Source organism: Moschus berezovskii, chromosome 3 (genome assembly GCF_049115385.1).
Source record: "Moschus berezovskii isolate FMDL1 chromosome 3, NW_MosBer_1.0, whole genome shotgun sequence".
NCBI classification, from domain to species: domain Eukaryota; kingdom Metazoa; phylum Chordata; class Mammalia; order Artiodactyla; family Moschidae; genus Moschus; species Moschus berezovskii.
This window is the reverse complement of record NC_142462.1, coordinates 104,151,334-104,432,093: the sequence shown is the minus strand read 5'-3', so window position 1 is coordinate 104,432,093 and position 280,760 is coordinate 104,151,334. Positions and strand designations below refer to the sequence as shown.

Below are 280,760 nucleotides of genomic sequence, written 5' to 3'. Positions count from 1 at the left end.
GTCTTTTAAGAGGCTATATGAGAGAATCCGGACAAGGCAATGGCACCCCACTCTAGTACTCTTGCCTGAAAAATCCCATGGACGGAGGAGCTTGGTGGGCTGCGGTCCATGGGGTCACTACGAGTCAGGCACGACTGAGCGACTTCACTTTCACTTTTCACTTTCTTACATTGGAATAGGTAATGGCAACCCACTCCAGTGTTCTTGCCTGGAGAATCCCAGGGACGGGGGAGCCTGGTGGGCTTCCGTCTATGGGTCGCACAGAGTTGGACACAACTGAAGGGACTTAGCAGCAGCAGCTGCTATTATTATCAGATATGTTTCTTAAGTTTCCTAATCATACCTTACATATATGCTTGCAAACTTTTTAATTCTTTTATGTTTTATTTTTAATTGAAATATGGTTGCTTTACAAGTAGTGTTCGTTTCTGCTGTACAATGCAGTGAATCAGCTATGTGTATCCATTTAACATTGACATAATTTTAGACAAAGAAGTTGCAGTAACAATACATAAAATTGCCATATACCCTTCACAGTGATCATCTAAATGTTAACCTTTAACATCATTTGCTTCATTCATCTCTCTTTCTCTGTGTGTGTGCATATGATATATATACATATAAAGTTTATACACACATACATTTTTTCCTGATTATTTGATAGTAATCAAATGTAAAATCTAACAGAGGCAAGTTATGCCAATAGCCTCTAAACCATCAGTATCCCCAAGTATAATGGGAAATCCTCAAAATTAAATAAAAGAATAATAATGGTAGCAGAACCCTTATCAAGGAATTTCCATCAGATCAGAACAGACTTATCCAGTAATTGAACACCCTCAGACATTTGTAAATACTCTGGGGACAGGCTGTGAAGGGTCCTGTGTGACAGATATCCAGCCATGATCCTACTTATGGGGCTGAGACTCTAAATCAGTAAACCCAAGAAATATTAGAGGGCTCAGAGAGGAACCTGAGAAAGTCACCTTTGAGCTAGATCATGTACAGTCAGGCAAATGATGCTTCAGTTCCAACAATCTGGTTGCTGGCATTCCATCTCATTTAGGGTGAAACATATCATTGTGGAGAAGTAAGTTCCAGGTGTCCAGTTTAAATGTTTAGTATAAAAGACAGAGAAATCAGTCATTTCTGCCAGGACAGAAACAACCTCCCCAACAGTGGAGCCACTCAGGAAAGAAGAGAAATTACCTTCTGTTTCCTTTCAGGTGCTTATTTAAGCAGGATATGTTGGTACTTGGTGAAATAATTTTTTCCCCCAGCATAGCACATCACCTTGAGAACTGACATAAAACAGCGCCAGATGCTAAAATGCCTTCCTGGGTTGTTTTCTAGATTTGAGCCTATTCCCCCGAGGTATACAGTTGAGGATATCAGATGGTCCAGCCTTCTAAAAACCAAACAGCAGGAAACTTAGCAACAGGGTCAAAGCCCAGAATGTCAGAACAGCACTGAACTGGATGTCAGTTGACAGGAGCCAAGAGTGTCCAACTTAGGCTTATCAAGGAGCAGTACCTTCCTATCTGGTCCCAGACTTGACTTTGATTTAGAAAAGAAATTGCTTTGTTTTCCTTATAAACCAATACAAGTTTCAACTAATTTAGGAGACTGTCTCTTGACCAAAAAAGAAAAAGATGATTTAAACATAGTAATTCCTTGCAAATGATTTTCCTGAGGATACCTACCAGTGTCCTGTAAGGGAGGCTGGCAATTGGTAGTACAGGTGAATGTCTTCTTAGCCAAAGGACTGGCAAGGGTCCAGCCCTATTTTTTGAGATCAGGAGGGAAAAATGGAGACGAGATGGTGTGAAAGGGTTAACCAAGAAAAGAGAAATCCAGGACTACTCCCTCACCAAGTTCTCAATTCCTAGAAAGAACAGCACCTGGATCCCCCAAGTGGCTATGGGCCCAAGAGTTAGCTGCAGAGGGTGAATGAGATTGGATGCTACACTTTTCAGCGGGACTAAGAAGCACACGTATAAAATGGATGTGATGGAAGGACTCCAGTTGGAAGGTAGCCAAGGGGAGAGCTTGAGAACAAATCTTCTCTCAGTGGAGCCTGTTGAAACTACAACCTTGTCCATACTGTACCCACAAACAGTTAGCCAAGGAGAGACATAAACAACTTCTTTGTGAGCAACCCACCTTTGTTATCCGTACTCCCCACTCCATCATCAGAAGGACGTGTGTCAGGGAGAGACGGGTGAGAGTCACACCTCCCTCCAATCATTAGAAACGAGGGTGAATAAGGGGTTTAGAGGAGACCTTAAAATCACATAGAAGGTTGAAGTTGTGAAATGAACAGCAAGGAGTCATAAAAACTGGAAATGACTGTTCTAAAAATGAAAAGCCGGGAATCAATAGGAAAGGAAGTTTCTGAAAAGTGATTATAGCACCTGCTAGGAGGAAACTTAATTCTGTAACCAACAGTTGCGGTTTTTCTCTAAGACAGCTCCATTAAGCATTCAGACACTACATCCTCCCTCTCCTATGACCCCTAGATTCTACCATATTCCTCATTCATATTTGCCCTCTTATTACAGCAGCAATCTTATCAAGGATCAGAAGCACAGTAACCAACATCATAACCTTCCTTTCAATCTATTTTCCCAGTGAAATGAAGGGCCCCAGATGGTCAAGAGGTAGCCTCAGTTTCTTGTTCAATGGGATCATTCTGAGACCTTTGGTATTAGGACCCTTAAGCAAGCAAAGCACAAAGAAGTGGAGAAGGGAAATAAAAACCTTGTAAATGATATGAGAATCCTACTCCAACATTGAACCTGATCCATGTATTCTGAGTTTGGGAGAAACAGCCCCATATGTAGTCCTGGTTCTGAATATATGCCCTGACAAGCATCCCAATCTTATAAGTGCACCCAGTTGTATAAGTTCTCCCTGCTGACACCAAAAATGAATCTCCAAAAGCCTTTCCACCCAGTGACTTATGATGATGGCAAAACCAGTAGATCCCAGGGGCATAATCTCCCTTTTGCTCTACTACTTTTATGAAAGAGTGAATTTCTTGGTCCAAAACAAAGTGATACAAAATATTTTGTTAGCAAATCAGCACTAAGTCCAAAAATGATACTAATAGGAGAGAAAGGGCAGGCATGGAAAACAAATTCCTATCCCAAAAAAGTGATTATTTCGATACAGGGAAAGAGAAGTCCCTTCCATGACTGAAGGAATTCAGTGTAACTCATTCTCCACCACTCCCCTGAGTGTGAAGTTTCAGGGGCCATTACTGTTCACACGTTGATAACCTGAAAAGAAAGAAGTAATCAAGTTATTGAGTCTATGTAAAAACTTGAAATCTGCCACTATTTCATTCTTTTCATGAGCTGGAAAGAAACTGATTGATATCTACAGGAGGTCATTTTATCTATCTGATAACTCAGCCTTCTCTGCAGTAAGAGTCTTTTGTTGCCTATGCCAAAGCCTTTGACGGTGTGGAAAATTCTAAAAGAGGTGAGAATTCCAGACCACCTGACCTGCCTCCAGAGAAATCTGTATGCAGGTCAAGAAGCAACAGTTAGAACTGGACATGGAACAACAGACTGATTCCAAATCGGGAAAGGAGTACGTCAAGACTATATATTGTCACCCTGCTTATTTAACTTATATGCAGAATACATCATGAGAAATTCTGGACTGGATGAAGCACAAGCTGGAATCAAGAATGCTGAGAGAAATATCAATAACCATAGACATGCAGATGACACCACACTTATGGCAGAAAGCAAAGAAGAACTAAAGAGCCTCTTCAGTTCATTTCAGTTCAGTTCAGTCGCTCAGTCATGTCCGACTCTTTGCGACCCCATGAATCACAGCACGCCAGGCCTCCCTGTCCATCACCAACTCCCGGAGTTCACTCAAACTCATGTCCATCGAGTTGGTGATGCCATCCAGCCATCTCATTCTCTGTCGTCCCCATCTCCTCCTACCCCCAATCCCTCCCAGCATCAGACTCTTTTCCAGTGAGTCAACTCATCGCATGAGGTGGCCAAAGTATTGGAGTTTCAGCTTTAGCATCAGTCCTTCCAATGAACACCCAGGATTGATCTCCTCTAGAATGGACTGGTTGGATCTCCTTGCAGTCCAAGGGACTCTCAAGAGTCTTCTCCAGCACCACAGTTCAAAAGCATCAATTCTTCAGCGCTCAGCTTTCTTTACAGCCCAACTCTCACATCCATACATGACCACTGAAAAAACCATAGCCTTGACTAGGCGGACCTTGGTTGACAAAGTAATGCCTCTGCTTTTTAATATGCTGTCTAACTGGTCATAACTTTCCTTCCAAGGAGTAAGCGTCTTTTAATTTCATGGCTGCAATCAGCATCTGCAGTGATTTTGGAGCCGAAAAAAATAAAGTCTGACACTGTTTCCCCATCTATTTCCCATGAAGTGATGGGACCAGATGCCATGATCTTCGTTTTCTGAATGTTGAGCTTCAAGCCAACCTTTTCACTCTCCTCTTTCACTTTCATCAAGAGGCTTTTGAGTTCCTCTTCACTTTCTGCCATAAGGGTGGTGTCATCTGCATATCTGAGGTTATTGATATTTCTCCCAGCAATCTTGATTCCAGCTTGTGCTTCTTCCAGCCCAGCGTTCCTCATGATGTACTCTGCATATAAGTTAAATAAGCAGGGTGACAATATACAGTCTTGACGTACTCCTTTCAATATTACAGTAATCCAAGTCTATGCCCCAACCAGTAATGCTGAAGAAACCGAAGTTGAACGGTTCTATGAAGACCTACAAACCTTTTAGAACTAACACCCAAAAAAGATGTCCTTTTCATTATAGGGGACTGGAATGCAAAAGTAGGAAGTCAAGAAACACCTGGAGTAACGGGCAAATTTGGCCTTGGAGCACGGAATGAAGCAGGGCAAAGGCTAATAGAGTTTTGCCAAGAGAACGCACTGGTCATAGCAAACACCCTCTTCCAACAACACAAGAGAAGACTCTACACATGGACATCACCAGATGGTCAACACCAAAATCAGATTGATTATATTCTTTGCAGCCAAAGATGGAGAAGCTCTATACAGTTAGCAAAAACAAGACCAGGAGCTGACTGTGACTCAGATCATGAACTCCTTATTGCCAAATTCAGACTTAAATTGAAGAAAGTAGGGAAAACCACTAGACCATTCAGATATGACCTAAATCAAATCCCTTATGATTATACAGTGGAAGTATCAAATTGATAGATAGAGTGCCTGAAACTCTGGACAGAGGTTCGTGACATTGTACAGCAGACAGGGACCAAGACCATCCCCATAGAAAATAAATGCAAAAAAGCAAAATGGCTGTCTGAGGAGGCCTTACGAATAGCTGTGAAAAGAAGAGAAGCGAAAAGCAAAGGAGAAAAGGAAAGATACAAGCATCTGAATGCAGACTTCCAAAGAATAGCAAGGAGAGATAAGAAAGCTTTCCTCAGCGATCAATGCAAAGAAATAGAGGAAAACAACAGAATAGGAAAAACAAGAGATCTTTTCAAGAAAATTAGAGATATCAAGGGAACATTTCATGCAAAGATGGGCTCAATAAAGGACAGAAATGGTATGGACCTAACAGAAGCAGAAGATATTAAGAAGAGGTGGCAAGAATACACAGAAGAACTGTACAAAAAAGATCTTTATGACCAAGATAATCACCATGGCATGATCACTCACCTGGAGCCAGACATCTTGGAATGTGAAGTCAAGTGGGCCTTAGAGAGCATCACTACAAACAAAGCTAGTGGAGGTGATGGAATTCCAGTTGAGCTATTTCAAATCCTGGAAGATGATGCTGTGAAAGTGCTGCACTCAATATGCCAGCAAATTTGGAAAACTCAGCAGTGGCCATAGGACTGGAAGAGGTCAGTCTTCATTCCAATCCCAAAGAAAGGCAATGCCAAAGAATGCTCAAACTACCGCACAGTTGCACTCATCTCACACACTAGTAAAGTCATGCTCAAAATTCTCCAAGCTAGGCTTCAGCAATATGTGAACCGTGAACTTCCAGATGATCAAGCAGGTTTTAGAAAAGGCAGAGGAACCAGAGATCAAATTGCCAACATCCGCTGGATCATGGAAAAAGCAAGAGAGTTCCAGAAAAACATCTATTTCTGCTTCTTTGACTATGCCAAAGCCTTTGACTGTGTGGATCACAAGAAACTGTGGAACATTCTGAAAGAGATGGGAATCCCAGACCACCTGACCTGCCTCTTGAGAAACCTGTATGCAGGTCAGGAAGCAACAGTTAGAACTGGACATGGAACAACAGACTGGTTCCAAATAGGAAAAGGAGTACGTCAAAGAGCCTCTTGATGAAAGTGAAAGAGGACAGTGAAAAAGTTGGCTTAAAACTCAACATTCAGAAAACTAAGATCATAGCATCTGGTTCCATCACTTATGGCAAATATATGGGGAAACAATGGAAACAGTGACAGACTTTATTTTGGGGGACTCTAAAATCATTGCAGATGGTGATTGCAGCCATGAAATTAAAAGATGCTCCTTGGAAGAAAAGTTATGACCAACCTAGACAGCATATTAAAAAGCGGAGACATTACTTTGCAAACAAAGGTCCATCTAGTCAAAGCTATGGTTTTTCCAGTAGTCATGTATGGATGTGAGAGTTGGACTATAAAGAAAGCTGAGTGCCAAAGAATTGTTGCTTTTGAACTGTGGTGTTGGAGAAGACTCTTGAGAGTCCCTTGGACTGCAAGGAGATCCAACCAGTCCATCCTAAAGGAAATCAGTCCTGAATATTCATTGGAAAGACTGATGCTGAAGCTGAAGCTCCAGTACTTTAGCCACCTGATGGGAAGAACTGACTCATTGGAAAAGACCCTGATGCTGGGAAAGATGAAGGTGGGAGGAGAAGGGGATGACAGGGAATGAGATGGTTGGATGGCATCACTAACTCAATGGATGTGTGTTTGAGCAAGCTCTGGGAGTTGGTGATGGACTGGGAAGCCTGGCGTGCTGCAGTCCATGGAGTCGCAGAGTCGGACATGACTGAGCAACTGAACTGAACTGAACACTCTGGGTTCATTCTGAGCTGTTCTTTCATTCATTCTCCATCACTCAGGGTCTAAGTAGGAACAAAGGGTACATGCAAATTAAGGTATTTTAAGGTGGTAAGGATTGTTATTTACAACTGCTTAGGCTAAAGCTGAAACTGCAATACTTTGGCCACCTCATGCGACGAGTTGACTCACTGGAAAAGACTCTGATGCTGGGAAGGGTTGGGGGCGGGAGGAGAAGGGGACGACAGAGAATGAGATGGCTGGATGGCATCACCAACTCTGTGGACATGAGTCTGAGTGTACTCCGGGAGTTGGTGATGGACAGGGAGATATGGCGTGCTGTGATTCATGGGGTCGCGGAGAGTCGGACACGACTGAGCAACTGAACTGAACTGAGGCAGCATATAGCACAAAGAATAGTATAGTACCTTAGTGCCATTACCACACCTAGACCCAAAAGCTAAGGGAAAAAGGAAAACCCAGAAGTCATACAGAGAGGTCTACCTGAAGGAAAGCTGGGACATTTATTTGTGATAATCCAGTAGGCAGAGAATCAGGAACCATACCATTTGATTTAAATGACCTTCCCTTTGAACTCTTGCTAGGGTTCCTATTTACCAAAACTAACCAGAAGCCAGAAGTCAAAGGATGTAGACCGACTGGTCAGCCTCCTAGGTCAGAGAATAAGAACTAGGCAAAGAGGTGGAAAAGAGTGAAGAGTGGATCTAGAAAGGCACACAGGAGATATCCAGTACACATCAGTTCAAAAATTATTTATCAAGTGTTATTCCAGATGTTGGGAATAGAATAGTCAAAAAAGCTCTTAACCTCATGGAGCTCATAAAGTACGTACATAAATATATGTAGTATATAAGATATGCACAAGTAATAATGAGAAAATAAAGCAAGGAAGGGATATACAGAATAATGGCTGGGGAGGATTATCACAATCTTAAATAAGATGATAGAGAGGGCTTCAGGGAAAACCCGAAGGAGGTCAGTTCAAATCTGTAGATAACTTGAAAAGCAGACCATACAGAGGGAATAGCAAGTGGAAAGGCTCTGAGATGCAGCATATCTGAGGAACAGAGAGAAGTCTACTAGGCGAGGTAGACTTAAGCAAGAGGGATATAGTATTAAGAGATAATATCAGAGAGGTGAAGCAGTACGGGAGGCAGGGTGGAGACCATACCAGGTCAGTAAGGCTTTGTAGGAGATTGACAGAAACTTGGCTTTTACTCTGAGTGAGATGGGAAACCATTGGAGGGTTTTGAATAGAGGAGCAGTGTGATCTGACATGTGCTTACATCATCATTCTGGCTACTATGTTGAGATAGATAGATGTGGAGAGTTGGATCCAGGCTAAAAGAAAAGGAGGCCAGATAGGATAGGAGGATATTGCAATAATGCAGTCAAGGGACAATGATGGCTTAGATCATGATGGTAGTAGGCATAGTGGATGGTAAAGGTAACAGGATTTGCTGAAGGATTGGATATGTATGTAAGAGAAAAGGAGGAGATTGACTCCAGGGTTTTTAGGTTACTGGGGGGAAAAAGCAATTGTTATTTACTGAGATAGAAGTTACAAGACGTCCAAGTTTGATGTATTTTGCTCTGGGTGGATTTTAGGAGCTCAGTTTTGGACATGTGAAACAGAATAGAGAACTTAGAAACAAACACTTGTCAGAATCAAGCGTATAGTAAAGAAGGCACAAAAAAACTCATTGAGAAATTAAGATTGTTTGCTTGCTTGCTTGATTGATTTGTAGGTGATTTTGAGGAAACTGGCTCACTCTGTGGAGCAATATAAACTGAATTATTCATTAATATCATCACTATGTTGAGAAATAAAAATTGGATACTTCAGTTCAGTCGCTCAGTCGTGTCCGACTCTCCGCGACCCCATGAATCACAGCACGCCAGGCCTCCCTGTCCATCACTAACTTCCGCAGTACACTCAAACTCATGTCCACAGAGTCAGTGATGCCATCCAGCCATCTCATTCTCCGTCGTCCCCTTCTCCTCCCGCCCCCGACCTTTCCCAGCATCAGAGTCTTTTCCAGTGAGTCAACCTGTCGCATGAGGTGGCCAAAGTATTGCAGTTTCAGCTTTAGCATCAGTCCCTCCAATGAACATCCAGGATTGATCTCCTTTAAAATGGACTGGTTGGATCTCCTTGCAGTATAAGGGACTCTCAAGAGTCTTCTCCAACACCACAGTTCAAAAGCATCGATTCTTTGGCGATCAGCTTTCTTCACAGTCCAACTCTCACATCCATACATGACCACGGGAAAAACCATTACCTAACATCAAATACAAAGGGAGATTCTAGATGGGTTAAAGACAAATGTGTGATGGGGAGCATGGGGGGAGTCCTAGAAGAAAAATTCAGTGAATACATTTATGTCCTAGGAACAGGGACAGACTTTTAAACAAAATTTAGAAAACTCATGATGCAAAAATGTTGATTCCATCAAAATAAAAGTTTTCCAAAACTAGGATGAGGTACCACTTCACATCCACTAGAAAGGCTGCAATGTTAAAAAGTGGAAAATAACAAGCAAAGAGGTGAAGAAATTGAAACTCTGGTACATTGCTGTTGGGGATGTAAAATGGTTCAGTCGTTGTGGAAAATAGTTTAGTGGTTCTTTAAAAAGTTAAACACAGAATTGCCATATGCCCCCACAGTTCTACTCCTAGCTATGTATTCCAAAGAATTAAAAACAAGTACTCAGACAAGTACATGGACGTGAATGTTCATTGTAGCCCTCTTCTTAATGACCAAAAGGTAGAAACAGCACAAATGTCTGTCAATGGAAGAATGAATAAACACAGTGTGGTCTATCCATACAGTGGAATATTATTCAGCCATTTAAAACAATGAAATAATAATACATGCTGTAACATTTATGACCCTCCAAAACATTATGCTAAGCAAAAGAAATCAGACACAAAACCACATATTGTATGGTTCCATTTACATGACCTATCGCAAATAGAAACATTCATAGAGATTGAATAGACTGGTGGTTGCCAGGGCTGTTGGGGAGGCGGGGTGGGGGAAAACTACTTAATGCATCAGGGTTTTACTTTGGAGTGATGCTTCAGAACTAAACAGAAGTGGTGGTCGCACAACATTGTGAATGAACATGTCACTGAACTGTTCACTTTAAAATGGTTAATAAAAGTCTTGGTTGAAGTACTAAAAAAAATAAAAGATTTCTATCCAGGGGAAAAATTAATAGGCAAATAATAGAATTAAGGCAGATTACTTGTACTCTTTAAAACTGACAATGGATTGAAATCTAGAATACACCAAAAAAATCTTCTAAATGAACAAGGAAAAGACAGCAATCCAGGGACTTCCCTGGTGGTCCAGTGGCTAAGACGGAGCTTCCAGTGTAGGGGGCCCAGGTTTGATCCCTGCTGAGGGAACTAGATCCCACATGCTACAACAAAGATCAAAGATCCCACATGCCCAACTAAGACCTGGTGTAGACACAGAAAATAAAAAACAGCAATCCCAAAAAAAACAATGGGCAGAAGAAACCAAAAATTGATAAAGATATGAAGAAATGTTCACCCTAGCAAATAATCAGAGAAATGCAAATTCAAACAACGAGATGTTAATTTACATCAATTAGGAAAAAATTAGAAAGTTGAATAGTACTAAATATATATGTGGAGAGGAGAGAGATATATCTTAGATCATGTTCTTCAAAAGCCAACCTTGAGATATGGATCTACTTGCTGGTGATTTACAAAAGAAGTCATCACAGGATAAACTGGTAACGGAATAAGGGATGCAGGACAGAAAAACAGAAGGAACTGAAAAATGATGTGTTTTAGACAGAGTCCTAGCCTCAGCCCAATTCTATGGGGGAGTTCTGGAGAGGAAATTATACCCTCAGTCTGAGCCATTTTATAGCAAAGGAGCTGGGCTTTAATATTTAATACTACAGTTACCCATTGCCTACAGGATACCCTGGGGTGACCCAAACCACCAGGTACTTCCTATTCTCTGGAGTATGTGGCTCCAACAGCCCAAGGGTAATCCTCTAAAGATTTTGACTGGCTGGAAGCAAATCACATAGGGAGATGAGCCAACAGAGGTAGAAAAAGGGATCCATGAGGGGCTTCCCTAGTGGTCTGGTGGTTAACAATCTGCCTTGGAATGTAGGGGATGCAGGTTTGGTCCCTGGACCAGGAAGATCCCACATGCCTCAGAGCAATAAAGCCTATAAGCCACCATCAGAGATTCCATGCACTCCAACAAAAAGACTGCACATAACTCAAGGAAGATCTGATGTCTTAGTTGTAGCATTCGGATCTTCGTTGCAACTAAGACCCCAAATAAATATTAATATCATAAAAAAGAAAAATGGATCCATGAGTTTCTGAGCATTGCAGGAAAAAATGTCTGCAATAATATGTGATAATATAATAACCTCCAGGACTACAGGTGGAAAAATAGACTGGAAGCCATTATGGAGAGCAATCTAGCCTTTCTTCAGTTCAGCCCAGTTCAGTCGTTCAGTCGTGTCCGACTCTTTGCGACCCCATGAATCACAGCACGCCAGGCCTCCCTGTCCATCACCAACTCCCGGAGTTCACTCAGACTCACCTCCATTGAGTCGGTGATGCCACCCAGCCATCTCATTCTCTGTCGTCCCCTTCTCCTCCTGCCCCCAATCCCTCCCAGCATCAGACTCTTTTCCAGTGAGTCAACTCCTTGCATGAGGTGGCCAAAGTACTGGAGTTGCAGCTTTAGTATCAATCCTTCTAGTGAACACCCAGGACTGATCTCCTTTAGAATGAAATGGTTGGATCTCCTTGCAGTCCAAGGGACTCTCAAGAGTCTTCTCCAGCACCACAGTTCAAAAGCATCAATTCTTCAGTGCTCAGCTTTCTTCACAGTCCAACTCTCACATCCATACATGACCACTGGAAAAACCATAGCCTTGACTAGACGGACCTTTGTTGGCAAAGTAATATCTCTGCTTTTTAATATGCTATCTAGGTTGGTCATAACTTTCCTTCCAAGGAGTAAGCATCTTTTAATTTCATGGCTGCATTCAGCATCTGCAGTGATTTTGGAGCCCAAAAAAAATAAAGTCTGACACTGTTTCCACTGTTTCCCCATCTATTAGATAAACTATATTATTAGATAGATATCTGTATCATATGACACAGTGTTTTTATTTTGGATACATATTCTAAAGAAATGATAACTTGGGTTCATAAGGAGAACAGTTACTTGGACATGTCCACAAGGACACTGCTTTTTTTTTTTTACCAAAGCCCTAGGAGTCACTAATGTGATCTTATTACCAACATGTCACACAGGCACCTTTCATCATCGTGACCTTTTAGTATCCTGAGATCTAGTGAATCGTAAGAGCCAAGTGACAAAACTGCTTGTCTGCAGCGTGAGCCAGCTGAAGAAACTTTTCTTGCTCCACTCAAATTTGGCAGTTTTTCAGGAGTCATCTGTTTTGTCAGTGCAACACATCCAGATGTGTTTTTTTTTTGCCTCCAAGCATTGTGCCTTTTTCTTAGTGTAAAGCAGGTTAAAAGCCCTCATATTTCCCCACTTCCTAGCATACATGTGTTTTATCAAGGCTTTTAGAATACTTCCTGGACAAGCATGATTTTCTTTGGGATTACAAGAAGATCGATGTTATTACATCTGTTAGGGTCCAGTCAAAACAGTGGAAACTATCATCAATATTTTAAATGACGGGTGTTTAATAAAGGGAACTGATTACACAGTTGTGGGAACACCAAACATGTAAAAGAGAGGTTGGGGTAACTCAGAGATTAATATCCACAGGAAGAAGCTACAATTCCTAGAGCTGGATAACAGAATGGAAGATATGATGTTTCCAGAACCTAGGGAAGAGGACAATTTACTACTGCAGTGTGTAGACTGCTAAGTGAGTACAACCCAGATCACTTAATGAGATATGGCCAAATGGATAGAAGAGTATGGTGGACTTGACTGCTACTGGTATCTTGATTGGGCATGGTGAGGTTATCACTGGAAATTCCTGAAGAAGCTGGAGGCTAGACCTGGAGGGTATGTAGACTCAAGCTGGAAACTAGAAAAGACTGCTTCCTTCCTCCACTTTCCAGTTTCTGAAAGTGTCTCCAGCTGACAGCACCTCCTAGCTTGCAAGGGAATCTGGAAAATGAAACTTGTAAAATCCAGTCCCAGCATCATAGATACATGTCTGACACACTTATAGCAAGATGGTAAGAGTGTACTGCTGACCCTGCCAGATGAAATCAAACAGTTTCCAATTTTTTTTTTAAATCCTAGCCAGGATCACGCAATACCTGCCTAAATTCACTAGTGAAAGTCACTCAGTCGTGTCCGACTCTTTGCGAACCCATGGACTATGGAGTCCATGAAATTCTCTAGGCCAGAATACTGGAGTGGGTAGTCTTTCCTTTCTCCAGGGGATCTTCCCAACCCAGGGATCAAACCCAGGTCTTCTGCATTGCAGGCGGATTCTTTACCAACTGAGCCACAAGGGAAACCCAAGGATACTGGAGCGGGTAGCCTATCCCTTCTCCAGTGGATCTTTGCAACCCAGGAGTTGAACCGAGGTTCTCCTGCATTGCAGGTGTATTATTTACCAGCTGAGCTATTCACCAGGACTACTGTAATTGGTCACTAAGCTGCCATTATTGGTTCTGTTCCAGGGGAGACTCTTGGACACCACCTGTGACATAGAGATATGATGGCATAGGAGACAAAGTAGATAGAGGTGGAGGAGACCTAAAAAGACAGCGAACAGAATATTCTGTCCATACACTGTATTTCATTGTTTACAGCCATTCTGTGTTGCTATATTTTAGGTGTGTCTAGGTAAACAGTACATGACTGGATTTTTAAAATCCAATCTGAAAATATCCATCTCACAGGTAAATTGAATCCACTTTGTTTATTGTGATTATTGATCTATTTGGACTTATTTCTACTAACCCATTTTTTTAACTTTTATTTTGGAGTATAACTGATGAGCAATGTTGTGATAGTTTCAGGTGTATAGCAAAGTGATTTAGTTACACATGTACATGTACCTCTTCTTTTGCAAATTCTCTGTCAACATTTTTTTGCGTTTTTCCAATTTACCATATTTATCTTTGCTTTTTTTTCTTTTCCTGATTTACATTGCATAAGTTTTTCTTTATTCCCTTCATTTGAGGATTATAAATTTATTTTCAGACATCTCCTATTTAAGTGAATAATATTTCCTGAAAACCAGATATTATGTATAAAAATGTTAAGCAGGAGTGTATTTCCTATCATTTTAAGTGGAAATATTATAATGGATTATATGTCAATAAAAATCTCCCAATCATATCTTAAAACATAACTAAAACACCTATCTATCATTAACAAATCATCAGTTTAAGAAGAAAAATACTTTAAAATTGCCTTCTGATTAGGAGCAATTAATATAATTGTAAAGCAGTTGATTTGATGTAAAACTTGGTTTCTCAGTACCAGCAATATCTGAAACACATATTCCTTTGTCAATATGTGCATTTTATAAGATCACTACATATGATTTTGACATTCTGCTAATTGTATTTGGAATGTAAATCAAATCATTAGTTGCACAATTTTTTTTAAACCAATGTAGACGTGAAAGTGGCCATGCTGTGCTCCAGTAAGATTTTTGGTAAACAGCAGGCTAGATTAGGCCTAGAAGCTATAGTTCACTGACCTTTTAAATATCTATAGCATCTCCTGTGATTATCTGCTTTTTTATTATTGTTAAAATAGTTGTATCTACTGATCTTTTCAAAGAAATGTTTTTTGGTTTCATTGATTATTGTTTTTATTTTGTTGGTTGTTGCTTCCATTTAATGTATTTCCTTCTGTTCACTTAGTATTTAGTTTGCTCTGCATATTTTAGTTTTTTAGGGTTGAAGTTTACATCACTGTTTTGGCATCTTTCTTCTATTCTAATACAATCACCTAATAATACAAATATTCTTGTAAGAATTGCCTTACCTGCATCTCAGAAGTCTTAATGCATGTATTTTAATTTATTTCAAAACATTTAAAAATACCCTTTTATTTCCTTTATGACCAATGAATCATTTAGAAGTACACTGTTATTTCCCACTGTTTGTTGACTTTGTGTCTTTCTATTGATTTAATTTAATTTGATGTCAAAATGGTTAGGAGACATACTCATTTTTTTAATCCTTTAAAAATTGAGACTTATTTTGTGATCCAGAATGTGATCTTGATCAATGTCCCGTGGGCATTTGAGATTTTTTTTGCTGTTTTGCATATTGTTCCATAATTATTATATGGGTGTTGTTGCTTGCTTGTGTCCCTCACAAGTTCTGTGTCTTTATCTGTATAATTATGAAGATGCTGTAATTGAGTTATTTTGTTCTCCTTATACTTCAATTAGATTTTCTCTGCGTGTTTAACCTTATTTTGCATTTATTAGTAGGATCTTTATATCTTTGTAAATGACTAGTTTATGAGATATTCCTCCTTATCCTTGGTAATATTTCTCCTTCTGAAATCTACTTAGTCTGATATGAAGTTATCGGTATGACTATGTTATATTTAAACTTTTCTGTTTAACCAATCTGTATCTTTATAAAATAAGTATGTGGGAGATAGCACATAATTGGTTCTTGCTTTTTAATCCAGTTTAACATCTGTCTTTCAGTTGGTCTGATAGGTTATTTAAATATTTAATTTATATAGTTGTCTTTAAAACAATCTTGTTTGTTCTCTATTTGTTACCACTATTTTTTGTACATCTTTCTCTTTTCCACCTTCTTGTAGACTGTAATTTTACTTTAGTTTTGTTTTATTTTGGCCATGTCATGCAGCTTATGGGATCTTAGTTCCCTGACCAGGGATTGATCCTGGGCCCTGGACTGCCAGGGAATTCCCTAGATTAAGTAATTTTAGAATTTTTTTAATATCCACTAGAACAGAGGCAAAAGGGATGGGTTTTGTGGAAGACAATTTTTCAGTGGATTGAGGGGTTAGGGTAGGGGTTAGGGTTAGGGGTTATGGTTTCAGGATGATTCAAGCACATTACATTTATTGTGCACTTTACTTCTGTTATTATTACATAAGTTCCACCTCAGATCATCAGGCATTAGATCCTGGAGGTTGGGGACCCTTGTTCTAGAAGCTTATTAGCTGCATTTTTTTGTTTTTATTGTTTGCTATATGTTTGCAGTATATATCTTTTCAGTTCAGTTCAGTTGCTCAGTCATGTCTGACTCTTTGAGACCCCATGAATCACAGCACGCCAGGCCTCCCTGTCCATCACCAACTCCCGGAGTTCATCCAAACTCATATGCATTGAGTCAGTGATGCCATCCTGCCATCTCATCCTCTGTCGTCCCCTTCTCCTCCTGCCCCCAATCCCTCCCAGCATCAGACTCTTTTCCAGTGAGTCAACTCCTTGCATGAGGTGGCCAAAGTACTGGAGTTGCAGCTTTAGTATCAGTCCTTCTAGTGAACACCCAGGACTGATCTCCTTTAGAATGGACTGGTTGGATCTCCTTGCAGTCCAAGGGACTCTCAAGAGTCTTCTCCAGCACCACAGTTCAAAAGCATCAATTCTTCAGTGCTCAGCTTTCTTCACAGTCCAACTCTCACATCCATACATGACCACTGGAAAAACCATAGCCTAAACTAGACGGACCTTGGTCGGCAAAGTAATATCTCTGCTTTTTAACATGCTATCTAGGTTGGTCATAACTTTCCTTCCAAGGAGTAAATGTCTTTTAACTTCATGGCTGCAATCACCATCTGCAGTGATTTTGGAGCCGAAAAAAATAAAGTCTGACACTGTTTCCACTGTTACCCCATCTATTTCCCATGAAGTGATGGGACCAGATGCCATGATCTTAGTTTTCTGAATGTTGAGCTTTAAGCCAACTTTTTCACTCTCCTCTTTCACTTTCTTCAAAAGGCTCTTTAGTTCTTCTTCGCTTTCTGCCATAAGGGTGGTATCATCTGCATATCTGTGATTATTGATATTTCTCCCAGCAATCTTGATTCCAGCTTGTGCTTCTTCCAGCCCAGCGTTTCTCATGATGTACTCTGCATATAAGTTAAATAAGCAGGGTGACAATATATATCTTTTAGTGTACCTTTATATATTTTAGTGTATCTTTGATACATATAGAAAAGCCTTTACAACTGTATACTTCTGTTCCCCCAATATGTTGTATTCCTGTCATATTTTGCACCTCCATAAGTTGTAAGACTTTATATATAATGACTGTTTGCTTTAACAGTTACTTCAATTATTTATTTATTTATAATTTTTAGTTTATACTGAAATATAGTTGACTTATGTTAGTTTCAGGGATACATCAAAGTGACTCAGTTATACATTTATCCATTCTTTTTCAGATTCTTTTCTCATGTAGGTAATTACAGAATATCAAGTAGAGTTCCCTGTGCTATACAGGAGGTACTTGTTCATCATCTACTTTGTATAAGTAATATGTATATGTTAATCAAGAACTCCTAATTTATTCCTCCCCATATCTTTCCCCTTTGTTAATCATAAGTTTGTTTTCTATGTCTGTGGGTCCATTTCTGTTTTGTAAATAAGTTAATTTGTATCATTTTTTTAGATTCCACGTTTAAGTGATATCATGATATTTGTTTTTTCTGTCTGACTTACTTCACTTAGTATGATAATCTCTAGTTCCATCCATCTTGCTACAAATGGCATTATTTCATTCTTTTTATGGCTGAGTAGTATTCCTTGTGTGTGTGTGTGTGTATGCTACATATTCTTTATCCATTCATCTATCAATGGACATTTAGGTTGCTTTCATGTCCTGGCTATTGTAAATCGTGCTGCTGTAAACATTGGGGGTGCACGTATCTTTTCAAATTATGGTTTTCTCCAGATAAATACCCAGGAGTGGGATTGCTAGATCATATGGCAACTATACTTTTCATTTTTTAAGAAACCTCCATACTATTCTCCCTAGTGACTGCACCAATTTGCATTCCCACCAACAGTATAGGGGAGTTCCCTTTTCTCCATACCATCTCTAGTGTTTTTTGTTTGTAGACTTTTTGATGATGGCTATTCTGATCGGTGTGAGGTGATACCTAATTGTAGTTTTGATTTGCTTTTCTCTAATAGCAATATTGAGCATCTTTCCATGTGTTTTCTGGCCATCTGTATGTCTTCTTTGAAAAAAACTTTACAACTTGAAAACACATCTTTTTAAAGTTAACTAAGGAGGTGAAAGACCTGTACTCTGTAAACTATAAAACACTGATGAAGGAAATTGAACATAATACAAAGAAATGGGAAGGTATCCATGCTCTTGGATTGAAATAATTAATTTTATACAAATGGCCATACTACCCAAAGCAATCTACAAATTTAATACAATCCTTATAAAAATATTTATGATATTTTCCACAGAACTAGAAAAAATAATCTTAAAATTCATTTGGAACCACAAAAGACCCAAAACTACAAAAGTAATATTGAGGAAAAAGAACAAAGCTAGAGGTATCACCCTCCTAGGTTTCAGACTAAACTACAAGGCTACAGTAATCAAAACAGCATGGAACTGGCACAAAGACAGACACATAGTTCAATGGAATAGAATAGAGAGCCCAGAAATAAACCCACACACTTATGATTGACTAATCTACAACAAAGGAGGCAAAAATATACAATGGAGATGGGACAATATCTTCAATAAGCGATGCTGGGGAAACTGGACAGCTACATGTAAAATAATGAGATTAGAGCATTTCCTAACACCATACACAAAAAAGAAACTCAAAATGGATTAAAGACCTAGGTGTAAAACCAGAAACCCTAAAACTCTTAGAAGAGAACATAGGCAGAACATTCTTTGACATAAATTGTAGCAATATTTTTGGGTAAATCTCCTAAAACAATAGAAATATAAACAAAATTAAAGAAATGGAACTTAATTATCAGTAAAAACTTTTGCATAGTAAAGAAAACCAGTGACAAAATGAAAAGGCAACTTATGAAATGGGAGAAAATATTTTCAAATGCCATGACTGATAAGGGGTTAATATCCAAAATATATAAACAGCTGATATAATTCAACATCAACAAACAGCCCAATCAAAAAATAGGCAGAATATCTGAATAGATATTTTTCCAAAGAAGGCATAGTGATGGCAAACAGGCACATGAAAAGATGCTCAACGTCACAGAGAAATAACAAATAAAAACAACAATGAGATATCACCTCACATCTGTTGGAATGATTATCATCAAAAAGTCTACAGATAAGAAATGTTGGAGAGGATGTGGAGAATAGGGAACTCTCGTACAGCTGTTGATGGGGATGTAAATTGGTACAGCCACTATGGAGGGTCATCAGAAAGCTAAAATCAGATTTTCCATATGATCTAACAATTCCACTCCTTGGTATATATCCAAAAAAAAAGGGAAAACACTAATTCAAAAAGATACATGCATCCTAGTGTTCATAGCAGCACTATTTACAATAGTTAAGATACAGAAACAACCTGAATGTACATCAACAGATAAATAGATAAAGAAGATGTGGTTTATACGTACAATGAACCAATACTCAACTATGAAAAAGAATGAAATTCTTTGCAACAACGTAGATGGACTTAGAGATTATTACGCTTAGTAAAACAGAGAAAGAGAAATATTGTGATATTACTTATAAGTGGAATCTAAAATATAATACAAATGAATGTATTTGCAAAATAGATTCAGAAATATAGAAAACAAATTAATAGTTATCAAAGGGGAGGGGGAGGGGTGGGGGACAAATTAGGGGTAGGGCATTAAGAAATACAAACTACTACATATAAAATTGATAAACTATAAGGATATATTGTATAGCACAGGAAATTATAACCCTTATCTTGTAAGAACTTTTTTGTTTTTGGCAATGCCATGCATAGGATTTTAGTTCCCTTGCAGGATCATAGTTCCCTCACTAGGGATTTAACATGGGCCCTGGCAGTGAAAGCATTGAGTCCTAACCACTGAATTGCCAGGAAATTCTCAGCTTTTAATGGAATATAATCTGTAAAAATACTGAATCATTAGCCTGTATAGCTGAAACTAATATAATATTGTAAATAAACTATACTTCAATTAAAAAATAAAAAAGACCATTATTAATAAATTACAGCATCTTAAAAATAATAAAACACATTTTTAAGTTGTATTGAGTTTTATGAAATAAATGTAAGTTTTTCTTAGATAAATAAGGATGGAAAATATTTTTTTCCTCTTTTGTATTTTTAAATTATGGAAGTATTATAACACATTTACAGGAGACTTGGAAAATACAGAACAAAGTTACATACGGTTTCACTATACATTGCAATATTTTCAAGTAGCTAAATTAAGAGTTTTTTTAGTTGGAGTTTCAATACCAAACTCTCAAAAATTAATAGAATAAATATACAGAAAAGTAGAGGATATAGTAGATATGAGAAACACCTTCAACCAATTCAACATAATTAAGATTTATACACTTTTCACACATCATTAGGATATAAATTCTATTCAAATTCTCATAGACTGTAAACTAGGAGACACTGGAACATATCCAGGGACATAAAACATGGTGCAAAAATTTTATGGTCTAAAGGTAATTACAATTGCAAGCCATAATGGAAACATGATTAACCTAACAATATAAAATAATTACATACAATTTGAGGGGTTAAACAGAGTGATGTGGTGAGTGGAAATGCATACATGCACATGTTTTCATCCACCCAGACAGTCTATGTCTTTTGGTTGGTGTATTAACCAAAATGGTGTATTTAATCCATTTACATTTAAGATATTAATTGATATATATGAACCTACCAATTTCTTAAATGTTTTGGCTTTATTTTCTGTAGGTCTTTTCCTTCTCTTGTGTTTCCTGCCTAGAGAAGTTCCTTTAGCATTTGTTGTAAAGCCAATCTGGTGATGCTAAATTCTCTTAACTTTTAATTGTCTGGAAAGATTTTGATTTCTCTGTCAAATCTGAATGAGAGTCTTGCTTGGTAGAGTATTCTTAGTTGTAGGTTCTTCCCTTTCATCACTTACAAATTTAAGAAATATACCATCTTCCTGAACAGATGAAGTTAAAAAGGAACACTGCTTACCTCTGAATTCTTCCCTACCACATTTCCTACTAGCAACCAGTATTTTTGTTATATCTTGTTTTCTTGGTAACTATTCATTTTGATAGAATTTAAAGTTAAAAAAAATTTAAACTTAGGAAAAAAAACTTTAAAAATTGGAAGAAAATTTTAAAGCTTAGAATTAAAAAAGAAATAATTTAAAACTTAGAGAAAAAAAAAAGTTGTTAGAATGGTATGTACCCTTAATCCAGACCAAACAATTGTGTATCTTTCCCCACCTTGGTTTTATTACTGGTTTTCAGAAATTTGAGCACAATGTGCCTCAGTGACATTTTCTTTTTGTTTATTCTTCTTTAGGTTTGCCAAGCTTCTTCAACCCACTGATGGAAAATTTTTTCAAATTTGAAACTTTTTGGCTATCATGTCTTAAAATATTTGCCCTCCCCACTTCCCAGGCCCTCCGATTACACATAAATTAGACCACTTGATACTGTGGTAGATCACCCAAGGGTTATCTATTGGCCAACTCTAGCATCCCGTTTAATAGTGTCTCTTCCCTGAAGGCAAAGGCTTAGGTCATGTGATTTTGTTTATTTTTCTTATGTATTTCATATGCTCTCTATATGCTTCAGTTTGGATAGTTTCTCTTGTTAGTTATCAGATTTACTGAGATTTTCTTCTTTAGTGTCTAATTTGCTGATAAGCCCTTTACTTTAATTAGATTTCATATTTTTTCCTATGGAACCTGTTAGACTAATGACATTCAGTCATAAAACGCTATACAAGCATATTTAATATACCAAATATTCATAAAGTAATGTTATTAAATGTTTTAATTGTGTGAATTGGAATTCTGGACCAAATAGTTTTTGAATTGGATAATGTGTTTCTCTTCTATATGTGGATATTTTCCCCTATATTAATTGAGGTTTTGATTAGATTATGTTTTAATCTCATATTGTATGTCTGTGTGTGTGTGTGTGTGTGTGTTTAATAAATGGAGTTATGAAACTTCCTGGCTTTCCAGGTTGCATTAGTGGTAAAGAACCCACCTGCCAATGCAGGAGACCCAAGAGATGCAGGTTCAGTCCCTGGGTCAGAAAGGTCCCCTGGAGGAGGGCATGACAACCCACTCCAATTTTCTTGCCTGGACAATCCTCATGGACAGAGGAGCCTGGCAGACCACAGTCCATAGGACTAAGAAGAGTCGGACATGACTGAAGCAACTTAGCATGCACACATGAAACTTCCCAAGAGAATTTCCCAAAGTGCTCATAGACCAACATAGAATCTTCCAGGTCTTCCAAGGGTTATCTATTGGCCAACTCTAGCATCCCATCAAATAGTGTCTCTCCCCTGAAGGCAAAGGCTTAGGTAAAAGTTAGAGTCTGGGTGCATTGAAGAGTTACCTTAGACTATGCGATAAGAAAGAATGAAGACTATTCTTTGCTCTAACCTCCACCATATTGGTAACCACTCAAAGATTTCTGGACATATAAGGAGTAGAAAGGGCAGGTACTGGGGAAATAGGTTGGATTCCTTGCATGTCCAATTACATAAAGTTCAAACATCACTTTAGTCACTACTCAGAGGCTATACTCACATTCCAAATTATGAATTTGAATACCTGAAATGCATGTAATAAATATTAATTTGATCAGCTTTCTGATAACTATTTAGCTATATTGGTTTTCTCAAATCCAAATCAATATCTTTTCCCCTTGGCTTATATTTAAACTGGCCTGACAGCCCCAGATCCTCTCTATCTGCTTATGGATTCCTAATTATTCTTTCCCCCAAATTTTTATTCCCAGGAGTCATCAAAGTTCACCAGTTGTTCTCACTAAGGACTTCCTATTTGTTACCATCAGAGGGCGACTTTCAATAATTTCCTGGATCCAGGCTCCCTCTTGGGGTATAATTCTAAATTGCTTCCTGATGTCATTCCTTTACTCTTCCATTAAATCTCTCTAGAACACGGTCATTTCCCCAAACCTATTATCATCAAAAACTTCCCCCCAAGCCCTTTCCTAACCTAGTCCCCAGGTGTAAAAGCAGTTACAGTTATAAAATCAGAGAGACACTCTTCTTTTGTATAAGACTAGTTTTGATATTTCAGATCTCATGTCTTCCCCTGAGTATCAATCTCTCTTCATTCATCCATTGATATACAACTAGTTTGCCTCCTATCATATCTAAAACTAACATTTTCAAGCCATAGTTCTCTCTTCATTTGAAGCACACAGTGGGTTGGCCCTGCCTGCTGATCTCCACTGTTTCTGGACCGGCCTGTCTCCATAAGTAAAGGCATAGCAGATGCAGGCTCCCTATAGTGAACTCTCGGCCTATTCAATGCTGTTGTTTCATTCTTCTTGTAAGAACAGGCCTCTTCTTCTTCATCTAGTCATGGCTATGTGAAAGATTCTCAGTCGTGTCTGACTCTTTGTGACCTCATGGATTGTAGCCTGCCAGACTCCTCTGTCCTTGCAGTTTTCTAGGCAAGAATACTAGAATAGGTAGCCATTCCCTTCTCTAGGGGATCCTTCTGACCCAGGGATCAAATCCAGGTCTCTTGTATTGCAGGCAGATTCTTTACTGTCTGAGACACCAGGGAAGCCCAGTCATGGCTATCCTGCTATGTATTCACAAATGTGACCAGTTCAAAACTAATAGACATATCAGAGCTAAACTAAGAGCACAAAGCAGAGGTGTGTAGAGAGATAAGTGCCTCAAAGAGGCTTGGATAAGCCACATAAAACCCTTGATTCTGGTTCCATGATGATTTTTCCTGTAACTACTTCTTCTTTAAGAACAAGATAAAAAGGAAGAAAAGTTGAGGATGGCTATTTTGTACCACCAACACTGCATTGTTGTTCAGTTGCTGATTCATGTAAAGCTCTTTGCGACCCCATGGACTGCAGCATGCCAGGCTTCCCTGTCCTTCATCATCTCCCTGAGCTTGCTCAAACTCATGTCCATTGAGTCAGTGATTCCATCCAACCATCTATCATCCCCTTTTCCTCCTCCCTTCAATCTTTCCCAGCATTAGTCTTTTCCAATGAGTCAGCTTTTTGCATTAGGTGGCCAAAGTATTGGAGCTTCAGCTTCAGCATCAGTCCTTCCAATGAACATTCAGGACTGATTTCCTTTAGGATAGACTGGCTCAATCTCCTTGCAGTCCAAGGGACTCCTCTCAAGAGTATTATCCAACACCACAGTTCAAAAGCATCAGTTCTTCAGTGCTCAGCTTTCTTTACAGTCCAACTCTCACATCTATACATGACTACTGGGAAAACCATTGCTTTGACTATATAGACCTTTGTCAGCAGAGTAATGTCTCTGCTTTTTAATATGCTGTCTAGGTTTGTCATAGCTTTTCTTCCAAGGAGCAAGTGTCTTTTAATTTCATGGCTACAATGAAACATGGCAAAAATGCATAGCAGTTATAAATTAAGCCCCAAATCTCACACAGCCTATTTGTGATTTTTCAACTAGGCATTCAATTACTCATTTAACCTATTGATATAAATATTTGTGTCTACTCTGTACCAAGTACTACTGCTCCAGGCACTGGGGAGATAGTAGTGATTTAAGCATGCATAATCCATGCCACATTACAGTGTATGTTCTCCTAAAGGAGATGGATAAAAATTTTAAAGTATATAGATTCAGGTAAATCTAAGGATTTTGAAGAATAATAAAGCACAATAATATTAAAAAGCAGAGACATTACTTTGCCAACAAAGGTCCGTCTAGTCAAGGCTATGGTCTTTCCCGTGGTCATGTATGGATGTGAGAGTTGGACTGTAAAGAAAACTGATCACCGAAGAATTGATGCTTTTGAGCTGTGGTGCTGGAGAAGACTCTTGAGAGTCCCTTGCACTGCAAGGAGATCCAATCAGTCCATTCTAAAGGAGATCAATCCTGGGTGTTCATTGGAAGGACTGATGCTAAAGCTGAAACTCCAATACTTTGGCCACCTCATGCGACGAGTTGACTCACTGGAAAAGATTCTGATGCTGGGAGGGATTGGGAGCAGGAGGAGACGGGGACGACAGAGAATGAGATGGCTGGATGGCATCATCGACTCGATGGACATGAGTTTGAGTGAACTCTGGGAGTTGGTGATGGACAGGGAGGCCTGGCGTGCTATGATTCATGGTGTTGCAGAGAGTCGGACACAACTGAGCAACTGAACTGAACTGAAATGAAATGAAAGAGATAGAATTTCAGTGGAAAAGAGTACCTATTTGGAAGGAAAACCTGCCTTATGAGGTGACACTTGCACAGAAAAATGAATGGAGTGAGAGTATAAGCCATTGGAAGTTTTTGGTGAAGAGTGTTCTAGAGACTAGAACTGACAAACCTTGAAAGGACATGATCTTAGCCTGTTTAACGAATAGCAAGAAGTCTAAGACGGCAAGAATTGCTGCTGCAATGGAGAGACTAACAGGAGATGAAGTTAGGGAGAAGGGTGATCTTGCATAACATAGTAAAGAGTTTGGATTTTTTTTTCACTTATTTATTTTAAAATTATCGACCTGCAATGCAGGAGACCTGGATTCAGTCCCTGGGTTGGGAAGATTCCCCTGGAGATGGGAACTTATTTGGCTGCATTGGGTCTTAGTTGCAGCCCTCAGGATCTTTTGTTGTGGCACACAGACTTTCTAGTTGTAGCGTGCAGGCTCAGCAGTTGTGGCATACTGGCTTAGTTGCTCCACAGCATCTGGGATCTTAGTTCCTTAACCAGGGATTGAACTCATGTCCCCTGCATTGCAAGGCAGATTCTCAACCACTCGACCACCAGAAAAGTCCTGAATTTTATTTTGAATGTAATAGGAAAGTATTGACAAGATTTGAGCAGAAGTCTATGATTTTTTTTCACATTAAAAAAAGACCTCTCTATAGAAATACTTTTGTTTCTTTCTTTCCCCTTCTTCTACACATTTTACACTGTCTCTGGATTTAACCAGGTGTTCATGAGGACATAAAAGAAGAAGGCCACTGTGCACCCAGGAAAATGGCATACTTGGACCATAGTTCATAGATTCTTTATTAAAAGTCAAGAAAGAGGACTTAGAATTCTTTCTGATAAAAATGTCTGATTTCTTAAGGGACAAAGCTGATAAGAAGTATCAATATGCATCTAATCTCTGACTGATACACTGTTCACTCCCTAATTACTATCTCTTCCCCCACTTTCCTGCAAAGAAGATTCATCACAAAGAAATCTGCAATTGCGTCTGGGCAGTCTATGGTAAAAGGGAGCTTTGGCTTAGACCAGGGTGGTTGAAAAGCAGTCAAATTTGGAATACATTTGGGTAATGGAATCAATAATTCCTGATGATGAATTGAGTGAATGTGTAGTTGAGGAAATAAGAGGAATCAAGGATGCTTTCTGCCTGAACAACAGAATGAACGGCAATGTCATTCACTGAGATGGTAAAGACAGAGGGGGAACAGGACAGCATTCGAGGCTGCTGGCCAACGATGGGCCTGGCAGGTGGGAAATTAGGGCAATAGTCTGAATCCAGCCTGGCAGTAGTTTTCTTCTTGCAGCCAGTGGACCACAATGCTTCACTTGGGATGTGGCTGGAGCTGAGGGCCGGACATGCTTTGCTCAGGAGACGGAAATTCCAGCATGATACTATTCTAAGAAGCCTCAGCCGAGTAAATGAATAGGAGCAGAGGAACTAAGGAGATAAAAGGATGTTCCCATCCAGCAAAATTCATTCACTGTTTGAATTGACTGTCAGCAACAAGCAAGTGAACTAACTGACCCAAATCTGAGACAGCAGTTAAGATCAAGCCCTGAGCCTTTGGAGTGGGAGCACTGACTCTAAGACCCTAGACTACCAGAGAACTAACCCTATGTGGTATCAAATAGTGAGAACCCACACAAAGAAAACCACTAGAATACAAGACCTGGCATCACCCAACCACCAGTAGCACCCTGTGCAGGATGCTTCATCTAAACAACAAACAAAAATATAAACCCAATCATCAGCAGACAGGATTACCACCTCACTCAGCCTTGCCCATCAGAGGAAAAACAAACAAACAAAAAATCAGCACAAATCTCACCCTATACAAGCTTACACAAACCACTGGATCAACCTTAAGTGAAGTAAGTAAGTGAAGTTGCTCAGTCGTGTCTGACTCTTTGCGACCCCATGGACTGTAACCTACCAGGCTCCTCTGTCCATGGGATTTTCCAGGCAATAGTACTGGAGTGGTTGGAGAAGGCAATGGGAACCCACTCCAGTATTCTTGCCTGGGAAATCCCATGGATAGAGGAGCCTGGTAGGCTGCAGTCCATGGGGTCGCAAAGAGTCAGACACGACTGAGTGACTTCACTTTCACTTTTCACTTTCATGCATTGGAGAAGGAAATGGCAACCCACTCCAGTGTTCTTGCCTGGAGAATCCCAGGGATGGGGGAGCCGTCTATGGGGTTGCACAGAGTTGGACACAACTGAAGTGACTTAGCAGCAGCAGCAGCAGTACTGGAGTGGATTGCCATTTCCTTCTCCAGCGGATCTTCACTACCCAGGGATTGAACCTGGGTCTCCCGCATTGTAGACAGACACTTTACTGTCTGAGCCACCACCTTAGAAGGGCAGAAACCAAAAGAAAAAAAGAATTCAATCTTGAAGACTTGGAAAAGGAGACCTCAAACACAATAGGTTAAAAAAAATAATGAAAGGCAGAGAAATACTACGGAAATGAAGGAACAAACTAGAAACACAGAAGTCCAAATAAATTAAGAGGAAATGAGCAACCTACCTGAAAAAGAATTCAGAATAATAATAGTAAATATGATCAGAAACCTTGAAAACAAAATGGAGAAAAATGCAAGAATCAATTAACAAAGACCTAGAAGAATTAAAGAATAAACATATAGAGACAAACAACACAATTACTGAAATTAAAAATACTCTAAGAGGAACCAATAGCAGAATATCTGAAGCAGAAGAATGAATCAGTGAGCTGGAAGATAAAATTGTGGAAATAACTTCTGAAGAGCAGATAAAGTTAAAAAAAAAAGAAAAGAACTGAGGATAGTCTCAGAGACCTCTGGAACAATATCAAATGCACCAACACTTGAATTCAAATGTTCAAATAGGGGTCCCAGAAGAAGAAGAGAAAAAGAAAGGATTTGAGAAAATTTCTGAAGAGATTATAGTTGAAAATTTCCCCAACATGGAAAAGGAAAAGTCAATCAAGTCCAAGAGGCACAAAGAATCCCATACAGGATAAACCAGAGAAACATGCCAAGACACATACTAATCAAACTAATAAAGACTAAACACAGAGAAAGAATATTAAAAGCAGCAAGGGAGGAGCAACAAGTAACATACAAGGGAAACCCCGTACTCTTAACAGCCGATCTTTCAGCAGAAACTCTGCAGGCCAGAAGGGAATGGCAGGATATATTTAAAGTACTGAAAGGGAAAAATCTACAACCAAGATTACTGTATCCGGCAAGGATCTCATTCAAAATTGATTAGAGAAATACAAAGATTTTTAGACAAGCAAAAGTTAAGAGAATTCAGTACCACCAAACTAGCTTTACAACAAATGTTAAACCAACTTATATAGTCAAGAAATACAACAGAAGAAAAAAGATCTACAAAATCAACCCCAAACAATTAAGAAAATGGCAATAGGAACATATATATCAATAATTACTTTAAATGTAAGTGGATTAAATGCTCCAACCAAAAGACACAGACTGTCTGAATGAATACAAAAACAAGACCCATATATATGCTGTCTACAAGAAACCCACTTCAGACCTAAAGACACATATAGACTGAAAGTGAGAGGATGGAAAAATATATTCTATGCAAATGAGAAGCAAAAGAAAGCCGAAGTAGCAATCCTTATATCAGACCAAATAGACCTTAAAACAAAGAAGATTACAAGAGATAAGGAAGGACACTACATAATGATCGAGGAATCAATCCAAGAGGAAGACATAACAATTGTAAATACCTATGTACTCAACATAGGAGCACCTCAATACATAAGACAAACACTAACAGATGTAAAAGGAGAAATTGACAGTAACACAATAATAGTAGGAGACTTTAACACCCCATTGACACCAATGGACAGATCATCAAAACAGAAAATTAGTAAGGAAACATAAGTCTTAAATGATACATTAGATGAGAGGGGTCTCATTGATATCTTCAGGACATTCCGTCCAGATGCAGAAGAATGCAATCCTTTCTCAAGTGCACATGGAACATTCTCCAGGATAGACCACACCTTGGGTCACAAATAAAACCTCAGTAAACTTAAGAAAATTGAAATCATATATAGCATCTTCTCTGACCACAACACTATGAGATGAGATATCAATTACAAGAAAAAAACTGTGAGAAACACAAACACATGGAGACTGAACAACACATTCCTAAATAACCAACAGGTTACTGAATAATTCAAAAGGGAAATAAAAAAATTTCTAGAAACAAATGACAATGAAAATACAACAACTCAAAACCTATGGGATGCAGCCAAAGCAGTCCTAAGAGGGAAGTTTATAGCAATACAATCCTACCTCAAGAAACAAGAAAAACATCAAATAGACAACCTAACTTTACACCTAAAATAACTGGAAAAAGAAGAACAAACAAACCAAAAAAGGCCTAAAATTAGTAGAAGGAAAGAAATCATAAAGATCTGAGCAGAAATAAATGAAAAATGAAAGAAACAATAGTAAAGATTAATAAAACTAAAAGTTTGTTCTTTCAGAAAATAAACAAAATTGACAACCCTTTAGCCAGACTCATCAAGAAAAAAAGAGAAAGAATCAAATCAGCAAAATTAGAAATTAAAAAGGAGAGGTTACAACAGACAATGTAGAAATACAAAGGATTATAAGAGACTATTAATGACAACTATATGGCAATAAAATAGATAACCTGGAAGAAGTGGACAGATTCTTAGAAAAGTTCAATCTTCCAAGACTGAACCAGGAAGAAATAGAAATTATGAACAACCCAATTACAAGCACTGAAATTGAAGCTGTGATAAAAAAAATTCCCCCCCAAAAAAATCCCAGGACCAGATGGCTTCACAGGAGAATTCTATCAAGCATTTAGAGAAGAACTAATGCCTAGCCTTCTAAAACTCTTTCAAAAAACTGCAGAGGAAGGAACATTTCAAAATTCATTCTGGGAGGCCATCATCACTCTGATACCAAAACCAGACAAAGACAACCGAAAAAAGGAAAATTATGGGCCAATATCACTGATGAACATAAGATGAAAAAATCCTCAACAAAATTTTAGCAAATTTTAGGATTCAGCAACACATCAAAAAGTTCATACACCATGATCAAGTTGAGTTTACTCCAGGAATGCAAGGACTCTTCAATATATGCAAATCAATCAATGTGATACACTATATTAACAAACTGAAAGATAAAAGCTATATGATAATCTCAATAGATGCAGATAAAGCCTTTGCAAAATTCAGCACCCATTTATGATTAAAACTCTTCAAAAAATGGGCATAGAAGGAATCTTCAACATAGTAAAGGCAATGTATGATAAGCCTATAGTAAACATTATTCTCAATGGTGAAAAACTGAAAGCATTACCCCTAAGATCAGGAACAGACAAGGGTGTCCAATTTCACCACTATTACCAACATAGTTCTGGAAGTCCTAGCTACAGCAATCAGAGAAGAAAAAGAAATAAAAGGAATACAGATTGGAAAACAAGTAAAGCCCTCACTGTTTGCAGATGGCATGATACTGTACATAGAAAATCCTAAAGATAGTATCAGAAAATTACTAGAGCTAATTAGTGAATTTAGCAAAGTTGCAGGATACAAAATCAATCCACAGAAATCACTTGCATTTCTATATACTAACAATGAAAAATCAGAAAGAAAAAACAAATCAATCCCATTCACCACTGCAACAAAAAGAATTAAATATCTGGGAATAAACTTACCTCAGGAGACAAAAGAACTGTACACAGAAAAGTATAAGACACTGATGAAAGAAATAAAAGACAACATGAACAGATGAAGAGATAGTCCATGTTCCTGGGTAGGAAGAATCAATATTGTGAAAATGACTATACTACCAAACACAACCTACAGATTCAATGTTATCCCTATCAAATTACCAATGGCATTTTTCACAGAACTAGAACAAAAAATTTCACAATTCATATGGAAACACAAAAGACCCTGAATAGCCCAACCAGTCTTGAGAAAAAAAGAATGGAGCTGGAGGAATCAATCTTCCTGACTTTAGATTATGCTACAAAGCTACAGTCATCAAGACAGTATGGCACTGGCACAAAAACAGAAATATAGACCAATGGAACAAGATAGAAAGCCCAGAAATAAACCCATGCACCTATGGATACCTTATTTTTGACCAAGGAGGCAAGAATATACAAGGGGGCAAAGGTAGCCTTTTCAATAAATGGTGCTGGGAAAACTGGACAGCTACATGTTAAAGAATCCTAACACCATACACAAAGATAAACTCAAAATGTATTAAAGACCTATATGTAAGACCAGAAACTATAAAACTCTTAGAGAAAAACATAGGCAGAACATTCGATGACATAAATCAAAGCAAGATCCTCTATGACCCACCTCCTAGAGTAATGGAAATAAAAACAAAAGTAAACAAGTGGGACCTGATTAAACTTAAATGCTTTTGCACAGCAAAGGAAACTATAAGCAAGGTGAAAAGACAACCCTCAGAATGGGAGAAAATAATAGCAAATGAAAAAACTGACAAAGGATTAATTTCCAAAATATACAAGCAGCTCATACAATTCAATGCCAGAAAAGCAAACAACCTAATCAAAAAGTGGGAAAAAGACCTAAAAGACATTTCTCCAAAGAAGACATACAGATGGCTAACAAACTCATGGAAAGATGCTCAACATTGCTCATTATTAAAGAAATACAAATCAAAACCACAATGAGATATCACCTCATAACAGTCAGAATGGCCATCATCAAAAAGTCTACAAACAATAAATGCTGGAGTGGGTGTGGAGAAAAGGGAACCGTTTTGCACTGTTGGTGGGAATGTAAATTGATACAGCTACTATGGAAGATGGTATCAGTTCAGTTCAGTTGCTCAGTCGTGTCTGACTCTCCATGACCCCATGAATCACAACAGCACACCAGGCCTCCCTGTCCATCACCAACTCCCAGAGTTCACTCAAACTCATGTCCACAGAGTCGGTGATGCCATCCAGCCATCTCATTCTCTGTCGTCCCCTTCTCCTCCTGCCCCCAATCCACCCCAGCATCAGAGTCTTTTCCAGTGAGTCAACTCTTTGCATGAGGTGGCCAAAGTATTGGAGTTTCAGCTTTAGCATCAGTCCTTCCAATGAACACCCAGGATTGATCTCTTTTAGAATGGACTAGTTGGATCTCCTTGCAGTCCAAGGGACTCTCAAGAGTCTCCTCCAACACCACAGTTCAAAAGCATCAATTCTTTGGCGATCAGATGGAAGATGGTATGGAGATTCCTTAAAAAGCTAGGAATAAAACCACCATATGACCCAGCAATCCCCCTCCTAGGCATATACCCTGAGGAAACCCCATTGTTCATTGCAGCACTATTTACAATAGCTAGAACATGGAAGCAATGTAGATGTCCATAGACAGATGAATGGTTAAAGAAGTTGTGGTACATATACACAATGGAATATTACTCAGCCACAACAAGGAACACATCTGAGTCAGTTCTGATGAGGTGGATGAAACTAGAAGCTATTATACAGAGTGAAGTGAGTCAGAAAGAGAAAGATAAATATCATATTTTAACACACACATATAGAATCTAGAAAAATGATACTGAAGAATTTATTTATAGGGAAGCTATGGATATGACAGTTGGACTGTGAAGAAAGCTGATAGCCAAAGAATTGATACTTTTGAACTGTGGTGCTGGAGAAGACTCTTGAGAGTCCCTTGGACTGCCAGGAGATCCAACCAGTCCATTCTAAAGGAGATCAATCCTGGGTGTTCATTGGAAGGACTGATGCTAAAGCTGAAACTCCAATACTTTGGCCATCTCATGCGACAAGTTGACTCACTGGAAAAGACTCTGATGCTGGGAGGGATTCGGGGCAGGAGGAGAAGGGGACGACAGAGAATGAGATGGCAGGATGGCATCACCAACTCGATGGACATGAGTTTGAGTGAACTCTGGGAGTTGGTGATGGACAGGGAGGCCTGGCGTGCTGTGATTCATGGGGTCATGGAGAGTCAGACACGACTGAGCGACTGAACTGAACTGAACTGAATGGAGAAGCAGACATAGAGAATAGACTTATGGACACAGGGAGAGGGGAGGAGAGGGTGAGATGTATGGAAAGAGTAACATGGAAACTTACGGTACCATATGCAAAATAGATAGCCAACGGGAATTTGCTGTATGGCTCTGGAAACTCAAACAGGGGCTCTGTATCAACATAGAGGATTGGGGTGGGGAGGGAGATGGGAGGAAGGTTCAAAAAGGAGGGGATATATGTATACCTATGGCTGATTCATGTTGAGGTTTGACAGAAAACAACAAAATTCTGTAAAGCAATTATCCTTCAATTAAAAAAAAAAAAGACTAAGGGAGGAATGACAGGGAGGGAGGGAGGGAGGATCAAGGATTATTTTTTACTTGTCAGTCTGAAATGCCTGTTAGCATCCAAGAGCAGATGTAAACTGCTATTACATCTGGTCCCCAACCAGAATGTAAGCTCCAAGAGAATAGGGATTTTTGTCTGTTTTGTTTACTACCATATGCTTGAAACCTAGATGAGACCCTGGCACATAGCAGGTGCTTGATAAATATTTGCTGAATGACTAGACAAATAAATGAATAAATATGAGCCTGAGACTTTTTAGTTTGAAGTCCTGGCCTATAGCCCTTGTGGAACAAAATGATGAAAAGCAAATTGTGGCAACAAATACCGTATATTAATATCTAAATTGGTGAGAGAAAGCCAAATCCATGGGGCCTCTTCCATCTATCTGAACTCAAGTTCAGATTTCTGGATTGGCCTGCAACATGGAGAAAAGGGGGACAAGGAGAATGGAGGGCTAGACTCCGCACAGAAGAGCGAGCCAATCCATTTATGTGATCTTTTTAAAGATTATTTTATTTCATTTAATTTTGGCTGCCATGGGTCTGTGTTGCTGCACACAATCTTTCCCTAGTTGCAGCGAGTGGGAGCTAGTCTCTCGTGCTGCCCCAGCCTCTCATTGTGGTGGTTTCTCTGGGTGCAGAGCACCATCTCTGTGTGCACAAGCTTCCATAGTTTGGGTGCACGGGCTCAGCTGCCTTGCAGCATATGGGTCTTCCCAGACCAGGGGTCAAACCTGTGTCCCCTGCCTTGGCAGGCGGATTCTTTACCACTGGACAGCGAGGGAAATGCTATGTGATCTTTTAATGTATAAGATCTCTCCAAAAACAAAGAAAGCCTCAACAGTGATTTTAATTTTCTTCTTGGGGGAAAACAATGTGGGAATATGAAAAAGAAGAGACTCCCTCCCCATTTCCAACCCCCTCACCCTAAGTCTACAATATAAAATATTGCTGTTTTTAAAGCTTTTGCCAGTATTGAAATTCAATACATGGTTTGGTGGGAAAAATGTACTGTAGAGGAAGTATATATATATATATATATTTCGGCATGATTATGTATCAGCGTATATCACTGTTGCTGGCTATTACACTATGAAAAGTCTGGTGTTATTTGAAATAACTGGAAGGATCAAGAAAATGAAAAAGTAAGAGTGTGGGGGTAAGCTTCTTAGTTTCAGCCTCCTGAGATGCCAGTAAACCAGTTATAATTACCAAGAGTCTACCTTTTGTGGGTGAACTCAATCTTGACTCAATTGTGAAACTCTGTCTCCCATGTTGTGTGTGTGTGTGTGTATGGGTGTGTGTGTGTGTGTGTGTGTATGGGTGTGTGTGTGTGTGTGTGTTAGATGCTCAGTCATGTCCAACTCTTTGTGACCTCATGGTCTATAGCCTGCCAGGCTTCTCTATCCATGGAATTCTCCAGGCAAGAATATTGGAGTCAGATACCATTCCCTTCTCCAGGGAATCTTCCCGACCCAGGGATCGAATATGTATTTCCCACATTGCAAGGGGATTTTTTTACTGTCTGAGCCACCAGGGAAGCCCTATGTCTCCCATATCAGGGTAGAAATCTAGAATACTATCAAATACTCTTCTCTCATGGAGAGAGACATCTGAATTTATCACATCTATTTTCTGAACTGTTCTATTTTACAGTTGGGTCTTTGATGTTTGGACTGACAAGCTAAGAATCTGCAACCTTGTTTTCTGGTGCCATTGAAATAGATCAGGAGAAAGGCTCTAAAGAGACAAGAAAATGAAATGTGTCAGTGGGGTTGGGAAGGTGCCATGAATGGCAAAGCATGTGTTCTGCCTCTCCAAATAGCATCCTATCAAAACATTTAGAAACGTGCCATGGCAGGCAGCTCTAGTCCCAAGATTTTTCCTGAGACCACCTTCTGTCCCATACTGTCCATCTTGTATATTAAAAAAAAAAAAAGTCCCCTTTTGTTTCTCCTTTTGTACCCATATCCCTGACCCGTCGATGCTAAATTAAGTGAAAGCTCTGTGTAAAAAAAAAGCTTCCACTCTGTCTTATGAGTAGATATATCCGTATTTTAAATAGACAGACCTACAAACAAATCTTATGGCCTCTAACTTCTCAGGTTCCCAGTCTCCTGCTCTCATTCATGTGTCTCTATTTCTGGCAGTCTTTCTTAGCTCTGTATTTATTTCACAATGACTATTACATTCCTCTCCTTCTGCTACATTCTCCTCCTCATAGAATTCATTAACTCTGAAAGTCATTTTCCATTCATTCATCACTGAATAATACTAGTTCTGTTCAGATTTGGTATTGATTAACAGATGACATGAATGAATGTTTCAACCCTGCTCCCACTCTGCCCACGAATGGAAGGCAGGTTGCTAAGCAAGGCTTTCTTTCCAGGCTCCAGTTTCCAGCAGGCTTTCATTTTTGCTTTGCTATGGGGATAATTTCTTGAAACCCCTATTTCCTTGTTCACTAGTATTTGAACTAATATAGAATGTTCAAACTCAGCCTCAGCATTCACAGAAGCCAGCATGTTGAAGTATTTAAGGTACCAAACATATCTCCTCCCTTCGCGGGTTCTAAAGCAATGGGGAGTGGGGGTAGGGAGGGGGAAGGGGTGGAAAGCAAGAATCAAATAAGTTCAAAGTATCTGTTTTGGCTGGAGGCTACTTTGGAGTCTGTGGCTGGGATCTGAATATAAATTTGGCTTTTTAATACATCCCTCTAGTCCCCAGGTAACTTACCACCTGTTGCTGGCAGGTTGTTTGAGAAAGCAAGAGCCAAAATTGAGATACCTAGCCTTATTCTGCATTATATGCCACTACTTTTTCTTTGCAGAAAAGGAGGGAGGGTGTTACCATGCTAATACTTTTAAAAGCATAGAAGTTTCTGTTTTATAAACAGTTATTTTATTATTTTATTTTTGGTCATGCTGCGAGACATGTAGGATCTTGGTTCCCCAACTAGGGACCAAACCTGTGCCCCCTGCAGTGGAAGAGCAGAATCTTAACTACTAGACTGCCAAAGAAGTCCCTTATAAGCAGTTAGAAATAGGAAGAAAGGAAGAAAGCGGTTCAACAAAGAGTTCTCCCTGCCTGGTGCCCTCACCTAAACCTCATTGTACTGAGGTGACATCTCCCAGAATGCACTTTGCCACCCCCAAGCACCCCATCCTCACCACCCAGCATTTACCAGGACTGTGAGGTCTCTGTTTAGATGTGGAAAGCTGTGGAGGCAGGAGGGCCGAGGAGGAACCATTCTTCGTTCTCATCAGAGAGCAACAGCGAAGGGGTAATCAAAGGGACGACCGACTTGAGTTTTGGTGGACACAGTCTCTGTGTTTGGAAAGAAGACAGTGGGGAGTGTGCAATGCACTCACATTATCTTCTCTCAGATGGTCTCCGTTCAAGGACAATCTGGCTTTGCTGTGAATTCAAGTTTAGTAGGCTTTTTCGATCTGACTGATCTGCCTTGCAATTGGCCGCATGGGCTTGTTTATTAAGCTTTGATACTTTTCATGAGTTCTTAATCTTTTTCTGTACCTTCAGAAGTTGCAGTTTAGGTACTTTAAGGTAGAATCTCTTCTCTCTTTTCTCATCTCTTCCCCTGATTTCTGGTGTTCCTTTCTCCTGGTTCTCCAGCCTCTGGTTGGCAAATCACTCCTGTTCAGCCTTTTTGTTTGTTTTTTAACTCCATCCACTTGTGCTCTTCCTTTGCTGTTTGCTTGGTCTGAGGCTCTGTCCTATGCCTTAGTGTCATTTCAGCCCACCATTCTCCTCTTGAGCTTATCTACTCCAACATCTTCAACCAGCACATGTACTTGAGGCTGATCCCCAAATGTGTAATTCTTTCCCAAACCTCTCTTTTGAGCCCCAGACCCATATTTTAAGCCATTTACTAGACACTGTCCCCACCTGCACCTCGTACTCAATTGACCAAAACAAAAATTCATCATTTATCCCCCAAACTGACTCCATTTCCTTTATTCTACGTTTTGGTAAATTATACCGATATCACTAAGGCTAGCAATGTGACTATAATATTCATGAGAGTGTGGATCCAATTGGTTACCAAGTCCTACTGATATCACCTTTCTAACGTATTTCAGATCTTCTTTTATCCTTCTTCACTGCTACTGCCTTTCAGTTCAATCGTTCAGTCGTGTCTGACTCTGCGACCCCATGGGCCGCAGCACACCAGGCCTCCCTGTCCATCACCAATTCCTGGAGCTTGCTCAAACTCATGTCCATAGAGCTGGTGATGCCATCCAACCATCTCATCGTCTATCGTCCCCTTCTCCTCCTGCCTTCAATCCTGCCTTTAGAACCTATATAAGTCCAGGGTTTTCTTGTTTGGTTCAAACAACAGAAATGAACTGATTAAGCAAAACAAGGGATTTATTTGAAAAGACATTGGGAAGGCTGACAGAGTTGAAGGGAGAACTGAATAACCCCACTTAAGGGAGCATAGATATGGGGCATCTCTGGGGACCTTGGCAGGTGGAGCTCAGACTTTCTGCCTGTGACACTGCGTGGGTAACTCAGCTGCAATCATCTTTCATCTCTCTGTCTTTATCAAACGTTCAGATTCCTAGTAGAGAAAATCTGGTTGGCCATCTTTGAGTAAGTCTTCCAGGGTTAGGGGTGAGTGGCACAAGTTTGGGACTACTATAGACTCATAACTTCTCAACCCTTCCTCACTACTGTCACAGCCTTCTCAAAGTCCTCTTCATCTTTCCAATTTATAGTTCACACCATCATTTTCATATTTTAAAAACATATCTTGTTCAAAGTTTCCCTACTTAACATCCCTCCGTAGTGCTTCATTATTCAGAGACTAACCTGTAAGTTTCTTCTAGAGACTTCACTCTAGGATTTGGACCCTGGCTTTCTCTCCAGTCTCATCTCTTGCTACCTTTTCACAAAATCTTACCTTCCAGGCATACTGCAGTTACTGGCAATGCTCCTAAACAAGCCATGCCTTGTTCTGTGTTCATGTTTTTGTGTGTGTTCCTCCCTCAGTCTCCCTCTCTTCTTTTCACCTGGTCAATACATTCATCTTTCCAGACTCAGTTTAGAGATTAGTTCCAAACCTCTTCCTGTCTCTTATTATCCAGGTTAAGTCCTCTTCCCCTCTACTCTACTAGCATCCTGAATTTATCTCTAACATACACTCTGCAATATGTTGCATTCAGCTCTCTCCTTGTCTTCTTCTTGGTTAAAATGTGAGCTCCTTGAGGTTGAAGACTACATCTAATTTATATTTGGCTTCCATTACCTAGGACAGTGCCTAACATGTCATCAGTTCAGTTCAGTTCAGTCGCTCAGTCGTGTCCGACTCTTTGTGACCCCATGAATCACAGCATGCCAGGCCTCCCTGTCCATCACCAACTCCCGGAGTTCACTTAAACTCATGTCCATAGAGTCGGTGATACCATCCAGCCATCTCATTCTCTGTCGTCCCCGTCTCCTCCCACCCCCAATCTCTCCCAGCCTCAGACTCTTTATAGATGTTTGATAAGTATATTGAAATAAATAAAACTGATTTTGAATGCCTGATGTATAAAGCAGAGCTTACTGCCTAAGAAGCAAACACCCTACATATAAGAAAAGCACACGCAGAACAACAATTTACTATGTAATTGCATGCACACAAAAAAAAAAACAGAACCTGCAGGCTAGAGTGTGAGATTGGATTGATATTAAAAGTCTTCTCCCAAGAAGAAAGGTCTGAGAAGTAACATAAAGGAAGAGGAAGACTCAAATGGATTGAAGAGGTTGGGAAGAGGGTTTGGAGTTTGGAGAATAAGAGAAATAAATGCTTACTTTATAAATGTGTTTGAGGGATAGGCTAAAACCATTGGCTAGGCAAAGGCTGATTAAGATACAGTGAAAGTATATCCTTACTGTATTGCACAGGGATATTGCGCAGGATATTCAATATCCTCCAGAAAGGAAAAGAATATGAAAAAGAATATATATGTATAACTAAATCACTTTGCTATACAGTAGAAATCAGCACATTATAAATCAATGATACTTCAATAAAATTTTTCTAAAGATACAGTGAAAAAATCAGTATGTGGTATGTTGGGGAGTCATAGGTTAGAAAAACAAGTCGAAGCAGATGGTAGCAGATTTTGTTTAAAATCTCTGGGCTTTCCATTTCTCTGACTCCAGCAAAGAACACCTCAGCATTCTAGACTGCCTTTTCATCACAAACACCCTGTGTGTCCTCTAGAATATTTTGAAAATGGGCAGTTTCCAGGTCAAGGAATTCCCCCCTCCCTCTTGAACTAAGGTTTCCCTATGTCCTTCAAGGTATTGTACACTAGATCTTTCTATTCTTATTTTAGATGAAGTATTTGTGTTTGTATGATGTTTTTCGCCACACTGGGTTGCAGACAAGCAGCACAAGCCTTGCACCCCCACCCCCCAATTTGCTGGCTTCTATTTATTTTAGTTTCAATCTAAACATGAGCTAGACCCACAATTCCAGAAAAATTAGACGCGAGAAAAGGATGAAAAGCTTAATAGTCTGTTTCCCTTAAAGGGGATTTGCAGAGTTTAGCTCAGTTTAGTTATCAATTCTGGACAGTACGTTTAGTGTTTATGTCTAGACAAACTGCAAACAATCACCTATGGACACTATTAATATTAATACAATCTTTCCTCCAAACTCATAGGCTTTATCGGAGCTTGGGCTAATAGGCCTTACTGCAAAGAGTTGGACACGACTGAGCGACTGAACTGAACTGAACTGAAACCTCTACTTACTTGTTAGAAGGAAGTGAAGCCACTCGGTTGTGTCTGATTCTTTGCGACCCTTCGGACTGTAGCCCATCAGGCTCTTCCATCCATGGGATTTTCCAAGCAAGAGTACTGGAGTGGGTTGCCATTTCCTTCTCCAGCTTAATTGTCTGGGTCTCCTTAATTTGACCTCATCCCACCTCTCCACTTTTGTATGTTATTACTTCAAACAACAATAGCAAAAAAAACAAAACCCAAAGCAAAAACAAAATAAGGCCTAATAACTGGGAAAATATCATATTGCGAGAGGAGGTATATAGTACAGAACAGCTACTCCTCCAAATTTCACCCACAACTGACACATGAATTTTTTATTAAGGTCTTTATGTAGGTAAATTTCACCACTATCGTGGAGTTGGAATGTCACTTTTAAATCATTTTGTTAACTCCATTTTTCACAGATGAGGAAATTGAGGCCCCAAGCAGTGAGCTGATTTACCTAACATGTTAGCATGTTGTTGTCATTACTTTTTCACATGTAACAATCACTTCCTCTTCCCTCCCTGCATTTACCAACTAAAGTTAAGTTCTTGAGGGCAAGGATCATCACATCTCATGCATTTTCTGCACTCTCAAGGTCACTGTTGTCTCCTCTTGTTTCCCATCCAGGATCAAGAAGAGAATGTTTGCATTGAACTGAACCCCTGCAGAATGTGGACAATTTCAAGGCACTGAGTTTGGCCTCTGGGTGACTACTTGCCTCAGCTGGCCCACTTAGCAGTGAACAGCAATGGGCCAAAGGAGACAGACCAAGTGTGTAGTCTTGTTTGCCCAACTAAGTTATAAATACCTTCTTATACAGACTTATTTTGTAGCCCATATCACTTTGAACAGTACTAGTCACAGAGTAGATACTCAGTTAACATTTTAGAGACCTCTTTGGTGATCCAGTGGTTAAAACTCTGTGCTTGCACTTCAGGGAACACGAATTTCATCCCTAATCAGGGAACTAAGATCCGGCATGCTACGTGGCATGGTCAAAAAATAGAGGAAAAAAAAATTTTAATACAACATTTTAATTGACAGTTCTCGGATCAATAATCAGATCTCGGGCTGTACTTCATGCAATAACTAGAGTAGGTTTACCAAAAAGAAAGCACCAGGCTGTCAAAGATGGGCACTGCCGGGTTGAAGGAACATTTTTCGTGTTGATCTATGCCTTAAATTGGCCTTGAACAGGAGCATCTGGGATCCTCTGCTGCCTTTTAGATACCAAAGAATCATTTTGAAAAGTGCTACAATAAAGCTGATAATATAGTGCAGATTTTTGTTTTTCTATTTTTATTTTCAATTGGAGAATAATTGCCTTACAATGTTGTATTGGTTTTGCTGTATAACAATGTGAATCAGCCATAAGTATATATATATATAATATTATATATGTGTGTATATATATATATATATATATACACACATATATGTATATATCCACTCTCTCTTAAGCCTCCTTCCCACCACCACCCTCAAAGCTTATAATATAGTGTTAATTATTAGATAATTTAAAGCAATAGGACACATCAAAATGGTAGCAACTCTACAATGTTAAGGGGATGAATTTATTTTGGTCTGTCCACGATGTATCACCCCCCCTCTGGGGACTGTTTTTAAGACCTTTGGCCTGAGTTGATGATCCAGCTTGTGGCCAGCAATAGATGGAAATGAGCCATCCTTGGATGGATTTGATCCTGAATTGGGGATTATTTGTACCATGCTATAGCCAGGTGACCTATCAGCTACATAGCTTGGCTTTTTCTACTTGTCTTATTTTGTTCCTTACTCTGCCACCCTCATTTTTAAAGGGGAGAGGTTTAGTTGAGGTAGTTCCAGGATCCTACTTAATTTAAGCTAGTTTAAACTCCAAAGAGAAACCAGGTTATTTATTTTCATCATTAACCCAGTCTTATGATGTGCATCTTTCACTATGTTTGAAAAGAAAATGGGCTTCCTTATTAAAAAGCAGAGACATTACTTTGCCAACAAAGGTCCATCTAGTCAAGGCTATGGTTTTTCCAGTGGTCATGTATGGATGTGAGAGTTGGACTGTAAAGAAAGCTGATCACCGAAGAATTGATGCTTTTGAACTGTGGTGCTGGAGAAGACTCTTGAGAGTCCCTTGGACTGCAAGGAGATCCAACCAGTGCATCCTAAAGGAGATCAGTCCTGGGTGTTCATTGGAAGGACTGATGCTAAGGCTGAAACTCCAATACTTTGGCTACCTCATGTGATGAGTTGACTCACTGGAAAAGACTCTGATGTTGGGAGGGATTGGGGGCGGGAGGAGACGGGGACGATAGAGAATGAGATGGCTGGATGGCATCACCAACTCGATGGACATGGGTTTGAGTGAACTCCGGGAGTTGATGATGGACAGGGAGGCCTGGCGTGCTGTGATTCATGGGGTCGCGAAGAGTTGGACAGGACTGAGCAACTGAACTGAACCTAACTGAAGAATTAGTCAAGGAATCCAAAATACTTTGTTACTAAATATTGCAACTTTTGCACCCCCTCCCTTTTCCCCAGAGGGAACTGGTATCTGGGGGAGGGGAGATGGGAAAGTAAGTGAAAGCATAGATTATGAGAATATTTGTAACTGATGATTATTTTTATTATCTTCATTCTAGGTAGGGAAACTTAGCTATGCTTAGGTACATGAGGGAACCAGTAATCCAAGCAGTCATTAAGAATTAGAAATTTAGTTGTGACATTCTAACTATATCCGATCTTCTTGTGGAATTATTGGCTAATTATTGGCAAAGGCAGAATTGTTTCCATGTAGAGAAGAGTAGGCAGGTAGGTCTATAAAACAGTATTTATAATTTAAGGATATTATCATGGTCTAGTTGCACAAAAGCATTTGCTTAAACAGTCAACTAGACTAGTTCATAAAGTGGTCTAAAATCTCTATTGTTTTTACTGAGGTATAGTTAATGTACAATATCATATATGTTTCAGGTGTACAACATGGTAATTCACAATTTTTAAATGTTATAATCCATTTAAAGTTATTATAAAATATTGGCTATATTCTCTGTGTTGTACAATATATCCCTTTATTTTATTTATCTTACATATAGCAGTTTGTACCTCTTAATCTCCTACTCCTGTCTTTCCCACCCCTCCTTACTCCCCACTGGTGACCACTAGTTTGCTCACAATATCTGTAAGTATGCTTCTTTTTTGTTACAGTCAGAGTTTGTTTTATTTTTATTTTTAGATTCCATGTAGAAGTGATATCATATAATATTTGTCTTTCTCTGTCTGACTTACTTCACTTTAGCATAATACCCTCCCAGTCCATTCATGCTATTGAAAATGGCAAAATAGCATTCTTTATTATGGCTGAGTAGTATTCCATTTTATATACATACCACATTTTCTTTTTTTATATAATCTCTATTTCCTTTTTATTTTGGGGGGTATGCTAGGTCTTTGTCGCTCTGCAGGTTTCTTTCTAGTTGAGATGAGTGGGAGTTACTCTCCAGGGGCCATGCGTGGATTTCTCATTGCAATGGGTTCTCTTGCAGAGCTCAGGCTCAAGGGCACTTGGGCTCAGGAGTTGTGGTTCTGGGCTCTAGAGCACAGCCTCATTAGTTGTGGTGCATGGGTTTAGTTGCTCTTGCTCTGCAGCATGTGGGATCTTCCCAGATCAGGGGTCAAACCTGTCTCTCCTTCATTGGCAGGCAGATTCTTTACCACTGAGCCACTAGGGAAGTGCCATACCATATCTTCTTTATCTATTCAATTTAAGGTTGTTTCCATATCTTGGCAATTATAAATATTGCTTCTATGAATATTGAGGTACATGTATTTTTTTGACTTAGTATTTTCAGATTTTTTTTTTTTATACCAGGGGTAGAATTGCTGGGTCTCATGGTAGTTCCATTTTTAGTTCTTTTTTTTTAAGGAAATGCCATACTGTTTTCCTCAGTGGCTGCACCAATTTACATCCCCACAAACAATATATGAGAGCTTCCTTTTTTCCACATCCTCTCCAATAATTGTTATTTTTGTTCTTTTTGATTATAACCATTCTCACAGATGTGATAGCCTATTGTGGTTTTAATTTTCATTTCTTAAAACTGCTACTTTAGGAGTAATCAACTTATCAATTGTCACCGTGTCTCTAAGAGATCCTGCTTGCTAAACTCTTCAAAATGAAGTTTGGTTTTCCCCTAGCATGCAGGCTGAATAATGAATCCTTTTCTTTGCTACCCATACATATGCAATTCAGTTCAGTTTGGTAGCTCAGTAGTGTCTGACTCTTTGTGATCCCATGGACTGCAGCACGCCAGGCCTCCCTGTCCGTCACCAACTCCCGGAGATTACACAAACTCATGTCCATCGAGTCGGTGATGCCATCCAACCATCTCATCCTGTCATCCCCTTCTCCCACCTTCAGTTCAGTTCAGTTCAGTCGCTCAGTCGTGTCCGACTCTTTGCGACCCCATGAATCACAGCACACCAGGCCTCCCTGTCCATCACCAACTCCCGGAGTTCACTCAAACTCATGTCCATCGAGTCAGTGATGCCATCCAGCCATCTCATTCTCTGTCGTCCCCGTCTCCTCCCACCCCCAATCCCTCCCAGCATCAGACTCTTTTCCAGTGAGTCAACTCTTTGCATGAGGTGGCCAAAGTATTGGAGTTTCAGCTTTAGCATAAGTCCTTCCAATGAACACCCAGGATTGATCTCCTTTAGAATGGACTGGTTGGATCTCCTTGCAGTCCAAGGGACTCTCAAGAGTCTTCTCCAGCACCACAGTTCAAAAGCATCAATTCTTCTGTGCTCAGCTTTCTTCACAGTCCAACTCTCACATCCATCCCACCTTCAAACATATGCAATTAATGATCACCTAAATTGGCTCCTTTAAGTCACGTCCCCAGACTTCATTGAGGGAGGTCAAGAATGTGTAGAGGACCACACCTTTGAGTAAGAAAATATAATGGGTATTCTGCCTCTTTTTTAGGTCTCAACATGGCAAACCAAGGACTTCCAGAACTAGCCCAGTTACATTTGAGAAAGAAATATTTTTTGATAATGATGAGGTAAGAAAGAACACTAGCAATATTCATTTATAATCTGTCTTTGGAGTTGCTTAGAGTACTTTAAAAGCTGGGTCTCATAAAATTCCTGTTGAAAAGCAAAAAGTAGTCAAGATTTATATAGAAAGCGGGTTAATTTATCTAATTTAATGAAAGAGAAACAGAGACATAGAAAAGGGAAGAAAGAAAGTGAAGTCGCTCAGTTGTGTCCAACTCTTTGCAACCCTGTGGACAGTAAGCTACTAGGCTCCCCCGTCCATGGGATTTTCTAGGCAAGAACACTGGAGTGGGTTGCCATTTCCTTCTTCAGGGGATTTTCCTGACCCAGGGATCAAACGAGGGTCTCCCGCATTTTAGGCAGATGCTTTACCATCTAAGCCACCAGGGAAGTGGGAAAAGAAAAGGGAAGAGACAGGGACATATCAACAAAGAATTATGGCTCAAAACCCATGGACCAGAAATCTATTTTAGGTCATGAGTGAGTATTAAACCCTGACTTAAACTAGATATTGTGATCACTTCTTAAAACAAAACTCCATTGGGTAGCTTGGTTACTTCCCTAGGTTTATCATATTCAAGTGAATTTTCTGGGTCAACTTTTATTTCATCAGCCAGAGATAGTGCGATTCAACATATAACTAAAAACATACTTCAATTTAGACATTCTTACGTGTGTGTGTGTCGCTCAGTCATGACTGACTCTGTGGTCCCATGGACTGTAGCCTGCCAGGCTCCTCTGCCCAGGCAAGAATACTGGAGTGGGGTAACATTTCCTACTCCGGGGGATCTTAGTTAACTGCTGGAGACTAATTTGGAAAAAGATATAATACCTCAGAAAAATTCCCAGAGGCTTCCCCCTGCAAAATTAATTTTAAAATATACTGTAAAAGAAGTCTTTGCATCTTCTCCCCTAAAAAATTTTCCAAGATGTTTATGATTCTAAATATTATAGATCACATTTGTGAAGCAGGATCTTTGTTTTGAACCCAGGGACTCCAGTTTTACAAAAAGTAGTATAAATTAACGGAGAAGGCAATGGCAAGCCACTCCAGTACTCTTGCCTAGAAAATCCCATGGATGGAGGAGCCTGGTAGGCTGCAGTCCGTGGGGTCGCTAAGGGTCGGACACGACTGAGCGACTTCATTTTCACTTTTCACTTTCCACTTTCACACATTGGAGAAGGAAATGGCAACCCACTTCAGTGTTCTTGCCTGGAGAATCCCAGGGACGGGGGAGCCTGGTGGGCTTCCGTCTATGGGGTCACACAGAGTCGGACACGACTGAAGTGACTTAGCAGCAGCAGCAGCAGCAGCAGTATAAATTAAATCAGTACATCTTTGGATTTGTCCCCTGTTGCTTCCCACCATCCCTAAAGGAATGCATGGCATGGCTCTGCTGGTCCTTCTCCTAGTCCCCCTCCAACCCCTGGAAATTGCCAACTCCTGGCATTTTCCTCCTGGAGCATAACACCTCCCCTCACCACACAGTTCTGTTGCTCCCTACTATCTCCCTCTTTTTCATTCACCTTCTTACTCTATTTGCCTGTGCAGTTCCCTTTCTTCTGAATCTCATCTTACCCTATCACCTTCTTGAGAACAGGCGATCTTTAGAAATGCTGATCCACACACAGGATTGTGCTCTTTATCTAATTTCTCATTAGACCAAGCCCAAAGGAGGTAACTCGGAGTTGTTGTTTTTTAATCTCCTTGTGCTCTCATCCTTTTGACTCATTCTTAGATTATCTGGGGCCAGACAACAACCCTGGAGTCAGCAGGAGTTGGAGCAGGCTCAGCAGCTCTACCACCAGGCATGACACTCAAACAATCCACCAGCACCACCACTGGCAGATAAATGCAAGTGGCAGACAGAAGGGTTGGGGCTTCCCTGGTGGCTCAGATGGTAAAGAATCTGCCTGCAATGCAGTAGATGTTGGGTTTGGTCCCTGGGTCGGGAAGATCCCCTGGAGAAGGGAATGACTTCCCACTCCAGTATTCTTGCCTGGAGAATTTCATGGCCAGAGGAGCCTAGCAGACTACAGTCCATGAGATTGCAAACAGTCAGACACAACTGAACAACTAACACTTCCACACTTTTCAGGCAGAAGGGTTACCAAACTTCAATTACTCTTTGCTACATTTCTAGAAGAATCATAAATTGCAAAAATACTTTTAAAAAATGCAAAGTGCACTGCTGTTGCTCCCTTCCTGTGTGCCACCCGCCAGCCCAGCAAGCAGTTATCCCCAAGACTTCCTTCCGCTCACAACCCTTAAGTTATTGGCCTTCTGTAACTTGCTTTTCTCCTTAAAGATTGTCCTTCATTTTTTTTTTTCCTTCTTTTTATCTGATTTTCTTCCTATAGAAATGGAAAAGGCAGAGAAAAGGTGTAACCACTCGGGGTGATTTGTCTAAACTTTGATGCCATCCTTGTCTATTTCACCACTTCACCTCCTAACAACCCCTTACATTTCACACAGCTGGTCCACATTTCCATGTACAAGCTGCCCTGTTAGAACTTAGCTCTACATGCTATGGCTCATTCCAGCAACCCAGGGTTCAGAACATGAAGTTATTCTCACTTAATTTGAGCTAGAGACCAGATTTTAGCTGGATTAAAGTGAAGTAAGGAATGGAATATTGTTTAGGGTAGGCACAACTTGAAACACTAATATTTTGTTTATTGTCTCTAGATTATTGACGCAGTCGGGCAATCAAAATTTGTTCTAAAGAACCTGCACCATTACACAGTCCATCCAAATCTGGTAGGTGACAAACAGCAATCCCCCACGATCTCCAAGAGCAAGTTTCAGCTGCAGTGCCGAGGCCCAGTGCAGAGAATAACCCAAGTGCCTCCAAGTGCCACCAGCTACTGTAACTGTGCATCCTCCTGGGACCGGGAAGCAGAGCTGTCTCAGGGCGCTGATGGGAATGGTGGAGAGGGGGGAGGGTGGGGCTGGGAAGAAAGTGGCCCTGCAGCTGACTTTTTTCTTACGTTGAGAAAACATATGTCTAATCAGGAAGTATTCTGTTTTCTCCCTCTCCTTTCCTCCCTCTCTAGTCCCCTGCCTTCCCCCTTCTGATGGAAAAGCAAATTTAGTGGGTCTCCTCCTTCCCCCCACATCAAAAGTGACACGCTTTTTTTGTGACTGTTTTTCCTTTTTGACATTGTGCTTATTCTGCCTTTAATGTGGTTGTGCCTGGAGAAACATTGGTGGGTGGGAAGAGGTAGATGAGAGCTGTGTTGGCCTCCTCAGGGCTCCCTGGGCTCAGAGATTTGGTACCTCATGGTCCACTCTGCCTCAGCATTGTAGAGAAGGCCATTTAGGTTTAACATAGAAACTTTTGCTGGCCCTATTGTATTGGACACAATGTTACACTTTTTCACAAGAATTAAGTCCTCTCTGTTGCTTTCTATGTGAAAACTTTCCCATCTCATTTCCCCAGCCCCTTGGTGGATTTGCAGGGAAATGTTCTGAGAGGTGAAAGGGACTGAAAGTTTCAGACATTTTCTGTAAAACAAGTTTTTGAGCAGATTTAGCCAGGCCCCATCCAGCTTCTCTGTCCCCAACCCATAGAGGCAAAAGATTAGCTAACCAATCAGTTAATCTGCCCTTGATCTAATCCCTTTGTCTCTCTGGAAAACTTTCTGTCTGCTCAGGCCCAGTACTATGAGCCTTTGAAGCCCACTGCACTGCAGAAATTCCTGGCTCGAAACAGGAAAATTCAAAGCTTCACGTTAAAAGTAATAGAGTACGATCAGGATAAGACCTTACTGATTCTGACCAACAACCCACTTCCCTGCCCGATAGATCATCAAGGAAAGGACGTCACACCAAAATACTTTTCCAATGAGTTACTGCTCAAGGTAAGAACACCTGGGGACATTTCCTGGCGTCGTGAGTAAGGATTCTGAGGAATTAGCAGTTAGCTTGAAGAAGGAAGCTAACTTGTTATGGAAGATGGTACTCAGGACCAACCACTTCCTTCTTATTCTTTGCCACATACTTCACCAAATAGAATCTGAGGGCCTGGGAAATACTCAGAATCAGAGCAGTACAAACTTGGGTCATGAAACTTCATTCATTGCACAGAGAAAAGAAGGTCTTAATAAAAAAAAATTTGTTCTTCCTTGATCAAAGATATTTAATTTGTAATTAACAAAGGGTAAACTATCCACTGGCTTTTTGAGTATAAAGTGCTGTGCTTAGTTGCTCAGTTGTGTCTGACTCTTTGTGACCCCCTGGACTGTAGCCCACCAGGCTCCTCTATCCATGGGATTCTCCACGCAAGAATACTGGAGTGGGTTGCCATGCCCTCCTCCAGGGAATTTTCCCAACCCAGGGACTGAACCCAGGTCTCCCACATTGCAGGTGGATTCTTTTTTTTTAAAAGTAATTAATTTATTTTTTTATTGGAGGCAAATTATTTTACAATATTATATTGGTTGGTTTTGCCATACATTGATATGAATTCGCCCCAGGTTTACATAAGTTCCCCCTCCTGAACCCCCTCCCACCTCCCTTCTCCCTTTATCCTCCCTCTGGGTCATCCCCGCATGCCAGCCCCGAGCATCCTATAACACGCATCAACCCTGAACTGTTGATTCGTTTCACATATGACAACATACGTGTTTCAATGCCATTCTCCCAAATCATCCCACCCTCACCCTCTCCCACAGAGTCCCAAAGACTGTTCTATACATCTGTGTCTCTTTTGTTGTCTCGTATACAGGGTTATCATTTGTATCAAATGGCAACCCACTCCAGTGTTCTTGCCTGGAGAATCCCAGGGACGGGGGAGCCTGGTGGGCTTCCGTCTATGGGGTCACACAGAGTCGGACACGACTGAAGTGACTTAGCAGCAGCAGCAGCAGCAAATTCCATATATATGCGTTAGTATACTGTATTGGTGTTTTTCTTTCTGGCTTACTTCACTCTGTATAATAGGCTCCAGTTTCATCCACCTCATTAGAACTGATTCAAATGTATTCTTTTTAATGGCTGAATAATACTCCATTGTGTATATGTACCAAAGCTTTCTTATCCATTCGTCTGCAGATGGACATCTAGGTTGCTTCCATGTCCTGGCTATTATAAACAGTGCTGCAATGAACATTGGAGTACATGTGTCTCTTTCAATTCTGGTTTCCTCGGTGTGTATGCCCAGGAGTGAGATTGCTGGATCATATGGCAGTTCTATTTCCAGGTTTTTGAGGAATCTCCACACTGTTCTCCATAGTGGCTGTACTAGTTTGCATTCCCATGCAGGTGGATTCTTTGAGTATAAAGTAGCAACAGATAAATCTGGAAATGACAAGGAACAGAAATGAATGTCTAAAAGGGAAAGAGTTATGCTCTCCACCCATAACTCTTGGGTATCAAGAGGGAAGAGGAATAGAAAATTTACTATCACAACAGCCAGATATTTGGGACTCTATTATAGACTGTTGTTGTTTAGTCACTAAGTCGGGTCTGACTCTTTTGCGACCTCATGGAGGTGCCTCTGTCCATGGGATTTCCCAGGCAAGAATACTGGAATGGGTTGCCATTTTCTTCTCCAGGGAATCTTCCTGACCCAGGTATTGAACCCATGTCTCCTGCATTGGCAGGTGGATTCTTTACCACTTAGCCACCAAGCAAAAGACTCTTGAGAGTCCCTTGGACTGCAAGGAGATCAAACCAGTCAATCCTAAAGGAAATCAACCCTGAATATTTGCTGGAAGGACTGATGATGATAAGGTTGACGCTCCAATACTTTGGCTACCTGATATGAACAGCCAAAGAGCCAACTCATTGGAAGATACCTTGATGAAGGGAAAGATTGAAGGAAAAGGAGAAGAGGGTGGCAGAGGATGAGGTGGTTAGATAGCATTACAGACTCAATGGACATAAGTTTGAGCAAACTCCGGGAGATGGTGGAGGACAGGGAAGCCTGGCATTCTGCAGCCCATGGGGTGGCAAAGAGTTGGACATGACTTACCAACTGGACAATAACAACAAGAGTAAATGGCAGGAGTTAAAAAGTATAACCAAATCTGCAGTTTAGAGAGACCTTTTTTGGAAGTTGAGAGAAAAGTATATTAGTTGCAGAGGAGATAAAAATCAGAAAGCTTAATTATCACTCAACATTCAAAAACTAAGATCATGGCATCTGGTCTCATCATTTCATGGCAAGTAGATGGGGAAACAATGGAAACAGTGACAGACTTTATTTTCTTAGGCTCCAAAATCGCTGCAGATGGTGACTGCAGCCATGAAATTAAAAGACACTTGCTCCTTGGAAGAAAAGTTATGACAAAACTAGACAGTATATTAAAAAGCAGAGACATTACTTTGCCAACAAAGATACATCTAGTCAAAACTATGGTCTTTCCAGTAGTCATGTACAGATGTGAGAGCTGGACCATAAAAAAGGCTGAGCACCAAAGAATTGAAGCTTTTGAACTGTGGTGCTAGAGAAGACTCTTGAGAGTCCATTGGACTGCAAGGAGATCAAACCAGTCAATCCTAAAGGAAATTAGTCTTGAATATTCATTGGAAAGACTGATGCTGAAGCTGAAGCTCCAATACTTTGGCCACCTGATGTGAAGAACTGACTCATTTAAAAATACCCTGATGCTGGGAAAGATTGAAGGCAGGAGGAGAAGGGGAGGACAGAGGATGAGATTTTGGATGACATCACCGACTCAATGAACATGAGTTTGAGCAAGCTCCAGTAGGTGGTGAAGGACAAGTCAGCCTGGTGGGCTGCAGTCCATGGGACTGCAAAGCATCGGACACGACTGAATAGCAACTATATTGTTGCTACAATTGTCAAGGTGAGACATGCTGAAGAATTTAATTGTCAGCTAAAAAAGATACATAACATGAGAGTTGTGAGTTAAGTTTTATTTGGGAAAAAATCAGGACTACAGCCCAGGAGACAGCACCTCAGATAGCTCTGAGAGACTGCTCCAAAGAGGTTGTGGAGGAAGGTCAATATATAAGATTTTGGTGAAAGGGGATTTCAGTGCAATCAAACACTTATTTTGCAAAAGGTTTTCTGCTAGTCATAAGGGGCTAATGTCACCATGAAGGGATTTAGTGCTTTTCTAGATATGAGGAGAGGCAAGGATTGGGATGTATAGACAAAGCTTTGGTTTTTCCAGTACTCATGTATGGATTGAAGAACTGACTCATTAGAAAAGATCCCGATGCTGGGAAAGATTGAAGGAAGGAGAAGGGGATGACAGAGGATGAGATGGTTGGATGACATCACCAACTCAATAGACTTGAGCTTGAGCAAGCTCCAGGAGTTAGTGATGGACAGGGAAGCCTGGCGTGCTACAGTCCATGGGGTTGCAAAGAGTCAGGGACATGATTGATAGACCGAGCTGAACTGACCTGAAGGACTGGAATCATGAAATTGGTTCCTGAACATAACTATCTAAAGACCTGTTCCACCAGTTTCCCTGGAGCACAGTGTGGCTCTCCACCCTGATTTCTCTTCAGAGAGTGCTGAAAATCGGAAGCTGCAGTAGCACAGGATTCAGTCTCTGCTGAGGCAGATACAAATGCCCTTGTTGTTGCTCAATCACTGGCACATGCTCTTGGCAAGTGCCAATTTGCTCTTGACAGGCCAGTGCCAACTTGTAGTTGACAGAACTAAATCAATAGCAGAGAAAATGAAGAAAACCAATTTAAGATATATTTAGGAATCATGATCTATATGTCAAAAATTTAATTATGTATAGATTTTAAAAGTGGCTATATCTTTAAAGTTTTAGTTTAATGTTTTTAATTGACAGGAAAAAGTTTAAAGTTAAAAAAAGATTGTAATTTATCATTAACATTAAACATCAGTGACAATAAAAAATTAAAATAAAAAAGATCTTGAATTCCCTGGCAATCCAGTGGTTAAGACTCTGAGCTTTCATTTCTGGGGGCCCCAGTTCAATCCCTAGTCAGAGAACCAAGATCCCACAAGCCTTGTGGTGTGGCCACAAATGTGTGTATGTGTGTGTGTATATGTCTTTCTTGTAAAAAAGATCTTGATAGCCATAAGAGTGGGCCTAATATAACTAGAATAAATTAAAGAAGTGAAAGTGTTAACAAAAAATCTAATTATAACAGAAATATGATGCTGGGAGTGGAATTACCCAAGATAGACCATTATAATAACATGTGGTTAATTTAGAGTTAGCATTTCCTCCATTGTTAGATGGATGGCAGTGAAAGATTCCTTTCCAAACAGAGGATAAAATGCCAACATCCAACAGTATATGCTGACAAAGGAGTTAATTGACTCATTGCCTATGATTTCCTGGGCCTCAGAATTTGTGCCATTTGAGCATCAGCTCAGTGATTATTCTCCTGGTAGTGGGTAATATACACTGAGAGGAGCAAATGCCAGGTCAGGGTTGCCTTGCTCAAGGTAGAGAAGGAAATTCAAGACTATCATGTAACCTTGGTGCAAGAAGAGCTTCCTTCCAACAGCTGCCACTTTGTGAGCCTTGCAGGTCACATGTGGGACCTGATCCTATTCATGAGTAAATTGCAGTACCAGCCAAATTGTATTAATAGACAGTGGTAAGGCTTTGATTGTCGAAGACTGGCAGCATGGTAATTTTATGGGGCTATCTGGAATAAGTCCAAGAAGATGGAAATGCCCAATATCTAGAATGCCTCTTGAATATTCATGCTGCACCCCTCCTTGTCTTACTAGACAAATGTGGCCATCTTTTGTGAGCCTAAGATTATACACAAAAGAAGCATTCTTTTGCTACATCCAGACATGTGTATAAGAAGAGTGTGGGTATTAGCAATCAAGCTGAAGAATGGACCAGACATGTCTATTACAGTGGTTGTTATACTCACAGCCCTTTCTAAGTAACATGACCCTACCACAGTTTGTGAAGAAAGGCCATATTCTGAGTAACTAGACTCAGTTTTCTGTGCCTACCTAGACCCAGAGGAGGACACCAGACCCAGGGAAGCCAATCTCATAGGCTGCTTAGTGACCTGGGCTATGTATTGGTGCTGTTAAGCCAAACTAACCAAACAAAAACTGAAACCAAACCAAAACCAACTGAGGCCAAAATCTTGGCATTAGTACACCAGTACCGAAGCAAATCTCAGAGACAGAATTTGGGGTGAAATAGAAAAGAATAGATTTATTGCTCTTGACTAAATAAGATGTACAACTTGAGAGTTGTGAGTTAAGTTTTATCTGGGGCAAAATGAGGACTTCAGCCTGGGAGGCAGCATCTCAGATAGCTCTGAAAGACTGCTCCAAAGAGGGAGAGGGGGAAGGTCAATATATATAAAATTCTGGTGAAGGGGGAGTTCAGTGCAATCAGGCACTCACTTTACAAAAGGTTTTCTGCTAGTCATGAAGAGTTGATGTCACCATGAAGGGATTTAGTGCTTTTTTAGATATGAGGAGATACAAGGATTGAGATCATAAATTCTGTTCCTAAAAACACCCACAGTCTTGCCTAACTAAATGCAAATATGAGCCATGCCATGTAGAACAACCCAACATGGACAGGTCATGGTGGAGAGTTCTGACAAAATGTGGTCCACTGGAGAAGGGAATGGCAAGCCACTTCAGTATTCGTGCCTTGAGAACCTCATGAACAACATGTAAAGGCAAAAAAGAAATGACACTGAAAGATGAACTCCCCAGGTCAGTAGGTGCCCAATATGCTACTGGAGAAGAGTAGAAGAATAACTCCAGAAAGAAGGATGAGATGAAGCCAAAGCGAAAACAATGCCCTGCTGTGGATGTGACTGGTGATGGAAGTAAAGTCCAATGTATAAAGAACAATATTGCATAGGAACCTGGAATGTTAGGTCCATGAACAAGGTAAGTTGGAAGTGGTCAAACAGGAGATGGCAAGGTTGAACATTTTAGGAATCAGTGAACTAAAATGGACTGGAATGGGTGAATTTAATTCAGATGACCATTATATCTACTACTGTAGGTAAGAATCCCTTAGAAGAAATGAAGTAGCCCTCATAGTCAACAAAAGAGTCCTAAATGCAGTACTTGGATGCAATCTCACAAGCAACAGAATGATTTTTGTTCATTTCCAAGGCAAACCATTCAATATCACAGTAATCCAAGTCTGTGCCCCAACTACTAGTGCCGAAGAAGCTGAAGTTGAACAGTTCTATGATGACCTATAAGGCCTTCTAGAACTAACACCAAAAAAAGGTGTCCTTTTCATCATAGGGGACTGGAATGCAAAAGTAGGAAGTAAACAGATACCTGGAGTAACAGGTAAGTTTGGCCTTGGAGTACAAAATGAAGCAGGGCAAAGGCTAAAAGAGTTTTGCCAAGAGAACGCACTCATCATAGCAACACCCTCTTCCAACAACATAAGAGAAGACTCTACACATGGACATCACCAGATGGTCAATAATGAAATCATATTGATTATATTCTTTGCAGCCAGAGATAGAGATGCTTTACACAGTCAGCAAAAAAAAGACCGGGAGCTGACTGTGGCTCACGTTATGAAATCCTTATTGCAAAATTAAGACTAATGTGAAGAAAGTAAGGAAAACAAACAGACCCTTGGGGTATGACCTAAATCACATCCATTAGGATTATACAGTGGAAGTGACAAATAGATTCAAGGGATTAGCCTCCACGGAGGCTGGAGTCCCTGCAAATAGTGTGTGAAGAACTATGGACAGAGGTCCATGACATTGTAGAGGGGGCGGTGATCAAAACCATCCCCAAGAAAAAGAAATGCAATAAGGCAAAATGGCTGTCTGAGGAGGCCTTACAAATAGCTAAGAAGAGAAGTGAAAGGCAAAGGAGAAAAGGAAAGATATACCCATTTGAATGCAGAGTTCCAAAGTATAGCGAGGAAAGATAAGAAAGTCTTCCTCAGTGCAAAGAAATGGGGAAAAATAATATAATGGGAAAGACTAGAGATCTCTTCAAGAAAATTAGGGACACCAAGGGAATATTTCATGCAAAGATGGGTACAATAAAGGACAGAAATTGTATGGACCTAACAGAAGCAGAAGATATTAAGAAGAGGTGGCAAGAAAACACAGAAGAACTATACAAAAAAGATCGTCATGACCCAGATAACCACAATGGTGTGATCACTCACCTAGAGCCAGACATCCTGGAATGTGAAGTCAAGTGGGCCCTAGAAAACATGACTATGAACAAAGCTAGTGGTGGTGATGGAATTCCAGTTGAGCTATTTCAAATCCTAAAAGATGATGCTGTGAAAGAGCTGTACTCAATATGTCAGCAAATTTGGAAAACTCAGCAGTGCCCGCAGGACTGGAAAAGGTCAGTTTTCATTCAATCCCAAAGAAAGGCAATGCCACGGAATGTTTAAACTACCATACAATTCCACTCATCTCACACCCTAGCAAAGTAATGCTCAAAATTCTCTAAGCTAGGCTTCACCAGTATGTGAACCGTGAACTTCCAAATGTTCAAGCTGGATTTAGTAAAGGCAGAGGAATCAGAGATCAAATTGCCAAAATCTGTTGGATCATAGATAAAGCAAAAGAATTCCAGAAAAACAACTACTTTTGCTTTATTGACCATGCCAAAGTCTTTGACTGTGTGTATCACAACAAACTGTGGAAAATTCTTAAAGTGATAGGAAAATCAGACCACCTTACCTTCCTCCTGAGAAATCTGTATGCAGGTCAAGAAGCAACAATTAGAATCAGACATGGAACAATGGACTGGTTCCAAACTGGGAAAGAAATACATCAAGGCTGTATATTGTCATCTGCTTATTTAACTTACATGCAGAATACATCATGTGAAATGCCTGGCTGGATGAATCATAAGCTGGAATCAAGATTGCCAGGAGAAATACCAATAACCTCAGATATGCAGATGACACCACCCTTATGGCAGAAAGTGAAGAGGAACTAAAGAGCCTCTTGGTTAAAACAAAAGAGAGAGTGAAAAGCTGGCTAAAACTCAACATTCAAAAAAGTAAGATCATGGCATCCAGTCCCATCACTTCTTGGCAAATAGATGGGGAAACAATAGAAACAGTGACAGAATTTATTTTGGCTCCAAAATCACTGCAGATGGTGACTCTAGCCTTGAAATTAAAGGACGCTTGCTCCTTGGAAGAAAAGCTATGAGAAACCTAGACAGCATATTAAAAAGCAGAGACATTACTTTGCTGACAAAGATCCATCTAGTCAAAGCTATGGTTTTTCCAGTAGTCATGTATTGGTGTGAGAGTTGCACCATAAAAAAGACTGTGCACCAAAGAATTGGTGCTGTTGGACTGTGGTGTTAGAGAAGACTCTTTGAGAGTCCCTTGAACTGCAAGGAGATCCAACCAATCCATCGAGGAAATCAGTCCTAAATATTCATTTGAAGGACTGATGTCGAAGCTGAAACTCCAATACTTTGGCCACCTAACACAAATAACTGACTCATTAGAAAAGGCCCTGATGCTGGGAAAGCTTGAAGGCAGGAAGGGAAGGAGAGGATAGAGGATGAGATGGTTGGATGACATCACTGACTAAATGGACATGAGTTTGAGCAAGCTCTGGGAGTTGGTGATGGACAGGGAAGCCTGGCGTGCTACAGTCCATGGGGTCACACACAGTCGGATATGATTGAGTGACTGAACTGACTGAAAAACACCCAACTATCTAAAGATCTATCCCATCAGATTCCCTGGAGCACAGAGTGCCTCACTGCAAACTGAATTCCCTCAGGAGGTGTTGAAAGTCAACAGCTGCTGTGGCACAGTGTTCAGTCTCTGCAGAGGCAGATGGCAAATGCCCTTGTTGTTCAGTCATTGGCAATGCAATTGGTAAGTGACAATTTGTGGTTGACATTGTTTTTCCAGGCAAAGGGGGCCACAGTGGGCTCCTACGTTGAGAAACTATGTGTCCCAAGCTGGGAGGATTTGATGAGGAGTTTTATAGGAATAGTTCATGAGTGGGATTGCTGATAAAATTAGGCTGTGTACAGGGCCTGAACGCTTTTAATCTTGTCTCAAGTGGTCTTAATGAACTTCTCTGGTTCCTTTGATCTTGCTTCAGGTGGTTTCTTGACTACTCTTCCCTTGATTAGCAACTGTTTGCTAATCAGGGAAGGTCATGGAGGCTGGAATCCCTACAAATTAGAAATAGGTGACTAGAAAGATTTCTGTGCCCAGGAACTCCACAGGGTCCTGCTTAGTTTTGTAACCTGCCAACAACCAAAATCCTTGAGCTAATCAGATTCTTGCTTCCAGGCATCTGAATTGGGAAAGGAAAAGATTGAGAGTGTGTGAGGAGGAGGAGAGCATTGAGATTGGAGGAGGGCATGGTAACCCACTCCAGTATTCTTGCCTGGAGAATCCATGTATAGAAGAGCCTGGTGGGCTACAGTCCATAGGGTCGCAGAGTCGGATACAACTGAAGTGACTTAGCACACACGCGTACGTGGGAATAAAAACTGAAAGAGCATGGAGAGGAAGGACAGAAAAAAGTCAAACCATGAGTAAGAAGGTAGTAGGTAAGTAGGGGCAGATTGAGGCGAAAGTTGTAGGTTAAAAAACAAAAATAATATTCAGGGCAAAAGTAAGGAATGAATGCTAGAGCGAGAAGGAAGCAGACAGGAAGAAAGTAGGAAACATGTTAATGGCATGATGCTAAATGATATGAGACAAGATAGACAAGCTCATGCAGTTGGGGTCCTTAGCTTGTGCTGCTTTGGATTCCAAATAATGGTTTTATTCTTGTTTTTCTGCTCTAAAATCTAGCTCTTCTAAGGTTTCTGCTCTTTTCTGGTCAGATTATTGGCTATGACAGGTCCTAGGCATAAATGGAGGTAACTTAAATGAATACCCCTATTAATGGAGGTAACGTCAACGAATCCTGTTCCTCAAAATGAGATAGTTTCAAGAGCATGAGAATCAAAAGGACATGGTTCAACCACAGGATTTTTATAAGAATTTATGAGACTTTTATGAGAATTAAACAATGAGTGTAATGGATATAGCAAATAAATACAACAAAATAACCAATAAATGTAATAACAAATATAAAAAAAAGACATGGTTAATTCAGCAGCAAGCATTTTAAAAAAGAGGTTTGAAAATTCTGAGCAAAAAGGTTCAGTACAGGTCAACTAATTAATTTGGTTATTCATTTATTCTGTCATTCTTTTATTCATTCAATAACATTTATTGAGCACTTACTATTTGCCAGGCAATGTTATATGGTAACATATAACATTATGTTATATTGCCTGGAAAATCCCATGGACGGAGGAGCCTGGTGGGCTGCAGTCCATGAGGTCGCTAAGAGTCGGACATGACTGAGCAACTTCACTTTCCCTGTTCACTTTCATGCATTGGAGAAGGAAATGGCAACCCACTCCAGTGTTCTTGCCTGGAGAATCCCAGGGACGGGGGAGCCTAGTAGGAGGCTGTCTATGGGGTCACACAGAGTCGGACACGACTGAAGTGACTTAGCAGCAGCAGCAGCAGTTATATGGTAGGGATCTACCAGTGTCTAAGTCAAAGTTTAATTCCAGTGGAGTAGACAGACAATAAGCAAGTCAACAATTGCACAGAAAATATCTAATGTAATAAGTGCCCCCAAAAGTAGGATAAAGGAATGGAGAGTGATGAGTGTGATTTTAGACAGTGTAGCTAGAGAAGGTTCTCAGAAGCAGTGATGACATTTGAATAGGGACTTTAATGAGATATATCCTGCAGCTGTCCACACTTGGAATATTGTTCCCATTTCAGACTGCCACACATTAGGAAGAATCTAATTCATAACTTTCTCAAATGAGTTAAAATGAGAGAAATCAGGAGAACAGGGAATAACCCAAAGCCATGTCATATGAGAAAAGTTCACAATGTTGGCAATGTTGAGTCTGGAAGAGAGAGGGAACTCAGGGGAAATGTGATGGATTTCTTTAAATTATTTAAGGACTCTATGAAAGAGACACTAGATTTTCTCTGTTTGGAGTTGTTGCTGTTGTTCAGTCACTCAGTTATGTCTGACTCTTTGTGACCCCATGGACTGCAGCATGCCAGGCGTCTCCGTCCTTCACTATTTCCTGGAGTTTGCTCAAACTCATGTCCATTGAGTTAATGATACCAACCAACCATCTCATCCTCTGTCACCCGCTTCTCTTCCTGCCCTTCAACTTTCCCAGCATCAGGGTCTTTTCCAGTGAGTCAGCTCATTGCATCAGGTGGCCAAAGTATTGGACCCTCAGCTTCAGTATCAGTCCTTCCAATGAATATTCAAGGTTGATTTCATTTAGGACTGACTGGTTTGATCTCCTTTCTGTCCTCTTGGGAAGACTCTCAAGAGTCTTCTCCAGCACTACAGTTCCAAAGCATCAATTCTTTGGTGCTCAGCCTTCTTTACAGTCCAACTCTCACATTTGTACATGACTACTGGAAAAACATAGTTTTGACTATATGGATCTTTGTCAGCAAAGTGTTGTCTATGCTTTCTAATACTCTGTCTAGGTTTGTTGTAGTTTCTCTTCCAACGAGCAAGTGTCTTTCTATTTCATGGCTGCAATTTGGACTGTAGGGTAGAAGTTACAGGGTGTTGCTGCTGCTGCTGCTAAGTCACTTCAGTCGTGTCCAACTCTGTGCGACCCCATAGACAGCAGCCCACCAGGTTCCCCCATCCCTGGGATTCTCCAGGCAAGAACACTAGAGTGGGGTGCCATTTCCTTCTCCAATGCATGGAAATAAAAAGTGAAAGTGAAGTCACTCAGTTGTGTCCAACTGTTAGCGACCCCATGGACTACAGCCTACCAGGCTCCTCTGTCCATGGGATTTTCCAGGCAAGAGTACTGGAGTGGGGTGCCATTGCCTTCTCCATACAGGGTGTTAGCAATCAGCTATTAATTAAGTAGGTTAGGTTTTTAGAGATAGGGAGATTGACCACTTGATAATGATATGGAGGGGATAAGATGAATAGTTAGACTTGATGGCCTTTAAGATCCTTTGAAAGTCTTTGATTCTATGACTTTAATAATGACAAAATTATTACCTTACAAAACATCCCATTCTGTGGCCTTTTCACTGCAGAGAATGGGATGTAAATGACACAGCTATCTCTAAGAAAGGGGGGTAGCATCCCATGGATCAACAATATTTCCCAATTTATTACCAAATGTTTGGTTTCCTAAGCAATTCACTAAGTGAATCCTCAAAACCCAGAAAATTCTTCCATTTACACAAAGGGCTAGTATGCAAGCTTAATCGATGACTTAGGAATCTGACCAAAATTTGGACAAATCATCTGGCTGTGAAATGAATATGTGTTAGCCCACTTAAGGAATTGCTTCTCTCTTCTTTGGGTTTCTATACCCCTACTTCCCTCTTTGGCAGGTCTTGTTGCATGAGTTTAGGGGAACTGGAGCTTAGTCCAGGAACCTAGCTCTGCCTTTAAGACCAGGGGACTCGGTTTACTCCCTCACTTACTCTTCTTCCTGTTGCTGCAGGAAAGTCATCAGCACAAGCCCACTGAGAACTTCTTCCTACCCTTGCCTCAGGAAAAAAAGTTAAGATCTGGACTGAAACCAGTATTCCCTTTGATGCTGTTGGAGGACACCCAATCCAAGCAAGAACAATGGTTTAGGTGAAGTCCTGGGTCTTTCTTTCCTTTTCCTTATTCATGTCACTATCTCTCTTCAATACGATTTAACAAATACTTTTTAGTTATAGGGAATGTGGAAAACTGTATAACAATAAGACAATTTTCCTGCATGACCCCCAACCATATTTCCACCTTAGTGACAGAGAAACAGTAATGCAAACTAAGGTTTTTCACAAGAGATGTAGTGAAAGGTCTATGATTTGAGGAAACAACAACAAAAAATCTCCCTCAGTGCATGTTAAGGATTGTGATATAGGAACAATCTGATTTGAAACTGGCTATAGGAGCAGCCTCTATCTAGTTTGGAGAGAAGAGAGGAGATTCTGGAGTTCCTTCATAGGCTTGCAATGCTAGGTTCTAGAAGCATCCCACTCTGTACCAATGAACACCCTCGAATTGTGCTGTCCTTTCTTCTTACCTAGAATCTGAGGATGTAGTGCCTGGTTCCAGTAACCCCCGACCCCTACCTCACCCCCACACTAGGACCTACTAAGTCAACTTTCTTTGTTAAGGTTTTCCACCGACAAGGATTTCAAGAGTGAAGGGAAGTATTCAAAGGTCTACGCTTTAAGGCAACAGAAGAAAATGTACCCTCAGCTCACCTTTGCTTCAGTCTGTAAAAAATATATGAAGAATGATGGTAAGGGCCTCTCTTCCAAAGCAATGCTTTACAAGACAGCGATGTGGGCAGGAGGGACAACCTATGGGGATGAGTGATGAGGGAAATCAACATCTCTCTTGGAGGTTCCGGAGACTGTTTTTCTGTGTAGCGTGGAAGCCAAGAACAGATAGAGGCCTGAGTGGTTTTAGGCTTTTGACCTTGTTTAAATCCTCAAATTTCAAGAAAGTTCAAGCATAGTGTTTCCCAAACTACATCACCTACCATGTTACTAGTTTTGCTCAATGTGTTATTTGCCCTATAATTTAATGTTTTTCTTTAAAAGTATTATTTTTTAGTTTCGTCCTAATTATTGTCCTATGTTATTGTTCTATGTCCTATGTCCTAATGTCCTATGTTATTGACATCATGGGTTTGATATACTAACACGTGGGCTTTTTTCTCCTCTTATACATTTAATTGAGGCTTCCCTGGTGGCTCAGATGGTAAAGAATCTGCCTGCAACCAGAAGACCTGGGTTGGGAAGATTCCCTGGAGGAGGGCATGGCAACCCACTCCAGTATTCTTGCCACCACAGACAAGCTGAGCTGTGAGTCTCAGAGGTCCATGAGTCTCCTTGGGGCTGAGGCAGGACAGTGTGAAATAGGTTTGGGATAAGGTAGGGGTCCAATAAGAATGCTCCTCACAAACTGTCATTCATTTAGCAACATTTATCGGGCACTTACTAAGTGTCCGATATTTATCAAGTACCAGTAATAGCACTTTCAGTACATAGGATAGATGGATGGCCAGGTCACTAAGGGCTTTGTCTAGTGGTATAAATAAAGGCTTAGGTTTTATCCAGCAAATGTTTATGACCCACTGAAGAATTACAGAGCACTGAACTCACATTTGTGTATTAGAAGTTTAATCGGTGAGTCCCCAGACATCCCTAGACGATGGCTCCACAGTAAGGTTCATTTCTCCTATGGGGTTTCTCTCCTTGAGCAATTTCTGAAACTCCCAAAGGTATGCTTCCCTGTTCTCCAAGGCCATTCTAGTGACAGCCAACCATCCTCAGTTCCAACAGTCACAGCTCCAGAGACATGAGGGCATATTTTACCATCCCTTACCTGGCTTCTTTAAGCATCTCTGCTCCTCCTGGACTTATGTGACACCTCACCCAAGATCCACCTACTGCCTCTCTTAACTCCCTGTGCTTGAGTTTTCAGTTGTTTCTGACTCTTTGTGACCCTATGGACTGTAGCCCACCGGGCTCCTCTGTCCATAGGATTTTCCAGGTCAGAGCATTGGAATGGGTTGCCATTTCCTTCTCTAAGAGATCTTCCTGACCCTGGGATTGAACCCATGTCTCTCACATCTCCTGCATTGCAGGCAGATTCTTTACCACTTAAGCCATCAGGGAAGCACCCTCTTAACTCCCTGCTGCTGCTGCTGCTAAGTCACTTCAGTCGTGTCCGACTCTGTGCGACCCCATAGACGGCAGCCCACCAGGCTCCCCCGTCCCTGGGATTCTCCAGGCAAGAACACTGGAGTGGGTTGCCATTTCCTTCTCCAATGTGTGATAGTGAAAAGTGAAAGTGAAGTCGCTCAGTCGTGTCCGACCCTTAGCGACCCCATGGACTGCAGCCTACCAGGCTGCTCCATCCGTGGGATTTTCTAGGCAAGAGTACTGGAGTGGCTTGCCATTGCCTCCTCCGTCTTAACTCCCTATATACAGCTAAACCCAAACTGTGGCATAAAATAACACTTCATAGAGACTTCCCTGTCAGTCCAGTGGTTAAGCCTCTGCACTTCCAATGCAGAGGGTGTGGGTTTGATCCCTGGTCAGGAAACTAGATCCCACACGTTGCAGCAAACAGCCAAAACAGAACAAACAAAGCTAAAACCCAAAACACTTCACAGATGTGGACAAAAGTTCAAGGATGGCAGAGAATCATTTATCTTGTTTTAAAAGGGGCCACTCTGGGACTTCCCTGGTGGTCTAGTGGCTAAGACTTCACACTCCCAATGCAGGAGGCTTGGGTTCAATCCCGGGTCAAGGAACTAGAGCCCACATGCTGCAACTAAGACCCAGTGCAGCCAAACAAATAAATATTTAAAAATAAATAAATAAAAAGGGCCACTCTTAGGCTCAGCCTCAACCCTCCCCTCCATCCTCCAAGTTCCTTCACACTTACCAGCAGGCCCCCAGCATATTATCCATTCCTGGGAGTCTCTCGGTTTATGTGCACCATCTCTGCCTAGGCTCCCAATACCTTTGGCCCATGAGAGGGGAAGAGGTTACTCCTTACCCCTAAGTCTTTTTATTTTCAGGCCAAGAATAAATAAGTAGTAACATCTATTTCCTTCAAGGGAAACTCTACATGGAAAGCAAGGTTTGAGCTTTATAAGCCAGAAAAGGCAAGCATAACAGTATATTTAGTAAAGTTGGAGTTAAATCTCAATTGATACCATATGCAGGATATCAGCAGTTTAGCTTAAACCCATATTAGAAGAAAGAATTTCTCCAGGGTCTAGAATCTAATCTGGATTAGAATTTCTCTGATTTTTCAAGGCCATGATTCTGCTAAGGTAACCCAATAACCCAATTTACACTTCTAAACAGAACACTTAATATCTCAGTCTGCAGAATTTCTAAGAATTATGGTAACTTTACAGTTTCCCTCAAGAAAAATGAACGGTTATTTACCTATGTATCTAAAGGGCCATTACTGTGCTTTTCCTAAACAATCTATTGCGAAGTTGATGCAGTGTCTCTACTTCAAGCAAAAGAGAACCTGGCAAGCTCTCCTTCCATCCATAATGTTCATGTTTACCAGGCATCCAAATAAAGAGTTACATAGAAGACTGTTCTGATGGGGGCCATGAAGGCTGGTTAGGAGGCTGTCCAAAAAACAGACAGGACCTGAATTAAAGCAATAGCAGTAGGAATTAGAAAAGAGATTTAAGGGATATTCATAATGTTTCAGAATAGAGGGGAGGGATGGGAACAAGACAAGTCCACAACAGAGGCGTCCAAGAAGGGCTGAAATTGAAAGAGAATCTGGAAAAAGTGCTACTGAAGCCAAAGGTAGAAACAGCTTCTTAGTTACACCCTCAGACAGGAGAACTGAAAATCAACATACATTTTAGGAAAGGGCTGAAACTCCAATACTTTGGCCACCTCATGCGACGAGTTGACTCACTGGAAAAGACTCTGATGCTGGGAAGGATTGGGGGCGGGAGGAGAAGGGGATGACAGAGAATGAGATGGCTGGATGGCATCACCGACTCGATGGACATGAGTTTGAGTGAACTCCGGGAGTTGGTGATGGACAGGGAGGCCTGGCCTGCTGTGATTCATGGGGTCACAGAGTCGGACACGACTGAGCGACTGAACTGAAGAGGAACATGAAAGCACAAGTGAAAGTACCTTAACTTGATAAGAGTTATGTAAGGTCAACCCCCTGGAGAAGGGAATGGCAACCCACTCCAGTACTCTTGCTTGGAGAATTCCATGGACAGAGGAGCCTGGTGGGCTATTGTTCATGGGGCCGCAAAGAGTTGGACACGACTGAGCAACTAACACACACACACACATAAACACACAAGTGTCAAATGGTCACAGATGGAATCATTTGAAAGGGGTGGGATTAAATAAGGAAGATCCTAAACTGGTAGTGTTTTAAAGTGTGTCTTGATGAAGGGAAGAATTATAAACAAAGTTGGGAATGGTGGTCAGTGGTCCAAAACCTACCTTTGCTCTGAGTAAAGACCAGCTTTCTCACCCCTCCAAATGGGTCTCTTTTCATTTCTCACATTATGTGTCCTCCCTCGGGAAGTCCATTTTCACGAAGGTGCCCTGTGCTTTGTTGCAGTCTCCAAGAAGTCGGAGAGCGACTCTCCAACTTCCCAGATGATTTGGGAACCATTAACCCTTTCATCACTCCTGGAAAAGAAGCCAACCAGAACCGCACCAGGAGAGAGCGAGTTCCGCAATGGAAGGGCCCAGCAGTGGTTTATAAAAAGCGCCACTGTCATTAAGTGAAAACAAACCCTACAGGTTCCCCGCTTCTTCTCCAGAGACTGAGGGGCCTACAGAAGTCGCCATCTAGGGCGTGCCAACCAAATAAAATTTCATTCTGCCCGCTCCGGGCGTGGGCTATCGGGTGGCTTGTAGGGCGGGCCGGGACTAGCCCCCAGCTGCGACGGGTCGCTGTAGGGGCGGAGATGCGTCTGCGGTGGGAACCACCGCTGGCCCCGCCTCCGCCCGGCTTGGGAAGGAGGAGAGGGCGTGTCCACGCCCCCGGGGGGCGGGCCGTGAGAGCAATAAGCGCCGGGCAGGGAGGGCGGGCCTTCTTTCCGAGTGACGGGACCGCGGCCCAACCGGCGCCAGAGCACTGGGCCGGCCTTCCTGTAGCCTCTTCCGCTTGCCGGCTGCGGTGCCTGGGACGGTTGCGGTGGGTCTGGGCGCTGGGAAGTCGTCCAAGATGATTAAAAAATTCGACAAGAAGGACGAAGAGTCTGGTACGCCCGGGGCTCAGCCGCGAGGGCCCCTTCCCCTTCCCCCGCCGCCACCTGCTCTCGGGGACTGCGGACCTGGGGGCGTGGGCGCCGGTGTGCCAGGGGGGCTGGAGTTGGAGCCCGGCCCCTCCTCCGACCCCGCTCCGCTTCAGCCGGCGGCCTGCCCCTGGCCCCTCCCCCCGGGCTCGGGGGCCTCCCTTCTGGTCGGCTCGGCCTCGGGCTGCTCGGCGGCCCCGCCCCCAGCCCCCCTCCTCCGGCGCCGCCGCTCCTCGGAGCCGCCTTCTCCTCCGCCCGTGCGCCTGGGGTGGGCTTGCCCACCAAAGAGGCGGGCCCACGGCAGGTGGCGGAGGGAGTGATTGTGCGCTTGCGAGAGGCGGGGGTGGGGTAGGGTGGGGGCGGGGTGCTGGTAGTGTACGGCCCGGATTGGGTCTGGGGTCGACCGGACTGTGTGTGTGTGTATGAACTTTGTGGTGCTTGTACCTTACAGTCTCCCTGGGGACCTCTGCGCTGTCCGCTTCCCTGGGGGCAAGGCTGTTCCGTGGTACCTAGCTCATTTAATACTCAAGCATCCAAAAGTGAGTTGCATCCTGATACCCATCTTTGGTCCAGAGTAAATGAGGCAGATAGCCAAGTCCCCTCAAAAAAAAAAGTCTCAGTGATTGATAGCCGCTCTCACAAAGCGTGGTCGAGGGTTGGGTTAGTAAACCTCCATGGCCCCTTCAAAGCTTGAAGCATATGTAATTCTCTGATAAACTCTTCTGCCTCCCAGCAAAATGTTAGAAATACATAAAATAGTGCTTTCCTGTAGGGAAATCCAAAGGGCCTTATCAAAATGTAAATCTTAGCTGTGTGGACACGGCAGGTATTTGTAACATTCATATAACAAGAAGGCCGGCCAAGAAGACACTCATTTCAGATAGAGTTTCTGTAAAAGAGAAGTACGAGATCTTACAGGATAGCAGACAGAGCTAGTGTCAGAGTCAAAAAGATTTTTATCAACTTGTATGCATATTAGTAATTATTATCACTGTAATATCCAAGTGGACAACTTGCTTAGGTGAGATTTCTCAAGCATTAAAAACCCTTCTATAGAAAGTAAATACATCTGTGTATGCCAGCTATTAAAGACATTTTTTTCCCCATAATATAGGTAGTGGCTCCAATCCTTTTCGGCATCTGGAGAAGAGTGCTGTCTTACAAGAGGTATGGCTTGGAAGTATAGTGTGTTATTTCTTTTCTGTTCCAATTTAGAATGGGGACAGAGCACCTGGAATTCTGTGATCCAAAATAAGAATTAAGGAGTGTAACTGAGTTCAGAGAATATATACTGGAGGGGAAAAAAAGGAGGGGTTACTTGTCATAGGAAAGTCTAGAGTTTATAGAAATGCAAACATTTGTAGACTCTGTCACATGTTGAAAATTTTGAGTAAAATAAGGTAGGAGGTGTTTAGTGCAAGGTTTTTGAAGGAAGTTACAGATACTAAGCTCATTGTATTCAAATGATGTAGGTAAATATTGAGATTCTTAGATAAAATCCACAAGTTGAAGTGGGAAACCTAAGGGAGTGAGTATAGAATGGAAAATCAGGGTCACATCTAATAATTTATTATATACCATAATAAATTGAAAACTATAAGCTACATTATTTGGATACTATGATTAAAATATGTAATAGTCCTAAAAACATATATATAATAGTTTTCATTTTATTTAAGTTGATTTTCTATAATCTGTGGTAGAAAATATATATAGCAGTGTTTTTTGTTTCCTCAGGCTCGTATATTCAATGAAACGCCCATCAATCCAAGAAGATGTTTGCATATTCTTACAAAGATTCTTTACTTACTGAACCAGGTAAATTACTCTTGATTTTCCTCAGATTTGTGTCTTAGAATAGAAATACGTAATGTGCAGTGAAGTTTTTTCTAGAAAGTGTAATTATTAGTTTTTTAATAATTCACTTAATTTTAGAATTTTCAGTGTTTGATTAATGTAGTAATAAGTAAAATTTCTTGTGGACAAGGACTATGGCATATACTTGTTTCTTATTCATGAGGTACCAAATCAGCTAAGCACACAGTAGAATCTCAATATTGATTTGAATTTAACAAGTATTAGTTAATATTCAAACATGTTATTTAGGTATGTTCAGAGGACTTTATGTCCCCCCAAAAATGTTTTAAAAAAGCTTAGACAAATTCTAGATGGATATTTTATCCTTTTGTGAGAGTATATTAATGTTTTAAAGCTTTCATTTTAATATTCAAATTAAGGAATATTGTTTTATTGTACTTCACTTTATTGCATTTTTTTTTTTTTACAAATTGAATGTTTGTGGCAACCCTGTATTGTTAGATGATGGTTAGCATTTTTTAGCAATAAAGTATTTTTAAGTTAAGGTTTGTACATTGTCTTTATTTAGACATAATGCTATTGCACAAAATAGACTACAGTGTAGTGTAAACATTTATATGCAACATTTATATGTATAAATTTATATGTATAGATAGTGTAATGTTTATATGCACTGGGAAACCAAAAAATTCCTGTGATGTGCTTTATTGTAATATTTATTTTATTGCCATGGTTTGGAACTGAACCTACAGTATCTGCAAGGTATGCCTGTGTTTGTTTATTTATGATTTTCTTAGTATGGCTCTGGGCTTAACTGTTTTGTGCTTTGTGTCTTCTTCTCTAAATGGGGATTATGATAAAGCTGTTTTAGACAATGGTAATGATTAAATGATACAGTCGAGGTGAAGCACCGAAAATAGTCCTGGACACAGTCAGCATTCAGGAATAGTATTCATTCAGTCATTCAGCATATATATTTATTGCACACCTGCTGTGTCCTGTGCACAGCGAGTATAGCAGACAAAACGAACAAAAATACTTGCCCTGATGAAACATAGATCCTACTTCTTCTTTTTTTTTTTCTCTCATGTGTGTGTGTGTTTGTTGTTTTTGTTTTTTATTGCTTCGAACTAAAAAAATCTCATGAAATGTCTAGGACCTTAGAAACTGTGGTTTTGTTTGTTAGATTCATACACACACACACGTGTACATGAACACATACACACACACCTATATATACTTCAGGTGGTTTACATATGGTGCAAAGAACTCTGTGGTTTCCAACTTGAATTCCATGAGAATATTTTTACTTGACTACGTTTCATGACGGATGACTTCATCCACAGAGATAAAGTTTTGTAGTTTGCAAATGAAGGCTGACCAACAAGTCCCTGCTTTTAAATAAAATACATCTATTCACAAACATATATCCTCTTGTGGTATTATTGGAAACATTTAAGGCAAAGTCAGTTTGATTTAACTTTTCATGGCACACACTGTGTCCAAGTTGGCTAACTTCAGTCAGCACGCGTAGCTTTGAGTAAAGTTGGTCTAGAGTAGCATATATTTTTATATTAACCAGTATTGCTTTGATGGGCAACCCATGTTGAAACATAGCTGTCTTGATGAGGAAGTTACCCACATAGTCTGATAAACACTGACAACTAGGTGAACAGATTTGAGAACCTTAACCTTATCTTTTGCCTAATTCATGGTGGTTCTTTATGGAGAATTACTTTTAAATTTCTACCAGAGTTGACACATCCATATATTTTTGAGTTTCAAGTCAGAAAGTAGGGACTTAAGGTGTCTTTCATCCTAAACTTTCAAGGTTTTTCATCAAAATTTGTTTATTCTTATACCTATGACAAATAGATTGAAGACTAGTTGTGTGTTTTGTTAAAGCTGAAGCCCTGAAAAATGATGGAGCCTAAGGAAATGGCAGCCCACTCCAGTGTTCTTGCCTGGAGAATCCCAGGGACGGGGGAGCCTGGTGGGCTTCCATCTATGGGGTCACACAGAGTCGGACACGACTGAAGTGAATTAGCAGCAGCAGCAACATATTATATAGGATTGCTTTTAATGAAGAAATTAAATATTGAAATGGTAATGTTTCAGGTGGTCTGTGGTCTGCAGTGTTTGGACTATTAATAATATATGTTATCTGACACCTTACTACTCAAAAATATGTGGTTCCCAAATCAGTAGCATTCACGTCACTGGGAGCTAATTTGAAATGGAAAATTTTAGGTTTCACACCAGAACCAGTGAATCAAAATCTGTATTTTGGGTAGATCCTCAGATGATCTATTAAGCACATTAAAGTTCTGAGCCAAAGAATGTTTTTAGGGGCTTGAGCTAGTATCTTGAGATGTATTGCATCCCTACAAGCCTTTTGTATTAGTAGCCCTATAAGCCTTTTTGTATAATCTAATTCCTGCCCTTTTGGTTGGTCCCTTCTTACCATGTTTTCTGTGATTCCTATAGTTCATTACAGTTTAATATTTATTATGCTCCTGTGATAGGTCAGGCTTTACATTGGGCATTGGATTATAGAAATGTAGGAGGTATGATATCTGCTCTTAGGCTGTGTAACAGTAACATATTGTTCTGATTAAGAACTCAACTTCATTTTCTCTCTCTTGTAAATCTCACTTCTTCAGGGAATTTAAAACAGTTCCTGCTAAAAGGTTAGAGACCACTGTTCTAGAACTTTTATGGCATAGTGTGTGATAACGAATTATTTTAAATAAGGAATGGATAAATGGCCATGTGGGTTTATAAATTAAAAGTTAGAAAAATACAAAGAGGCACAGTGTTTATAAAGAGATTTTTTTTTTCCTGGGTTCTAAAAGATCTTTGCAGAAATAATTGGAAAAATCCTTTTTTTTTGTTTAAGAAATTGTTTTAATTTAAATTTACTTTAAATTACTTAGGGTGAACACTTTGGAACTACGGAAGCCACAGAAGCCTTCTTTGCAATGACGCGACTGTTTCAGTCTAATGATGTAAGTCTTTTTTTTTTTTTAAAGAATTCTTTTAGGCTAAAAATGCTCTTTTTATTTGTTTTCCTTGGGGGAGCTTAGAGTGGTCCAAATGAGGGAAGGTTGCTTGAAATGTTTAAAACTATTTAAAAATTGTTTATCTTCATAAAACTTATAAATGCTTATTAAAGAACACAGGAAAATGAAAGAATGAAAGTATATTGTTTAAAGCTGCTCACTCACAGATCTGCCATGCAGTCATGAAAACAGCTAATATCCATCCTCTGGCATGACACTGCACAGATAGACTGGTATAGAAATCAGTGGACATAGCTATCTCATCTCTTGAATTCTTAGTCAAGTTTCTGGTGGGCCTGGGGTTTCTGTTGGCAGTTGAGAAGAGTTAGATGCAGAGTAGGGAAGAGGATGCGGAGAAGGCAGTGGCAAGCCTCTCCAGGACTCTTGCCTAGAAAATCCCATGGATGGAGGAGCCTGGTAGGCTGCAGTCCGTGGGGTCGCTAAGGGTCGGACACGAGTGAGCGACTTCACTTTCCCTTTTTACTTTCACACATTGGAGAAGGAAATGGCAACCCACTCCAGTGTTCTTGCCTGGAGAATCCCAGAGACGGGGGAGCCTGGTGGGCTTCCATCTACGGGGTCACACAGAGTCGGACACGACTGAAGTGACTTAGCAGCAGCAGCAGCAGGGAAGAGGATGAGGAGTAGGGAAAAAAAGAGTGAAGACAGACTGAGGCTGCCCGCACCCCCGCATCTGTCTCTCATTCCCTTCGACCACCCTAACTTCCAGGCGTAACAGCTGTGCTTCATTTCTATCCTCCGTTGGATTTTTGCCTTTTTGCCCAGCTCTGACTCAAACCCATCCAGAGAGGGGGAATATTGGATCTGTATTTCTGTTTTCTGTTAACATAGATTGGTCAAACTGTGCAGTCCTTTTGGTATGTTTTGCATATCAACACAGGCCACATTTTGTGTCAAGGACTTTATGGGATTTGAGTCTGGTTATGTGTCTAGATAATGAGCAGTTTGGGGAATAGGTCCCAGGAACATCAGCAGTCCCTTTTAAGGCAAGTGTCTCAGGGGAAGTCGCTGTACATTCTTCAGGCAAAGGAGTCTGATTTCCTCAGACAGAGTATGGAGGACTGCTTTCACTTGCCATGGAAGCCTGGAGGAATTTAGAGGTTCAAGGTAGTCAGGTTCATCAGAATCCACCCCTGTGTCCCCATTCCAGTTTTCAGGGCCCCACTCCTTCTTTCTCAATTATGGTTTTAACATAAAATGTCCCACAGGAGGTGAATTGAATTTGCATTGTTATTCAGTCACCTGCCGGATATGCCTTTCAGAAATCTCAGGCCTGTGCCCACATGACAGGAGGCTTTCTGTTAGGGCATTATGGATGTTTTCTAGTCCCTGACATAGACCTTAGGCTGTGAATTTAATGTTCTGAGCTTAGCATTTTCTTTTACCAAGTTCACCAGTGTACTTAGAAGGAACTAGCCCACTATCCAACTCATTTTTACAGCAGTCGTCTGTGGTGGCAGCTAGTTGATTACCCAAAGCTTTGTCTTCTGTAGGTCCTTGATCATGCTTGTCTGCATTGATGATTTAAGTATTTTGCCACTGCATGCCAAGGACGGCTAGGGTCCTCCTTATTGCCAGAGACAGAATCAGTAATGCCTTTTATCGAATCAGTAAGAATTTTATTTAAATTTAATCATAGAGTATATAGTCTTTTATGACTTTTCTGTCTTGTTTCTTTTACATATGGCTTTTGAGATTGATCCAAGTTCTTGTGTGTATCAGTAGTCTATTCATTTTTATTGCTGAGTAGTATTCCATTGTATGGAGGTAGGTAGTCTTAATTTATTTATCCATTAACAAGTTAATGGATATCTAGTTTATAAATATAAACAAAGCTGCTAAAACTACTCAAGTACAAGTCTTTGTGTGGACCTATTAATATGTTTTCATTTTCTTTGGTTAATATCTAGAAGTGGCATTCTTGGGTTTGTAGTTCCTGAATGATGAATATGTTAATCATGTATTAGGCAAATATATGCTGATTTGCCACCTATTTATTTTCTTTAGTAAGAAGAAAGTAAACATCTTCTGTTTACATCTTTTACCTGTTTTGTTTTTTTTTAAATCAGGTTGTTTATCTTCTGCTTATTGAGTTGTAGGTGCTTTTTGTATTTTCTGAATACAAGACCTTTATCAGATAGGTATTTTGTAAATATTTCCTCCCAGCCTGTGGCTTGACTTCTCATTTACTGACTACAGCATTTTTTAAAAATATACTTTACAAATAGTAAAATCCACCCTTTTTAGGGTATAGTTTTATGAGTTTTGACAAATTCATACAGTAGTATTAATCAAGATTTAGAACATTTCCATCACTCCAAAAGGTTTTCTATTATATGATTTATTCCTCCCATCCTCAGGCCTAGGAAACCAGTAATCTCTTTTCTTTCCTTATAGTTTTGCTTTCCAGGAAGTCATAAGAATGATATCATACTTTGAATATCATACTTCATCATACGTATGAAGCTTTTTGAGTCTCCTTTTCAGGCACTTAGCATAACTTATTTAAGATTTGTCCATGTTTTTGTTTGTTGATTCCTTTTTATTTCATTGTGGATGTTTGTTGTATAGATGTACCTCAGTTTGTTTATTTTTTTCACCAGCTATAGAATATTTGGTTTGTCACCATTTTTTGATGGCTAGGAATAATGTTGCTGTAAACATTCATGTATAAGTTTTTAAACATAGTTTTTATTTCTCTTGGGTAAATACCTAGGGGTGGAATTACTGGGTCATATGGTAGGTGTAGAGGTTTCCCTGGTGGCTCAGATAGTAAAGAATCTGCCTGCAATGCAGGATACAGGTGTTTGATCCCTGGGTGGGGAAGATCCCCTGGAGAAGGGGGTGGTTGGCTACCCACTCCAGTATTCTTGCCCAGAAAATCACATAGACAGAGGAGCCTGGCAGGCTATAGTCCAGGGGGGTCACAAAGAATCGGACACAACTGAGCAACTTTACTTTCATATATCTTCTATGATGAAGAATCTGATCATATCTTTTGCCCATTTTTAATAATTTGGTTGTATATTTTCTTTCTACTGAATTTTGAAAGGTCTTTCTGTATTCTGGATAAAAGTCCTTTATCAGATGTTTTCCAAATATTTTCTCCCAGCCTATATCTTATTTTTCATTTTCTTAGTCTTTAGAAGAACAGAAGTTTTAAATTTTGGTGAAGTCCAATTTATCAAGTTTTTCTCTTTCCTGTTATGGATTGTGCTTTTGATGTGTATTGTAGAAATCTTTGTCTAACCCAAAGTCGCAGAGATTTTCTGCTATGCTTTTTTCTTAGTTATTTTGTAGTTTTTGTGTATTAAAAGTGCTGTTTGATCATTTTGAGTTAATTTTTGCACATGATATGAAGTAAGGGTTTAATTTCTTTTCATCTCCTTCCTCTTCCTTCACACCTTCCTCCATTTCCTCTCTCTTTTTCTCAACAAATTCTACTGGAATAATTGCTTATCAATATGGAGGGAGAAGGATGAGGAAAAAGAATAATGATTGTGTTACGCTGGCACTTTCCTTTTTTTTTTTTCTCTCTATGCCTATTCTTATTCCAGAATCACACTATTACTGTAGCTTTTTAAAAAAATTTTTTATTTATTTATTTATTTTTGGCTGCACTTGGTCTTTATTGCTTTGTGCGAACTTCCTCTAGTTGTGGCAGGCGGGGGCTGCTCTTCGTTGTGGTGTATGGGCTTCTTATTGCGGTGGCTTCCTCTTGTGGAATACAGCTCTAGGACATGCGGGCTTAGTAGTTGTGGCTCATGGACCCTAGAGTTCACAGGCTGCAGTAGTTGTAGCATGTGGGCTCAGTAGTTGTGGCTCTTGGGCTCTAGAGCGTGGGCTTCGTTGTTGTGGCTCATGAGCTTAGTTTCTCCGAGGCATATGGAATCTTCCTGGACAAGGGATCAAACCTGTGTGCCCTGCTTTGGCAGGCAGATTCTTATCCACTGAGCCACCAATGAAGTCCTACTGTAGCTTTATAGTTCGTTTTAAATCAGGTAGTGCATATTTTCGGAGAAGGCAATGGCAAGCCACTCCAGTACTCTTGCCTAGAAAATCCCGTGGATGGAGCAGCCTGGTAGGCTGCAGTCCGTGGGGTCGCTAAGGGTCGGACAAGACTGAGTGACTTTACTTTCACTTTTCACTTTCACACATTGGAGAAGGAAATGGCAACCCACTCCAGTGTTCTTGCCTGGAGAATCCCAGGGACGGGGGAGCCTGGTGGGCTTCCGTCTATGGGGTCACACAGAGTCGGACACGACTGAAGTGACTTAGCAGCAGCAGTGCATATTTTCCTATTTTATTATTTTTTTCTTTTTCAAAATTTTTAACTTAAATTTTTTTTTAATTGGAGGAAAATTGCTTTATGGTGTTGTGATGGTTTCTCAGTTCAGTCGCTCAGTCGTGTCCAACTCTCCACGACCCCATGAATCACAGCACGCCAGGCCTCCCTATCCATCACCAACTCCCTGAGTTCACTCAAACTCATGTCCATAGAGTCGGTGATACCATCCAGCCATCTGATTCTCGGCCGTCCCCTTCTCCTCCCGCCCCCAACCTTTCCCAGCATCAGTGTCTTTTCCAGTGAGTCAACTCGTCGCATGAGGTGGCCAAAGTATTGCAGTTTCAACTTTAGCATCAGTCCTTCCAATGAACACCCAGGATCGATCTCCCTTAGAATGGATTGGTTGGATCTCCTTGCGGTACAAGGGACTCTCAAGAGTCTTCTCCAACACCACAGTTCAAAAGCATCAATTCTTCGGCGATCAGCTTTCTTCACAGTCCAACTCTCACATCCATACATGACCACGGGAAAGACCATAGCCTTGACTAGACGGACCTTTGTTGGCAAAGTAATGTCTCTGCTTTTCAATATATTATCAAGGTTGATCATAACTTTCCTTCCAAGCAGTAAGCGTCTTTTAATTTCATGGCTGCAGTCAGCATCTGCAGTGATTTTGGAGCCCCAAAAAATAAAGTCTGACACTGTTTCCACTGTTTTTCCACCTATTTCCCGTGAAGTGATGGGACCAGATGCCATGATCTTTGTTTTCTGAATGTTGAGCTTCAAGCCAACCTTTTCACTCTCCTCTTTCACTTTCATCAAGAGGCTTTTGAGTTCCTCTTCACTTTCTGCCATAAGGGTAGTGTCATCTGCATATCTGAGATTACTGATATTTCTCCCAGCAATCTTGATACCAGCTTGTGCTTCTTCCAGCCCAGCGTTCCTCATGATGTACTCTGCATATAAGTTAAATAAGCAAGGTGACAATATACAGCCTTGACGCATTCCTTTTCCTATTTGGAACCAGTCGGCTGTTCCATGTACAGTTCTGACTGTTGCTTCCTGACCTGCATGCAGGTTTCTCAAGACATCAATGCAGATCAGCTATAATTTACATATAGATCACCTCCCTCTTGAGCCTCCCTCCCCTCCTCCCATCTTACCCCTCTAGATCATCACAGAATCCCTGGCTGGATTCCGTGTGTTATAGAGCAACTTCTTACCAGCTATCTATTTTACACATGGTAATGTATATATGTCTGTGCTACTTTCTCCATTCGTCCCATTTTCGCATCCTCCCACTGTGTCACAAGCTGCCTTCCTTCATCTGTGTCTCCATTCCTTCCCTCAAATAGGTTCATTGATACCATTTTTCTATATTCCATCTATACGCATTCAATTCAGTCAGTTCAGTTGCTCAGTCGTGTCCCGACTCTTTGCGACCCCATGAACAGCAGCACACCAGGCCTCCCTGTCCATCAACAACTCCCGGAGTCCTCCCAAACCCATGTCCTTTGAGTCAGTGATGCCATCCAACCACCTCATCCTCTGTCGTCCCCTTCTCCTGCCCTCAGTCTTTCCCAGCATTAGGGTCTTTTCCAATGAGTCAGTTCTTCGCATAATGTGGCCCAAGTATTGGAGTTTCAACTTCAACATCAGTCCTTCCAGTGAACACCCAGGACTGATCTCCTTTAGGATAGACTGGTTGGATCTCCTTGCAGTCCAAGGGACTTTCAAGAGTCTTCTCCAACACCACAGTTCAAAAGCATCAATGCATTCAGTTCAGTTCAGTTCAGTCGCTCAGTCGTGTCCGACTCTTTGCGACCCCATGAATCACAGCATGCCAGGCCTCCCTGTCCATCACCAACTCCCGGAGTTCACTCAAACTCATGTCCATCAAGTCGGTGATGCCATCCAGCCATCTCATTCTCTGTTGTCCATAAGCATTATGTGCATTAATATATGCTATTTGTTTTTCTCTTTCTGACTTACCTCACTCTGTATAAACAGGCTCTGGGTTCATTCATTGCACTAGAACTTACTCAAATTCATTCTTTTTTATGACTGAGTAGTATTCCATTGTGTGTGTGTGTGTGTATGTGTGTGTGTGTGTCTGAGTGTGTGTGTACCACATCTTCCCCATTCATCTGTTGATGGGCATCTAGGTTGCTTCCATATCCTAGCTGTTGTAAATAGTGCTGCTGTGAACTTTAGGATACACGTCTTTTTCAGTTATGGTTTTCTTAGGGCATATGTCCAGTAGTGGGATTGCTGGGTCATATGGTAGTTCTATTTTTAGTTTTTAAAGGAATCTGTATACTGTTGTCCATAGTGGCTATATCAATTTACATTCCCACCAACAGTGCAAGAAGGTTCCCTTTGATCTACATCTTCTTGAGCATTTCGGGGCTTTCCTGGTGGCTCAGAGGGTAAAGCGTCTGCCTTCTATGCATTAGACCCAGGTTCGATCCCTTGTTCGGGAAGATCCCCTTGAGAAGGAAATGGCAACCCGCTCCAGTATTCTTGCCTGGAGAATCCCATGGATGGAGGAGTTATAGTCCACGGGGTCGCACGGCTTCACTTTCATTTTCTCCAGCATTTATTCTTTGTAGGTTTTTTGATGATGGCCATTCTGATTGGTGTGAGGTGATACCTCATTGTAGTTTTGATTTACATTTCTCTAATAATTAATGCTGTTGAGCAACTTTTCATGTGCTTCTTGGCCATCAGTCAATTTCTTTTAAAGAATTGTTTTGGCTCTTGTAAGTTCTTTGTATTCCTATATTCATTTTAAGAATCAGCTTTGTATATGTATGTGAAAGCCGCTCACTCATGTCCAACTCTTTGTGACCCCATGGATGGTATCCTGCCAGCCTCCTCTGTGCATGGGATTTTCCAGGCAAGAATACTGGAGTGGGTAGCCATTTCCTTCTCCAAGGGATCTTCCTGACTCAGGGGTCGAATATGGGTCTCCTGCATTGCAGGCAGACTCTACTATCTGAGCCACCAGAATCAGCTTATCTACTTCTATTTAAAAAAAAAAAAGGCCTGCTAGAATGTTGATGATGATTGCATTGACTCTAAAGATCACTTTGCTAAACTATTTCAATAAAATTTTACAAAAAGATCAGTTTGAGGAGAATTCACATTACATTATTGAGTTTTCTATTCCATAGCCATGGTATATATTTCCCTTTATCCAAGTCTCTAATTTCTGTCACCAGTATTATAGCTTTCAGCACAAAAGTCTTAAACATATTTTGTGAAATTTATCCCTGAAGTAGTTAATGTTTTTATACTATTGCATTTGTATTATTTTAGGTACTCTATAGAAATTAAATAGATTTTTGTATATTGATCTGTTTCCTGTGATTTTGTTAGATTTATTCCTTCTAGCATATTTTGGGGGATTCCTTAGGATTTACTTTTTTCAGTCTGAATGATTTTTGTTTTTCTTACCTTGATATCTTCTTGTAGTATGATACAGTGTGAAATGGAAGTGGTGGTAGAGGATATCCTTGTTTTGTTCCTGATCTTAGAGGGAAGGTGTTTAATCTTTCAGCATTAAATGTGATGCTAGCTCTTAAGTTTTTCATGTGTGTGTGTGCTTAGTTTTCAGTCTTGTTTGATTCTTTGCGACCCCACGGACTGCAACCCACCAGGCTCCTTTGTCCATGGAATTTTCCAGGCAAGAATACAGTAGCAGGTTTTCATTTCCTACTCCAAGAGACCTTCCCAAACCAGGGGATCAAACCCACGTCTCCTGCATCTCCTGCTTTGGCAGGCAGATTCTTTACCACTGCACCACCTGGGGAGCCCCTAAGTTTTTCATAGGTGACCTTTATCAGGTTGAGGAAGTTGTTTTCTCTTCTTAGTTTGCTAGGAGGGTTTTTTTTGTTTTTCTGTAGCTGGGTGTTGAATTTGTTAAATGTTTTTTCTGTATCTATTGAATTATTATGGTCTTTTTTAGTTTATTAATATGGTAAGATGCATTTATTTGTTTTCCTGGAAAATATAAAATCTTTGTTTTCTGTCAGAACTCAAAATTTGGTATTAATTTTGAGTATGTGGTTGTGAAATAACATTTATCTGTAATTTTTTCTTATGTTTTTGTTTGGATTTTGTATTTGGGTAATGCTGGCTTCATAAAATGAATTGATAAGTATTACTTCCTCTTCTCCTCTCTTGCAGAGTTTTGTAGAATCATTATTATTCTTACATATATATATTTATTTTTGGTTGCACTGGGTCTTCATTGCTGTGCTCAGACTTTCTCTAGTTGTGGGAAGCGGGGATTACTCCTCGTTGCAGTGCACAGGCTTCTCATTGCAGTAGCTTCTCTTGTTGCAGAGCACAGGCTCTCGGTGAAGACGCTTCAGTAGTTGCAGCACTTTGGTTCAGTAGTTGTGGCTTACAGACTTAGTTACCGCAAGGCATGTGGAATCTTCGCAGACCAGAGACTGAACCCGCATCCTCTGCATTGGCAGGCGGACTCCTAAATACTGGCTGGACCACCAGGGAAGTCCTGTAGAATCACTATTAATTTTTCCTCAAATGTTTGTTGGAATTCACTATTGAAAGCATCTGCCCTGTGGTAAGGTTTTTGATAATAATTTTAAAAGGAAACAGATGGTATTATTCAGATTATTTGTCTTCTTGAGTGATCTCTGGTAGTTTGTGTCTTTCAAGGAATTTCTCCATTTCGTTTACGTTGTTGAACTTCACTGGCTAAAGCTGTTCTTAATATTTTTTTATTCTTTAAAGCGTGTGTAGAATCTCTTGATACTTCTTTTCTCACTTTGATATTGTAGTAGGTCAAGCAGAACAAGCAGAAAGTATATAATAAGGTGGTAGATATAGACCCAAATATATCATTATTGCATTAAATGTAAATGAATAACAGAACATTTACAGAAATTAACTGTACACTGAGCCATAAAATAAAACAGAACAAATTCCAAATGAATGAAATTATGTATCTTGTGTTCTCATTCAGTTCAGTTCAGTTCAGTCGCTCAGTCGTGTCCGACTCTCCGCGACCCCATGAATCACAGCACGCCAGGCCTCCCTGTCCATCACCAACTCCCGGAGTACACTCAAACTCATGTCCACAGAGTCGGTGATGCCATCCAGCCATCTCATTCTCCGTCGTCCCCTTCTCCTCCCACCCCCAACCTTTCCTAGCATCAGAGTCTTTTCCAGTGAGTCAACTCGTCGCATGAGGTGGCCAAAGTATTGCAGTTTCAGCTTTAGCATCAGTCCCTCCAATGAACATCCAGGATTGATCGCCTTTAGAATGGACTGGTTGGATCTCCTTGCAGTATAAGGGACTCTCAAGAGTCTTCTCCAACACCACAGTTCGAAAGCATCGACTCTTCGGCGATCAGCCTTCTTCACAGTCCAACTCTCACATCCATACATGACCACGGGAAAAGCCATTGCCTTGACTAGACGGACCTTGGTTGGCAAAGTAATGTCTCTGCTTTTTAATATACTATCAAGGTTGGTCATAACTTTCCTTCCAAGGAGCAAGCGTCTTTTAATTTCCTGGCTGCAATCAGCATCTGCAGTGATTTTGGAGCCCAAAAAAACAAAGTCTCATTATCTTGGGTTAATGTTGGAAATCAATAATAAAAGAGTAACTGGACAGGTCTTCCCCGGTGATCCAATGGTTAAGAATCTACCTACCAGTGCAGGGGACATGGGTTCGATCCCTGGTAGAAAGTTCCTACATGCTGCAAGGCAACTAAGCCCACTTGCCACAACTTCTGAAGCCTGCTTGCCTTAGAGCCCCTGCTCCACAACAGGAGGAACCACCAAAATGAGAAGGTTGTGCACTGCAACAGGAGAGTGTCCCTGCTGCCCATACCTAGAGAGAGCCCATGTGCAGCAGTGAAGACCCAGAGCAGCCAAATAAATAAATATTTTTTTAAAAGAGTAACTCGATGATGCACCATATGTTTTTTGATATTAAGACATTTCTGGGACTCCTCTGGTGGTCCAGTGGTTCGTACTCTCCATTTTCACAGCTGAGGGTCCAAGTTTAATCCCTGGTTGGGGAACTAAGATCCTGCAAGCCACAAGACTTTAAAAAAAAAAAAAAAAGAGGCACATGTCTGTTCTGTTTGTAACCGTGATGAAGGGGCTAGATTTTCCCTGATACCAAAAATGCGTAGAAAATAGTATATATGTGTGTGTATATATATATATATATATATATCCCACACTGTAGTTTTCCTGATATTAGATTAACAAAAATTCCAAGATTATGATATGAAGAAAAACCAATGCTTATACTAGTTCATTTTCTTGGGGCAGATTACAGGTCTCAGATTAGGGGTTGTCAGTTGTTCAGCAGCTCAGTTGTCTCCAACTCTGCAACCCCATGGACTTCAGCGTGCCGGGCTTCCTGTGCCTCACTGTCTCCCAGAGTTTGTTCAAACGCATGTCCATTGAGTTGGTGATGCCATCCAACCATATCAACCTCTGTCATCCCCTTCTGCTCCTGTCCTAAATCTTGCATCAGGGTCTTTTCCAGTGAGTTGGCTCTTTACATCATGTGGCCTAAGTGTTGGAGCTTCAGCTTCAGCATCAGTCCTTCCAATGAAATTTTAGGGTTGATTTCCTTTAGGATTAACTGGTTTGATCTCCATGCTATCAAAGAGACCCTGAAGAGTCTTCTCCGGCACCACAGTTTCGAAGCATCAATTCGTTGGCGCTCAGACTTCTTTATGGTCCTACTCTCACATCCATACATGACTACTGGAAAAACCATAGCTTTGAATATATGAAACTTTTTCGGCAGAGTGAGGTCTCTGCTTTTTTAACACACTAAGTTTGTCATAGCTTTTCTTTCAAGGAACAAGTGTCTTTTGTGGCTACAGTAACTGTCCACAGTGATTCTGGAGACCAAGAAAATAAAATCTGCCACGGTTTCCCCGTCTATTTGCCATGAAGTGATAGAACCAGATGCCATATCCTTAGGTTTTCGAATGTTGAGTTTTAAGCCAGCTTTTTAACTTTCCTCTTTCACCCACATCAAGAGGCTCTTTAGTTCCTCTTTGCTTTCCACAATTAAAATGGTATTATCTGCATATCCGAAGTTGATACTTCTCGCAGCAGTCTTGATTTCACATGATGTACTCAGCAGAATACACAGAAGAACTATACAAAAAAGATCTTAATGGCCCAGACAACCACGAAGGTGTGATCACTCACCTAGAGCCAGACATTTTAGAGTGAGACGTCAACTGGGCCTTAGGAAGCATCACTGTGAACAAAGCTAGTGGAGGTGATGGTATTCCAGCTTAGCAATTTCAAATCCTAAAAGATGATGCTGTTAAAGTGCTGCACTCAATATGCCAGCAAATATGGAAAACTCAGCAGGGGCCACAGGACTGGAAAAGGTCAGTTTACATTCCAGTCCCAAAGAAGGGCAATGCCAAAGAATGTTCAGACTACCACACAATTGCACTCATTTTACGTGCTAGCAGGGTCTTTTCAAATGAGTCAGCTCTTTGCATCAGGTGGCCAAAGTATTCGAGTTTCAGTCCTTCCAATGAATACTCAGGACTGATTTCCTTTAGGATTGACTGGTTGGATCTCCTTGCAGTCCACGGGACTCTCAAGAGTCTTCTCCAACACCACAGTTCAAAAACATCTATTCTTTGGTGCTCAGCTTTCTTTAGAGTCCAGCTCTCATATCCATACATGAATACTGGACAAACCATAGCCTTGACTAGATGGACCTTTTTTGGCAAAGTAATGTCTCTGCTTTTTAATATACTGTCTAGGTTGGTCATAACTTTTCTTCCAAGAAGTAAGTGTCTTTTAATTTCATGGCTGCAGTCACCATCTGCAGTGATTTTGGAGCCCCCCAAAATAAAGTCTGTCACTGTTTCCACTGTTTATCCTTCTATTTGCTGTGAAGTGATGGGACCTGATGCCATGATCTTTTGTTTTCTGAATGTTGAGCTTTAAGCCAACTTTTTCACTCTCCTCTTTCACCTTCATCAAGAAGCTCTTTAGTTCTTCTTCACTTTCTGCCGTAAGGGTGGTGTCATCTGCATATCTGAGGTTTTTGATATTTCTCCCAGAAATCTTGATTCCAGCTTGTGCTTCATCCAGCCAAGCGTTTCTCATGATGTACTCTGAATATAAGTTAAATAAGTAGGGTAACAGTATACAGCCTTGATGTACTTCTTTTTCTATTTGGAACCAATCTGTTGTTCCATGTCCAGTTCTAGCTGTTGCTTCCAAACCTGAATACAGATTTCTCAGGAGGCAGGTCAGGTGGTCTAGTATTCCCATCTCTTTCAGAATTTTCCACTTATTGTGATCCACACAGTCAAAGGCTTTGGCATAGTCAATAAAGGAGAAATAGATGTTTTTCTGGAACTCTCTTGCTCTTTTGATAATCCAGCAGATGTTGGCAATTTGATCTCTGGCTCCTCTGCCTTTTCTAAAACCTGCTTGAACATCTGGAAGTTCACAGTTCACATATTGTTGAAGCCTGGCTTGGAGAATTTAGAGCATTATGTTGTTAGCGTGTGAGATGAGTGCAATTGGGCAGTAGTTTGAGCTTTCTTTGGCATTACCTTTCTTTGGGATTGGAGTGAAAACTGACCTTTTCCAGTCCTGTGGCCACTGCTGAGTTTTCCAAATTTGCTGGCATATCGAGTGCAGCACTTTCACAGCAGCATCTTTTAGGATTTGAAATAGCTCAACTGGAATTCCATCACCTCCACTAGCTTTGTTCATAGTGATGCTTCCTAAGGCCCACTTGACTTCGCATTCCAGGTTGTCTGGCTCTAGGTGAGTAATTATACTATCGTGATTATCTGGGTCATGAAAACCTTTTTGTACAGTTCTCCTGTGTATTCTTGCCACCTCTTCTTAATATCTTATTTCTGTTAGGTCCCTACCATTTCTGTCCTTTATTGTGCCCATCTTTGCTTGAAATGTTCCTTTGGTATCTCTGATTTTCTTGAAGAGGTCTTTAGTCTTTCCCATTCTGTTGTTTTCCTCTATTTCTTTGCATTGATTGCTGAGGAATCCTTTCTTATCTCTCCTTGCTGTTCTTTGGAATTCTGCATTCAAATGGATATATCTTTCCCTTTCTCCTTTGCTTTTTGCTTCTCTTCTTTTCACAGCTATTTGTAAGGCCTCCTCAGACAACCACTTTGCTTTTTTGCTTTTCTTTTTCTTGGGGATGGTCTTGGTCCCTGTCTCCTGTACAGTGTCACGAACCTCCATCCATAGTTCATCAGGCACTCTGTCTTTCAGATTTAGTCCCTTAAATCTATTTCTTACCTCCACTTTATAATTGTTAGGGATTTGATTTAGGTCATACCTGAATGGTCTAGTAGTTTTCCCTACTTTCTTCTATTTAAGTCTGAATTTGGCAATAAGGAGTTTTCATGATATGAAGCACAGTCAGTTCCCAGTCTTGTTTTTGCTGACTTTATAGAGCTTCTCCATCTTTGGCTGCAAAGAATATAATCAGTCTGATTTTGGTATTGACCATCTGGTGATTTCCAGGTGTAGAGTGTTCTCTTGTGTTGTTGGAAGAGAGTGTTTGCTATGACCTTTGCCCTGCTTCATTCTATACTCCACGGCCAAATTTGCCTGTTACTCCAGGTGTTTCTTGACTTCCCACTTTTGCATTCCAGTCCCCTATAATGAAAAGGACATCTTTTTTGGGTGTTAGTTCTAGAAGGTCTTCATAGAACTGTTCAGCTTTTCTTCAGCATTACTGGTTGGGGCATGGACTTGGATTACCATGATATTGAATGTTTTGCCTTGGAAACGAATACAGATCATTCTGTCGTTTTTGAGATTGCATCCAATACTGCATTTCAGACTCTCTTGTTGACTATGATGGCTACTCCATGTCTTCTAAGGGATTCTAGCCCACAGTAGTAGATATAATGGTCATCTGTGTTAAATTCACCCATTCCAGTCCATCGTAGTTTGCTGATTCCTAGAATGTCAACGTTCACTCTTGCCATCTCTTGTTTGACCACTTCCAATTTTTCTTGATTCATGGACCTAACATTCCAGGTTCCTATGCAATATTGCTCTTTACAGCATTGGACCTTGCTTCCATCACCAGTCACATCCACAACTGGGTGTTGTTTTTGCTTTGGCTCCATCTCTTCATTCTTTCTGGAGTTATTTCTCCAGACCTGGGGAGTTCATCTTTCAGTGTCCTATCTTTTTTCTTTTTCATACTGTTCATGGGGTTCTCAAGGCAAGAATATACTGAAGTGGTTTGCCATTCCCTTCTCCAGTGGACCACATTTTGTCAGAACTCTCCACCATGACCCGTCTGTCTTGGGTGGCCCTACGTGGCATGGCTCATAGTTTCATTGAGTTAGACAAGGCTATGGTCCATGTGATCAGATTAGTTTTCTGTGATTGTGGTTTTCAGTCTGTCTGCCCTCTGGTGGAGAAGGATAAGAGGCTTATGGAAGCTTCCTGATGGGAGAGACTGACTGAGGGGGTCATGCTCAGTAAATCTTTAATCCAATTTTCTGTTGATGGGTGGACCTGTGTTCCCTCCCTGCTGTTTACCTGGGGGTAAACTATGGTGGAGGTAATGAAGATAATGGTGAACTCCCTTGAAAGATCCCAGGCGTGTACTACTACACTTAGTGCCCCCAATCCTGCAGCAGGCCACCACCAACCCAAGCCTACACCAGAGACTCCCAGACACCCACAGGCAAATCCGGACAGTTACCTGTAGGGTCACTACTCTTTTCTATTGGGTCCTGGTGCATAAGGTTCCGTTGTGCCCTCCAAGAGTCTATTTCCCAGTCTTGTGTAAGTTCTGGCAGCTCTATGGTGGGGTTAATGGCGACCTCCTCCAAGAGGGCTTATGCCATACGCAGCTCTATGGTGGGGTTAATGGCGACCTCCTCCAAGAGGGCTTATGCCATACCCAAGTCTGCTGCACCCAGAGCCCCTGTCCCTGCGGCAGTCCACTGACGACCCATACCTCCACAGGAGACACTCAAACACAGTTCTGTCTCAGTCTCTGTTGCGTCCCTGGGCCCTGGTGTGCACAAGGTTTGTTTGAGCCCTCTGAGCGTCTCTGGAGGGAATGGGGTTTGATTCTAAATGCAAATACGCCCCTCCTACTGTCTTGCTGGGCCTTCTCCTCTGCCCTTGGATGTGGGGTATCTCCCAGCCGCTCCAGCATCTACCATCTTACTGGGATTTCTCTGACCTTGGACACGGGGTATCTCTACACTGCCGGTCCAGCAAAGCGCAGCTGCCGCTCCTGGCTTTGGTCCTGGGGTATCTCCTCATGGCCACCGCTTCTGACCTTGGACGTGGGGTATTTCCTCTCGGCAGGCTGCCACTCCAGCGCCGCACAGCCGCCGCTCCAGCGCCATGCAGCTGCCTGGTAAAAGCTATGGTTTTTCCAGTAGTCATGTACGGATGTGAGAGTTGGACCATAAAGAAGGCTGAACGCCAAAGTATTGATGCTTTTGAACTGTGGTGTTGGAGAAGACTCTTGAGAGTCCCTTGGACTGCAAGGAAATCCAACCAGTCCATTCTAAAGGAGATCAGTCCTGGGTGTTCATTGGTAGGACTGATGTTGAAGCTGAAACTCCAATACTTTGACCACCTGATGTGAAGAGCTGACTCATTAGAAAAGACCCTGATGCTGAGAAAGATTGAAAGCAGGAAGAGAAGGGGATGACAGAGGACAAGATGGTTGGATGGCATCACTGACTCAATGGACATGAGATTGAGCAAGTTCTGGAGATGGTGAGGGATAGGGAAGCCTGGTGTGCTGCAGTCCATGGAGTTGCAGAGATTGGACATGACTGAGTGACTGAACAACAACAACACTCTGCATAGAAGTTAAATGAGCAGGGTGACAGTACACAGCCTTGACATACTCATTTCCCCATTTGGAACCAGTCAGTTGTTCCATGTCTGGTTCAAACTGTTGTTCTAGACCCGCATACAGGTTTCTCAGGAGACTAAGGTGGTCTGGTATTCCCATCTCTTTAAGAATTTTCCATGGTTTGCGGTGATCTACATAGCCAAAGGCTTTGGTGTAGTCAGTGAAGCAGATGTTTTTCTGGAATTCCTTTGCTTTTTCTATGATCCAGTGGATGTTAGCAATTAGATATCTGGTTCCTCTGCCTTTTCTAAATCCAGCTTGTACAACTGAAAGTTCTTGGTTCACATAGTTTTCAAACCTAGCTTGGAGGATTTTTGAGCATTACATGCTAACATGTGAAATAAGCGCAATTGTATAGTAGTTTGAACATTCTTTGGCATTGCCCTTCTCTGGTATTGGAATGAAACCTACCTTTTCCAGTCCCGTGACCATTGTTGAATTTTCCATATATGCTGTCATATTGTGTGCAACACTTTAGCAGCAGCATCTTTTAAAATTTGAAATAGCTAAGCTGGAATTCTGTCACCTCTACTAGCTTAGTTAATAGTGGCACTTCTAAGGCCCACTTGCCTTTACAATCCAGAATTATCTGGCTCAAGGTGAGTGACCACACCATTGTGGTTATCCAGGTCATTAAGTCCTCTTTTGTATAGTTCTTCTGTTTGTTCTTGCCACCTCTTCTTAATCTCTTTTGCTTTTGTTAGGTCCTTGCCGTTTCTTTTATTGTGCCCATCTTTGCATGAAATGTTCCCTTGGTATCTCCAGTTTTCTTGAAGTGATCTCTAGTCTTCCCCATTCTATTGTTTTTCTTCTCTTTCTTTGCATTGTTGATTAAGAAGGTGTTCTGTCTCTCCTTGTTATTCTCTGAAACTCTACATTCAGTTGTATGTATCTTTCCCTTTCTCCTTTGCCTTTCACTTCTCTTTTCTTAGCTTTTTATCATGTAATTGGAATCATTACAGCATGTAGTATTTTCATATTGGTTTCTTTTACTTAGTAATATGTATTTAAGTTTCCTTTCTGTTTTTTCATGACTTGCTAGTTCATTTCCTTTTAGCACTGAATCACTTTCTGTTGTTTGGATGTCCCATAGTTTATCCATTCACTTACTAAAGGACCTCTTGATTACTTCCAATTTTGGCAATTATGAATAAAGCTGGTATAAAGTCAGGTTTCTATGTGGACATAAGTTTTCAACTCCTGTGAATAAATGTCAAAGTGAGCAATTGCTGGATCACATGTTACGTGTATGTTTGTTTTTGTAAGAAACTGTCAAACTGTCTTCCAAAGAGGCTGTGCGATTTTTATTCACCAACAGTGAATGAGAGATCCTGTGACTCCCCAGCCTTGTCAACATTTGGTGGTGTTGGTGTTCCTGATTTTGACCATTCTGTCAGTAGTGTTGTCATACCTTGTTTTATTAATAATTTAACTTTCCCTGATGAATATAATATTCAGCATCTTTTCATATACTTACTTGCCATCTGTTTTATTTTTTAAGTGTAGTTACCTGCTAAAATCTTCGGTCCATTTTAATATGATGTTTTCTTGTTTTGACTCTAAAGAGGCTTTTTTGGGTGTATTTTGGATAATCTTTTCTCAGTTACGTGTTCTGTAAATATTTTTCCTAGTCTGTGTTATCTTCTCATGCTCTTGACACTGTCTTACAGAGCAGAAGTGTTTAATTGTATTAAAGGCTGACCTATCAATTATTTCTTTCATGGATCTTGCCTTTGGGGTTGTATCTAAAAAACCATCACCATACTAAATAAACATCATCTCGGTTTCCTTCTATGTATTCTACTAGGAACTTTATTGTTCTGCATTTTACATGTAGGTTTGTGATTGCTTTTGAGGTAATTTTGTGAAGAGAGTGTAAGGTTTGCATCTAGATTCAACTTCTTGGCTTGTGGATATCCAGTTCTGGCACCATTTGTTGAAGAAACTATTTTCTCTCCATTGTGTTGCCTTTGTTTCTTTGTCAAAGATCAGTTGACTGTATTTATGTGAGTAAATTTCCTGGTTGTCTTTTCTGTTGCATTGATGTATTTGTCCATTCTTTTGCCAATATCACACTGTCTTGTTACTGTTTACCACTTTTTTTTTAACTCTTCCTCCTTGCTGTATTTCTGAATTATTACCTCGAATAGTTTCCCTGTGCCTGAAGAATATACCTTTTAGAATTCCATCCTTTATAGACTGTAGATACTTTATCCTATGCAAGACCCTGAGCTTGTACTTCTGTGGCTGTGAGTTACTTATTTTTCCATTTTTTGCACCTGTGAATGTCCTTTGCCTTTGGCTTCATATTAAAATCTTTTTGTTCCTATTTTATTCAGCATTTCTGTGTATTTGTTTAGGTCATATATTTTACTTGTTAAAAGCACATCTTTGTCAACACTGTATTATCACTCTTTTTAAATTTTAGCCATTTTGGTAGGTGTGATGTGATACCTGAAACATGGCTATAATTTGTATTTCCCCAGTGACTAACAGTGTTAAGCCTCAGTTTTTTGTGCTTTAGTTAATTTTTTCATAGCTCTAGTTTTATTCTGCTTCATGGTAGATTTTTATTACAAGGGAGTGTGCATTTTCTTTTGCTCTGAAATTTTGACTCTCATTTTTTGCTTTCTTCTCATAGTAGCTTCCGATGCATGTGGTTTGCCTCATTCATCTGCCCCATCCTGCCTTTCTCTTTCTGGGGTGATTTTTTTCTGTGCTTAATCACCATGAAAATCTTCACTCTGTTCTGTCTGTTCCTTCACGGGCTCAGTAGTCTCCAGCAGATCCTTTGTACAGCTCGGACTCGAGCGGCGTCCGAGGTATTTGAGTTTCACTACCCATAAGAAATTTGAAGTTACCTGATAAAGAAGGAGGCAAGACAGGCGAGAGGAGCCACTCCTTCTAGCATTGAGTGTGAATGTTTATAAGTACAACTGGAGATCCAGGTGAGGAGAAAGCGTGGGCAGAACTTCATTATTGTTAGTGTAACACTGACTTTGGATCCAGGTATCCATGAGAGTCCCTTATACTGCAAGGAGATCCAACCAGTCCATTCTAAAGGAGATCAATCCTGGATGTTCATTGGAGGGACTGATGCTAAAGCTGAAACTGCAATACTTTGGCCACCTCATGCGACGAGTTGACTCACTGGAAAAGACTCTGATGCTGGGAAAGGTTGAGGGCGGGAGGAGAAGGGGACGACGGAGAATGAGATGGCTGGATGGCATCACCGACTCTGTGGACATGAGTGTACTCCGGGAGTTGGTGATGGACAGGGAGGCCTGGCGTGCTGTGATTCATGGGGTCGCGGAGAGTCGGACACGACTGAGCGACTGATCTGATCTGATCTGATCCATGTAGAAATCTTGATAATTGAAAATAGAAGTTAATTATACAACTACAAACGCCTTAAGGAAAAATATGCTAAACTGAGGAAAACACAGAGTCTGCATGTCTCTGTATGTATTTTTAAAGAACGAAAAAATTATTTTTCTAGGGCAAGCCTTTAGCTCCCTGAAAAACCTGTCTTTGGACTCACTGTCAGAGTCACAGTGTGGGTGTTTCTGTATAAAGACCCATATAATTAATTGAATGTTTGTATTTTCATCTAGATGTTTTCCACTCTTAGTGTATCAGTTATTTGTGTTTAGGAAATAGTAGAATTCTGAACATTTTCTCATCTAGGCATTTCTCTGTCTCTCTCTTTTGTGGCTACACCCTGCAGCATGCAGGATCTTAGTTACCTGACTAGGGATTAAACCCAGGCCCCCAGCATTGGGAACATGGTGTTTTAACCACTGGAATGCCACAGAAGTCCCCTCACCCAGACATTTTTAAAAGGACTTTTTGGGTAGATGATAATCTTTTCAAGAATAATTTTGTAAGTATATCTATTTGGGGTCCTCATTTAAACAGTTTAAAAAACCATTTCCTTATGAATAACCTGTTGCCTTTTATAAATAATTTTTTAGCAAACATTGAGAAGAATGTGCTACCTTACCATCAAAGAAATGGCTACCATCTCTGAGGATGTGATAATTGTTACAAGCAGGTATGTGAATAGTTGAAACCTAGTACGGGATACTTACATATTTAGTGGAGTATTTGTTGTTCTCTTTCTATTAATTTTACATTTTGACTGTAAGAAAGCAATAAGAATTTAAAAAAGAATATAATGTCAAAGAGAATTCTTTTCTAAAATATGGTTGTCATCCTGTGAAAACCATCCCTGTCTGATAAAGCAAAAAAAGAAGTCACGAAGGCTAATTCTAATAGATTGATTACATTTAGAATCATAATGTCATTAAACAAAACTAAAAAGTAAATGATGCACTGAAATAAAATATTATTTAAAAATTTAAAATTTTATATTATAGTTGTTTTATGAAATAAAATATAATGAGTACATCAGAAGACTAATATCTATAATATATAAAGAACTCATATTTCAAAAGTTATCTCCATGTGATAATTAATAAAATAACTAATATAAAGAATCTGAATATCTTTAGTCATTCTCACTAGTAACCAAAAAATGTAAATTAAAAATTTAAGAATGAGTTACAATATTTTTTTGTGCTTTTTAAATTCAAATTATTTAAACTAAAAAAAAAAACCCTCAAAACCCAAGCAGCTCACCTATTTCACCCCTAGTCCCTGCCTCTGGCATCCACTAACCTGTTCTCTGTATCTATGAGCTTGGTTTTATATATGTATATTTATTTACTTATTTAAATTCCACGTATAAGAACTATTGTATTTGTCTCTCTCTGTCTGACTTATTTCAGTTAACATAAGGCTCTCAGAGTCCATACATATTGTCACAAATGGCAGGATTTCATTCTTTTTAATGGCTGAATAATATTCCAGTGCATATATGTACCTCAGTTTCTTTATCCATTCATCTATTGATGGATACTTAGCTTGTTTCCGTATCTTGGCAATTGTAAGTAATGCAGCAGTGAACATGGGAGTGCATATATCTTTTTGAATTAGTGTTATTGTTTTCTTCAGATGAATACCCAGAAATAGAACTATGTGGTAGTTCTATTTTCAGTTTTTTGAGGACGCTCCATACTGTTTTTCCTAATGGCTGTACCAGCTTACATTCCCACCAGCAGTGCAGAGGGTTCTCTTTTCTTCACGTCCTCAACGCTTGCTATTTCTGTTTTTGTTAATAACCATTCTAATAGGTGTGAGGTGATAATCTAATTGTGGTTTTGATTTACATTTTCCTGATAACTAATGAAGTAGAGCATCTTTTCATGTACTTATTGGCCATCTGTGTGTCTTCTTTGGAAAAATGCCTATTCACATCTGCCCATTTTAAATTTTTTTTGTTTTGCACTGAGTTTATGAGTTCTGTATAAGTTTTGGAAAATTACAGTATTTTTGTCGATCAAATTGACAAAAAAGAAAAAAGTCAGTCAGTACTTGTAAGGGATATTGATTTTCTTGTAAGCAGGAGGTAGAGTAATGAATTGGTTCAGTTTTTCTAGAAAGCAGTGTGGCAGCATTTGTTGATTGTTTGAAAGGGTTTATCCCTTTAATCCAGTAATTCCACATCTATGAAATTATCCTTAGAAAACAATCAGAGATAGCATTCATTGTTTATGAAATATTTTAATTTTTTGGATATATTTTTGAAACATCTTTAAAGATATGCAAAAGTCCTCAGTACAGTGCTGAATGAGAGTTGGATTCAAGTCTGTATATTCCTTATATTCTTAAAAATATTCTAAGTATTATATAAAAATTTATGGCTGAAAATACACTGATTCATTACCTGTAAGTTACCTCTGGGTGTTTGGAATTGTGGCTATTTATATTCTTTAAACTTTTGATAATTTTCTAGAATGAGAATGTATAATTTAGAGTCCTAGGAGCGGAGAGTGAAAAGTTTGGCTTGAAGCTCAACATTCAGAAAACGAAGATCATGGCATCTGGTCCCATCACTTCATGGGAAATAGATGGGGAAACAGTGGAAACAGTGTCAGACTTTATTTTTTTTTGGGCTCCAAAATCGCTGCAGATGCTGATTGCAGCCATGAAATTTAATTAAAAGACGCTTACTCTTTGGAAGGAAAGTTATGACCAACCTAGATAGTATATTGAAAAGCAGAGACATTACTTTGCCAACAAAGGTCCGTCTAGTCAAGGCTATGGTTTTTCCCATGGTCATGTATGGATGTGAGAGTTGGACTGTGAAGGAAGCTGATCGCCAAAGAATTGATGCTTTTGAACTGTGGTGTTGGAGAAGACTCTTGAGAGTCCCTTGGACTGCAAGGAGATCCAACCGGTTCATTCTAAAGGAGATCAGTCCTGGGTGTTCATTGGAGGGACTGATGCTAAAGCTGAAACTGCGGTACTTTGGCCACCTCATGTGACGAGTTGACTCACTGGAAAAGACTCTGATGCTGGGAAAGATTGGGGGCGAGAGGAGAAGGGGACGACAGAGAGTGAGATGGCTGGATGGCATCACCGACTCGATGGACATGAGTTTGAGTGAACTCCGGGAGTTGGTGATGGACAGGGAGGCCTGGCGTGCTGTGATTCATGGGGTCGCAAAGAGTCGGACACACGACTGAGCGACTGAACTGAACTGAAGACATTTAAAAAATGTTATGTAGAAAATAGTTATTAATAGTTATAATAACTCAAGTGAATCTGATTTTGTGTAGCAAAATAAATTTTGGAGGAGGATACTTATGCTTAACCAGCAGTTGTGTTGAAGTTGCAATTAGTAAAGCTTTCAGCTGAAAAGAACAGAGAGCCGGGTGTAAATAGTAACACATAAAATACGCAGAGAAACTGGTGTTGCTTCAGTGGCTCAGCAGTGTCAGGGCTGATGTGTCTTAAATTCTTTGGGACATCCTTACATTATTGCAAAATAGGTGCCTGAATTACTGGCAGTGCACCATTCAAGATGGGAGGGGTACCGGGAAGGGGGCCAGAGAGAGCCAGCACCATCTGCCTTTTTCATCAGGTATGCAAAAGCTTTTCCCAAGGCAATTTTTAGATTTCATTTGGCACAACTGTGTTATGACTAACCTTAGGAGGCCAGGAAAGTGAGTATTTAGCTTTTATAGTCCAAGGGGCAAGCTTGAGAGAAGGGATTGAAAATGGGTACTTAGATTAGTTAACTCACCACAAGTGGTTCAAATAAAAAACAAAAACAAAAAAACCTTCACCAAGATTGCTGCTGCTGCTGCTGCTAAGTCACTTCAGTCGTGTCCAACTCTGCGACCCCATAGACGGCAGCCCACCAGGCTCCCTCGTCCCTGGGATTCTCCAGGAAAGAGTACCGGAGTGGGCCGCCATTGCCTTCTCCGTCACCGAGATTGCTAGTCTCCCTGAATAGTGGAAAAGTTAAAAATAGAGTATCAACTGCTGATTGAGGATTTTCATTCCTTCGTGTAGCTGGTAGTACTTCCACCTGAGTCCTGTTAGACCGCTTTGCATTGTGGTTTGATTCTAGTTCGTTTGAAGTGATTAGTAGATGTTGTGGGCAGAATAATGTACCTTCCACCTGCAAGGCCTCCCTGTCCTAATTCCTAGGACCTGTCAGTATGGTCCACGGCAAAGGGGAATTCCAGTTGTTAATCAGCAGATAGGGAGCATATCCTGGGTTATCCATGTGGGCCCAATACAAGGCTAAGGGCCCTTATGTGGAAGAGAGAGGCGAAAGAAAAGCCTCAGTAAAGGGATGTGATGGTGGAAGCAGAGCCACAGAGCTGCACTGTTTTTGCTGGATTTGGAGATGGAGGAAGGGGACCGCAACCCAAGGAAATATGGGTAACCTCAGAAGTTGGAAAAGGCAGGGAAATGGACGAACCCCAACAGCCCCCAGAAAGGAATGCCTTCCTGCTCATACCTTGATTTTAGCCCACTGAGGCCTGTGTTGGACCTCACCTTACAGAAATGCAAGGTAAAGAAATGAATGTTGTCTTAAGCCTCTTAAGTTTGTGATAATTTGTTACAGCAACAATTGAAAACTACTGGATTTTGCAGTATATTAATGTATGAGATCAATACCTTGTACACTTTAAAGTTAGACAGTGTTATATGTCACTTACATCTCAAAATGGGGGAAAAAAAAATAGAGCCTTTGGTACCTGAAAGTAGGGTGCTGCTGTAACAGATACCTAAGAATGTGGAAGTGGCTTTGTAATTGAGTAGTGAGCGGGTGCTGGCAGAGTTTGGGGAACATGATAGAAAAATTCTGCACTGCCTTGAACAAACTGTTAGGAGAAGTATGAGCATTAACGCCTCTTCTAGACTAAGAAGGAAGTGAGCAGCAGGATAGAGAAAATGTTTATCAGGTATCATTTTGAACAGACTGTTGACAGAAATATCGACATTAAAGGTGCTGCTGGTGAGGGCTCAGAAGAAAATGAGGAAGAAGTTTTTTATTATTAATAGAAACTGGAGGATGGGGATCCTTGTTATATTGTGGCAGGAAGCATAGTTGCATTGTATCCTGCCCTAGGTGGAAAGTGGGGCTTGCAAACTTGAATTTGGATATTTAACTGAGATTTCCAAGCAGAATATTGTGGTGTGGCTTGATTTCTCTTTTTGTCATTTAGTAAAATTTAAGAGTACAGTAAAAATTGAGGAGAGACCTGTTAAATGTGAACCAGGAGATCTTGATAAATACTGAAATCATTATGTTGTACACCTGAAACTAATATAATGTTGTATGATCAATTACACCTCAAAAAACACAACAAAAATAAAACAGGAGTTGCTGATTTTGGAAATTCCCAGCCTACCAAAATGGCAGAGGATGCTCAAATCAAGAGATGTATGTTCGGAAACCATTCTCTAGAGAAAAAAAATCAGTTACTGTATAGCCTTTTGCTCAAACCTCAGAAAGATTAAAAGGTCAGTGTATTCACTCACACAAACCACTCTGAGAGATCAAGGGTGTGACTCATAGATTCCCTCAGCATCTAAGCAGAAGCTGAAAATAGAGATGGGATTATCTAGGCAAGATCTGTGGAGGAACCTCTTGACTAGTGGAGTGAGTCTGTACAAATATGGTAGTCCCACAAGGTGCTTGAGAACCTTACACCAGCAGAAACACTGCCAGCGTGGACTGAAAGGACCAGAGACGAAGTGAAAGAGGGCTGTCAGAGCCCTAAAATTCTGCAGGCAGGAGACAGGCTGGTAAGACTCCTCAGCTTTAAACACAGGCTGCCCTTTATAAAAAGGAAGGATGGCTCAGAAGGCAGAGCTGCAGGCCCATAGGGTAGAGCTGAGGACCTAGTGAATTCTGCTTAGGACTTGAACCCTCTTCCAGTTTACCTGGATGGATTTCAGAATTGTCTGGGGCCAGTAACTCTTTTTTAGCCTTCCATTTTCTCTTTTTGAATAGGAATGTTTGTGTGTGTTCTGCTATGCCAGGTCCCATCTTTGTGTTTCAGAGCAGGGAACTTGTTTTAAAGTTAAGCATGTCCACGGGTAGAGAGGATTTTGCCTCAGGGTAAATTATACCCTTTCTCACCCATCCCTTATGATTTTTGATAATAAGATTGGTGCTTTGAGTTGGGTGAGATTTAAATGAGATTTTGGACTTTGAGCTAATGCTGTAATGTGTTGATTTGGGGGATCTTGGGATGGGGTGAATGTATTTTGCCTATGAGATGGATGCAGGCCTGCTGACATGATTTTAGCCCAATGAGACCTAAAGTTGGAATTCTAGCCCATAGAACTAACTATAAGATAATGTACTTTTGTTATTTTAAGCCTCTAATTGTGGTCATTTGTTATAGCAGGAATAAAAAACAAATATATTAGATGACTATTCTGTATCCATAGGCAATTATGTTAGCATGAATATTGAGAAGACCTGAAGGCGTACACTTCACCAAAGAATATATATAAAGAGCCAATGAGTACATGGCATTGTTCTCAATATTATTAGTCATCAGGGAAATGAAAATTTAAACTTCAGTAAGGTATCTTTTCACATTCACTAAAATGGCCCACTGTTCTTGCCTGGAGAATCCCGGGGATGGGGGAGCCTAGTGGGCTTCTGTCTGTGGGGTCGCACAGAGTCGGACATGACTGATGCGACTTAGCAGCGGCAGCAGCAGCAAAGCCTGACAGTACTAAATCAACAATCCTACTCCAGTATCCAGTGTATGGAGCATTTGAAGCTGTCATACATTGTAGATGGGAATGTAGAATGGTATAGCAACCTCAGAAAAGGTTTGGCAGTTTCTTATGAAGTTAAACATATACCTACCCTGTGACCAGTGATTTTACTGCTATATATTTACCCAAGAAAATGAAAATCTTTGACCACAAAAAGACTGTACAAGAATTTGATTGCAGCTTTGTGATAGCCCTTATACTGCAAGGAGATCCAACCAGTCCATTCTAGAGGAGATCAATCCTGGGTGTTCATTGGAAGGACTGATGCTAAAGCTGAAACTGCAATACTTTGGCCACCTCATGCGACGAGTTGACTCACTGGAAAAGATTCTGATGCTGGGAAAGGTTGGGGGCGGGAGGAGAAGGGGACGACAGAGAATGAGATGGCTGGATGGCATCACCGACTCTGTGGACATGAGTTTGAGTGTACTCCGGGAGTTGGTGATGGACAGGGAGGCCTGGCGTGCTGTGATTCATGGGGTCGCGGAGAGTCGGACACGACTGAGCGACTGAACTGAACTGAAAACTAGAAACAACCCAAAGGTTCATCAATAGGAGGATGGCTAAACAAATTGTGCTTTATTAGTATAGTGGATCACTATTCAGCAATAAAAAAGAACAAATTGCTGATTCAAGCAACAACACAGACACTCTTCTAAAATAGTATGTTGGAACAAAAGAAGACACACAAAAAGAATGCTTGGATGATTCCTTTTATATAAATTCAAAGACCAGCCAAAACTCAGCTGTGGTGATAGAAACCAGAAGTCTGGTAGATTGGAGGAAACTGACTAGATGTGGGAATGAGGGAACTTTCCGAGATGAAGGAAGTATAAAGTATTTATTTTGGGTAGAGCTTACATGACTGACTCCAAATGCCATCTAACCGAACACTTAAGCTGACATTTTTTAATTGTATATAAATTACAACTCAGTTAAAGAAAAGAAAAACACAAAGAGATTTAGTTAGTGGCTTAAGGATGGTCAATTATGTTGACAGTCTGGTCATACTGTTCTACCCCTGTCTGATGAGACTCACCAGTGAAAGTCTGCATCTGAAGATTGCTTAGAATTCTGGGATTGAGTCCTGAGGACTGACCCATCGCTCACATGCCAGGTGTCGTGGGGGAGTGGATTTCAGTACGTGATTAGTTACATCCCTAGTCTCAGGAGATTTCACGGTCTCAGTTTAGAGACCATGGTTTAGGAAGAAATAAGGGGGCTAGGGGCTATGGTAATGACTGTCTGGCAGGCAGTTTTGATATCAGTTGTGGGAATAATGTGAGGATTTGGGCAAGAGGTGGACAGTAGTTTCTGAAGGAAGCAAGAAGCTAAGACCATCCACAGACTTGGTAAGAAATATTCAAGCCTAAAACAGCCTTTCGATTTGAATAGTGGTGCTGTCCCTGACATTATGTCTACCAGGACTTGGTGTAGAATAAGAAAGGAAGTGAGACACTATTCTAATTTGATTTAGCCATCACTCTAGTGAAACTTCTGTCTCAAAGATTTCTAGTAATCTCTTAATTGCAGAATCCCAAAAGCTAATTTTTCAGTCCTTATTTTACTTGGCCACTCTCTTAGCTTTAATATGGTTAAACACTATGAAGTTCTACCATCTTTGGCTTTCAGAACCATAGAACTGAATTTTCTTGTATCTCTGATTGCTCCATTTTATTTTTTCCACAGAAGTGGCTGTTCTGTTCTTTATTCAGCTTACTGATTCAAATGCCAGTCTCTTCTGGAAAAAGCTCTCCTAGACACACCAAGAAGTAATGTTTTACCAGTTATCTGGGCATCCCTTAACTCGGTGAAGTTGACACAGAAAATGAACTGTCTCAGTGCGTTTAATGGGTGTTGTGAAACCTTTCTATGTCCTGCTTTTCTTCCCTCTCTCCTGCCCAGTTGACACGCAGACTGCCCCAGTTTATTTGGATTCTTATTCTCTATTAAATACTTATTCTCTATTAAAATGAAATTGTGGAAGACTTTTGAGAGACAATGATGAAAATGATGCCAAATCATAAAATTCCATTCTCTTGCGAACACCAGCGAGTAAAAGGGAAGGTCGGGGGACTTCTAATTCTAGCCAAGATGGAGTAAGGCCCTGACAGGCCATTTGTTCCAATAATTACAGCAAAAACCTCTGGACAGAGGTATAGAAAGGTATACAGGTATACCTGAGGCCTTTGAGTAATAACAGTGAAATAGATCATGGCATCCAGTCCCATCACTTCATGGGAAATAGATGGGGAAACAGTGAGAGACTTTATTATTTTGGGCTCCAAAATTACTACAGATGGTGACTGCACCCATGAAATTAAAAGACACTTGCTCCTTGGAAGAAAAGCTATGACCAACCTAGACAGCATATTAAAAAGCAGAGACATTACTTTGCCAACAAAGGTCCATCTAGTCAAATCTATGGTTTTTCCAGTAGTCGTGTATACATGTGAGAGTTGGACCATAAGGAAGGCTGAGCACCGAAGAATTGCTGCTTTTGAACTGTGGTGTTGAAAAAGACTCTTGAGAGTCCCTTGGACTGCAAGATCAAACCAGTCCATCCTAAAGGAAATTAGTCCTGAATATTCATTAGAAGAACTGATGCTGAAGCTGAAACTTCAATACGTTGGCCACCTGATGCAAAGAACTGACTCACTGGAAAAGACCCTGATGCTGGGAAAGATTGAAGGCAGGAGGAGAAGGGGACGACAGAGGATTGAGATAGTTGAATGGCATCACCGACTTGATGGACGTGAGTTTGAGCAAGCTCCAGGAGTTGGTGATGGACAGGGAAGCCTGGTGTGCAGCAGTCCATGGGGTCACAAAGAGTCAGACATGACTGAGCGACTGAACTGAGTGAGTAACGGTGTGGTGAGTCTCATGGATATTCTGGACCGAGAACGGACTAATCCAAGAACTATATGGTGGGAGGAGTCAACAAAGACTGAAGCCTGTCTCAGTCCTGAGCACAGGTTAAAGACAAGACCTCTGCAAGCTGGAGAGCACGGGGGAAGAATCCTTGTGTATTCTTGTTTTTCTCTTTATTTTCTGGTCTTGCCTTGAAGGCCAGCCCTAGTTCTGGAAGATTACTGTGATGTGACAGCAGTATTTCAGACACCTGAAACCCTGAGATACGCCGTTTAAAACCACAGTGAGATACCACTATACATCTTTGAATCAACTAAAAATTAAATAGACTCACTTTACCATATATTACCAAGGATGTAGAGGAGTTGGATTTCCCATATGCTTCTGGTAGGAGTCAGTACCATAGACAGACCAGTGGAAAATATCACTATGGCTACGTAAAGCGTCACCTCGGCTGTACTGATCTACATTTTTTGGACTTCTCTGATACAAATGGAAAGTGCAGAATTAGACCCAAGTACATGTGAAAATTTAGTATATGATGAAGGCAGCATCTCTAATCACTGGGGTAAACATGTACTTTAAAAAAAGTAATTTATTTGGCTGTGCCGGGTCTTAGTTGCGGCATGCAGGATCTTTTTTGTTGTTGTTGTAATTTATTTTTTAATTGAAGTATAATTGCTTTACAATGTTGTGTTAGTTTCTGCTATGCAACAGTGTGAATCAGCTGTAAGTATACATATATCCCCTTCCTCTTGAGCCTCCCCACCCCACCTCCCTCTCATTCCACCCCTCTACGTCATCACACAGTGTGGCGCTGAGCTCCCTATGCTGTATGGCATCTTCCCACTGGCTATTCCTTTTGCACATGGTAGTGTATATATGTCAGTGCTGCTTTCTCAATTTGTCCCACCCTTTCCTTCACCTGCTGTATCCACAAGTCTGTTCTCTACATCTGTAGCTCTATTTCTGCCCTACGAATAGGTTCGTCAGTACCATTTTTCTGGATTTCATATATTTGTATTAATATACGATATTTTTTTCTCTTTTCAGCTTAACATGTACTTTTTTATACATGATGATGGGACAACTGAGTAGCCACTTATGAAAAGATAAAATTTGATCTGTATTTCACAACATATAAATAAGTAAACTCTGAAAAGATAAGGAATATAAATTTTAAAAGATGAAGCTATATAAGTACTAGAGGAAAACCTTGCTGTCTAAAATCCAGAGGCAATGAAAGAAAGGGTTGATAAATTTGACTACATAATTTTTTTTAAATTGCATGACCCAAACACCATAAAATAGAGAATAAACTAGAGGTTTGCAGTAGGTGCAAGTTGTGGTATAAACAGTTATTCTTAATTTATTGTCTTTGTATCCTGCATGACATTGCCACTCATTTTATGGCAAAAATGAGTGACAGTGGGTTCATGACTAGGAAGGAGATCAGTAGTTTTGCTACATTGTGCTTCACCTAGAAGGGGACAGCCTGATGCCATGATGACATGGCCTGTTGAATGCTCAGCTGAAGTAGTAGGTTGGAGGTAGGACCCTGTGAGGCTGGGAATTCTCTTCCAAGATGCCATGTATCCACTGAATCAGTTGCCAGTGTATTGTACTGTCGCCAATAAATAGACCAGGTGAGTCTATTTAGAAAGAAATAGACTCAGAAATCCATAGTTAGAAATAGGACTGGCCCCTCTCCCTCACTCCCAGTGACCCACTTAGAGAATTTATTCTTCCCATTCTCACCCTAAGTATGGATTAGAGGTCCCAGTTCCCAGGGGACAGTGTTTTCAAGGGATGAAAAAAGAGAAGCACTGAACCCATTGGTTCCCATTGGTTATGGATTATCTCCAGCTCAGAATTGCCCCACACTTCTGGATGCTACATGTCTGAGTAACAGGTTGGCAACCTAAGGCATCCCACACTCCAGAGTCAGAACAGTCCTGGAGCAGCAAGTGAGCCAGTTAAACATTTGAAATGACAACTATCATTGGGTTACTTTGTGTTCTTCATGCCTAGTGGACCAGCGGGCAATGGAAGGCGCTGATATACTCATAGAGGTAATTGACCTTGATTCCTACTAGGATCTAGGGTTGTTCATATAAAGGTGACAGAGAGGACTGTATCCAGAATTCAGAGTATTCACTCAAGTATATTTTGGTGCATTCATGCATGGGAAAGTGGTGATTAGAGAACAACCAATGGTCCAACCAGGGTGAAACCAACAAAAGGTGTGGATCCCTGGGGATGAAGGTTTGAGTCACCTATTAGAGGCATAACTGAGATAAGATGAAGTAGTGGCCAAGAGTGGGGGAAATACAGAATGGACGGTTATGTGAAGGAGATGATGAGTATCAGATGGCTTTGAGATGAGCTGTAGCAGCAAGGATTGTACCATGTTCTACTCATCTTCCTGTCTCTTGTAGAAATAGTGAACAGTACCTTCCTGAAGACTCAGTGATAGATTAGATTCAATGGAAGACATATTCAAATGTGAGGGGTGCAAAGGATGAGCCATACTGGGTGCCACTTTCAAGCCACCTCACGTTTCTTCGGCCTCATCTTTGGTTCCAGTCGTGGCTGTGGTCAGCATTTCCATGAGGGTCCAGCTTACTTGCATCGATAGTGCGTCACTTGAAGCATGTGGTGAACGTTTTGCTTTCTGCCCTGAGGTTTCTTGTGCACACTCTGAACTCGTGTGTGCGTTAACATGTGCAAGTTAAGAGAATGGGGAGTTAACTCTCTGGGGTTAACTCTCTACCGGGGCGAAGAGCTTGTGGGTAAATTCTTTCTTTTTCATTCCTTGAATGTGTGGCTGCTGAGATATATTTCATTAGGTTCCTCTGAAGGTTGCTCATTAAATAACCTGTTGCTTGTGTCAGTGATTTACTAGAGAAAACTTGTCTGGGTTGATTTTCCCATCTCCTTTGTTTACTTCCTTATCTTTTACTTCTCCCTCAGAACACATTCCCAAATAAACTATCTGTAGGTAAACCTTTACTGTCAGGGCAGCCTAAGATAAACAGAAGTTCAGAGCAGCTGTTGGCAAACTGGCCAATGGCCAAAGCTGTTGCACCATTTTGTAAGTAAAGTTTTTTTGGAATGTAGCCATGCCTTTTTGTTTATACATTATTATGACTACTTCCATGCTATCAACAGGCAAAGGAGAGAAGCCTTAGAAGAACTAATCCTGCCAAACCTCAGTTTTTCTCTAATTGGAAAAATGCAAATATTTGTGAAAAAGACTGGTCGATAAATTATTTGTATCCAGAGAATGGAAATCTGTGCTGCCACTAAAAAGATTTTAGATATACATTTATATATTTTAAAAAACATAAATATCTAAGATTTTAAGAAATCTGCCTGTATGGAAAGATTCTCAGGTTGTATCATTAAGTAAAATTGAAGGTACCAGAGGAGTGGATATCCATTGGCATGCATTTTAATAAACCCCTGTGGTTGTAAATATGTATTTTAAGAACTTGCTTAAGAAAACATAAGTGACTATTCACAATGACTGTTTCTAGTTGAGTGTCACTACAAGCTAGGGGGTATGAGGACAGACTTAGACTTTATATTTTATACCTTCCCGAATATGTTGAGAATGGATTGTTACATGAGTAAAATGCTTTAATAATTGGAAAATGAAAGAAGCTGAAGGACTGTCAGTTATTCACCCTTTCTCCTCTTGGTGCCTTGATGAAGTGAGTTGGAGCTGGAGCCCATTTTGGACTATGTGAGGGGAAGTGAGTGAGAGAGGAGATGGGGAGTCAGTTTCAGGGTAACATCGACACACAGAAGACGAGAGAAGGAGAGACAAAAGAGTGAATAACTCGAAGATTAGAAGCCTCTTAAAGTTACAGACATGAAAGTTTGTACCTCAGTCCACACTCCCCTGCCTGCTTTTGCAGCTCCACAGAAGGGTCTGAAATCATTGATAATTGTCATTTTAGAAAGCCATTCCCGAGAAAGAGACACCTTGAAGCAATCATTTTCGTCAATTTCTTTCTTTTCTTTAAAAAAAAATTTTTTTTTTAATTGTGGTAAAAGTCTTCCTCCATAACTCAGCAGGAAAAGAATCTGCCTGCAGTGCAGGAGACACAGGGATAAGTGGGTTCGATCCCTGGGTCTGGAAGATCCCCTGGAGGGGAGGGCATGTCAACCCACTCCAGTATTCTTGCCTGGAGAATCCCATGGACAGAAAAGCTTGGTGGGCTACAGTCCCTGGAGATGCAAAGAATTGGACATGACTGAGCAACTAAGCATGCACACAGTCACATAATATAAAGCATACTATTTTAACCATACTTAACTGTACAGTTCAGTAGCACTGAATGCATTTACATTGTTGTTCAACTCTCATCATCCATCTCCCAAATTTTTCACCTTCCTAAACTACAACTCTGTCCCCAATAAACCCAACTCCCCATTTCCCCTCTCCACCCCCACCTCCGGCCCCTGGCATATACCAGTGTATTTTTGTACTCTATGAATTTGACTCTATCTTTAATCCAATTTTCTGTTGATGGGTGGACCTGTGTTCCCTTCCTGCTATTTACCTGGGGCCAAAATATGGTGGAGGGAATGAAGATAACGGTGACCTCCCTCGGAAGATCTCACGCATGCAGTGCCTACACTCAGTACCCCAACCCTGCAGCGGGCCACCACCGACCCACGCCTCCACCAGAGACTCCCAGGCACCCCCAGGCAAGTCTGGGACAGTCTCTTGTGGGGTCACAGCCTTATCAACTCAGTGAAACTATGAGCCATACCTTGTAGGGCCACCCAAGATGAAGGGGTCATGGTGGAGAGCTCTGACAAAATGTGGTCCACTGGAGAAGGGAATGAAAAACACTTCAGTATTCTTGCCTTGAGAACCCCATGAACAATATGAAAAGGCAAAAAGATAGGACACTGAAAGATGAACTCCCCAGGTCGGTAGGTGCCCAGTAAGCTACTAGAGATCAGTGGAGAAACAACTCCAGAAAGAATGAAGAGATGGAGCCAAAGCAAAAACAACACCCAGCTGTGGATGTGACTGGTGATGGAAGCAAGGTCCGATGCTGTAAAGAGCAAAATTGCATAGGAGCCTGGAATGTTAGGTCCATGAATCAAGGCAAATTGGAAGTGATCAAACAGGAGATGGCAAGAGTGAAGAGATGGCTGTGATCCATGTGATTAGATTGGTTAGTTTTCTATGATTGTAGTTTTCAGACTGTCTGCCCTCTGATGGAGAAGGGTTAGAGGCTTATGGAAGCTTCCTGATGGGATAGACTGAGGGGGAAACTGGGTCTTGTTCTCATTCTAGGTATCTCATATAATTGGAATCAATATTTGTCTAATGTATATTGAAATGCATTTGTAAGGTTACTTTAACAAATGTCTTACAATCACATGTCCTACAGTAAAGATTGTCCCTTCTTTATTTTTCCCTGTACTATACAGTAGGTTCTCATTAGTTACCTGTTTTAAACATAGTAGTGTATATATGTCTTCCAAATTTTCAGTTTATCCCCACAGTTCCCCTCCCCTTGGTGTCCTTATGTATGTTCTTTACATCTACAGTCTGTGGGGTTGTCAAGAGGCAGACACGAGAGCAACTAACACTTTCACTTTCACAGAACCTCTGTACTGTTCTCTACAGTGACTGTATCAATTTACATTCCCACCAGCAGTGTAAGAGAGTTTCTTTCTCTCCACACCCTCTACAGCATTTATCGTTCATTGATTTTTTTGATGATGGCCATTCCAGCTGGTGTGAGTTTTGATTTGTAGTTCTTTAATAATTAGTGATGGTGAGCATCTTTTCGTGTGCCTCTTGGCTGTCAGTTTCTTTTAAAGAGTTAGTTTTGGGGAATTTGAGCATGAGGCTCTCTATATCATTGTCTGCTTTTTATGCCAGTTATCAGTATACAATGGAATATTACTTAGTCATAAAAAGGAATGAGATTACAGAGACATGGATGGACCTAAAAATATGTATGGACTTAGTTTATGTGACTAATGTCTCTTTTCCCTCTAGAGTGTAAGCTCCATGAAAGCAAAGACTTGGTTTTGCTCACTGCTGTGTTCTTTAGATTTAAAATGGTCTTTTATCAAATAGTTTTTATGTTTATCCAAAGGAGATACTCAAGAAATATTTGTTGAATCAATAGTTGCATTACGATAATTATGGGGACAAGTGGAATTAAGTATGGGTGGACTCCACAGAAGAGAAAACTTTAATCTTATGGTAACTAATTTTATTTTTCTCAGTCTGACTAAGGACATGACTGGAAAGGAAGATGTGTACCGAGGCCCAGCCATCAGGGCTCTCTGCAGAATCACTGATGTAAGTTCTTTACTTTACTAAGGCATCAAAGGGGACCTGTGTTTATCTGCAGGTGGCCATGTAAATTTAGTAGGATTCCTTGTCTGACTTTGTGATTCAGCAGCAGCAGAGAAACAAGACTACAGGAAAGGCTTTTGCGGCTCCAGGCTTTTTTTCTTCTAGATGGTTTTTTCCTTTTGTTTATTTAGATTCGTCTATTTCTGTCCATATTTACTCTCATGAATTTTTGTCATAGTCAGGGCATGTTGCTCACAGGAAACAAAAGCCATTTGAATTTAGCTTTTTAATTTATTTTTATAAAAATTTTTTGATGTGGACCATTGTCAAAGTGTCTATTACATTTGTTAGCAACATTGCGTCTGTTGTTTATGTTCTGGTTTTTTTGGCCAAGAGGCATGTGGGATCTCAACCCCTTGACCAAGGAATTGACCCTCCCACCTACTGGAAGGTGAAGTCCCAACCACTGGACCACTGGGGAAGTCCCAAATTCAGCTTAAAAAAAAAAAAAACTTTATTACAAAATACCAAGCTCTCAGAATTTGAGGTAAAGCTTACAACCAGATATCAGAACTAGAAATAGGACAGCTGTTAGAAACTCAACAGCAAGATTTCCAGGTATTTACTATCATCATCCATTATTTATGAGGCTCAAACCTCCTCATTTAAATATTTAGGAGAAACAGTCTGACTAGCCGTCAGCTAGCCAGTGGCTTGTGTCACCTGGGTCTAAGTCAGGTGTTTAACCTTGACTTAGTCTGTTGTATTAGAAGGAATGAGGTTATAGAGTATGGTAGACTCTCCCTTTCTTGGAACTCTGCAGGAAAGGTTAAAATGAAGGACAGACTGGGCATTGCCAAGCAAATTGAATAAGATTTTGGCTATATTCATGATCGGGTATATTTTATGTATACATTTGCATTCAAATTTCAAAGGTTGAGCAGGATTAAACGGTAAATCTGGATCTTAGAAGGAGTAATAGAAATGGTTTAATGTTTTTCAGTGCTCAGTTACTTTGTTGTGGTTGCTTTTGTTTTTAGCATTAAATAGGTAGCATAAGACTTGACCATGCCAAGGCTAGCAATAAGATTCTCTTCATCTAAGTAATTGAGCTTGGTGTGTGTACCATCCTTTTTGCCACCACCTTGCCAGGGCTAAACTTTCCTCCAGGTAAGTTAAAAAGAACTTTATTTTCAGAGGATTTCATGTTGAGGACTCAATATAATTAGCATATTCCACATGTAATTTCTTATGTATTTGAAATAATCAGAGTTTACAATTGATTTATAGAACTTTCTGGGATCCATATGAAAAATATTGGGTTGGCCAAAAAGTTTGGGTTTTTCTGTAAGATGTGCAAAAGCTCAAATGACCTTTTTGACAGCCCAATATATGCCCTACACATAGAGGTATCTTCAGGACTTCAAAAGCATCCCCATTTAGGAATTCATTTTATAATACCTCTGGTAGGTTCAGCCTTTACTTGTATATTTCCGAACTGGGATTCTCCACTTTGAGACCATTTATTTCATTGTGGAGCAGTTATTCCTTTTCCTTATGTATAGTCTAAAATGTTCCTTCTTGAAGCTGCCATTTGGTTGTCTGGGTCCTGTCCTTTGGGATCTGATTATTATATGATAAACCTTTTAATACATTCTAAATATTTGCACAGAAACAAATGTGTGATTTGTGTTTGTAGATAATTTTGAAGTGGTAATTTTGCATGAAAATGTCTTACTTCAGCCTTTTTCTTTATGAACGTTCTTAGGGAACAATGTTGCAGGCCATTGAGCGATACATGAAGCAGGCCATTGTGGATAAAGTCTCCAGTGTGTCAAGTTCAGCGTTGGTATCTTCCTTAGTAAGTGAACAAGTAACGGATTCTCATGCATGGTACAGTTTCTAGTTGCAAAAACAAAAGATCACTATGATTCTCTCACAAATGAAACATTAAAAAATATGTATACGAATGGTTTATCTGACAGAGGAACATTGAACAATTAAAATGGGCAGTTAAAAGCATGAAATTTTCATATGTTTGAAAGGTTTTGGTCATCAGAAAGTTATATTGTACGTAAAATACAGATGGGGGATAAGGTTGGGATGAGGGTCAGGAAAGAAACTGAGAGTCAGTCTCTTTATTTGAATCTTCCTTATGACCTGCCCTTGTACCTCTTGTCTCTTTGTCCTCTGTTTTTGTTGGTGCCTTGTGTCTGCAATTGTCCTTCAATCCAAAGTCTACTGTCCCACTACTAAATTTCCTCCCAAGAAGTGCTCTTTGTTTTAGTAATATCTTTTCTTTCTCTTTTTCACCAAAACAAAATTTATTCATGACAGCCTATCACATTGTATTTGATTAAAATTGGTTACTAATGTGTGAATGGATTAGATCATCTGAATCACGAGAGTTGCTGGTTCTGGAATATAATTGGTCAAGTTTTACAGCAGGTACTCTATTTTTTTTATGGCACTCTGTTTTTCCTTCCAGGTGAGTTTCCTGGAAGTAAAACCTATGATGTTGACATTATTTAACTACCATCTTATTAATTATCCATTCCCTTCCCGTCCTTTCCCTCTCATTACTTCCCTTTATACTCCTCTCCCGCCCACAGACATATGCTCACCTTTGCAGAGGGGTCTTGAACAAGTGTGTCAGGTTTACTAGTTGTCTCAGAGACTTTAAATAGACGTGTAACACTGTAGAGTTATTTCTTTTTTTTCTGAAAATGTCTGCTAGTGATTTTCCAAGAAAACTTAACTGATGTTTCTAAACTTTTAGTGACTGTGCATGATCTGTTCTCAATTTTTTTCTGTATTTAGCACATGATGAAGATAAGCTATGATGTGGTTAAGCGCTGGGTCAATGAAGCCCAAGAAGCTGCTTCAAGTGATAATATTATGGTCCAGGTACTGTTACTGAATCACCTTAGCTTATGTCTCTAGATCAGCTTTCTGTAACCCTAAATTTTAGGGGCAATTTATTGATTCTCCAGATGAGTATTAGCTAAAGACTGATATTAAGCAATTTAATATTAAGCAGCCTGTTAGTGCATATTCTCAAGTAAGTATCCCCTAGTTATGATTTACCCTGCTAGTGTTTAGTAGAAGCTGTCAGAATGTTTGAGAAAGATTCTTATATTCAGTGATATTGAGATGCTTATTCGAAAGGTTATAATTCATTTTAGTCCTTTGTTTGAAAATTAATTTGTGAAGGTGGATGTTCAATTCCAAGCTTTTCAGGCCTTGATTATACTGTTTGAGTTGCGTGCTCAGTCGCTTAGTCAAGTCAGACTCTTTGCGACCCTCTGGACTGTAGCCCACCAGGCTTCTCTGTCCATGGGATTTTCCAGGAAAGAATACTAAAGCATATTGCCATGCCCTCCTCCAGGGAATCTTCCTGACCCAGGGATCGAACCCATGTCTCCTGCGTCTCCTGCATTGGCAGGTGGATTCTTTACCACTGAGCCACCTGGGAAGCCCAAAACCCATGACCCAAAACCCATGATTATATTAGACATAAAACTGTTCTGTTGGAAGGATCTACTTTTGATATTCACTAGGCTATTCTTAATTAAAAGGAACAAGATTAAATTCTTAACTGGCAATTTTTGTATGAAATACCCCATTTGTGTTTGAAAGAGTACTTATTTATTCCATTTCAGCATTTACTTATCATGTTCGCATATTCAGTTATGAGGAAATAAAGTAGTAATTTTTCCCTTGGGAAACATTCTCACCCTCCTAACTCTGATCATTGTGTTTTTACACAAAGTGCCATGATAATTACATGCCGTAAACCTACTTTAGGAGATGAATCTATTAACCACTAACATAACCACAGATGATTTAAAGCCACTAAGCAAGACCTGTAACACTGGTTAAAGCCTTGGACCTGAGAGCCTTTGTCCTAAGGATGGATGGGGCAACGCTGAATCTGCTAGAGCCGTCTTCAGATTGTATGTCATCCCCTTAATACTTACCTAATCTGAATTAACAGGGTAAATTAAAAACTCATCCTTTCAATCATGCTTTTGTTTCATTCAGCATGGAAAAAATAATTCTTTTTGTATACATTAGAGTTGGGTATCTTTTTATTAAAAACCTAGCTCAATATGATTGCATTTTTATGTCAGTTTATCCTCATCCTATTCAGCCTTCTTTCTGTCTTACATTCTTTTTCTTGTTCTTTAGTACCATGCATTGGGAGTTTTATATCACCTTAAAAAGAATGATCGCCTTGCTGTTTCTAAGATGTTGAATAAATTTACTAAATCTGGTCTCAAATCACAGTTTGCTTACTGCATGTTGATCCGAATTGCCAGTCGCTTACTAAAAGAAAATGAAGAGGGGTAAGTGTTTTCATCTAAACCTAAGTAATTTTCCATTTGCTGGTTAACATGCCTCTGAGTTTATTTCCTTTATGAATATTTTTTGGGCAGTGCTGTCTTTACAGAGGGATTTGGTGTTTTCCAAATTAAGAAAAAAAATCATGGGATTCCTAGTAACACAGCTTTTATTTTTACCTTAATGTATGCTCTGGTATGGGCTTCCCTATTGGCTCAGTGGTAAGTAATCTGCCTGCAATGCAGGTTCAGTCCTTAAGTCAGGAAGATCTCCTGGAGGAGGACATGGCAACTCATTCCAGTACTCTTGCCTGAAAAACCCATGGACAGAAGAGCCTGGTGGGCTACAGTCTGTGGGATTACAAAGAGTTGGATGTTACTGAGCACACACATGCTCCAGTATATGCACTTAATAGGGTATGACCACTAATAATACAATAAATAACAAACTGATATTGAACAAAAAAATACTTACCATAGGTTATATAATAATTAAATGTGAAAGCCGGAAGTGACCTTAAGAATCATCTTTTCTTTTTTATTTTTATAAAAGAGAATGTTGAAGTATTACATTTAATGATTTATTTAAATAGTTTATTCATTTAAAGCACATGAGGGAGACTAGTAGAAATTACACATTCATAAACCACCTCATGCGAAGAGTTGACTCACTGGAAAAGACTCTGATGCTGGGAGGGATTGGGGGCAGGAGGAGAAGGGGACGACAGAGAATGATGAGATGGCTGGATGGCATCACCGACTCGATGGAGGTGAGTTTGAGTGAACTTTGGGAGTTGGTGATGGACAGGGAGGCCTGGCGTACTGTGATTCATGGGGTCGCAAAGAGTCAGACACGACTGAGCGACTGAACTGAAACAAGGGTTCTTATATTGTTCATGAAGTTGTGTTATATTATCTTATGGTAGACAGTGATAATATAAGGATAGGTATTGTAATCTCTTGAGTAATCACTAAAAAAACTAGGAGCTATAATGTAAATGTCAACAGAGAACATAAAATGGGATGTTAAGCCAAATACTCTGTTGAGCTTTCTGCTCTCAGTAATGGCAGAGTCGCTTGGTTGTATTAGCCCTCATGCAAATAATGATTATATCATTAGGTGGCTTAATGGCAAAGAACCTGCACGCCAAGCAGGAGATGCAGGTTTGATCCCTGGATCGGGAAGGCCCCATGGAGAAGGAAATGGCAACCCACTCCATTATTCTTGCCTGGGAAAACCTATGGAAGGAGGAGCCTGGTGGCTCTAGCTAAAGAGACAGACTCAACTTAGTGACTAAACAGCAGCAGCAGCATGCTTGCCCCACACTATTTGAAAGTACTGGTGAGTGGTGAAAAGTGGGCAAAAACGAGGGAAATGGATGCCTGAAAGACAGAAACTATACTGGGTAAAATTCGCATATATCTGGCTTGGTCTCTGAGGGCATGCCACAATTTTTGTGTTTGGGAACCCAGAAAGCCATAGTATTTACTAAATAGACAGTGGGGTCAGAACAGTTTGAAATTAGAAGAATAATGGAAATTTAGGGTGGAAATCCCGGGAAAAAGGGGGCCATAGAAACAGTGAGTCTCAAAATAAATTTTCTACTCTGCATAAATCATTGTGTACAGGAGAACTATGTACAGTTCCGCTAATTATGCATGTACAGGAGAAGACTATAAACCTGGCATAAAGCAGTAGCTGTCAGCTGAAAGAACGGATGGAGAATTCAGTTGCAACACACTATGGAGGAGAAGATGTTTAGAGTTTTCTCCCAGCTGAGTTAACTACCTGCTCCAGAAACATCTTAGATTTAAAGTCTTTGCATTTTATCATTCACAGTTGTCTGTATATAGTAATAAATTTGAAAGTAAATAAAAAATAAAATTGCTAGAAATGCAAGGATTTTGGAAAATGTGAGAAAAAGCAATCAATAGAAATTGGGCCTGATGTGGCCCAGATATTATAGTTAGCAGATAAAAAATTAAACAATCTATTGTAAATTTGTTAAAAGACTTTAATGCAAAATAATTACAGTGAATGAATACAGGACATGGAAACTAAAAAAGGTAAAAAAATTTTTTTAAGAACTTAAAAGTGCTATATCAGAGTTCAACCAGAGAAGCAGAACTGATAGGAGTTAAAAATATGAAGAGGTTTCTGGGGTTTTTTTTCCTTTTTTTTTTTTAACATGGAATAAACAGCATAAACAGTTTTGGACCTTGCTAAGCAACTCAAAAATCAGTCGGACAGACTGTAGAAAGGAAGTCCATAGGCAGTCTACAGGTCATGGGTACAGGTCAAGGCTGCTGTTCACTGGTTAAATTGGTCATCTCACATTTTACTGTAAGCAGCAAGAGGAAACCAGGCCATACCTTCATCAGTTTCCTTGGAAATTTCCTCAAGTCAGTATCCAAGTTTGTTTATGGATTCTGCTTTCCACGGAACTTGCAGGATCCAGTTTCACTAAGCTCTCTATCAGTACATAACAAGGATTCATCTTACTCTAGTTTATAATAACAAGTTTCTTCTGATCCTCCAGGACCAGCTTTCCACAAGCAGTTTATGAACCTTCACTGGCTCTTCTTCAAGACCACATTTCTATTAATAATTTGTTCAAGGCATTTTAGATTTTCTTCATTATGTTCACTAGAATTCTTATAGCCTCTACCCATTATCTGGTTCCAAAAACAGTTTCACAATTTTAGATATTTGTTGTTGCAACACCTCACTTGCAGGTACCAAAATCTGCATTAGTGTTTTCTTGCTGCCATAACATTACCACAGGTGTAATCACAACATCCATGATTAGACATCAGTCTCATGAGTTAAAATGTTGGCAAGGTGCTGTTGCTTACTGAAGAATCCATTTTCAATCTCATTACGGTTGTTAGCCAGATTCATTTCTTTGCGGTCATAGATTATAGGTCTCTCTTTCCTTGCTGGCCGTCAGCCAGGGGTTGGTCTGTGCTGTGTAAAGTAATGTATTCACAGGTTCCGTGGGGGAAAGTATGGACATCTTTGGGAAACCATTCTGCCCGCTGCAGGTACAGTAACTGAAAGGGACAATTTGGGGGTGGCCTGACACAGAGCTGGAGATCACTGAGAAGAGCCAAAGAGTGAGTTAGTGAACGGGAAGAGACTGCCATAAAAAGTAGCTAATCTGGAGACTAGAAAGGAAACAGATTAAAGAAAATAAACAGAGCTTCAGAGAACAATACAATAGTATCAAGTTGATACATAATTGGAATTCTAGAGGGAGATGTGAGAGAATGGAGCAAAATAGATACTTGAAGAAATAATGAACAAGTATTTCCCAGGATACATTTCTTCTGAAAGTGCAAAATTGATCTAACTGTAACAATTAACATAATATTCCTCATTTAAAGAATAAAGGGTAAAAATCATAACATCTTCAGTTCAGTCGCTCAGTCGTGTCCGACTCTTTGCGACCCCATGAATCACAGCACGCCAGGCCTCCCTGTCTATCACCAACTCCCAGAGTTCACTCAAACTCACCTCCATCGAGTCGGTGATGCCATCCAGCCATCTCATTCTCTGTCGTCCCCTTCTCCTCCTGCCCCCAATCCATCCCAGCATCAGTCTTTTCCAGTGAGTCAACTTCGCATGAGGAGGCCAAAGTATTGGAGTTTCAGCTTTAGCATCAGTCCTTCCAATGAACACGCAGGACTGATCTCCTTTAGAATGGACTGGTTGGATCTCCTTGCAGTCCAAAGGACTCTCAAGAGTCTTCTCCAGCACCACAGTTCAAAAGCATCGATTCTTCGGTGATCAGCTTTCTTCACAGTCCAACTCTTACATCCATACTTGACCACGGGAAAAACCACAGCCTTGACTAGACGGACCTTTGTTGGCAAAGTAATGTGTCTGCTTTTTAATACACTGTCTAGGTTGGTCATAACTTTCCTTCCAAGGAGTAAGCGTCTTTTAATTTCATGGCTGCGATCACCATTTGCAGTGATTTTGGAGCCCAAAAAAATAAAGTCTGACACTGTTTCCACTGTTTTTCCATCTATTTCCCATGAAGTGATGGGACCAGATGCCATGATCTTAGTTTTCTGAATGTTGAACTTCAAGCCAACTTTTTCACTCTCCTCTTTCACTTTCATCAAGAGGCTTTTTAAGTTCCTCTTCACTTTCTGCCATAAGGGTGGTGTCATCTGCATATCTGAGGTTATTGATATTTCTCCCAGCAATCTTGATTCCAGCTTGTGCTTCTTCCAGCCCAGCGTTCCTCATGGTGTACTCTGCATATAAGTTAAATAAGCAGGGTGACAATATACAACCTTGACGTACTCCTTTTCCTATTTGGAACCAGTCCATTGTTCCATGTCCAGTTCTAACTGTTGCTTCCTGACCTGCATACAGGTTTCTCAAGAGGCAGGTCAGGTGGTCTGGTATTCCCATCTCTTTCAGAATGTTCCACAGTTTCTTGTGATCCACACAGTCAAAGGCTTTGGCATAGTCAATGAAGCAGAAATAGATGATTTTCTGGAACTCTCTTGCTTTTTCCATGATCCAGCAGTTGTTGACAATTTGATCTCTGGTTCCTCTGCCTTTTCTAAAACCAGCTTGAACATCTGGAAGTTCACAGTTCACGTACTGCTGAAGCCTGGCTTGGAGGATTTTGAGCATGACTTTACTAGCATGTGAGATGAGTGCAATTGTGCAGTAGTTTGAGCATTCTTTGGCATTGCTTTTCTTTGGGATTGGAATGAAAACTGACCTTTTCCAGTCCTGTGGCCACTGCTGAGTTTTCCAAATTTGCTGGCATATTGAGTGCAGCTCTTTCACAGCATCATCTTTCAGGATTTGAAATAGCTCAACTGGAATTCCATCACTTTCATTAGCTTTGTTGATAGTGATGCTTCCTAAGGCCCACTTGACTTCACATTCCAAGATGTCTGGTTCTACGTCAGTGATCACACCCTTGTGATTATCTTGATCTTGAAGATTTTTTTGTACAGTTCTTCTGTGTATTCTTGCCACCTCTTCTTAATATCTTCTGCTTCTCTTAGGTCCATACCATTTCTGTCCTTTATCGAGCCCATCTTTGCATGAAATGTTCCCTTGCTATCTCTAATTTTCTTGAAGAGGTCTCTTGTCTTTCCTATTCTGTTGTTTTCCTCTATTTCTTTGCATTGATCGCTGAGGAAGGCTTTCTTATCTCTCCTTGCTATTCTTTGGAACTCTGCATTCAGATGCTTTTATCTTTCCTTTTCTCCTTTGCTTTTCGCTTCTCTTCTTTTCACAGCTATTTGTAAGGCCTCTTCAGACAGCCATTTTGCTTTTTTGCATTTCTTTTTCATGGGGATGGTCTTGGTCCCTGTCTCCTGTACAGTGTCACAAACCTCCATCCAGAGTTCATCAGGCATTCTATCTATCAGATCTAGTCTCTTAAATCTATTTCTCACTTCCACTGTATAATCATAAGGGATTTGATTTAGATCATACCTGAATGGTCTAGTGGTTTTCCCTACTTTCTTCAATTTAAGTCTGAATTTGGCAATAAGGAGTTCATGATTTGAGCCACAGTCAGCTCCTGGTCTTGTTTTTGCTAACTGTATAGAACTTCTCCATCTTTGGGTGCAAAGAATATAATCAATCTGATTTCGGTGTTGACCATCTGGTGATGTCCATGTGTAGAGTCTTCTCTTGTGTTGTTGGAAGAGGGTGTTTGCTATGACCAGTGCGTTCTCTTGGCAAAACTCTGTTAGCCTTTGCCTGCTTCATTTATCATAATAGATGCTAAAAAAGCAATTGATAAAATTCAATGGCAATTTGTAATTAAATCTCTCTTTTCAAGAATTCCCTGACAGGTTCCATTGTTAGGACTTGTCACTTTCACTGCTGGGGCATGGGTTCAATACCTGAACAGGGAACAGAGATCGTGCAGAGGAACTGAGATCTGAGGGCTTCCCTGGTGGCTCAGACTGTAAAGAATCCTCCTGCAATGCAGGAGACATGTGTTCAATCCCTGGGTTGGGAAGATCCCCTGGGGGAGAGCATGGCAACCCACTCCAGTATTCTTGCCTGGAGAATTCTATGGACAGGGGAGCCTGACAGGCAGCAGTCCATGGGGTTTCAAAAAAGTCGGATAGGACTGTGTCACTAAGCACAGTGCAAGGTATGGCAAAAAAAAGAATCTCTTTTCAAAGCAAATAATAGAAAGGAACATTATTATTATGATAAACATACCCCCCCAAAATCTCCAATACATTAATATTTATTGGTGAAATATGAAAGACTTTCCCCTTAAGATTATGCATGAGACTAGGATGCCTGCTAATCCTGTTTTTTAAGCCGAAGTTAATCGGTTCTATGAAGACCTACAAGACCTTTTAGAACTAACACCCAAAAAAGATGTCCTTTTCATTATAGGGATCTGGAATGCAAAAGTAGGAAGTCAAGAAACACCTGGAGTAACTGGCAAATTTGGCACTGGAGCACGGAATGAAGCAGGGCAAAGGCTAATAGAGTTTTGTCAAGAGAATGCACTGGTCATAGCAAACACCCTCTTCCAACAACACAAGAGAAGACTCTACACATGGACATCACCAGATGGTCAACACCGAAATCAGATTGATTATATTCTTTGCACCCAAAGATGGAGAAGCGGTATACAGTTAGCGAAAACAAGACCAGGAGCTGACTGTGGCTCAGATCATGAACTCCTTATTGCGAAGTTCAGACTTAAATTGAAGAAAGTAGGGAAAACCACTAGACCATTCAGATATGACCTCAATCAAATCCCTTATGATTATACAGTGGAAGTGAGAAATAGATTTAAGGGACTAGATCTGATTGATAGAGTGCCTGATGAACTCTGGACGGAGGTTCGTGACACTGTACAGGAGACAGGGACCAAGACCATCCCCATGGAAAATAAATGCAAAAGAGCGAAATGGCTGTCTGAGGAGGTCTTACAAATAGCTGTGAAAAGAAGAGAGGCGAAAAGCAAAGGAGAAAAGGAAAGATATAAGCATCTGAATGCAGAGTTCCAAAGAATAGCAAGGAGAGATAAGAAAGCCTTCCTCAGCGATCAATGCAAAGAAATAGAGGAAAACAACAGAATAGGAAAGACAAGAGACCTCTTCAAGAAAATTAGAGATAGCAAGGGAACATTTCATGCAAAGATGGGCTCGATAAAGGACAGAAATGGTATGGACCTAACAGAAGCAGAAGATATTAAGAAGAGGTGGCAGGAATACACAGAAGAACTGTACAAAAAAGATCTTCACGACCAAGATAGTCACGATAACGTGATCACTGACCTAGAGCCAGACATCTTGGAATGTGAAGTCAAGTGGGCCTTAGAAAGCATCACTACGAACAAAGCTAGTGGAGGTGATGGAATTCCAGTTGAGCTATTTCAAGTCTTGAAAGATGATGCTGTGAAAGTGCTGCACTCAATATGCCATCAGATTTGGAAAACTCAGCAGTGGCCACAGGACTGGAAGAGGTCAGTCTTCATTCCAATCCCAAAGAAAGGCAATGCCAAAGAATGCTCAAACTACCGGAAAATTGCACTCATCTCACACGCTAGTAAAGTCATGCTCAAAATTCTCCAAGCCAGGCTTCAGCAGTATGTAAACCGTGAACTCCCAGATGTTCAAGCAGGTTTTAGAAAAGGCAGAGGCACCAGAGATCAAATTGCCAACATCCGCTGGATCATGGAGAAAGCAAGAGAGTTTCAGAAAAACATCTATTTCTGCTTCATTGACTATGCCAAAGCCTTTGACTGTGTCGATCACAATAAACTGTGGAACATTCTGAAAGAGATGGGAATCCCAGACCACCTGACCTGCCTCTTGAGAAACCTGTATGCAGGTCAGGAAGCAACTGTTAGAACTGTACATGGAACAACAGATTGGTTCCAAATAGGAAAAGGTGTACGTCAAGGTTGTATATTGTCACCTTGCTTATTTAACTTATATGCAGAGTACATCATGAGGAACGCTGGGCTGGAAGAAGCACAAGCTGGAATCAAGATTGCTGGGAGAAATATCAATAATCTCAGATATGCAGATGAAACTACCCTTATGGCAGAAAGTGAAGAGGAACTCAAAAGCCTCTTGATGAAAGTGAAAGAGGAGAGTGAAAAGGTTGGCTTGAAGCTCAACATTCAGAAAACTAAGATCATGGCATTTGGTCCCATCACTTCATGGGAAATAGATGGAAAAACAGTGGAAACAGTGTCAGACTTTATTTTTTTGGGCTCCAAAATCACTGCAGATGCTGATTGCAGCCATGAAATTAAAAGACGCTTGCTCCTTGGAAGGAAAGTTATGACCAACCTTGATAGTATATTAAAAAGCAGAGACATTACTTTGCCAACCAAGGTCCGTCTAGTCAAGGCAATGGTTTTTCCCGTGGTCATGTATGGATGTGAGAGTTGGACTGTGAAGAAGGCTGATCGCCGAAGAATCGATGCTTTTGAACTGTGGTGTTGGAGAAGACTCTTGAGAGTCCCTTATACTGCAAGGAGATCCAACCAGTCCATTCTAAAGGAGATCAACCCTGGATGTTCATTGGAGGGACTGATGCTAAAGCTGAAACTGCAATACTTTGGCCACCTCATGCAACGAGTTGACTCACTGGAAAAGACTGTGATGCTGGGAAAGGTTGGGGGCGGGAGGAGAAGGGGACGACGGAGAATGAGATGGCTGGATGGCATCACCGACTCTGTGGACATGAGTTTGAGTGTACTCCGGGGGTTGGTGATGGACAGGGAGGCCTGGCGTGCTGTGATTCATGGGGTCGTGGAGAGTTGGACACGACTGAGCGACTGAACTGAACTGAACTTACTGGAAAGTCCTACTTGGTACAATAAGTTAAGAAAAATATATAAAGATTTGAAAGGGGACATGAAATTGTCTTTGGTTACAACATGATTGTGTATATAGAAAATGCAAAATAATCTATATATTATCTGTTAGAATTGATATGAGTTTACCAGAATTACTGGATAGGCTAATATCCAAAATAAATTTTGTTTCTACATACCAGCAGCTAGTCAGTATGAAACAATTTTGAAAAGACGGTATCATTTCAGTAAAAATCAGATCTTTAGAAATAAATCTACCAAAATTTTTGTGTATTTGTACACAAGATTATAAAATGTTATTTAACAAGTATGACTTGAGTAAGTGGAGGGATATATCAAGTTCTTAGAATATTCAATACTGTAAAGATACCACATCTTCTTTGATCCACGGATTCACTGAATCCTTGATCAGAATTTCAGTTGACTTCTTTTAAATACCAAACAGAAATGCATGCATTTGTAAATCAAAAGACATCCCAAATGTGCGTTTTCATAATAGCCCCCAAATAGAAGCAAGTCAAACATCCATTAATGCTTGAATCAAAAACTAAAATTTGGTATATTTATAAAATCATCCCCAAGAAAAAGAAATGCAAAAAGGCAAAATGGTTGTCTGAGAAGTCCTTACAAATAGCTGAGAAAGGAAGAGAGAAGCAAAAGGCAAAGGAGAAAAGGAAAGCTATACCCAGCTGAATGCAGAGTTTCAGAGAATAATATGGAGAGATAAGAAAGCCTTCCAAAGAGAACAATGCAGAGAAATAGAGGAAACCAATAGAACAGAAAAGACTAGAGATCTCTTAAGAAAATTAGAGGTACCAAGGGAACATTTCATGCAAAGATGGGCACAATAAAGGACAAATTATATGAATCTAACAGAAGCAGAAGAAATTAAGAAGAGATGGCAAGAATACACAAAATAACTATACTAAAAGACTTTATGACCCAGATAACCACGATGGTGTGATCACTCACCTAGAAATAGACTTCCTGGAGTGCAAAGTCAAGTGGGCCTTCGGAAGCATCACTACAAACAAAGCCAGTGGAGGGGATGGAATTCCAGTTGAGCTATTTCAGATCCTAAAAGATGATGCTATTAATGTGCTGCACTCAGTATGTTAGCAAATTTGGAAACCTCAGGAGTCACCACAGGACTGGAAATGTGGAAAATTCTTAGAGATGGGAATACCAGCTTACCTGCCTCCTGAGAAACCTGTATGTAGGTCAAGAAGGAACAGTTAAAACTGGACTGGTTCCAGATTGGGAAAGGAGTACATCAAGGCTGTATATTGTCACCCTGCTCATTTAACATCTATGCAGAGTACATCATGCAAAATCCTGGGCTGGATGAATCTCAAGCTGGAATCAAGATTGTCAGGAAAAATATCAATAACTTCAGATATGCAGATACCACCACCCTTATGGCAGAAAGTGAAGTGAAACTAAAGAGACTCTTGATGAAAGAGAAAGAAGAGAATGAAAAAAGTGACTTAAAACTCAGCATTCAAAAAACTAAGATCATGACATCTGGTTCTATCACTTCATGACAAATAGATAAGGAAATAATGAAAACAGTGAGAGACTTTATTTTCTTGGGCTCCAAAATCACTACAGATGGTGACTGCTGCCATGAAATTAAGACACTTGCTCCTTGGAAGAAAAGCTATGACAGATCTAGACAGCATATTAAAAAGCAGAGACATTACTTTGCCAACAAAAGTCCGTCTAGTGAAAGCTATGGCCTTTCCAGTAGTCATGTACAGGTGTGAGAGCTGGACCATAAAAAGGGCTGTGCACCGAAGAATTGAAGCTTTCGAACTGTGGTGTTGGAGAAGACTCTGGCGAGTCCATTGGACTGTAAGGAGATCAGACCAGTCAATCCTAAAGGAAATCAACCCTGAATATTCATTTGAAGGACTGATGCTGTAGCTCTAGTACTTTGGCTGCCTGATGTGAAGAGCTGACTCATTGGAAAAAAATCCTGATGCTGGGAAAGATTGAAGGCAGGAGAAGAAGGGGACTACAGAAGACGAGATGGTTGGATGGCATCACCAACCAGTGGACATGAATTTGAGCAAGCTCCAGGAGATGGTAAAGCTCAAGGAAGTCTGGTGTGCTGCAGTCCATGGGGTCGCAGAGAGTTGGACATGACTGAGTGACTGAACAACAATAACATATAGTCAGTAGTATATGTACAATAATAGAGATGAAAAAATTGCCATGGTTAGTCAATGGACATGAGTTTGAGCAAACTCTGGGCGATAGTGAAGCTGGACTTCTTTATAGTCCAGCTCTCACATCCATACATAACTACTGGAAAATCATAGCTTTGACTCGATGGACCTTTGTTGGCAAAGTGATGTCTCTGCTTTTTAATAAACTGTCTTGGTTTGTCATAACTTTTCTTCCAAGGAGCAAGCATCTTTTCATTTTGTGGCTGCAGTCACCATCTGCAGTGATTTTGGAGCCCAAGAAAATACAGTCTGTGACTGTTCCCCCTTTTTCCACATCTTTTGCTGTGAAGTGATGGGACTGGGCGCCACGATCTTAGTTGTTTTGAATGTTGAGTTTTAAGCCAGCTTTCTTACTCTCCTCTTAGACCTTCCTCAAGAGGCTCTTTAGTTTCGCTTCACTTTTTGCCATGAAGGTGGTCTTATCTGCATATCTGAGGTTATTGATATTTCTCCCTGCAGTCTTGATTCCAGCTTGTGCATCATCTAGCCCAGCATTTCACATTATGTACTCTGCATATAAGTTAAATAAGCAGGGTGAAATATACAGCCTCGATGTACTCCCTTCCTAATTTTGAACCAGTCCATTGTTCTATGTCTGGTTCTAATTGTTGCTTCTTGATCTGCATGCAGGCTTCTCAGGAGACAGGTAAGGTGATGATGGTTTAAGTTGTTAAGTTGTGTCCAACTCTTGTGAGCCTATGGACTATAGCCCACCAGGCTCCTCTGTCCATGGGATTTTCCAGGCAGGAATACTGGAGTAGTTTGTTATTTCCTTCTCCAGGGGGTCTTTTTGACCCAGGGATCAAACCTTCACTGCAGGAAGATTCTTTACTGGCTGAGCCAGCAGGGAAGCCCTATAGATAAGGTCCTTTATATTTCCATGTAAATTTTGGGATCAGCTTTGAATTTCTGCAACAAAAGGCCTGCTGGTATTTTTATTGGGATTACATTGAATAGAATAGATCTATTTTGGATAAACTAATTTAGGAGAATTGCCATCTTGATAATGGTCTTCCTGTCCATGAACAGAATTTTTCTCTATTTATTTAGATTTCTCAGCAGGGTTTTATAGTTTTCAGTGTAAAAGTCTTACACTGCTTTTATTAAATTTATTTCTAAGTATTTTATTCTTTCTGATGTTTTGAATAGTATTGTTAATTTTGTTTTTGGATTAATTATTGCCAATATATAGAAATACAGTTGGTTTTTTATTTTTTCATGTTGATCTTATATCCTGTAACCTTGCTATGGTCATTTATTAATTCCACTTGTGTATTTGTGTGTGTGTGCTATATTCCTTGGGATTTTCATGTACAGGATTGTGTCATCTGAGAACAAAGACAATTTTCTTACTTTCCAAACTAGATGTTTTTAATTTTTTCCTAATTATATCATCTTGAACCTTCAGCACAATGTTGAGTAGAAGTGGTGAAAGCAGGTATACTTGCCTTGTCCCTAATCTTAAGGAGAAAGCATTAAGCATGATGTTAGCCATAGCTTTTCTGAAGATGCCTTTTATCAGGTTGTGGGCATTCTCTTCAATCTTTAGTTTTTTTCAGAGTATTTATCATGAATGGATATTAGATTTTGTTGATTTTTTTCTTAATCTATTAGGATGATCAGTGGTGTCTGTCCCTTTCATTATTAATTTGGTATGTAACAAATTAGATTTTCTGATGTTAAATCAATTTTTGTTCTTGATTATGGTTTATAATTCTTTTAAAATATTGATGGATTCAGTTAGCTGATAGTTTATTAAACCCACTCCAGTGTTCTTGCCTGGAGAATCCCAGGGACGGGGGAGCCTGGTGGGCTGCCATCTATGGGGTCGCACAGAGTCGGACACGACTGAAGTGACTTAGCAGCAGCATCATATGTCTGTGTCAGGAGGGATATTGGTCTGTTTTCTTGTGAGAATTTGTCAGGCTTTGTTAATCGGGTAATACTGGCATCACATCATTTGTTGGGAAGTATTTTACCCTCACTTATGTTCTAAGAGAGTTTGTGAAAGATTGATATTATTTCTTTAAATATTTGATAGAATTAGCTGGTGAAGCTGTTGTGACCTCTGCTTTTCTTGAGGGAAGATTTTAAGTAACTAACTCATAGTTCTGTTTAGATTCTATATTTTCTTTGTAAGTCAGGTTTTGTCATTTGGTATTTTTAGGTATTTTGGCATTTCATCTAAGTTTGTTGGCATATAGTTGTTTATAATATTTTCTTAGAATCATTTAAATTTCTTTAGAGTCAGTAGTATTGTCCTCTACTTCATTCCTGATTTTGGTAATTTGTATTCCTTCTGTTTTATTTTCTTCTTTAGTCTAGGTAAAAGTTTGTCAATTTTGTTAAATTTTTACAAAAAACGAACTGAGTTTCATTGATTTTTTTTTTATTACTATATTTTTGCATTCTTGTCCATTGATCTCTACTCTGATCTTTATTATTTACTTTCTTTCTTCTTACTCTGTACTTGGTTTACTCTTCTTTTTCTAATTTCTTTATTGTAGATACTTAGGTTATTGATTTGAGAGCTTCTTCTTTTCTTGTATAGATGTTTGCAGCTATAAATTTCCCTTGAAGCATTGTTTTAGCTACATCTTATAAATTTTGATTTGTTATGTTTTTGTTGTCACTCAGTTTCAGATGTTTTCTTCTTTTTAATTTGATTTATTCTTGACCGATGGGTTACTTAGAAATAGGTTTTTTAATTCTAAGTATTGAGGATTTCCTTGATGGATTTTCTGATCATGTATTATTTAATTCAGTTATTTTGGGGGAATATATTTTGATGATTTCTGTCCTTTTAAATGTATTCAGATTTGTTTTATGACTGACGTTTAATGTCTTGTAGAACTGTCCATATGCACTTGAAAGAATGTATATATTACAGTCACTGGGTTGAATGTTGTAGCTTGAGTTGAGTGATTCAATTGTTCAAGTCTTTTATATCCTTCATGATTTTATCTAGGTGTTCTATCAACTATCAGGTAGGTTTAGACATCTCTAGCTATTATTGCTGGAGAAGGCAATGGCAAGCCACTCCAGTACTCTTGCCTAGAAAATCGCATGGACAGAGGAGCCTGGTGGGCTGCAGTCCATGGGGTAGCTACTAGTCGGACATGGCTGAGCAACTTCACTTTCACTTTTCACTTTCACACATTGGAGAAGGAAATGGCAACCCACTCCAGTGTTCTTGCCTGGAGAATCCCAGGGACGGGGAAGCCTGGTGGGCTGCCGTCTATGGGGTCGCACAGAGTCAGACACGACTGAAGCGACTTAGCAGCAGCAGCAGCAGCAGCTATTATTGCTAAGTGATACATTTCTCCTTTTGTGTTAAGTTTTGCTTCATATATTTTCAGGCTCTGTTGTTAAGTTTGTATATGTTTACCATTGTTTTATCTATCTACTATAATGACCAGTTTCTTATTATGAAATACCTCTTTTTATCTCTTGTAAAATTTTTTCTTAAATTCTGCTTGCCTGATTTTAATATAGCCACCCTTGGTCTTTTATGATTAGTTTGCATAGCATATCGTTGCCCATCATTTTACTTTCATCTCATTTGTATCTTTGAACCTGATGCATGTCTTTTGTAAACAACACATAGTTTTAGTCTGGTTTTTTTCATGGTATCTGGCAATCTTTGTCTTTTTGTTAGAATGTTTAGACCATTCATATTTAATATAATTATCGATATGATTGTATTTAATCTTTGCTGTTTTGCTGTTTGTTCTATAGAAGTCTCCTTTTTTGTTCCTCTCTTCTTCTTTTCCTTCTTTTGTGCTAACATTTTCAGTATATTTTAATTCCTCTGTCAGTATTTTTACTTTTTTAAAAGTTGTTTCTCTTGGAATTAGAATATGCATTTTAATTTTCCACAATCTACTTCAGATTAGGACTAATTTAATTTTAGTAAGATATAGAATCTTTGCTCCAGTGTAGTTCTGTTCTCTCCTTGCTCCTATTTGCTATTATTGTCATGTATATTACTTGTATATGCATTATAAATCCAACATACACTGTTAAAATTGTTTTATACAATTTTATGTCCTTTAGTTAAGAAAAATAAAAAAATATTTACAGAATCATTTATATTAACTCACATATTTATCATTTATAGTGCTCTTTATATCTCCTTGATTATTCATGTCATTTTTGGAGTCAGTCTTTCAGTTTTACAGACTTCGTTTAGTATTTTTATAACATCAGGTATGTTAGCAATACATTGTCTTAGGCATGGTTTATCTGAGAATGTCCTTTTTTAATCTTCATTTTTAGATCATAGTTCTGCTGAATAGAGAATTTTTATTTTTTTTATTTCAGCACTTTGAATATAGATTTTCTATCCCAAAGTTTAAGGTGAAAAGCCAATAATTATATTGTAGCTCTTCTCTACAGTGTGATGAGTAGCTTTTATCTTGCTGCTGTCCTTATTTTGTCTTATGTCTTTGGCACTTTGACTGTTGTGTGTCTATGTGTAGATCTTTTTGTATTTTTCCTACTTTGTTGAGCTTCTCAAGTGTGTACGTTAATATTTTAAACAAATATTGGATGTTTTTGGTCATTATTTCTCAAGATATTCCTTTTGCTCCTTTGTCTCTCTCCTTTCCTTCTGGCATTTCTATCATGAAAATGTTGATACACATGATCATATTCCACAGGTTTCTAAGGCTCTGTTTTTTTGTTTGTTTTTTTTCCTTCATTCTTTATTTTCCTTAGCTGGATTATCTCGGTTTAACCTGTCTTCAAGTTTACTTTTTCTACTATTGGTACAAATCAGCTGTTGGAGTTCAGGTTTTAATTTTTTAAAAATTGTTTCTGAACTCTCTTTTTTAAATTGAAGTATTATTGATTTACAATACTGTGTTAGTTTCAGGTGTATAGCAACATTATTCATTCTTTTTTTATGGCTGAGTTATATAGTTCATTGTGTGTATGTGTGTGTATGTGTAGTCCATTGTGTGTGTGTATTAATATATATGTATGTATATATACACGTTCTTTATCCATCATCTGTTGTTAAACATTCAGGTTGCTCCCATGTTTTGGCTATTGTATTGTGCTGCTGTGAACACTGGGCTGCTTGTGTCTTTTCAAGTTAGAGCTTTTGTCTTTCCTGGTTGTGTGCACAAAAGTAGGATTGCTGAATCAATTGGTAGCTCTATTTTTAGTTCTTAAGGAGCCTCCATACTGTTTTCCCTAGTGATTGCACCAGTTTACATTCTCACTAACAGTGTTAGAGGGTTCCCTTTTCTCCACATTCTCTCCACCACTTATTATTTATAGACTTTTTGATGATTGCCATTCTGACTTTTTTTTAATTTCAGCACTTTGAATATGGATTCTCTATTCCATTGTTTAAGACGAAAAGCCAATAATTATATTGTACCTCAACTCTGCAAGGTGTTGAGTAGCTTTTATCTTGCTGCGGTCATTCTTTTGTCTTATGCCTTTCACACTTTGACTGTGGTGTGTCTATGTGTAGATCTTTGGTGTAAGTCGATACCTCATTGTGGTATTTTTAATAAAAATATTTATTTGGTCACATCCAGTCTTAGCTGCAGCACACGTGATCTATGTTGTATCATGTGAGATCTTTTGTTGCGGTGCAAGGACTGTCTAGTTGTGGTATGCGGGCTCTCCAGTTGGGGCACATGGGCTCTGGAGTGTACAGGCCTAGTCGTTGCAGCGCATGAGCTCTGTAGTGGTGCTCAGGCTCTGGAGTGCACAGGCTCAGTAGTTGCAGTGCACAAGCTTAGTTGCCCTGAAAGGCACGTGGGATCTTAGTTCCCTAACCAGGATCAAGCCTGCATCCTCTGGAATGCAGGGTGGATTCTTATAACCACTGGACCACCAGGGAAGTCCCCCTCATTGTGATTTTTATTTGCATTTCTCTAATTACTGATGTTGACCATCTTTTCATATGCATGTTGTTCATCTGTATGTTTTCTTTAGAGAAATGTTTATTTAGGTCTTATGTCCATTTTTAAATTTTTCTATTTTTTTTGATATTGAGTTGTATGAGATCTTTGTGTATTTTGGAAATTAACCTGTTGTCAGTCATGTTGTTTGCAAATATTTTCTCACATTCTGTGGGTTGTCCTTTTGTGTGTTTTAATAGCTTTTTTTTTTTTTGATTGTGCTGGGTCTTCATTTCAGTGCATGGGCTCTCTAGTTGTGGTCCATGGGCCCTCTGTGACACGTGGGCTCTCTAGTTGTGGCGTTTTAGGCTTAGTTGTCCTGTAGCATGTGGGTTCTTAGTTCCCTGACCAGGGTTTGAACCTGTGTCTCATGCATTGGAAGGTAGATCCTTAACCACTGGACTGCCAGGGAAGACCCCTATAAGTTGTCTTTTCATTTTGTGGGCTTCTTTGCTATGTAGAATCTGTTAAGTTTGATTAGGTCCCATTTGTTTGTTTTTGCTTTTCTTTCTTTTACCTTGGGAGACAGGTCTAAGAAAATATTGCTATGCTACATGTCAGAGAATGTTTTCTTATCTTCTGGGAGCTTTATGGTATCATTCTTATGTGTCTTTAAACCATTTTGAGTTTATTTTTGTATGCTGTGTGAAAGAGTGTTCTGATTTCGTTGATTTACATGTAGCTGTCCAGCTTTCCCAGCACCACTTGCTGAAGAGACTGTCTTTTCTCCATTGTATATTCTTGCCTCCTTTGCTGAAGATTAATTGTATGGGTTTATTTCTGTTCTCTTGATCTGTATGTCTGTTTTTGTGCAGATCCCACACTATTTTGATTACTTTGTAGTATTGTCTGAAGTCTGGGAAGATTATACCTCCAACTTTGTTCTTTTTTTCTCAGAATTGCTTTGCCAGTTCTGGACCTTTTGTGGTTCCTTATACATTTAGGATTATTGTTCTAGTTATGTGAAAAATGTCATGGAGAATTTGATAGAGATTGCCTTAAATCTGTAGATTGCTTTGGGTAGTATGGTCATTTATTAACTCTTCCAATCCAACAGTATGGAATATCTTTCCAATTCTGTGAGTCATCTTCAGTTTTCTTTATCAGTGTTTTAGAGTTATCAGCACATAGTTCCTTTACCTCCTTGGTTAGGTTTATTCCCAGGTGTTTCTTTTTTTAATGTTATTTTAAACAGAATTTTTTTTAACTTTCTGATATTTCATTGTTACTGTAAAGAAATGCAGCAGCTTTCCATGTATTAATCTTGTACTCTGCTACCTTGATGAATTCATTTATTCTAATGGTTTTTGTGTGGAGTCTTTCCATTCCGTTCCGTTCCGTCACTCAGTTGTGTCCGACTCTATGCAACCCCGTGGACTGTAGCCTACCAGGCTTCTCCGTCCATGGGATTCTCCAGGCAAGAATACTGGAGTGGGTTACCGTTTCCTTCTCCAGGGGATCTTCCCGACCCAGGGATCGAACCCAGGTCTCCCGCATTGGAGGCAGACGCTTTAACCTCTGAGCCACCAGGGTTTTCTATATAGTGTATCATGTCATCTGCATAGAATGACAATTTTACCTCTTTCAAATTTGGTTACTTTTCTTTTTCTTGTCTGATTGCTGGGGCTAGGATTTCTAATATTATGTTGAATAGCAGTGGTGAGAGTGGGCATCCTTGTCTTGTTTTAGAATTTAGCAGTAAGACTTTCAGCTTTTCACGGTTGAGTATTATGTTGGCTGTGGGTTTGTCATAAATGATTTTTATTATGTTGAAATGTATTCTATCTCTACCCACTTTAGTGAGAATTTTTATCGTGGATTGATGCTGAATTTTATCAAATGCCTTTTTTACTTCTGTTGAGATGATCATGTGGTTTTTGTCTTTTTCTTTGTTGGTGTGGTATATCACATTGATTTGCATGTGTTGAACCATCTTTGTGACTCTGGAATGAATCCAACTTGACTATGGTATATGCTCCTTTATATGTATTATTGGGTTGCTTAAATTTTATTGAGGATTTTTGCATCTTTATTTGTCAAAGATGTTGGCTTGTAATTTTCTTTTTTGTAGTGTCGTCGTTTGTTTTTGGTATCAGAGTGAATCATCATAGAATGACTTTGGGAATGTTTCCTCCTCTTAAATCTTTTGGAATAATTTGAGAAGGATAGGATAAGTTCCTCTTTGTATTTTTGGTAGAATTCCCCAGTGAAGCCATCCAGTTCTGGACTCTTTTTTGCAGGGAGTTTTTTGGTTTGTTTTTTATTACAGATTTGATTTCACTTCTAATGATTGGTCTGTCAAATTACGTTTCTTTTTGATTCAATTATGGCTGACTGTATGTTTCTAAAACCTTTTCTATTTCATCTTAGTTGTTCAATTTGTTGGTTTGTTCACAGTATTTTATTTTATTTTTTTGCATATCTGTGATATTGGTTGTTATTGCTCATTTCTTATTCTGTTTATTTGGGTCCTCTCTTTTTCTTAGTTATCTTGGCTAGAGACTTGTTTATTTTGTTTGTCCTTTCAAAAAACCAGCTCTTGGTTTCATCGATATTTTCTATTATTGTTTTGATCTCTGTTTTATTTATTTCCTCGCTAATCTTTATTATTTCCTTCCTTCTGATGACTTTGGGTTTTGTTTATTCTTTTTTCCCCCAAGTTCTTCTGGTGGTGGGGTAGATTATTTGAGATTTTACTTATTTCTTGAGCAAGGCCTGTATCATGAATTTCCCTCTTTGAACTACTTTTGCTGCATCCTGTAGATTTTTGTAAGGTTGTGTTTTTCATTGTCATTTGTCTTGAAATATTTTCTGATTTCCTCGTTGACTTATTGGTTTTTCTAGTAGGATGCTGTTTAGTCTTCATGTAATTGTCCCCCGCCCCCCATCTTTCTTTGTATGGTTGATTTCTAGTTTCATCCTGTTGTGGGCAGAAAAGATGCTTGAAATAATTTCTGTTGTCTTAAATAAGTTGCAACTTGTTTGATCTGTTAATTGATGTCAGTGGGATGGTGAAGTCTCCTGTTGTTACTGTATTCCTGTTAATTTCTCCCTTTATGTCTGTTAGTATTTATTTTATATATTTAGGTGCTCCTACATTGGATGCATATATATTAACAAGTGTAATGTCTGCTTTTGTATTAATCCCTTTATCATTTTATAGTGTCCTCCTTTGTCTTCCTTTATAGAGTTTGTTTTAAAGTCCATTTTGTCTGATAAGAATATTACTACCCCTACTTTCCTGTTGTTTCCATTTGCGTGAAGTCTTTTTCCATCCCCTCACTTTCAGTCTGTTTGTGTCTTTCATCCTAAAGTGAGTGTCTTGTCGGCAGTATGTTGTAGGTTCTTAGTTTTTTATCCAAGCAGATTTGAATTTTGTATTCTAGTTATACACTTTTCTAAATCTAGAGTTTCTATTTGGCTTTTTCTTTTTTTGATAATCTCCTTTGGGTGAAGTGTGACTGTCATACCTGTAATTGTTAAATTCCTTTTAATTCTTTAGATATGGTTTCCTTTGCTTCTTTGAACATATTTATATTAGTTAACTTAAAGTTTTTGCCTAGTAAATCCAACATCTGGGCTCCCTTGAATAATTTCTGCTGCTTTTTTCCTGTATTTATGAGCCATATCTCACTATTTCTTTGTGTGTGTCATAACTTTTTTGTGAAAAACTGGATATTTAATATACTGTGGTAACTCTGGCAATCTTACTTCCCCCTTCTCCATCCTTGGAGTTTGTTTTTGTTGCTGCTTGTTGTTGTTGTTTGTTTAGTGACTTTCCAGAAGTAATTCTGCAATCCTTATTCTTTGTCATTCTTTATCCCTACTGAAGTCTCTGCTTGGTTAGCTGAGTGTTTGGATAATAATTTCACAGATTTTCTTAAATACTTTTGACCAACATATCTCCCATCTTTTTATCAGTGGGTACTTTGTGTGTTGGAGCATGCCTTCCATGATCTGGCAGTTCATAACTCTGTCTTAGCCTTCCCTTCCTAATTGTGCAGAAACTCAAAGTCAAGCATGAGTGAGAGGCTCAAGCTCTGTCAGAAATTTCCTGGGTATTTGTACAGCCTTCTAGATCCTAGGAGTATGTCAGAAGCGGGCATCTCATTTCTTGTATTTTCTTTTTATGTTTTTTGGGCCAGTTTCTTGTTTGCCCCAACTAGAGTCACTGCCTATGGCACTGCAGTGTTAAGCAGTTGCTGCTGATTTGGGGGAGACAGATCTCCCGGAGATAGGACTTCCCTCACTGAATGACATCTGAGTGAGATGAGATAAAAATTAGCTTTGGGGAAATCCTTGGCAGTCCAGTGGTTAGGACTCTATGCTGCTACTGCAGATGACATGGATTCAGTCCCTGTTTGGTGAACTGAGATCCCAATGCTGCGTGGCATGTTCCCCAACTAGGAGAAAAAAAAAGGTTAGCTTCATGAATGGGGCTGTTTTAGGGAGCATCACTCAGGTCCAGTTGTGACAGTGGTCTAGGGACAGGGCTTCTGATGGTGCTCCAAATTCATCTGCCCCGTTCAGTGGCTGCAAGGCTGCTGGCTTTCAGAGCTAATATGGTTCTGAGGCCCTGCTTTTCAAGGCTACCATGAAGCTGGGAAGAGGGCATGAAGTAGAGCAAGTTAAAATACCAGAATACAAGGGCCTCCCAGGTGGCACTAGTGGTAAAGAACCTGCCTGCCAATGCTAGGAGACATAAGAGATGCAGGTACAATCCCTGGTTTGGGAAGATCCCCTGGAGGAGAACATGACAACTCACTCCAGTATTCTTGCCTGGAGAATTGCATGGACAGAGGAGCCTGGCAGGCTATGGTCCATAGGGTTGCAAAGAGTTGGGCACGACTGAAGTGACTGAGCACATATAGCAAACAAAATACAGGAAAGCTTACTGTTCTTAAGAAAATTCAGCAGTTCATCTTGAATAAATATTTCTAGGATTGTTGCAAGCCTTTGGCTATTTTCTAAAGTGCTGAAAAAGTTGATTTTGAAATTTACACTAGTATTCTCATCGCTTTTATGGAGGGGTGGATTTTCAGAGGTCCTTCATATTTCCAAAGTGCTTCTCATTCTGTCTGTGCTTTTAATCACTCTGCACATTGCCTCTGTTCTTTATGATGTCTAATTATGGCCCATGTCTATTTATTGTTAGACATGAAAGTCCAGTCTTTGATTTCATTGAGAGCTGCTTGCGAAATAAACATGAAATGGTTATTTATGAAGCTGCTTCAGCTATCATCCATCTTCCTAACTGTACTGCAAGGGAGTTGGCACCTGCTGTTTCAGGTTAGTTGTATATTTGATAACTGGCTTTAGTTTATAGTCTTACGTTTTTTTAAATTCCATAGGTCTGCAGAATAGGTATTTTTGAACCTTAGCTCTGTATATATATAGCCTTTCCATTCTGATATGTAGATGATATATTTTGGTACTTTAATTATAGTTGTACTTTCATATCCTTGGTTCTACATCCTATTGATTCAACTAGATTAATTCATGGTTGATTGAATCCTTAGATATGGAACCCGCAGATACCAAGGGCTGAATGTACTATACGATTTTCTATAAGGTTCTTTAGCATCACCAGCTTTGGGTGTCTGCCAGGGTCCCAGCACATGTGGAAGGGTGACTATACTTCTCTTTCTGAAGTTATTTCCTCATATTCAAAACATTTAAGTTTTTACTTAGAAAAAAAGTAAAAAACAAGTAAATTAAGTTTTATTTCATGTTTAAAAAGCCCATTTTCTCTCATAACTATAAATATTCCTATTCTTTAAATTCAGATATTAATGGGTGTATTAATTTTTTAGGGAAAAGAATAAACTTTGTTGCCTAAAGTTTTCATAACTCAACAAAAAGTACTTTTTCTAGTTTTGATGGTATATTTTTATGTGAATTTTTGATGCTGTGATCTAATTTCCTTATGTGTATTTTTAATATGATTCTTCATGTGCTATATTTTTAGAAATATGCCAGATGTTGAAATGAGCTGTATTAACAGTGCCCCTTTTTCTTTCCTAGTTCTTCAGCTTTTCTGTAGTTCTCCTAAGCCAGCTTTGAGATATGCAGCTGTGAGGACCTTGAACAAGGTAGGGGTTCCTTTTCTAACTATTGCTTTGTATCAGTGTTTGATTGAGAAACGTTAAATTGAAGCATTTGGCTTTCCGTCCAAAGTTAGTAGATATGATTTATGGGCTTCACTTCTGTACCACCTCTTGCATTTGTGGCCTTACATATGGCCATAGGTAGTATTATTCAACTAAGGATTATAATTCATTTCTGACTTTAAGCATTTTACATTCAAGAGCCGTACCATCCAGTATGATGGACATTAGCCATAAGTGGCTGTTTCCATTTAAGTTAATTATAATTAAATAAAAATTTAAAAATTCAGTTCCTCAGTCATTGCAGTCACACTTCACGTGCTCAATACCCGTGTGTTGTTATTGATTAGACACTGCATATATAAAATATTTCCATCACTGCAGAAAGTTCTCTCGGACAAGACTGGTCTATAGCAACACTATCCAGTAGAAACACTTATATTAAGAGTCACTTGTATGATTTTACATTTTATTGTAGCCACATTAAGTTTATTTATGATGAGATTGATTTTAATAATACATCTTATTTACCATCATGTTTATAAAATATATCTGATAATTTTATACTGATTGCATAGATACATTTTTACCTTCTAGCTTTTCATACTAAGTCTTTGATATCTAGTTTATTTTGTATTTACAGCATACCTCAATTTGGAACAGTCATATTTCAAATGCTTAGTAGTCACGTGTGGTTATTTGCTGCCATATTGGACAGAGTAAATCTGGAGGATACAATGCAAAGCACAGGATGAATTAAATAACTATAAAAATTTTAAATGAAAGTTTAATATTATAGAAGACTGATCTAATTAGTTACATACTACATTAGATTATAAATTAATTGTATGAACAATTGGAGAAGAGAGAAATTTAGAGCAGCCAAGGAAGAAGCTTTTATAGAACAATATGAATTGTATTTTTAAGAGTTGACATAGGTGTACATTTCTTCATCTATAATCTTGCCACCAAATGTATCTGAGAACTCACCAATTTTTGAATTTTAGAGAGGTATTATCATGCCATCTCTTAAATTAATACTAACCCCTTTGTGCCTGGAGCAATTAGACACAGCCATAGTAATATTTCTGCTTTATATATATGACTGTCCTCACTAACTGGAATAAATTAATGCTTAGTTTTACATTAGTTTGGGTCATGTTTTGCTGTGAAGTGAATTTTGATGCCAGTACTTTGCTGAGTTTTCAGAATTTTAGCATTGTATGGTAAAGGATTCTATACCAGTACTGGGTTAGGCAGAGAAGTGAACATCATCAATAAAAGCAAAGAATCAGGTCAATGACAGACATGTTTTAGTGACCATGCCCAATCCAATTTGGCTGGAGTTTGCTTGCTTAAATACCAGAAGTGTTGTAAGTGATACTGAGTTTAAATACCTTTGAGCAATGTTTATCATTCTAGCTCCTACTCTTAGAGATCCTAACATCTAGTAGAATAGATAACCATGAACACATGTACTATGAGGAGAAACAGTCCAGCTGTAGTAAAAGACTTTGATATTGTTATAAAGGTTATAGAAACCTATGAAGATAAAGTGCTATGCAGTTCTATAACTAGCAGTTAATCATTTATCAAATTATGTAGCATACTTTACTAATCCAAAGCATTCATCTTGAAATAATTATTTTTTAACTTATGCTGTTTCATTTAGATTTTCAACAGCCATTTACTTTAATTAAAATTCATATTTTCCTCTTTTATTTTTTAAAATTCTGGTCTTTATTAGGAGCAGTTTGCTTAATTTTTTTTCTTGCTCTTCAACAAGGTGGCAATGAAGCACCCCTCTGCTGTTACTGCCTGCAATCTAGACCTAGAAAACTTGATCACAGACTCAAACAGAAGCATTGCTACCCTGGCCATTACTACGCTTCTCAAAACAGGAAGTGAGAGCAGTGTGGACAGGCTCATGAAGCAGATATCATCCTTTGTGTCTGAAATCTCAGATGAGTTCAAGGTAGGAGTTTAATTATGACCATGTTTTCTCCCAGTCTCTGGCTTACCGTAACATTTCTGTTCTTAATAGTGTCTTTTAATGAACAAAAGTTTTAAGTTTTATGAAGTCTAATTTATTAATTTTTTTCTTTCACAGTTACTGCTTTCTGTGTCCTCAAAACATTTGTCTAAGTCTTCAAGATACTTTACCATGTTTTATTGTGAATGTTTTACAGTTTTAGCTTTTACATTTTGGTCTGTGATCCAACTTGAATTAATATTTGTGTGTAAGTTCAGGTTTTTTCCATTGTTATTTCCAGTATTCCAGCATAATTTAAAACATTTCTCTTTCCCCACTGGAGTGCTTGACATCTTTGTCTAAAAAACAGATTACCATATAATTGTAGGTATGTTTCTGGGATGCTTATCACATTCTGTGGAACTATTTGTTGGTCCTATGCCAGTATCACACTGTATCAATTAATGTAGCTTTATGGTACCTCTTAAATGTGTGGTCTCCCAACTTTTTCCCTTTTTGTAATATTTTAGTTCCTTTGCTTTCCATATAAAATTTAGAATCAGATTATAATTTCTGTAAAACAGAGCCTTCTAGGATTATGATTGGAGTTGTGTTAAATCTGTAATCAATTTGGGGAAAAGGAAACGGTAACCCACTCCAGTATTCTTACCTGGATAATCCCATGGATGGAGAAGCCTGGTAGGCTACAGTCCACGGGGTCGCATAGAGTCGGACACAACTGAGTGACGGAACGGAACAGAACGGAACAGCTTAATAATAATTATTCTTCAGTTCATGAATATGGCATATCACTCCCTTTATTTAGGTCTTCTTTAATTTATTGGAGCAATGTTTGGTAGCATTTACTCTAGAGATCTTGCACATCTTTTGTTAAATTCATATCTAAATATTTTATGCTTTTAAAAATCCATTTTATTAACATTTCTATTTCATTGTTTGCTGCTAGTATTATATTAAAAATACCTTTTTTAAACTTTACCATAACTCAGTATTCTTGCTAAGTTCCCTTATTTAAGTTCCTTTATTGGTTCTAGTAGTTGTTATATACATCCCTTAGGATTGTTTTATGTAAATAATCATGTTATTGTGAATAGATACTTTGTTTCCAATTCAAGTACATTTCCTTTTTTTCCTTGCCTTATTAAAATGGCTAAGACTTCCAATACAGTGTTGAGTAGAACTGGTGAGAATGTGTCAAAGAAAATCAAAATAGCAATAAATTTTAGTTAGATGAATTAAAATTAAAAGATTTTATTCCTTCATTTTTATTTAATTCTCAGTCAAGAGGTATAACTGATCCTATTTACTCTCTTCTTGTATTTACCTACTTTTAAAAAACCAACTTAGCCTGTGTTGAATACTTGAATAGTAGACATTTTGAATCTTTGGGAAACCTTGGGAGGTTATGAAGTTCATTTTGTAGTGTAGTTTATTGAATGCATCTCCTATGTGTGAACGTTTGGATACTTTGCAATATTCTGTGATTACAGATAATGCTGCAGTAGACAACCGTATGTCTATGTTTTCTTGAAATTTTGGTGGTCTGTCCTGAGGGTAAATTTCTAGAAGTTCATATGCTAGGTTGAAGAGTAGAAAAATATGTAGTTTCATAGAGAATGTTAAATTCTACCACCCTGTTGCCCCATACCCTCACCAGTAGAGTACATATGTTGTATTTTGAAGTTTTTCCAACCAGATGGACTAGAAAGGGTATCTCAGTGTAGTTTTAACTTGAATATCTCTTATTATGAGGGAAGGTAAACATCCTTTCATATTTTTAAAGATCATTTAATATCTTTTTGAATATTGTCTGCTCATGTCTTTTTCTAATTTTCTGTAGGATTTTTGGTCTTTTGTTTCCTTTATTAAAGCTTTTTGTATATTAGGGATATTAGTTCTTTAACTGTGAAATGTGTTATGATATTTTCTCCCAATTTGTCATTTGTCCTTCGATTTTTCTCATAATACTTTGGTCATGCACAAGTTTTTAATTTTTATGCAAATTTGTTGATCTTTTCTTTTATTGCATTGGGCTTTTGAGTAATAGGAATTCACCCATGGGGGGGAGAATTTACCCATGTTTTCTTCTAGTATATGTATAATTTCATATTAAATATATGATCTATTAGATTTTATTATTATATTTATATAGAATGAGAAATGGACCTTACAATTTTCCAATGAATATCCAGTTGTCCACCCCCCCCAATTTTATTTAAAGGGCTGTCTTTGCCCAGTATTTGAGATATCACTTTTACCATATACTAATTTTGTTTACAGTAGACTGATATCAAGTTATTGTAAATGTTTTTACTTAGTTTTTACTTGCTTGTACAAACTGATTTTAAATGTAGTGGTTGTATATTTTGGTTATAATTGGAAATTTGTAATAAAAATTAAATGATTTGTTCTCAAAAAAAAAAATAATAAAATAGAACTTAATTCTTAATGTAACCTTCAAAATAAAAAAAAAAGTTCCATATGTCTTAATACTTGTGTCTGTTTGGAAGCTTTCTGTTCTATTCTGTTGTTCTCTTTATCTATTCATACATCAGTACCACACATTGTTTTAAATATTTGAATTAAATATTTTACTTAATATTTTAAAAATTTGTATTAAATATTTTAAAAATTTGTAAGAATATTTTAGTATCTGTTAGTCTTTCATAGCTCTTTATTTTCCTTAGCTGTTTTTACATGCTTATATTTCTTTGAACTTTAGTATTAGCTCATCTAGTGGCTTCATTTAAAAAATATCTTTGGCATTTTTATTGAGATCACATTAAATTTATGTTTTCTTAGGGGAGAACAAATAATGTTGAGATATCCTAACCAAGAACAAAGGATATTTTAAAATTTAAGTCTACTTTTGTGCCTTTCATGAATATTTTATGGTATTTTTATATTAGATTTGAATGTTTTAAAAATTATTTTATGTACTTTATTGTTGTTTCTATTATAAATCTTCTTTTATTCATTATATCTTCTAAGTAGTTATTATTCGTGTGTATGAGTAGTATTACTTTTGCATGTTAACTTTATAACCTACTACTCAACATTCAGAAAACAAAGATCATGGCATCTGGTCCCATCACTTCATGGGAAATAGATGGGGAAACAGTGGAAACAGTGTCAGACTTTATTTTTTTGGGCTCCAAAATCACTGCGGATGCTGACTGCAGCCATGAAATTAAAAGACGCTTACTCCTTGGAAGGAGTTATGACTAACCTAGATAGTATATTAAAAAGCAGAGACATTACTTTGCCAACAAAGGTCCCGTCTAGTCAAGGCTATGGTTTTTCCCGTGGTCATGTATGGATGTGAGAGTTGGACTGTGAAGAAAGCTGATCGCCGAAGAATTGATGCTTTTGAACTATGGTGCTGGAGAAGACTCTTGAGAGTCCCTTGGACTGCAAGGAGATCCAACCAGTCCATTCTAAAGGAGATTGATCCTGGGTGTTCATTGGAAGGACTGATGCTAAAGCTGAAACTGCAATACTTTGGTCACATCATGCGAAGAGTTGACTCACTGGAAAAGACTCTGGTGCTGGGAAGGATTGGGGGCGGGAGGAGAAGGGGACGACTGAGAATGAGATGGCTGGATGGCATCACCGACTCTGTGGACATGAGTTTGAGTGTACTCCGGGAGTTGGTGATGGACAGGGAGGCCTGGCGTGCTGTGATTCATGGGGTCGCAAAGAGTCGGTGACGACTGAGAGACTGAACTGACCTTGCTGAATTATTTTATTGAGTTTTATCATCAATTCTGTGATGTTTCCCACATTATTTTGTTATATCATCTGTAAATAAAGATGATTTTGTCTTTTATTTTCTAATTTTTATTCCTCAGTTGTTTTCTCCTGTCTACTCACATTGGCTAATAGTGCCAGAATAATGTCAAATAATAGTCAAGATAGTAGCATCCTTTTCTTGTTTCTGATCTTAAAGCAAATGACTCTTGGGGTTCTCTATTAAATAATATGCTGCCAATAGGATTGAGGGAGTATGTGTGTGTGTGTGCATAAAATGAAAGCTTCCATCCATTCCTATCTTACATTTTAAAGAATTTTTAAGGGACTTTCCTGGTCCAGTGGTTAAGAATCCACCTGCCAATGCCGGGGATGTCCAGTTCCCTGGTCCGGGAACTAAGATCCCATGTGCCATGGAACAACTAAGCCCATGTACCACAGCCATGTATTCTAGAGCCTGTGCGTTGCAATAAGAGAAGCCACCGCCACAAGAAGCCTGCTCACTGCAACTAGCCCGCGCTTCCCACACCTAGAGAAAGCCCACGCACAGCAATGAAGAGCCCATGTGCCACAACAAAAACCCAGCACAGCCAAAGATAAATAAAGAAAAAAAAGAATTTTTATTAGGAATAAGTGTTGGATTTTATCAAAGGCTTTTCAGCATCTGTGGATATAGTCATATTCTTTTTCTTCTTAGACTCATTGATGAATTATATTAATTTTCTAATGTCAAACCATTCTTGCATTCTTAGTATACATTCCATTTCATTATGGGATATTATTTTCTTACTGTAGGATTGGAGTCTGTTAGCCAGTGTATCACTTGGAATTTGTGTATCAATATTCACAAGTGATTTCCACCTATAATTTTTCTTTTTGCACATATACTATATTTATTAGGTTTATATGTCATTGCTTCATAAAGATTGTGGTTATTTCCCTTCATTTTCTATGCTCTGAAACAACATATATAGATTTGGGACTGTCTGGTTATTGGGAGACAGTTCTCCAGTCTCCATAAATTTCTTGCATTTCTGCACACCCAGCAAATTACACACTAACTGCCCTTTGTTTCCTACTATACCAGTTTTGTTCCCTTTGTATAGTACAAAGTTTCTTCCAGTCTCAAAAGATGTAAGCATCTCCCTTAAGTAGCAAAGGGCAGGTTTCCATACAGCCCTGGAAGAGACAGGCAGTCCTCCCTATAGAGCAAAAAGCAGACATGCTTATTGCCCAGTGTAATAAAGATGATGTTTCCCTTCCGAATAAATGACTGGCATGCTTACTGCCCACTGTCGAATATTCAAGTTCCATGTCTCAGATTCTCCTGTAATGCTGCCTACTGTGGGCTCAAGTGTTATCTGGTCCTTTTTGCGTCGTCCTGTGGGTATTGGGGCTCAGAAAACTGAGCCCCAAATGCCAATACACTGGCTACTGCTTTTGCTGTGAGTAAATAATTTTCATCTCTCATTCAGGATCCTTGTGTTCTCTTCTAGCATCCATGAAATTATGGTAGTCTAAAGTTTGCAAGTAGGGTAATAGTCTCACACCCTTTTTACTTCTTGACACTGGTCTTTAAAATTGTGGTAAAAATTTCCTAGAAACCATTTTGTGAAGTAGTTCCTTGGTGACTTTCTCTGTTTCTTCTCTGGAAAGCAGTCTAAGTTTTTTATCTTTACTGTTCACTTTAAAATTTTAATGTGAAAATTTTAAATATAAAAGTTATTTTTTTTAATTTTATTTATTTTTTTAAAATTTATTTTATTGGAGGCAAATTACCTTACATTAATATATTGGTTGGTTTTGCCATACATTGACATGAATCTGCCCCAGGTGTACATGTGTTCCCTTTCTTGAACCCCCCTTCCACCTCCCTCTTCCCCATATTCTCCCTCCAGGTCATCCCCGTGCACCAGCCCCAAGCATCCTGTATCATGCGTTGAACCTGGACTGGTGATTCATTTCACATATGATAATATACATGCTACAATGCTGTTCTCCCCAATCATCCCATCTTCACCCTCTCCCACAGAGTCCCAAAGACTGTTCTATATACCTATGTCTCTTTTGCAGTCTCGTATACAGGGTTAAGGTTACCATCTTTCTAAATTCCATATATATGCGTTAGTATACTGTACTGATGTTTTTCTTTCTGGCTTACTTCACTCTGTATAATAGGCTCCAATTTCATCCACCTCATTAAAACTGATTCAAATGCATTCTTTTTGATGGCTGAAAAATACTCCATTGTGTATATGTACAAAGCTTATGCTTGAAGCTTATTTTGCTTTGGAGCAAAGGGAAGGGTCTCTTGAATGCACTTCATTTTTATGTTTCTATTTTCCTTTCCTCTTTGATTTTCTTTCACAAAGAACCATTATTGTCATTTTAGTTAATTATGGTGCCTTCTTAGCTCGTGGTAAATAAGAGGGAACGTATGCTTAAGTAACTGAAGTTATAAAGACGAATGTCCTTTCTGTGTTTTTCTCTAGGCGGCAGTTGTACAGCCATTATAAAAGATGCATGTCCTTTTTGTTTGTTTTTCTACAGGTCGTGGTTGTACAGGCCATTAGTGCTCTCTGTCAGAAATACCCTCGAAAGCACAGCGTCATGATGACCTTCCTCTCCAACATGCTCCGAGATGATGTAGGTGGACTGCTTTTTCATTGTGGTAACTTGCTTGCTTCAGTTCTTATACCCTAGTGTTTAAAGCTGCTTAATCTCAGCATGCCTGTCAAATAATATTCTCAATTTTAGCTTCTGTCTTATTACTAAACATATTATTGCTTTTGACTTTCCCACTTGGAAGGAAAAAACATTTTTGTTTCTTTCAGAAGGGAAGGGAAATGAAATTTGAATGTTACATCATAAGCCTTGGAGTAAAATCATTTTTCCAAAAAGTGCCCTCAGAGTGAACAGCAGTTTCTCTTTTTCGCCAGGGAGGCTTTGAATATAAGCGGGCCATCGTGGACTGCATAATCAGCATTGTAGAAGAGAACCCCGAGGGTAAAGAGGCAGGTCTGGCCCACCTCTGCGAATTCATCGAGGACTGTGAACACACCGTTCTGGCTACAAAGATCCTACACCTGTTGGGCAAAGAGGGCCCCAGAACACCTGTCCCCTCCAAGTATATCCGCTTTATTTTTAATAGGGTTGTCCTGGAGAGCGAGGCCGTCAGAGCTGGTGAGTAACTGGAGCACTGATGAGCGTAACTGGCGATCTTGGGAAATGCTTAACTCAAGGGGGTGGTAATGAAGTTGGAAAATGACCCTGCCGTGTCTGTTCGATGGTTGGATCTTGGAGCATGCTTCAGTTCAGTTCAGTTCAGTCGCTCAGTCGTGTCCGACTCTGCGACCCCATGAATCACAGCACGCCAGGCCTCCCTGACCATCACCAACTCCCGGAGTTCACTCAAACTCATGTCCATAAAGTCGGTGATGCCATCCAGCCATCTCATTCTCTGTCGTCCCCGTCTCCTCCCGCCCCCAACCTTTCCCAGCATCAGAGTCTTTTCAATACAGCTCTTTCTTTGTATTCCAATTTTCATCCTGATTTCAACCTTGTAGGAGAGACAAATAACCCCTGACCTTTGGATTGACATTAGACTTTGATGGTGTCATCCATTTTTTTCAGTTAAGGTCTCAAGTATGAATGTCTGAAATTTGTCTCCCACTGTAGCTTCTAAGTGACTTTTTGAACAGATCTTAGGAGTTTTTTTTACTTCCTTCTCTCTTAATTGTTCGTTCTCCTTAGCATGTGAACTGGTCCAAATCTCTCCTGTTAAAACTACAGGCCTTCATTTGATTCATTGTCTCTCACTAGGTACTAACCATATTTCCTGTTACAGAACCTTGAAGCAGCCATTACCAGCTGCCTCTCTGAACTTACTTTCCATTTTCTTTTCAATTCACTATAATCTTGCTCTCTCCTTTAAAAATCTTCTGAAGCTATTTATTTAAAAATTACTTAGAAGCTAGCTTGAGAATCAAGTTAGACACTTTAATGTTCTTATCCTTATTCACCTCAGTCAATTTGATGGGCTGTTGACTAAACACTTCATGAAACTCTCTTCCCTTAGTTTCCACAAATAGCCTGCATCTTTCCATCATTCCTCAGTCTTCTTTACAGAGCTTCTCTTCCACTCCTTAAAATGGTAGTTTTCTTTAGGTGGTTGTCTTCTCAACATCCGCATTCTTTCTGCTGATCATTTTCAGAGTTCTGCTGATATGCTATGGCATTGTAGTCATGTCTCTCTCCTGAACTTGTATGTTTAGCTGTCCCAGGCACTTCACATTCATCTTAAAATTCAGACTGTCCCAAACAGAAACCCTTATCTCTATTGTCCACTCAGTTGCAAGACTAGAACTTTATTCCATTGTTTTATAACTCCCGTCTACCTTTTGGCAAAGTTATGTCCGTTCTGTCCCCTCAATATGTATTTCTTCATTCTCATTTTTTCTGTTTTCCTGAGGGCTGTGTTAGGCTCCCATCCATTTCAGATGCCCAGTTAGTCCGACTGCTTGTACTCTCACCCACATCCAGTATATTCTCCACACTCTGCTACCAAAATGGACATTGCATACAAAATCTGCTCACAAATTTAGTGTAGCACACCCTGCTGCAGATACACAGATTCATCCTATATTTAACTCGTGTTAATAATAATTTTGAGGTTAAACTGGAACGTATTTTTGTTTTGTGTCTAATCTCTCACTTGTCTCCTCCTGCTCTCCAGCGCAGGTCCAGTGCTTCAGCCTTACTCAGCTGCATCCAGTCCCAGAATCATTCCACACTTTTTTCTCTGGCCTGAGGGCCTCAGTACTTTGCACTTCTCTTTCCCTCAAATACTCTTTTCCTGCCTTTTTCTCTGGCTAACTCTACTTGTTCTGCAAGCTTTAGTGCAGGTAGTAAGTATGAGCTCCTTGTCTGTCATCTCCTCCAGTTTTGACTTAATGTTCCTTTCTCTGCTCATATAGTATCCAGGATATGGTTCTACTATGGATTTACTATGTTGGAACTATCTATTTACACCTGTCTTTCCCACTAGACTACAACTCCTTGAGGTCAGGGACTACATCTTTTATCTTTTAACCTTCAGCACTTAGCACAACTCCTGACAGAAGTTAAGTAAGCAATAAATCTTTGTTGATCCAGTGATTTTTAATAATAGAGTTTTGGGTGTTTTTTCCCCTGTGTGTGGGGGTTGGTTGTTTGAAGTTTGTTTTGTTGTTCTTTAGTCGCTAAGTTGTGTCCCACTTTTGCTACCCCATGGGCTGTAATCCGCCAGGCTCCTCTGTAAGGAGTCAGACTGAAGAAGAGCCCATATAAGAAACACATATGATCTTTTTTCCTCAATGCATAGAGAGTTTCCTTATTCAGAGCTCTCTTGGACCCACTTTGTATTTATGCTTAAATGGATCAAGGAAATAAGAAGTTCACGATTAAACAGTGAGAGTTTATGTCAGCCAAACATGGGGAAACGCCTCTAATTTTTTTCTTAATAATTATCGCTTAACTCTGTGAAGTCAGTATTCATGTTGTTTCATTTTATGCTCCATTATAGCTGCTGTGAGTGCTTTGGCAAAATTTGGGGCTCAGAATGAAAATCTTCTCCCAAGCATCCTAGTACTGCTACAAAGGTAACTAAAAGAATTTTTAAGAAAAGGAATGCCATGTGACTGAATAGATAGTACCATATCAAATGCCTTGTAGGGCCTAAGAGTAGAGCTGATGGAGTAAGTCAGGGGCAAATGGCGTTTTCCCTACTCTTGGTAATTTTGCGTGTGCTAAGTGCATACAAAATCTGACTTCTAATTTCTCATGCATGATTTTGAAAAAGTGACTCAAATACATGTGCCTCAATTTGTAAAGCAGAGGCCAACTTCAGAGAGCTTCACTGTGTAGAGTTGAAAATACCAGCTTTTCATGGTCTCCTTGACTCCCTATTTGATGAGGAAAAGACTTGCTTTAGCAAACACTCCGTGATTACATCTTGCAATTGAAGCAGAAAAATTATAAGCCAAAAGCTGGCTGGTTTAAATAAAACAAATTGCCATTTGAGTAATATCAGTGCCTCGGTTCGGAATGCTTTTTAGTATCCTTGGAAAGTCTAATATTGCCAGTTTTTAGTTTGTAGAAGTCTAAATCTTTACCAGGGTCATGTGGTTGCAGATCAAAGAACAGCCTCCAAACTGCTATCTTATGCTACTGTGTTCTTCCTAATCATTTTAATGCCTACTTATGTAGTGTTTCTGATTCATAATGACACCATTTCTTTAGCAACTCAGAACAATACCCAGGATATATGGAGATTTTAGGAGCCACTGTTGGCTGTTGTTGAGCTCTTGTATTATGGTAGTATCAGATGGCCTGGACCGTGTCCGTTAGGCATAGTGGTAAAGCTCTGGATATCTTTTAGAGCGCTATGACATGCCTATTCTGTATCCCCTGGACAGGTGTATGATGGATACTGATGATGAGGTACGGGATAGAGCTACCTTCTATCTGAATGTGCTGCAGCAGAGGCAGATGGCGCTGAATGCTACATATATCTTCAATGGTCAGTGAGAGCCAAGAATGGAGACAAATGTACCTTTGATCTACAGGTGGTGTCTTGGAAGTATATCTCATGATTTGCATATGAGCTGGCTTCACTAGGCAGAATGCTTGGTTTCTGTCTCTGAATGCACTTCCATTTCTAGAGAAACCTAAAAGTATGTAAAAGTCCAAAGAATATTGCTTGTCCCTGGTTCTCTTTGAGCTCCCTCTTGGATGGGTTTACCTTTTTTCCTTTTCTTATGCTATCTTTGTCTCCACATGGCTCTGTTGCTTTGTTTTCTGGAAGATACTTCCATTCTTCCATTTTGTTGCAAATACGTATGCTCAGCTCCTGTGCTTCCTCAGATGGAATTATAAGTGCCTATATTCTTTAATAATTTAGCTTATAAATCTGTGGTTATAGTTTTCTTTAGAAAGCTTAGATAAATATATTACAAATCTGGGCCTGCCTGGATCCTAGGATTGGCAAGAAGTTCTAGTGCTGAGAGTTTTCTGTTTCATAGGTCTAACAGTCTCTGTACCAGGGATGGAAAAAGCCTTATACCAGTACACGCTGGAGCCTTCAGAAAAGCCCTTTGATATGAAATCTATTCCTCTTGCTATGGCTCCTGTCTTTGAACAGAAAGCAGGTAATGGGAACACTTTGTTTTTAAACTGTTTATAGTTTTACACCAATAAAATACACTGTTGGCATGTTTTTTCTAATATTTCTTTTAATGGTTACTCTTTCTAAATCTTATAGAACTAAGATGAATGATATTTTTAAAGTTAGGGTTTGAAATTTTTTTCCTTACTTTCTCATGAAAGCAAGAATATGAAGTGTGACATAGAATGAAAGATTTTTTTTAACGCTAAGTGTTACAGCTTTTGAAGTTAGTTGTCAGTGTTTCAGAGCAGTAGTTGTGTTGTCACCTATTTTTGTTTTCTGATCTTGATTAATTTCTTAGTTAATTTTTCTTTTGGAGGCTTAAAAAAATAAATGGACAAAGTGTGTAGTGGTTCAAACCAAAAATGAAAGATCTTATGCCCTCAGCATTTTCAGTTTTTTGTTGTTGATACTACATAAGTAGTTTTTCCTATTTGAATAACAAGATTTGTTTTATAAACCGTTCCTTCTTTTAAGAGTAATTTTTAAAAATATTCTGGTCCATTAAAGCAAATTCTGTATTTTTAGAACTTGCTTTATTTCATGAAGTATGTTCACTAAATACACTTTGAGTGTCCCTCCAAAAAGGGTGACAGAGAACCTCCTGGTATGATTTAGCAATAGCTCCTTATATATCTGCTACAAGTTTTTTTCTTCATCTCCTGTATGCATGTTTGACTTGATAGTGGGAGAGAAAGCTCACTTAACTGCTCATCTCTGTCTCTGTAGAAATCACACTGGTGTCTACTAAACCCGAGAAGTTGGCTCCTTCCAGGCAAGACATTTTCCAAGGTATGATGATTTGATGTGTAGAGGAAGTAGCCCAGCTCCCTAGGCATTGTAACTATAATGAAGGCCACCACTTTTTATTCAATTTGATTAGTTCTCAGTATGGGAAATCTTTATATGACTGAATATAATTTATTGTCATAGCTTCCTGCTGTTAGGACTGCTGGAATCTGTGGGACTTGGCAATTTCCAGTTGTCAGCTTACTGAGAATATAGTTCTTACCCTGTATCTTGGTTAACGGGACTCAAATTCTATGAAATTAGGAATTAAGTTTCTTTTTTATTTTTTGCTTTTAGTAATTAACTGTGAAGTGAGAGTCGCTCAGTTGTGTCTGACTCTTTGCGACCCCTGGACTATTCAGTCCATGGTATTTTCCAGGCCAGGATACTGGAGTGGATAGCCTTTCCCTTCTTCAGGGGATCATCCCAACCCAGGGATTGAACCCAGGTCTCCAAAATTGCAGGCAGATTCTTTAGCAGCTGAGCCACCAGGGAAGCCCAGTTAACTGTATAAACTCTTATTTAAAAGATTACTTCACTAAAGCTTGGGGACATATTATTAGTTGAGTATCCTTAAAACATTTTAGCTTCCCAGAGTAATATCTTCCCCTGTCTTCTTCTCCTTCCTTCTTTTCTTTCCTTTTTTCTTGATAGAGCAACTGGCTGCCATTCCTGAGTTTATGAATCTAGGACCCTTGTTCAAGTCTTCTGAGCCTGTTCAACTTACAGAAGCAGAGACAGAATATTTTGTTCGTTGTGTCAAGCACATGTTTACCAATCACATTGTGTTCCAGGTGAGAGAAGTGTCATAACTGGCTCTGGTAAGGGATTTAGTATTAATTCTCCTTTAGTTTAGAATACACAGAAGAACTCAGTGAAAAAGATCTTCACGATCCAGTTAATCACGATGGTGTGATCACCCACCTAGAGCCAGACATCCTGGAATGTGAAGTCAAGTGGGCCTTAGGAAGCATCACTATGAACAAAGCTAATGAAGGTGATGGAATTCCAGTTGAGCTATTTCAAATCCTAAAAGATGATGCTGCACTCAATATGCCAGCAAATTTGGAAAACTCAGCAATGGCCACAGGACTGGAAAAGGTCAGTTTTCATTGTAGTTCCTAAGAAAGGCAATGAATGCCAAAGAATGCTCACACTACTGCATAATTGCACTCATCTCACACGCTAGCAAAGTAATGCTCAAAATTCTCCAAGCTAGGCTTCAGCAATGCGTGAACTGTGAACTTCCAGATGTTCAAGCTGGTTTTAGAAAAGACAGAGGAACCAGAGATCAAATTGCCGACATCCACTGGATCATGGAAAAAGCAAGAGAGTTCCAGAAAAACATCTACTTCTGCCTTACTGCCTATGCCAAAGCCTTTGACTGTGTGGATCACAAGAAACTGTGGGAAATTCTGAAAGAGATGGGAATACCAGACCACCTTACCTGCCTCTTGAGAAACCTGTGTGTAGGTCAGGAAGCAACAGTTAGAACTGGACATGGAACAGACTGGTTCCAAATAGGAAAAGGAGTATGTCAAGGCTATATATTGTCACCTTGCTTCTTTAACTTACATGCAGAGTACATCATGAGAAACACTGGGCTGGATGAAGCCACAAGCTGAAATCAAGATTGCCAGGAGAAATATCAGTAATCTCAGATACGCAGATGATACCAACCTTATGGCAGAAAGTAAAGAAGAACTAAAGAGCTTCTTGATGAAAGTGAAAGAGGAGAGTGAAAAAGTTGGCTTAAAGCTCAACATTCAGAAAACTAAGATCATGGCATCTGGTCCCATCACTTGATGGCAAATAGATGGGGAAACAGTGACAGACTTATTTTGGGGGGCTCCAAAATCACTGCAGATGGTGAAATTAAATTTTATTTAATTAAATCACTGCAGCCATGAAATTAAAAGACGCTTGCTCCTTGGAAGGAAAGTTATGACCAACCTAGACAGCATATTAAAAAGCAGAGACATTACTTTGCCAACAAAGGTCTGTCTAGTCAAGGCTATATTTTTCCAGTGGTCATGTATAGATGTGAGAGTTGGACTATAAAGAAAGCTGAATGCCGAAGAATTGATGCTTTTGAACTGTGGTGTTGGAGAAGACTCTTGAGAGTCCCTTGGACTGCAAGGAGATCCAACCAGTCCATTCTAAAGGAGATCAGTCCTGGGTGTTCATTGGAAGGACTGATGCTAAAGCTGAAACTCCAGTACTTTGGCCACCTGATGTGAAGAACTGACTCATTTGAAAAGACCCTGATGCTGGGAAAGATCAAAGGCAGGAGGAGAAGGGGATGAGATGGTTGGATGGCATCACCGACTCAATGGACATGAGTTTGGGTAAACCCCGGGAGTTGGTGAAAGACAGGGAGGCCTGGCGTGCTGCAGTTCATGGGTCGCAAAGAGTTGGACACAGCTGAGCGACTGAACTGAACTGACTGAACTTTAGTTTATGATTCTGGTTCCTTTTATAGAGAAGCAGCTTGCCAGCATTTTTCTGGTTTTCTTTCCTAACTCCATAGCTAGAGAGATGCCTTTGTGTGATGGGAAACTTTTGATGATTTAAACTTAAAAGGACATAAAACTGAAATGTCTGAAAAAGTTGGACAGCATAAAGTATAACCTGTGAAAAAATGATCGTCACTTAATATCAGGGTAAATTAAGTGTGTTGTTCCAAAAACTTGGATTTCAATTTGATTCTCAGCCAGCTGTCAGACTTATACCATCTTGTTTGGTAGAACTCAATCTCAGGAAACAAGAAGAGACTGGTGAGTAATATAAACGAGAAAGACCTCAAGAATAAGCTTATCCTTGTTGTCTCAAGAAAATCTTAGGGGGAGACATGCATGGTGTTTAGAGAAAGAAGGTTTAATGGATTCCAGAACTGAGTCGGGGAGAAAGAAACAATTTACTTGAAAACAGTTCTTTTTCATAACTTTCCTATTTGATGACTTTTCAGTTTGACTGTACCAATACTCTCAATGACCAGCTACTGGAGAAAGTGACAGTGCAGGTGGAGCCATCAGAGTCCTATGAAGTGCTGTGTTGTATCCCAGCCCCCAGCCTGCCTTACAATCAACCAGGAGTATGCTATACTCTCGTTCGTTTACCTGAAGATGACTCAATAGCAGGTACTAATACACAGAATGCAAGAGATGTGATTGGGAGTGCATTGCCACTTTAACTCTGAAGTGTCTGGGCAGATATTTGGAGTCCAAGAATTTCTTTCTTTTCTGCGATTAATAAATGTAGTGATAATGAATGGTAAAGTTATAAAGTTAGTTACTGCTACAGAAATACTAATTATATAACCAAGTTTCTGAGTAAAATATGCCGGACATTTAATCTTAAAAGAGAAACTGAATGTATACAGTGGTAGCCCAGAGCAGGACTCAGACTTTCTGCTGAAACAGTATCAACCTAGTGAGGGTGCACATCCCTGATGTCCCCTATGAAGGATCACGGCCTGCTTTTCCCTGATGTTTCTTTAGGGCAGCCTAAGGACTTTGTAGTTAGTAGACCCATGGCATCGTAAAATATAGTTTTAAGGGTCCTATAACACAAGGCAAGTGTCTGAGAGTATGTCTCAGCCTAGTGACTGGTTTAACCAACATTTGTGTATCCACAGTTGAGAAAGGCTTTGTGATCTACCTGACCTGTGGGCACTTGGGGATTCGGTTGGGAGCGTTGGGGTGGGGAGGCAGCACGCATGGGAAGGAGAGCCAACTGCTAGCATCAACAGTAGTTACAAATTTGGGATTCTGAGACCTTATGACCTACCTCCTGTGAATGTCAAGTATTGTACTTGATTTCTTTTCTCTGTTTTCCCACCTGAGTTCTTTTCTTCCCATATTTGCTGCAGAGTATTCACAACTGTTACCCAGTTTGTACCGAAATAAGCACACACAATGCACTTACATTTTGAACAGTTTTTATTACTAGTACAAGAGAAAACAATTTTTACTACTAATAACAGGAAAAAACATATAGCCAACAAATATTGGGAAAGTTACAGGGTTACAAGAAATCGTAAAAGTACTAGTAAATAGTTATCCCTGGTCATCATTCAGTTACATTTGGGGCTTAACCTGTCTTCCTTTAGCCCCTCTCCCAACTCCCTTTTTAGATATTGGTTGCGGGAGCGCCTGCCTAATCTTACCTGTGTTGGATGATAGACCAGGCTACTCAACTCGAGCACGAGGTAGATTCAAGTTGGCACCATTGCTGGGTCTGAACCCCAGGTTGTTCCCTCTGGCCCTGGGTGGACCTGCATTTGCAGCCACCCTGGATCCATAACCCCCTGGGTAGGAAGGCACTTTCTATCTGGCCTCCACTATTTCTCCTTTGAACATTAGGCCATCCAACTTTAACCTTTATCTCCTTTACCCCTTTTTTATGAGGTTTCTCTTATTCCATTCCCTTTTAACTTCACTTTCTTTCCTGGTCTATTTCCCTCTGGTTAGATTTGTCTAATGTCCACCAGCCAGTAATTAAGCTGACTGTACTCTTATGTAGCTAGTTTCATTTAACCTTATTCTAAACCAATATCTGGGCCCAGTCTTAATGTAGCCCTGTGGCTTTTGCCATCATCCTGGGATACTCTGTTCTTTTTCTAGTAGCCACCTCTCCATATTTCAAAATTCTAATTCAAAATTTTTATTTCCCACAAACTTTCTGTTTTTTAAGGAATGCCATTACTTTGTCACTTAATTTTAGAGGGAACCGAAATGTTAAGCTCATTGAAGAATCAAGCTCTTCCCAATTGAGAATGCTAGCTCCTCCCATTTCCCCAGGTTCACTTGGATAACTGATAACTCAGGTGCCACATCCCAGGGAGTGGTTCTAACAGAATACAATAAATACAGTTTTACAATATCAAAAATACATAAAACAACAATATTGAAATTACAGAAGTCACATACAGTATAGGAGAAAACAACAACAACAACAGAAAACATTTCAACTAACACAGGAAGCATAAGGGAGGTTCGAGCCCTCCTTACTAAGGAGTTAATTTCTTTTTTTTTTAAACATACATCTTACAAATTAGCCCAGAGGTTTCAGCTTTTGGTCTGCTGGCTATGGACTCTTTTGGCTGATGGTTGTTAGTGGGTTGTTGTTTTTTTTTTTTTTTTGGTTGTTCGTATTTTGTTTATAAAAATTTGGCATTTGGAGAATTTTCTAAATTCAAAAGGGTTTGCTGATTGGTGTTCAAACTCAGTTATAAACTCTTGTGATTGTATCTTGGATAAAAGAAATGAAATTTAGTCTCGGACTTTTAAAACTTTGAAAGTTTTAAAAAATTAGTAGGTTGACTTACTAATTTTACCAGTGATTTTACCCATCATTTACCTGCTTAGGAAAGAAAATCCTTTCTATTCTTTAGTCTTTGTTAGAAATTATGAAATTTTGAGCCTATGGCCAATCCAAAGTCTTTGCTGTGCAATGAATAGAAGAGAAATACCAGGACACAGGTGGTAATGAAAGTCTTTTTTCCCTATTCCTTCCTTTCAGCATTTTCCTGTTGCAGATATTCTGAATCTTAACCAAGCATGTAAAGATCTATACATCACCTCTGCCTGTCTCATCTCAGAAAAGATGTTTTCCACATAGAAACAGGAAAAAAGAAATTCTATAGATTGTAATTTCCTTCCTTCAACCTGAAAACTATACAGAATAGGAAGGAAAATAGGTTTTGGAGACAGATAAATTAGGATTTGAATTCTGACTCTGCTACACACTGAGTGCTTAATCATAGGCAAATGTTTTGATCTCTGTATACTTTTTAGGATTGTTTTAAGGATAAAATGAAATTAAGTGAAGTGATGAGCCTGGTGCCAGACACATAGTAAATACTTAATAGATAGAAGGTATTCTGAAACTATCCACTTTCTCCCTTTACCTAACTCTTTAAAAATCAAGCCATTCACAGTTCAAAATATAGAGACCCACCAATTTCCTCAGAAAATTATTCTGTCAGTTGTTCTTATATTTTCTTTATCTTTAAACCTTTCCATTTCTCCTTACTATAAAAGTGTACAAAAAAAACCTATGCCATCTGAAAAAATTTAAACTCAACATCAAGTATTACCATAACTTCTTCCTTGAAATCTTGGGAAAATTGTAAAAAGAGTAATCAACATCTTAAGTCTCAATTAGTCCCACTGATCTTCTGTCCTCCAGCAACTACCCTTTACTTAAAAACTGTCAGAAAAGCCTTCAAGGCAGCATACTTTCTTAGTGTTCTTTCTCACACAACAACTTTCTTTCCTCTGCATGTTTATTACACCAGTAACAACACATGTATGCAACATTCTATGAATTTTTTCCCTACTTGGGACCTCTGTAATGACCATACCCTTTTGTTTTATTACTTACTCAGAACCATTCTAATCCCTATATTGCTTTTATTATTGAACTCTCAGTTCTTATAGAATCGTATTTCTTACCTCAAACCATCTGAACAAATTTAAATAGCCCTCAACAGAAAATATCCATACCAAGGTCACATTTAACAGTACATATCTGAATCTCTCTTTCATTAGGGATGCTGCCTCCCACCTAACAATTCACAACTCTTTCATATGATACATACCTAACATTCATACTGTAGTTCTCAACTTTCTGCCTACACCTCCTTAAACCTTTATATTAACTGGAGCTACCCCAGGATTCTGATGGACTCCAAACTCTTCTCTGAAGCTGCTGTTTCCATTACATTATTTGCTGTTCAATATTGATCATATTAACTCCTGACATTCCGAATTAAATCCATAATTCCAGTTAAGTAAAATTTATCTCAGTTTCTTTTTACCCTGACTCACCTCCAACCACTCACTGGGATTCATATTACTGATCCTTAGTGAAACCTTGCATTCTTCCAAGCTAAGCACGTAATCTGCAGTCTTTGTTCAAAAGCTAAAAAAGCAGGCAGGATAAGTTGAACATTACTATTTAGCCACAATATATCCATTCCCTTTATCACTAGAATTTGTATGAATCTAGCTAGAGAGTCCATATTCCTCCAGATTTGACCTGTTAAAGAGACTGGCCACGGTTCAAGTCTGAGACACTCATTCACTTGTTCATTCATCTCATAACCAAGTGCCCTTTCCCCAAACACTGAAATTTTTAACATTTCCTCTGTGCTGACTTTGAACCTTTCTTCCTATCCTACTTCATGTTCACCATCATCATTGGTAGCTGTCATCTTTGTTGTGCCTTTCTTGAATGATAACATCTCTCCAGAACGCAGTGTAACCGAGGGCTATCCACTCATTTCTTCTTTCCTCTCTTGTAGCCTTAGAAAAAGCCTCTGCTTATTGGTAGCCCCCAGCTTTGATTCACAGTCTGGCCTTTAAATGCCTTCAGTATGTGAAAATGTGAACCTACTCTTTATTATTCAAAACACTCCCATCCTCTGGCATGCATCATCATCTCTGGATGTCCGGAGTACTGATGTTACAGGACTGCTGCTCATGCTCTCCCTTCAGATTTTGTTTTTTGACTTTCTATATGACCATTTACCTCTTGAATCCACCCACTCTGACATAATTACCTGACAGATTTTTTTTCAGGCAGCCACCAATTGCCTTGTGATGATTTCTTTTTATGTTTTCTCCCATTTTTCCTTATTTCATTAATTGTGATCAAGTTGAACAGGTAGCACTCTGCATCATAACTGTTATAATGTTCCTTAATAATTGCAAGAATGATTTATATGTATACTATCAACTAACTTCCCACTTTAACCACTTCTTTCCATTTTTTCTTTGCTCACTTTCATTAGAAAAACAACAAACATATGAACACTTTATCAAGTATGTGTAGGAGCTATATTTTCCCAGTGCTAAATACAGTTCTTTAAAAATCCAGTTGACTGCACCGTACCACCTTTGCTTTGTACTTGACCATGTTGTAGCCTCTCCCTCCATAAACATTCTGCATTCTCTCTTTCCATAAAACAGTGCTTGCTCATGGTTATAACAGATGGCACCTATGTTTTCTTATAGTCACTATTCTGCACCTAGTGTCTGGCCTCCATACCACATACGGTAGCCCTCCTGCCCATGAGTTCTGCTGGTATTCCAGATTGGGAGCTCTTGAAGCTGTCTTCCCCTTTTCTGTGGAGCCTCCTTTAACTACCCTGGCCCTTTACACAGCCATGAGGTCCCCGCCCTCCATTCTGCCTGTCCCTTTCTTTTCCCATTGACTGTCCTCACCCATCTCAACACTGGCCCACCACCTTCACCCTTCACAGCCACTCCAGAATCCGAAGTCTCTCTCTCTGCACAGAGTGCGAGTGAACCTTGCTCAGCCATCCTCTGCCTTTTCTCCACTCTTGTGCCTCCGCTTTGTCCTCAGCACGCCATCCTCCTTCCCCGACCACCTGCCCGCAGGGGCAGCGGGCTTTTCCTTGATATCTGCTCTCTCTCGTTGGGCCTCCCTCATGCTCCCCTGTAGCCAGCTCTTGGTCTGCCACAGACTGCAGTGACTCTGTATGCTGTCCCCATTCATCCCTAAGTACCTGTCTTTTCAGGTCCCTCAGGCTTCTGTCTGACCTTCTGTCTAGTCATGCTCTGCACTGACAGGCTTGTTTCAAACACTCTCTACACCCCCCTGCCTCTACCAGCTCATCCTCCTCTGCCACATCCACTTCTCCCATATTTCACCATGGCCTCCACTGTGCTGTCCTCTGCCTCCTGCATGGGCTTCCTCACTGCCGTGGCCCACTCACAGGGGCAGAGCTCCTGGACGGACATCCAGCTCCATCTTTGCCACTTTGCTGTCATACTTCACGCACTGTGCTCCCTGGCCCTCTCAACTCCTCCCCACCGCAGACAGCGGGTGCCAGCGCCTCGCCTTCCTCACTCTTCTCACCCAGCAGACCTCCTCTCCTCCACCACCTGACTCCGAATGCTCACCTGATCCCCTTACCCCTGAGGCCCGGTCTCATCATCTCTCCTGACTCCTTCTCTACTGTACACATGCAAAGAAACTATCCAACCTTAGTCACGTGACATTCTTTAAAGAGGCTACTGTCTGAAGCTTCCAGTTATTCTTCTCTGTCCTGTGCAGCCTTCTAGATCCTCTACCTTCTACTCAACCCAGTTCAGTCCTCTCTGCTTCAGCACTGTGATACACTGTGCTGAATCCGCATGCTCTGCCTTCCAACCCACCCTCACGCAGCAGGCTGAGCCCACCTCCTGGGCGCCAGGACCCCATGTCGCCCCTCCCTGTGACCTTTCGTGTTTCCATCCACACACTTGTCTCTTCTGATCAGGTCTCGGGGAGCCTCGGCCTCTGATTCACCCACTTTTCCTTTCACCACAGCGCTCTCACCGTCTTCTTACCCTCTCGCCCCCACACCTGCCAGCCCCTTTCCTGACACCTCCACACTCCATCCAGACCTGCACAGAGCCCTGGTCCACCCTCCCGCTCTCCTCCTCCTTCCTGGCAGTCACCTCTCCCAGACGCTCCAACCTCACCCACCCCTGCTGCCCCTTCCATCATGTGGACGTCCCCTCTGGTGTTCTCTGCACAAATACACACAACCTGCTGGTCCTGCTGTCTGCCCTGGTCCTGCTGTCCGCCCTCCTGCCCTCCTCGCAGTCACTCTCCCATAGACACTCTTCTGCAATAAACTGTCCCACCCACTCTGCCCCTTCCATCATGTGGACATCCCCTCTGGTGTTCTCTGCACAAATACACACAACACTCCTTCCTTGCAGTCATCACTTCCATCTCCCTTGGCCCTACTAAAGAGTTTGAAACCTTAAGCTCAGGGACACCATGCTTGCAATCTACTCCCAAATCATTGACAGTAAACCCCCCCCATCCTACCCCCCACCCCCCATCATTCAGGTGCCTTGTCGGCTACATTCATTTATTCGCTGTCTGCCTGGTCCTGGGTCCTTTTCCTCCTTGTCTGACGGTCTGGACTCTGATGCCTCCCTCTGCCCCACCCCGGGGGCTCCTCTGCTCCCCCTTCACCTCTCTGCCCAGCTTTCCACCTGCCCTTCCCCCCAGTGATTCTCACCCGAGGATGCATGACCCCCAAGGCCGGCCTATCAGCAGCATCTCTGAGGAATGTTTTTTTGTTTTCTTTTTGGATGTTTTTGGGTTTGTTTTTGTTTCGAGCAGAGCACTGCTCACCCCCAGATGTTCTGATAGGCCTCCCTTGGGGTCCATGCCCCAACCCACCCACGGGTGAAAACCACCCCCCCCACCCCGGGGAAGAATCACTGCTGTGGAAGGCCAGCCTGCCTCTCTGGGCTGCCCTCTCCCCTTGCCCGCCTCACGCCTCCCATCAGCTGCCACTGGCCCAGTTCCTCAAAGATCCCAGCACTGCTCCCCTGACACGCCCAGCACTGTCCTCCTGGAACCACCTCATTCCCTTCCATGTTAGCTCACTGACACCTGACTTGCCCCAAACCCCAGTCTGCATTAGAGCACTTCTCTTGTTAAGCCACACCCCCTGCCAACACTCCTCTCCCCACCCCTCACCCTTATGATTCTCAGGCATTGGGACAATTTCTTTGGTGCAGACCTGTCCTTCTTGGCACTTGCCACTGTCCATTACCCCAGGTTGCCCTTCTTCATTTCAGACCTGTGACACCATCCCCCTGGGGAGCCTTGCCCTCCCCCTAGTCTCCCTATCCCTCAGTGTTTCCACTGAGCAGACTTTCCCTTCCTCCCTTCCTGCAGCGACTCCCCTTTGTCCTCTCTGTGTGGACTCACTGGTCCTCCCAGTCCTCAACCTGAAGTCATCACCCCAACACTGGGCGTCTCATCAGTCCAGAAGCTCAGTTAAAGCACACGATGTTCCCAGTATCTGAAGTTGGCTCATAACCTCCCCTCCCCCTGCATCTTGATCCCAAACATCCCCATGTCCAGCTCTATCAAACCTGATGTGACCCCAACCCAAACCCATTCCCTCCCCACTCCTGATACCCACCTGCCACTCTGTCCCCCGACCCCGTCCCCAGCAGATCGGATCCATAGTAGTGAAGAGCCTGGCCAAAAGTTCTACGCTAGCCACGACATTCCAGGCTGCAGCAGCAGCCACTGTTCCCACCCACCGCTAGCCACGCCTTTCTTTTCATGCCTCCCTCCACAAGTCTCAGCCCCCACTGGCTCGCCCTGTAACTCAAAGTCCTTCTGGGTGGCCGGTCTGCCAGAATGCCTCTCTGCCATATCTGTCTTCTTCTCCCCGCTGCTGTCCAGCCTGTGTCCCTTCCCCTGCCCTCTGCTCTCCATCCTCCCCAGGTGCCTCCCATCACCTGGTCTGTCTCTGCCAGGGGACCCTCCTTGTCCTGCCACATCAAGACCCCGTGTGGACGTTCCTTCCTGTGACCTTTCCTCACGTGATCCGCTCCTCCCCTTCCCCTCCCTGGCACAGGGAGAGCGTCAGCCTCTCCTCTAGGCCCATCGTCTGCTCTCTGTGCTCCCTGATGCCTGTCATCACTGCCCTGGGTCATCCCTTCTCCAGAGAGGCTGCTCCCTCCTGGGACCTGCTCTCCCAGCTCACACTCCTTCCATCCCCTGCCCTGTCCCCTTCTCTCCAGAACCCCCTGCTGTCTCTCGTTCATTCCTTCCATGGCTCGGGCCACGGTTTCCCTTTAGGCTCCCTTTTCCTTAGCCTGGCACTCTCTTCTTTTCTCACTTCCCTTTTATTCAAGCCACTGCTCACAGGATTTACACCAGGCCCCTACCTTCCCACCTCCTCCATCCTTCTCCACTGCTCCCACCTCTCCTCTGGACCCTGGAATGCACCCCTGCCCATTGCCTTGCTCTCCTACTCCCTGATGACATGCTTCGGATCTCCCCTTTGCCCTCTCCCTCTCAGCTGTGCTTTAAGACTCTTCTGGTTCCCCGTCCCATTCTGCCTGCCCCTCTGTCCCCACGTCCAGGCTTCTGATCTGAGCCCCCAACCCCAGTCTCCACCACCTGCCCTCCGCTCGCTCTTCCTGTGCCTCTTTGCCGCCCCTTTTTTCTTCTCTGACTAGACCTATGGTTTGAAGGTCCCTGTTTTTCCCCCCTGGTTCCTTGTGAGGAGTCTCTCTGCCACATTCTAGGCCTCCACCCTTTAGAGGTCCCTTGTAAATAACAGAAGCACTGCTGATACCACTTTAAGTCCCAGCCACTCCTCTGCCAATTCTATTCGCCACCCACACTGGACCCCATCCACTTGAGTCCATCCTCAAGCCCCCGGGGCTCCCTGCGGTGTTTCTGTGCAGGCACTCTCGTCTCTCCCCGTGCAGTGCTGCCCCGTCTCCTCCACATCACCAGTCGTCATGGCCCCTGTCTCCAGCTGCTCCTAGGAGCCGTGGGTCTTCACCAAGACCAGGCCGTCGCATCTCAGCTGGTCCTCTCTGCTCTGCTCCCACCATGGGCCTTAGTACCGCACAGACCACTCTTTAGGAGCTGTGAGATCAGCAGCTGTCCCCGCAGTCATGAGGTTTTCTCCCTCTCCTGTGCCTGCTATCCCTTGTCCCATAGACTGCCTGCCCAGTCTGCTCCCTCATCGCTACCTAAGATGCCTGTCTCTTGCTGTCCAGACTGGGTGGGGATTGGACATTCCTTGCCCCATCCTCTGCCTTTTCTTCCGCTCTCTGAGAAATACTCCGCTTCATCCACAGCATCCATCCTATCCCCTGCCAGCTGCCAGTCCCACGAGGTCCTCCCCATCTGTCCCTCCTCCCGAGGCATGACCCTGCTGCTGCGCTGACTCTCAGCTCCTGGTCCGCACGGTGCGCCACTGGATCCATGCTCTGAAAACAGCCAGAAGGACCCTCCATTTCAGGTCCGCCATTTTGGAGAAGGTGGTTGCTTCTGGGTCCTCTCTGTTTCTTCTCTCCTTGCCCCTTCTCCACTGCGCCTCTGCCTCCACAGCTCACCCTCCGCTGGCCTCACCCACCTCTCCCAGTTCCGCACTCGCCTGACCTGCGCTGTGCTCTTGCTCCTGCAGGGGCGTCCTCTTGCCCTTGGCCCACTTTGGGGGCAGGTTCTGCACACCCACCCTCTCCCGCTCTCTGCGCTCCCTCTGGGCACAGTGTGCTCCCGACCCTCTCAGCACGCCCCTCCTGCTGGGTGCCATCGCCTCGCCTTCCTCACTGTCTCCCCTTCCACACTCTCCCACCAGCTGGAGACGACGCAGCAGACCTCCTTCCTCCTGCGCCCCGTTTCCAGGTCTCTGCTGCTTTGTGGTCACTGCACACGGAGCAAAGGAGCAGTCTCCCCTGAACCTGTGACAGTCTCTCAGCTGCCACTGTGACCCCTCCAGCTGGACTCAGTGTCTCTGCTGCTCTGCGCGCCCTTCGCAGTCCCCTCTGCACTGCTCAGCCCAGTTCAGTCGTCTCTGCCTCCCTCGCACTGGGACACGCTGTGCTGAACCCGCACGCTCCGCCCAACAGCCCACGCTCCAGAGCCAGGCTGAGCTCACCTTTCGGGCCCCGTGACCCCACAGTGTCGCTCCCTGCACTAACCTTCCATGCTTCCATCCAGACCCTGTCGCGGCCTCTCCTGACACAGCTCTCGAGGACCCTCGGCCTCTGATTCTCTTCCTTTTCCCTTCATCAGAGCCCTCTGACCTTCTCCACACCCTCCTGCCCCCACAGCAACACCTCCACACTCAGTCTGGACCTGCACAGAGCCCGGTCCTGCCGTCCTCCTCCCCCCTCCGGCCCGTCACCTCTCCCCCACGCTCTCCTGCACTGGGCTCGCCCACCTCTGCATGCCGCACTCCGCACACCCCTCCCAGCGCCCACATTTCGGGACTCTCAAGACTGTGCCTTGGACTGTTATCTTTGGTCCAGTCCTCCTCTTCTCAGTGCTTGTCATGTGTCCCTTTCAGTGTTCATCCCTCCTCCTCTCAGATCTGTGAGCCCCTGCCCTTGTGCTTGTCTTGTCCGCCTATCTTCCCTGCCCACCAGGCGCGTCCTGCAGCACCTCTCCTTTGTCCTCTCTGGGTAGACTCAGCATTCTTAGCCCCACTCTTCTTAAATGTGGGCATCACCCCCAACACCGGACTTGTGATCAGCCCACAAGCTCAGTTAAAGCAGATGACATTCCTAGTGCCTGGAACTTGGCTCATGTGTCCCGACTCCCACCCCCACTGATCTCATCCCTGCTCTCCTGTCTGACCCAGTCAACTTCTACCCACACCCCAACCCCAAACCCCATCTCCCAGCTCCCACCCTGTCCCAACTGGATCCGTAATAAAGAGCCTGGCCGAAAAGTTCCACCCTTGCTACAACATTTGAGGCTCTAAGAGTAGCCACTGCTCCCCGCCCACTGCTCGCCACCCGTCCCTTTCCACTCCTCTTCCATGGCTCTGCCCCCACTGGCTGGCCCCGATGCTGTGAACTTCCAGATGGCACCTCTGACATCTGTCTGGATTCTTACCTGCCACCTCCCACTTCTCACTGTTCCTCTTGGTGATAACCCGCCTGTCTCCTTCCTGCTGTCTCCCCTCTCCATCCTCCCATCACTTTCCATCATCTGGTGCTGGCAGGTGACCCTCCCTTGGTGGTGCGTTGAGACCGCCATGTGCACACTCCCTCCTGTGACTGCTCCTCGTGTGATCCATTCCTTCCCTTTCCCTCTCTGGCCCTTCTCTAAGGGCCGTGATCTCATCTCAACGTTCCTGATGCCCATCAGGTTGCACTGGATCATCCCCTCCTCCACAGAGGGTGCTCCCTCTTGCGACATGCTCCCCTAGCTCTTTCCTTCCCCTGTATGCCTCATTCTTCTCCCTGAATCACTGGCCTGGTCCTCCCACTGGCCCCAGCCACCGTTTCCCTTTAGGCTCCCTTTACCTCGGTCTTGCATGCTCTGCCTCCTCTCTCCTCCCTTTTACTCAAGCCGCTGCCCATGGGACTTTACACCAGGCCCCCACTTGCCCATCTTGTCCCTCCCTTGCCTCCACTGCTTCATCTCTCCTCCACTGGAACCAGGGTGCATCCCTGCCCATTGCTTTGCTCTCCCTGATGACAGGTTCAGACGTCCCTCTTTCCCTGTAGGCCACCATTCCCTCACAGCACCCAGGTACAGATCTTACGACCCTCCAATTGCTTCCCATCCTGTTCGGCCTTGCCTACGCTGCTGTTTGGCTCCAACCACCCAAAGAGGAGTCCCTCACCCCTCAAGCCTCTCACCCACTGCTCTCTCCTCTTATGGCCCTTTCCTGCCCATGTTAATCCCTGCTTTCCCCTGATTCTCTGTGCAGTCTCTCTGCCACTTGCTAATGTCCACTCTTCAGCAGCCAAGGGATAGCAGGGACCCCAGTTCGGTGATGGATGGCAAATGTTGGTACCAGCTTAGTTCCCCACCCATCCCTATGCCATTACTGAACAAGTTTGCTACCCACACACTAGGTTCCACCCTGTCCTTGCCAGTGTCCCTGAGGTTCTCTGCCCTTGTCTATCTGATGACACAACCCTGCCCTGTCCTCTGTGTCAACTGTGGCCCTTTGGTCTGTGGGCCTTGGGTCTTCAAAAGCCCTGGCAATGGTATCTCAGCTCTGCTCTGTTGGCATCAATACCACACAAATGCCTCCTGCCTCATGAAATCTGTCAGAGCTCCAGACTGGGAGCCCCTCAGGCTGCCCTGCTCTTCTTGGCAGCATCCCCTTTACCTGCTCGGAGCCCCAGCAAGTTCATGACACTCTTTCCCCTCTTCACTGCCACCTGTTCCTTTCTTTTTCCATAGATTCCCGCGACCCAACTCGTATCCTGCAGATGCCTTCCACAGCTGCCCAAGACTCCAGTGTCTCTCTCTTTCCAGGCTGGTTGCCACTGGACTGGCTTGGCCCCTCATCCACTCTTTCTCCTGCTGTTGTCTTCAGGAGCCCCTCTGCTTCCTCTTCAGCATCTCATCCTACTCCCTCTCCCAGCTGCCAGTCTTGTGACACATTCCCTAATCTTTCCCTCAACTTCTTTTTGGACCTGCCTTTATGCTCCCCGAATGCCAGCTTCTTGGTCCCCAGCATGCTGGAGTGAATCCAAGCTATCTGAATTCACAGCAAAACATGCTACTTTTGGGGTTACCATTTTGGAGAAAGTCACTGCTTCTAGGCGCCCTCTGACCTTTCATCATCTTACCAGGCGGACAGGGCTGTCTCCATCTTTTCAAAGCACCGCTCTGGTCTCACCCACCTCTCCTGACTCCCTCCCTGCCTGGCCCTCCTGGTGTCTCTCCTCCTGCACAGGCTTCCTCACGCCCTTGGCCCACTTCCCGGAGCACAGTTCCTAGATTCTTCACGTCTTCCCTGCTCGCCCTTTGTCACCCATCTCTGGGTGCACTGCATTTGTGTTCCTCCAGCAAGGCTCTCCTGCCCTGGCTGCCAGACGCCATCACGTGCAGTCCCTCACTCTCCTGGCCCACGGGACCCCCTTTCCTCTCCGTACTCTCCACCTCCCATAGACTCCCCACCCATCCTCCTGCTTTGATTCTCTACTGCAACATAGTAAAAGCAAGCAAACAAACAAACCTGTCCTACCTGACATGTGAGATTCTTTCAGCTACACTCTGAGCCTTCAGACTGGATTCCGTCATCTCCTCTGCTGTGTGCTCCCTTCTTGATCCTCACCCCACTTCAGCCCTCTTTGTGGCGGACACACCTGAATCCACAGGCTCTGCCCGCCATCCTGTTCTCAGCCCTGTGGACCGACACTGTGTTTCTCCTCCAGGACTTGCATGCTCCCACCCAGGCCCTCGTCAAACACTCCTCTGCCACAGCGCTCGGGCGTCTCAGCCTCTGATTCTCCCGCTTGTCCTTTCACCGCCTCACCCTCTTGCCCCTGCATCTGCCAGCCCCGCTCCTGACACCTCCGCACTCGGTCCAGACCTGCACAGGGCCCTGGTCCTGCTGTCTGCCCTCCTGCCCTCCTCCTCCCCGCCTCCCGGTCATTTCTCCCACAGACGCTGTCCCCTACGCTGCGCCCCATCCCCTGTCTGCACTTTCTTAGGGTGGACATCCCACCGGAGCTCTCTGGTCAGAGACATACAGCCCAGCTTCCTTTGGCTTGCCATTCCCATTCTCAGCCCTGCTCCTCAGGCTTCCTGAGCCCAGGGAAGACAACCATGGTGCCCCACTCTCCACCACAGAGGGTGAAACCTAACCCACTCCCTCTCAAGTCCTTTGTCGGCTACCATTTGCTCACCATCTGCCTGGGTCCTTTTCCTCCTTGTCTGACAGTCTGGACTCTGATGCCTCCCTCTGCCCCACCCGGGGGCTCCTCTGCTCACCCTTCACCTCTCTGCCCAGCTTTCCACCTGCCCTTCCCCCCAGTGATTCTCACCCAAGGATGCATGACCCCCAAGGCCGGCCTATCAGCAGCATCTCTGAGGAATGTTTTTGTGTTTTCTATTTGGATGTTTTTGGGTTTGTTTTTGTTTGGAGCAGAGCACTGCTCACCCCCAGATGTTCTGATAGGCCTCCCTTGGGGTCCATGCCCCAGCCCACCCACGGGTGAAAACCACCCCCCCCACCCCGGGGAAGAATCACTGTTGTGGAAGGCCAGCCTGTCTCCCTGGGCTGCCCTCTCCCCTTGCCCGCCTCGCGCCTCCTATCAGCGGCCACTGGCCAAGTTCCTCAAAGATCCCAGCACTGCTCCCTGACGTGCCCAGCACTGTCCTCCTGGAACCACCTCATTCCCTTCCACGTTAGCTCACTGACACCTGACGTGCCCCAAACCCCAGTCTGCATTAGAGCACTTCTCTTCTTAAGCTACACCCTCTGCCAACACTCCTCTCCCCACCCCTCACCCTTTATGACTCTCAGGCATTGGGACAATTTCTTTGGTGCAGACCTGTCCTTCTTGGCACTTGCCACTGTCCATTACCCCAGGTTGCCCTTCTTCATTTCAGACCTGTGACACCGTCCCGCTGGGGAGCCTTGCCCCTGTCGTCCTTATGTTCCCCCCCAGTCTTCCTGTCTCTCTGTGTTTCAACCAAGCAGACCTTTCCCTTCCTACCTTCCTGCAGACTCCCCTTTGTCCTTTCGATGTGGGCTCACTGGTCTTCCAGTCCTTAACCTATAGTCATCACCCCAACACTGGACATTCTATCAGTCCAGAAGCTCAGTTAAAGTAGATGATGTTCCCAGTGCCTAGAGATTGGCTCAAGTTCCCCCCCAATCCCCGACCCCAATAATCCCAACCCTGCCCCCCCAGTCAAACCCCACCCCACCCTAACCCAGTCCCTCCCACCTCATCCAACCTCCCACCCCATCCCCACCTCCCACCCCACCCTCCACCCTTCCCACACACCCATTGGTCCCAATCCCTTCCCAAAACCCCATCCCACTCCCTACCCCCACCTCCCACCCCATCCTACTCCCTCCCCCCCTCCCCCAGCGGATCCGTAGTAGTAAAGAGCCTGGCAAAAAAGTTCTACCCTAGCCACAACGTTCAAGACTGTAGCAGCAGTCACTGCTTCCACTCACCTCTAGCAACTCCTTTCCATGCCTCCCTCCCCAAGTCTCTGCCCCCACTGGCTGGCTTTGCAACTCTGAAGTCCTTCTGGTTGACACCTCGAGACCTGCCTGGTTTCCTACCTGCCCACCTCCCTCTTCCCTTTGCTCCACCTGTTGATGTCCAGCCTGTGTCCCTTCCCCTGCCCTCTGCTCTCCATCCTCCCCAGGTGCCTCCCATCACCTGGTCTGTCTCTGCCAGGGGACCCTCCTGTCCTGCCACATCAAGACCCCGTGTGGATGTTCCTTCCTGTGACCTTTCCTCATGTGATCCGCTCCTCCCCTTCCCCTCCCTGGCACAGGGAGAGCGTCAGCGTCTCCTCTAGGCCCATCGTCTGCTCTCAGTGCTCCCTGATGCCTGTCATCACTGCCCTTAGTCATCCCTTCTCCATAGCGGGTGCTCCCTCCTGGGACCTGCTCTCCCAGCTCACACTCCTTCCATCCCCTGCCCTGCCCTCTTCTCTCCAGAACAACCCGCTGTCTCTCGTTCATTCCTTCCATGGCTCGGGCCACGGTTTCCCTTTAGGCTCCCTTTTCCTTAGCCTGGCACTCTCTTCTTTTCTCACTTCCCTTTTATTCAAGCCACTGCTCACAGGATTTACACCAGGCCCCTACCTTCCCACCTCCTCCCTCCCTCCTTCTCCACTGCTCCCACCTCTCCTCTGGACCCTGGAATGCACCCCTGCCCATTGCCTTGCTCTCCTACTCCCTGATGACATGCTTCGGATCTCCCCTTTGCCCTCTCCCTCTCAGCTGTGCTTTAAGACTCTTCTGGTTCCCCGTCCCATTCTGCCTGCCCCTCTGTCCCCACGTCCAGGCTTCTGATCTGAGCCCCCAACCCCAGTCTCCACCACCTGCCCTCCGCTCGCTCTTCCTGTGCCTCTTTGCCGCCCCTTTTTTCTTCTCTGACTAGACCTATGGTTTGAAGGTCCCTGTTTTCCCCCCTGGTTCCTTGTGAGGAGTCTCTCTGCCACATTCTAGGCCTCCACCCTTTAGAGGTCCCTTGTAAATAACAGAAGCACTGTTGATACCACTTTAATTCCCAGCCACTCCTCTGCCAATTCTATTCGCCACCCACACTGGACCCCATCCACTTGAGTCCATCCTCAAGCCCCTGGGGCTCCCTGCAGTGTTTCTGTGCAGGCACTCTCGTCTCTCCCCGTGCAGTGCTGCCCCGTCTCCTCCACGTCACCAGTCGTCATGGCTCCTGTCTCCAGCTGCTCCTAGGAGCCTTGGGTCTTCACCAAGACCAGGCCATGGTCTTTAGGCTCCCTTTTCCTGTCTCAATTTCCTTCTTCTCCTCTCTTCCCTCTTAGTCAAGCCATTGCCCACTACTCTTTACCCCAAGCTGCCACTTCCTCCTCTTCTTCCTTCCTTCCCTGGCCGCCACTGCTTCCATTTCTTCTCCATCAGCTCCCATCCTGGACCCCAGCCAGCTGTCCTTGACCTCACATTCCCCCCTGAAATATTCCAGGTCCCCCTGGCCCTCTTTCCCTCTTGGCCACGTTCCATTCACCCCACCTATGTGCAGATTTCTATGCCCGCCACCACCCACACTCTCCATCCTGTTCTGCCTTGTTCCCTCTGTTGTCCATCAGGTCTCAGCCTCTCAAACAAGAGACCCTGACCTCCTAACCCCCTCACCCCACCCCTTGCCCTCCCCACTCTGTGGCCCTTTGCTTCCACCATTATCTTCTTGGACTGTAACCCCCGCTGCCAGCCAAGGTTCCTCCTCCTGGGCAGAGTCTCTGTGCGCATGCTAAACCTCCCCCCTCTCCAGCTCCTAGGGAGAGACCCCTGCCCAGTGTCACCTCCACCTGACGCTGACCCTGCGGCCCTCACACGGTGATGAGGCCCTCACACAGTGGTGAGCGTCCTCCTCCCTGGCCCCTTTACTGCCACCGGTCCCTTCTCCTCCCATCCACTCCCCTGAACCGACTGGAATCCCACAGATTGCCTTGTGTGGCTGCCGGGCTCCAGTGTGCGTCTCCCTTTGCGCACTGGTTATGCACTGAACTGACAGCCCCCTGTCCTCCTTTTCTCCCACTCTTGTCTCCCACACGACCCTCTACTTCTCCTTTAACACCCGCTTCCACCTGCCAATTCTGGGACAATTCATGGGTCTTTTCCTTGATCTCTGCTGCCTCTGGCCATGATGCTCCACCTGTTGTCAGCCTCTTCCTCTTAAATACGAGGTGAGAGTCCTTCTCCTCCCACCTTTTCTGGTCCACCAGTTTGGAGAAGGTTGATGCTTCTGTGAGCTCCTCTCTGACCTGTCGTATCTGCCCATAGCCTACACTGACACAATTGTCTCCCACGTTCTTCAGTGGGCCAGTACCTCTGGCTACCACCTCATCCTCCCCAAGCCTCCTCTCGCCACTCCTGTTTCCCTCGCGGGCCTCGTGTGTGCTTTGCTTTGCCTCCTGCACGGACTTCCTCATGCCCTCAGTCCGTTACTAGGGGCAAAAGTTCCTGGATTCTCCACATCCACTCCCTCCTAGACACTCTATGCCACCCCACACTTGGTGCAGGGCCTTCCTGACCTTTACAACAAGCCTCTCCCGCCTTAGACACCAGGCTCCCCAGCGAGCCCTTCCTCACTCTTACCACCTCTCTCTACCACATTCTCCCTTGCTTAGGAGACGCTGGGCTGCGTTTCCAGCTCTCTGCTGCTTTTCAGTTACTGCCTACATAGCAAAGGAGCAGTCCTCCCCGAGCCATGTGATATTCCTTCAGCTACCACTGCAAACCTTCTGGCTGGCGTCAGTTGTCTCCTCTGCTCTACGCTCTCTTCTCCATCCATCACCTTCTGCTCACCCCAACACAGCCATCTTTGTCTTTGTTCAGAAACACTGTACTGAATCCACATGCCCTGCTGCACCAATCCCTGCTCACTCCCTGTGAACACAGTCTAGGGTTTCCTTCCAGACTCCCAACATGTCGCTCCCCACGGCCTTTCATATCTCTGTGCAGACTCCTGTGCTGCATGTTTTTTTGACGCAGCTGTCAGGGAGCCTTTTCTCCTGATTCTCCTTCCTCCCCCCGCAGGGCCCTTTCTGCTCTTCTCAGCCTGCACTTGCTGATGCCAGACCCAGACCACAGTGCGCGGGTCTCGCGCTGCACAGTCAGGGGTGCGCCTTCCAGCCTCCTTGACTGTGGGCAGTCATCGGTCCCCCGAACGCTCTCCTGGACTACCCTCTCCGGTCCCCTCTGCCCCTTCCTTCAGCGTGAATGTCCCCTCCTTTCTGGTGCTCTCTGCTCACATACACACGACCCACCATCGGCTCACGTTGTCCTTCCATCTCTCTCAGCCCTACTAAAGAGCCCTCAGGCATCCTCAGCTCTGGGACCACCACATTGGCACTTCACTTCTGACCCATGAACAGTAATTCAAACCCGCAAACCGCCCATCATTCAGGTGACTTGTCGGCTACATCCATTTGCTCGCTGTCTGCCTGGTCCTGGGTCCTTTTCCTCCTTGTCTGACGGTCTGGACTCTGATGCCTCCCTCTGCCCCACCCGGGGGCTCCTCTGCTCACCATTCACCTCTCTCCCCAGCTTTCCACCTGCCCTTCCCCCCAGTGACTCTCACCCGAGGATGCATGACCCCCAAGGCCGGCCTATCAGCAGCATCTCTGAGGAATGTTTTTTTGTTTTCTTTTTGGATGTTTTTGGGTTTGTTTTTGTTTGGAACAGAGGACTGCTCACCCCCAGATGTTCTGATAGACCTCCCTTGGGGTCCATGCCCCAGCCCCGCCGCGGGTGAAAACCACCCCCCCCACCCCGGGGAAGAATCACTGCTGTGGAAGGCCAGCCTGCCTCTCTGGGCTGCCCTCTCCCCTTGCCCACCTCACGCCGCTCATCAGCGGCCACTAGCCCAGTTCCTCAAAGATCCCAGCACTGCTCCCCTGACACGCCCAGCACTGTCCTCCTGGAACCACCTCATTCCCTTCCACGTTAGCTCACTGACACCTGACTTGCCCCAAACCCCAGTCTGCATTAGAGCACTTCTCTTCTTAAGCTACACCCTCTGCCAACACTCCTCTCCCCACCCCTCACCCTTAATATTCTTAGGCATTGGGACAATTTCTTTGGTGCAGACCTGTCCTTCTTGGCACTTGCCACTGTCCATAACCCCAGGTTGCCCTTCTTCATTTCAGACCTGTGACCCCATCCGCCTGGGGAGCCTTGCGCCCCCCAGTCTCCCTGTCCCTCAGTGTGTCCACAGAGCAGACTTTTCCCTTCCTCCCTTCCTGCAGCGACTCCCCTTTGTGCTCTCTGTGTGGACTCACTGGTCCTCCCAGTCCTCAACCTGAAGTCATCACCCCAACACTGGGCATCTCATCAGTCCAGAAGCTCAGTTAAAGCACACGATGTTCCCAGTATCTGAAGTTGGCTTATAACCGCCCCTCCCCCCGCATCTGGATCCCAAACATCCCCATGTCCAGCTCTATCAACCTGACCTGAACCCCAACCCAAACCCATTCCCTCCCCACTCCTGATACCCACCTGCCACTCTGTCCCCAAATCCCGTCCCCAGCAGAACCGATCCATAGTAGTGAAGAGCCTGGCCAAAAGTTCTACCCTAGCCATGACATTCCAGGCTGCAGCAGCAGCCACTGCTCCCACCCATCGCTAGCCACGCCTTTCTTTTCACGCCTTCCTCCACAAGCCTCAGCCCCCACTGGCTGGCCCTGTAACTCAAAGTCCTTCTAGATGCCCGTCTGCCAGAATGCCTCTCTGCCATCTCCCTCTTCTCCTCCTTCCCGCTGCTCTCCAGCCTGTGTCCCTTCCCCTGCCCTCTGCTCTCCATCCTCCCCGGGAACCTCCCATCACCTGGTCTGTCTCTGCCAGGGGACCCTCCTGTCCTGCCACATCAAGACCCCGTGTGGACGTTCCTTCCTGTGACCTTTGCCCACGTGATCCACTCCTCCCCTTCCCCTCCCTGGCACAGGGAGAGCGTCAGCCTCTCCTCTAGGCCCATCGTCTGCTCTCCGTGCTCCCTGATGCCAGTCATCACTGCCCTGGGTCATCCCTTCTCCATAGGGGGTGCTCCCTCCTGGGACCTGCTCTCCCAGCTCACACTCCTTCCATCCCCTGCCCTGTCCCCTTCTCTCCAGAACCCCCTGCTGTCTATCGTTCAGTCCTTCTGTGGCTTGGGCCACAGTTTCCCTTTAGGCTCCCTTTTCCTGTCTCAACTTCCTTCTTCTCCTATCTTCCCTCTTAGTCAAGCCATTGCCCACAGTTCTTTACCCCAAGCTGCCGCTTCCTCCTCTTCTTCCTTCCTTCCCTGGCCACCACTGCTTCCATTTCTTCTCCATCAGCTCCCATCCTGCACCCCTGCCAGCTGTCCTTGACCTTGTCCTTGACCTCACATTCCCCCCTGAAATATTCCAGGTCCCCCTGGCCCTCTTTTCCCTCTTGGCCACCTTCCATTCACCCCACCTGTGTGCAAATTTCTATGCCCGCCACCACCCACACTCTCCATCCTGTTCTGCCTTGTTCCCTCTGTTGTCCATCAGCTCTCAGCCGCTCCAACAAGACCTAACCTCCTGACTCCCTCACCCCACCCTTTGCCTCCCGCTCTGCGCCCCTTTGCTGCCCAAGGTATCTTCTCAGACTAGATCTCTGACGCACCACAGGTTTCGATGGTGCCTCTCCCAGCTTCTCTGGGTGGAATCTCTCCACTCCATTAGACTCCCACCCTTTCCAGTGCCCTCCCTGCCCCCATAAGCAGATGCATGAATTCAGCAATGGTTGTGAAGTGTCACCTCCACCTTGGTTCCTGCTCCCTCATCCACCATTGCTCAGCACATCTGCTACCCCCACACTGGACTCACCCACGGGTGTCCACACTGAAGGTCCTAAGAACACTCGCCAGCGCTCTGTGTAGAGTCCATCTCGCTGTGCAACACTGCCGTGTTCCCTCAGGTCCATGCCTATCACTGGGCCCCTTCCCCTGTTTGCTCCTGAGGGCCCCAGGTATTTAAGCACCCGCGCCCTGGGCTCCCAGCTCTGCTCCTACTGCCTCCACTCAATACCACGTATCTCCAGTCCTCTTACCCCAGGATCTACACGCATCCACAGGTTCGGAGCTGTTCACACGGCCTTCAGCTTCCCACGGCGCCCCCTTTACTGTATCCGAGCCCCGAGCACCCCCATGAGCCTTTCTCCTGTGTGCTGTCCCTTTCTCTTCCCTTGAGGCCCCTGGTGAGTTTCAGGGAACACCGGCTCACGGCTGCCCCCAGACTCCACTGTCCCTTTTCCACTGAGCATAGATCGAACCGAACTTGGCCCCACCTCTGCCTTTTCTATCTCTCTTATCTTCAAGAGTCTTCCTGCTTCTCTTACCTCCTGCCAGCATGCAACAGAGCCGATGGTCGTTCCCTGACGTCCACTCACTCCTGGGCCTGCCCTCATGCTCCCTCCAGTGCCATGTCTGCTGTCCTGAACCCTCTGCTGTCCTGGTTTGCCCCGAAGCACTTGTCCTTCTGGGGGCCACCATCTTGGAGACAGAGCTGCCTCTATGGGCTCCTCTCTGACCTTCCATCATCTTCTCACACCTCTCCCAGGTTCCCTGCTGGCCGCACCCACACTGTTCTTCCTCCTGCATGGGATCTCTCATACCCTTGCCCCACTTTTGGAGGCAGAATATCTGACTCCATACCCACGTCTTCAGGTTCTTTGTAATCCATCTCCTGAGGTGGTGGATATCCTGATCCTCTCATGTAACTTCTCCTTCCTTCGCTACAAGGGTCCAGCGTCTGCCCCTCCTACCCGCGAACACCCTCTCCTCCACCACACTCTCTCAGGTGTCCGAGGCAGCTCACCTGACCGCCCACATCCTGGGCCCGGTTTCTGGGTCTCTCCTGGTTTGCTTCTCCAGGGCACACCCAGCAAGACTTTCAGCTACTCTCTGTGACCCTTCCAGCTGAACTCACTTGTCCCCTCTGCTGTGTGCTCCCTTCTCAGTCCCCCACCCGCTGCTCAGCCCAGTGCAGCCGTCTCTGCCTCAGTCACACTGAGTTGAACCCTAGGCTCCACCTCCAACACATGCTACAGAGCCCCACTGAGCTCACCCCCCAGGCCCCACAGTCCCTGTAACCCTTCATGTTTCCATCCAGTCCCTCGTCTCACACTCTGACACAGCTCTCAGGGAGCCTCGGCCTCTGATTCTCCTACTGTTCGTTTTATCACAGCTCTCTCAGTGTCTTCTCACCCTCGTGCCCCTACACCTGCCACCCCCCGCCCCCGACACCCCACACTCAGTCCAGACCTACACAGAACCCTGCTCCTGCTGTCCGCCCTCCCGCTCTCCTCCTCCCTCCTAGCGGTCACCTCTCCCAGATGCTCAGGCTCTCCCCGCCCACTGCCCCTTCCATCATGTGGACGTCACTTCCAGTGCTCTCTGGACAAATACACACAACCTATTGGTCCTGCTGTCTGCCCTCTCACTCTCCTCCTCCCTCCTAGCTTTCACCTCTCCCCAGATGCTCCAAACTCTCCCACCCCCACTGCCCCTTCCATCATGTGGACCTCCCTTCCGGTGTTCTATGCACAAATACACACAACGCTCCTTCCTTTCAGTCACCACTTCCATCTCCCTTGGCCCTACTCAGAAGTCTTAAGCTCAGGGACACCATGCTTGCATTCCACTCCCAACCAATTGATAGTTAGCACCACCCCAAACCCACCCCCAGCCCCCACTGTTCCAGGTGCCTTGGCCGCTACATCCATTTGCTCGCTGTCTGCTGTTCCTGGGTTCTTTTCCTCCTTGTCTGACGGTCTGGACTCTGATGCCTCCCTCTACCCCACCCAGGGGCTCCTCTGCTCACCCTTCACCTCTCTGCCCAGTTTTCCACCTGCCCTTCCCCCACGTGATTCTCACCCAAGGATGCATGACGCCCAAGGCCGGCCTATCAGCAGTGTCTCTGAGGAATGTTTTTGTGTTTTCTATTTGGATGTTTTTGGGTTTGTTTTTGTTTGGAGCAGAGGACTGCTCACCCCCAGATGTTCTGATAGGCCTCCCTTGGGGTCCATGCCCCAACCCACCCACGGGTGAAAACCACCCCCCCCCACCCCGGGGAAGAATCACTGTTGTGGAAGGCCAGCCTGTCTCCCTGGGCTGCCCTCTCCCCTTGCCCGCCTCGCGCCTCCCATCAGCTGCCACTGGCCCAGTTCCTCAAAGATCCCAGCACTGCTCCCCTGACACGCCTAGCACTGTCCTCCTGGAACCACCTCATTCCCTTCCACGTTAGCTCACTGACACCTGACTTGCCAAAACCCCAGTCTGCATTAGAGCACTTCTCTTGTTAAGCCACACCCCCTGCCAACACTCCTCTCCCCACCCCTCACCCTTATGATTCTCAGGCATTGGGACAATATCTTTGGTGCAGACCTGTCTCTTCTTGGCACTTGCCACTGTCCATTACCCCAGGCTGCCCTTCTTCATTTCAGACCTGTGAAACCATCCCCCTGGGGAGCCTTGCCCCCCCTCCAGTCTCCCTGTCCCTCAGTGTTTCCACTGAGCAGACTTTTCCCTTCCTCCCTTCCTGCAGCGACTCCCCTTTGTCCTCTCTGTGTAAACTCACTGGTCCTCCCAGTCCTCAACCTGAAGTCATCACCCCAACACTGGGCGTCTCATCAGTCCAGAAGCTCAGTTAAAGCACACGATGTTCCCAGTATCTGAAGTTGGCTCATAACCTCCCCTCCCCCTGCATCTTGATCCCAAACATCCCCATGTCCAGCTCTATCAAACCTGATGTGACCCCAACCCAAACCCATTCCCTCCCACTCCTGATACCCACCTGCCACTCTGTCCCCCGACCCCGTCCCCAGCAGATCGGATCCATAGTAGTGAAGAGCCTGGCCAAAAGTTCTACCCTAGCCATGACATTCCAGGCTGCAGCAGCAGCCACTGTTCCCACCCACCGCTAGCCACGCCTTTCTTTTCAAGCCTCCCTCCACAAGTCTCAGCCCCCACTGGCTCGCCCTGTAACTCAAAGTCCTTCTAGATGCCCATTTGCCAGAATGCCTCTCTGCCATCTCCCTCTTCTCCTTCTCCCCGCTGCTGTCCAGCCTGTGTCCCTTCCCCTGCCCTCTGCTCTCCATCCTCCCCGAGAACCTCCCATCACCTGGTCTGTCTCTGCCAGGGGACCCTCCTGTCCTGCCACATTAAGACCCCGTGTGGACATTTCTTCCTGTTACCTTCCTAAGGTGATCCACTCCTCCCCTTCCCCTCCCTGGCACAGGGAGAGCGTCAGCCTCTCCTCTAGGCCCATCGTCTGCTCTCCGTGCTCCCTGATGCCAGTCATCACTGCCCTGGGTCATCCCTTCTCCATAGGGGGTGCTCCCACCTGGGACCTGCTCTCCCAGCTCACACTCCTTCCATCCCCTGCTCTGCCCCTTTCTCTCCAGAACTCCCTGCTGTCTCTCGTTCAGTCCTTCTGTGGCTTGGGCCACAGTTTCCCTTTAGGCTCCCTTTTCCTGTCTCAACTTCCTTCTTCTCCTATCCTCCCTCTTAGTCAAGCCATTGCCCACAGTTCTTTACCCCAAGCTGCCGCTTCCTCCTCTTCTTCCTTCCTTCCCTGGCCACCACTGCTTCCATTTCTTCTCCATCAGCTCCCATCCTGCATCCCTGCCAGCTGTCCTTGACCTTGTGCTTGACCTCACATTCCCCCCTGAAATATTCCAGGTCCCGCTGGCCCTCTTTCCCTCTTGGCCACCTTCCATTCACCCCGCTGTGTGCAGATTTCTATGCCCGCCACCACCCACACTCTCCATCCTGTTCTGCCTGTTCCCTCTGTTGTCCATCAGCTCTCAGCCGCTCCAACAAGAGGCCCTGACCTGCTGACCCCCTCACCCAACCCTTTGCCTCCCGCTCTGCGCCCCTTTGCTGCCCACGGTATCTTCTCAGACTAGATCTCTGATGCACCACAGGTTTCAACAGTGCCTCCCCCAGCTTCTCTGGCTGGAATCTCTCCACTACATTAGACTCCCACCCTTTCCAGTGCCCTCCCTGCCCCCATAAGCAGATGCATGAATTCAACAATGGTTGTGAAGTGTCACCTCCACCTTGGTTCCTGCTCCCTCATCCACCATTGCTCAGCACATCTGCTGCCCCCACACTGGACTCACCCACGGGTGTCCACACTGAAGGTCCTAAGAACACTCGCCAGCACTCTGTGTAGAGTCCATCTCGCTGTGCAACACTGCCGTGTTCCCTCAGGTCCATGCCTATCACTGGGCCCCTTCCCCTGTTTGCTCCTGAGGGCCCCAGGTATTTAAGCACCCGCGCACTGGGCTCCCAGCTCTGCTCCTACTGCCTCCACTCAATACCACGTATCTCCAGTCCTCCTCCCCCAGGATCTACACGCATCCTCAGGTTCAGAGCTGTTCACACGGCCTTCAGCTTGTCCACGGCGCCCCCTTTACTGTATCCGAGCACCCCCATGAGCCTTTCACCTGTCTGCTGTCCCTTTCTCTTCCCTTGAGGCCCCTGGTGAGTTTCAGGGAACACCGGTTTACGGCTGCCCCCAGACTCCACTGTCCCTTTTCCACTGAGCATAGATCGAACCGAACTTGGCCCCACCTCTGCCTTTTCTATCTCTCTTATCTTCAAGAGTCATCCTGCTTCTCTTACCTCCTGCCAGCATGCAACAGAGCCGATTGTCGTTCCCTGACGTCCACTCACTCCTGGGCCTGCCCTCATGCTCCCTCCAGTGCCATGTCTGCTGTCCTGAACCCTCTGCTGTCCTGGTTTGCCCCGAAGCACTTGTCCTTCTGGGGGCCACCATCTTGGAGACAGACCTGCCTCTCTGGGCTCCTCTCTGACCTTCCATCATCTCTTCACACCTCTCCCAGGTTCCCTGCTGGCCGCACCCACGCTGCTCTTCCTCCTGCATGGGATCTCTCATACCCTTGCCCCACTTTTGGAGGCAGAATATCTGACTGTCCATACCCACGTCTTCAGGTTCTTTGTAATCCCTCTTCTGAGGTGGTGGATTCCCTGATCCTCTCATGTAACTTCTCCTTCCTTAGCTACAGGGGTCCAGCGCCTGCCCCTCCTACCCGCGGACACCCTCTCCTCCACCACACTCTCTCAGGTGTCCGAGGCAGCTCACCTGACCGCCCACATCCTGGGCCCAGTTTCTGGGTCTCTCCTGGTTTGCTTCTCCAGGGCACACCCAGCAAGACTTTCAGCTACTCTCTGTGACCCTTCCAGCTGGACTCACTTGTCCCCTCTGCTGTGTGCTCCCTTCTCAGTCCCCCACCCGCTGCTCAGCCCAGTGCAGCTATCTCTGCCTCAGAAACATTGTCCTGTCCACATGCCCCACCCTCCAAAGCTCCTGCCCTGTGAACCCAGGCACCCTGTCCTCCCAGCTCCCCCCAGTGTAACCTTTCATGTTCCATTTAGGTCGTTTCATTCTCTTCTGAAAAATTCGTGGGGAACCCGTCATGACTCTCTACCTTCATCCCTTCACCTCAGTAATGTTACCTTTAGCCTCCTCCCACGCTGCCACACCTCCCAACCCCAACCTCGCCCTGCACAGAGCCCTGGCCCTGCTGTCCGCCCTCCTCCTCCATCCCAGCAGTCACCTCTCCCCCACACACTCTCCTGCTCCGACCTCTCCAACGCCCTTGGCCCTCCCACCATGTGCACGTCTCCTCTGGTGCTCTCTGCCCACGTACACGCACCCCTCTTCCTCTCAGTCTCCACTTGCATCTCTGGGCTTTGTATCTCAGGCATCCTCAGCTCTGGGACCTCCACGTTGGCAATTCACTCTTGAACCATTAAGCGGTTCCAACCCGCCCCCCATCATTCAGGTGCCTTGTCAGCTACATCCATGTTCTTGCTGTCTGCCTGGGTTGGGTCCTTTTCCTCCAGGTCTGACAGTCTGGACTCTGATGCCTTCCTCAGACCTGGGGGATCATCTGCTCACCCTTCTCCACTGCGCCTCTGCCTCCAGCAGCTCATCCTCCACTGCCTCACCCCAACTCTCCCAGTTCCGCACGCGCCTGACCTGCGCTCTGCTCTTCCTCCTGCAGGAGCTTCCTCATGCCCTTGAGCCACTTTGAGGCTTCCTCATGCCCTTGAGCCACTTTGGGGGGCAGGTTCTCCACACCCACTCTCTCCTAGCTCTCTGCGCTCCCTCTGGGCACAGTGTGTTCCCCGATCCTCTCAACACGCCTCTCCTGCTGGGTGCCAGCCGCTGTCTCCTGCGGTTGCTCACTCTGGCCTGTCGGACACCCTCTCCTCCACCACATTCTCTCAGGTGTCCGAGGCAGCTCACCTGACCTCCCACATCCTGGGCCCGGTTTCTGGGTCTCTCCTGGTTTGCTTCTCCAGGGCACACCCAGCAAGACTTTCAGCTACTCTCTGTGACCCTTCCAGCTGAACTCACTTGTCCCCTCTGCTCTGTGCTCCCTTCTCAGTCCCCCACCCGCTGCTCAGCCCAGTGCAGCCGTCTCTGCCTCAGTCACACTGAGTTGAACCCTAGGCTCCACCTCCAACACATGCTACAGAGCCCCACTGAGCTCACCCACCAGGCCCCACAGTCCCTGTAACCCTTCATGTTTCCATCCAGTCCCACGTCTCACACTCTGACACAGCTCTCAGGGAGCCTCGGCCTCTGATTCTCCTACTGTTCCTTTCACCACAGCTCTCTCACCGTCTTCTCACTCTCTTGACCCTACACCTGCCACCCCCCGCCCCCGACACCCCACACTCAGGCCAGACCTACACAGAGCCCTGCTCCTGCTGTCCGCCCTCCCGCTCTCCTCCTCATTCCTAGTGGTCACCTCTCCCACCCCTACTGCCCCTTCCATCATGTGGACGTCCTCTTGGGTGCTCTCTGCACAAATACACACAACCTATTGGTCCTGCTGTCCGCCCACTCACTGTACTCCTCCCTCCTAGCTTTCACCTCTCCCCAGATGCTCCCAACTCTCCCACCCCTACTGCCCCTTCCATCATGTGGACCTCCCTTCTGGTGTTCTATGCGCAAATACACACAACGCTCCTTCCTTTCACTCACCACTTCCATCTCCCTTGGCCCTACTCAGAAGTCTTAAGCTCAGGGACACCATGCTTGCAATCCACTCCCAACCAGTTGATAGTAAGCACCACCCCAAACCCACCCCCAGCCCCCACTGTTCCAGGTGCCTTGGCTGCTACATCCATTTGCTCGCTGTCTGCTGTTCCTGGGTTCTTTTCCTCCTTGTCTGACGGTCTGGACTCTGATGCCTCCCTCTACCCCACCCAGGGGCTCCTCTGCTCACCCTTCACCTCTCTGCCCAGTTTTCCACCTGCCCTTCCCCCCCGTGATTCTCACCCAAGGATGCATGACGCCCAAGGCCGGCCTATCAGCAGTGTCTCTGAGGAATGTTTTTGTGTTTTCTATTTGGATGTTTTTGGGTTTGTTTTTGTTTGGAGCAGAGGACTGCTCACCCCCAGATGTTCTGATAGGCCTCCCTTGGGGTCCATGCCCCAGCCCACCCACGGGTGAAAACCACCCCCCCCACCCCGGGGAAGAATCACTGTTGTGGAAGGCCAGCCTGTCTCCCTGGGCTGCCCTCTCCCCTTGCCCGCCTCGCGCCTCCCATCAGCTGCCACTGGCCCAGTTCCTCAAAGATCCCAGCACTGCTCCTCTGACACGCCCAGCACTGTCCTCCTGGAACCACCTCATTCCCTTCCATGTTAGCTCACTGACACCTGACTTGCCCCAAACCCCAGTCTGCATTAGAGCACTTCTCTTCTTAAGCCACACCCCCTGCCAACACTCCTCTCCCCACCCCTCACCCTTATGATTCTCAGGCATTGGGACAATCTTTGGTGCAGACCTGTCCTTCTTGGCACTTGCCACTGTCCATAACCCCAGGCTGCCTTTCTTCATTTCAGACCTGTGACACCATCCCCCTGGGGAGCCTTGCCCCCCCCCCAGTCTCCCTGTCCCTCAGTGTTTCCACTGAACAGACTTTTCCCTTCCTCCCTTCCTGCAGCGACTCCCCTTTGTCCTCTCTGTGTAAACTCACTGGTCTTCCCAGTCCTCAACCTGAAGTCATCACCCCAACACTAGGCGTCTCATCAGTCCAGAAGCTCAGTTAAAGCACACGATGTTCCCAGTATCTGAAGTTGGCTCATAACCTCCCCTCCCCCTGCATCTTGATCCCAAACATCCCCATGTCCAGCTCTATCAAACCTGATGTGACCCCAACCCAAACCCATTCCCTCCCCACTCCTGATACCCACCTGCCACTCTGTCCCCCGACCCCGTCCCCAGCAGATCGGATCCATAGTAGTGAAGAGCCTGGCCAAAAGTTCTCCGCTAGCCACGACATTCCAGGCTGCAGGAGCAGCCACTGTTCCCACTCACCGCTAGCCATGCCTTTCTTTTCAAGCCTCCCTCCACAAGTCTCAGCCCCCACTGGCTGGCCCTGTAACTCTAAGTCCTTCTAGATGCCCATCTGCCAGAATGCCTCTCTGCCATCTCCCTCTTCTCCTTCTTCCCGCTGCTGTCCAGCCTGAGTCCCTTCCCCTGCCCTCTGCTCTCCATCCTCCCCGGGAACCTCCCATCACCTGGTCTGTCTCTGCCAGGGGACCCTCCTGTCCTGCCACATCAAGACCCCGTGTGGACATTTCTTCCTGTGACCTTTCCTCACGTGATCCACTCCTCCCCTTCCCCTCCCTGGCACAGGGAGAGCGTCAGCCTCACCTCTAGGCCCATCGTCTGCTCTCCGTGCTCCCTGATGCCAGTCATCACTGCCCTGGGTCATCCCTTCTCCAACGGGGGTGCTCCCTCCTGGGACCTGCTCTCCCAGCTCACAGTCCTTCCATCCCCTGCTCTGCCCCTTTCTCTCCAGAACTCCCTGCTGTCTCTCGTTCAGTCCTTCTGTGGCTTGGGCCACAGTTTCCCTTTAGGCTCCCTTTTCCTGTCTCAACTTCCGTCTTCTCCTATCTTCCCTCTTGGTCAAGCCATTGCCCACAGTTCTTTACCCCAAGCTGCCGCTTCCTCCTCTTCTTCCTTCCTTCCCTGGCCACCACTGCTTCCATTTCTTCTCCATCAGCTCCCATCCTGCACCCCTGCCAGCTGTCCTTGACCTTGTCCTTGACCTCACATTCCCCCCTGAAATATTCCAGGTCCCGCTGGCCCTCTTTCCCTCTTGACCACCTTCCATTCACCCCGCTGTGTGCAGATTTCTATGCCCGCCACCACCCACACTCTCCATCCTATTCTGCCTTGTTCCCTCTGTTGTCCGTCAGCTCTCAGCCGCTCCAACAAGAGGCCCTGACCTGCTGACCCCCTCACCCCACCCTTTGCCTCCCGCTCTGCGCCCCTTTGCTGCCCACGGTATCTTCTCAGACTAGATCTCTGACGCGCCACAGGTTTCAACAGTGCCTCCCCCAGCTAATCTGGGTGGAATCTCTCCACTACATTAAACTCCCACCCTTTCCAGTGCCCTCCCTGCCCCCATAAGCAGATGCATGAATTCAGCAATGGTTGTGAAGTGTCACCTCCACCTTGGGCCCTGCTCCCTCATCCACCAATTCTCAGCACATCTGCTGCCCCCACACTGGACTCACCCACGGGCGTCCACACTGAAGGTCCTAAGAACACTCGCCAGCACTCTGTGTAGAGTCCATCTCGCTGTGCAACACTGCCGTGTTCCCTCAGGTCCATGCCTATCACTGGGCCCCTTCCCCTGTTTGTTCCTGAGGGCCCCAGGTATTTAAGCACCCGCGCCCTGGGCTCCCAGCTCTGCTCCTACTGCCTCCACTCAATACCACGTATCTCCAGTCCTCCTACCCCAGGATCTACATGCATCCTCAGGTTCAGAGCTGTTCACACGGCCTTCAGCTTGTCCACGGCGCCCCCTTTACTGTATCCGAGCCCCGAGCACCCCTATGAGCCTTTCTCCTGTGTGCTGTCCCTTTCTCTTCCCTTGAGGCCCCTGGTGAGTTTCAGGGAACACCGGCTCACGGCTGCCCCCAGACTCCACTGTCCCTTTTCCACTGAGCATAGATCGAACTGTACTTGGCCCCACCTCTGCCTTTTCTATCTCTCTTATCTTCAAGAGTCTTCCTGCTTCTCTTACCTCCTGCCAGCATGCAACAGAGCCGATGGTCGTTCCCTGACGTCCACTCACTCCTGGGCCTGCCCTCATGCTCCCTCCAGTGCCATGTCTGCTGTCCTGAACCCTCTGCTGTCCTGGTTTGCCTCGAAGCACTTGTCCTTCTGGGGGCCACCATCTTGGAGACAGAGCTGCCTCTCTGGGCTCCTCTCTGACCTTCTATCATCTCTTCACACCTTTCCCAGGTTCCCTGCTGGCCGCACGCACACTGTTCTTCCTCCTGCATGGGATCTCTCATACCCTTGCCCCACGGGGCCACCATCTTGGAGACAGACCTGCCTCTCTGGGCTCCTCTCTGACCTTCCGTCCTCTCCTCACACGTCTCCCAATTTCCCTGCTGGCAGCACCCACACTGTTCTTCCTCCTGCATGGGATCTCTCATACCCTTGCCCCATTTTGGAGGCAGAATATCTGACTCTCCATACCCACGTCTTCAAGTTCTTTGTAATCCCTCTCCTGAGGTGGTCGATTCCCTGATCCTCTCATGTAACTTCTCCTTCCTTAGCTACAGGGGTCCAGCGTCTGCCCCTCCTACCGACGGACACCCTCTCCTCCACCACACTCTCTCAGGTGTCCGAGGCAGCTCACCTGACCGCCCACATCCTGGGCCCGGTTTCTGGGTCTCTCCTGGTTTGCTTCTCCAGGGCACACCCAGCAAGACTTTCAGCTACTCTCTGTGACCCTTCCAGCTGGACTCACTTGTCCCCTCTGCTGTGTGCTGCCTTCTCAGTCCCCCACCCGCTGCTCAGCCCAGTGCAGCCGTCTCTGCCTCAGTCACACTGAGTTGAACCCTAGGCTCCACCTCCAACACATGCTACAGAGCCCCACTGAGCTCACCTCCCAGGCCCCACAGTCCCTGTAACCCTTCATGTTTCCATCCAGTCCCTCGTCTCACACTCTGACACAGCTCTCAGGAAGCCTCGGCCTCTGATTCTCCTACTGTTCCTCTCACCACAGCTCTCTCACCATCTTCTCACTCTCTTGCCCCTACACCTGCCACCCCCGCCCCCGACACCCCACACTCAGTCCAGACCTACACAGAGCCCTGCTCCTGCTGTCCGCCCTCCAGCTCTCCTCGTCCTTCCTAGAGGTCACCTCTCCCACCCGTACTGCCCCTTCTATCATGTGGACATCCTCTCGGGTGCTCTCTGCACAAATACACAAACCCTATTGGTCCTATGTCTGCCCTGGCCCTGCTGTCCGCCCTCCCGCTCTCCTCCTCCCTCCTAGCAGTCACCTCTCCCAGATGCTCTGCCTCTCCCCACCCCCCGCCCCTTCCATCACGTGGACGTCAGTTCCAGTGCTCTCTGGAGAAATACACACAAACTATTGGTCCTGCTGTCCGCCCTCTCACTCTCCTCCTCCCTCCTAGCTTTCACCTCTCCCCAGATGCTCGGACCTCTCCCATCCCCAGTGCCCCTTCCATCATGTGGACGTCCCTTCCGGTGTTCTATGCACAAATACACACAGGGTTCCTTCCTTTCAGTCACCACTTCCATCTCCCTTGGCCCTACTCAGAAGTCTTGAGCTCAGGGACACCATGCTTGCAATCCACTCCCAACCAATTGATAGAAATACCACCCCAAACCCACCCCCAACACCCACTGTTCGAGGGGCCTTGGCCACTACATCCATTTGCTCCCTGTCTGCTGGTCCTGGGTCCTTTTCCTCCTTGTCTGACGGTCTGGACTCTGATGCCTCCCTCTACCCAACCCAGGGGCTCCTCTGCTCACCCTTCACCTCTCTGCCCAGCTTTCCAACTGCCCTTCCCCCCCGTGATTCTCACCCAAGGATGCATGACCCCCAAAGCCGGCCTATCAGCAGTGTCTCTGAGGAATGTTTTTGTGTTTTCTATTTGGATGTTTTTGGGTTTGTTTTTGTTTCGAGCAGAGCACTGCTCACCCCCAGATGTTCTGATAGGCCTCCCTTGGGGTCCATGCCCCAGCCCCCCGGCGGGTGAAAACCAGCCCCCCCCCCAACCCCGGGGAAGAATCACTGCTGTGGAAGGCCAACCTGTCTCCCTGGGCTGCCCTCTCCCCTTGCCCGCCTCGCACCTTCCATCAGCTGCCACTGGCCCAGTTCCTCAAAGATCCCAACACTGATCTCCTGACACGCCCAGCACTGTCCTCCTGGAACCACCTCATTCCCTTCCATGTTAGCTCACTGACACCTGACTTGCCCCAAACCCCAGTCTGCATTAGAGCACTTCTCTTGTTAAGCCACACCCCCTGCCAACACTCCTCTCCCCACCCCTCACCCTTTCTGACTCTCAGGCATTGGGACAATATCTTTGGTGCAGACCTGTCCTTCTTGGCACTTGCCACTGTCCATTACCCCAGGTTGCCCTTCTTCATTTCAGACCTGTGAACCCATCCGCCTGGGGAGCCTTGCCCCCCCCCAGTCTCCCTATCCCTCAGTGTTTCCACTGAGCAGACTTTTCCCTTCCTCCCTTCCTGCAGCGACTCCCCTTTCCTCTCTGTGTGGACTCACTGGTCCTCCCAGTCCTCAACCTGAAGTCATCACCCGAACACTGGGCGTCTCATCAGTCCAGAAGCTCAGTTAAAGCACACGATGCTCCTAGTATCTGAAGTTGGCTCATAACCTCTCCTCCCTCTGCATCTTGAGCCCAAACATCCCCATGTCCAGCTCTATCAAACCTGACCTGACCCCAACCCAAACCCATTCCCTCCCCACCTGATACCCACCTGCCACTCTGTCCCCCGACCTCGTCACCAGCAGATCGGATCCATAGTAGTGAAGAGCCTGGCCAAAAGTTCTACCCTAGCCACGACATTCCAGGCTGCAGCAGCAGCCACTGTTCCCACCCACCGCTAGCCACGCCATTCTTTTCAGGCCTCCCTCCACAAGCCTCAGCGCCCACAGGCTGGCCCTGTAACTCAAAGTCCTTCTGGGTGGCCGGTCTGCCAGAATGCCTCTCTGCCATCTCCCTCTTCTCCTTCTCCCCGCTGCTGTCTAGCCTGTGTCCCTTCCCCTGCCCTCTGCTCTCCATCCTCCCGGGTGCCTCCCATCACCTGGTCTGTCTCTGCCAAGGGACCCTCCTGTCCTGCCACATCAAGACCCCGTGTGGATGTTCCTTCCTGTTACCTTCCTCAGGTGATCCACTCCTCCCCTTCCCCTCCCTGGCACAGGGAGAGCGTCAGCCTCTCCTCTAGGCCCATCGTCTGCTCTCCGTGCTCCCTGATGCCAGTCATCACTGCCCTGGGTCATCCCTTCTCCATAGGGGGTGCTCCCTCCTGGGACCTGCTCTCCCAGCTCACACTCCTTCCATCCCCTGCCCTGCCCACTTCTCTCCAGAACCCCCTGCTGTCTATCGTTCAGTCCTTCCGTGGTTCCGGCCACAGTTTCCCTTTAGGCTCCCTTTTCCTGTCTCAACTTCCGTCTTCTCCTATCCTCCCTCTTAGTCAAGCCATTGCCCACAGTTCTTTACCCCAAGCTGCCGCTTCCTCCTCTTCTTCCTTCCTTCCCTGGCCACCACTGCTTCCATTTCTTCTCCATCAGCTCCCATCCTGCACCCCTGCCAGCTGTCCTTGATCTTGTCCTTGACTTCCCATTCCCCCCGGAAATATTCCAGGTCCCCCTGGCCCTCTTTCCCTCTTGGCCACCTTCCATTCACCCCGCTGTGTGCAGATTTCTATGCCCGCCACCACCCACACTCTCCATCCTGTTCTGCCTTGTTCCCTCTGTTGTCCGTCAGCTCTCAGCCGCTCCAACAAGAGGCCCTGACCTGCTGACCCCCTCACCCCACCCTTTGCCTCCCGCTCTGCGCCCCTTTGCTGCCCACGGTATCTTCTCAGACTAGATCTCTGACGCACCACAGGTTTCAACGGTGCCTCCCCCAGCTTCTCTGGCTGGAATCTCTCCACTACATTAGACTCCCACCCTTTCCAGTGCCCTCCCTGCCCCCATAAGCAGATGCATGAATTCAGCAATGGTTGTGAAGTGTCACCTCCACCTTGGTTCCTGCTCACTCATCCACCATTGCTCAGCACATCTGCTACCCCCACACTGGCCACGGGCGTCCACACGGAAGTTCCTAAGAACACTCGCCAGTGCTCTGTGTAGAGTCCATCTCACTGTGCAACACTGCCGTGTTCCCTCAGGTCCATGCCTATCACTGGGCCCCTTCCCCTGTTTGCTCCTGAGGGCCCCAGGTATTTAAGCACCCGCGCCCTGGGCTCCCAGCTCTGCTCCTACTGCCTGCACTCAATACCATGTATTTCCAATCTCTGACCCCGGAATCTGCGCGCATCCACAGGTTGGGAGCTGTTCACACGGCCTTCAGCTTGTCCACGGCGCCCACTTTACTGTATCCGAGCACCGAGCTCCCCCATGAGCCTTTCTCCTGTCTGCTGTCCCTTTCTCTTTCCTTTACGCCCCTGGTGGGTTTCAGGGAACACCGGCTCACGGCTGCCCCCAGACTCCACTGTCCCCTTTCCACTGAGTGTAGATCAAACCGTACTTGGCCCCACCTCTGCCTTTTCTCTCTCTCTTATCTTCAAGAGTCTTCCTGCTTCTCTTACCTCCTGCCAGCATGCCACAGAGCCGATGGTCGTTCCCTGACGTCCACTCACTCCTGGGCCTGCCCTCATGCTCCCTCCAGTTCCACATCTGCTGTCCTGAACCCTCTGCTGTCCTAGTTTGCCCCGAAGCACTTGGCCTTCTGGGGGCCACCATCCTGGAGACAGACCTGCCTCTCTGGGCTCCTCTCTGACCTTCCATCATCTCTTCACACCTCTCCCAGGTTCCCTGCTGGCCGCACCCACGCTGCTCTTCCTCCTGCATGGGATCTCTCATACCGTTGCCCCATTTTGGAGGCAGAATATCTGAATCTCCATACCCACTTCTTCAGGTTCTTTGTAATCCCTCTCCTGAGGTGGTGGATTCCCTGATCCTCTCATGTAACTTCTCCTTCCTTAGCTACAGGGGTCCAGCGTCTGCCCCTCCTACCCGCGAACACCCTCTCCTCCACCACACTCTCTCAGGTGTCCGAGGCAGCTCACCTGACCGCCCACATCCTGGGCCCAGTTTCTGGGTCTCTCCTGGTTTGCTTCTCCAGGGCACACCCAGCAAGACTTTCAGCTACTCTCTGTGACCCTTCCAGCTGGACTCACTTGTCCCCTCTGCTGTGTGCTCCCTTCTCAGTCCCCCACCCGCTGCTCAGCCCAGTGCAGCCGTCTCTGCCTCAGTCACACTGAGTTGAACCCTAGGCTCCACCTCCAACACATGCTACAGAGCCCCACTGAGCTCACCTCCCAGGCCCCACAGTCCCTGTAACCCTTCATGTTTCCATCCAGTCCCTCGTCTCACACTCTGACACAGCTCTCAGGGAGCCTCGGCCTCTGATTCTCCTACTCTTCCTTTCACCACAGCTCTCTCACCGTCTTCTCACCCTTTTGCCCCTACACCTGCCACCCCTGCCCCCGACACCCCACACTCAGTCCAGACCTACACAGAGCCCTGCTCCTGCTGTTCGCCCTCCCGCTCTCCTCCTCCTTCCTAGTGGTCATCTCTCCCACCCCCACTGCCCCTTCCATCATGTGGACGTCCTTTCCAGTGCTCTCTGGACAAGTACACACAACCTATTGGTCCTTCTGTCCGCCCTCTCACTGTACTCCTTCCTCCTAGTTGTCACCTCTCCCCAGATGCTCGGACCTCTCCCATCCCCCGTGCCCCTTCCATCATGTGGACGTCCCTTCTGGTGTTCTATGCACAAACACAACGCTCCTTCCTTTCAGTCACCACTTCCATCTCCCTTGGCCCTACTCAGAAGTCTTAAGCTCACGGACGCCATGATGGCAATCCACTCCCAACCAATTGATAGTAAGCACCTCCCCAATCCTACCCCCAACCCTCACTGTTCCAGGTGCCCTGTCGGCTACATCCATTTGCTCACTGTCTGCCTGGTCCTGGGTCCTTTTCCTCCTTGTCTGACGGTCTGGACCTTGATGCCTCCCTCTGCCCTACCCGGGGGCTCCTCTGCTCACCCTTCACCTCTCTGCCCAGCTTTCCACCTGCCCTTCCCCCCAGTGACTCTCACCCGAGGATGCATGACCCCCAAGGCCGGCCTATCAGCAGCATCTCTGAGGAATGTTTTTGTGTTTTCTTTTTGGATGTTTTTGGGTTTGATTTGTTTCGTGCAGAGCACTGCTCACCCCAGGATATTCTGATAGACCTCCCTTGGGGTCCATGCCCCAGCCCTCCCGCGGGTGAAAACCACCCCCCCAACCCCGGGGAAGAATCACTGCTGTGGAAGGCCAGCCTGCCTCCCTAGGCTGCCCTCTCCCCTTGCCCGCCTCGCGCCTCCCATCAGCGGCCACTGGCCAAGTTCCACAAAGATCCCAGCACTGCTCCCTGACACGCCCAGCACTGTCCTCCTGGAACCACCTCATTCCCTTCCATGTTAGCTCACTGACACCTGACTTGCCCCAAACCCCAGTCTGCATTAGAGCACTTCTCTTGTTAAGCCACACCCCCTGCCAACACTCTACTCCCCACCCCTCACCTTTTATGACTCTCAGGCATTGGGACAATATCTTTGGTGCAGACCTGTCCTTCTTGTTGCCTGCCACTGTCCATTACCCCAGGTTGCCCTTCTTCATTTCAGACCTGTGACCCCATCCCCCTGGGGAGCCTTGCCCCCCCCAGTCTCCCTGTCCCTCTGTGTTTCCACTGAGCAGACTTTTCTCTTCCTCCCTTCCTGCAGCGACTCCCCTTTGTGCTCTCTGTGTGGACTCACTGGTCCTCCCAGTCCTCAACCTGAAGTCATCACCCCAACACTGGGCGTGTTATCAGTCAGAAGCTCAGTTAAAGCACACGATGTTCCCAGTATCTGAAGTTGGCTCATAACCGCCCCTCCCCCCGCATCTTGATCCCAAACATCCCCATGTCCAGCTCTATGAAACCTGACCTGAACCCCAACCCAAACCTATTCCCTCCCCACTCCTGATACCCACCTGCCACTCTGTCCCCTAACCCCGTCCCCAGCAGATCGGATCCATAGTAGTGAAGAGCCTGGCCGAAAGTTCTACGCTAGCCTCGACATTCCAGGCTGCAGCAGCAGCCACTGCTCCCACCCACCGTTAGCTACGCCTTTCTTTTCATGCCTCCCTCCACGAGCCTCAGCCCCCACTGTCTGGCCCTGTAACTCAAAGTCCTTCTGGGTGCCCGTCGGCCAGAATGCCTCTCTGCCATATACCTCTTCTTCCCCCCCTACTGTCCAGCCTGTGTCCCTTCCCCTGCCCTCTGCTCTCCATCCTCCCCGGTGCCTCCCATCACATGCCTCCCTCCTGTCCTGCCACATCAAGACCTCGTGTGGACGTTCCTTCCTGTGACCTTTCCTCACGTGATCCACTCCTCCCCTTCCCCTCCCTGGCACAAGGAGAGCGTCAGCCTCTCCTCTAGGCCCATCGTCTGCTCTCCGTGCTCCCTGATGCCAGTCATCACTGCCCTGGGTCATCCCTTCTCCAGAGAGGCTGCTCCCTCTGGGACCTGCTCTCCCAGCTCACACTCCTTCCATCCCCTGCCCTGCCCCCTTCTCTCCAGAACCCCCTGCTGTCTTTTGTTCAGTCCTTCCGTGGCTCGGGCCACGTTTTCCCTTTAGCTCCCTTTTCCTGTCTCAACTTCCCTCTTCTCCTATCTTCCCTCTTAGTCAAGCCATTGCCCACAGTTCTTTACCCCAAGCTGCCGCTTCCCCCTCCTCTTCCTTCCTTCCCTGGCCGCCACTGCTTCCATTTCTTCTCCATCAGCTCCCATCCTGCACCCCTGCCAGCTATCCTTAACCTCACATTCCCCCATGAAATATTCCAGGTCCCCCTGGCCCTCTTTCCCTCTTGGCCACATTCTATTCACCCCACCTGTGTGCAGATTTCTACACCCGCCACCACCCACACTCTCCATCCTGTACTGCCTTTTTCCCTCTGTTGTCCATCTCAGCTGCTCCAACAAGAGGCCCTGACCTGCTGACCCCCTCACCCCACCCTTTGCCTCCCACTCTGCGCCCCTTTGCTGCCGACGGTATCATCTCAGACTAGATCTCTGACGCGCCACAATTTCGGTGGTTCCTCTCCCAGCTTCTCTGGGTGGAATCTCTCCACTACATTAGACTCCCACCCTTTCCACTGCCCTCCCTGTCCTCCTAAGCAGATGCATGAATTCAGCAATGGTTGTGAAGTGTCACCTCCACCTTGGTTCCTGCTCCCTCATCCACCATTGCTCAGCACATCTGCTACACCCACACTGGACTCACCCACAGGCGTCCACACTGAAGGTCCTAAGAACACTCGCCAGCGCTCTGTGTAGAGTCCATCTCACTGTGCAACACTGCCGTGTTCCCTCAGGTCCATGCCTATCACTGGGCCCCTTCCCCTGTTTGCTCCTGAGGGCCCCAGGTATTTAAGCACCCGCGCCCTGGGCTCCCAGCTCTGCTCCTACTGCCTCCACTCAATACCATGTATTTCCCGTCCTCTTACCCGAGGATCTACACGCATCCACAGGTTGGGAGATGTTCACACGGCCTTCAGCTTGTCCACGGCGCCCCCTTTACTGTATCCGAGCACCGAGCACCCCCATGAGCCTTTCTCCTGTCTGCTGTCCCTTTCTCTTTCCTTTACGCCCCTGGTGAGTTTCAGGGAACACCGGCTCACGGCTGCCCCCAGACTCCACTCTCCCTTTTCCACTGAGTGTAGATCAAACCGTACTTGGCCCCAGCTCTGCCTTTTCTATCTCTCTTATCTTCAAGAGTCTTCCTGCTTCTCTTACCTCCTGCCAGCATGCAACAGAGCCGATGGTCGTTCCCTGACGTCCACTCACTCCTAGGCCTGCCCTCATGCTCCCTCCAGTGCCATGTCTGCTGTCCTGGTTTGCCCCGATTCACTTGTCCTTCTGGGGGCCACCATCTTGGAGACAGAGCTGCCTCTCTGGGCTCCTCTCTGACCTTCCGTCATCTCCTCACACCTCTCCCAGGTTCCCTGCTGGCCTCACCCACGCTGCTCTTCCTCCTGCATGGGATCTCTCATACCCTTGCCCCATTTTGGAGGCAGAATATCTGAATCTCCACACCAACTTCTTCAGGTTCTTTGTAATCCCTCTCCTGAGGGATCCTCTCATGTAACTTCTCCTTCCTTAGCTACAAGGGTCCAGCGTCTCCCCTCCTACCCGCGGACACCCTCTCCTCCACCACACTCTATCAAGTGTCCGAGACAGCTCACCTGACCTCCCAGATCCTGGGCCCGGTTACTGGGTCTCTCCTGGTTTGCTTCTCCAGGGCACACCTTGCAAGACTTTCAGCTACTCTCTGTGACCCTTCCAGCTGACTCATTTGTCCCCTCTGCTGTGCGCTCCCTTCTCAGTCCCCCACCCGCTGCTCATCCCAGTGCAGCCGTCTCTGCCTTAGTCACACTGAGCTGAACCCTAGGCTCCACCTCCAACTCATGCTACAGAGCCCCACTGAGCTCACCTCCCAGGCCCCAAGTCCGTATAACCCTTCATGTTTCCATCCAGACCCTCGTCTCTCACTCTGACACAGCTCTCAGGGAGCCTCGGCCTCTGATTCTCCTACTGTTCCTTTCATTACAGCTCTCTTACAGTCTTCTCACCCTCGTGCCCCTACACCTGCCACCCCCACCCCCGACACCCCACACTCAGTCCAGACCTACACAGAGCCATGGTCCTGCTGTCCGCCCTCTCACTCTCCTCCTCCCTCCTAGCTGTCACTTCTCCCCAGATGCTCCGACCTCTCCCATCCCCACTGCCCCTTCCATCATGTGGACGTCCCTTCCCGTGTTCTATGCACAAATACACACAATGCTCCTTCCTTTCATGCACCACTTCCATCTCCCTTGGCCCTACTCATTTTCTTAGGCTTAGGGATGCAATGCTTGCAATCCACTCCCAACCAATTGATAGTAAGCACCTCCCCAATCTTACCCCCAATCCCCACTGTTCCAGGTGCCTTGGCCGTACATCCATTTGCTTGCTGTCCTCCTGGTCCTGATCCTTTTCCTCCTTGTCTGACGGTTTGGACCTTGATGCCTCCATCTGCCCCACCCGGGGGGCTCATCTGCTCTCCCTACCTGTCTGCCCAGCTTTCCACCTGCCCTTCCCCCAGTGATTCTCACCCGAGGATGCATGACCCCCAAGGCCGGCCTATCAGCAGCATCTCTGAGGAATGTTTTTGTGTTTTCTTTTTGGATGTTTTTGGGTTTGTTTTTGTTTCGAGCAGAGCACTGCTCACCCCCAGATGTTCTGATAGGCCTCCCTTGGGGTCCATGCCCCAGCCCCACCGCGGGTGAAAACCACCCCCCCCCCACCCCGGGGAAGAATCACTGCTATGGAAGGCCAGCCTGCCTCCCTGGGCTGCCCTCACCCCTTGCCCGCCTCGCACCTTCCATCAGCTGCCACTGGCCCAGTTCCTCAAAGATCCCAACACTGATCTCCTGACACGCCCAGCACTGTCCTCCTGGAACCACCTCATTTCCTTCCATGTTAGCTCACTGACACCTGACTTGCCCCAAACCCCAGTCTGCATTAGAGCACTTCTCTTGTTAAGCCACACCCCCTGCCAACACTCCTCTCCCCACCCCTCACCCTTTCTGACTCTCAGGCATTGGGACAATATCTTTGGTGCAGACCTGTCCTTCTTGGTGCCTGCCACTGTCCATTTTGCCCTTCTTCATTTCAGACCTGTGACCCCATCCCCTTGGGGAGCCTTGCCCCCCCCAGTCTTCCTGTCCCTCAGTGTTTCCACTGAGCAGACTTTTCCCTTCATTCCTTCCTGCAGCGACTCCCCTTTGTCTTCTCTGTGTGAACTCACTGGTCCTCCCAGTCCTCAACATGAAGTCATCACCCCAACACTGGGCGTCTCATCAGTCCAGAAGCTCAGTTAAAGCACACGATGTTCCCAGTATCTGAAATTGGCTTATAACCTCCCCTCCCCCCGCATCTTGATCCCAAACATCCCCATGTCCAGCTCTATCAAACCTGATGTGACCCCAACCCAAACCCATTCCCTCCCCACTCCTGATACCCACCTGCCACTCTGTCCCCCGACCCCGTCCCCAGCAGATCGGATCCATAGTAGTGAAGAGCCTGGCCAAAAGTTCTACCCTAGCCACGACATTCCAGGCTGCAGCAGCAGCCACTGTTCCCACCCACCGCTAGCCACGACTTTCTGTTCACGCCTCCCTCCACAAGCCTCAGCCCCCACTGGCTGGCCCTGTAACTCAAAGTCCTTCTGGGTGGCCCATCTGCCAGAATGCCTCTCTGCCATCTCCCTCTTCTCCTTCTCCCCGCTGCTGTCCAGCCTGTGCCCTTCCCCGGCCCTCTGCTCTCCATCCTCCCCAGGTGCCTCCCATCACCTGGTCTGTCTCTTCCAAGGGACCCTCCTGTCCTGCCACATCAAGACCCCATGTGGACGTTCCTTCCTGTTACCTTCCTCAGGTGATCCACTCCTCCCCTTCCGCTCCCTGGCACAGGGAGAGCGTCAGCCTCTCCTCTAGGCCCATCGTCTGCTCTCCGTGCTCCCTGATGCCAGTCATCACTGCCCTGGGTCATCCCTTCTCCATAGGGGGTGCTCCCTCCTGGGACCTGCTCTCCCAGCTCACACTCCTTCCATCCCCTGCCCTGCCCCCTTCTCTCCAGAACCCCCTGCTGTCTTTTGTTCAGTCCTTCCGTGGCTTGGGCCACAGTTTCCCTTTAGGCTCCCTTTTCCTGTCTCAACTTCCGTCTTCTCCTATCTTCCCTCTTAGTCAAGCCATTGCCCACAGTTCTTTACCCCAAGCTGCCGCTTCCTCCTCTTCTTCCTTCCTTCCCTGGCCGCCAGTGCTTCCATTTCTTCTCCATCAGCTCCCATCCTGCACCCCTGCCAGCTGTCCTTGATCTTGTCCTTGACTTCCCATTCCCCCCTGAAATATTCCAGGTCCCCCTGGCCGTCTTTCCCTCTTGGCCACCTTCCATTCACCCCACCTGTGTGCAGATTTCTATGCCCGCCACCACCCACACTCTCCATCCTGTTCTGCCTGTTCCCTCTGTTGTCCATCAGCTCTCAGCCGCTCCAACAAGAGGCCCTGACCTGCTGACCCCCTCACCTCACCCTTTGCCTCCCGCTCTGCGCCCCGTTGCTGCCCACGGTATCTTCTCAGACTAGATCTCTGACACGCTACAGGTTTCAACATTGCCTCCCCCAGCTTCTCTGGGTGGAATCTCTCCACTACATTAGACTCCCACCTTTTCCAGTGCCCTCCCTGCCCCCATAAGCAGATGCATGAATTCAGCAATGGTTGTGAAGTGTCACCTCCACCTTGATTTCTGCTCCCTCATCCACCATTGCTCAGCACATCTGCTACCCCCACACTGGCCACGGGCGTCCACACTGAAGTGCCTAAGAACACTCGCCAGCGCTCTGTGTAGAGTCCATCTCGTTGTGCAACACTGCCGTGTTCCCTCAGGTCCATGCCTATCACTGGGCCCCTTCCCCTGTTTGCTCCTGAGTGCCCCAGGTATTTAAGCACCCGGGCCCTGGGCTCCCAGCTCTGCTCCTACTGCCTCCACTCAATACCATGTATTTCCAGTCTCCTACCCCGTGATCTGCGTGCATCCACAGGTTGGGAGCTGTTCACAAGGCCTTCAGCTTGTCCACGGCGCCCCCTTTACTGTATCCGAGCTGCGAGCACACCCAAGAGCCTTTCTCCTGTCTGCTGTCCCTTTCTCTTTTCTTTACGCCCCTGGTGGGTTTCAGGGAACACCGGCTCACGGCTGCCCCCAGACTCCACTCTCCCTTTTCCACTGAGTGTAGATCAAACCGTACTTGGCCCCACCTCTGCCTTTTCTATCTCTCTTATGTTCAAGAGTCTTCCTGCTTCTCTTACCTCCTGCCAGCATGCCACAGAGGCGATGGTCGTTCCCTGACGTCCACTCACTCCTAGGCCTGCCCTCATGCTCCCTCCAGTTCCACCTCTGCTATCCTGAACCCTCTGCTGTCCTGGTTTGCCCCGATTCACTTGTCCTTCTGGGGGCCACCATCCTGGAGACAGACCTGCCTCTCTGGGCTCCTCTCTGACCTTCCATCATCTCTTCACACCTCTCCCAGGTTCCCTGCTGGCCGCACCCACGCTGCTCTTCCTCCTGCATGGGATCTCTCATACCCTTGCCCCATTTTGGAGGCAGAATATCTGAATCTCCATACCCACTTCTTCAGGTTCTTTGTAATCCCTCTCCTGAGGTGGTGGATTCCCTGATCCTCTCATGTAACTTCTCCTTCCTTCGCTACAAGGGTCCAGCGTCTGCCCCTCCTACCCGCGAACACCCTCTCCTCCACCACACTCTCTCAGGTGTCCGAGGCAGCTCCCCTGACCTCCCACATCCTGGGCCCAGTTTCTGGGTCTCTCCTGGTTTGCTTCTCCAGGGCACACCCAGCAAGACTTTCAGCTACTCTCTGTGACCCTTCCAGCTGGACTCACTTGTCCCCTCTGCTGTGTGCTCCCTTCTCAGTCCCCCACCCGCTGCTCAGCCCAGTGCAGCCGTCTCTGCCTCAGTCACACTGAGTTGAACCCTAGGCTCCACCTCCAACACATGCTACCGAGCCCCACTGAGCTCACCCCCCAGGCCCCACAGTCCCTGTAACCCTTCATGTTTCCATCCAGTCCCTCGTCTCACACTCTGACACAGCTCTCAGGGAGCCTCGGCCTCTGATTCTCCTACTCATCCTTTCACCACAGCTCTCTCACCGTCTTCTCACCCTTTTGCCCCTACACCTGCCAACCCCGCCCCCGACACCCCACACTCAGTCCAGACCTACACAGAGCCCTGCTCCTGCTGTCCGCCCTCCCGCTCTCCTCCTCCTTCCTAGAGGTCACCTCTCCCACCAGTACTGCCCCTTCCATCATGTGGATGTCCTTTCCAGTGCTCTCTGGACAAATACACACAACTGATTTGTCCTGCTGTCCGCCCTCTCACTGTACTCCTCCCTCCTAGCTTTCACTTCTGCCCAGATGCTCCGAACTCTCCCACCCCCACTGCCCCTTCCATCATGTGGACGTCCCTTCCGGTGTTCTATGCACAAATACACACAGGGTTCCTTCCTTTCAGTCACCACTTCCATCTCCCTTGGCCCCACTCAGAAGTCTTAAGCTCAGGGACACCATGCTTGCAATCCACTCCCAACCCATTGATAGTAAGCACCTCCCCAATCCTACCCCCAACCCTCACTGTTCCAGGTGCATTTGCTCGCTGTCCTCCTGGTCCTGGGTCCTTTTCCTCCTTGTCTGACGGTCTCGACCTTGATGCCTCCCTCTGCCCTACCCGGGGGGCTCATCTGCTCTCCTTACCTGTCTGCCCAGCTTTCCACCTGCCCTTCCCACAGTGATTTTCACCCGAGGATGCATGACCCCCAAGGCCGGCCTATCCGCAGCATCTCTGAGGAATGTTTTTCTGTTTTCTTTTTGGATGTTTTTGGGTTTGTTTTTGTTTCGAGCAGAACACTGCTCACCCCCAGATGTTCTGATAGGCCTCCCTTGGGGTCCATGCCCCAGCCCCCGCCCGAGGGTGAAAACCACCCCCCCCACCCCGGGGAAGAATCACTGCTGTGGAAGGCCAGCCTGCCTCCCTGGGCTGCCCTCTCCCCTTGCCCACCTTGCGCCTCCCATCAGCTGCCACTGGCCCAGTTCCTCAAAGATCCCAGCACTGTCCTCCTGGAACCACCTCATTCCCTTTCAGGTTAGCTCACTGACACCTGACTTGCCCCAAACCCCAGTCTGCATTAGAGCACTTCTCTTCTTAAGCCACACCCCCTGCCAACACTCCTCTCCCCACCCCTCACCCTTATGATTCTTAGGCATTGGGACAATATCTTTGGTGCAGACCTGTCCTTCTTGGTGCCTGCCACTGTCCATTACCCCAGGTTGCCATTCTTCATTTCAGACCTGTGACCCCATCCCCTTGGGGAGCCTTGCCCCCCCCCAGTCTTCCTGTCCCTCAGTGTTTCCACTGAGCAGACTTTTCCCTTCCTCCCTTCCTGCAGCGACTCCCCTTTTCCTCTCTGTGTGGACTCACTGGTCCTCCCAGTCCTCAACCTGAAGTCATCACCCCAACACTGGGCGTCTCATCAGTCCAGAAGCTCAGTTAAAGCACACGATGTTCCCAGTATCTGAAGTTGGCTTATAACCGCCCCTCCCGCGCATCTGGATCCCAAACATCCCCATGTCCAGCTCTATCAAACCTGACCTGACCCCAACCCAAACCCATTCCCTCCCCACTCCTGATACCCACCTGCCACTCTGTCCCCCGACCCCGTCCCCAGCAGATCGGATCCATAGTGAAGAGCCTGGCCAAAAGTTCTACCCTAGCCACGACATTCCAGGCTGCAGCAGCAGCCACTGCTCCCACCCACCGCTAGCCACGCCTTTCTGTTCACGCCTCCCTCCACAAGCCTCAGCCCCCACTGGCTGGCCCTGTAACTCAAAGTCCTTCTGGGTGGCCCGTCTGCCAGAATGCCTCTCTGCCATCTCCCTCTTCTCCTCCTTCCCGCTGCTGTCCAGCCTGTGCCCTTCCCCTGCCCTCTGCTCTCCATCCTCCCCGGGTGCCTCCCATCACCTGGTCTGTCTCTTCCAAGGGACCCTCCTGTCCTGCCACATCAAGACCCCGTGTGGACGTTCCTTCCTGTTACCTTCCTCAGGTGATCCACTCCTCCCCTTCCCCTCCCTGGCACAGGGAGAGCGTCAGCCTCTCCTCTAGGCCCATCGTCTGCTCTCCGTGCTCCCTGATGCCAGTCATCACTGCCCTGGGTCATCCCTTCTCCATAGGGGGTGCTCCCTCCTGGGACCTGCTCTCCCAGCTCACACTCCTTCCATCCCCTGCCCTGCCCCCTTCTCTCCAGAACCCCCTGCTGTCTTTTGTTCAGTCCTTCCGTGGCTTGGGCCACAGTTTCCCTTTAGGCTCCCTTTTCCTGTCTCAACTTCCTTCTTCTCCTATCCTCCCTCTTAGTCAAGCCATTGCCCACAGTTCTTTACCCCAAGTTGCCGCTTCCTCCTCTTCTTCCTTCCTTCCCTGGCCGCCAGTGCTTCCATTTCTTCTCCATCAGCTCCCATCCTGCACCCCTGCCAGCTGTCCTTGACCTTGTCCTTGACCTCACATTCCCCCCTGAAATATTCCAGGTCCCCCTGGCCCTCTTTCCCTCTTGGCCACCTTCCATTCACCCCGCTGTGTGCAGATTTCTATGCCCGCCACCACCCACACTCTCCATCCTGTTCTGCCTGTTCCCTCTGTTGTCCATCAGCTCTCAGCCGCTCCAACAAGAGGCCCTGACCTGCTGACCCCCTCACCCCACCCTTTGCCTCCCGCTCCGCGCCCCTTTGCTGCCCACAGTATCTTCTCAGACCAGATCTCTGACACGCTACAGGTTTCAACGGTGCCTCCCCCAGCTTCTCTGGGTGGAATCTCTCCACTACATTAGACTCCCACCCTTTCCAGTGCCCTCCCTGCCCCCATGAGCAGATGCATGAATTCAGCAATGGTTGTTAAGTGTCACCTCCACCTTGGTTCCTGCTCCCTATTCCACCATTGCTCAGCACATCTGCTACCCCCACACTGGCCACAGGCGTCCACACTGAAGTGCCTAAGAACACTCGCCAGCGCTCTGTGTAGGGTCCATCTCGCGGTGCAAGACTGCCGTGTTCCCTCAGGTCCATGCCTATCACTGGGCCCCTTCCCCTGTTTGCTCCTGAGGGCCCCAGGTATTTAAGCACCCGCGCCCTGGGCTCCCAGCTCTACTCCTACTGCCTCCACTCAATACCATGTATTTATAGTCTCTTACCCCGTGAACTGTGTGCATCCATAGGTTGGGAGTTGTTCGCACGGCCTTCAGCTTGTCCACGGCGCCCACTTTACTGTATCCGAGCACCGAGCTCCCCCATGAGCCTTTCTCCTGTCTGCTGTCCCTTTCTCTTTCCTCTACGCCCCTGGTGGGTTTCAGGGAACACCGGCTCACGGCTGCCCCCAGACTCCACTGTCCCCTTTCCACTGAGTGTAGATCAAACCGTACTTGGCCCCACCTCTGCCTTTTCTCTCTCTCTTATCTTCAAGAGTCTTCCTGCTTCTCTTACCTCCTGCCAGCATGCCACAGAGCCGATGGTCGTTCCCTGACGTCCACTCACTCCTAGACCTGCCCTCATGTTCCCTCCAGATCCACGTCTGCTGTCCTGAACCCTCTGCTGTCCTGGTTTGCCCCGAAGCACTTGTCCTTTTGGGGCCCACCATCTTGGAGACAGACCTGCCTCTCTGGGCTCCTCTGTGACCTTCCATCATCTCTTCACACCTCTCCCAGGTTCCCTGCTGGCCGCACCCACGCTGCTCTTCCTCCTGCATGGGATCTCTCATACCCTTGCCCCATTTTGGAGGCAGAATATCTGAATCTCCACACCCACTTCTTCAGGTTCTTTGTAATCCCTCTCCTGAGGTGGTGGATTCCCTGATCCTCTCATGTAACTTCTCCTTCCTTAGCTACAAGGGTCCAGCGTCTCCCCCTCCTACCCACGAACACCCTCTCCTCCACCACACTCTCTCAGGTGTCCGAGGCAGCTCACCTGACCTCCCACATTCTGGGCCCAGTTTCTGGGTCTCTCCTGGTTTGCTTCTCCAGGGCACACCCAGCAAGACTTTCAGCTACTCTCTGTGACCCTTCCAGCTGGACTCACTTGTCCCCTCTGCTGTGTGCTCCCTTCTCAGTCCCCCACCCGCTGCTCAGCCCAGTGCAGCCGTCTCTGCCTCAGTCACACTGAGTTGAACCCTAGGCTCCACCTCCAACACATGCTACAGAGCCCCACTGAGCTCACCTCCCAGGCCCCACAGTCCCTGTAACCCTTCATGTTTCCATCCAGTCCCTCGTCTCACACTCTGACACAGCTCTCAGGGAGCCTCGGCCTCTGATTCTCCTACTGTTCCTTTCACCACAGCTCTCTCACCGTCTTCTCACCCTTTTGCCCCTACACCTGCCACCCCCGCCCCTGACACCCCACACTCAGTCCAGACCTACACAGAGCCCTGCTCCTGCTGTCCGCCCTCCCGCTCTCCTCCTCCTTCCTAGTGGTCACCTCTCCCACCCCTACTGCCCCTTCCATCATGTGGACGTCCTCTTGGGTGCTCTCTGCACAAATACACACAACCTATTGGTCCTGCTGTCCGCCCACTCACTGTACTCCTCCCTCCTAGCTTTCACCTCTCCCCAGATGCTCCGAACTCTCCCACCCCCACTGCCCCTTCCATCATGTGGACGTCCCTTCCGGTGTTCTATGCACAAATACACACAGGGTTCCTTCCTTTCAGTCACCACTTCCATCTCCCTTGGCCCCATTCAGAAGTCTTAAGCTCAGGGACACCATGCTTGCAATCCACTCCCAACCCATTGATAGTAAGCACCTCCCCAATCCTACCCCCAACCCTCACTGTTCCAGGTGCATTTGCTCGCTGTCCTCCTGGTCCTGGGTCCTTTTCCTCCTTGTCTGACGGTCTCGACCTTGATGCCTCCCTCTGCCCCACCCGGGGGCCTCATCTGCTCTCCCTACCTGTCTGCCCTGCTTTCCACCTGCCCTTCCCACCAGTGATTCTCACCTGAGGATGCATGACCCCCAAGGCCGGCCTATCTGCAGCATCTCTGAGGAATGTTTTTGTGTTTTCTTTTTGGATGTTTTTGGGTTTGTTTTTGTTTCGAGCAGAGCACTGCTCACCCCCAGATGTTCTGATAGGCCTCCCTTGGGGTCCATGCCCCAGCCCCCCCGAGGGTGAAAACCACCCCACCCCACGCCGGGGAAGAATCACTGCTGTGGAAGGCCAGCCTGCCTCCCTGGGCTGCCCTCTCCCCTTGCCCACCTTGCGCCTCCCATCAGCTGCCACTGGCCCAGTTCCTCAAAGATCCCAGCACTGTCCTCCTGGAACCACCTCATTCCCTTCCATGTTAGCTCACTGACACCTGACTTGCCCCAAACCCCAGTCTGCATTAGAGCACTTCTCTTGTTAAGCCACACCCGCTGCCAACACTCCTCTCCCCACCCCTCACCCTTATGATTCTCAGGCATTGGGACAATATCTTTGGTGCAGACCTGTCCTTCTTGGTGCCTGCCACTGTCCATTACCCCAGGTTGCCCTTCTTCATTTCAGACCTGTGACCCCATCCCCTTGGGGAGCCTTGCCCCCCCCCAGTCTTCCTGTCCCTCAGTGTTTCCACTGAGCAGACTTTTCCCTTCCTCCCTTCCTGCAGCGACTCCCCTTTTCCTCTCTGTGTGGACTCACTGGTCCTCCCAGTCCTCAACCTGAAGTCATCACCCCAACACTGGGCGTCTCATCAGTCCAGAAGCTCAGTTAAAGCACACGATGTTCCCAGTATCTGAAGTTGGCTTATAACCGCCCCTCCCGCGCATCTGGATCCCAAACATCCCCATGTCCAGCTCTATCAAACCTGACCTGACCCCAACCCAAACCCATTCCCTCCCCACTCCTGATACCCACCTGCCACTCTGTCCCCCGACCCCGTCCCCAGCAGATCGGATCCATAGTGAAGAGCCTGGCCAAAAGTTCTACCCTAGCCACGACATTCCAGGCTGCAGCAGCAGCCACTGCTCCCACCCACCGCTAGCCACGCCTTTCTGTTCACGCCTCCCTCCACAAGCCTCAGCCCCCACTGGCTGGCCCTGTAACTCAAAGTCCTTCTGGGTGGCCCGTCTGCCAGAATGCCTCTCTGCCATCTCCCTCTTCTCCTCCTTCCCGCTGCTGTCCAGCCTGTGCCCTTCCCCTGCCCTCTGCTCTCCATCCTCCCCGGGTGCCTCCCATCACCTGGTCTGTCTCTTCCAAGGGACCCTCCTGTCCTGCCACATCAAGACCCCGTGTGGACGTTCCTTCCTGTTACCTTCCTCAGGTGATCCACTCCTCCCCTTCCCCTCCCTGGCACAGGGAGAGCGTCAGCCTCTCCTCTAGGCCCATCGTCTGCTCTCCGTGCTCCCTGATGCCAGTCATCACTGCCCTGGGTCATCCCTTCTCCATAGGGGGTGCTCCCTCCTGGGACCTGCTCTCCCAGCTCACACTCCTTCCATCCCCTGCCCTGCCCCCTTCTCTCCAGAACCCCCTGCTGTCTTTTGTTCAGTCCTTCCGTGGCTTGGGCCACAGTTTCCCTTTAGGCTCCCTTTTCCTGTCTCAACTTCCTTCTTCTCCTATCCTCCCTCTTAGTCAAGCCATTGCCCACAGTTCTTTACCCCAAGTTGCCGCTTCCTCCTCTTCTTCCTTCCTTCCCTGGCCGCCAGTGCTTCCATTTCTTCTCCATCAGCTCCCATCCTGCACCCCTGCCAGCTGTCCTTGACCTTGTCCTTGACCTCACATTCCCCCCTGAAATATTCCAGGTCCCCCTGGCCCTCTTTCCCTCTTGGCCACCTTCCATTCACCCCGCTGTGTGCAGATTTCTATGCCCGCCACCACCCACACTCTCCATCCTGTTCTGCCTGTTCCCTCTGTTGTCCATCAGCTCTCAGCCGCTCCAACAAGAGGCCCTGACCTGCTGACCCCCTCACCCCACCCTTTGCCTCCCGCTCCGCGCCCCTTTGCTGCCCACAGTATCTTCTCAGACCAGATCTCTGACACGCTACAGGTTTCAACGGTGCCTCCCCCAGCTTCTCTGGGTGGAATCTCTCCACTACATTAGACTCCCACCCTTTCCAGTGCCCTCCCTGCCCCCATGAGCAGATGCATGAATTCAGCAATGGTTGTTAAGTGTCACCTCCACCTTGGTTCCTGCTCCCTATTCCACCATTGCTCAGCACATCTGCTACCCCCACACTGGCCACAGGCGTCCACACTGAAGTGCCTAAGAACACTCGCCAGCGCTCTGTGTAGGGTCCATCTCGCGGTGCAAGACTGCCGTGTTCCCTCAGGTCCATGCCTATCACTGGGCCCCTTCCCCTGTTTGCTCCTGAGGGCCCCAGGTATTTAAGCACCCGCGCCCTGGGCTCCCAGCTCTGCTCCTACTGCCTCCACTCAATACCATGTATTTATAGTCTCTTACCCCGTGAACTGTGTGCATCCATAGGTTGGGAGTTGTTCGCACGGCCTTCAGCTTGTCCACGGCGCCCACTTTACTGTATCCGAGCACCGAGCTCCCCCATGAGCCTTTCTCCTGTCTGCTGTCCCTTTCTCTTTCCTCTACGCCCCTGGTGGGTTTCAGGGAACACCGGCTCACGGCTGCCCCCAGACTCCACTGTCCCCTTTCCACTGAGTGTAGATCAAACCGTACTTGGCCCCACCTCTGCCTTTTCTCTCTCTCTTATCTTCAAGAGTCTTCCTGCTTCTCTTACCTCCTGCCAGCATGCCACAGAGCCGATGGTCGTTCCCTGACGTCCACTCACTCCTAGACCTGCCCTCATGTTCCCTCCAGATCCACGTCTGCTGTCCTGAACCCTCTGCTGTCCTGGTTTGCCCCGAAGCACTTGTCCTTTTGGGGCCCACCATCTTGGAGACAGACCTGCCTCTCTGGGCTCCTCTGTGACCTTCCATCATCTCTTCACACCTCTCCCAGGTTCCCTGCTGGCCGCACCCACGCTGCTCTTCCTCCTGCATGGGATCTCTCATACCCTTGCCCCATTTTGGAGGCAGAATATCTGAATCTCCACACCCACTTCTTCAGGTTCTTTGTAATCCCTCTCCTGAGGTGGTGGATTCCCTGATCCTCTCATGTAACTTCTCCTTCCTTAGCTACAAGGGTCCAGCGTCTCCCCCTCCTACCCACGAACACCCTCTCCTCCACCACACTCTCTCAGGTGTCCGAGGCAGCTCACCTGACCTCCCACATTCTGGGCCCAGTTTCTGGGTCTCTCCTGGTTTGCTTCTCCAGGGCACACCCAGCAAGACTTTCAGCTACTCTCTGTGACCCTTCCAGCTGGACTCACTTGTCCCCTCTGCTGTGTGCTCCCTTCTCAGTCCCCCACCCGCTGCTCAGCCCAGTGCAGCCGTCTCTGCCTCAGTCACACTGAGTTGAACCCTAGGCTCCACCTCCAACACATGCTACAGAGCCCCACTGAGCTCACCTCCCAGGCCCCACAGTCCCTGTAACCCTTCATGTTTCCATCCAGTCCCTCGTCTCACACTCTGACACAGCTCTCAGGGAGCCTCGGCCTCTGATTCTCCTACTGTTCCTTTCACCACAGCTCTCTCACCGTCTTCTCACCCTTTTGCCCCTACACCTGCCACCCCCGCCCCTGACACCCCACACTCAGTCCAGACCTACACAGAGCCCTGCTCCTGCTGTCCGCCCTCCCGCTCTCCTCCTCCTTCCTAGTGGTCACCTCTCCCACCCCTACTGCCCCTTCCATCATGTGGACGTCCTCTTGGGTGCTCTCTGCACAAATACACACAACCTATTGGTCCTGCTGTCCGCCCACTCACTGTACTCCTCCCTCCTAGCTTTCACCTCTCCCCAGATGCTCCGAACTCTCCCACCCCCACTGCCCCTTCCATCATGTGGACGTCCCTTCCGGTGTTCTATGCACAAATACACACAGGGTTCCTTCCTTTCAGTCACCACTTCCATCTCCCTTGGCCCCATTCAGAAGTCTTAAGCTCAGGGACACCATGCTTGCAATCCACTCCCAACCCATTGATAGTAAGCACCTCCCCAATCCTACCCCCAACCCTCACTGTTCCAGGTGCATTTGCTCGCTGTCCTCCTGGTCCTGGGTCCTTTTCCTCCTTGTCTGACGGTCTCGACCTTGATGCCTCCCTCTGCCCCACCCGGGGGCCTCATCTGCTCTCCCTACCTGTCTGCCCTGCTTTCCACCTGCCCTTCCCACCAGTGATTCTCACCTGAGGATGCATGACCCCCAAGGCCGGCCTATCTGCAGCATCTCTGAGGAATGTTTTTGTGTTTTCTTTTTGGATGTTTTTGGGTTTGTTTTTGTTTCGAGCAGAGCACTGCTCACCCCCAGATGTTCTGATAGGCCTCCCTTGGGGTCCATGCCCCAGCCCCCCCGAGGGTGAAAACCACCCCACCCCACGCCGGGGAAGAATCACTGCTGTGGAAGGCCAGCCTGCCTCCCTGGGCTGCCCTCTCCCCTTGCCCACCTTGCGCCTCCCATCAGCTGCCACTGGCCCAGTTCCTCAAAGATCCCAGCACTGTCCTCCTGGAACCACCTCATTCCCTTCCATGTTAGCTCACTGACACCTGACTTGCCCCAAACCCCAGTCTGCATTAGAGCACTTCTCTTGTTAAGCCACACCCGCTGCCAACACTCCTCTCCCCACCCCTCACCCTTATGATTCTCAGGCATTGGGACAATATCTTTGGTGCAGACCTGTCCTTCTTGGTGCCTGCCACTGTCCATTACCCCAGGTTGCCCTTCTTCATTTCAGACCTGTGACCCCATCCCCTTGGGGAGCCTTGCCCCCCCCCAGTCTCCCTGTCCCTCAGTGTGTCCACTGAGCAGACTTTTCCCTTCCTCCCTTCCTGCAGCGACTCCCCTTTTCCTCTGTGTGGACTCACTGTTCCTCCCAGTCCTCAACCTGAAGTCATCACCCCAACACTGGGCGTCTCATCAGTCCAGAAGCTCAGTTAAAGCACACGATGTTCCCAGTATCTGAAGTTGGCTTATAACCACCCCTCCCGCGCATCTGGATCCCAAACATCCCCATGTCCAGCTCTATCAAACCTGACCTGAACCCCAACCCAAACCCATTCCCTCCCCACTCCTGATACCCACCTGCCACTCTGTCCCCCGACCCCGTCCCCAGCAGATCGGATCCATAGTGAAGAGCCTGGCCAAAAGTTCTACCCTGGCCAAGACATTCCAGGCTGCAGCAGCAGCCACTGCTCCCACCCACCGCTAGCCACGCCTTTCTTTTCATGCCTCCCTCGGCAAGCCTCAGCCCCCACTGTCTGGCCCTGTAACTCAAAGTCCTTCTGGGTGGCCCGTCTGCCAGAATGCCTCTCTGCCATCTCCCTCTTCTCCTTCTCCCCGCTGCTGTCCAGCCTGTGCCCTTCCCCTGCCCTCTGCTCTCCATCCTCCCCGGGTGCCTCCCATCACCTGGTCTGTCTCTTCCAAGGGACCCTCCTGTCCTGCCACATCAAGACCCCGTGTGGACGTTCCTTCCTGTTACCTTCCTCAGGTGATCCACTCCTCCCCTTCCCCTCCCTGGCACAGGGAGAGCGTCAGCCTCTCCTCTAGGCCCATCGTCTGCTCTCCGAGCTCCCTGATGTCAGTCATCACTGCCCTGGGTCATCCCTTCTCCATAGGGGGTGCTCCCTCCTGGGACCTGCTCTCCCAGCTCACACTCCTTCCATCCCCTGCCCTGCTCCCTTCTCTCCAGAACCCCCTGCTGTCTTTTGTTCAGTCCTTCCGTGGCTTGGGCCACAGTTTCCCTTTAGGCTCCCTTTTCCTGTCTCAACTTCCTTCTTCTCCTATCCTCCCTCTTAGTCAAGCCATTGCCCACAGTTCTTTACCCCAAGCTGCCACTTCCTCCTCTTCTTCCTTCCTTCCCTGGCCACCACTGCTTCCATTTCTTCTCCATCAGCTCCCATCCTGCACCCCTGCCAGCTGTCCTTGACCTTGTCCTTGACCTCACATTCCCCCCTGAAATATTCCAGGTCCCGCTGACCCTCTTTCCCTCTTGGCCACCTTCCATTCACCCCGCTGTGTGCAGATTTCTATGCCCGCCACCACCCACACTCTCCATCCTGTTCTGCCTGTTCCCTCTGTTGTCCATCAGCTCTCAGCCGCTCCAACAAGAGGCCCTGACCTGCTGACCCCCTCACCCCACCCTTTTCCTCCTGCTCTGCGCCCCTTTGCTGCCCACGGTATCTTCTCAGACTAGATCTCTGACACGCTACAGGTTTCAACGGTGCCTCCCCCAGCTTCTCTGGGTGGAATCTCTCCACTACATTAGACTCCCACCCTTTCCAGTGCCCTCCCTGCCCCCATGAGCAGATGCATGAATTCAGCAGTGGTTGTGAAGTGTCACCTCCACCTTGATTCCTGCTCCCTATTCAACCACTGCTCAGCACATCTGCTACCCCAACACTGGCCACTGGCGTCCACACTGAAGTGCCTAAGAACACTCGCCAGCGCTCTGTGTAGGGTCCATCTCGCGGTGCAAGACTGCCGTGTTCCCTCAGGTCCATGCCTATCACTGGGCCCCTTCCCCTGTTTGCTCCTGAGGGCCCCAGGTATTTAAGCACCCGCGCCCTGGGCTCCCAGCTCTGCTCCTACTGCCTCCACTCAATACCATGTATTTCTAGTCTCTTACCCCGTGATCTGTGTGCATCCACAGGTTGGGAGATGTTCACACGGCCTTCAGCTTCCCAAGGCGCCCCCTTTACTGTATCCGAGCCCCGAGCTCCCCCATGAGCCTTTCTCCTGTCTGCTGTCCCTTTCTCTTTCCTTTACGCACCTGGTGGGTTTCAGGGAACACCGGTTCACGGCTGCCCCCAGACTCCACTGTCCCTTTTCCACTGAGTGTAGATCAAACCGTACTTGGCCCCACCTCTGCCTTTTCTATCTCTCTTATCTTCAAGAGTCTTCTTGCTTCTCTTACCTCCTGCCAGCATGCCACAGAGCCGATGGTCGTTCCCTGACGTCCACTCACTCCTAGGCCTGCCCTCATGCTCCCTCCAGTTCCACGTCTGCTGTCCTGAACCCTCTGCTGTCCTGGTTTGCCCCGAAGCACTTGTCCTTCTGGGGGCCACCATCTTGGAGACAGACCTGCCTCTCTGGGCTCCTCTCTGACCTTCCATCATCTCTTCACACCTCTCCCAGATTCCCTGCTGGCTGCACCCACGCTGCTCTTCCTCCTGCATGGGATCTCTCATACCCTTGCCCCATTTTGGAGGCAGAATATCTGAATCTCCATACCCACTACTTCAGGTTCTTTGTAATCCCTCTCCTGAGGTGGTGGATTCCCTGATCCTCTCATGTAACTTCTCCTTCCTTAGCTACAGGGGTCCAGCGTCTGCCCCTCCTACCCGCGAACACCCTCTCCTCCACCACACTCTCTCAGGTGTCCGAGGCAGCTCACCTGACCGCCCACATCCTGGGCCCAGTTTCTGGGTCTCTCCTGGTTTGCTTCTCCAGGGCACACCCAGCAAGACTTTCAGCTACTCTCTGTGACGCTTCCAGCTGGACTCACTTGTCCCCTCTGCTGTGTGCTCCCTTCTCACTCCCCCACCCGCTGCTCAGCCCAGTGCAGCCGTCTCTGCCTCAGTCACACTGAGTTGAACCCTAGGCTCCACCTCCAACACATGCTACAGAGCCCCACTGAGCTCACCCCCCAGGCCCCACAGTCCCTGTAACCCTTCATGTTTCCATCCAGTCCCTCGTCTCACACTCTGACACAGCTCTCAGGGAGCCTCGGCTTCTGATTCTCCTACTGTTCCTTTCACCACAGCTCTCTCACCGTCTTCTCACCCTTTTGCCCCTACACCTGCCACCCCCGCCCCCGACACCCCACACTCAGTCCAGACCTACACAGAGCCCTGCTCCTGCTGTTCGCCCTCCCGCTCTCCTCCTCCTTCCTAGTGGTCACCTCTCCCACCCGTACTGCCCCTTCCATCATGTGGATGTCCTTTCCAGTGCTCTCTGGACAAATACACACAACTGATTGGTCCTGCTGTCCGCCCTCTCACTCTCCTCCTCCCTCCTAGCTTTCACCTCTCCCTAGATGCTCCGAACTCTCCCACCCCCACTGCCCCTTCCATCATGTGGACGTCCCTTCCGGTGTTCTATGCACAAATACACACAGGGTTCCTTCCTTTCAGTCACCACTTCCATCTCCCTTGGCCCTACTCAGAAGTCTTAAGCTCAGGGACGCCATGATGGCAATCCACTCCCAACCAATTGATAGTAAGCACCTCCCCAATCCTACCCCCAACCCTCACTGTTCCAGGTGCATTTGCTCGCTGTCCTCCTGGTCCTGGGTCCTTTTCCTCCTTGTCTGACGGTCTCGACCTTGATGCCTCCCTCTGCCCCACCCAGGGGGCTCATCTGCTCTCCCTACCTGTCTGCCCAGCTTTCCACCTGCCCTACCCACCAGTGATTCTCACCCGAGGATGCATGACCCCCAAGGCCGGCCTATCCGCAGCATCTCTGAGGAATGTTTTTGTGTTTTCTTTTTGGATGTTTTTGGGTTTGTTTTTGTTTCTAGAAGAGCACTGCTCACCCCCAGATGTTCTGATAGGCCTCCCTTGGGGTCCATGCCCCAGCCCCCCCGAGGGTGAAAAACACCCCCCCACCACGCCGGGGAAGAATCACTGCTGTGGAAGGCCAGCCTGCCTCCCTGGGCTGCCCTCTCCCCTTGCCCGCCTCGCGCCTCCCATCAGCTGCTACTGGCCCAGTTCCTCAAAGATCCCAGCACTGTCCTCCTGGAACCACCTCATTCCCTTTCAGGTTAGCTCACTGACACCTGACTTGCCCCAAACCCCAGTCTGCATTAGAGCACTTCTCTTGTTAAGCCACACCCCCTGCCAACACTCCTCTCCCCACCCCTCACCCTTATGATTCTTAGGCATTGGGACAATATCTTTGGTGCAGACCTGTCCTTCTTGGTGCCTGCCACTGTCCATTACCCCAGGTTGCCATTCTTCATTTCAGACCTGTGACCCCATCCCCTTGGGGAGCCTTGCCCCCCCCCAGTCTTCCTGTCCCTCAGTGTTTCCACTGAGCAGACTTTTCCCTTCCTCCCTTCCTGCAGCGACTCCCCTTTTCCTCTGTGTGGACTCACAGGTCCTCCCAGTCCTCAACCTGAAGTCATCACCCCAACACTGGGCGTCTCATCAGTCCAGAAGCTCAGTTAAAGCACACGATGTTCCCAGTATCTGAAGTTGGCTTATAACCGCCCCTCCCGTGCATCTGGATCCCAAACATCCCCATGTCCAGCTCTTTCAAACCTGACCTGAACCCCAACCCAAACCCATTCCCTCCCCACTCCTGATACCCACCTGCCACTCTGTCCCCCGACCCCGTCCCCAGCAGATCGGATCCATAGTGAAGAGCCTGGCCAAAAGTTCTACCCTGGCCACGACATTCCAGGCTGCAGCAGCAGCCACTGCTCCCACCCACCGCTAGCCACGCCTTTCTTTTCATGCCTCCCTCCACAAGCCTCAGCCCCCACTGGCTGGCCCTGTAACTCAAAGTCCTTCTAGATGCCCGTCTGCCAGAATGCCTCTCTGCCATCTCCCTCTTCTCCTTCTCCCCGCTGCTGTCCAGCCTGTGTCCCTTTTCCTGCCCTCTGCTTTCATCCTCCCCGGGTGCCTCCCATCACCTGGTCTGTCTCTGCCAGGGGACCTTCTTGTCCTGCCACATCAAGACCCCTTGTGGACGTTCCTTCCTGTGACCTTTCCTCCTGTGATCCACTCCTCCCCTTCCCCTCCCTGGCACAGGGAGAGCGTCAGCCTCTCCTCTAGGCCCATCGTCTGCTCTCCGTGCTCCCTGATGCCAGTCATCACTGCCCTGGGTCATCCCTTCTCCATAGGGGGTGCTCCCTCCTGGGACCTGCTCTCCCAGCTCACACTCCTTCCATCCCCTGCCCTGCCCCCTTCTCTCCAGAACCCCCTGCTGTCTATCGTTCAGTCCTTCTGTGGCTTGGGCCACAGTTTCCCTTTAGGCTCCCTTTTCCTGTCTCAACTTCCTTCTTCTCCTATCCTCCCTCTTAGTCAAGCCATTGCCCACAGTTCTTTACCCCAAGCTGCCGCTTCCTCCTCTTCTTCCTTCCTTCCCTGGCCACCACTGCTTCCATTTCTTCTCCATCAGCTCCCATCCTGCACCCCTGCCAGCTGTCCTTGACCTTGTCCTTGACCTCACATTCCCCCCTGAAATATTCCAGGTCCCCCTGGCCCTCTTTCCCTCTTGGCCACCTTCCATTCACCCCGCTGTGTGCAGATTTCTATGCCCGCCACCACCCACACTCTCCATCCTGTTCTGCCTTGTTCCCTCTGTTGTCCGTCAGCTCTCAGCCGCTCCAACAAGAGGCCCTGACCTGCTGACACTCTCACTCCACCCTTTGCCTCCCGCTCTGCACCCCTTTGCTGCCCACGGTATCTTCTCAGACTAGATCTCTGACGCGCCACAGGTTTCAACGGTGCCTCCCCCAGATTCTCTGGGTGGAATCTCTCCACTACAGTTGACTCCCACACTTTCCAGTGCCCTCCCTGCCCCCATAAGCAGATGCATGAATTCAGCAATGGTTGTGAAGTGTCACCTCCACCTTGGTTCCTGCTCCCTCATCCACCATTGCTCAGCACATCTGCTGCCCCCACACTGGACTCACCCACGGGCGTCCACACTGAAGGTCCTAAGAACACTTGCCAGCGCTCTGTGTAGAGTCCATCTCACTGTGCAACACTGCCGTGTTCCCTCAGGTCCATGCCTATCACTGGGCCCCTTCCCCTGTTTGCTCCTGAGGGCCCCAGGTATTTAAGCACCCGCGCCCTGGGCTCCCAGTTCTGCTCCTACTGCCTCCACTCAATACCACGTATCTCCAGTCCTCTTACCCCAGGATCTGTGCGCATCCCCAGGTTGGGAGATGTTCACACGGCCTTCAGCTTGTCCATGGCGCCCCCTTTACTGTATCCGAGCACCCCCATGAGCCTTTCTCCTGTGTGCTGTCCCTTTCTCTTCCCTTGAGGCCCCTGGGGGGTTTCAGGGAACACTGGCTCACGGCTGCCCCCAAACTCCACTGGCCCTTTTCCACTGAGCATAGATCGAACCCTACTTGGCCCCATTCTGCCTTTTCTATCTCCCTTATCTTCAAGAGTCTTCCTGCTTCTCTTACCTCCTGCCAGCATGCAACAGGTCCAATGGTCGTTCCCTGACGTCCACTCACTCCTGGGCCTGCCCTCATGCTCCCTCCAGTTCCACATCTGCTGTCCTGAACCCTCTGCTGTCCTGGTTTGCCCCGATTCACTTGTCCTTCTGGGGGCCACCATCTTGGAGACATAGCTGCCTCTCTGGGCTCCTCTCTGACCTTCCATCATCTCTTCACACCTCTCCCAGGTTCCCTGCTGGCCTCACCCACGCTGCTCTTCCTCCTGCATGGGATCTCTCATACCCTTGCCCCACTTTTGGAGGCAGAATATCTGAATCTCCATACCCACGTCTTCAGGTTCTTTGTAATCTCTCTCCTGAGGTGGTGGATTCCCTGATCCTCTCATGTAACTTCTCCTTCCTTAGCTACAGGGGTCCAGCGTCTGCCCCTCCTATCCGCGGACACCCTCTCCTCCACCACACTCTCTCAGGTGTCCGAGGCAGCTCACCTGACCTCCCACATCCTGGGCCCGGTTTCTCGGTCTCTCCTGGTTTGCTTCTCCAGGGCACACCCAGCAAGACTTTCAGCTACTCTCTGTGGCCCTTCCAGCTGGACTCACTTGTCCCCTCTGCTGTGTGCTCCCTTCTCAGTCCCCCACCCGCTGCTCAGCCCAGTGCAGCTGTCTCTGCCTCAGAAACATTGTCCTGTCCACATGCCCCACCCTCCAAAGCTCCTGTCCTTTGAACCCAGGCACCCTCTCCTCCCAGCTCCCCGCAGTGTAACTTTTCATGTTCTATTTAGGTTGTTTCATTCTCTTCTGAAAAATTCGTGGGGAACCCTACATGACTCTCTACCTTCATCCCTTCACCTCAGTAATGTTACCTTTAGCCTCCTCCCACGCTGCCACACCTCCCAACCCCAACCTCGCCCTGCACAGAGCCCTGGCCCTGCTGTCCGCCCTCCTCCTCCATCCCAGCAGTCACCTCTCCCAGATGCTCCAACCTCACCCACCTCTGCTGCCCCTTCCATCATGTTTACGTCCCCTCTGTTGTTCTCTGCACAAATACACACAACCTGCTGGTCCTGCTGTCCGCCCTGGGCCTGCTGTCCACCCTCCTCCTCCCTCCTAGCGGTCACGTCTCCCCACACGCTCCAACCTCTGCCACCCCTGCTGCCCCTTCCATCATGTGGACCTCCCTTCCGGTGTTCTATGCGCAAATACACACAACGCTCCTTCCTTTCAGTCACCACTTCCATCTCCTTTGGCCCTACTCAGAAGTCTTAAGCTCAGGGACGCCATGCTTGCAATCCACTCCCAACCAATTGATAGTAAGCTCCTCCCCAATCCTACCCCCAACCCCCACTGTTCCAGGTGCCTTGTCGGCTACATCCATTTGCTCGCTGTCTGCCTGGTCCTGGGTCCTTTTCCTCCTTGTCTGACGGTCTGGACCTTGATGCCTCCCTCTGCCCCACCCGGGGGGCTCCTCTGCTGACCCTTCACCTGTCTGCCCAGCTTTCCACCTGCCCTTCCCCCCAGTGATTCTCACCCCAGGATGCATGACCCCCAAGGCCGGCCTATCAGCAGCATCTCTGAGGAATATTTTTGTATTTTCTTTTTGGATGTTTTTGGGTTTGTTTTTGTTTGGAGCAGAGCACTGCTCACCCCCAGATGTTCTGATAGGCCTCCCTTGGGGTCCATGCCCCAGCCCCCCCGCGGGTGAAAACCACCACCCCCCCCCACCCCGGGGAAGAATCACTGCTGTGGAAGGCCAGCCTGCCTCCCTGGGCTGCCCTCTCCCCTTGCCCAGTTCCTCAAAGATCCCAGCACTGCTCCCCTGACACTCTCCTGGCAGTGTCCTCTTGGAACCACCTATTCCCTTCCACGTTAGCTCACTGGTACCTGAGCTCGCTGATACCTGACGTGCCTCAGACCCCAGTCTGCATTAAACACTATTCTTTTCACACACCCTAAGTACCCCTCCTTCCATTCACCCTTTATGACTCTCAGGCTTTGGGATAATGTCTTTGTTGCAAACTGTCCTTCTTGGCACTTGCCACTGTCCATTACCCTAGGTACCTTCTTCATTTCAGACCTGTGACACCATCCCCCTGGGGAGCTTTGCACCCCCCCCCCCGTCTCCCTGTCCCTCTGTGTTTCCACTGAGCAGACCTTTCCCTTCCTCCCTTCCTGCAGCGACTCCCCTTTGTCCTCTCTGTGTGGACTCACTGGTCTTCCCGGTCTTCAACCTGAAGTCATCACCCCCACACTGGATGTGCCATCAATCCAGAAATTCAGTTAAAAGTAAATGATGTTTCCAGTGCCTAAAGATTGGCTCAATTCCCCCCCACACCAATCCCCTACCCCATTAATTCCAACCCTGCCCTCCCCACAACCAAGTCAATCCCCACCCTACCCCTACCCAGTCCCTCCCACCCGGTCCCCAGCAGATCGGATCCGTAGTAGTAAAGAGCCTGGCCAAAAAGTTCTACCCTAGCCACAACATTCCAGGCTGTAGCAGCAGCCACTTCTTCACCCACCGCTAGCCACTCCTTTCTTTTCATGGCTCCCTCCACAAACCTCCGCCTCCACTGGCTGGCCCTGTAACTGAGTGGCCCGTCTGCCAGAATGCCTCTCTGCCACCTCCCTCTTCTCCTTACCCCTGCTGCCGTCCAGTCTGTGTGCCTTCCGCTGCGCTCTGCTCTCCATCCTCCCCAGGTGCCTCCTCTTTTCTGGTCTGTTTCTGGTAGATGCCTCTCCCTTGGAGCTGCATTGAGGCCCTATGTGAACACTGCTTCCTGAGACCGTTCCTCGTGTGATCCCTCTCCCTTCCTGACTCTTCTCTAGGGAGTCAGCTCATAGGGAACCCCTCCGTACTCTCCTACCTTCATCCCTTCACCACAGCACTGTTGCCTTTTGACTTCACTCTTGCTTCCACACCTACCAACCCCAGTCTCACCCTGCACAGAGCCCTTGTCCTGCTGTCCACCCTCCTGCCCTCCTCCTCCACCCTCAGAGCATGCATCTCCCCCAGACTCTCTCCTGCACTGTCCTCTCCCATCCGCTCTGCCCCTTCCTTTTCTAGGAAGAGGCTGCCTCTTCTCTAGGGGCCCATGATCTCCAAGCTGGGCCATGTCTGTCACTGAGTAGCTTCGGGGCATCCCTTCTCTGTAGGCATGCTCCTCCTGTGACCTGCTTTTGTGTCATACTCTCTTCTTCCCCTATCCTGCTACATTCGCTCCGAAACCATCTGCTGTCTCTTGTCAGGTCCTTCCACTAGGTCTAGTGTGCCTGTCTTTTTAGGCTTCCTAATCGCAAAGAGTCGAACACGACTGAGCGACTGAACTGAACTAAACCCTTATGCCCACCTCATCTCACCTTCCTTACTCTTCTCTGTTCCCTTTTCATCAAGCACTGACCACAGTTGTTTCCACCAGGCCGCCACTGCCCTGTCTCCTCCTTCCCTCTCCACTGCTGCTCTCTCCCCATCGGCCTGGGATCCACGCCTCACCTCCCCGCTCCCCAGTGACATGGTCTGGATCTACTCCTTGCCCTCTTTCCCTCCTGTGCAGATTTTAAGAGCCTTCTCTTTCCATCCCATTCTGCATTGCCCTCTCTGTTGTTTCCTGGATTAAGTCTCTCAAGCAACAGTCCTGCACCCCCAAGCCCCTCTGTATCCCACCCACTGCCCACTCCCTCTGTGCCCCTTTGCTGCCCACACGATCTTCTCAGGCTTGACCTCTGACACCCTACTGCTTTTGAAGGTGCCCCCCCTCCTTCCATGTGGGTAGTCTCTTCACCACAAGCTGCACCTGCACCCCACTTTCCAGTGCCCACCCCCCCAAAGAGCAAAAGCTCAGAATTGGTGATGGTTGGTAAATGCCAGCACAGCCTTGGTTCCCCCTCACTCCCCTGCCAGTTTCGCTACCCACACTCTGAACTCCAGCCATGCAAGTCCATCTGAAATCTCTGAGGTTACGCGCTGGTGGTTTCTCTGTAGGATCCTTCTTAACGTGCAGTGATGCCCAGTTTCCTCGGTTTTACCAGTCACTGCAGCTCCAGGACCCCCTTTGCTCCTGAGAACCTGAGGTTTTCAAATGCCTGGGCAGTTAGCTCTCATCTCTGTGTTGCGCCTGTGTTCTGCCCCTGGAACCCTGAGATCTGCTGAAGTCTCCAGGTTGAGCGCTCCGTAGGCTGCCTTCGCCTTTCCCTGCCAAGGCTCCCATGTATGCCTGAGGCTTTCTCACTCTCCCTTCTCTTGTGATGTCTGTCCCCGTTTCTCTTCCCTTCCATCCTCTGAGCAGCTCCCTACCACTCAGTCATGAGAGGCATGCAGGGGTCTTCTCCGTGACCAACCCTCATGCTCCCAGGATGGCCAATTTCTCTGTCCCCAGTACAATGTACGAAATGCATCTACTGTGTGGATTCACCCCTAAGCCCCATGCCTTTCCGTGCCCACCGCACTGGGGAAGGTCAATGCGTCTCTGTGCCCTTTCTTCTCATCTTTCCCATCTCCAGCATCTCCACTGCGCTACTGCCTCCAGCAGCTCACCCTCCGCTGACCTCACCCCCCGCTGACCTCACCCACCTCTCCCAGTTCTGCACTCGCCTGACCTGCGCTGTGCTCTTCCTCCTGTGGGGGCTTCCTCATGCCCTTGAGCCACTTGGGGGGGCAGGTTCTCCACACCCACTCTCTCCTAGCTCTCTGCGCTCCCTCTGGGCACAGTGTGTTCCCCGACCCTCTCAGCACGCCTCTCCCGCTGGGTGCCGGCCGCCGTCTCCTGCGGTTGCTCACTCTGGCCTGTCGGACACCCTCTCCTCCACCACACTCTCTCAGGTGTCCGAGGCAGCTCACCTGACCTCCCACATCCTGGGCCCAGTTTCTGGGTCTCTCCTGGTTTGCTTCTCCAGGGCGCACCCAGCAAGACTTTCAGCTCCTCTCTGTGACCCTTCCAGCTGGACTCACTTGTCCCCTCTGCTGTGTGCTCCCTTCTCAGTCCCCCACCTGCTGCTCAGCCCAGTGCAGCCGTCTCTGCCTCAGAAACATTGTCCTGTCCACATGCCCCACCCTCCAAAGCTCCTGTCCTGTGAACCCAGGCACCCTCTCCTCCCAGCTCCCCCCAGTGTAACCTTTCATGTTCCATTCAGATCGTTTCATTCTCTTCTGAAAAATTCGTGGGGAACCCTTCCTGACTCTCTACCTTCATCCCTTCACCTCAGTAATGTTACCTTTAGCCTCCTCCCACGCTGCCACACCTCCCAACCCCAACCTCGCTCTGCACAGAGCCCTGGCCCTGCTGTCCGCCCTCCTCCATCCCAGCAGTCACCTCTCCCAGACACTCCAACCTCACCCACCTCTGCTGCCTCTTCCATCATGTGGACGTCCCTTCCACTGTTCTATGCGCAAATACACACAACACTCCTTCCTTTCAGTCACCACTTCCATCTCCCTTGGCCCTACTCAGAAGTCTTAAGCTCAGGGACACCATGCTTGCAATCCACTCCCAACCAATTGATAGTAAGCATGTCCCCAATCCCACCCCCAATCCCCACTGTTCCAGGTGCCTTGTCGGCTACATCCATTTGCTCGCTGTCTGCCTGGTCCTGGGTCCTTTTCCTCCTTGTCTGACGGTCTGGACTCTGATGCCTCCCTCTGCCCCACCCGGGGGCTCCTCTGCTCACCCTTCACCTCTCTGCCCAGCTTTCCACCTGCCCTTCCCCCCAGTGATTCTCACCCGAGCATGCATGACCCCCAAGGCCGGCCTATCAGCAGCATCTCTGAGGAATGTTTTTGTGTTTTCTTTTTGGATGTTTTTGGGTTTGTTTTTGTTTGGAGCAGAGCACTGCTCACCCCAGGATGTTCTGATAGGCCTTCCTTGGGGTCCATGCCCCAGCCCTCCCGCGGGTGAAAACCACCCCCCCCACCCCGGGGAAGAATCACTGCTGTGGAAGGCCAGCCTGCCTCCCTAGGCTGCCCTCTCCCCTTGACCGCCTCGCGCCTCCCATCAGCTGCCACTGGCCAAGTTCCACAAAGATCCCAGCACTGCTCCCTGACACGCCCAGCACTGTCCTCCTGGAACCACCTCATTCCCTTCCATCTTACATGCCCCAAACTCCAGCCTATTTTTCCTAGTTAAACTTTTCATTTTCTTAGGTCTGTCCTCCCTCTTGGACAGGAATAACTGTTGAATGTGGTATTAATTCTTTCTTCATAAACTTCCTAAACCATCCCTCATCCATTCCAGTATGACTTGTTCTCAAAGTGTTTAGTGTTCCCTGTATTGTAGACCCTGAAGTCTACTCACTGCCGCTCTCATTCTTTTCCGATTTAATATTTTGCAGGAGACGCTCTAACCTTTCCTCTCACCCTTTGTTCCTCTGCTGCACTCTTATTGCCAGACTCTTAATTTCTCTCCCTTCTAGATCTCATTGAAAACGTGAACCCTCCTGAACTCAGCTATTAAAAGGTATAACCTGATTTCACTCACATTCTCATTTAATATTTTCTTCTTTCATTAATACTTCGTATGTTTTAAGTGTATATACTCTGACAAGCTTGGCAGGATTCTCTGCTCTACTACCTCATTTTACCCAGTCTTTGCTATTATCCTCATCGTGCACTGGGTTTTAGACTCTAGTTTTGTCATTGTCTCTATGTAACCCATGCAGTCTTCCCTTCCTGTGTTCTTCCTCTGTTTCCATTATTACTGAGTAAGGACATTTTTGTCTCATTCTTGTTGCTTCTCATGGACTCCTTTATTTCTAGGCTAACTCTAGTTTTGCATAACTGTTTTGTTCCCCTTTCTCGTCTCTGCCATATTTAAACCCTGTTTACCTCAACCCACCCCCATTTCATAGTTTGCCCAGTACCATCTTACAAAGTTACAAATCCTTTCTAGATGCAGATGTGCAGTTTTTAATTCATTCCATGGGACCCTTTCCCCCATGTCGGCTGAATCCCTCTTTATTTATGTCTTCTTTTTCCACTTTGCCTTTTTGTAATATTCCACTCTAATGCGTGCAGTTGCCTTCTGACTTGTTTCCATCTGCCTTCACTTATTTAATGCTTTTGACCTGTCTTTAATCCTGTGTCCATTTCTGCCCTCAACAGGGATCTCCTTATTGTGAAACTGTTTTACCCTATGTTTAATCATGTTGCTCAGAAATGTTTTTATCCCTGCAGTGCTCATTTTCCTTGATTTCTATCACCTATATTCTTCCTTGTTCCGTTAGATACAATTATAGTGCCAAACCTTGTTTTTCAGCATATCATTGCTCACATGATCTTTCCCATCTAAAGTTAAATTTTGCTTTTCCACCCATTTTCTTCTGCTTCTTGCTTTCCTATTCTGCCTTTTATTAACCATTTATATAATGAGTATGTGCCGTTCTCACACACTCATTAATACCTCCCTCTTTGGTTCTTCTTTTTGTTCTACATTCATTGCTCAATCCAGTTCCATGTTTCTCCTTTCTTACATATTTTGCTGTATTGCTTTGGTTTTCTATTTATTCCTTGGTTGGAGCCCTGCAATTTGTCTTGTTTTAGGTCCACTTCACTGAGTTTGTCTCTGACCTTTCTGCCAACTACACTTTCTTATGCAGACATGCTTTCCCAGATCCTGTCCTTATGTCTCATTTTCAGTTACCACTTTATCTCCCCCCGCTTTCTTTTTTAAGAAATGCCTCACCACCCAGTTCTCTTCCTGACTCAACTGCTTTATAAGTACAAGCAATTTTCATTATCTCTTCTTCAAAATACGCTGAATAACAGTTTTTCTTAGTAAATGCTTATATTGCAATATCTTAAATTCAAAAGGCCTGTAACCATCTTCATTGAAAAAAATATCCACCATATCTTCTCAACCATCACACAAATGCTATTATAGAAAATTCTAAGTATTTCTTATAAACCACTTTAAAGAACAACTACATAATTATTTAGTGTAAAATTCATTCACTAGTGTACATGTTTTTATGTACTGCAAAATGACCCCATACTATAAGACTGTAGTTGCATTCTCCATTTTACACTGCATGGATAAAGAAAGGTTCTCAAGAGAAATACCAAATGCAGATACATTTTTTAAATGCAATGTGTAAGTAAGAAACTTTTGGGAAACATTTACTTACCAACTGGTGAATTGCTGGAGTTGATCCACACATATTGTAGGGAAGATGACAGGAATAATGCACAACACATTTAAAACCCTTGAGCATAGGAAGTGAGCTTATAGATGGAGGAACTGTATCTGCAGCAAACATATACTATCCCAAACAGACAGTACAAACTCAGTTTTTGCTAGCTTTAGAGTGCTAACTTACTGTACCAGGTTGCTGGAGCACATGATGATATGCAGGTTAAAAACTTTTCATGTTAACAAGTATTCTGATAATGTAGTAAACAGCTGGAGATACCCACATTCTTCATTCTGGTCCCAGGAATACTTGCCATTTTGCACCTTGCATACTACATACCCAGCCTACTTCATGCATCCCTCTCTAACCAGCATCTTCTCTCCCTTCCCCCTTTCTATAATACAAGTGTTTGCAGTTGCTTCTTTCACTGTCAGCCACCTCTCATGTGACACCTTAACTTCTCGGCAAACTAACCTCATACTTTCAGGCAAGTCTTCCATAACTCCTTTTGAATATCTGCCCTACCACATCTTAAACATTCTCCTTATCTTTCCCCTGCAGATTCTGTAACGTATCAATGAGTTTAGTATTATGAGGTTTGCTTCCTCATGATCTCCGACCACTCCTCAGTCAACAGCACTCATTTGTTCTACCAGAAAAAAGTATCCAATCCACACCTCCTAAAAGGTCAATCAGTGGTGATATCTTTAAGTTTCCACCAGTGCCTTCTTGTCAAGTTTTATCTTAATCCATGTCTTTCTAACCTTTCCTCACAAGCAGTCACTTCAGTCATAAATTTTCCATGAACACTTCAAGAGCCAGCCTACCCAAGTCCTGTTCTTTTCTAGGCCCCAGATCCTCTTTCATTCTAAACACAGTTGAGGGACCTGATGGTTCTGTTTCTTTCATTCACACCTGATCTATTTTGTTGCCATTCTATCTATTCAGCACTCCTATATAATTCATACAGTGCCCCTTTTACTTACTTGCCATCCTTTTATTTTTTTCTTATTCTGTCATAGCCTCCGGCCTTAGTATAGAGTAATAGCCATTTCTTTCATCACTATGACTATTCAAATAATGTCTTTCCATCTGCAAGTAACTTGAACATTGCTCTTCTATTCCTTTTCTGCCTCCTCCTTTTGCTGAAAATTCCTGTATTTCCTCCAACATTCCTTCTTCTTCCAGCTACATCATTCCAATGAATCTAATCATCTTTTCTGGATGTGTATACTTCTGATATTCAGCACCCGCAATTCCACCTTCATCCATCTTCCTTATTTCCTACATTCTATACTGAAATCTGTTCAGGATTCCTGCACTGACCCATTTTAAGTCCCAACTGCATTTAATCACTCTCTAACTTCTCATTCTATTGACTACACTGATTACTAAAAATCTTTTTCCAACTAAACTTTCTGGGCAGCAGCACGTGATACTGTTGCTCTTCTTTAGCAGGACTCTCACTTCTTCCCTCAGCTCGTTGATGTCTGGCTTACCGTACAGTTCTTCCCTGAATGTCCAATTCTGATGGCTCTGTGCTCATCATTTTGGCCCTCTTTAGTGCCCTTGTTTGTTTAACATTTTGCAAAACTGCATGCTCTGCACCACAGCCTGTATCTACTCCCTTCTCCTTACTTAAACCTCAGCCTGTTTTTCCCTACTTTTTCTTTCTCTCTCTTTTTAAAAATACATATCTCAGCAGTTTGTCTCAGCCAGTCCTAACAGACTAATTTCTGAGCACTTTAACATCATACTTCAACAAGTTCTTCCTGAGTTCCATTGATTATTTGCTGTGTCATATGTGAACATCTATACTATTTCTGGCTTCCATCTCTAATCATAGTGAGGGATACATTAGTCTTCTCCTGAGGTGTACTCTTGAGGCCTACTTACATTTACTTCTTACCAAATACAATTCATCCTTACAGTTCACCAGATAAACCACTCACCTGCACTTTCTAGTCAAACCAGTGTCTTTCAGGTTGCTATCAATGCCTTATCATCCTAAGTGTCCCTTCTAACCATTCTTATCAACCCAGCCCTTTAAAATGTTTTATTCCCCCCAAATTCATAAACCTACTACATTACTTCTTTATATCTCGACTTTATAGTATGTTTGATTGATATTTTTTAAAGGATCAGAACAATGTACATATAATTGAGACTTAAGAACCACTTAATCATTTACCTCTTTCCTAAGAGAAAAATCACTAAATAATTTGATAAACATAGTTATACTTTTCATAAATATTTATATACCCATAAATAATACGTAATGCTATCTTTGAGGGCTTTATATATAGATATAGATTGTCCCATTTTTTTTCCATCAAGACTGTAAGTGCTAGTCTACTTTCTAACGCCTGCTGATTCGTATGTAGGCCTTTACTTCTCTCTCATTGTATACACCTCTCCCCGTCCTCTGTAACAGCAAACATTTTTAACCAGTCAGACCCCTTCTGAGACATGACAGACTTCTCCATTCCAGGTCTCTTCAGTTCGTATCTCATTTGCCTTTTTGCTACTCTACTGAGAACTCCATTCTAATTCATGCAATGCTCCCATTACTTAAGGTTAAAACCCCCTCTTCTTTCCCATTCTTTTATGCTCTAACGTATCTTAACTAACCATTTCAGCTACTGTCCTATATCACAGCAAAGGACACAGTATTTTTCTGCTGAGGTTTACCTCCCTAGTGATTCCCAACCATTCCTCAAGAAATATAGTCTTCTCTACAGAAGAACCACTGGCCCATGCTCCCTAATTTGTCAATCCTGATGTGTTTTAAGGTTACTAACAATGTCTTTTTATGAGAATTCATCTTAGTAAAACTCCTTTAAACTCTATTAAACAAGCTTTTAATTAAAAAATTTTACTCACCGCGTTCTAATTTACTGTGAGTAATTTACTCACAGCATTCTAGTCTACTCTCTAATTCCCATTTTTGTCTAGGTCCTTGAAACTCTCTTAACACCACTCATTACCATTGGGCCTTCCCATCCAATGTGAACATTTAAATTTATATCAAGATCTACATTCTGCATCTCATTATTACATCCCTGATCTGTATTGCTGCCACTCCATTATTCTTAAGTCTTCTCTAGTTCATACAGTAGTCCTTTATTCACTTCACAGACTCTCTTTTCTTTCTTAGTCCATCATAAACTTAGTCCACATACTGTACCATGACCCACTAGTCAATAAACACCATTCTTAAGTCAGCCCTCCACGTCTGCAGGAAGCTTCGCTGCTCTTTCATTCCTTTCCCTCTATTCCTACGTTGCCCTAGAGAAGCATGCTTCCTGGTCTTCTGTGTCCCTCCTTTCAGCTTCCCCTACATTTACAGCATGCTTACAGATCCAGTTGTTGCTTCGGGACAGATATCCCCTCATGTTGGGCACTCACTGCTCAGCCCCTGCCATCTTCCCTAAGTGTCCCACACTCAGTACAAACAAATGCTTCAACAGAAACTTCCATAGGGTTCCTGTCACTGGCCTGCCTTTTATGTCCATCCCACTTGGCTTGTTTCTGACCTTTCACTCTTATTGACCACACCCATTACTTCTAGTATTTTTCCAAAAAGCATCCTGGACCACAAAACTTCATACTCCAGCTCTTGTTTGGCTACCTTTTAACCTCCCTTTCTCTCCTTATTCATACACAACTCTGACATATCTCCAGTTCCCATTCCCTAATGTTCCCATTTAGCGCTCTTCAGTGCCCTTCCATGGTTATTCTTCAACACTGCATGTGTTTCACCCTAACTCACACACACTTTCTCCTTATTTAGCTTCTAACCTCTTTAGCTCTTTCCTTCTTTGCTATTTTTTCATACAAGTCTCCCCAGGTGCCTCTCTTACCTTCTGTAAATTCTACTATATTTCTTTAACTTCTGAGTATATCTTTAACATCCCTCATATAGTCAATTTCCCTTTGGAGAATTCCCCCATATATCTTCAACTTTCATAGCAATGAATGCATATTCTTTTTGAGGTTTCTTTCTCTCCTCACCCCCACTCTCTCCCTCACTCTAAACCAGTGTTCTACTCTTTAGACAAGCCTTTCCCCTAGAGAGCTGCTAAGCTGTCTTCTTCTTTTTCATCATAGTCTCTGGCTCAGGTGTGGTGCCGTAGGCCTCCATGTGGCATCAGTGACAGTTTCTTCATCAACATTAAGTGATACCGTCTCATCTGGCAGCAATTTTAACTTTACTATTGTACTCCTTTTTGCCTTACTAAAAATGGTACCTTATATTCAGCATCCCTCTTTCATTCAGAGACTGGGTATGTACATATTCCCATATCTAAATAAAGGAACGTGTCACATTCAACAGTCACTGTTCAGACCCTGGACTGGATTATATAGTTCCAGCCCCTGTAGCCTGTCTTCTACAAAGCCTCCTGAACAATTCCCCCCTCATCACCTCAGTTCTTAGGTAGCCACATTCCCTCCTTCCTCTCTTTGAGTGGATGTGATCTCGATGAACAAAAATCACTCTATTCGGGTTCCTCCTCTCCCATGTCCCAGAATGTCTCCTCTAGCACTCTTTCCTGCCCCTGCTCGTTGGCCATGTTACTTCCTGCAAGCTTCCCACCCAAGTCTTAAGTCACACAGCCCTTTCCCTTTTTATAGCCACCATTCTCCCCTTATCTACTGTCTTTTCCTACAAGTCTCCTCAGTTGCTTCTCTTATTTTCAACTAATCCTAGTATGACTGCTTGCTGGCAAAGATTTTTTAATCAGACTTTCTCCTTATCTGCCTTTATCTAAAGCACTGGCTCTCAAACTGCAGTTTGTTAAAAACACAAACGGCTGAGTCCCACCCCAAATTGCTGATTCAGTGGATCTAGTGGGGCCAAAGAATTTTCTAACAAAAACCAAGCCCTTTAATTTAAACTTTGCAATGAAGGCACCAGGAGCGAGTCTACTCCTGACTGTCGCTCCTTTTCAAGCCTCTGTTTCTCTCCCATTGCACAGACTAGTCATTGCAGTCTGGCTGACATCTGACACACTGACCACTTAGGCCCATCCTCACACCTATAGGCTTCCCCATTCTGGGAATCCTTAGGGTCCTGTGGTTTTGCTTGTTACCGTCCACTCAGAGTCGTCCTCTTGTCTGTACAGCACTCCTCTTGGCTTTAAATCCCCCCACCGCATGCCCTCTTCTGTGTCTTTTGGCCCACATATGGGATCTTCTCTCTCCAGTCAATCAATACCTGTCATTCTCCAAATGGCATTCTTTTAATCTGGGGGCATCTGTAACAGTCACTCTCCAATTTGTTTTCTTGTTACCTGTCTTGCCCTAAAGAAATATGCTACCTTATCTTTAGCTTCTCTTCTTGTTTAGCTACTATTCTATTTCATTCAAGTGGATTCAGTCTCCTTGGAAACAGCACTCCCTAGCCAGGTTCTCTCCCCTGTAGCTGTCTCTTCACTTTCAGAAAACCTTCACGTGGCAGAGTGAATTCTAAGGATAACTTTAACGTGGTATTTGCATGATATTCATTTGTATCTCCCTTTGGTTTTTGCCCTCCCACATCTTAATTACATATAGCATAATTTCCTCTACCATCTGTACATGAAAATAACAAATGAAGTTTTACTTTTCAGTTGAGTTTACAACATATTCCTGGCCACGTACCTCATGATCCATGCTACAGAACCAAGTGCTCAGAGATTTATCTTGGTGTCTTTAAGGTTGCTAGCCTGTTTTTAATCCTCCTAACTAAACTTCCCACCAAAACATCCCATTACTTTTAGGCCCTGTTCTTCTCCCATTGTATATACTGCTTTTCAGAGTCTGGCTTTAAGAACCATCATTTGACCAATTAGACCTGTTACAAGATCTTACAGGAGTTCCCATTCTGGGAAACTGTTCCTCATCTTATCTGCCCATGCCACTCCACCTGTTCACGTAGTTCTTCCTGTGTGTTAGTTTCCCATCTCTCTTCTTTCTTATTTAATCATGATCTCTGGTACAAGTATAGTGCCAACTCCTTCCTGCAGTACCTGCCAGTCTTCACATGACCCCATCTCTTCTGCAGGCTCTTCTGCTCTTTTCTTTGATTGAACCTTATCACTTGTTTTTTCAGCAAATACCTTTGTAGCATTCCCCATGGATTCAGTAGGGAATGTTTTTCTTTCATCATCCTTGTTTCCTGCCCACTGTTATCAGTACATTTGCACTCTTCAGTTCAGTACAGACCTTCACAGGATTCTGCCACTGGCCACGGCTCAGATCCATCACCTTTAGACTCTTGTTTATCACTCTGTTGGTCATATTTGTTGCTTCAAACATCACTGGAGCAAAGACTCCCAGATTCTGTTAGGCACTCACTCATTAACACCGGCTCTCATTTGCCACTTCCTCTTCACACCCTCTCTCCTCTTTGGTTGTGATCTAGCTTAGCTCCCATCTCTCTACTTAATACGCACCTCTGCCCTTTCCCAGTGCTCCTCCTTCTGGCCCTCTTTACTGCCCTTCCCTACTCTCACACACCGTGTATTCAGCACCCCAACTTAAACCCTCTAACTTCTGTTTTTTGCTCCTAGCCTCCATCTTCTCACTTCTCTCTTCCTCCAGAATTTTTTCCACACAAGTCTCCCTAGGGAATGTCTGTCACTTTTAGCCGTAATAGGGTAACTTCTAAGAGTAACCAATTTTAATGGTGCCCTGCAGTAATCTACCGTATCTCAGTTCTCCATCACCCTTTCATTTACCATCTGTCTACAGATGAAATGGATGCAAAATACTTCTCTTCAGGTATATTTCCTTCAGAATCTTCACTCATCTCCCCATCTGGCAGTAATCTGTCCTCTGGCCAAACTAGCTATTCACATCCTGTAATAATTCAAACCTAATCTCTAAAGATGCCAGCAGTGGGTTTTTATCTGCATTCATTGTAACTAGCTTCCTTATATACTTTCCTGTCACCCAAGTCCTTTGACAATTTCCCTCCAAATTGGTGCTTCAAGAGCCGATCTGCTCCGCCCTCCCACTCCAGTCTTTGGCCTCAGACTTTGTGTACTTCTCATCCCCATACGGTCTTTACATCCAAAGCGTGTCCCATCAGACCCTGCTGAGCTCTGGCGGGGTTCTCGATTCAAAATCTTTGCCTCCAGTCTCTCTCTTCTTTCTTTATTCCATCCTGACTTTTGGCCTAGGAATGCTGACTTATCCTTCATGTTGACCTCTGTCATTCCTCAGTGGCTCCTTTCCGCCTGGGAGCAGTTTAATCTTTCGGTTCTGTACCTTTCTTCCTTGCCCCCCATATTTGTCCTAGAGAACAGGCTTATCTTCAGCACCCCTCCTGCCATGTATGGAGCTTTCCTGGAGGGCACATACTCCTCATTTTTGGCACTCACTACCCCACTCGCTTTCTTTCATTTGCCTTGACTCCCCTCACTCTCTATACACCCCTTTCTTCTTAGTTCGGTCCAGACCTGTGGGGAATGCTGCAGGTAGCCCGTGTTTCTGGCCCATCCCTCCTGTCCTCTTATCTTCTGCCCCACTGACCACATCCTTCTCTGTAACTAACATTCCAACAGAGCTTTCTGGAATCGCCTCATAACCCCACTTACTTAGTCACAGTCTTCCCTCTAGTAGCTGAGACCTGGCAGCTCCCTACCAAACCTCCCAATCTGCCATTTGCCACAGTGCATGTCCTGAAGCCCAGCCTAAGTCATACAGCTCTTGCCTTTCTTGTCTTCCAGCATCCAGCTTTTCTTTAATTCTATGTTTTGGGGTTTTTTCCATACAGCTTTGCTCAACAGTTATCTCCCATTTTCAGTCAGTCGTCACAAGACAAGCCTCCTTTCTGGAAGCAGTTTTAATGCAGATCTTCAGGGCATCCCTCCCCTGTTCCCTTGTTATCTGCCATATGTGGTTCATGAAGCACCTATCTTTGTTACAGCAATGGGCTCAGTCTTGTCCTCCTGCCATGGAAAGGCTCTCTCACCCACTCTCCTCATCGCTCGTGTTAGGAGTCATCCTCTCTCACAAGTAAGCGATTGCTACCAGTGGGGTTTTACTGGAGTTTACCTTAGAGTCCATGTAGCTTTTTACTATATCAACTAAACCATTTCATTGAAAATTTGCCACAAAAGTTTCAGGAACATTATCTGTATTAATACCACTCCCATTTACTTTCTTAATCCATTTTTCCTTATCACTTGCTTATACATAGTGTCTTGTGTCTTATAGTAAAATTTAACCAGGCAGCCCAATCTCTGATCTACCACTGTCCCCATCTCTCTTTACTGCTCTTCCTCATTTTCCAGTGGCCTCGGTGAACCAGCATGGGGTTCACCATACCCCATAATCTTAGCCTGCCTCTCTATTTTCATTTGACCTTTATCCATACCATAGTCACATCTTCTCCTTTTTTTTTAATAACTCAACTGACCCATTCTAAATTTGTATTCATTTCTTTCTTTCTTCTTCCACCTTCCTCCTGCAGAAAACCCTACCTCAGTTTAACCAAGATCATTCATCAATCAACCCCCTACCCTGCTGCACTGAAACAGATTCTGTAATTGATAGGTACACCCTTTCCTATGTGGGGCAATCCACTCCCACCATCTGTTTTGAGTATACTTGAGTAAATTCACTTGCTTTATAAATTTGGGCCTATTCGTCATAGGATTGCTAGCAGTGGTTTCAATTATCTCTAACATTTTAATCTCTTGACTGCTTAAGCTCACTAGAGCCTGCTGGAAAATATCTATTCTCCTTCCTTGGAAATATAAAGTATTTCAGATTTGTTCCTAAACATATTCTCTTCTCAGTACCTATGTACTGGCATCTCTCTTACTGTTCCATTTACACCATGCCTTTCTGGCCTCTTTGGCTTGTGTACCTTCCTCTGCTTGCCGAAGCTCTTTTGCATCTTTTGAGAATCCGATTAAACTGTACATCCTTTCAAATTTGTTATAATTTTCCAGGCTGTTAATCCTGAACTCCCACATAGCACTCTGTTAAAGCTTAAAGAATCTATGGCATTGAATTTTAATGCCACCAGGTGTATAGAGGCAGATCTCTCTCACACACTTATTCAACTCCTAGACAATCAGCTGTGGGGAGAGAGGTCATGTCTTAGTCATCTTTTTACCTAAGGGCCTGGCACATTTATTTACACCTTTGCATTATAAATGTATTGACATTTCCTATATTTTTGAACGGAGGGAGTTTACTAAAGTTAAGATTGAGGAAATGAGAGTCCCACTCTCCAACCTGTCATACATGGTCTTTACATCTGAGTCTGTTCTTTCCTTTCCTTGCCTATCCCCCAGCTTTCTAACAGTTTTTTTTTTCTCTCTCTCTCTCTCATACACACACACACACACAATCTGAGTCTGTTCTTTCCTGTCCTTGCCTATCCCCCAGCTTTCTAACTCCACAGTTTCATAAACACACACGAAACTGTTTAAACTGATAACCTTTTACAGTCCATGGACTAGACCCTATGTGCCTTTTCTTCATCCATGACTAATAAATACCCTCCTTTAAACAATTTAGAAAATCCTATCTTCTTCATGAAGACTTCATTTTCCTTCTTTTCTTATTATTTCCACTGATTATCTCAAAACATATCATTGCTCACTTGCTTTTCCATTGTACGACACTGATTTTACCAATATTAGAACTTCATTACTGACCTACACACTACAGGTTGAAAGTTGACATACTGCAGGTTCATTGTGGTGATCTGTAAATCCACTGTTGGTCCACAATCTATAGATATGATTATTTGTAAAAGATACTGAGACTCTGATATACTTGGTCAGGATTAATGATCTGTGTGCTTTTAACTATCCATATTTTATGCTTTGTCAGCTCATAAAGCAGTGGTTCTTAATGTTTTGACCGGTGTGGTGAAAAGTTCCTTGGAAAGTGTGTCCCCTGCTGCTTTCCTGATCCATACATAGTCAGATGCTTTACCACTGAGCTCTCTACCCCCTGCTTTCCTTATCTGAATATAAAAATGGAGTTTTGCTCATGTCCTCTTTTCTGTACTATTCTGACTTGAAACAGGAAACAGATTTCACAGTCCAGCCTACAGACTTCTTGTGAGAACTATGACCCTAGAGAACAGCCTACATATGTTTCACTTGATAAGTCAGAACACAGAGCCAAGGGCAGATAGTGCTTCCTGAGTTACTGATGGAAACTGTGTGCTTGTGTGGCCCACTGACACAAGCTCGCCTGCTCTGTCTCCTCCAGCTGCAGGCACCTTTAGCTGCACCATGAAGTTCACTGTCCGGGACTGCGACCCTGACACCGGGGTTCCCACTGAGGAGGGGTATGATGATGAGTACGTGGTGAGTCTTCCTGCACAGAGGGGCTCACTTTGACCCCTTTCTCTACCGAGTGACTTCTGTCCGAGAGAACATTTTTCTAGGAACATCTAACGTGAATTTATGGGACTGTATTCTTCTCAAACACACTACAGCTGAGGAGGACCTGGGTTGATCTCCTGTCATGGGAGTGCCTCATGCCAAAGAGAATTGGGATTTACCACTCCGTGACTGGTTAATGCAAAACTCACCCTTTCTAATGTCTTTGTAGTAGGGATAATTCAGAGATGAAAATAATTACATGGTCTTCATTGAGATCAGTTTTATTTAAAATATTGAGATTTTTTTGTTTTGTTCGGCAACTTTCAATTTACTTATAGCCACATCATGGACGGCAAAGGCTTCACAGAATTCAGGGAAAGTTTTATTACGGAAAAATCTACCTGTTAGAGAATGCAGAGTTCAGAAGGCCGCATACAGCCTGGACTCTATGGTGATATGTGGGAACGTGACTGCTCTGTACCTACCCCAGGGCTACAGATGCTGATCTGAATACAGGTCTTGCCAAACAACCTGGTTTTTTGCTTTCCTTTGTCAGGGCCTGTGCTATTTGACTTATCCCTATGCTGTTTGACTTATCCAGACTACAGAACTTCAAACTAGTCTGAAGTTTTAGTTTAGTAGTTTTTCCTAGGCTCCTGCAAAGGATATAACGCAGGATGATAAAAACCAAGTGAACTAGTCTCTACCATGTTTGTTCTGAACTAAGAGGATGTTCATTTTCTGATCCCTGCTTGTTAACCTACTAGCTAGAAGATCTTGAAGTGACTGTGTCTGACCACATTCAGAAGGTGATGAAGCCTAACTTTGCTGCTGCCTGGGAGGAGGTAGGCGACACCTTTGAGAAAGAGGAGACCTTTGCCCTCAGTTCTACCAAAACTCTTGAAGGTGAGAACAATTTTCCTTAATAGTGTATTGCCTGATAACAGTCTAACACCTAATAGGCACATTTGTTATTGCAGAAGGACTCCCTTTTCTTTAAATACTTCACCAACTGTTTCACTTAAGAGGCCAGAACCCTGTCTTCTTCATCTGAGTCAGCCCACTTCCAGGCCAGTCGCCTCCCTGCACACACCACCGCCAGTCCCCACCTCTACCGCCCCCCTCCCAAACTAGTGCAGAGGCAAACCCCTACGCTGACCTTTTCTAATCCTGCTGCATCCATCTTCTCAACACAGAAGCTGTCAACAACATCATCACATTTCTGGGCATGCAGCCATGTGAGAGGTCAGACAAAGTACCTGAGAACAAGAATTCCCATTCCCTCTATCTGGCAGGTAAGAACCTTTATCAGATTTCTCCTTTATTTTGTTTCAGAATTTGATAGGAAGGGATGTGCATGGGCATCTTGTGCCCTGCTACTGTCCCACTGTTATCAGTTACAGCTTGAAGCCCTATCAAACGGAATAATCTGTTTCAGCTGTTTAATTTGCATGCTATTCTTAGGTTGTTCTCTTAAGATGTATATTTGGCCCAAAGCTCTTAAATCTCTCCTATAGCTACCAATGCCCCCACCTTAAGTACTCCATATCAGTATTATTGAATACCTTCTGTGTACCTGGTATTATGGGAATATAAAAGAGTATTTAGAATTTGTATGTAGGATTCAGTTCCCACCATAGGCACAAATCTCTAGAAAAGCTAAACTAAAATAATAGAAAGGAAATGCAGGCAGAGCATGAGAAGTTTCATTATTCAGAGCTTGTTTTGAGTTCTTAACATGGTTTCCTCACTTCTTTTCCTCTCAGGTATATACAGAGGTGGCTATGATTTATTGGTGAGGTCCAGGCTGGCCTTAGCAGATGGGGTGACCATGCAGGTGACTGTCAGAAGCAAAGAGGGAACACCTGTAGATGTTATCTTGGCTTCTGTTGGATAAGGTTTTACTGGGCGAGTTGAAATTGATGTACCCTTCACTGTCGGTGGGCTTTCAGGCTATTGGCATGAATTTCCCAGAATCATACTTTTAAAAATTAAAGACTTCATAAAAGCAAATTAAATATTTGGCCCTGAGCCAGCAGATCAAGCTAACGCCTGTCCCTGTGCATGTCTTTCTGTTGTTGCTCCTTTTTAAACACACTTGGTCAGCTTTGGTATGATAGTACAGCTTTTGGTGAGCTTGAAAATCAAATACTATCCTATACCCCAGCTGCTTAACTTCACTGAATTCTTTAATGTGTATCTGAAAGCTCCTGACAATGTTGGAAAGCTTTTATCCCAGAGGGGTGGTGGGGGAGGGGGAGCCAGAGTCCACTTTTGTCAAAATTCATTTTTATTAATAGAAAATAAACACTTATTCCAGTTGTTATACTTGAAGTTGCTAATAAAAAAATATATAAATCACCACTTAATACTCCTGCTTTAACTACTAAGACAATGAAACTGCGGCTTAAAAAAAAAGTATTCAGCACCATTTGCTCATAAGCCTTTCAGATTTGTTCTTTAAGTTTCTGGAACTTTCCTGTCTGTAAAGTACAGGAACTGCTGAGCTACACGAGGAACCCTCTCTGGGACAACCAACGAGAAGTTAAGCAGTCAGTATACATTCAGCCCAGTGACTTGGACTGTACAGCGCTCCCCTCCTCTCCACTAGCTCAGGAGGGACATGCTTCTACACACTGAGGTATGAAGAGTTTGACTGTTATTTGCTGGATGGATCAGTTCTAACAGCAAAATAACAGTAAATCTCTGGCACAGAGACTACTGTCTTTAATGTCCTGTGATTTTAGGAAATCTTGTAGCTTGGATTTAGTTCAGCTTACTCAAATGAAATGTTTAAGGTCTGCTAGAGTGTCTGCTGGTTTAGTATCTTTATATATATAATAAGTGTAGGGAAATCATAGTCTTGAAGTATACTTAGAATACTGCATTATTTAAACCAAAGTCTAACAAAATGTCTACAACTAGAAGCAGCTAATGAAACTAAATCCAAAGTTATGACAAGGGAAACTCACTCTCACTTGAAGCTGTGTCACTTAGAGAACTCAAAGCCATTCAGGCAAGGTGAAGGCAGCACCTTTAGATAATTCCAAACCGGGCCAGAAATCAGCATTTCCAAATACTTCAGAAAAGTCCACAGAAGTGTTTCAAAGACTTTTATGCAAAAGAATATCTCTCTTTCTGCATCAGTGAGTGGTAGTGCCCATCATAATTTCCTATGTAACACAAAGACAAAGGCAAGTCCATACACTTGATCAGATGTCAAAGGAATGGGAGGTGGACCATCAGGTCACCTTACAGCTTCTGCTGGCTTTTTACTATGTGCTGTTCACCAGTGTGAGTCAGGTGGACTTTAGTGAGAGAATAGTGTCTGGTGGCCAGGACCTCTTTTGGGCATTTCTTCCTAAGTGGATTACACAACAGGTAAGGGAATAGGGGAGGTAATACAGGGGAGCTACTCTTTCCAGCTCAGAAGGAGTTGATGAAGCCCATATATGCATTCAAGAAGCCCATGGGATCCTCTAGCTGTGGATAGTGGCTAATGTGGTCATCCAGAATCGACACTGTGGACCGCGGCAGCGTTTTCCTAGTGGAAGAGAACAGCATGGAGGTGAGCTTGAGGCTGGAGGGAGGGGAGGGGTGTCAGCCAGTGGGCAGCCCCTTCAGTGCCCCTGCGGACACACCACACTGGAAAGAACCAACAACGCGCGTATGCACCTTCTACTTCGGAGTTGCATCTTTAGGCAGATAAACGTGCCAATTCCATCTATAATGTATACAGACTAGTTTTTAAATATTCCAACAGACCACAATGTGAAAGTACACACATATGCAACACAGGTCAGAGCAGGATGACTTCCAGCTCCTTAGGGAAGTGGCCGCTCAGCAACTCACTGTCCAAGTAAAGACAAAAGACCTTGCTTACCCTGAGGAGATGAGAGGGTAGTCTGTTTAAAATTAAATGCAAGCTGTTTACTATTGGGTTGTTTCTACTAGGCCATGTGAAGGTATGGAACATTTTTATGCAACATTGTCAATCAAGCACTCATATTCTGACACCTTCCGACTAAGTACCTAGAGAGAAGAACCACCTGAGAAGGCACTTTTCCACAGCTCATTCTTCCTGCAGAGTCTCCTCAGCTGAGGCCAGTGAGTTTGCTTTACAAGCAAAGCAAACATTAAATGCTTCCACTTCCATTCCTTGGTTCACACAATAGCTTTTTCTTACCTGTACACCTTGGAACATGGAGAGTGATACATGTAGACTGATAACCATGATAGTGAAAACAGACTGTATAAACCAAGAGAATGTACAACTGATTTTTTGATCTTTATGTTATGTGAGACTTAAGATTTCCCCAGTTCATCCTCTATTACGTGTGTCCTAGATGAATAATATAGCCAGTGAGGTCAGAGACAGGCTACAGCAATAGCCCTCAACAGGCAATCCTGTTCACCACTATCAGGAAAACAAAGACCCCTGAGGGAGACTCACCTGTACAGCTCCAAAAACTCGGGGTAGGGGTTCACCGGATCCAGTGGCCCATAGATAAAATGAACTAGGAGAGGGGAGAGGATGAATTACTAACAGCTCTCACACCATAAAATTACCCCTCAAAATTTTTTTCTTTAAATAATTTTTTAATAGAAAACCTAGCTTCTTTCAATAAGTAGTTTACAAGGAACATATGAGAATAAGCCTAAAAATTAGGCCATTTGGGACCTTTTCACCTATAAACACCCATCTCTTCTTTGCCCTGGACCAAAAGGAATAAGCCCCACTTCCAACATTTCCATTTTATAAACCCAGGAGGCTATCATTCTTTTAAGTCTCTGTTCACATATAATTGACCCTTGACATTTGAAATCAACCAATGATATCTTGAGCATTAATTATTCTATGTGACACCATGCGCTGTTTTTAAATCCATAGGAATGAAAAGACAAATGAGCAGAAACCACCTATAAGCCTCTTGATTAGTAATCTAAACAGTCTGTCGTCCCAGCAATTCAGCACAGAAAGTGGTCTAACCGCACTCCTGGCAAACACCGACGCCTTCTGCGATAGGAACTCAGTGTTTTATATACTTCTCTAAAACACATGTCACTGGTAGCCAGATTCAATAAGGGTGGCTGGTTATATCTGAACTTCAAATAATAATGAATTTTTTTAGTATGTCTCAAATATACACATATACTTATCCTAAATACATATCTGTTGTTTATCTGAAATTTATTTTCAAATTTAGCTGGGTATCTTGTATCTTGATTTGCTAGGTTTGGCAATTACTTAAGCCCATGGTCCCTCAGTTTTCCTGCCAGGAAATAACACAGAAATACTCACTGGGAATAGATACAGAGGCAAGGGCTCCCACCCAGCGTCTTCTAAACTTCTTCCTCTGATTGATGTACTGCAAGAGACTGTAGGACAGACAAGTCAGCAAGAGTAAAACAAGAAACTACTATTGTTATATGGATGCAAAGGCCTGACAGGAACCACAAGGAATACAATCTATGTTTTCTTAATCCAGAAGCACTTTGCCATTCCTGAGAATGGCCCACTTACTCATTTCTCTTAACCTCTAGAGTTCACTACTACATAGCTATGGCAGTGATCATGCCTACTATGAATGTTAGAATTAATGGTTCTCTGTGTTTATGAAGCAGAGACTGAGATCTAGGAAGACTGGAAATTACTTTGGATTAAAAGTGACTAAAGTCTGAGTCTAACGTTCTGATTTTGTCTCCACCACTAACTAGCTCTCTGACTCAAAAGTTGTTAGTTAGTAACCTTTCACCTCAGTTTTCTCATCTTTAAGAGGACTCAACTACGTAATCTGTAAATTGACATCTACTTCTAAAATTCTCAGTGTAAAAGTTCATGAGCACAGAGCTTCATCTCCTGCATTATCCACAGATAAGATGGAGGAGGAGCCCTTTCCCTACTGTGTAAGATGTCAGAACTCAAACTTATGTGCTCTAATAACTGTGCCTTGCAGTTGATTTTGTCAACTTAAAATATCACCTTGTAGAGAAATATTTACTTTCTTAAAAATACAAGGGCATTTTAAAAGAGGGCATTGTTTTCCAACTTTTTTTATATTAAAATGAATCTTCAAGGATCCCAGGTGAGTTTGAGGTGAGGAGGAGGAATGACTCCTTCAACCTCACAATTCCCAGCAGAGCCACCAGTTAAAATACTGGAAGCTACACTGACCCAGCTGGCAAAGAGGCCATAACTCAAGCAGTTCCGGATATCCTATCTCAAGATCCCTCTGTGAAAGTGGCTACATTCTCGTTTGAACCAAAGGATGGGAATTCTTTGTACAAGACAGAGAATCCTCCCTTCTCAGTCCCTGTTGCTATAGAAAGGATACAAAAAAGTAAGAAATCTGTACTTTGAGAGAGGAATTAGGCACCTTTCAGAATTATGATTATACATTTTGAAGCACTTACTGTTGATAAAAGGTCCAAAGACAATTTACCAGTCAATTGGCCAGTTACAAACTGAATTAGCACTGGAATGTGCAGCTGTTTATCCAAACTTTTTGTGCCAAATGGCTTAGGCTCAGTGTTAACTATTCTCAATTTCTTTCTTCTTAGAAAGTACAGAATAGGACTTCTTGGTTTGCCTCATACGTCATAAGCACTCTTCTTGAAGTTATGAAAGCAAAGAACAGAACACAATCCTACATCTTTTCCCTACTTCCCCAAAAAAGTGTCTCTGGAAACCAAAAGAAAGGTTATTTCTTACCTGTCAATAACCAAGTTCCCGTCATTGTTGCGTATCCCTGCCCACATGTCCCACAGCTCACTCTCAGAAGGTCGGGTGTATGGCCCAAAGACGGGGGTGAGACTGAATAAGTCCAAAAAAGCAGAAGGGTTAAGTGTGAGAAGAGCTCAGTACATCAAGTGTGATTGGCACTTCAGGTGACGTATGTCCAAGCCTTGACTGGTTTTTATGAATTCTTCCTACTACCTGCCTGGCAAGTGGTCAACACCTTTAAAGTATCAAGCCCTAAGATCTGGCCCAGAGCTTTAATGCTGCAGCTTTTCACTACACTGTTCCCGGGCTAAAGTAAGTCCATCTTTAACAATAACTTACCCTCGAGAGAATACGAAGAAGTTCATCAACCGTGTGAGGATGGGTGACAGCATGCCTCCATCTTTAAGAAGCTGTAGGTATAAAAGTAAAAATCAGGATTCCAAAGAAGACAACTAGCCAGGGTAAAACATTTTATACTAGGAATTAAAAAAGGACTTTAACTAAATCCACTGGCTTTCAGCTTCTTGATTTGCTTACCCACATTCTTTTCTCATAGATGACAAACCTACTTCTAATTTCCTTTAAGATTACATTCTACACTGATATATTCGACTTTAGGGTCCCAATTTGTTCAAACATCATGCTAATGTCCTAAGTCTTTAGAAGAGTTATTGATCTCATTTTCAGAAATAAGGCTTTGTTTATCTAGGGCTACTTCTACTGCTTTTCTTTTCCTTTATTAAGGAAAAAATTAACATGTAAGTTCAGGAAGAAATAGATTTTTTAACTACAGCCTGTGGCAGCAGGTATGGGCTGTTATAAAGGAATAGCATTACTTAGGTCAGTATAAATTTGAAAAACTATGAAAGAGCTGGTCGATGGAATAACCAACCTTTTGTAGAAGGAGAGGACGGTGAGTCTCAGGAAATATACCTGTAGAAGAGGAGATTTAAGTTAGTCATTTACCAACAATTTTAGGCCAAACACAGACTCATCATCAGAGGCTAGTCACCCTATTAGTCACCTTAGTGGCTTTTACTGCCAAAAACAGAATTACAAATAAAACCTTAATACTGTCATTTATTAACTCTCCAGGGAATTGTGTTTACCAGGTCAGATTCTATCCCACTGGGATTACATTCCCCACTGAAGAGAAAAGGAAAAATATGCCTCAGTCATCCACACTGGCGATGACTAGACTTGCTCCCCTTAGCAATTCCACCCATTCCTTGGAATGCATAGTGTGGTTACTGTTTCGGGCTGCAAAGGAAACCAGAGATTTTTCAGGAAGTGTAGGTCCTTAAACCTAGTTTTTCCATTTCAGTTTTTTTTTTTCCAGAGTCCATGGGAGAAAGCCATGAGCATGACTGATAGAAAGACAGATTACTCTCCCCCTCTGCCCTTAAGGTAGTCTAACGTATCTGGGGGACACTTGGATATATTCATGGATTTACAAGCCAGGTTCAATGGCAGTCAAAGAACAAGAAACATCTCCAAAAGGTCTAATTAAGGGTTCTCTAACTTCCAGCTGAAACTTGGCACTGCTGTGAATTGAGAGTTTCCAACACAAACCATGACAGTGTTAGAAGCACGTGTGGCTGCATCTCCACTGTCTGCAGAACCCACTGCAGTTGTTGTAGAGATGGTGAAGCATCATCTGCACTCCCCACTGCTTCTAATCCCAGCTGTTACCAGACCCACCATGAGATCTTGCTTGAATATGCATTAAACACATTTAAAAATCTTACTATACCCTATCTTACGGTAACACACCTTTTTATTAACTTATATCAAGATAATCAGTTTCCTTTGTAATCTTATTTTCTATATTCAAAAACATTATTCTGAGAAAGGGTCAGTAAATCTCTTCAGACTGCAAAAATGGTCATGGCACAGGAGAGGTAAAGATCCACTCTTTTCTGTGGGTCTGTTTGCAGTACCATCAGACAACCATTTAGACGTCACTGCCATTTCTAACGACTGAAGTGACTTAGCAGCAGCAGCCATTTCTAAACATGGCTGTTCTAGGCTACACCTCGCTTCCCACCCTCCTCCATGCAATTACCTCCATTTGACAGACACAGACTCTTGATTGTAAGCCGACCAGATCGATTCTGCTTGAATCTAGAGAGGGGAGGGAAACACACAGCTGAATGAGCCAGTGAAGACGAACTCCCAAGCGGGAAAAGAAGAGTGTACTTCTGCCATTTTAAATGAGTGAGGCCCGGAGGAAAGGCACGGCCGCACTGACCTGTAGAGCAGCTCCTGAGCCACGGTGTCCCCATAGTCGTGAGACAGCAGGTTGACCCTGCGGCTCTGGAGCCCCAGATGCCGCAGAAGCGCCTCCACGATGCTGGCCTGCTCGAATATGGAGTAGTGATGCGGCCTCTAGGGAAAGGAGAGCCCAGACACACAGGATGAAGTCAAGGGTGCAGGTCTGTCTGCCAGGCCGATCCCTCCATCCTCACCTACTCCCACCCCTCAACGCTCATCTAGATGCCGCTTACCGGTTTGTCACTGAAGCCAAAGCCTAGGAAATCAAGGGCAATCACTCGATGAAACCTGAGGGTCAGACCTTCCCAAATCTACAAGAGAGAAAGGGATGGTTTGGTCCTTCTAATCCTGCTCCTTCTCGTCTCCAACCTACAGGAACAAAGGAGTTTCATCCCTATCTCAGCTTAACAAACAGCCTTTGATAAAGGGAAAGTCTCATGAAACCACCACAGGCCCACAAATGATCCTCTCAGAAAGTGTTTTATTCCTAATAATTAATCTCCATTGAGGGAGGAACTAGAGCATTTTTTAACTTGGCAATGATCTCTCCCAGATTACCAAAGACTTTTTTTTTTACTCCCTTACAGTAAATGAGAAACTGTTCTACATTTAATCCTGTTTTATTAAGCAATTCAGGTATGTAAAAGCCTTCTGCTGTTGCAAGAAAATCCTTGATTTCGGATTTTAAAGGCATAGTAGGACCTAGAAGTCTGATTTTATTACCTTGTACCAATCATAGCTGGATGTTGGAAAGCCATGTAAAAGCACGACTATCTCCGGACTTCCAACCACACCCACAGAGTCTGGGAAGGAGAGACAGCAGTTAGGCCAACTCTGTAAGAAAATAACTTCGAAGATGTAAAAATAATCTAAGTAATCTGGTATAAAGGTCAAGAAACCCTGACCAAATTAATGACATTAAAATAATAGATTTCTTTTTAAAATGCAAGCTTATTGCTTTAGGTAAGAACAGGCATTTGATATCTATTTTCTTTTATCGAATATATTTAAAAATTGTAAATACAGCCAATATTTTATAAAAACTTTAAGTGGAGCATAGTCTATAAAAATACTGAATCACTAATGTTCTACACTGAAACTAATTGTAAATCAACTATACTTCAATTTTTTAAAATGTAAATAGCTCACTTTATATGAAAATACTTGATGGCAGACTGCTTACTTTCACCGAGGTTTTTAAAATATTTCCCTATTTCTCCCTTTATTCTGTATTATTGTTACGTAAATTCCTTTCCACAGTAAAGTTTCACAGTTATTAAAAGTACACTCACAATTTACAAACTGCAAGTTCTGTGTACCTATTAGGAACGAACAGCCTCTCTAAAATTCCCTAAAATATAGTAACTCTTCCTTAACTCGGTGAGCTCAGTTTATGCTGTTTGCCCAACACTTTTATTTCCCGCATTGGAGACTCAGTTGAATATTAAAAGCATAACGCTCGACTACTGCAAAATTCTAACAACTATAAAAAAGGTTAATCAACATAATCATGAACATTTTTAATGTATAAACATCTTTTATATGAGCCAAACATTTAAAGAGTAAGTAGCCTCGCTAATAGTATTAGATTAAAACTGATAGATTCATATACCTCACTGGCAAGAAAATTTGATAAGGTTTATAAAAATAATTTGTTAGAAGCAATTAAAAATTTTATATACTTTAGCCTAGAAGTCTTATTCTTGAGAATGCGTACAAATAAATCATTTCATTTACAAGTAGCACTGCTTGAAAAAAAAATAAGGAAAAAATTAACACATACATGAAGATTTCCCCTCAACGTTTTAAAGCACTGAAAAACTGTAAGTGACCAACATAAAGAAAATTATATACTTACTTTTTATTGAATACAGCAAATGAGAGGAGGTCAGGAGCAATAATGAAAAACGGTTTATGACAAACATTTTTCGTTATTGCTCTTGACCCCCGCCCAAAAGTAATCTTTTCCGATCTCATTTCTCATTTTCTCTACCTATAAAATGAGAATAACAGCACCTACCTCCAAGTACTGTTGAAAAGATTAAATGAAATAATGAAGGTTGAAAACATAATTCAATGTCTAGCATAAGGTAATTAGCAGTTAATAAGTAGCAGCCATGACAATAATTATTAGCAAGTTAATTTATACGAAGGTACAATATTTAAATCACATTCAGTTATGCATATAAGAAATAATCTTTATAGAAAAATAAACTTCGGGATGGGGGAGGAACAGAACCATTGGTAGCTGTGTCTATGAATGCTGTTTATATTACCTGACACTAGGGGCGCTCACAAGAGAAAGCCAGTTCTGTGTATCAATACAAATCAGACCACAAAGTAAATGAACAAGTCAGTCTGCAGACAGTGGAATCTCAATTCCACCACCCTCTCTCCCTCCCAGCAGTTTTCTGTGAGCTTCCCTGCTGTCAAGGTAATGAGAGAACTTAGTCCATTCCTGCAAATGAACACTGCACAGAAAAAAAAGGGTTTTTGCCTCCATCGTGGAGGGGCGACAGAGACCAGTGGACGTAAAGGAACTATCTCGGTGGGACCCGTGGGACCTTTTACAGGCAGTGTTCCAAAGAGCCCTGTTCTTACCTTGGTAGAAGATGCGCAGTCCCTTGTAGGTGAAAAATTTGCCTGACGACTTCCATGAGTGAAGAGCAGGGGAAAGCTGTGGGGGCGGGATATGCAGATAGGCCGCAAGCAGGGGCACCGCCAACAGCCCCACCTGGACCCACCACTCCCGCATCCTGTAGGAAAATCAGAAACCTGGTGTAAGCAGTCAGGTGACACTGTGCACAACTCTGCAAGCCCCAAACTGGTAAAGTAGGGTGGGGAATTTCTGCGCCATGTGGTGACTACCTTGTCTTCCATGTCAACCATGGCAGAAAATTTACCAAGAAAAGTGCACTCTGCCTCCTACGGCCATTGCCATATTTGGTCGTCATTCTAATTTTAAGGGAAAAATAGATTATTTTCATATGTAACCTTTCCCCTCAGCTTCTCCCCACTTTAACTCTGCAGCCCCTCCCCTTGTGCTGTAGAGGTTTTTATATAAAGTAAAAGGAAGACAAGCTACTTAAGTAACTACATTGGCTTTTATCAAGGCATTCCTTGGGGGATGGGGGAAATCCCTCATATTTACTGTAAAAGTTCTACCACCTACCCACTGGCCCCCCCACCAGTAAAATGTTTTACATATATATATTTTTTAACTCATTAAAAAAAATACGTAGTGACATCACATGTCCTTAAGCAGAGAGCTGCCCTTGATTTTCTAATATTTATCAACCCTCTGACTCCAGAGAAGCCCAGCTTGATACTACTATATAGATTTGTGCTGAGAAACTGCTAGGGGTAAAGAGTGTGAAAGTAAGAAGATAGGTGCTTTGTACATTCCAACATAAGCAGCTTTGTCATGACCCTGAATATCTAATCTCTTGAGGCAGTGGAGCAGCAGATTTTATTTCTGCTTTTCTTAGCAGACTCTTAAGGAAGCACCCCTATTTATTTAATTTACTAGTATGCCCCTTACTCCCCATCCCCCCCCACACCCAAAAGGAGGCAGAGAATCTGAGAACTGATTTTGTTTTGGGGAGGAAGGCAGTGATTTACACACCCAACTTTTTCATGCCCAGGACTTTGAAGGTCCAGGTCAGTTTATCCACAATGACAAGTGCTAAACAGGAATTAGAAACAGTTCCCTCGGTTTCTAGCTTACGATTCCTGACGGTCACCAAGGAAAGAATTATCAATAGTATGGATGTTCTCTTTAAAATAGCCAGAATGAAAATACCTCCTAAAACTAAGAATTACCAAGAACACAGAACTATAAATAAGCAGAATTAATTGTGAAAGCCCTGGTGGAAATGGCTTTGTCTGGACACACACCCTTCTACCATATTACCTGGTCACAATCCCTAACAAACTAATATTTATTTTAGAGTTGTTTTTTTTTTTTAAATAACTTGTGGTTTTACGTCCACAGAGAATCTCAGCTCCTTTTCCTATTTTAAGGCATACCAAGGCAGTCTTTTTTTTTTTCCCCTCTGAAGTATATGTCTAGTCAATGACTTGGTTCTATCTTTTAAGGTAGAAAGATTAAGAAATGATTAGGAAAAGTGCCCTGAACATGATCATTATATCACAATATTCACCCCGTAACAAGTAGGCTGCATCCCATTATCTCCTTAAAAGGTGAGGTGACAACAGTATTACTAGGTTTAGGTTATCATTGCTCCGTGCCACCTGTCCTGGACTGCAACTCATATATTTTCACCTGCGCATTTCAGCCTTTCTGATCTCCCCATACTTCTCATTCATTTACAGGTTCCAGCAGCCCTGTATCTGCAGTGACTCAGCAGAGAGTCAGGGAGGGGATACTAGAGGAGAGGAGCAGGAGGCGGCTCCCCCCTCCATTCCTGGGGTTGGAGTGGGGGGGGCGGCGGTGGTAGCCCCAGGAATGAACAGATACTGTTTCTGGACACCACCATCCGCCACCTCTTCCTTCTGTTTTACTCTAAGAAAGCAAAGAGGCAACCCCTCACGAAGCCATAAATTTAATTAATTTAGTAAAAATGCCCCTAATAATATTTTAGGATTGTTAGTATGAAAGCAATCAGGCAGTCAGTAGGTAAAATGAATTAAACATTTTTTGACTAAAATCTCCATTATTTGATGAGCCAAGAATTAAGAATATAAATTCAGCAAATGCCAGTAACAAACCTTCCAGAAATTAACGAACATTTACGAGCCTTTATTTATCTGTACATAGGAAAAATACACATATTTAATACTGCCAAACCTGCCCACTTGACAGCATCGCGGTGAGACTGAACTACTTTGTGCATGTGTGTGTGTGCTAAGTTGCTTAGTCGTGTCCGACCCTTGCGACCCCATAGACTAGCCCACCAGTCTCCTCGGTTCACGGAATTTTTCAAGCAAGAATACTGGAGTGGGGATCTTTCCTCCTCCAGGGGATCTTCCCAACCCAAGGATGGAACCTGCGTCGCTTGCGTCTCCTGCATCAAATGGAGGATTCTTTACCACTGCGCCATTTGGGAAGCCCACTACTTTGTAAACCTGTGCAAATAATTCATGTGTAATATTATGACAGTTTGGTCACATCATTCTCACTTGGCTTCCTGTTACTTAAATCTAAAAAATACTTACACCTTGGTGATAACACACTGCCAGTTCTAGTCACACCTATGCGGTAACTCACGCCACAGCAACCGCAGGGTCTTCAAACCCTAAATCAGGGCAACACCGGGGTCTTGAAATTCTAAATCGCGCCAAGACGATGCAGGGGTCTAGAAACCCTAAATCGTGTCAGGGTGATATCGGGTGTTAAAATCCTAATTCACGCCAAGGCAAAACCCAGGTCTAGAAACCCTGAATCGCGCCAAGGCGATGCCAGGGTCTAAAAATCTTAAGTCGCATCAATGTGAAACCCAGGTCTAGAAACACTCAATCACACACCAAGCAGGTACTGGGTTCTAAAAATCGTCAAGTGTGCAGGGGTGACGCTAGGATCTAAATATCTTCAATCGCACCATGGCGATGCCGGGGTCTAAAAATTCTCAATCATGTCAGGGTGATACTGAGGTTGAAAAATTCTAAATTACATCAGAGTAATACCAGGGTCTAAAAAATCTTAATCCTGAGGCATACCAGGTTCTAGAAACCCTAAATCGCACAGGGCGACGCCCGGGGTCTAGAAATTCTAAATCGCATCAGAGCAATACCAGGGTCTAGAAATCCTAATTCAGGAAGCTCCAGTGTTCTTCTGAACGTTCTACGAAATACGGGCGAGACATCTCCTTCCAAGCAGGTAGAGCGGGCTCAGAGGACAAGAACGCATGCCCCCTGATCTCCCGAGATTTTCCCCTCCACTGCAGGAGTCGCGATCCGGTAGCCCCAGCTCTGACCCGCAACGTCTTACCCGTTAGCCCGCAACCCATTTGGGGACAGAGCCACCGCCACCCCACCCCCGGCGCCCGCCACGCACCAACCTGCGGAGACGATCTCGGCGCACCATGGTGGTGTCTTAGCCCATGCCGCCTGCACGCCGGTCCAGAGCAAAGGGCGCGCCGCAGCGCCCGCAGCCGTGCAGGGCTGGCCGGCAGCGGGGCGCAGCCCACGGCCCTGGAGGGCGGCACGGCCGCAGCAGGCGGCCACCGGGGTGGGCGCTGCGGCAATGCGCGAAGGCGCGGTTGCCGCAGAGGAGGCGCCACCCGCCGGGATGCACCGGGAGGTGCTCGTGGCCGCGGCAGCGCCAAGCGAGTGGGCACCGACTTTTAGAGCCCACCCGCGCCCCGCCCCTGGCCCGCCCACCACGCCGCAGTGCCCCTCCCGCTGAAGCCACCTCCCCTCCCCGCAGCCCTGCTGCTAGCACTAGGAGGGGCGCCCCTCCTAGAGCAGCTCCTGGGGGGGTCACTTTCAGGGGTGTTGACCCCACCAGCACCCCACTGCTCCCTCACGGCCCCCTACCCTGAACCACAGGTTCTACAAACAAAAACCCTCCGGCGAATTAACAATGCAGGTAGAGACCACAAATTCCTGAGACCCCCCAACACCTCCCCCAGACCACCCATAAGCCCCCCCAGCCCCAAAGGTGGCCGATCGACCTCGGATGCAGTGAGACCCAGGGCTGTGGGCTGCTGCTTTTGCCTGGCGATCGTCGCGGAGGCAGGGGGGACAAGTGAACCTAACGGTACAAGCGCCCGCGGCAAAGCAGCGGTCCGAGAGCTCCCAGCACCTCCCAGGTCCCTAACTGCGGGGATCTAAGCCGAGCTGGGCCTACCTCTGAGCTAATCGGTGGATTCATGGCACGGCTGCTCCGAAGCAAAAGAAAAAAAGGGGCGGGGGGCGGCAAAACTTGCGGAAAACCCAGGCTCTCTTTCCCGCGCGGCCACGGCAGCGGGCTTGTCCTCTGCGGCAGCGCGACGTGGTCCGCACGCCCGAGCCCTGCCGCAGCCCTCCCGCGTCACCCACTCCCAGCGCCGGCCCGACCCGAGCCAGGAGGGGTGACAGGCACAGGAGATGAGACTAAAGCGCCCCTTATTTGTGTAAGACTGAATCACAATGTGAGGGCCCCAATGGTACAGAAAAGAGAAATGGATTTTTCCCCCTTCATCCACAATCCTTTAAAAGGCATTTATCAAGCACCTTTGAAGAGAAAAGTGTAGAGAATCAAGAGTGTCTGTGTTCGGTTTTCTGGCTGTAAATGGAAACCCTGACCAACGTGCGGGCTGCAGTGCCGGCTCCCTCCAGCGGGGGCGCTGCAGGCCTCCCTTCCACTCGCGCCCACCGCGGCCGCTCCGCTGCCCAGAGCGCAGGCGAGCCAGAGGCCCGACATCCCGGGCTTGAGAGGCCCGGCCAGCCGAGACCGCCGGGCCTCAGAGGGTGCCAGGGAGCTGAGGGGCGCCAGTCGGACACAGCAGAAACCCATGTCTGTGAACGTTGTCACCAAAAAACGGCATTCGAGAATATGTGCGGCGCGGTCCAGGGCACACCTCTACTGAGGTCGCCTCAGCGGTTCCTGAAACAGTGCTAATTGAGCACCTCCAGAACGCTGAGAGCTAGCGGTTCAAAGGCCAAGGAGAAATGGCCCCGGGCACCCCCCCCCCCCACCTAAAGCGAGATGCTGACCATCTGGTAGGGATGAGACCCAAGAAGTGATAACGGCTTAAAATTTCCCTTTAATTTCCTGGCAACGTTTTGTGACAGGTTGGTCCCCTCCCCTCAACACACAAGCCCCTCAAAGGCCGAGCCCAAGTATCATTCACCTTTTGTATCCCCAAGAGCCCGCCAAGGCACTGGCCACAAAGCAGGCCCCTAATAAATACTGCATGAATAAGTGCAAGAATTTGAGGGCGCACAGGGGAGGAAGTAATTAAGGGGAGGGGGGAAAGGGTTGTTTCGAATGATGAATAGACATTTACCAGAGACAAAGGGCATTCTAACCAGAGGGGACCGCATTCGAGAAGCACCGGAGGTGCAGGACCGCATGACCTTTGGGGAAAATTGCAAACCCTTTGGGCTACGGCGCTGAGAGGCAAAAAATTAGGCTAGAAGGAGTATTTCATCCTAAGGAATTTACAATTTGTCCTAAAGAATATGAGGAGCCAATGCTGGATTTAAACCCTTTACGGCCCTAATTGGTTACTTAATGAAATTTCAATTACTCCCCTTAACAAGCGGAGGATTACCTATTTTAACGAACCGCCACCTTTAAAGGACGGAATTAATTACTGAGCAAAATTTAAATCAGTCCTTTCAACAAAATAAAGACTTTCCTATTTTAACTAAGAGAACAATATAAAACAAACTTGGCATTATAGTTTCTCATAGTTATTGTCAATGGAACCTATGAGTCCTACAAACAATTCCCTACTTTTATTCTCACCACACCAGAAGCACCAGCATCCAAGATGAAGGTAATTTTGTATTTAATGGACTGCGTGCTCACAAAGGAACTTTATTCTGAAAGCCAAGGAACATGTCCACCCACATGTAACAAGTGAGACAGGAGGGGAGACCGCTGGGGTGGGGACCAAGGGAAGTGCTTAAAGACACGTGAAATTCTGATGCTCTCCACAAACCCTCCCGGACACAGGGCTAGGAAAACCTTCCTTGGAGAAGTAGTTGCGAAGGACTTCAAATCCCTAACTCGTTTAGGCGAAGGAAGCATTCCGGTTTGGAAGAACCTCCCAGCGCACAGGCAAGGAGTCTGAAAAATGCAGATACCAGGAGAGATCAGCTTGGCTAAAGCCAGAAGAAAATGCTAGAGAATGCCCCAGGAGCCAAACAGTTAAGGAGTTTTCAAACTGTGCTGGACTTAAAGAGAGAAGCTTCCTCCACCAGGGGAGAATCTGGCCCAGAGTATAAAACATTTTAAGCGCCTGAGAAAACATGTAACCGTACATAAATCCAAAGCCTGCCTCTGGCTGGCTCTCAGTGCACTCTTTCAGTTCTTAGACACAAATACCACACTTGACCGAGATCACAGATAGCAGCATTCCCTCAACCCATAGTTTATCATACATTCTTGTCACATTCCAATTCTCAGACAGTCTCACATAGTAAGACCTCAGATTTGTGCAAAGAGGAGGATAGAAAGTTTGACATTTATTAGCCTGCTGATGTGCAACAGCGGTGTGAGATCAGAAGGGCTGGCACTGTGGGTTCAATAATCATATTTTTTGAACCCCAGCTTGAGACCCCAGTTTGTCATTACAATGACAAACACAAGGATATTTATAGAGACAACAGGACAGAACTGGGACTGCCACTTTCAAGAACCATAAATATCGATTCAAATAAACTAAAGAAGTTCAAGATGGGGGAAACCTGGTTGAACTGCAGCACATAAAGAGACTCGTGATTTTAGTTAACAGTGAGTTTGTGATATGTCTCCAAAAAAACCATAGCAAACTGTAGACTGTAATTAGAGAAGCACCCAGAATAAGCTAATCCTGCTCTATTTGCTAGTTAGACCTCACGGAAAGTGTTTTATTTTGTTCTACAAACCAGATATTATTAAGAGACACATAAACAAAAATTTGTTCAGAGAAGACTGACTAAAATGCATTGCAAATTATGTCACTGAAGGTGTAACAGCTGTCATATTTTAAACTCCTACTATAGCATGAATCCTTACTCAGTTTATCCCTAATTCTCATAATAACTCGCTAGATGAGTATTTTCATCCACATTTTTCAGAGAAAGATACAGCAGCTCAGAGCACTGTAGTATGTGAAGGACTGTGAACTGAACACAGATGCGTTCTGGCTCCAAAGCTGGCGTTCTTTCCACTACCCCACACTGCCTCCCTGTTTAAAATAATCAGGCATATTTAGTTGGAAGAAAAGAAGCCTTGTGGAGTGAGTGGAAGAAGGAAATGTGTTAGCAGTGCTCAAATATTTGTGGAAGCAGCATTAGATGTTTAGACGTTTTATTCTTTATGGCTCCAATGAGTGCAAATTGTAGAGAAACAGATGTCGATTCAACATAAAGAATTTTCCAATAGTCAGGGTTGTCTAGAGAGACTGGGTATCTCAGCCATGTGGAGACGTGACAAGTTCGCCGTCTCTAAGGGCTGGGCAGTCCTGTGGCAGGTATGCAAGTTCTGGATGAATGCATGAATGACCTTTAAGGTCTTGTCCCATCTGATAGAAACTAAGGCTCAGAGAGGTGCTGGAACTTGGCCAGGGTGACCACCCCTCCCTGAAGGGTCAGATCCACAACAAGATCTTTCCTGGGTGTCCCTCAGCCCAGAGCGCTTTGTACATGATGCTTCAAGCTGGGGGCAAGACAAATTGAAGAAATTATCCATACAGTCATGTCAGCCTCCCTCTCAATTGAATTTAACCCATATATCCAAAAAGCCACTGGTGTCTTCCCTTCCTCTTCAGGCTCATTTTTGGGGAGAAGCAAGGGAGCTGAATAACCCATTAACCAGATAAGATAAACCTAAGAGACAGATTACAGTACTACTGCTGCTGCTGCTGCTAAGTCACTTCAGTCGTGTCCGACCCTGTGTGACCCCATAGACGGAAGCCTACCAGGCTCCCCCGTCCCTGGGATTCTCCAGGCAAGAACACTGGAGTGGGTTGCCATTTCCTTCTCCAATGTGTGAAAGTGAAAGTGAAGTTGCTCAGTCATGTCCGACTCATAGCGATCCCAGGGATTTTCTAGGCAAGAGTACTGGAGTGGCTTGCCATTGCCTTCTCCACAGTACTACTGGGCACCCCTAAAGCATCTTTACACACCCTGTGCATTACTGGACACCTCCCATAATCCCACATTCAGTCCTGTTTTGCTGTTCCGCACCTGGAATACATCTTGCACACACAGATAAATGAGTTTAAGAATTTGATATGAGTCCTATCTTGCATTTTTATAGTTCTTTACACTTTCATGTATATTATGTCATCTGATGCTCATCCCAGTCCTCTAAGGAAAACAGTTTTGGGTTTTGTTTTTTTTCTTTTTTTTCAGTCAGACAAGCCATTTTCTAGCTGTCTGGGGAAGAAAGGGCTACAGCACAGAACTCACTTTTTTTTTTAACTATATTCCACATTAGATTATTTCTCCAGCCTGGATGAGTCAAACCAGAAGCAGGTGTTTTGCTTTTCCTCGATTGCTATCAACACCTCACACCTTCAGCTGTCCTCCTCCACCAGGCCCTGCAGTGCCCCCACCCCCGCTACTACCGCGGCGCTTTGTCACGAACCTGCACACCCCCGCACTCGGCTGCTCCAACTCCCAGCGAATACCACCCACCGGGCGCCGCGCGGGTGCGCCCCCGTATCCCCCCACCCCCGACATTCGCCCAGGCCCCTGTGGCTGGGCCTTCCCAACCACCCAGGATGTCCCGCAGCCGGAAGACGCAGCTTCCCGGGAACTCGAGACCCGATTGCCTGGAGGGGTGGTCAAGCAGGCTGAGCCTCGGACGAGGGTTAGGGGACTTTTGTGTTCTCGTCCGACCCTGAGGTTCTACGATACGACGACTGAGGAGGACCTCGCCCGCGTGGCCCTCGAGTGGCGCTCGCACCTCGTGCGGCCACCCACCAACCCCAGCGTCGTCGGGCACGCCTCAGCCGGTCCTCACGGCCTCCCGGGCCGCTATCACTCACAGCTTGGCCCCAGGGTTGGTGTGGTCCACGCACACTAGTCACTTACCCCGAGTGTGCCCATTCCCACTCATCGGGGGGGCTGGGAGGATAAAGGTGGAGGGACATTTCTTACCTGCCCGTCTCCTGGCTGATTTAGTTAAGACCTGGGCTACAAGGCTCCGTGTTTGCGGGACCAGGTTGCGCATGCGCCTCCCGTGGTCTGCGCTCCTCGGTCTGACCCGGGTCCCAAGGAAGACCCCGCCAAGCCACCGAATGCCCGGCTCTGGGCTAGAGCGTCGCCACCTCCGAGCTCGTGCCCATCGCCCCCGACCCAACCTGTGCTGCTGCCTGTCGGGCGTCAGCGCCACCTATTGAGAAGGGTATGAAATGGCAGGCTGTGCCTCGAACAAGAAGAGGCTGAATAAACGAATAAACTTCTACAGGGCCCAATTTGCGTACTTTTATGTGATAAAACTGAAGGCCAAGAAGTGATACTTTGATTAGTTATTAACTATGCCGAGATCTTTGGTGAGCCTTCCATATCTCAACTATTTCCCTAACTTCATAGTTATCCTGCTGCTGCTGCTAAGTCGCTTCAGTTGTGTGCGACCCCATAGACGGCAGCCCACCAGGCTCCCCCATCCCTGGGATTCTCCAGGCGAGAACACTGGAGTGGGTTGCCATTTCCTTCTCCAGTGCATGAAAGGAAAAGTGAAAGTGAAGTCGCTCAGTCGTGTCCGACTCTGTGCGACCCCATAGACGGCAGCCCACCAGGCTCCTCCGTCCATGGGATTTTCCAGGCGAGAGTACTGGAGTGGGTTGGCCATTGCGTTCTCCGATCCCAAACTCTAAATCCATATATTTGACTGCCTTCTGTTCCTCTTCACGTAAATGAAGAAGCCCACTCAGGTCTTATAATCCACAAGGGCTAAGTGAAATTCCTTACCCTTTCTGTATCTCCTCCTTCCCACACTATAGACTGATTCCTCCCCCTTCCCCAGAACCTGTGTTACCTTCTGTATTCTCTATCACCGTTAATGGCATCATTAGCCACTCCAATCTCCTCCAATACTGTGGCCTGATGGAATCCGGCTAAAAGGCAAGCAGCCTTGGGTACAAATCCGAGCAAGTTCCCTCCTTCCTCCTTCCCCCTTCTCTTCAACTTACCGCCAAGGTATCTTGAATTCATCTTGCTTCCCTCCATTTGCAAGAAACAGTTTCCCTTGTTCAGGCTTTATTATCTCTCACCTGGACTACTGCCTCCTAATTGGTTTTCCAGGTCTCCACAATCACACCTTTCTAATCCAATATTCACACACCTGCCAAAAGTGACCTTTCTAAAACGCAAATCAGACCACATCTCCTTTGATCTTGAAACTCTTTGCTAACTCCTATTTCCAATGCTAAATTCAAGCTCTGTCACTGGTCATGCAAAACACTTCAAAAATCTGGTCTTTCCTTTACTCTAGTATCTTCTCTCTTATACCCCTACCTCCTAAAACTTCATAATCTGACCAAATGTTGCTAATTGTAGTTCTTCCCTGTGTGGGAGTCACACAAAACAGTGTGGTTTCTATTCTCCATGCCTTTACACATGTTCTGTCCCCTACCAAATACATTATTCCCCACTTTGGCTATCTAAAAAGTTCATACCTGAAAATTCAACTTCGTTGTCACAACCTCTTGCAAGCCTTCCCCACAAACTTCCTATAGATAATATTACTCCCTCAGTGCTATCTCTTGTTCCTTGAGCAAACATTTGTTGATCACTATGTGCCAAACTCTTGTGCTAAACTCTTTATGTACATTATATTATTTAATTCTGATGATAATGCTGTCAAGGGACTATTATTATCCTAACTTTATGAATGAGAAAATTGAGGCTTTGAAAGATAAAGGTGCTTGCCCAAGATTGCAGAGCTAGTAAGTTGTGGAGCCAGGATTTGAACCCAGATATGTCTGCTCCTGTTTATCTACTCATCAAAAAGATCTGTAGAATTAAAATGATATTTGAAAAATCACAGATCACCTTTTAAAAGTATTAATGCTTACAGAATTTATTTTTTAAAGGAAAAACACACAGCTGTTCTAGTCTAGATGAAAATAAGAGTGTTCTAATTTAAACTAATGCTATAGAAGGCCAAATAAATAGCCTTGATGTCAGACTAAATAAGAAAACAATTCTGCTATTGTTCTATATAATTTATTCTTATTATATGAATATTGTGTGGGTTTTTTTTTTTTTTTGGCTAAGGGACTGCTGATTATAAACCATGAATAAGTAGACTTTTTTTTTTTTCCAAACCTCCTTCTGGATAAGAGCAGAGAGAGAAAGCTAAATTGAAAGAGTCATCATACAATGTTCAAAAACTTAACAGCGATGGGGATACCAACATACCATGAGGGATGTATGATGTCTCAATAAGTTAATATGTTTGAAGAGAAGAGTTTCTAGCACAGAGGAAGCACCATATTATTGCTATCACTGTTACTGTCCATGCTATTGTTAAGAACCTCAATAGTTCCCAATTCAGTGGTAAAGACAAATACATAAGCTGATGAGTGAATAAATAGCTGTGAACAAAGCTCTGTGGGAGTTCCCAGAGGGGCCTGAGGATCAGCCAGGAACTAGGAAGTGGGGGCAGGGAACAACATGGCACCCAGCAGGGAGCTAGTTGCTAGAACCAGAGTAACACCACCTAACTTCTGCAGAATCATTTTATCTGTTGGTAGATCTTTTACTACCGAAAGCTCTGTTTCTTAGAAACTCTAAAGTTTAATGTTTCCTTACTCTGGGGTCTTGGCCTCCCGGCAAAAGAGCAAAACTTTCACCCAGATGACACGAAAGTGTGGAGGAAGGGAGAAAATGAGACTGAAGCATGCGATGGGGTGACCCAGTACTCCAGGGAAGTCCCAGCCCCACCCACAAATCCGGTTGGGATAATCAGGACTCCAGGAGGTCCTGGGAAGGGGAAAGCACACTTCCCAGGAAAGCAAGCACATTCCCATCCCCAGGCTCCAGCCCTTCCCTACCAGAGGAGAAACAGATGGGCACAGACTTAGTGCTGTGTGCAATGAGCAGGAGGGAAGGACTGAGGCCATCATCCAGCTTGTCAGGCACTGCCCAAGAAGGCCCACCTTTTTCCGCCAAACCCATGCCAAGTGTCTAGTACACTAACTCAGTGTTTCCCAAGCCAAATGACATGGAAGGCTGCTTGAAAGTCTACATTCTTTACCACAGACCATTAACTTTATATGTAGGCAAAACATATTTATGTTCCTCCCGTTCTTCAATAAACAGAGTAAAGAAACTTTCTGTGGGTAGTTCACTCTGGACCAGTGAAATGAGAGCAGCTATTCTCTTGGGAATAACTAATGAGATACATACAGGAAAAAAGTTAAACATGAAACAGAGGAACACTGTTGGTAGAATTGAATAGATACAACTTTTTTGGAGGGCATTTTAGCAATAGCTATTAAAATCGATCCGGCAATTCCACTTTGCCAAATTTCTTCTATGTGTATACTCCCTGATATGTGTCCAAGGATGAACAATGCTGCATTATTTGGAAAAATAATCTTTTTAACTGAAAACAATCTAAGTAGCCATCTATAAGTTGCTGGCTATGAGGCTGTCTAACGTAAAGTTTTTCCGTTTGCATGAAAAAGCAAGGTTCAAGGTTCAAAACAGTATATGTATTATAATCCTACTTGCATAAAAACACATGTGTACAATATAACTAAATACTTCAAAATTTACAATATCAATATATTTATATACGTATTAGAAATCCCTGGAAAGATCCAGATTTGGCAAAGTGGCAGCTTAGGGACAAATTTGGTCTTCAGGGAGATTTATTTATTGTTTTTTGTCTTGTTTTGTTTTAAATTTGAATGTGAATGCCTGTGGAAAAGGGCTCCCATAAAGTCCTCTTTACTCTAGTCTTGTACCCTTCAGCCCCCCCAGTTGTTACTTGACCTGGCCCCAAAATGCAAGTGAGGATAGATGCAGGCCCTTGTGGGGGTAGCTGGAGGCATGCTTTTAGTATTTACTTTCCACTTCTGTTCTATAAGCAAACATGACATTTATGACTTAAGGGAGGGTGGAGCGGAGACTGACATGTTTCCATGTCAGAGAAAAGAAGGACTAGGGGAAAATAAGGATCCTGAAAGATGAGACACTGATAGGGAAGCTATTGCTACAGTCAAGATAAGAAACAAGCAAAGTCTGAACCAGGCGGTAACAGCGAGGATGAATTGTGAAATTCAGATTTGAAACTCCTTTTAAAATCCCTTATCAGCCAGTGCAGTTAAAGGAATGTACAGGCTTCTTTGCTTCCTCCTTCTTTCCTGTCATGAAAAATTGCAGCCTGTGGTTTATCACATGGGCCGCTGGGCATGGCCCTGTTGTGCTCTGCAGGAATCCAGCTCTGTTCTTGGCGCTCCTGGAGAGCCTCATGCTCCTGTACCTGTGAGTGAATTTCTTTCCCTCCACCGTGTTGACACCAATGGGACAGAAAGCAGGGATCTTTAGCACCAAAGATACAGCAGAAATGAAACTTGGATGTGCCTGTACAGAGTCTACCAGAATGTACTGTCCTGGCCTCTATCTACCTTGTAGGCTAGTGGCTTCCACAGTTAACATAATATTAGAAACCCTAATAGTCTGAAAATAAGAGTAAAGCTTTACCTTAAAATAAGAACAAGGAAAACTTCCAAATGAAACGTTCCTTTGTCTTTGGCAGCTGCTAACAACAATACTTTGGCCACCTCATGAGACGAGTTGACTCACTGGAAAAGAGTCTGATGCTGGGAGGGATTGGGGGTGGGAGGAGACGGGGACGACAGAGGATAAGATGGCTGGATGGCATCACCGACTCGATGGACATGAGCTTGAGTGAACTCCGAGAGTTGGTGATGGACAGGGAGGCCTGGCGTGCTGTGATTCATGGGGTCGCAAAGAGTCGGTCATGACAGAGCTACTGAACTGAACTGAACAGCAGCTAGTATGAGAGTCCTAGACACCATACTTTGCCCTTTGACCTGCTGGAAATTCTTCAGTTGAATGAAATTACTTATTTGAAAAGGTTTCGTTGAATTTAGGCTGGTATTTCATGGACTTTCTCTTCTGTAGTCTGAACAGTAGGGAGTGCAGCATGGTGCTAAATTGGGAAGATTGGGTCACGAATAAAGTCCAATCCATGAATTACTCTTTTATTTTTTTTTGCCTGGCTCATTGAAAGAGAGAGGAATCGGAGGTTTTACAACCATAAGAGGGGTTACACTCCATCTACGATTCATGCTACCCCCATTCCCACTGTCTCTGTCCCACAGCATTATACCTGTCATAGACATTCAGGTACTTCAGTGCAAATCCACTGAGTTCATACACATATCCCAAATGGTCATCAGCTGAAGCATGGATACCTAAAATGTGGCATACGCATATAATAGAATATTATTTGGCAACAAAAGGGACTGAAGTACTGATACATGATATACCATCGATGAACCTTGAAAACATGCTAACTAAAAGAAGTCAGACATGAAAGACCACATATATTATGGCTCTATTTCTACAAAATGTCAAGACTAGACAAATCTATAGAGACCTGAAGTAGATTAGTGGCTGCCTAGGGCTGGAGTAGGAAGGGGGAAAGAGAGTCATTGCTAATAGTTACAAGGATTTTGGGAGTGGAAGTGGTGAATATAAAATTAATAGTAGTAATAGTTATACAATTATATAATAAAACACTTATACTTTAAATAAGTGAATATGTTACATAAAGTTATCTCAATAAAGTCATTACTGAAAAATAAAAGGAAGAAAAGATGAGTATAAAATAAAACATTAGTTTAAAAAACTGAAGTGGCTTATAATATTAAAAAAGATAAAACAGATTTTGTAACAAGGAACATTCCCATGGATAAAGAAGGATTTCACAGTGAAATGGGAATTACTTTACCCTCCCCCAAAATCCTATATGTATATACATATGGTAATAGAGCTTCAAAATAAGCAAAAACTGATTATAATTCTCTAATTATAATTCTCTGAATTAGGGAAGAAATAAACAAATCCACAATTATAACTAGGGATTTTTATACTCCTCTCAAAAATTTATAGAGGAAATAGAAAATCAAAATATAAAACACTTGAACAACACTATCAATCAACTAGAACTAATTGCTGTTTAAAGAAAACATACAACAAAAGTAAAACACATGGTATTTTCAACTGAACATGAACTATTCACCGAGATAGATCATACTCAAGACAGATCATATACTTGACCATATTGGATAGATCTCAATAAATTTAAAAGAACTGAATTCAAATGAACATGTTCTCTAACCACAGTAGAATTAAATGATAAATCAGCAACAGAAAAATATATGGAACTCCTCAAGTATTTAGAAATTAAACAGTAGACTTCTAAATAATCCGTGGGTCCAATACAAATCACAAGCAAAACTATTAAACATTTTAACTGAATGGAAATAAAAACACAATATATCAAAATTTGTGGGATACAGCTAAAGTTGTGCTAAGAAGAAAATTTATAGCAAGGAATACAATAGTCCCTTGGTATCTGGGGGGAGGGATTGGTTCCAGGACCACCACCGTACCAAAATACAAGAATGCTCAAGTCCCTTCTATAATATGACTGTAGCACAGTTGGTCCTCCTTATCCCTGGGTTCCTCATCCTCTTATTCAACCAACTGCCTATCCTGCAGATAAGGAGGGTCAATTGTTTTTAATAAGAACTGTTTCAGATCAAAAACTTATTCTTCTACCTTAAGAAGCTGTAATGTTAGGCTAATGCTAAGTCACTTCAGTCGTGTCCGACTCTGTGTGACCCCATAGACAGCAGCCCACCAGGCTCCCCCGTCCCTGGGATTCTCCAGGCAAGAACACTGGAGTGGGTTGCCATTTCCTTCTCCAATGCATCAAAGTGAAAAGTGAAAGCGAAGTCACTCAGTCGTGTCCGACTCTTCGCAACCCTATGGACTGCAGCCCACCAGACTCCTCCATCCATGGGATTTTCCAGGCAAGAGTACTGGAGTGGGGTGCCATTGCCTTCTCCGAAGAAGCTGTAAAAAGAAGAGCAAAATAAATCCAAGTAAATAGAAGGAAGAAATGATAAAGAGCAGAATCAGTGAAACTGAAAATAGAGAAACAATCGCGAAAATTTTTTTTAAAAAGCTAGTTCTTTGAAAAGATCAAATTAATAAAAACCAGATGAATCGGGGAAAAGAAAAAAATAAGACTTAATCATGTCAGCAATAAATGAGAAGAGAATAAAGATCCTCAGATATTAAAAGGATGAAAACAGAATATTATAGACAATTTTAGGCCAATAAATTTAACAATTTCAATGAAAGACAAATTCCTTGAAAAATTCAAACTATGAAGATCATTCAAAAAGAAAGAAATGAACACAATATCTCTATATTTACCAATTACATTGGATTCATGGTTAAAAACCTCCCTAAAAAGAAAACTCCAAGCATAGGTGACTTCACTGGTGAACACCACAAAATGTTTCAGGAAGGAATAATCCCAATTTTACACAATATTCTAGAAATGGAAAAGGAGAGGACACTTCCCAACTCATTTTATAAGGCCAGAATTATTCTGTTCCAAACCAAACAAAGGCATTACAAGAAGAGAAAACTACAAAACCAATATCCTTATGAACATAAATGCAGAAATCCTTAACAAGTGTTTGGAAAATTAAATCCAACAACATATAAAATGACTAAATGGGGTTTATCCAAGGAATGTAAAATTGTTTTAATGTTCAAAAATCAATCAGTGTAACTCACCACATTAACAGACTAAAAAAGAAAAACCATCTCAATAGATGCAGAAAGCATTTGACAAAACTCAAATCTAATTTCTAATGAATGCTTAGAAAATTAGGAATAGAAGGACACTTCCTCAACCTACTTAAGGGCATCTATGAAAAACCTACAGCTAACATTATCCTTACTGCCTTCCCTCCTCATATAGGGAACAATGCAAGGATTTCTGCTCACCATGTTTCTATTCAGCATTGTCCTGGAGGCCCCAGACAGTGGAATAATGCAAGAAAAAGAAATAAAATGATACACATTGAAAAAGAATTAGTAAAACTACATCTATTTATATACAACATGATTGTATGTGTTGAAAATCCTAAAGAATCTACAAAAAGCTATTAGAATCAAGAAATGAGTTTAGTAAGATTTTAGAATACAAAGTTAATATATAATATCAATTGTATGTCTGTTTACTAGCAATGAAAATTTAAAAGCTGAATTTTAAAATAATACCATTCATAGCAACATCTAAAAATATGAACTACTTGGGGGTAGATTAAATAAAACATGACAAGATCTGTACACTGAAAACACTACTAAGAAAAATTAGGGAATATCTAAATAAGTGAAGAGTTGTATCATGTTCACAGATTAAAAACCTCAGTATTATTAAAATAGCAATTCTCCCCAAATTAAGCTGCAGATTTGACACAATCACAGTAAAAAGCCAAGCAGGCTTTTTTTGTTGGAAAATAACAAGCTGATTATAAAGTTTATGTGGAAATGCAAAAAGCCTAGAATAGCCAAAACCATTTTCAAAATAGAGAACAAAGCTAGGAGATTTATATTACCTTATTTAAAGACTTACTATAAAACTATAATAAAGACAAGGTGATAAGGGTGTAAATATGGACATGTAGTGCAGCGTGACAGAATAGAGTCCAGAAATAGACCCACATATGTATGGTAATTTGATTTTCAACAAAGTTGCCAAAGCAATTCAGTAGTGAAAAGATATTTTCAGAAAATAATACTGGAACAAGTGGATATCCATATGCAAAACACACAAGTGAGGAGGTATGAACCTGTTACAAAATTTTACCCCACCCCATTTACAAAATTAAATTCAAAATGAATTATAGCCTACATTAAAAATGTATTCAAAGTGGATTACATATCTAAACATTATGAGGACTATAACCATAATAGTTCTAAAGGAAAAACATGAGAGAAAAAGTCTTAGTGGGCTTTGGTTAGACAATTAGTTCTTAACTAGGATATAAAAATATAAGACATAACAGGAAAAATGATAAATTGGACTGCATCAAAATTAAAACCTTTTTATAGGAAAAGGAGTACGTCAAGGCTGTGTATTGTCACCTTGCTTTTTTAACTTATATGCAGAGTACATCATGAGGAACACTGGGCTGGAAGAAGCACAAGCTGGAATCAAGATTGCTGGGAGAAATATCAATAACCTCAGATATGCAGATGACACCACCCTTATGGCAGAAAGTGAAGAGGAACTCAAAAGCCTCTTGATGAAAGTGAAAGAGGAGAGTGAAACGGTTGGCTTGAAGCTCAACATTCAGAAAATAAAGATCATGGCATCTGGTCCCATCACTTCATGGGAAATAGATGGGGAAACAGTGGAAACAGTGTCAGACTTTATTTTTTTGGGCTCCAAAATCACTGCAGATGCTGATTGCAGCCAGGAAATTAAAAGATGCTTACTCCTTGGAAGGAAACTTACAACCAACCTTGATAGTATATTAAAAAGCAGAGACATTACTTTGCCAACAAAGGTCCGTCTAGTCAAGGCTATGGTTTTCCCCATGGTCATGTATGGATGTGAGAGTTGGACTGTGAAGAAAGCTGATCGCCGAAGAATTGATGCTTTTGAACTGTGGTGTTGGAGAAGACTCTTGAGAGTCCCTTGGACTGCAAGGAGACCCAACCAGTCCATTCTAAAGGAGATCAATCCTGGGTGTTCATTGGAAGGACTGATGCTAAAGCTGAAACTGCAATACTTTGGCCATCTCATGCGAAGAGTTGACTCACTGGAAAAGACTCTGATGCTGGGAAAGGTTGGGGGCGGGAGGAGAAGGGGACGACTGAGAATGAGATGGCTGGATGGCATCACCGACTCTGTGGACATGAGTTTGAGTGAACTCCGGGAGTTGGTGATGGACAGGGAATCCTGGCGTGCTGTGATTCATGGGGTCGCGGAGAGTTGGACACGACTGAGCGACTGAACTGAACTGAATTCTCAATAGACATTGTGATAAAAATGAAAAGGAAAGTGACACACGAAGTATTTACAATACATATAATGTAAAAAGGACTTGTATCCAACATATATAAGAATCCTGCAACTCAATAAAAAGAAAAAACCAACTTTTAAATGAGGAAGATTCCAACAGAAACTTCATCAAAGACGACATATGAATGGCAAATAAATACATGAAAAGATGCTTAACATCATTCACCATTAGGGAAATGCAAACTAAAATCACAGTAAAACACTACTTCAGACCCAGTAAAGTGACTAAAATGAAAAATACTAACAATCCAAGTATTGACAAGGATGTGGAACAATTGAAACTGTCATATATTGTTGATGAGAATGCAAAATTATATAACCTCTTTGGGAAATGGGCTGTTCCTTATGAAACTAACAATATACTTACTATATGGACTCAATTACTCTGATCCTGAGTATATACTGAGAGAAATGAAAATGTATATTCACATAAAGACTTGTTGAATGTTCAGAGCAATTTTATTTATAAGTCAAATCTAGAAAGAACCCAGATGTCCTTCGACTTATAAATGGATACATTATACACTGTTAACTCAATTGAATAAAAGGGAATAAATTATTGATACATGCAACAATGTGAATGTTTCTTAAAAGCACTCTAAGTGAAAGAAGCCAGATGCAAAAGGTTATAAAACTATGTGATTCCATTTACATAAAATTCCTAAATTTTTGTGGATAGCAGAGGTGTTCCATATAACATGATTATGAATATGGTGAAATGTCTATATACAGTATACAGTTGACTCTTAAACAACATGGGAGTTAAAGGCATCAACCCACCATGCAGTCAAAAGTCCAGGTATAATTCACAGCCAGCTTTCTACATCCTCAGATTTATCCAACCACATATAATGTAGTACCATAGTACAGATTTGGTGAAAAAAACTCTGCATATAAGTGGATCCATGCAATTCAAACCACTATTGTTCAAGAGTCAACTATACACTTAAACTTATTAAATTTTATGTATATAAATTATACTTCAAATAAGTTAACTTTTAAGATGATGTAAAATATTCAGTATAACTTTAACAAAGTCTGGAAGAATGTATATTAAATTATCAAATGGAGATGAGATTATAAAAAGACTTTCACTTTGTTATGTACTCTGTAACATTTCATCTTTTTCCAAAGAGACTTCTATATTAGTCAGGATTCTTATGATTGCTAGTGACAGAAACCCAACTCAAACTAACTTAATAAAAGGCAGAATTTATTGATTCACATACCTGTATTTGTTGAGGGGTAGATTCAGACATAGCTAGATCTAGGTGCTCCATTGAAGTTTTTGAGAATGGGGCTTTCCTCATCTATTGGTTCTTCCTTCCCCTGCACTGGTTTCGTTCTCAGACTGTCTTTCTTCCTGTGATGATGACAAAGCAGCCTAGTACCTTAGCAACCCTGGAGCAAAAGACCAGGAAAAGTCCTGAGCCAACTCTTAGTGACCTGCCTGGGACACATGACCTTTCCTGATCACTGGCACCATGATGGCCAGACATGGGTCACAGGACCATGCATGGGGCCGAGCAAGGGCAGGGTGGTCTCAGCCCCACACTGAAGAGTTGTTCTCAGAAGGAGAAAAAAGAAAAGAGGGTCTGATATCAGAATAAAGGCAGTTTATCAGACAAAAAGTAGCATATGGCGTGCTGTGATTCATGGGGTTGCAGAGAGTCAGACACGACTGAGCGACTGAACTGAACTGAACTAAACTATAATATATGGGTTTCCCTGGTGGTTCAACTAGTAAAGAATCTGCCTGCAATGCAGGAGACCCCGGTTCGACTTCTGGATTGGGAAGATCCCCTAGAGAAGGGATCGGCTACCTACTCCAGTAATCTTGGGCTTCTCTGGTGGCTCTGATGGTAAAGAGTCCACCTGCAATTCAGGAGACCTAGGTTGGGAAGATCCCCTGAAGAAGGAATGGCAACCCAGTACAATATTTTTGTCTGGAGAACCCCATGGACAGAGGAGCCTGGTACTCCATGGGGCTGCAAAGAGTTGGACACGACTGAGCAACTAAGCACATACTATAATGTACTGCTTTTGGAATTAGGATAAAGTTATTTTGTTTTTATCTTTAGAATAACACAGCCCAAGGCAATATTCTGTGGTGCTTTTCTAAGAGAGCATAGCATAAAGCCCACTGTTTGTCCCCCCAAAATTCATATGTTGAAACTCTAATCCCACATCGGATGATATTAGGAGATTGGGCCTTTGAGAGGTAGTTGGGTTTAGATGAAGTCATGAGGGTGGAGCCTCTGTGATGAGCTTAGTATCCTAAGAAGAAGAGACTAGAATTCTCTCTCTCCACCATGTGAGGAGGTGGCCATCCTCAAGCCAAGAAGCAGACACTCACAGGACACTGAATCTTCCAGCACCTTCATCTTGAACTTTCTTACAGCCTCCAGAACTATAAGAAATAAATCCCTGTTGTATAAGTCATTCAGTCTGTGGTAACTGTTACAGTGACCCAAGCTGACTACATGCCCCACACAGCAGCATTCTAGGATGAATTGGAGAGAAGTTAAGGAGGATGCCATCCAAGGGGAACCCTGTTCTTGCCCAAATAGATGGTAAATGGTAGAAAGGAACAGAGATAAGATTGGGCTTGGAGGGGAATGGCAAAGGTGGCTAACTAAAGATGAAAGAGGGACTTCTAAGTCGAGGTGAAGGTGGCCATGTGATACACAATGTGGCCATTCTGGGATGTGGGCTGATTGAAACGATTGTGGGGTTACTTCCATGTGCTGCCTGGATTCAAATTCCAGGATAAGGATATTGAACTTCTGAAGTGTCACGCCAATTTAGCTTGACGGTAAATAATTTTAAGTACTTTTATATTTGACTTAAAACTCAGCACTCAGAAAACTAAGATCATGGCATGTGGTCCCATCACTTCATGGCAAATAGATGGGGAAACAGTGCAAAGAGTAACAGACTTTACTTTTGGGGCCTCCAAAATCACTGCAGATGGTGACTGCAGCCATAAAATTAAAAGATGCTTGCTCCTTGGAAGAAAAGTTATGACCAACCTAGACAGCATATTAAAAAACAGAGACATTACTTTGCCAACAAAGGTCTGTCTAGTCAAGGCTATGGTTTTTCCAGTAGTCATGTATGGATTTGAGAATTGGACTATAAAGAAAGCCGAGCGCCAAACAATTGATGCTTTTGAACTGTGGTGTTGGAGAAGACTCTTGAGAGTCCCTTAGACTGTAAGGGGATCCATCCAGTCCATCCTAAAGGAGATCAGCCCTGAATATTCATTGGAAGAACTGATGTTGAAGCTGAAACTCCAATACTTTGGCCACCTGATGCGAAGAACTGACTCATTTGAAAAAACCCTGATGCTGGGAAAGATTGAAGGCGGAAGGAGAAGGGGACAACAGAGGATGAGATGGTTGGATGGCATCACCAACTCAATGGAGATGAGTTTGAGTAAACTCTGGGAGTTGGCGATGGACAGAGAGGCCTGGCATGCTGCAGTCCATGGGGTTGCAAAGAGCTGGACAAAATTGAGTGACTGAACTGAACTGATATTAATACAAATAAGAATGTATTATGAAGTAGAATGCAAGAAACACATGTGATTTTAAGATAAAATACAAATTTCTTGCTTGCAATAACCCCTTCAGGCTGCCTCTCATTCCCTCCTTCATGTGAATTCAGTTTCCTCTGCCATGCTTTGGTGGAAATTTTTGAAAGCTGTTTCTTTAAGGCATAAGAGATGTGCTTGGGGTTTTCACGCTGTCCAGACACTTTGCTAGAAGAAGAAACCAGGCAAAGGTTCAGAAAGATTTGGGATTTTGAGGGCAGGGCTAACATCTGGAGAGGCTGGCAGAACCGATGTTAGTATATGCATGAGGGAATGAGGTTTAGGGCCAGTCACGTAAATCCTAAGAGCAGCTGCATTCCTGGGTAACATCTCATGTGGAAAGTATGGGATCCTGCCCTGGCTTGGGGTCTGGATTAGCATCTCTTTGAGGAGTAGGAATCTAGTGTTCTTGGAGAGGCAGATTCATTTCTAGGGTCAGGCAGAGTTCATCTCTAAACAACAAGCTCTAGGCAGCAGCTTTTTGCCTCAGAATTGGTGGTGAGGAGAGATGGAGCCCAGAAGGTTTAGCATTCACAGATTTAATACAATATGATAGATCTACAAAGGGTCATAAAAATAAAAGGACATTCTAACACCACAGAAGTAAGGACAAAATGGAAATGACTGTCCTTTCCCAGAAAAGGACCATTAGTTGGCACCTGGTCTTTTTTTTCCCCCTTTCATCAAAAAGAAAAGAAAAACTTTATCATAGATCACATCATTCTGAGGGACTGAGAACACTGCAGTAAGGACAGGTTGGGTCCTTTCTTCTATTCATCCTGGGATGGCATGAAAATCGCCCCCCAGGAGGACCTTATTAAAAGACAGAGGGATGAGCTAACACTACTGTAGTCATCATTTTGCAATATTTAAACGTATCAAACCTACACTTTATACATCTTAAACACTGTGTAATACTATATGTCAATTATATCTCAGAAAAAAAACAGGGAAAAAGACAAGCTCATGGCAATTAGGACATCTACAACCTGACCACAGGATAGCAAACTGCTGCTGCAGTCTCTCCTGGGTGAGGACCCTCTGGAAACCTTAATCAATAAGTCTTGGCTAGGATGGCAAATTTTAGAGAACAAGGAACAGAGGAGGTGGAGAGGAATGAGAGAATTAAACTGGAAATATAGATTCTTAGACTGAGGTAGATGAAGAAATTAAATAATTATAACCCCAAAGGCCAAACAAAAGAAAAAAACAATCAGCCTGCACCCAGAGCATTAGGTTCAGGAAATTCAATTTGCACATAGAGAGTGGAGGGGCCTTTGCTGAGGGCCGGCAGGGGGGCAGGAGCTGAGGCCTCACTGGTGAGCAGAGGACCGTTGCCCTGGAGACAGTCTTAGCTTAGAAATGGCAAACAGGAAAATAACAGGGGCTTAAGGGAGAAAGAAGAAAAAAAGGCAGTGCTTAGGATGGTTGATGTCTTAGAAACCAGACTATACTGCATGATATAAATGTTCTTAAAAGGATAAATACAGATTTAACTCCTTTGAGAAATGAAGATAGGAAGAAGGAAATTATTTTAGTTGTTTCTGGGTTAGGATGGGTGGTCAGACACTCAAGACATTTAATAGAAAGAAGAAAAAAAAAAAAAAAAGAACATGTTAGGAGCAGAACCTGAGATACACTTACCTATCTCCTAGCCTCTGTTCCAGAATGTACTATTGAAATACGCTTTGAGAAAGCTATCGATAGAGAAATAATATTAAAAATAAATCCAGGGAGCTTGCCTCTTAGTGCCCATGATAATAACTTGAGATGTCAAATTTAACAGAAGAAAGTCCAGAGATATTTAGCATAAAATCCACAGATATGAATTAGCAAGTTTCAAGGCAAGGTAGTGATTGCGGGGAGATGGCTTAGGCAGCCACGGCTAGGAGAATTGTGGGTTAAGATTTGGTCAAAATGGTTTTGGACACCCCTCTTCAAGGTGGCTAAGGGTTTTGGTACTGAAATATTAACAGGAATTCTCTTGCCAAGAGGCTGGAGCTAGAGAAGGGGCCTCCTGCAGCGCAAAGAACCAGCAAGATGGGTCAAAGGGCTTGGAGCAAGGAACAACTGAAAGAACCAAGGATGGGCATGAAAGACAGATGGGAAGATAAGCCAGTAGCCAATAACAAAGGAAAGAGGAACAGGGACGGGAGGATAATATACAGCCTTGGGCAATTGCTGAGAACAGGCTACAACAGTGGTTCTCAACATGTAGTTCCCTGACCAGCAACATCAGCATCATCTAGAATTTGGTAAAATGCAAATACTTAGTTCCCCTGAATCAGCAGCCCTGAGGATGGGCTCAGCAATTCGTGTTTTAACAAACTCTTAAAGTGAAAGTGATGAATACTATAGTTTGAGAACAGCACTACTGAAGCATCCCTGGCTTGCATTTAATGGCCTCTGAGGTGAAGAATTCAGCGAGTGGAACTCACTAAGACCTCTGGGTTGGCCAAATGTATGAATAGCTGATGAGACTCACTGGAGGGAAGCCACAAGAAGCCATGTGTGGGTCTGACACTGGGATAGGACTGATTTTGGGAGAAGTTTAAATCAAAACTACCCAGCTTATAGAAAAGAAGTAGACAGGACTAACCTAAGTAATAGAACTTTGGGAAGAATCAGAAACTCACTGAAAATTTCTCCTATAAGAGAAATAACTCTGGAAAACTACAGGCCTGTAATAGAATTAGTGAACCCAATAACAGAAAACAAACAAAGGTGACCCTATGATCTGAATATTCATGACTGCCAGATGAGAAGGCCCCCACAGGAAATGGAAAAAGTACATTTTCAGCTTGGAGAGCTCAGGTAGTAAAGCAACAAGAAGGTTTAGACATCAGGAACCAAAAACATGCAGACATAACTGGATGGGGTCAGGGCACTAATGGAGAAGGCTGTAAATGACTGTAATTTTCAGAGCTGTGAAGCCATAAATGGCACTGGGAAAACTGCCTGCTATTAGTGTAGCACTCTCTGCTCTCGAGATGAAGCAGCTGGAGGCTACGAAATTGGTTAAAATGATTCCCGGAAACAGAAAGAAAATGCAATATGAAGGAAAAGAGGTCTTCTGCCACCCTCTCAAAAGAGATAGGGCCCAAAGTCCTGGATGCGGCGGCCTGGACCATCATCAGAGGTGAAACTGTCCAGTTACTGCATGCGAAGGATGGAGTTAGGTTAAGGCTAAATGCTCCAGAGCACTGAAAAGTAAACAGATGGCAACACTTGCTACATTTAAACTTTTGGTTTTATAGAGAGGCAATAGAAGGGCCTCAGCCTATAGGGCCAGGGACCATACAGAGGGTGTACAGAGGGAAAAAAAACGGTTGCTTTGGAAATGGTCTTAGCTTTGAAAATGACAAGAGAGCAAACTAGGGATATAAGAGGGGCTTAAGAGAAAGAGTGAAAAGAACCAGTACTCTTCGAGTTCTAACCCTATAAACTTCTGATACAGCAAAAGGAAGTAAAAGCTAAGGTACAGGGTCAAAATAAGGGAGAACCAAGGTTTTAGGAAACCCAAGACTGGAGCCAGAGATGGATAACCACCAGAGACCCAATCCACTTAAAAGGTTTCCTCAGCCCTCTCTCTTTTTTTAGGGGTGAGTTTTTAACAGTTTTATTGAGATATAACTGATGCACAACAAATCACATATATTTAAAACAAAATTCATGAATTTTGACACATCTTTATACCCCCGAAATCATCACCATAATCCAGTTAATGATTATGAATATATCTGTCACCCCCAAAATTTCCTCCTGCTCCTTTGTGGTGCACTTATTTTCCTTTCCTCGATTCCTATCCACCAACCCCATCCCCTGGCAATCAGTGATCCAGGATCTGTCACGATGGGTTAGTTAGGCTTCTCTGGAATTTTACATAAATAAAAGTCTTTGTATGTACTCCTTTTTGGATGACTTCTTTCCCTCAACATAATGATTTTGAGATCTATCCATGTTGTGTGTATCGTAACTTTGTTCCTTTTCATCATTAAATAGTATTCCACAGATACCTGGAATCAACTATCCATTTATCTGGTCATCTGTAGATGAATATTTTGGTTGTTTCCATTTTGAGATATTACAAGTTTAGCTGCTATGAACATTCATATACAAAGCTTTGTGTGGACATTGTCCTCTTAAGTAAATGTAAATGATGTATTATTTGATTTGGATTTGATTTGCTAAACTTTTATGAAAATTTTTGACTATGTTCATGAAAGACCCCTGGAGAAGGAAATGACAATCCACTCCAGTATTCTTGCCTGGAGAATTTCATGGACAGAGGAGCCTGGCAGGTTTTGGTCCATGGGGTTGCAAAAGAGTCAGACACAACTGTGTGATTAACACTCGTGAAAGACAGTGATATACAGTTTTCTTATAATGTCTTTGCCAACTCTGATATCAAGGTAACACTGACCTAATAAGACAAATTGGAAAATGTTTCTTCTTCTCTTTTCTGATAAATTTTGTATAGAGTTGGTATTTTTCTCCCTTAATTATTGGTATAATTTATCAATGAAGCTATCTAGACCTAGAGGGATTTTTGTTGCTCAGTTTGTTTTGGGGGGAAGGGAGATTTTTAAATCTACAAATTCTACTTTTTTTTAATAGATATGAGGCTATTCAGGTCACCAGTTTCTCCTTGAGAAAGCTTTGGTAGTTTGAATCATTGTCTTTATTGGTATACATTTTTTTTCATATATTTATTGGCATTTCTTTTTTCTTATATTGATTGACTGATTGATATTTTGGTTGCTCTGGGTCTTTGTTGCAGGGCACAGGCTCTTCATTGGTGGTGCATGGGCTTGCTAGTTGTGGTGTGTGGGCTTATTTGCCCCGGGTATGTGCGATCTTAATTCCCTGACCAAAGATCAAATCCCTGCATTGGGAGGCAGATTCTTACCACTGGATCATCAGGGAAGCCCCTGTTCTTATCTTTTCAATGTCTGTTGGAATTGCAGTGATATCCCTTCCTTTATTCCTGATAATGGTAATTTTGTTCTTTTCTTTCTGATCAGTATGCCTAAATATTTACTTACTGTAAACATGCTCTCAAAGAACCAGCTTTTAACAATCTCGAAGAATGAGCTTTAAAGCAAATTTCTAGAACCTTGAACCATTAAGTTATCCCTTATCACAAGAGCATTCTAGACCCATATCTAAAGGCACCCATTTAACTCAGATTGTCAAGGAATTATGCTAGAACATAAATTCACCATTCATCTCAATACAGAGATTCACAGCATGATCAATATCAATAGCACTAGCCTTCCTAATACCAAGAAATTACATTTTTCACTGAGAATCAAAAACCTACAGGTGTTCTTAGACCAGTGATTTTCATTGCATACTGATTTTGTGGGCATGTTATTGCTCACTGAATGTCCCCTACTTCCCAGTAAGAACCAAATATTAGCACAAATAACCAAAAGAGAGAGAGAAGATAAAAATAACCAATATTAGGAATAAAAGAAGAGAAACCCCACCAATATTCAAAAGATAAGGCAATGTTAAAAACAACTCTAGGGCATACACACCAAGGAAACCAGAATTGTAAGAGACAGGTATATCCCAATGTTCATCGCAGCACTGTTTACAATAGCTAGGACATGGAAGCAACCTAGATGCCCATTGGCAGACAAATGGATAAGAAAGCTGTGGTACATATACACAATGGAGTATTACTCAGCCATTAAAAAGAATGCATTCGAATCAGTTCTAATGAGGTGGATGAAACTGGAGCCTACTATACAGAGTGAAGTAAGCCAGAAAGAAAAACACCAATACAATATACTAACGCATATATACAGAATTTAGAAAGATGGTAACAATGACCCTAAATGCAAGACAGCAAAAAAGACACAGATGTAAAGAACAGTCTTTTGGACTCTGCGGGAGAGGGTGAGGGTGGGATGATTTGAGAGTGTAGTGTTGAAACGTGTGTATTATCATATGTGAAGCAGATCACAGGTCCAGGTTCGACGCATGAGACAGGGTGCTCAGGGCTGGTGCGCTGGGATGACCCTGGGGGATGGAATGGGGAGGGAGGTAGGAGGGGGGTCCTGGATGGTAACACTTGTGTGTCCATGGCTGATTCATGTCGATGTATGGCAAAAACCATTACAATATTGTAAAGTAATTAGCCTCCAATTAAAATAAATTAATTAATTAAAAAATAAATAAAACAACTCTATGTCTCAAAATTCAAAATCTTTGATAAAATGAACCAATTCCTTGAAAGACACACATTGCCAAAACTTGCCACAGAAGGGATAAGGACAGTTCTGATAACCCTCTTATCTATTAGAGAAAAAATAAATTTGTAGTTTAAACACCCCCCACAAATAAACCCTGAAAAAGACAGTTTCAATGTGAATTCTACTAAATATTTAAGGCAGAAATAACACTGACTATGCATACTTTCTTACAGAAAATACAAAAGAAAGAAACACTTCCCAACTTATTTTATGAGACTAGAATTACCCTAAATACAAAAATCAAACAAAGACTGATTTCAAGAAAACTATAGACTAATATCTCTCATGAATTGGACACAAAATACTAGTAAATTGAACCCACCAATGTATAAGAAGGAAAATACATACGACTAAGTGAAGTTCATATTAGGAATGCAAGACTGAGTCAACACTTAGAAATTATCAATATAAAGGTATCTATAATTATCAATACTGCATTATATACTTAAATTTGATCTTAAATGTTATCGCCACACACACAATTATAATTATGTGACAAGTTAGAGATATTAACCAACCTTATTGTGGTATTAATTTTGTAATATGTAGCTACTCATCAGTGTACACCTTAAATTGACATGTGTTATTTGTAAATAACATCTCAGTAAAGCTAAGAAAATAAATTAATATAATTCACATTAACAGACTAAATGATAAAATAATATGACCATATCATGCAGACACTGTGTACCTCCTGATGCAATGAAAAAGGCACTTCACCTCTGTGATCTGCCTTCCAAAACCCATTAACCCATAACTATGAGAGAGAAAAAAAAAAATCTCCAAATCATAGAACATTAAAAAAAGACCGGACTAGTACTCTTCAAACCTCTCAAGGTCATAAAACAAGACTGAGAAACTATCACAGACCCAAAGAATCTAAGGATACATGAGTACTAAGTGCGACATGGCTCCCTAGATAAGATGTTGGAATGGAAAGAGGATATTCATGGGAAAAGTTCTGGAATTTAATTAATAAAGAGGTACCATGTTGGTTTCTTAGCTTTGACAAATGTATAATATTAAAAATAGAAGAAATCATGAGGGACTTATAAGAATTCTCTGTTATCTTTGCAACTATTCTATAAATCTAAATTTATTCCAAAATATAAAGATTATTTTTAATGAAAGTGACATAGAGCCATTCTTAGACAAACACAAAGCTGAAATAATGTGTCTTCAGCACTACATACTATGAGAAATGTTAATGAAGATTTTTCAATCTGAAGGAAAACAATTACTTCTTGAAGAAACCTCGGATCTACACACACACACGCACACACACACACAGAGGCTTCAGAAGTGGCAAGTATGTGGGTTAAAATAAATAAATTTTCTTATTTGTGTAATTTCTTTAAAGTATATTTGACTGTTTAAACTAGAATATTACTGATGTATTGTGGGATTTATATATGAGAAGTAAAATATGACAATGAGAACCAAATATGGGGGTGTATGTAGAAGTATGGGCTTTCCAGGTGGCGCCAGTGGTAAAGAATCTGCCTCCCAATGCAGGAGACATAAGAGACACGAGTTCGATCCCTGGGTCAGGAAGATCCCCTGAAGGAAGAAATGCCAACTGGCTCTAGTATTCTTGCCTGGAAAATCTCATGGGTAGAGGAGCCTGGCAGGCTACAGTTCATAGGGTCACAAAGAGTTGGACATGACTGAGCAGCTGAGCACACATAGAAGTATATAGTTGCATGCTTCATATTAAATATGATACTATATGAAGGTGCAGTGTAACACATTAAAGGTGAATATTATAAGACATAGGACAGTCACAAAAATAGAAAAAACAAAGAATTGTAACCAGTAAGGCATTCAGTTCAGTTCAGTTCAATCACTCAGTCGTGTCTGACTCTTAGTGACCCCATGAATCACAGCATGCCAGGACTCCCTGTCCATCACCAACTCCTGGAGCTCACTCAAACTCATGTCCACAGAGTCGGTGATGCCATCCAGCCATCTCATTCTCTGTCGTCCCCTTCTCCTCCCACCCCCAACCTTTCCCAGCATCAGAGTCTTTTCCAGTGAGTCAACTCGTCGCATGAGGTGGCCAGAGTATTGCATTTTCAGCCTTAGCATCAGTCCTTCCAATGAACACCCAGGATTGATCTCCTTTAGAATGGACTGGTTGGATCTCCTTGCAGTCCAAGGGACTCTCAAGAGTCTTCTCCAACACCACAGTTCAAACGCATCAATTCTTCAGCGATCAGCTTTCTTCACAGTCCAACTCTCACATCTATACATGACCACGGGAAAAACCATAGCCTTGACTAGACGGACCTTTGTTGGCAAAGTAATGTCTCTGCTTTTTAATATACTATCCAGGTTGGTCATAACTTTCCTTCCAAGGAGCAAGCGTCTTTTAATTTCATGGCTGCAATCAGCATCCGCAGTGATTTTGGAGCCCCAAAAAATAAAGTCTGACACTGTTTCCACTGTTTCCCCATCTATTTCCCATGAAGTGATGGGACCAAATGCCATGATCTTTGTTTTCTGAATGTTGAGCTTCAAGCCAACCTTTTCACTCTCCTCTTTCACTTTCATCAAGAGGCTTTTGAGTTCCTCTTCACTTTCTGCCATAAGGGTGGTGTCATCTGCATATCTGAGGTTATTGATATTTCTCCCAGCAATCTTGATTCCAGCTTGTGCTTCTTCCAGCCCAGCGTTCCTCATGATGTACTCTGCATATAAGTTAAGCAAGGTGACAATATACAGCATTAGAGGAAATAAAATGAAACACTAAAAAATATGCAGTTAGAGCAAAAGAAGGCAGAAAAGAAGAAAAAGTAAACAAAAATCAGATGAGAGAAATAGAAAAGTAGTAGCAAGATGGTAGACATAAGCCAGACAATATACGTAATTAAATGCAAATAAATGAAAATAATTATAAGGCAGAGCTTGTCAGAGTAAATAACCAAGCAAGGCCCAACTATATGATGACTGTAAGAATCAGACTTGATATACAAAGAAATAGACTAAAGTCAAAAGATGGAGAGATATAACATGTAAACACTAGTTATAAGAAATCTAGATCATCTACATAAATATCAGAGAAAGTAGACATTAGAATAATGTCTACTTTATTAGACTTAGAATGTTGCTAAAAGTTAAGGAAGAACCATAAGTTACCACAAGCCTGGCAGCCTAAAACAATACCCACGTATTAGTTCACATTCTGTGCATTAGAAGACTGGCATAGCCTGACAGGTTTCTCTAGTTAAGACGTGACAAGGCTCAAATTAGCCAGAATGAGTTTTCATCTGGAAACTCTGGGGGTAAAAAGCAAATCTGTTTTCAAGTTCGCTACTGTAGTTGGAAGGATTCAATTCCTTGTGGTTGTATAACTGAGTTCCCCATTTCTTTGTTGTCAGCTAGGGATCTCACTCAGCTCCTAGGGGTTACCCTCATTCCTTGTTGTGTGGTTCCCTCCATCTTCAAGCCAGCAAAGAGCACTGAATCCTTCTCAAGCTGCAAATTCCGGACTCCTCTTCTGCGACCAGCTGGAGAAATCTTTCCGCTTTCATGTGATTAGGTCAGGCCTACCCAGATAATCTCCCCAGTCTCAGGTCAATAGTTCCAATACAATATAACCTAATCCAGGTAGTAAAACGTGGAGCTTAGTCAGGTTACATATACCAGAGAGGGAAGGAAATTTTTTGAGTCATTTTAAACTTCTTCCTGTCTTGGAACATTTCAATAATGATAAAATAATCAAATCATCTAAGTATTGTATCTTATAGATTTAAAAAATAATTTTAAAAACCTAAAATATAATATAATGGTATAATCATAAGCCTATATAGCCCATGAACTTTGGTGAGGTTGCTATTTCCCAAGTTAATTTGACCAGGTAGTACAGAATTTATTTGCTTTGCTTTATTTCTTTGTTTGATTTTTATAGTATTAAGGATAATGCTGTATATGACATTATGTCCTCTTTTGCTTTATATTTTGCTAAATATCAACAGATTATATGTAGAAAAGCATGAAAAGATTTCCCAATAGATGAATAAAAACTTACCTACAGGAAAAAAAATTACTAAAATAATTAAGTCATTTAGACATATTAAGACTAAATACATTTGCATCTAATAACAGAGCTTTAAGATACATGAGAGAAAAACTAGTGTAACTAAAAATATTATACAAATTCACAGTTGTGGTTGTGGATTTCAGCCTTCCTTTCTCAGTGATTAATAGAACAAAAGGACAGAAAATTAGTTAAGACATAGAAGACTTGAACAACCCTATTAATCAAGTTGACTTAATTGACGTTTGTAGAGCACTACTTCTAATGATTTAAGAAAGGCTATTATTTTCAAATTCATATGATACAGTCACCACGATAAACTATATGTTGGGCCATAAAATAAATTTCATCAAATGTAAAAGGATGGAAATTTTACAGAGTGTATTCTCTGACTGCAAGGGCATTAAGTTAGAATGCAAAAAAACAAAAAACAACCCTATTATAGCAACTCCACCATAACATGGAGACACTCCAACTTTATGTTTGGATGTCAATATGACAGTGATCCTTTGGTATGATCAAAGAAATATTAATTACTCACATAGTGTGGAAGTTCCAAAGTGAGTGATGAGAGAGCAATTTCTCAGCGGAGAAGTCCAGAATGCAGAAAGAGAGTGGATAGTGAGTGTGCAACATTTTATAAAGATAAATACCTGACAGTGCAAAATTTGAAAGAGGTTCCACCCAGCATGAAGAGAGGGAAAGAGGCAGTAAGAAGTCACGTGTACTTGTGGGGCTTAGATGCAGGTGAGCTTATTAGGATGCTACAGGAGGCAACAAACACAGGCATGCAATAAGGCTTAAAGATGGCTAACAATAAATCAAATGCCAATGGGAGTTTAAGTTTCTTTCATATGTTCCTCATAACCCCAAATAGAAGGAAAATAAACATAAATGATTCATGGCTTAAAGATGCAATCACAAGGAAAATTAGGAAATATTTTTAACTGAATGACAATGAAAATACAACATATTAAAAATTCTAGGATGCAGCTAAGGCAGTGCTTACAGGAAAACTTTTATCTTATTAAAAAAAGAAAGATCTGAAATCAAAGACCTAAGCTTCCTTTAAGAACTGAATTAGAAGAGCAAAGCAAGCCAATGACCATAAAAGGAAAGAAATAATAAAGATAAAAGCAGAAATTAACAAGTGAGAAAAGAGATAGATAATGGAAAAATTATCAAAGTGAAAAAGTGCTTCTTGGAAAGGACCAACAAAACTGAGAAACCTTATCTAGACTGATCCAGGAATAAAGAACACAAGTCACCAATATCAGGAATGAAAAGATGCTAACACCACAGATCCTAAAGACATTAAAAGGGTAATAAAATAATATTTTAAATAATTTTGACCACCAAGATGAAATGAGGAAAGTTCTCAAAAAATACAATTTGTAGTATTAATTGATGCCCAAAAAGGCAAGTATCCACCACACATATATCAGATAAAGGACTTATATCCAGAATATATCTATAGATCCACCACAGCTTATTAATAAGAAGACAAACTACCAATTTTAAAATGAGATGAGATTTGAAGAGATCTTTACAAAATAAGACACATAGGCAATAAGTACATGAAAAGATATAAATTTATATCAGTCATCAGGGAAATGAAAACTAAAAGTATAATAATTTACAACTATACACTCACCAGAATGATTACAGTTTTTAAAAGCTACCTTTCTAAGTGTTGGAGAAGTTGTGGAGAAATTGGAACTCATATTGTGAGAAGGTAGAACGGTATAACCATTTTGGAAAACAGTTTGGCAATTCCTTATAAAATTAAACATACACTTACCATGTAAGCCAGCAATGCCACTCCTGTTTACTGAAGAGAAGACTTGTACATGAATATTGATAGCAGTTTCATTCATAATAAAGTCTAAAACAACTCAAATGTCAATTAACAGGTGAATGGATACAAAAATTTTAGTAAATCCACTCAGCCAAAAAGAAGAAAAAAGTGTTAATACCTACAGCAACATGGATAAATCTCAAAAATACATGATAATGAACAACAAGAACCATGCTATATGGTTCCATTTAAATGAAATTCTAGAAAATGCAAATCTAACCTATAATGGTTGTCTGAGGAGGCCTTACAAATAGCTGAGAAAAGAAGAGAAGGGAAAAGCAAAGGAGAAAGAGAAAGATATACCCAACTGAATGCAGAGTTTCAGACAATAGCAAGGAGAGATAAGCCCTCTTAAGTGAACAACACGAAGAAATAGAGGAAAACATAGAATGGGAAAGACTTGAGATAAAACTCTTTAAGAAAATTGGAGATAACAAGGGAACATTTCATGAAAAGATAGGCATAATAAAGGACAAAAATGGCAAGGACCTAACATAAGCAGAAGAGATTAAGAAAAGGTGGCACAAATACACAGAAGAACTGTATAAAACAGCTCTTAATGATCCGGATAACAATGATGGTGTGGTTACTCACCTAGAGCCAGACATTCTGGAGTGTGAAGTCAAGTGAGCCTTAGGAAGCATTACTATGAACAAAGCTAGTGGAGGTGATGGAATTCCAGCTTAGTTATTCCAAATCCTAAAAGATGATGCTGTGAAAGTGCTGCACTCAATATGCCAGCAAATTTGGAAAACTCAGCAACAACCACAGGGCTGGAAAAGGTCAATTTTCATTCCAATCCCAAAGAAATGTAATGCTGAAGAATGCTCAAATTACCATACAATTGCACTCATTTCACAAGCCAGCAAGATTATTTTCAAAATTTTCAAGCTAGGCTTCAGCAGTACATGAACCAAGAACTTCGAGATGTACAAGTTGGATTTAGAGAAAGCAGAAGAACCAGAGTAAATTGCCAACATACACTGGATCCTAGAAAAACCAAGGGAATGCCGAAAAAAAAATCTGCTTCACTGACTATGCTAAAGCCTTTGGCTGTGTGGATCACAACAAACTGTGGAATATTTTTAATGAGATGGGAATACCAGACCACATTACCTGACTCTTGAGAAACCTGTACGCAGGACAAGAGCAACCGTTAGACCTGGACATGGAACAACAGACTGGTTCAAAACTGGGAAAGGAGTACATCAAGGCTGTATTTTGTCACCCTGCTTATATAACTTATATGCAGAGTACATCATGTGAAATGTGGGGCTAGATGAATCATAATCTGGAATCAAGATTGCCAGGAGAAATATTAACAACCTCAGATAAGCTGATGATACCACTTCAATGGCAGAAAGTGAACAAGAACTAAAAAGCCTCTTGATGAAGGTGAAAGAGGACAGTGAAAAAGCTGGCTTAAAACTCAACATTCAAAAAACTAAGATCACGGCATCTGGTCACATCACTTCATGGCAAGTAGATGGGGAAAATGTGGAAATAGAGTGTCAGATTTCATTTTCTTTGGCTCAAAAATCAATGTGGATGGTGACTAAAGCCACAAAATTAAAAGACGCTTCCTCCTTGGAAGAACAACTATGACAAACCTAAACACTGTATTAAAAAAGCAGAGACGTCACTTTGCCAACAAAGGTCCATACAGTCAGAGCTATGATTTTTCCAGTAGTCACATCTCCAGATGCAAGAGTTGGACCATAAAGAAGGCTGAGCACCAAAGAAATGTTGCTTTCGAACTGTGCTGGAGAAGACTTTTGAGAGTGTTCTCATGGACAGCACGGAGATGAAACCACTCAATCCTAAAGGAAATCAACCCTGAATATTCATTGGAAGGGCTGGTGCTGAGCTGAAGCTCCAATACTTTGGCTACTTGTGGCAAAGAACTGACTCTCTGGAAAAGACCCTGATGCTGGGAAAGACAGGGCAAGAGGAGAAGCGGGTGACAGAGGATGAGATGGTTGGATGGCATCACTGACTCAATGGACAAGAGTTTGAACAAAATCAAAGAGACGGTGAAGGACAGGGAAGCCTGGTGTGCTACAGTTCATAAGGTTGCAAAGAGTCAGACATGACTGAACAGCAACCTATAGTGATAGAAAGTAGCTCAGTGGTAGCCTAGGATGAGGGGAAAGTATACTGTCTACACAGGGCATGGGGGAACTTTTAGAGAGATAATGGAATTACTTGAAGATGTGGTTACCTGAATTGATACACTTGTTAAAATTCACTGGATTGTACCTAAAATTAGTGCAT

General features: G+C 43.9%; 3 protein-coding genes and 1 long non-coding RNA gene across 5 annotated transcripts; 3 read left to right on the top strand and 1 right to left on the bottom strand.

Annotated features, from left to right (window-relative positions):
• The first annotated feature begins 41,358 nt into the window (after window positions 1-41,358).
• TSGA13 (testis specific 13) lies at window positions 41,359-66,932 on the top strand. Its single transcript, XM_055420278.2, has 7 exons — window positions 41,359-41,381; window positions 45,595-45,673; window positions 48,358-48,429; window positions 49,326-49,532; window positions 62,129-62,265; window positions 62,796-62,923; window positions 66,763-66,932. The coding sequence occupies exons 1-7, from the start codon at window positions 41,359-41,361 to the stop codon at window positions 66,930-66,932; spliced, it is 816 nt and encodes a 271-aa protein (XP_055276253.1).
• Window positions 66,933-67,298: 366 nt separating this feature from the next.
• On the top strand, window positions 67,299-234,337 carry COPG2 (coat protein complex I subunit gamma 2). 2 transcript variants are annotated; one of them, XM_055421272.2, is made up of 24 exons: window positions 67,307-67,411; window positions 68,559-68,611; window positions 69,182-69,262; window positions 72,199-72,270; window positions 92,528-92,607; window positions 107,853-107,928; window positions 109,694-109,786; window positions 110,746-110,832; window positions 112,117-112,274; window positions 134,422-134,555; window positions 135,291-135,358; window positions 137,160-137,348; window positions 143,667-143,762; window positions 144,056-144,299; window positions 146,680-146,755; window positions 147,572-147,675; window positions 148,178-148,303; window positions 149,050-149,112; window positions 149,764-149,903; window positions 152,078-152,249; window positions 231,861-231,958; window positions 232,744-232,882; window positions 233,173-233,271; window positions 233,743-234,337. In XM_055421272.2, exons 1-24 carry the CDS (start codon window positions 67,375-67,377, stop codon window positions 233,871-233,873), a joined length of 2,616 nt encoding a protein of 871 aa, XP_055277247.2. In that variant the 5' UTR covers window positions 67,307-67,374; the 3' UTR covers window positions 233,874-234,337. The 2 variants fall into 2 exon arrangements, with proteins under 2 accessions (XP_088690794.1, XP_055277247.2); XM_088834668.1 differs by lacking the exons at window positions 233,173-233,271; window positions 233,743-234,337 and having other exon boundaries at window positions 67,299-67,411; window positions 231,861-231,951; window positions 232,744-232,878.
• Window positions 234,046-247,241, bottom strand: MEST (mesoderm specific transcript). Its single transcript, XM_055421275.2, has 12 exons — window positions 246,995-247,241; window positions 243,576-243,730; window positions 241,698-241,777; window positions 241,208-241,285; window positions 240,952-241,088; window positions 240,766-240,824; window positions 239,593-239,633; window positions 239,040-239,110; window positions 238,689-238,790; window positions 237,279-237,355; window positions 236,430-236,493; window positions 234,046-235,520 (listed from the first exon to the last, which is right to left on the bottom strand). The coding sequence occupies exons 1-12, from the start codon at window positions 247,018-247,020 to the stop codon at window positions 235,403-235,405; spliced, it is 1,008 nt and encodes a 335-aa protein (XP_055277250.1). The 5' UTR covers window positions 247,021-247,241; the 3' UTR covers window positions 234,046-235,402.
• On the top strand, window positions 234,502-241,422 carry LOC148778390 (uncharacterized). Its single transcript, XR_016037058.1, has 3 exons — window positions 234,502-234,617; window positions 238,538-238,676; window positions 240,229-241,422. It is a non-coding gene; the product is annotated as an uncharacterized LOC148778390 (long non-coding RNA).
• Window positions 247,242-280,760: the final 33,519 nt, after the last annotated feature.

Coding starts and splice junctions, on each gene's coding strand:
- TSGA13 (XM_055420278.2), top strand. CDS start 41,359: ATGGGCCAAAGGAGACAGACCAA. Junction 62,266..62,795: donor AAGCAAGAACAATGGTTTAG/GTGAAGTCCTGG, acceptor TTCTTTGTTAAG/GTTTTCCACCGACAAGGATT. Junction 62,924..66,762: donor AAAATATATGAAGAATGATG/GTAAGGGCCTCT, acceptor GCTTTGTTGCAG/TCTCCAAGAAGTCGGAGAGC.
- MEST (XM_055421275.2), bottom strand. CDS start 247,020: ATGGTGCGCCGAGATCGTCTCCGCAG. Junction 241,778..243,575: donor ACTGCGCATCTTCTACCAAG/GTAAGAACAGGG, acceptor TCTCCTTCCCAG/ACTCTGTGGGTGTGGTTGGA. Junction 240,825..240,951: donor GCTCAGGAGCTGCTCTACAG/GTCAGTGCGGCC, acceptor TCCCCTCTCTAG/ATTCAAGCAGAATCGATCTG.
- COPG2 (XM_055421272.2), top strand. CDS start 67,375: ATGATTAAAAAATTCGACAAGAAGGACGAAGAGTCTG. Junction 69,263..72,198: donor TTCTTTACTTACTGAACCAG/GTAAATTACTCT, acceptor TAAATTACTTAG/GGTGAACACTTTGGAACTAC. Junction 92,608..107,852: donor GTGATAATTGTTACAAGCAG/GTATGTGAATAG, acceptor TATTTTTCTCAG/TCTGACTAAGGACATGACTG.